This window comes from Xiphophorus hellerii, chromosome 16 (assembly GCF_003331165.1).
Source record: "Xiphophorus hellerii strain 12219 chromosome 16, Xiphophorus_hellerii-4.1, whole genome shotgun sequence".
In the NCBI taxonomy this organism is placed as follows: domain Eukaryota; kingdom Metazoa; phylum Chordata; class Actinopteri; order Cyprinodontiformes; family Poeciliidae; genus Xiphophorus; species Xiphophorus hellerii.
In genome coordinates, this window is record NC_045687.1 from 20,866,809 (window position 1) to 21,112,690 (window position 245,882).

General features: G+C 41.3%; 13 protein-coding genes and 2 long non-coding RNA genes across 27 annotated transcripts; 10 read left to right on the forward strand and 5 right to left on the reverse strand.

The window, feature by feature from the left end:
* Positions 1 to 842: 842 nt before the first annotated feature.
* On the reverse strand, positions 843 to 63,201 carry ntn1b (netrin 1b). 2 transcript variants are annotated; one of them, XM_032588020.1, is made up of 7 exons: positions 62,765 to 63,201; positions 61,586 to 62,639; positions 29,703 to 29,891; positions 20,172 to 20,321; positions 14,410 to 14,463; positions 8,823 to 8,897; positions 843 to 1,592 (listed from the first exon to the last, which is right to left on the reverse strand). In XM_032588020.1, the coding sequence occupies exons 2-7, from the start codon at positions 62,598 to 62,600 to the stop codon at positions 1,273 to 1,275; spliced, it is 1,803 nt and encodes a 600-aa protein (XP_032443911.1). In that variant the 5' UTR covers positions 62,601 to 62,639; positions 62,765 to 63,201; the 3' UTR covers positions 843 to 1,272. The 2 variants fall into 2 exon arrangements, with proteins under 2 accessions (XP_032443911.1, XP_032443910.1); XM_032588019.1 differs by having other exon boundaries at positions 61,586 to 62,694.
* Positions 63,202 to 68,633: 5,432 nt separating this feature from the next.
* LOC116735130 (phosphoinositide 3-kinase regulatory subunit 5-like) lies at positions 68,634 to 79,745 on the forward strand. 3 transcript variants are annotated; one of them, XM_032586761.1, is made up of 18 exons: positions 68,634 to 68,798; positions 71,669 to 71,856; positions 72,283 to 72,383; positions 72,483 to 72,551; positions 72,667 to 72,805; positions 73,833 to 73,902; positions 73,987 to 74,164; positions 74,257 to 74,419; positions 75,685 to 75,753; positions 75,840 to 76,654; positions 76,743 to 76,868; positions 77,315 to 77,449; positions 77,538 to 77,631; positions 77,738 to 77,814; positions 77,907 to 78,000; positions 78,222 to 78,301; positions 79,205 to 79,320; positions 79,446 to 79,745. In XM_032586761.1, the coding sequence occupies exons 2-18, from the start codon at positions 71,742 to 71,744 to the stop codon at positions 79,591 to 79,593; spliced, it is 2,589 nt and encodes an 862-aa protein (XP_032442652.1). In that variant the 5' UTR covers positions 68,634 to 68,798; positions 71,669 to 71,741; the 3' UTR covers positions 79,594 to 79,745. The 3 variants fall into 3 exon arrangements, with proteins under 3 accessions (XP_032442652.1, XP_032442653.1, XP_032442651.1); XM_032586762.1 differs by having other exon boundaries at positions 71,754 to 71,856; XM_032586760.1 differs by lacking the exon at positions 68,634 to 68,798 and having other exon boundaries at positions 70,122 to 71,856.
* On the reverse strand, positions 69,844 to 73,197 carry LOC116735143 (uncharacterized). Its single transcript, XR_004342337.1, has 2 exons — positions 73,160 to 73,197; positions 69,844 to 70,124 (listed from the first exon to the last, which is right to left on the reverse strand). It is a non-coding gene; the product is annotated as an uncharacterized LOC116735143 (long non-coding RNA).
* A 1,733-nt stretch (positions 79,746 to 81,478) lies between the features above and the next one.
* On the forward strand, positions 81,479 to 86,772 carry mfsd6l (major facilitator superfamily domain containing 6-like). The gene is made up of 2 exons (XM_032586771.1): positions 81,479 to 81,624; positions 83,320 to 86,772. The coding sequence occupies exon 2, from the start codon at positions 83,370 to 83,372 to the stop codon at positions 85,137 to 85,139; it is 1,770 nt and encodes a 589-aa protein (XP_032442662.1). The 5' UTR covers positions 81,479 to 81,624; positions 83,320 to 83,369; the 3' UTR covers positions 85,140 to 86,772.
* Positions 86,773 to 87,371: 599 nt separating this feature from the next.
* Positions 87,372 to 98,662, forward strand: LOC116735141 (bMERB domain-containing protein 1). 2 transcript variants are annotated; one of them, XM_032586783.1, is made up of 6 exons: positions 87,372 to 87,968; positions 89,942 to 90,059; positions 94,880 to 94,953; positions 95,589 to 95,703; positions 97,093 to 97,163; positions 97,422 to 98,662. In XM_032586783.1, the coding sequence occupies exons 1-6, from the start codon at positions 87,917 to 87,919 to the stop codon at positions 97,538 to 97,540; spliced, it is 549 nt and encodes a 182-aa protein (XP_032442674.1). In that variant the 5' UTR covers positions 87,372 to 87,916; the 3' UTR covers positions 97,541 to 98,662. The 2 variants fall into 2 exon arrangements, with proteins under 2 accessions (XP_032442674.1, XP_032442673.1); XM_032586782.1 differs by having other exon boundaries at positions 87,377 to 87,968; positions 89,939 to 90,059.
* A 3,727-nt stretch (positions 98,663 to 102,389) lies between these two features.
* Positions 102,390 to 114,796, forward strand: tom1 (target of myb1 membrane trafficking protein). 5 transcript variants are annotated; one of them, XM_032586773.1, is made up of 16 exons: positions 102,390 to 102,576; positions 105,115 to 105,199; positions 105,300 to 105,378; positions 105,485 to 105,634; positions 107,247 to 107,381; positions 107,474 to 107,608; positions 109,102 to 109,218; positions 109,413 to 109,543; positions 109,631 to 109,673; positions 109,749 to 109,878; positions 110,447 to 110,510; positions 111,847 to 111,916; positions 112,303 to 112,368; positions 112,746 to 112,808; positions 113,321 to 113,360; positions 114,138 to 114,796. In XM_032586773.1, exons 1-16 carry the CDS (start codon positions 102,414 to 102,416, stop codon positions 114,230 to 114,232), a joined length of 1,566 nt encoding a protein of 521 aa, XP_032442664.1. In that variant the 5' UTR covers positions 102,390 to 102,413; the 3' UTR covers positions 114,233 to 114,796. The 5 variants fall into 5 exon arrangements, with proteins under 5 accessions (XP_032442664.1, XP_032442663.1, XP_032442665.1 ...); XM_032586772.1 differs by having other exon boundaries at positions 102,392 to 102,576; positions 109,410 to 109,543; XM_032586774.1 differs by lacking the exon at positions 112,303 to 112,368 and having other exon boundaries at positions 102,395 to 102,576; positions 109,410 to 109,543.
* An 829-nt stretch (positions 114,797 to 115,625) lies between these two features.
* Positions 115,626 to 122,460, forward strand: gcat (glycine C-acetyltransferase). Its single transcript, XM_032586778.1, has 9 exons — positions 115,626 to 115,910; positions 117,482 to 117,612; positions 118,405 to 118,506; positions 118,614 to 118,760; positions 119,743 to 119,897; positions 120,082 to 120,164; positions 120,489 to 120,660; positions 121,412 to 121,533; positions 121,617 to 122,460. Exons 1-9 carry the CDS (start codon positions 115,691 to 115,693, stop codon positions 121,766 to 121,768), a joined length of 1,284 nt encoding a protein of 427 aa, XP_032442669.1. The 5' UTR covers positions 115,626 to 115,690; the 3' UTR covers positions 121,769 to 122,460.
* An 843-nt stretch (positions 122,461 to 123,303) lies between these two features.
* On the forward strand, positions 123,304 to 131,261 carry mcm5 (minichromosome maintenance complex component 5). The gene is made up of 16 exons (XM_032586764.1): positions 123,304 to 123,633; positions 124,670 to 124,796; positions 124,905 to 125,033; positions 125,804 to 125,976; positions 126,076 to 126,231; positions 126,339 to 126,508; positions 127,370 to 127,541; positions 127,628 to 127,739; positions 127,827 to 127,970; positions 128,708 to 128,773; positions 128,866 to 129,042; positions 129,905 to 130,017; positions 130,109 to 130,237; positions 130,327 to 130,469; positions 130,561 to 130,688; positions 130,982 to 131,261. The coding sequence occupies exons 1-16, from the start codon at positions 123,458 to 123,460 to the stop codon at positions 131,081 to 131,083; spliced, it is 2,217 nt and encodes a 738-aa protein (XP_032442655.1). The 5' UTR covers positions 123,304 to 123,457; the 3' UTR covers positions 131,084 to 131,261.
* A 399-nt stretch (positions 131,262 to 131,660) lies between these two features.
* Positions 131,661 to 134,444, reverse strand: hmox1a (heme oxygenase 1a). The gene is made up of 6 exons (XM_032586781.1): positions 134,205 to 134,444; positions 134,070 to 134,119; positions 133,858 to 133,969; positions 133,547 to 133,762; positions 132,593 to 132,865; positions 131,661 to 132,414 (listed from the first exon to the last, which is right to left on the reverse strand). Exons 2-6 carry the CDS (start codon positions 134,117 to 134,119, stop codon positions 132,253 to 132,255), a joined length of 813 nt encoding a protein of 270 aa, XP_032442672.1. The 5' UTR covers positions 134,205 to 134,444; the 3' UTR covers positions 131,661 to 132,252.
* A 1,057-nt stretch (positions 134,445 to 135,501) lies between these two features.
* Positions 135,502 to 143,444, forward strand: foxred2 (FAD-dependent oxidoreductase domain containing 2). 2 transcript variants are annotated; one of them, XM_032586765.1, is made up of 10 exons: positions 135,502 to 135,641; positions 137,348 to 137,565; positions 137,674 to 137,979; positions 138,130 to 138,381; positions 138,560 to 138,874; positions 138,974 to 139,140; positions 139,431 to 139,596; positions 140,365 to 140,591; positions 140,673 to 140,843; positions 142,116 to 143,444. In XM_032586765.1, the coding sequence occupies exons 2-10, from the start codon at positions 137,351 to 137,353 to the stop codon at positions 142,190 to 142,192; spliced, it is 1,896 nt and encodes a 631-aa protein (XP_032442656.1). In that variant the 5' UTR covers positions 135,502 to 135,641; positions 137,348 to 137,350; the 3' UTR covers positions 142,193 to 143,444. The 2 variants fall into 2 exon arrangements, with proteins under 2 accessions (XP_032442656.1, XP_032442657.1); XM_032586766.1 differs by having other exon boundaries at positions 135,503 to 135,641; positions 142,309 to 143,444.
* An 846-nt stretch (positions 143,445 to 144,290) lies between these two features.
* On the forward strand, positions 144,291 to 149,674 carry ankrd54 (ankyrin repeat domain 54). Its single transcript, XM_032586780.1, has 8 exons — positions 144,291 to 144,891; positions 145,819 to 145,866; positions 145,959 to 146,057; positions 146,682 to 146,753; positions 146,962 to 147,009; positions 148,202 to 148,326; positions 148,425 to 148,532; positions 148,622 to 149,674. The coding sequence occupies exons 1-8, from the start codon at positions 144,495 to 144,497 to the stop codon at positions 148,694 to 148,696; spliced, it is 972 nt and encodes a 323-aa protein (XP_032442671.1). The 5' UTR covers positions 144,291 to 144,494; the 3' UTR covers positions 148,697 to 149,674.
* Positions 149,675 to 150,328: 654 nt separating this feature from the next.
* On the forward strand, positions 150,329 to 158,912 carry hmgxb4a (HMG box domain containing 4a). Of its 4 annotated transcripts, none has more exons than XM_032586768.1 (13): positions 150,329 to 150,832; positions 150,928 to 151,016; positions 151,160 to 151,290; positions 151,377 to 151,452; positions 152,686 to 153,258; positions 154,129 to 154,332; positions 154,783 to 154,958; positions 155,037 to 155,118; positions 155,191 to 155,255; positions 155,478 to 155,574; positions 156,761 to 156,924; positions 157,023 to 157,145; positions 158,291 to 158,912. In XM_032586768.1, exons 2-13 carry the CDS (start codon positions 150,995 to 150,997, stop codon positions 158,333 to 158,335), a joined length of 1,758 nt encoding a protein of 585 aa, XP_032442659.1. In that variant the 5' UTR covers positions 150,329 to 150,832; positions 150,928 to 150,994; the 3' UTR covers positions 158,336 to 158,912. The 4 variants fall into 4 exon arrangements, with proteins under 4 accessions (XP_032442659.1, XP_032442660.1, XP_032442661.1 ...); XM_032586769.1 differs by having other exon boundaries at positions 150,947 to 151,016; XM_032586770.1 differs by having other exon boundaries at positions 150,341 to 150,399.
* A 1,804-nt stretch (positions 158,913 to 160,716) lies between these two features.
* Positions 160,717 to 163,124, forward strand: LOC116735138 (GTPase IMAP family member 7). The gene is made up of 3 exons (XM_032586779.1): positions 160,717 to 160,840; positions 161,302 to 161,441; positions 162,152 to 163,124. Exons 1-3 carry the CDS (start codon positions 160,816 to 160,818, stop codon positions 163,004 to 163,006), a joined length of 1,020 nt encoding a protein of 339 aa, XP_032442670.1. The 5' UTR covers positions 160,717 to 160,815; the 3' UTR covers positions 163,007 to 163,124.
* Positions 162,845 to 180,621, reverse strand: LOC116735142 (uncharacterized). Its single transcript, XR_004342336.1, has 3 exons — positions 180,196 to 180,621; positions 178,003 to 178,138; positions 162,845 to 162,965 (listed from the first exon to the last, which is right to left on the reverse strand). It is a non-coding gene; the product is annotated as an uncharacterized LOC116735142 (long non-coding RNA).
* Positions 180,622 to 195,966: 15,345 nt separating this feature from the next.
* On the reverse strand, positions 195,967 to 197,676 carry foxd7 (forkhead box D7). Its single transcript, XM_032586410.1, has one exon. It carries the CDS (start codon positions 197,197 to 197,199, stop codon positions 196,237 to 196,239), a length of 963 nt encoding a protein of 320 aa, XP_032442301.1. The 5' UTR covers positions 197,200 to 197,676; the 3' UTR covers positions 195,967 to 196,236.
* Between the last annotated feature and the right edge of the window lie 48,206 nt (positions 197,677 to 245,882).

Genomic DNA, 245,882 nt, shown 5'->3' on the forward strand with positions numbered 1-245,882 from the left:
CCATCAGGTGTTTGCTAATTGCTGCCGACTAGTCTGAAGGAGCTGAGTGAGGGGCGTCTTGAGGGAGGCCTGCTGTGAGAGGCGGAAGCTTGGAAACAACATGTCTGAGGAGGAGCTTCGTCTCGAAGGCGGGGCTAGGTCCATCCAGGCTATTTCGACAGCTGAATGGTTGCCATGGGAGAGTAAAGGATTTCTCAAACATGCATGAAAAAAAAATTGGGTGTGAGGGAGCAACATTTTAACATGATGTTAAAATAAAAATAAAAAGTTTATTTTGCACAATAGTACTCCTTAAACACCTTAGCATAGCCGTAAAATCATTATAGCTCAAGTACTGAGTGAATGTATCTCACATTCCATGGACATAACTTTCAGTAGGTCAACATTTATGTATTAAAAACCTAGTTTTATTACTCTTATGTGATATTAACATTTTTCTGAAGCACTTAAGCTTAGCTTTTGATTAGCTGTAATTTATGATAATCAAAATGAACACTTGACATATTAGCCATTAAACTTAGTTAACAAGGGTTCCACTTTGGAACCGACGACCAAAACAATTTCACTTTCCAACGATGCTTTAATATATTCAGATGCACCTGAGCTGCAGGTAAGAGCTGAGCAGAGAGTTACACTGGAAGAAGAAAGTATCTCTTAGTTCCCAGAGCCCAGTGAGGTAACGCGCCTACGTGGTCAGGAAGCTCCCGGGAAACATGGCACTCAGAGACTGGCAGCTTAGAACGGGTTTAAACGTTTCGCAAAAGTAGACGACAGTTTGGCAGATGTGCAGGAACGACCTTTCATACGTGGGCGTGCATGCGGTCCGTGATGCTCCGGAGCAGTCCCCCCCAGCCCCCCAAGGAGCTTTGCAGCTTGGCGAGGAAGTGCGTTGTTGTGCAGCGACATCATGGCCTAAGAAAGGGGTTTTGTATGAGTCGTGTCTGTGGAATTAGGTGCAAACTCTGCAATTACACGATATAACACACCTCAAAGACGAAGAAACGGAACAACCGTAGAGCGAGCTCCTTCACACACACACACACACACACACAAAAAGTTCCTAAAAACATTTTTCTCTTTTCCTCCAGCTCAGAGCAGCAGCACTCAGTCTCCACCAATTCTCCTACTCTTCACCTCTTTTTTTTGTCCCTTTTATTTATGACTATTTCAGTTAATCCATCATCCATCTCTTCTCCTTTTGATCCCGGCGGGAGGCGTCACACCGATCTCTCTCCTCCTCTCTCACCCACGAGCCGTTTTCTTATTTTGATTTTAGCACTTCCCCCGCTTGCCGCGCTGTTGGAACTTCCTCAGCCGACGGCCCCACAGGTCCTTCCACGGGATGAGCAGGCTGCCTTTGTCGGCGACCACGCCGCTCTGTCCGGGGGCGTCGTCGTCCGAGCCCAGGAGCAGGTACTTCCTCCCGGGCTTGATCTTGGGACACTTGCAGGCCACGTCCTTGGCGCGCACCCACAGCAGCTGGTCCCCGCGGCGGATGCGGTGGCCGCCTTGCTTGTAGACGGAAATGATGTTGACGGTGAACTTCCACCACTCGCCTGCCTTGTCACCCTTGAGGACGTGAACCTGGACGGCTGGGGGGAAGAGAAGAAGAAGAAGAAGAAGAAAAGAGGAGGGTCAGCTACCTTTGTGAACGATCAGTTAATGCTAGCAAGAAGGAGACATTTTTTACTACACTGTGAAAACACAAAATCGTTCCAAGTATTCTTGGTCTAATTTAGAATGAATTTTTCAGCAAGATGTAGGCTAACCTTGAAATCTGATTGGTCACCCTGCCTGGCCACGCCCACCAGATATGTCAGTTTGTTCATATACCTTATTTGGTTCGGTTCAAAAAAAAATTTCGGACGTAAACAATAACACTGCAGAGTCAGAACAGAAATGTTACTTGTGTTTTACAAACTGCCAATATTTTGTTTTTGTTGATTGTTTCAAGTTTATTTGTTTTTATTTTCAAAGTAGGACATTCCACATTTAGTAACATTTACATGAGATTGTAGCCCAGTAGTGATTTCCATCCCTAGTCCCACTGGCAGTTTCACGAATATGATGTTTAATAAAAAATAAGAAAAAATAGCCTCAGACTACAGCACACAAAAGAAATCAAAAGGAGAAAAAGAGGCTACTGAACAGTTATTTGCAATTTGTAATCTCTAACGGTTCAATAATTTTCACTTTGATTACATGAATAGAATATACATAACTGCACTTAAAATAGAGTTAAGCTATGCTAAGCTAAACAGGCCAATTATGTGACATCTGCACAGGTTTTATATGCTGAACTATCTCTCTCTGTGTGTTGTGTTTGATTAAATAAATCAAACGTTTTGTTCATTGTATTCTGAAACTGCAGTGCATTTATTGAATTGCAATTTTAGTGTCACTTCTAGTTTGTGCCCCTGATTGGCCCCGCCAAGAAAAAAAAAAGTCCAGTCGATAATCCCTTGATATTGACAAAAAAGTATTGGTTCCAAAGGCAGACTACTTCATTTATTGTAAAAGTGTCTGGTTATAAGCAAAATACACATTTTGAGTTATAGATTTACAACAAGCTTCTATATTTTGCTGAAAAGTTCTTTTGTAAGCTGGCTAAGACATTTGCGATATGGAGCACATGAAAAATACTTGGTAAGATTTTGTGTTTTTGCAGTGTAGATTAGAGACACGTCTCGCTGGAACAATGAAAACATAAGCGAGTTAGGACTTGCAGCTTTCTGCGCAACTTAAATCAATTCCCTGATTTATCTTCCCACTTAGGAATCTTTGAATCAATCTTAAATACGTCAGACACGTTTGGCACCCCGATTTGAGAATGAATAAAAAGCCTTATGAAAAGAGTCACATTTTATTGCAGAACAAAAAAATCTGGCACTGAATATTTTAGAAAACTCCAAGCTTTTATTAGAGTATGCTTACTGAGATTGACGAAACGGCAGAGCAACCGTAAGTTGCTCTCTTATGCGTCAGCTGGTTGTTTTGGAGTGATGGCAGAAAAAGACTTTTCTGTCCTACTGTCACACACGCAGACATTCAGAGTTTGCTAAGAATTGTTTTAGCTTCCGATTAATCAGTCACTGACGATTAATTGATAAAGATATTGGTACGTCGTGCAGATTATTCATTTAGGCGTTTATTATACAATATTTGAAATACATTAAAAAGATGCAAAAAAAAAAAGCCCAACCAAACCCTCTAAACAATTAGAGTCCTTTATTAAACAAGAAAAATAAGCATTCGTTGGCTATCTAATTTGGTAATTATTATTTTTTATTTGTTTTTTTAACAGAACTTGGACCAGGCGAAGCTAAAACTACACCCCTTGAGTTAACGTATTTACAGACAAAGAAGGTTTTTTTATCTTAAATGCAAAATTTATGTATTTTTTGTACATATTTGGCTTAACTACTCCTCTGAGAATGTTGTTCTTCCAGCAAATGGCTTTTTTCGAGTCTACAGAAGGCCAGTTAACTATTAATCGATTGCTAAATTAGTTGACGATTACTTCAGTAATCAATTCCTCGCGATTAATTCAATTAATCGTTTCAGCCCTACGAAACAGGTACACCAATACTGTCCGACTGATTAAATATGAACCTTTGTAGCAATGGGGTTCGTTTCCACACCAAATAAATGTATTAAATGTGAATTAAAAATAATTTTTCAAAGGTTTGATTTTTCAAACATATTCAGGGTGAAAATATGCAGGTGCAAAAAAAAAAAAAAAACCATTATAAAAGCTTTTTTTTCAAGTTGCCACTCCACCTTTTTGTCCACAAGCATTTAGAGAACATTGTGTAAAAATGACTCGGAGACACGCAGCGTGTCACCGGCTCCTCCCTTGAACTCTGACCTTCCCCACAATGCGAACACACTCGCCAATACGCACCAGTTTCCACAGGAAACCCCAACAACAACTTTCCAACGAAGAGAATCGGGTCAATGGTGGAGGAGCTGGATTTTAAAGTTCTTTTGAACGCATTTGATGCGTACAACTCCACATCTGCAAGTAATGGAACTTCTGAGTCAATTTATTTCCCCCATTTGATCCGTCAGGTGTGAAGTTGGACAAAATTCCAGACCGCCCCCCACCCCAAACCCTGGTGCCTATCTGGGACTCTGCTTGTGGTAGATATTTTCATACCAGGGAAAGAGTCGAGCCCAAAGCAGAGTTAGCGATTACCATGTCACAGTGAATGCAACAAGGGGGATAAACAGCTCAGCAGCGTTGCAGCTAATGTGTGCTTGAAGTGAAGGGCTTTGTTCTAAGAGTTTAGCCAGGAATGTCCAATTATGCCGTGAGTGGATGGTGGGTTTTTTTTGTTTGTTTTTTTTTTTTACCTAAAACTGTGGGAATGATTTCATCTGAGCCAAATTGAACAGAGCTCACGAAGCAGCAAACTGATTTTATTCAACACCAAATGATCAAATGAGTCCAGGGTATTTCTGATTTTGTTTTTTTTGTTGTTTTTTTACAGTACACTTCAATGCATTTTGGCATGTTAACACCCTAAGAGACCGTCACAAACCACCCCAAAACAAATTCATCGGGTTTGCGACTGTAATGTAACCAAATAGGAAAAAAAGGTTCAAGGGTGACGAAGGCAATGCAAAACTAAAGTTACACTTTTTTTTTCAAAAGAAAGTTTTCCTTTTCATTGTCAGTCTTCATCAGTCAACCCCTGTCAATACCAGAAAATGAATTGAGGTGTTCAAGTGTGCGTTCCTCAATGCGCGGTGGGAGCAAATTGCACACAAATTCAGGAGAAAGAAGGCCTGTTGGGCCGAGGAGAGCGAACTCTCACAGCCCTGCCATTCACTGCAGCCCTCTCCTTCATCCTGACACATAAAGGGTGTGAGTGAGGGTGCAGGGTGGAGGGGGTGGTTGATGGGGTAGCAGCCTGGGGGCCACTATTTGTCTTCGCAGCCTCAGGGGGAAAAAAAAGGTCCGGGGGAGAATCGGGATGTGTTTCCGACCTCATGAGCTGTCCGGGGTTTTGCTCCCAGAACTCCATCCAACTCCGCAGCGTGAGAATCCGGCGGGGGGACGGGGATCGCCGATGGACTCGGTTGGAGGAGACCCGGCTGCGGCGCAGGGGGCCCAGGCTCCCTGTCAGTGTCTTGCCTCTCTGGCTTTCACTCTCAAGTGTGTTTTCAGACCTCAGGTTTTATTGAAGCGCACACAAACCCCCCTCCTCAAGCACACGCACGCACGCACACACACCTTGTGCCACTTGGTTTAACTTAAATAGACACCAGTTAGAAAATGGAAGTGGCGTTGTCGAGGAGAGGAAGTGCGGGATGATCTCGAGTTCCAACAATGGCCGCTGACCGAGTCTCCCTTCCAGCCAGACTTCCCACAGAGTTGATCTTCTTTGGGTGTGCTGCTGCTGCTGTTGCTGCTTTTGACATGGGTGGTGAGGAGGAGAGGCTAATGAAATTAGAGCTCGCCTAATTAGCGCGCAGAAGCCCTTGTCCCCTGCTGGTTATCAGCTGAGTGAATGATCAGGGACCCTCCACCCTTGGGTGACTGCGGAGAGATGGCCGGGTGGATCTTTTGATTTATTGTCCTCCATCCGGCAGTAGGGAGATAAAGGGAAGGGTATACGTATGTGTGTGTAGAGGAAGGGTCGTCGGGCAAGAATATAATCCCTTTGTGTCTGCCGTCTCCGTAGCTACGGCTCTGATGAAAAACAAAAATTAAACAAACAAAACATATTTCTCTTTCTCCAAGGGTGGCAATCCGTCACCATCTGCTTAATTTACCACCTGTTTGCGCCCCGAGGAATGCTCTGCGCCGGCAAAGCGCACAACTGTGTTTAAACAGAGGGCCCCTTCCCGTGACCCCTGGGGGGCCTGCATCAGCACTCACACGCGGGGGGTTGCACCCCCCTTACTTCTCTCCCCGAGCAAGAATAGAGAGGAGACTCTGAAGCCCCTCAAAAGCGAGGCGACAAGCCTGAGAAATGAATTAGACCGTGGCAAAGGGAACGCACGCTGAGCCCCGACGTCGGCCTCGCCGCCTCGACCCGACTCGGGATAGAATCATCTGCTTCCAGAACCTTGAGAGGAGTCCAAAGGCAACACACACGCCTTGCTTGAAACGGGCCTGACTGATTTATAGGCGCGCCTCTGCTCCCAGCGCTGACGACTGAGATTCAAGTCGATGGAAATATGAAGAATGACTGCATATGGCTTCGTCTCCAAACGCTGCAAATGGACTGAATTAGCGCGGACTCAGCTGCGAGGGGGGGACTGAAATACATTTGGCCGGCATTCATCTGGATGATATAAAAAGAAACCAAATCTGCCTCCCTGCTGAACCGACGCAGTTTTGCTGATGATTTCGATGTTCAGAAAGATCTACACAAGCGGGAATTGGGCAATTACTAAACTGTACGTTTTCCCCTAACGCTGCTGCTGAACAATGCAACTGACAGACATCAGTTTAAAATTCTCTCACTTCAATTTGGACTTGGATTGGGCCATTCTTACAAAGCTATTTTGATCTAGAGGGGTGGCCAGCTCCTGCAGATGGGCACCAGTAACCTGCACGTTTTAGATTTTCTCTGGACTCAACACACCCGAATCACACGAATGGCTCGTTATGACGCGTCTGTACAACCAGATGACTTAATGAGGCGGCAATTCAGCAATTAGCTCAGCAATGTGGGAGCAGAAAAACATCAAAAGCATGCAGGACGTGACCTGTTGAGGATTAGACTTTACCAACCCTGATTGGTCTGCCTGTTTAGCGATAGCCATCAACGCTATTTGAGGGATTTCAGTTTACTCTTATGTTGCCTTCATTCACAGACAGCGTTACGTCACCTCTGTGTTCCGCTGTGTTCTCTGTGAACCACAAATCTGGAACTGAATCAGAAAACTGCAAAGCAGCTGAAACACCGAGTTCCTTTGAACCACGACTAAAACACCACCAGTTTACAGTTGCTTTCGACCTATGATCACCGGAACATCAACCAACATATTTGATGTGCCTTGATGGTTTTGATGACGGCACTCGACAAAATGTAATGTTTGTTACTGGTGACTGTATGATGCTTCAGTTACGTTATACTGTACATACATGCTGAAATCTGCTACATAAATAAATTTGATTGACTGAGATTTGATGTATTGTAAAACTCCTGAAAGTTTTCCCGAATTGCCCAAGCAGACTAAGTTCTCTAACGCATCCTGGCAAACGTATCACTTGTTTCTTCAGTCTTTTGGAGGATCTGCCACAAGATTAACCCAATTTAAACATTGGCTCTCTGCAGTCATAAGAAGCAATAAATTATAATCTCTTTGCAGGACTAGAATGCAAATTCAGTCACTATCGACCAAGAAATCATTGGGCATGAGCATTAAACTGCCATTTTATTTGCACATAAGCGTTAGTTGATAAGCATTAAAGCTAACTTGACTAATATTAACTGGCTTGTATAAAGTTAAGGGGGAACCAACCTTATAAATTTTTTTTTTTTCCTTTCTCCTTTTGCTTTTGGTGATGTCAGATGTATTGAAAAAATGTTAAAGGCCACAAAAAAAAGAAAAGATCGCAGAGAAAAAAAAGTTTGAAACAAGCCAGTGAGCCTGAGAAGTTTCACTTAAAGTACGGAAACAGAAATTTTTGTGTTTTATTTTAAAATAAGTTTGTTATGATGTATGGACCAGTAGGACCAAAATGCAGATGGATGACAGGTCGCTTTGACAAAAACTTTACAGCAAACACAGGAGAACAAAAGGTGAGCAATGGTGAAATCCAGCAGTGACTGACTGGCAGCTGAGGACTTAAATACTGGTGAGTTTGATTAGTGGATGGAGAACTGGTGGCTGATTAGTCCTGTTGTTGATCATGTGAGTTGTGTGATGCGTAAAAAGTGTTTCTGTTGCAGTTTTGCAAAAATAAACCAATTTTGATACAACCAAAAAACACAATCCTGTTGCCAAAACATTTATCTAAAAAGGAGTTTATTTTTCATATTGATGTGTTTCCATTCAGTGAATTAACTTTTGAAATGGATCAATTTTAACTTAGATACTGATAACTAAACTGATTGGAATTGCACATTTAGAGTTGTTCAAATAAATGTCGACATTAAAAGGGTTCCCTGTGGAAACCATGAAGTATTTTTGTTCTTTCTTCGTCCTGCAAGATAGAAAAAACTATTTTTGTTGAAAACCACATTAATTAGAAACAGTGCGAGACATCACTGATGTTTAAAATTCTGGAAGTGCATTGCTGAATGCACTAAATGTTTTTATATTGATTGGACACAACTGGACAGACTTCAGTGTGCTGTGGGTCTTTCAAGAAATTCAAGTCAGTCCTTGAATATTTCCATTCAAACCTTCCCAGATGCCCCCAGAGTATTATCGCAAGAGATAAGGCCTGGAAATACGTCAAGGAAAACATCTCTGAGATGCAATCAGATTGAGCGAATCGGCACAGAAAAATGAGCAATTACCAGTGTCGGAGCCTTGGCTAGCGTTTGTGTATCTTGAAAAGCTCGGTTTTCGCTGTCCATGTCTTCCACTTAAGATAGGATTTCTGAAAACACAACCATGCTCAAGGGCAGACCTCTCAACAGCCCACATCAGAGACTTCAAAAATATGTCGGACTAATCAGCAAAAGCCGACATGGCCCAGTTATGTCTTCAGTAAATCATCAATGGAGACACGAAGACGAAGGTTCGGGGCGCGGATTGAACGTTGTTTTGGTGGGAATAATTGAGGCGTTCGACCTCATGAGTGCGGCCTTTCGTATGCGAAGCCCGCATTCCTGTCTGCGGGACTCACTCACCAAAGTCTTTCTTGCAGTACTTCTTCATAGTGATCTTCATTTTTCCCTTGGAGGCTTTACAGTAGGACTCGCAATCTGCCAATTAGAAAAAGAGAAAAAAAGAGGAGGTACATGTTAGCGATGTTTATCCAGCTGTTTATTAAATGCTTTGGATGATATTTAAAACCTTGTCCCAATGAAATCCATCCAGACGCAATACTGGGTTAGCAAGAATAAGAAAAGATTTAAGCAATATCTTTGTAAAATAAACCAGTCACGCTATTGCATGATTCCAATTGGCTGATCATTATCTGGCCACGTGGCGACACCAACGGAGTGGCGGCATTTCACTCCCAGATGCTAATTTTGTCCTTCAATTTGAAAGTAAAATATAAACTAAAATGACATGACCTAATGGAAAAGTAAAGTGTCCGGCTGTGTTGCGGTGGAACACTGTGAATTCCACCCTATTAATCCCAGCATGCACAAACTATTCGGAATGGGAACGGAACAGAAAAACAGCATGGATACTTAAATGGTGTGGCGGGACGTGAAGTTCCAGAAAATAATTATTTCCTAACATTTAATCCTTCCAGTTTTCAATTATTCTTAAAACTGAAACTATGTTTTGCAAAATCTATGCTCAGTGTCGAGCAACAGCGGATCAATAGGAACCTTTGGTTTAGCAACAGTGACAATGGATGCAAAAATCATTTGCATCCATTGTCTTTGTAATTGTCTCTTTTCTTCTGCTGCACACTCAAATTACTGCCTATATATATATATATATATATATATTTCTAAGGGGCTGAGGCTTCTATGGTTCTTTAGTAAAGGAACATTGTTGGCAAGCCAGACGAAAAGTTATAATTGGACAAATGTTCTGGTCAGAAGTTATTTTTCGGAGCTTGTCAATGAGGTAAGATGTGGCTTGTCTTAAGTGAAATATTTAAAAAAAAGCAGTTTGCTTTTCTTCAAGGGTCTGCAACCAGTAGCTCTGATTTAAATTTTAAAATTAATGGACAAAACATTGAGCAGATTTCAGGTGTTGTTCTGGATTCTCACCTATAATTTGACAAACATGTAAAAAAAAAGGGGGAAAAAAAACATTCTCCAAAAACTGAATACAATGAACTTTGAGAACTTTGTTCAATATTGCAACGTATCATAAATTTTTAACCCTCGCGTGCGCCGAATGTTCAGGGTCTTGAGGTGCTTAGTGACCTTGTGGTTCCTCTTCGATCCAGAGGGTGTGTCCAGCAATAACTGCAAGGAACCTTTTCACAAAACCTCTTCAGGTAAACAGGATTTTTCCTCTGAGAGCCGATAAGATGTGGAAATCCCTCCCTAGAGTCTTGATACCGATTCCAGAGCTGGAAGATTTTTAGACTGAAGACTGGACTTAAGGAAGACCAGGTTGTAGTCGTGGTCAACAGCCCATCCCATCACGGCACCAGATGGTTTCATTACGGTCTGCATTAAGTTAATTTTAGGATTTATGTTATGTACAGCATTTGTCCCGCTGTGTTGTTTTATTGTCTTTTAAACTGTTTTATGTTGTTAAAGGGCCATCTGGGGATGTTCATTGCAAATTAGCCAGGGCTATAAATGTTAAAGCGTTCTGTTTTGTTTGTACCTAATACTTGTCCCTATAAAATTAAACACTAATGCTTCAAGATACTTTTACTGGGGAAAAAAATGAATAGGGTTTTGGACAATTTCATCTTCAGTCTTCTACCACCATATATGGTGGAAACATATAAGATCAGTTCATTATAGTAGTGAGACGATGCTTGGCATTCCTGCCAAAAAGAAAAAAAACAGAAATCACAACAGTGTATTTCCGTTTATCCACCGCCCCTGAACGCAGCATGGGCAGCATGTCGCCAGGACGTTACGCTTGCTCTCCGTCTAGCGGATGTAGTTGTCAGTTGGGGGAACAAGCTCTTCTGATTGATTTGATTGGCCGGATTATCAGATGAAATCCGGAGACAGCCAGCACGGGACTTGGCCCAAAACGAGAAGAACATGATGTGGGTTCAGAGCACAGAAGAAGAGGAGGAGGCGGTGGAGGAGGACGAAGAAGAATAAGACGGTAAGGTAAGGAAAAGGAACATCTATTTTGTTGTTTTTAGTGCGTTTATAATTATTTTTTCTTTCCTTTTCCTTACCTTCCTCTTATGTAATTGTGTCTTTTATTTCTGGTAACATGGTAAGCAGAATGTTTTAATGTTCACCATGCTGCATTCATGAGCCTGGGAATAAATGGAACGGGGCAGAGCTATGCGCTTCCTTGTTTAATGTAGCCAGTGGGATTGCTTAATATTTTCCCAAGGTTTTAGGCAGGAATGTGACGCCACTCAGCGCCATACGTGTTTCACAAATCACAAAATGTGTTTTAAAAATGTGTTATAGGTGTGATTTGACTTATTCCTAAATTATGTTTTGATTAATGTAAAGGTACTTCTAAAACTGTTGAAATAAAAACATTTTTTACATGCTAATGTCAATTTTTGGGGTGATTTTCAGATGCTAATTCAGCATTGTTAGCTGCTAACAACAGTCAGCCAGTTGTGGTACGCTCAAAATGCTTACAGGTCATTCCCATCTCTGTTAAAAGTTTCTATTTTTGACCAAGTAAATAAAATGCTGGCAGATAAATGCTTTTAAAACAATAGAGGCTTCTTTAACGTTTTCTTTAAAGTCTTTGCTAGCTGACTTGTTAGCACAAAAGCTCAACTCAAAAACTACTTCTTCTTTTACCTCAAAATAAGAGTTGCACGTGACGCAGCATGGCAGCACTGCAGAGGAGCTTCACTCACTCGCCACTGAAAGTTTATCTGGTATCTAAACCGTGTTGAAGTTGAACTTCATATTGTTTTGTCAACAAAACAATTGTGGGAGAAGTGTTTGTATTTTTTCTCCTTGCACAATCATGGCAACAAATATTATCAAAATATATACATGCTAATTGCATGCTCACTTAGCTAACTGCTAATACGAGAGCTGCTAATTTGAAAGTTTGTCTGATATTATTAAAAGTTTATCTGACATTAATAAACCATTTTCGATTAGGACTTTATCTTGTTTCGTCTGCACTGCAGTCGTGACTTGGGTGAAGTGTTTTTTTTTTTTTTTCCTCTTATGGCAGCAAAGTTGAAATATTTTAAAGATGCTAATTGCATGGCCACTAATAATACGCAATTGCTATTCCTAAGTCTAACAAGGAGACAAATGGTCTGAAAGGAAGATACGCTGGTTCGAGCAGGTCTTTGCGGAATTTACTAAAATGATTGGGGATTTGATGGGCGTGCCGTGGTGGCGTAGTGGTTAGCGCGACCCATATTTGGAGGCCTTGAGTCCTCGACGTGGCCGTCGCGGGTTCGACTCCCGGACCCGACGATATTTGCCGCATGTCTTCCCTCCTCTCCTTCCCTGTTTCCTGTCAGCCTACTATCATATAAGGGACACTAGAGCCCACAGATAAGGTAAAAAAAGCCCACAGGGGTAAAAAAAAAAATGAAATGATTGGGGATTTGATGGGCGTGGCAGCGGACACTGTGGCTACTAAAGAAGCTAAAAGATACAGAGATAAAAGATATGGTGAACGGGCTTCAGGGAGGACAAGCTCCACTGTGGATGGGGAAAAGTTATGGAGCCGCGTTGAAATGCTTGAAATCGACAGTCAAAGAAACAAAATAAGAGCTTCAAACGTTGGTACAACAAGGTGTCAAACTTAAAACCCATAAAGCTCAAAACATCACCTCACCCCAACTTGACTAGATGAAGTAAAGCTGACAGCAAATGCGTAGAGCTCAGCAAGGAAAACTTTTCTCAAGACAACAAATCGCAGAGTTTTTACATCATCTCGTGCAACGATCTGGTTACACCCTTAGCGCTGAGTGTCACACTACTTTTGTTCCCAGACACTCGAGGATGCCTTTGAAGAAAGAGTGTGAAACAGATTAAAGCTTACACACATCCTCCCGTGTCTGTCAGCACGCTCCTGCTCTACGCCTCCATGTTTCCCATTCCGGCCCCGCGCTCTCGTCAGTGTCCTGCTGTTTATTGTGCGGGTTACCCCAAGGTCAGCCCCTCGTAAAAGAAGGTCACTCAGGGCGGGGTGGGGCGGAGGGAAGTAGGGAGGTGGGGTGGTGGTGAACCCCGTCAGAAATTAGAACCCTTTAAAGCCAAACGCTAGAAGAGAAGTAAAGCCCAGTGATAGGGCGGGTAGCAATAAGCCTTGGGCATTTTTTGGGGGTGCGGGTGGGAAAGCTGGGCAGGGCAGTTTGAAGAGAGAAAGAAAGAGTTGGGGGGGGGGGGGGGCAGTTAACAGAGAGAGAGAGATGGGGGGGACCTTTCAGCTCGCCTGAATATGGACAAACTTCATTATTTCTTCCAGCCCTCTGTCCAGTCTTTCCCTTTCTTCCCCATTATGCTCTGTGTGAATGAGGTTGCCTAGGTAATGATAGAGCAAGAAAAAAACGCCCTCTCCTCCCTCTCACAAAAAAAAAAAACGAGGGGAGAGAAAAAAGTGGCGAGATGAGGATCGAATTCATGTATGAGGAGTGAAGTCGGAGAATGCCCGGCTCCTTTCTGGGGAGAAAATGAGAAAAGAGGAAATCCCAAAGTAAATGAAAATTGACGAGTCCATATCGAGCACGCTTGATTTCCATGCAAATGAAGCAACGAGGGCAAAAGGAGGGATGCTCTTTGTCTAAGGGGGGGGGCCTTCATCCTGCTTCCCCCTTTGATAGCTGACGCTACCCATTAGCCCCACGGCGTGCTAGCCGGCCCGTCCCATTGCGCCTGCGGCTCTCATTAAGGTCCGATCTCCCGCCGCGAGGACAAATGCCCCCTTTGTGCGCCCACGTTCATTCCAGCGGGGGTCCCCCCGGAGACCGGCGCTCCTCCTAATTTGGAGGGTGGTGTCCGTCTTTGGAGACGCCTGACAAGAAATCCAAACTCTCTCGGCGGGTCGCTAAAGCCGGGGGAAGCGAAGGATCACAACAAAGCTCGGTGAAGTCAGGAGGGTTGGGGGGGGGGGAGCTGATCGATGACCAGAGGTGACTCGGGTTGTTCAACAAAAAAAAACAGATCACGCTCTCCTGCTCTTTAAAAAAAAGGAAAGAAATAAACTTTTAAAAGGTGGAAACGAATCATATTATGCTGGCGGTCCGACACGGAGACTCTTGTTGGAGGGTGGGGGGGGGAAACATGAACAATGAGGTCCAGCAGGGCTTCTCTTCTGGCACAGCAAGCCTTGATAGAAATACAAACTGGTGCAAATGAAGCATGTAATCAGATTAGAGCTGAAGCTCTGGGGAGGCTGCTGGGCAGGCTGGGAATACAGGCGACAAGGCCGCAGGGAGAGCTGGCAAAATATCTGGAGTTTACATCAGCGGCGGTCTGATCTCACCGAGTTCGGCTCATGTCAGCGCCTGCGCTTGAAATACGCTAACGTATCATTACACGCCCCAAAGAAACGGCTCGGCTGAGTTGTTATTTCATCAAATCGCTCCCAAAGAAAGTACATTTGGTGTGGCAAGTATAAAAATGAAAGATCAGTTGGAGTGCTGCAGAAGTCAAAAATGTTCTGGTCGCTCACCTGATGGCTCCTCGTAGCTGCTGTAAGTCGATGTTGGAGATGCAACAGGGATTTCTGGAAGACAGAGATGAAAATTACACATTTTTGTAACAATAATAATAATAAAAAAAAATGATTAGGTTTTTTAAAAAGATTTTAATTTTTGAAAATTATTCTTTGCAGAATTTCACCAAAGAGCACTTAAAAAAAAGAACTTAAAGAAATTCCTTTTCAGTTTTTTTTTTTTGCAAAAGTATTCACACCCCTCAGACATTATAACACATTATCTCATAATTACTACAGATTGTAATGAATTCCTTTGGGGGTGGTAAAGCATAAAGATTCAGAAATCCAAATTGTGGTCTACGTTCCAAAAAACAAAACAAACATTCAACCTAGCATTATGCTGCCACCACCATGCTGCCCCTCAGGGATTCAGTTGAACATATCAAAATTAAATCACACACTTTTTCATTTTTAGGTGGCTTCTGAAGGCAGCATGTTCTGTCTGTTCAGTAAAAACGTAAGGAGAGTTGACCGCAAATGCACGCCACACTTTTCTGATTTTTTTTTTTTTAAAAAAAACAACTTATATAATTTTCTTAAATACGGATCGTGCCAAATGTTTCCTTACGCCGCGTGAAATTACTCGTATGACTTTGCGCGCTGTCTGAGATGAAATCTGACGAAACGTTTTCTGCTAAAGAACAGTCGGTATTATTTGAATCAGCTGTGCAAATTTTTCTGCATAATTTCATTTTATTTCCTTTAAATCAAACTCAGAAATACACACATGTTAAAATCACTATATCTATAAATAAGCTGGGGAAGCTCTGAGCTTTTTAAGCGTCTGCTGCAATGTTAGATATTTGAATAAGTGCATGTACACTCAACTATGTGTTGCTCTGTCAAACAAAATTCCGATAAAATATGTCTTAAAGGTTTATGGTTATAAGATAAAATGTTAAAAAGTGAAGAAAAGAAGCATGAACCCATTTGAGAGATTCTCTCTCTCTCTCTCTCTTTTTTTTTTTTTTATTGCATCTCTGCTGTAGGGTTTTCCATAAATGTTCCCCTCTCTCTGCACTGATTGTGCTGGTCTTGTTAAATTCGTAGCTGGCAGAAAGTTTGATATCGCTAAAAACTTTTACAACATACCATTAAAAAGGAAAAGACATTATCTGTAAAAGAAAAATACATATACACGAGAAACCAAATACATTCACAGTCTTTGGGAACCCTTTGACCCCCCTCTGGTTTTCTACCTTGTTAGAACCTTGGTTACCACACTACGTCCAGTCATGTTCGCCTCGGCGACACGGGGGGACAATAGCCGGCGCGTCCTCCTTGACATCCCTGTTATCTTATCCGTTGGTGGCAGCCGGCTACAGCAGGTACTAGCGGCCTATCTCTGCTCTGCATGGCGTTTATTGCAGAAGGTCTGGAATCTGCAGGCTGCAGATACGGCCAAAAGAACACATGGGCCGCCGCTCCTTCCCTCGGAGCGGCTGAGGAGATTTATTGCGAGGGGGGACCGTTAGCGGGCGCTGAAGACAAACACGGCCGCGTCGCTCGAGCCCTAACGATCTGTTTGTCCAGGCTGGTGGTTTAAAAGGCTGAATATCTCTTGGGAAGAAAAGGATAATAATAATAATAATAATAATAATAATGGCGCTGGGATACGACAACAATGCGTAGTCGTGGTTTGGTAGACGATAAGCGGGTGAGAATTTCCTAATCTTTAGGCTTTGGCTTCAGAATTTATAGCTTTTATACACATGGACCGTTTTTTTCCCCCTCCATTTTGCCACGGTGGGTTTTATTGGGATTTCATGTGACAGAGCAACACAAAACAATGCAGAAATGTGAAGCGGAAGGAAAAGGAAGCAATAAATAAATAAAAAATCTAATTTCTTTGTATTTTTGCATTAGAAATCACAGCTCACTAACTTCCCCTTAAATGGAACACTTTGTAGTATCATCTTTAACTGTCAGGATCTGTGTTTTCTGTGTTCATTTAGAGTTTTTTGTGTCCTTAAGTCTCTTCGTTGTCCTGTCCTCCCCTTGATTGTTCCCAGGTGTGTCTCGTCTCTGTGATTACCCTCCTGTGTATTTAACTCCACCTGTGTTCCTTGTTCCTCGTCGGGTCCTCGTCAATGTTTCGTCAATGTTTAGTCTTATTCATCGTCAGTGTGTCCATGTTCCTGCCGCTCGTTGTTTGGACTGTGATTTTCTTAATTAAATCATCATTATTCATCTTACCTGGGTCCGCTGCATCTGCCTCACCAACCCTCACCACACCTCATGACAGAAGGACCCGACCAGACCGATGGTGAGACAGCAGCTCATGGCCCAGCACGACCCGGAGGTATGGTTCCAGCAGCAGTTGGAGTTGGCTCAGCGGGATCTCTACAGGGACGTTGAGATCCTGCCATCTCCGCTGCTGCTGGAAGAGATGGGACTGGTGTCGGACTACACCCTGGCGATTAGCCAACGCCAGATCCTACCAGTCCCCACCCCAAAGCCCTCCGGATTCGGCCCCCGCCGTTACTCACGCCGGGGGAGACAGCGACGTGAGCCGCCGGTGAACCCGGCCCCTCGTCGCCTTCCGGATCCGTCACCTCCGCTGTCAGCCCGGAGACGGCGACGTGAGCCGCCGGCAGACCCGGCCCCTCGTCGCTTTCCGGAGCCGCTACCTCCGCTGCCAGCTCGGAGACAGCGACGTGAGCCGCCGGCAGACCCGGCCCCTCGTCGCTTTCCGGAGCCGCCACCTCCACGGTCAGCCCGGAGACAGCGACGTGAGCCGCCGGTGGACCCGGCCCCTCATCGCCTTCCGGAGCTGTCACCTCCGCGGCCGGTTCCAAGGCTTCGCTGCGGCTCGCCCCCGCGGCCGGTTCCAAGGCTTCGCTGCGGCTCGCCCCCGCGGCCGGTTCCCAGGCTTCGCTGCGGCTCGCCCCCGCGGCCGGTTCCAAGGCTTCGCTGCGGCTCGCCCCCGCGGCCGGTTCCCAGGCTTCGCTGCGGCTCGCCCCCGCGGCCGGTTCCAAGGTTTCGCTGCGGCTCGCCCCCGCGGCCGGTTCCCAGGCTTCGCTGCGGCTCGCCCCCGCGGCCGGTTCCCAGGCTCCGCTCCGGCTCGCCCCCGCAGCCGGCCCCGAGGCTCCGCTCCGGCTCACCTCCAGCCGGCGCACCCGAGGCCGAATCAGCCGGCGTTCCAGCCGGCGCACCCGAGGCCGAATCAGCCGGCGTTCCAGCCGGCGCACCCGAGGCCGAATCAGCCGGCGTTCCAGCCGGCGCACCCGAGGCCGAATCAGCCGGCGTTCCAGCCGGCGCACCCGAGGCCGAATCAGCCGGCGTTCCAGCCGGCGCACCCGAGGCCGAATCAGCCGGCGTTCCAGCCAGCGCACCTTCCGAGACTCCCAGTGTTCCTTCCGAGACTCCCAGTGTTCCTTCCGAGACTCCCAGCGTTCCTTCCGAGACCCAGACTCCCAGCGTTCCTTCCGAGACGACTCAGACTCCCAGCGTTCCTTCCGAGATGACTGAGACTCCCTGTGTTCCTTCCGAGACCCCCTGCGTTCCTCCTGAGACCCTGACTTTCTGCGTTCCTCCTGAGACCCTGACCTCCTGCGTTCCTCCTGAGACCGAGACTCCCTGCGTTCCACCCGAGACCGAGACTCCCTGCGTTCCACCCGAGACCGAGACTCCCTGCGTTCCACCCGAGACCGAGACTCCCTGCGTTCCACCCGAGACCGAGACCCCCAGCATTCCGACCGAGACCCCCTGTGCTCCACCAGAGACCCTGCCTCGGGGGGCTCGTCGTCGCCGTCTGTGGGCGGCCCCCGGGACTCATCGCCACCTCCAGCGCCGCGGACGGCCGCCGGACCGCCTCCGTGGTTCCCGCCGCCGCGGACGACCGCCGGACCACCTCCGTGGTTCCTGCCTCCTTTGCCTCCGCCCACCCTGTGGGTAGTTTTTTGTTTGTTTTTGGACTCTTGGCCCCTCTTGTGTTTCCGCCCACGATGGTGGGTAGTTTTTTGTTTTTCTGGACTCTGGCCCCCCGTCCAGCGCCCCTCCGCCCACCCTTGTTGTGTTTTTGTTTTTTCTGGACTCTGGCCCCCCATCCGGCGCCCCTCCGCCCACCCTTGTTGTGGTTTTTTTTTTTGGGCGTCTGGTAGCCGCCCTTGAGTGGGGGGTACTGTCAGGATCTGTGTTTTCTGTGTTCATTTAGAGTTTTTTGTGTCCTTAAGTCTCTTCGTTGTCCTGTCCTCCCCTTGATTGTTCCCAGGTGTGTCTCGTCTCTGTGATTACCCTCCTGTGTATTTAACTCCACCTGTGTTCCTTGTTCCTCGTCGGGTCCTCGTCAATGTTTCGTCAATGTTTAGTCTTATTCATCGTCAGTGTGTCCATGTTCCTGCCGCTCGTTGTTTGGACTGTGATTTTCTTAATTAAATCATCATTATTCATCTTACCTGGGTCCGCTGCATCTGCCTCACCAACCCTCACCACACCTCATGACATTAACAAATTTTAAATTGTCTCTACATTAAAAAACTGGAAACTTTGTCCATTCTTCTTTGCAAGATAACTCAACCATGACCAGACCGGATGGGGAGAAGCTGTGAAAACCAATTTTCTTTTCCATTTTTTCCATTTTATTTCTTCTTATTTATTTATTTATTTTGAAAGTGTCTTCTCTGGCTGCACAGCAATCAGAAGCCAAACAGATTTACTTTCACAAGCGGAGTGTTACAGCGTAGTTTTTTTTTTTCTTCTAAGAAAAAGAAAAAAAGCAAGGAAAGCCATTTTCACATTTCACAGATTCTCAATTGCAACCTAGGCCTGGACTTTGATTAGGCCATTCTGACGAATGAATGTGTTTCAATGTAAACAATTTCATGTCAACTCTGAAGGTGGACAAAGACCAGCATTATGCTGCCACCACCATGTTTATCATCCTCTTTTCCACTTTTAGACGTTTGAGGAAGATGCTCAAAACTTGAGATGTTTCCTCAAAGTGGTTTAAGTTTCTCCATGAACTCTCCTCTGTGTCTCGATGTCCAGGACGCTGTTGGTTCGCTAATATTTTTGAAAAAAAAATCTCAGAGGCCTTTGTAGGATTTATACCGAGATTAAATTACAATTTTACGCCATTACTCTATTTGAAAATTTCGGGATTTCTGAAGTCATTTGATTCCACAGCAAGTAAATGAGGCACAATACAAATGTGTGCCTTGTTTGGGACTATTTTATTCTTATTTATCTTTCATATTTCACAGTTATGCTGCGTTTTGTTGGCCTGTTATATAAATTTTTGAAAAACACATTAAAGTTTGTGATTTAGATTAGTGTTAAGATGATTTAAGTGGGATCAAAGTTTAGGATGTCGATGTTGAAAGCAATTATGTATTTTTTTTTTTCCTGTGTAAAAAATTAGGGCTGCATCGACTGGAGTTTTCTGACTGCTCAATGATCTTTAAGAAGCCTGGCCTGCAGACTAACATTTTTTTTTTCCTGAAATGTTGCTACATATAGCAAGAAAGTTGCTGAGTTGGCAACAGTTTGGTGACTATTTTGAACTGCAAACATGCAGACATGACCTGGTTGGCCGGTCTGTCAGTCGAATCTCTGTCATGGCAGAGCAAGAGAGGACAGCGGCTGATTTTTAGGTCGATGAGATTGGTGGATAAGATCGGATTCGCATGCAAGCATCGATCGATCACAGATTCCCCGGAAATGAAGAGAATCTGCCGATTTATTGGCACATTCCTGGTCAACATGTGACTGCTTACTTATGCACGGTGCGATGGGGGAGCGGCTCTGCTGGTAACCCTTGGCGCAGCGGTTGCAGGTGATCCCCGTCACGCCGTCCTTGCAGGGACACTGGCCTGTTGTCTGGTTGCACGTTTTCCCCGCCGCTCCGACCGGATGACAGTCGCACGCTGCGGTGGAGAGGAGAAAACAAGAACAGAAATACAAACATTGATCTGTGAATAAACAGAAACAATCAGAGCAATTAATGGTTTGTAAGAAATCGTTGACTCTAGCCGGGCTTTCCTTTCAGACATTCCCAGATGTGGAAATGGGCCTTCCACCAGCGTAGAACCTCAGTCCAATTAGCCCGCTCTCCTCCACCCGTCACGACCGTAGGATTCTTCATTAGCCCCGCCTCCTGAAGCCGCGCAGAGGAGTAAATGACTCGATAAATTATAGGGCTTCCTCTTTCACCGCTAACTGCGTCTGGGTGCGTGTCCGATCGCCAGCGTGTGAGCAGTCCGCCGTGATCAGACAGGCTGTCTGCCTTCTCGGATTGACTTTCCGATGTGAAGCGTTGTGTTTTTTTTTGTTTTTGTTGGCGGCAAACACGCCGGCTGAATAATGTTTCCCATTAATAGACAAGTGAAATGTACTTCAAAGTCTGTTTGGGCTGCACATTAAATGTGAGAAATTTGTTGTCGGGTTTGTGTGTGTGTGCGTGTGTGTGCAGGATTGCATGCCAAAGTTTTACCATAAAGCCCGTGTTTGAAGTCAAAGCCCAGCCTCGCTATTAGTCCCGCGTGTATTATAAGTACCAGCCGAGTCATCCTGAAGAACGGGCCTTGAAGTGGTCCGGCTGATGCCGGAGGTGCTTGGAGCTGGAACGTCTCCATCAGCGTCGTAAGGTTCTGTTGAAATCTGTCTGTGGGAACGTCACACCGCTCGGCTGCTCTGTCGGGACTTGAATTCTAGGAGTTTCTGGCAAAATACGTCTGACAGAATCCGGCCCAGAGGTTGACGTGTTTTAGATGCCGGGTTTAGTTTTGTTTCATAGGAGGGTGGAAAAAAGTTATTTATTGGGGACGAAGACATTTCTTTTTCATTTATGAGAATAAATTCACAATATTCATCCATCCATCCATCCATCCATCCATCCATCCATTCTTTTCTAACACCCTTGTCCCTAGTGGGGTCAGGAGGTGCTGGTGCCTATCTCCAGCTAACGTTCCGGGCGAGAGGCGGGGTCACCCTGGACAGGTCGCCAGTCTGTCGCAGTTCACAATATTATGAGAATAAATTCATAAGATTATGAGACTAAAATGATAATATTGTGAGAATAAAGTCACTATATTGCCAAAAAAAAGTTGTACAATTACATGTAAAAGTAAGGGGTTTCCGTTTTTTTTTTTTTTTAAATCAGTCATTTTTTTTATTTGTTGCTTAGGAGTTATCATAAAATTGCGTCTGCAGTCTACTAATATTACAATATTTATTCAGATAGTATTATGACTTTGTCCTTTTGTCATTACAAGTCACATAATGTTATGACTTCTCGTACGACTTTCCTTCTCGTAATATTATGACTTTAATCTTTGTAACTTCATTTTTTCCCTTGGCCTTGCCCTAATACTTCGTCATGTTTGTTGACTTATGAGGAAAAATTCATAAGTGGCCTTGGCATTTGTATTGAACACTAATGGCAATACAAAGTAAGAAAAAAAAAGAAAAAAGTATCGACTTAATTATAAAACTAATCAATTAAAATGGATAAAATGATGCAACAGATTAAACTGTTGCATCTTTTGAATCTTTAAATCAAATCTTTGAATGTTTCATTCAAAGATTTGAATGAAAAGATGCTATTCTGATCTTTTTTTTAACTAGTACATGTGCAAAACTCTTATTTTAATATTATATTGCCATTTCTAAAGTTGTCACTCACCTCTGCTTTTTAAAAAAAAATTTTTTTATGTTTTTCTACTGATTTTAAGGTCAGCCATTTTCAGTCGTTGTACGTTCACGTTCTAAAGGCGACTCTTAGAGAGATGTTAGCAGTAGTTGATGCGTCTCTGTCCCGTGTTTACTGGGCTTTTGTTCTAATCCTTACACACACACCACCATTACATGCTGTGTGTTTCCCACCCTGCGTGTCCCGTTTGCAGCAGTTCGGCAGCAAGCGAGTGAAAAAGGCGCCAACGTCAACACGGAGATTCAGAAACAGCCTCGCGGGACTATAGATGAGAATCGTTTTTAGCAGAATGCAAGAGTTTCTGGCTGCTTGGAAGTAAAATATAAAGCAATTAGGTGTGGCTTAGGCTTTTACAAGCAGGCAATCATTTTAATGATCTGTTTTTACTGAAAGTCTCGCCTTTCTTTCTTTTTTTTTTTACGATGGACTAAATACAAACTGAGTATGATTTTCCTTTTTGAAGAGCTAAATTATATGTATATATACACATGTATATATAAACGCTATGAAGTGAAAACAAAAAAATGTTGATTTTCACATTTCCTCCCGCTTTTCTGTTTGCTAAACACTGAACATTTACGCGATTGGACGGAGAGCATCGATGAAAATTGGTTTCAAGTCTTGCCACAGACACTCAAGTGGATTTGATCCTGGACTTTGACTGGACCATTATAACGTACGAACATTTTGAATGCGCTCCACCTCAGTCTCACTCTCAAGTCTTCTGCTGTTTATTCGTCTTCCCGTCAACCCCGACCAGCATTCCTGTCTCTGCCGAAGCATGATGCTGTCATCGCCACGTTTCATTTCATACTTCGTTTCAACTTAGCATCCAGCCCAAAAAGTTCAATTATGGACCTATTTGACTATTTACACTGACATCAACCTGCATACTGGGATTTGTTCAAATTAAAATTCAAAAATAACTTACTGATCCCAAAGGAAAATTACATAAACTGTTCAGGGGTAACAGAGTAAAGGGGGCCGGACACAAATGGACGCCGTACTTTTCAGATTTTCCTTTGAAAAAAACGATAACCATTCATCATTTTCTTTCATAATCATCAACTATGTTTTGTATAGTTTATTATTTTAAAAAATCTAAAAAAACAAAATGCATTAAATGGGTGTGAAAAGTTTATGTTTATTAAATGTTGGAGTTTCTCCATTGTTGGCGTTTTTAAACATTTTCTTGCTTATTTCACCTCAAACTTATTTCTTCTTTGTTTTCTGTGTCTGTCACTGGTGTTTATATTTAGATCAGTCTAAACTCAGCTGCTTATTTACTTGTGTTTAGATTTTACTGTGTTAGCTTATTCTCTGTATCCAGATTTATGTTCCCCAGTGTGTTTACTCCTCCCTTGCTCTTCTCGTGCCATATCTCTCCCTCTTTCTCTCTCTCCTTCTCCCTCAGCCCGCCTGCCTGGTCTCCCCTTCAGCTGCGCCCTGTTTCCAAACAGTCACTTGTCTTTTTATCTACTAATCAAGACGCCTGGTACATAAGATCCTCATTCTCCATTATTCACAGCTTCTAATTAAATACTCATATAATAACAATAATTCATATATATAGCCTGAATTATGACAGGATATATGCATAATGGACATTTTTAGAGTGCAGCCATCTTTTACCATACTATACCAAATGTATTTAAGAAGCACTTTAAACACCCACATGACCAAATTGCTATAATTTTTTTAGCACGTTTTTGCCAAATGTTTTTTTTTTCCCCTTTTTGCCTAAAACATCTTTTGGAAAAGAAAAGTTTGTGATTTTTTTTCCCCCCCCAAAATTACTTTTGGCATTATTTTAGGAAGATGACGATATAAAATAGTAAAAATAATAAAATATTTCCCTTCAAACAAAACGCTTTCAAATGATAGTAGCAGCAATGGTGATCTGTTGTCTGGAAGAAAAAGAAGGATAAATTGTTGGATGAATTAGTACAATTAGTGCCCAGAAACAAAGAGTGCTAAAACTTCAGCAACATTTGGACCCCACTTGGAAGCAGCTGCTTAGTTTAGTTTTGTTAGACTCCCTTACTGTATCATGACATGTAAAAGTACACCAGGAAAAATCACAACACTAACAAAGCTTATATATGTCAAAAAACATTGGTTTTTTTAAGTGTTGACCCCTTTTCCAAACACTTTTTACTAGACGTCGCCCAGGTATTTCAAAAATTCTTGATGCAAAACAATTTCTTTTAAATATTTTGAGCAATTCTTTCCTTTTTTTGGTTATTAAAAACCTTTAAAAAAAAAAAAGTCAAACGTCTTGATTTTGAAGCTCCGGCGGACGGCTTGGAGAACCGAATGGTTGCCGAGGGCTTTGGGGACTGCAGTGCAATGAACCGTGCACCACCCTCGTCTCTGTGGACTCACTCGAGGCTTAACTGCCAAATTTATGGACGGAAAACGTTGGAGAAAAAAAAAAAGGGAGGAACTAAAGTGGTGGGAGGTAAGAAATGTGATTCTCCAAGAGCCATGTTTACACTGCTCTTGATGAGGAGCGAAGCTGTTAATCTGCATGGAGCCGTTCAACGCTATCCACTTTTCTTTTTTGACTCAAAGGTTAAGACTGCTGAGATGTGAGGTGTTGAGTGGGGAAGTAGGTAGTTGGGCGAGGAAGGAAAGCAGGTTTCCTCCTGGCTTCGTTGGCACCGCGCTCTATCTCCTGTCCAACAACAGCAGAGCGAGACGGGCAGCTGATTTGAACAATAAATATGGCGGTTTTTAAACTGATGTCGCGACGGCTCGTTTTTGTCACCTGAGAAGAAAGGCAGCAATCAGACTGTTTGGATTTGATCCCAGAGCAATGAGTCCGGGCGGGCGGGCGGGAGGGGGCAAGACGTGTTCAGGTTACTGTTTGGGAAAAGGTTTCGCAGAGATGTATGGGTATCGCTGTATCATCAAGCAAAAGGGGGAACCTTGTGTTAAGCTAACCTGCTTTTAGCTCCAACCCCTCCAAATGGAACCACTCCCAAGGATAACTTAGGGAAATGTTTAGGCTGGAAGTCAGGCTGTCATGTGTTACGCTAAGTGCAGACTATCTGTCAGGCTTGTGTTCACTATAACTGCACCTCAACTGAAGACCAAGTTCTTCTATGAACTCTTAAGTGACATAAACAAGATATGGACACTGCTTAGTGGGCCGAAAAAAAGGCCAACTGTTGTGGCGTGCAGCTGGAAATCAATGCTGCTGTTCCACCCAACAGAAGATAGGGGCGCCAGAGAACAGACATCAACAGTCTAATTTAGCTTGACAGCTCAGTTAGACGGTTAGCACAGTTTAACAGTTAGCGCAGCACAGCTTGACAGCACAACTTAATGTGGCAAACATGGATGTGAATAAAGCAGCTATTGCACACTCCGACTATTCATGGTTCAATGTTCGCAAATTTTTCTGTGATTTCTGTAATTCAAAACGTGTACTGAATTATTTTGTGGAAAATCCGGCAAGTTGCACATTTTTTCGTCGCGCATATCTAAAATATTTGAAAGAAAATGCAAAATGGGAAGCTAACATAGCTATAGCATGCCAATTAGCATTGCCGTTTGCAAAACGTCCAATCAAGAAGTTCCATTTATTTTCCTTGATGCTGATTGGCTGTACTCCCAAGTGCGATAATAATAAAGAGTGTAGCTATTAGCTTATGTGGTAGGGCCAAGATGGCTTCCACTGTGCATCATACTGCATATTAAGGTATATTTTTTGTTTGAGATAAACTATAAGTGTTTTTAGAAGGTGTCTGAAGCATTAGCAGATTTTAGCTATGGTCGCTAATCCATGACAAAACTGTATTTTATCTTTGTTTTCAGCTATACAGACACATGCACAAGCAGTTAGCGCACTGCTAAGATATTTTACCGGTAAGATTCCAGCCAGAGTGGCAGCAGTGTGTTTGCACGGGGTCCGTCTTTACTCCCAGAGGTCCTTCCACACAGAAGGAGCTCAGCTTTTGTCTCCCCCATTTTAATTCCTGCCAGCCTGGCCTCAAACCGAGCGAGTGCGCTCACATCTGTGCGTCTGCGTGTTGGTGTGTGTGTGTGTGTGTGTCTTTTTTCTTTTTTTTCCCTGTACACGCGTATGTGTACTTGCCGAGTGAACAGAGGAGAATGCCGATTACCTGTTTGCTATGCTTGTCTTGTGAGGCGTTCATGGAGAACCTCAAGCAGTAAATTTTGGAATTGCCCGGGTCAGTTCGCTGTAGATCGCCTTAGTCCGCTTTTTCCAAAGGAATTTGATTATTACCTGAACCATGTCAGCAGTTTCTTCTTCTCTCTCTTTTTCTCATTTTTTTTATAAAGTATTAGCTTGCCTGTCAAACTTAATATTTTCCACAAATATACACTGCTCAAAAAAATAAAGGGAACACTTAAACAACACAATATAACTCCAAGTAAATCAAACGTCTGTGAAATCAAACTGTCCACTTAGGAAGCAACACTGATTGACAATCAATTTCACCTGCTGTTGTGCAAATGGAATAGACAACAGGTGGAAATTATTGGCAATTAGCAAGACACACTCAATAAAGGAGTGGTTCTGCAGTTGGGACCACAGACCACTTCTCAGTACCTATGCTGTCTGGCTGATGTTTTGGTCAGTTTTGAATGTTGGTGGTGCTTTCACACTCGTGGTAGCATGAGATGGACTCCACAACCTACACAAGTGGCTCAGGTAGTGCAGCTCATCCAGGATGGCACATCAATGCGAGCTGTGGCAAGAAGGTTTGCTGTGTCTGTCAGCGTAGTGTCCAGAGGCTGGAGGCGCTACCAGGAGCCAGGCCAGTACACCAAGAGACGTGGAGGAGGCCGTAGGAGGGCAACAACCCAGCAGCAGGACCGCTACCTCCGCCTTTGTGCAAGAAGGAACAGGAGGAGCACTGCCAGAGCCCTGCAAAATGACCTCCAGCAGGCCACAAATGTGCATGTGTCTGCACAAACGGTTAGAAACCGACTCCATGAGGATGGTATGAGGGCCCGACGTCCACAGATGGGGGTTGTGCTCACAGCCCAACACAGTGCAGGACGCTTGGCATTTGCCAGAGAACACCAGGATTGGCAAATTCGCCACTGGCGCCTTGTGCTCTTCACAGATGAAAGCAGGTTCACACTGAGCACATGTGACAGACGTGACAGAGTCTGGAGACGCCGTGGAGAGCGGTCTGCTGCCTGCAACATCCTTCAGCATGACCGATTTGGCAGTGGGTCAGTAGTGGTGTGGGGTGGCATTTCTTTGGAGGGCCGCACAGCCCTCCATGTGCTCGCCAGAGGTAGCCTGACTGCCATTAGGTACCGAGATGAGATCCTCAGACCCCTTGTGAGACCATATGCTGGTGCGGTTGGCCCTGGGTTCCTCCTAATGCAGGACAATGCTAGACCTCATGTGGCTGGAGTGTGTCAGCAGTTCCTGCAAGATGAAGGCATTGAAGCTATGGACTGGCCAGCCCGTTCCCCAGACCTGAATCCGATTGAGCACATCTGGGACATCATGTCTCGCTCCATCCACCAACGTCACGTTGCACCACAGACTGTCCAGGAGTTGGCGGATGCTTTAGTCCAGGTCTGGGAGGAGATCCCTCAGGAGACCATCCGCCACCTCATCAGGAGCATGCCCAGGCGTTGTAGGGAGGTCATACAGGCACGTGGAGGCCACACACAATACTGAGCCTCATTTTGACTTGTTTTAAGGACATTACATTAAAGTTGGATCAGCGTGTAGTGTTATTTCACTTTAATTTTGTGTGTGGCTCCAAATCCAGGCCTCCATTGGTTAATAAATTTGATTTCCATTGATGATTTTGTTGTCAGCACATTCAACTTTGTACAGAACAAAGTATTCAATGAGAATATTTCTTTCATTCAGATCTAAGATGTGTTTTTTGAGTGTTCCCTTTATTTTTTTGAGCAGTGTATATTAGCCCATATAAAAAGTATTCACTAATTTGGATATTTTACCCTTTCACTGCTTTTACAAATCAATCATGATCAACATAATTTGACAAAAAAAGGAAAAGATTAAAGAAGTCATGTAATGTCAATGTGAAATCTGAATTAAACAAAATAATGAAAAATTAAAAAAAAAAATTAACACAGATGATTGCATAAATATTCAGCAGTTGTGGTCCCATATCTAGATGCCAGAAATTTCCGCTAAATTTAGCGATGATGTGAACAGCTCTTTCCAAGTCTTGCCACAAACTCTCTGTTGGGTTGAAGTCTGTGCTGCTACTGGTCCACCCCAGAACATCCACCTTGTCCACTTCCAACTGGTACAACTCAGGGTTTTTCTTTTCCCTTGCAGGGCATCTAAAACGCTGGCCTGCGTGTTTCAGATGCGTTTTGGTTGCATGCAGCTGATTCAAATAGCTGTATGACCTCTTCTGCATGCCATCAAGTGCTGCAGAAGCCTGTTAATCATCCACTTATTCAAGTCAGGTGTGTGGACGAAGGGGAAACACCTAAAACATGCAGGGCAGTGGTCCCTGAGGACCCTGAGGAATTGAGAACCAGCTGTGGCTGGATGTCTGGCTGTCTCTTCAGCGTAGTCGTGGCAACCTGGTGACCTCTCCATCTTGTACACTCTCTCGGGTTGTGAGGACGGCCTGATCCAGGTAGATTTAAACACAAGGCCATATTCCTTCTATTTCTTGATGACGGATTGAACTGAACTGCATGGGATGTTCAGTACCTTAGAGATCGTTTTGTATCCATTTGATGAATTAGGTTTGTTACTTTGAATGAGCAGCATTATGTGTTTTCCAGTCACAGAGTGTCATTTTATAGCACAATCAAATTACTATGATACCTTCAGTTGTTATAAAAATGCTGCATATATCAAATATGGCTTAAAAGAAACTTTTACTTTATAACTTGCGCCTTGAAATATGGACTTTATCTTTTTAAGAAACTCCTGCTCTTTCTGAATCTCCACCTTCAGGACGTCATCACAACATGGCTCCTCTATTTACCTATAGTGAGGAGTTCCATGGGGTGCTTGCTAATTGGTGCTAGCTAGTCTGAAGGAGCAGAGTGGAGAAGACGTGGCGTTCTCTGTGGAAACTCACTCCAGCTCAGAGGAGGAGCATTTTTCACAGCTGAATGGTTGCCATGGAAATTAAATGATTTCTCAAACATTCATGAAAGAATCAAGGCAACACTCCAGGTATGTTTTTGCTGAGGGAATAACATTATAACATGATGTGGAGCTCAAAAAAGTCCACTTTACATAACACTTGCCCTTTAAAGGTGGTGAATATTTATGCAATTCCTTATTTTATTTGACATATTTTAATCTAATTGTCATTATTTTGTAGAAATTGGTTTTCATTTTAACATCAAAGGGTTTTTTTAAGCTTTTTGTGTCAAATTTTGTTGATCATAAATGATTTGTGAAAAAAATAACAAGGGTAAAACATCATCTTACACTCAGCCTCAACATGCATCTTTTCTGGGTCGTATGGTCTGGAAACAGGCTTCCACTGCTGCGCTGACGACCGTCTGTTTTACTATTTGTGTCCGCATCTTTTTCTGATCCTATCATTCAACTCCGTGTCTTCCTTTCAGCAGTGTCATGCAAAGCATCTGTTACCTTTGCAGGCTCTGCGGTGAGAGATGGACTTGGTCATGTCCCTGTAGTAGCCCTCCTTGCAGTAGTGACAGTGGCGCCCCGCTGTGTTGTGACGACAGTTGAGGCAGACGCCACCGCTCCTGCGGCCGGACAGCTTGTACAGCTCCATGTTGAAGCGGCAGCGGCGGGCGTGCAGGTTGCAGTGGCACGCTGGGCAAAAACAAAGGAGATGGCAAAAAAACTCAAATCCCTGGCATTTGTGGAACAAAGACTCTCCATCCTCTGCCATGAGCACAAAAAAAAAAAAACATGACATCCCTCTGACACAATGTGATGTAAAAACTGTTGATTTTTCAAAGTGTCTATGACCTACAGATGACATATTCTAGATGAATGTTTTATTTTGAGCTTTGAAACTCAAAATAAAAGTTTTCACAGCTGTATGGTTGCCATGGGAATTTAATGATCTCTCAAACATTCATGAAAGAATTAAGGCAACACTCCAGGTATGTTTTGATGAGGGAATAACATTATAACATGATGTGAAGCTCAAAAAAGTCAATTTTGCATAACACTAGTGGGATGCAAAAAATACTTTTTTCGCCTCCCACTAGTCACTGTCAGCAGTGACTTCACCACCCAAGTTAAAACCTACCAAAACCATTGAAAATTCAAATTTAATCCTTAAATTCCCAAAAATATTCTCACATCACCATGTCTGTATGTGGAATAACACAATTGCTTCATGAAATCTCTACACTCAATTGATTTTGTACAAAAAAAAATTGCCTTCATGGTAGCAATATTACTGATACTGACAAATTTGTTAAAAATTCCTAATGCGTCCACAAAAAAATCTCAGAATATTCACCTGACTGGTTTTTTTGGTACAAAAACTATCAAAATTTCTCAATCCACCTTAATCTAAAATTTTTTCAAAGTACAATTCAAAACTAGCCAAATAGCAAATGTTAGCAGAACAGACCCAGGTATCAATGTTAGCCATATTGCTCTTTATAAACTCTGTGATGCTGTGAGAGTTCAGGTGAAACCAGCTGCACACTGTTCTAAAAAACAAAACAAAACAAAACATCATCCTCCTTCTGTCGTGTTCTTTGTAGTTTCCGCCAGTAGTAACATCCGCCTGTTGATCATGTGACTCATGTGAAGCAGAAAAAAGTTGTATTTTTGTGAAATGCATCTATTTCGATGCACCACGTCATCCTAGCGCCTAAAACTCTTAATCGGAAAGCGAGTTTTCTTCAAAATAGATGTGTTCTAATTAAGCAAATTTAGTTTTTGAATTTCAATTCGTTTTGGGAAACGTGGGTATTGTTGTGCTCACCTTCGCATTAGACTTTTGCTATACTTGATGCCATCACACTGTGTCGATTTACAAAGTAAAGAAGAGCTGCATTTTGATGTTTTCAAGCTACATCCTCTTCTGAAATCCTTATACGTCTCGGTTTAGTTTTACGTGTAAGTTGACCATTTTTTTCATTTGACTTCATCACAAAAACATTCTTAAGAGAAGCCCTCCTCCCTCCCTCATAATACCTCACATTTTGGTAATCTCTCCATCGGTGCGTCGGCCTTACTGGCATTACAAAGAGATGCAGGCGATAGGGACGTCACATATGCTGCGGATTTATCAGCGCTCTGAATCACGTAAAAATGGGCTAACATCTGCCATTGGAGACCAGGGCTGGCAGGTGGTTGGGATTCAGAAACCCTTTCTCTACATTGGGGGCCCGGACACACACACACACACACACACACACGTGAACACCCACACCGTCCACAGAGGTGTTTGGCAGCTGCCATGGGCTTATCTCTCTCACTTCCCTCCCCAAAGCTGATCCAACATGCTCTTTACCAGCTTTGAAGAGCTCCCCCCTGCCCCCTCTCAGAGTTTTGCTGGCTTCTTATCCCAGATGTTATCTCCACTTAAGGGAAGTGTGAGGAAAAACGCAACAGGGATCTTTTAGTGCTTTGTGTGAGTGGAATGCTGAATGAATCCACGGCAGGGACGTCTCAACAAAGAGATATCTACTGGAACAATGCTTCAAAATTCAGAGGAGTAATTTGCCTGCAGCTGATGCCAGTATCTCTTAGCACTGATAATGGATGTGGATTTTTGAACAAGCAGAAAAACTTAAGAGATTAACCTTGTGTTTCAAATCTGCACTTTCTCACCACCTACTAAGTAATCAAAAGTAGCATACTTCGCAATTTTAAAATACTTTATTTGCATCCTACTAGTCACACGATTAAGGATGTTACTACTGGTGGAAACGACAAAGAAGACAACAGGAAGTGGAAGGAGGATCCTGGCGCGACAACAAACTTATTCACAGATGATTTTAATTGTGTTTCTTATTTAATGGGAACACCATAATTGCAAAACTGCGGGGCGGTTTTCAACATTAGCGGAATACCGACAAAGTTTTGCGCATATTTTTTAATGGAAATGCAGCTACTGTTGATCATTTTGTCTCAATTTAATCCCTGGTTGAGGTCGACTCTCGTTGCTAATGAGATGCTTTTTCTGAAGCCAGTTGGTTACACTGGATTTTACTAAGGAGTTTATGAGTAAAAGGAGCCCAATATACGTCCATGCAACACTTTTCAGATTTTTATTTGTAAAGGATTTGGAAAATTGTGTACGATTTGCCATCTGCTCTACGTTGTAGTGGCTTGTGACAAAAAATTACAATAAACTGTTTGAGTACAATGGTATCACGGAGCATACACTTCATTTGGATGATGATATATGATATTAGGTTTCGTTGAGTTTTTTGAGCCTGTAGTGAAATGTTGCCGTGGAACAGCTGTGTGCTGGGATTGGACATCCACACACACAACGTGCCTTTTCTGGATGTGAGTCTATTTGCTTTCGAGAGCCTACTTAGAGCTACGCCGCTCCAATCTATTTATGTTCAAGTGCCATTTTATCAGGCATCGTACGGGGAGACACAGTCACCCCACCGCCTGCTGGATTCGAGTGTTCACTGGGTCTGTACGAGAGAACGCGGTTTGGGAATGTTTGGAGATGATAAACTCTGATGAAGATTGTATTTTTTGGGCGCCTTCGAAGGAGACTTGAATTAGTAGTGATCTGGAAGGAAAACAACACTTCTTCCAGGGAATGAGAAAGACTCAATAGCAGCCTGGTTGGTTTTTATCCATTTACTCCCTAACAGCATCTGATCGCATTCAGTCACTCATATCGGGATCAAATGACGTTTGCCAAATCAAACAGGGTTCGTGTCTCGTCTCGGTGAGATAGGAGTGACATATTTTAGTTGGTTTTAGTGATCAGGACAAACAGAGGAACACATGCAGAAACTGCATTCACTGGGAGAGCGCTCTGAACAAACTATAACACTGTTAAAGTGCTTGCATAACACTGTATGTGGGTGTTACTGTGTTATGAGAGTTGATCAAAAACCATTAAGTGCCTTTTGCACTTGCTATTCAGAGGTTTCTTTAGCACCTTGTTGAAGCACAAATTTTGTATATATTGCAATGATTTTACAGCTTATACAAGGTTCAAATATATTCACAGCATTTGAGTCACAACTAATAACTGTTATTTTTTTCATTATAACTTTATTGAGATAAACGAACGTAGCTGTTGCTGTCGAACGCAATTCCGCTCAATTCTCATCTCCCTTCAGTGTGCAGTCTGGGATTCCTTCCATTGACTTGGATTCTCTCCCACAAAGTTTCAACCGGGCCAATCAGCGAAGAGAAGGAGAAGTTGTGAACGATGATGTGGATTTTCTGCACTTTTGGAAGTATAGTTCTTCTTCTGTAGTTTTAGCGATGACAGCGGAGGGAGTAAAGGAAGCCATTCAGTCCGTGTTGACCACGCCTCCAAATATTGAGTTAATGCTAACAGCCGCGTCGTTGTATTTGGCGCTTCTCTCTTTGCAGTAGAGGATGGTTGTTTACACCGTAGTCAACTTCCGGTAAGCTAATTACGCATGTCATGGGTAAACGTTAGCAACTGGGTAAAATGTAAAACTTCAACAGAGTCCACGCCTCCAGGAAATAATTGTTTATCAATAGCAGAGAGTCCAGAACCTCTGTACGAAGTGAAGTGTAGAACAAGGGACGGCTTTCATGATGCCAGGTCAGAGTTAAAGTGATGATGGATGGAGATAAAAACAGCGAGGAATAAAACCATCTGAAGGCAGTAAAAGACTTCAGACTGTCTCTGGCTCTGGCTGACACAGGTTAGATAAAATATTCATGTTATGTGACCCAGACAAAGTCAAAATGTACATCTAATTGCAAGTTATTTGCAAGAATTAGCAAGGTTCTTCATCCATCTTGAACAAGTTTGAACTAATTTTAAAAGAATTGGCAAAAGCTTCAGTCTCTAGATGTTCAAAGCAAAGACTCCCTCCGTAGGTGCAGTTACAGCTGCAAAAACGAATGCATACATAAAATACATTTTGTTTGTGTTTGTAGCTTAAAATGTCTCAGAGGAATAAAGACTTTTGCGAGGTTCAACAACCCAGACTTCCACGATAGGGTAACTTTTCCCTCGATCTGTCGTTCAACAGCCGGCCACTTCACTGCATAACTATAAATTCTGTTGTCAAATGTAAAATCTACCGAAAGTCGGTGATCTAAAATCACTTTCCATAATCAGACATATCCCAGGATTCCCAAAATGCTCTAACGTCCAAGAATTTATCATGAAAACATAAGCTTAGCTTGTGTAGCTATAAAGTTACACCCTTCTTTACAAGCTTGGCTTAACATTTTGTTCTTGAACAACCATAAAAATCTAAAAGAAAATATAAAACTGTATTCCTCATTAAAAAAATATATTAATTTTGAGAACTTACGGTTTCTGTACGAATTTTATATCAGTGGCTCTTAACCTTTTTCCTGAACGGCCTTCTCTTCCACCCCCCGAGCTGTCTGCAAGGCCACGGCTCACACACTTATGAACAAAGGTTAGGACAATAACCCTCTAATTGATTTTTTTTATTTTAGTCGTACCAAAACATTTCTCTTTGCTTTGGCAATATTTAGTCGCTATGATTCAGCTTCAAACAAGGTGAGTTTGTAAGTGGGGATTTTCTTCGGCGCCTGTGATGGAAAATACAAAAACTGAGTTAAAGACTTGTCATTTCACAAACATGCTTGATGCAGTTCTGTGTGTAACAGCAGCAAGTAGTGCAATTAAATCCAACACCTTGAGAAAAATATGAAGAAGTTCTTATTTTATCGCATTTTTCACAAACTCCAGTTTAGGAGTTTTGCTTTTGTACAGGGAGATCAAAATAAAAGCTGTATAAATAAAAGAGTACATCCTCCGCTGCCATTGCTAAAAGTACATTATTGTGTTGCAATGTCCTATTCAAAGTCCAGATTTAAATCCAGCCGCACTTTTGTCAAAATCCATCTCTGTCCAATCTGACTGAGATTGTGCTACTTTAGAAAAGGATTGGGTAACAATTTCAGTCGCTACGGAAACCTGTCACAGTTAAACTCCAAAAGACTTACAGCACCTCTAATGTTATCTTTTTATTTTGTAGTAGGAAAAAAAAAAAAGCCTTTTCTCCAATTATTCCCTGCTATGTTTTTCGGTAACCGGCCAAAATGTGAAAAAGTTCAAAGGGTGTGAATATTTTTGCACATATGCTAACCAGACTCTTTGCCATAACGGCCCACCCAGGAGATTGCTGTTTGGCGCAGAAACCCCCTGCTTGGGAATCAAAGCTGGATGTAATAATCATCAGCTGATAAACTCGCAGCATTATTAACAGTTGTCTTCATTTTCCCTGCTGTATTTCACTATAAACCCGTATCTTAAACTCTGCATGCAAATTACGTAAGAATGCTAAATTACTCTAAATGTACTTTCTTGTTTTGTCGTGTCTCTCAAATTAGAGTCACTAATTGTTATGGCTTTCACAAAAACAGGCGGTACTGTCGCAAAGCAGTGCGTTTCTTTTATTTTTTATCATTTTATGGCTTAACGTTAAGAACAAGTTCTCTGATTCTTCGGCCAGAGGATCGGCTGCCGCCTGACGCGCGAATCCCCCCACAGTAAACATTTCAATCGTACAGCACTGCGGCAGCTGTGATTTTCATGAGGACAAAGGCAACGAAAGGGATCCGGGTAACAAGTGCTCCAGATGATGATGACTCACTTTACAGGTTTGCGGACTGCTTTTGATGATTCCAGAAGAAAATGTAAACAGTGAAGGGAAAGCAACTGTAGCTGAACAGAGAGATTTCTATCTCTCACATAACTGATAGCGTTTGTGCGAGGGCCTCCTGCCCTCCAACTGCGGCGTCACATAAATATGTAAACTATGAAAACATCGAGCCAATGCACGCTCCGTGTTTCTCTTTAGTCTGGCCATAAAATGTGGTGGCAACAATAACTGTGCTGGAGATTTTCGTAAGCTGGAATCCCTGGCGACGTCAATGAAGGAATTTCGTAAAGAGGAAGTCAGTGAGATGTTGCTGAACATAAAGTTCTCTCCTGTCTTTAAACTGCGGCACTAATGAGCCGATCTCACTATCAAAAGCTAATTTATTTTGCGATCAATAGGACGGAGTTTATAGTATCCTGCTGCGTCGTGAGAGGGTATGTCACTTTCTCGTCCTGTTTCATATTAGTCTTCGTATTAGCCGTAGTGGACAGCTATTCAAAAGGCAGTTTGTTCTAAATATCTGGTCATTGTAACCTCAGGTACATTTCCTCTGAATCCAAAATAGCTGACAAACAGCCACACTTGTTGAACACTCGAGGAAGATCCTGTCAGTCCTTCTATTTTTCAAGAACCCTAGAGCTAAGTATGATGGCATGCGCCAACTTGTAATTAATACTTTCATTTGTCTAGTTTCAAACAAAGTCTATTGTGAATAAGTAGTCATTTTACGATGGATAAAGTGGACGTCTTTCATCGTCAAGTATATTTATGACTTCGATCATAGAATTGGTTAATCTTTTCTTGGGACTGTTTTTGGTAGTAGAGCCAGTGCATGTTTGCTATATTATATATGAAAATTATTTACAAACAGTATTGTGTAGTATGACTGTATTTAACGTGATAAATTTCTTATCATGATAAAGAATTTTGATTTATTGCTGTCACAATACATTCCAATTAACGATGTTTACAACTCCCTGAAACTGTTTGCATTGTCAGGATTGATAGTCTTATTATTTTCTCCACTGTTTGTTCAACAAAAGCACCAGTGAATATGAATAAATGTGAAAACACAGTTACCGTGGAAAGTTTAGCTTTAGCAAATCAAGCTTCTTCTGTTTTGATGTTTTATTTTCTGTTTTATTTACTTCTTTTCATTATTATTACCATAATATATTTTTTTTTTTTCTCTTTGCATCAATTTATTCTATTGTGTTATCGTGTTGTACAGCAGTTTGGTGCAGTCTTAGCCTGTTTTTGAAAGTGCTTTATAAATAAATTTGACATTGACATTGAGACATTGGTGTCGTAAAGAAGCCGATTACAAATGAGAATGTTTTTCCAAAGCACTGTTTGTGTTTGTGGGGCTATGACTGCTTTGACCCACAGTCGCCGTCATGCAGTGACCTAAAAAAAGATGTAATAAATAGAACTTTTCCTCATTTTTAATCATTATCTCAACAGTAGATAAAACTTTAAGTCTATATGACCCACCCCTTCCTACATGTGGAGCAGCTTGTCAACACAACACCTCAGCCTCATGCAAACTCAAACCACACATATACTGAAGGCCTTCTAAAGTCTGACTAACAGGTTTACATGGTGACTTCAGTGTTTGAGGACTCTTTCTCATTGTTTTGTCTGATTGCAGGACGCTTGGGCAATAGCCTACAACAATTTTTGTGACACCACCATTTCTGCCCTGCGGTGACTCTCTACATGCTTATAATGGCTGTGCATGTGTTCCAAATTATGTCCACTCCAACCATTTCTTCTGGGTTTTTTTAGTGTACAGTGCACGGCAATCTACATTTACACACACTTTCTGGGAGACCTCTGAATTAAGAACCTGGCGTAATTGAAAATATGTCAAACAAAATCATTTCTAAAGGTTAAAATCAATAACCCTGTAGTTCAAAGTGCTGCTGTTGTCACCAAAGTTGTACGATAAGATTCTCTTAGCTGGAAATTGCAGCGTTCTGCTGTACACTATTTTGAGAGAGGATATGCTTTCCTCCTGTGATGTGGTATTATGAGGAAGTACCTCCTTAATATTTCTGCAGGAGCCTAAGGCAACATCAATAATCACAGTAATCTGCAGCTTCAGTCTGTGTGGGCCTTGGGATTAAAGGAGCATTCTTAATAATTTAGTGTTCTGTTGTAAATGCATGTCAGGAGAACAAATTTATAGCAAAACTAGAAGCAGGAATGTCTATTTTAATTCCCCCAGGAAGCGTGTTTGACTGGCTGTTCTCTTAAGTTATCACGTACATTTTTCCACATGTTTGGTGTCAGAGAGATTGTTTTCATATTGGCTAATCAAGTGTCAGCAACGTGTTTAAGAAGTCAGTGGTTTAAGAAGCTATTTAATAGGACTATTGAGATATGTCAGTGTTTCATTCAGATTGAGATATAGGGTGCTGTTTGAAAAGTTAGAGAAGCGTTGAAATAAGAGAAAATAATGAGGATTTATTTTTCAAAGTAAAAATTTCATCAGGTTATTCATTTATAAATTACACAGTTTCAAAGTATATATTTAGTTAACTAGCTAACTAGCTAAATATTTGAATAACACTGAAATTATGACTTTGAAAAATGAAACCCCCATTTTTTCCTCTTACGACAGGCTAAGTGACACCAAAAAAATTACAGCTAATTTTGGACTGTGTAACTTTGCAAATCGCACTACCAAAGTAAGAGGGAGCAGGACTTTTAGTAGATACCAGAAAGGTTAAATGGAGCACAGCGAAATTGCTGTTTTAATGGTTTGACCTCTCTACTAGAACATACTGGAATTAGAAATGTTGACAACTTTTTGGGAAGCTCTAATTTAAAGCAGGTATCTACATTTTCATAGGGGACATTGTTAAAATATTGTCTTATTGTAGTTCTTAAAGAGACATCTCAAATTTATTTGTTTATTTGTTACCATCCTTGTTTTCTCTGGATGCAAAACACACCAATTCAAATCCGAGCATTAACGCTACTTACTAATTACGTGTTTCTGTTACCGCTGTCACATATTGCCTCCCCCTTTCACACGCGCTCCAAGACATGCGCAGTGGTTTCCTCTAGGCGGCAGAAGATGTCTGTCTAATCGTCACGTCAGTAATAGAAATCCGCTACATAAATCATGGGATATGGCGACATGAAAATTCAGCAGCGCTTCGCTTTCACAGACGTTAGGGACTACGTCCAACTTTTATCGTCACTTAGAAAAGAAGCTCAAAGAAAGGTAAGCTCTGTGGACGCCATGTTAGCAAAGCTAGCTGTACAGAGGACAATTGTGTTTAATATGAAAAGAAGTTGACACTTACTGCGTTGAATTATTGTGCAGAGGTGTTGACTGACGTGTTGCACATATAGACCAAGCTGTGACCAAAAGTCTCCTATATGGTGATGAGGCATTCACAAATGATCCGATTCTTCTTAACGGCTCTTTACTAAGAACGATAGGAGTGGAGCCTCACTGAGAGCCGTTCTTTGTTTATCTGATGCTCTGCGTACACTGTAGTAGCTATTATTATTTTATTTAATTAAAATACATATATATATATAGCTGATATATAATTGAAAATATTACTAAAATTATATGAGTGCGATATATTGCCACTTTTTATGAGCTGGATGCATTATTATACCTCTGGTATAAACTGATCCAGTAAGATTTAGCCATTTGTCGTGCTAAAAGCCAGAAGGTAACCCTGAACCTGGTTTGTATCATGCTGAACATTTGGATTATCAGCAGCTTACCTAAAAGAAAAGGCTTTTGTTTGTTTTTTTTTACCCTTAGATCCATTAAGAAGAGACATTTCACAGGTAAACAATCCGGGTGTAAAGTGTCATGGTGATGTCATCACTATTTCCTGTTGACAAAGGCTCCAAAAACAACCTCTGACTTCAGACTTTCCAGGACCTTCTTGTGGTGGAATAGTCAAACCTTTGCTACAATTGCCATTTACGAGTTGATGTTAGTACAATTGTCCTGCTGTGAGGTCTAATAAAGACGTCTGCAAGCCGGCAACCCTCCTAGTCTATTTGCACGCTGCTCACATGTTGATTATTAGATATAAAATGTGTGCCATGCCTCTCAGTCATGACAGTTTGCCTTTGGTCTGTCTGCAAACAGCCTCCCCACTGTGTGCGAATTAGTCTCGTCACAGACTTGCAGGCTGAGTCCCGCCGTGCAGAGGGGGCTAATGTCATGGTGGTGGTGGTGGAGGGGGTTGGGGGGGGTTGGAGTTCCCTTTCTTTACTAGCACTGCTCTGTGATCTCTGATGGGGATCAATTAGTTGAGCAATCAGCCCGCCCTGAGCTTTTGTGTGAGCAACTGCTTGTAAACAGTTTGGTTGCCTGGAGAACAGGGAATGCACTGGCTGAACATAAACAGCCACCCAAGTCAGGATTGGCTGAGGTAGCTCTCTGGGCTCCTTCTCAGCCCCATGGATGTCATTAGGTAATGTGAAGTGACATCAGCCCATGCGCGGGGCAATTAGCAAAAGATTAGCTTTGCAATCATCGGTGTGGGTTAAGTTGTTAGAGGGATTTCTGACAGGAACAGGAGTTTTCATTACCAGGCTTTAAAGTAGATCTCCGATCACTCCACCAGTTAACCAGGCTAATAAATCTTGTTGGCTCTGATGATTATACTTTATACGTGATAGGTTCCGTCAAAAGAAATAAATAAATATCTCATTATCTACACTGTCTGTGACTCCAATCTGCTCTGAATTATGACTTGTTCTACTTGCAGAAACGAAAGGCCTGACAATTTCTAGGGGCTAGAGCTTGTAATTGTGCAATCTGTAATGGCTGGAGTTATTCACTTTCCTCTCTAAGCAGCCACTGATAGACGCTGCCAAAGATAACACGCCTTCTTTTATGAATAATAATGCATAGTGGCCAGCATATCAGCCCATTTATCCTCTTGTTTAAGGGCTGGGAGACGTCCAGGGGAGTGGGCGTATACTTCTCGTCCAGTTTGCTGGAAAGGACGCAACAAGCTCCCCTGAGATCTTTGCTGCATGTCAGCCCTGTTCTACCACACTTTGGTCTTATTTTGATACAGTACAGTAATTCATTAAAGCTGCAGTGCTATAGCAGAAAGAGACTCAAAGTTCAGGATTTACAGTATCTTGAAGAAGTGTACACAATCCTCGAAATGTTACTTTTTTTAAGTCAAACTACAAACTTGGATGTATTTGTATTGTGATTTTAATGTATGTGCAAAAACACTGTCTCTACCAGCTCTACATATCTAGAAATTGAAACCTAAAACAACCCAACAGAATAACTGAAGAGCATCTTATTCAAATTCTGACAAACATTCTCAGATGGATTAAGGTCTTAATTCTGACTGGGCCATTCTCTGACACCACTAAATAAAGTCCAAGCAACTGGAATCTGTAAGAAATGACCTGATTCACAAACAGAGTGAGTATGAGAGTATGTTTAACTTAGTCGTGTTTTTAATAAAGCTGCTCTGTTTGTCAAAGAACGTTAGTAAGCTGTCTGGGAAAGCAGACTATTAATCAGAGCAGCAGCCAAGAGGCCAATGGTCACTCTAGAAGTCAAGCTTGATAAGTTAGAAACAAAGCACTCCGAGGACTTTTTAAGAGTCTGTAAAACACATAACACTCAGTAGGGATCATCTCCGGCATGACATGAAAACTGGGTTTATCAAACGCTCACTGTCCAATCTTGATGATTGAAAGAAGAAGGATGAAAAGGTTGCTCTCTGGGTGAAAATGTTAGAGACATACCCCCAAAAAACTTCTAGCTGCAACTCCCGCGAGACATCATCTCTATAAAGTGTTGACTCAGGAGGCTGAAAACCAATCATGAACTCCCATCACAGACCATCAACTGTGACATCTCTCTGCTAACTTCTTCTTTCTTGCCATCTTTCCCAGATGACGAGGTTTTGTCCCTGTCTCCAGCTAGCTTTTCGAAAGTCTATCCCTCACAAGACTGCAGGACCTGGCAACATCACTGATTGTGTGCCTAAGGACTGTGCAGAAGATCTCAGGGATGTCCTCACAGATGTCTTTAACATCTCTCTTAGTCAGGCTTTCGTGCCCAACTGCTTCAAGAGTACCAATAAAGAAGGCCTCTCCATCTTGCTTTGATGACTACCACCTTGTGGCATTGATCCCCATTATCATGAAGTGCTTTGTACGGTCGTCCAGTACATCAAATCTGCCCTTCCTTGTTCGACAGACCCATACGAGTTTGCATACCAGGCAAATAGGTCTAGTCAAGATGGGATTCCCACTGGCCTCCATTCAGCCCTCACTCACCTCGACTCTAAACACTCCTATTTGAAGATGTATTTCTTGGACTTTAGTTCAACTTTTAATACTAAACTGAACAGTTGAGGAATGAAAACTTCTCTGTGCAACTTGCTGCTCGACTTCTTGGCCAGGAGACCACGGTCAAGAAGTCCGAGGCATTCTGAACACAGAGGTACCTCAAAGATGCCTACTGAGCCCCCTACTTTTACTTGCACACCAACATACAACAGCAACCTCTGACATCAGATGCAATAACGAGTCAAACTACAGGTTTGTGGTGACTCAACTGGCCATGCGGTGCAGAGACCACAATCACTCTCTCAATGTGACGAAGACGAAAAAGATTGTTGTTGACTTATGGAGAAATGCCACCCAGCATTTCCTGGCCAGAAAAGCTCATCAATACCACTCAGAGCTCAGAGCACCAGTTCTTATCGTGACCCAAAATCCTGATTAAAATACATAGAAGATCCTTCTTCTAAAAGTCTAAAAAGTGCCCAAAAAGTTCAAGGTGCACAAAAAGGCTGTTGATACTATTTTAGTAGTAAAAACTAGTACTTTTTTCTATGTTTCCACTTTTTGTTTGATGACTTGTGCGTTTTCTCTTGACTTCTCGCATTTAGAACGGAAATGCTTAAGGTGAAGAAATATTAAGAAATATTAAAGGTGTGGAACCAGGTTTCTTTCCTCCCCTAAAGTTTAATCAAGTGTGTAAGCGAGAGTCTATGAAAAGGGATTGTTAGCAGGCACATTCTGGTGTTCCCTAAGTGTGCTGAAAGGAAGCTTTTTCCCAATACAAGCAATTTGTCCAAACTTTGTGTGTGTCCACATCATTTACCCATTCATTGATAAAACGGTAATTGCCCAGTGTTTCTTCTAAAACTGATCAGAAAAGGGTATTTCTATCTTCTCTTTGTTTAATAAATGAGAGTAGGAATACGTTAGTGATTTAATCATCAATATCTTCAAAATAAAAAGCTTACATTCATTTCCTCTGTAGATTGTACAATTGCCTTTGGTCTTTATGACTAGGGTCAATCATTTTTGGGTTTCCTTTAATAAGTTTCCCTCCATAGTTTGCTGGAGTTCCGGTACATCCCTCGTGACTGAACCAGTGGAACTGTGTCGGGTTTGTACGTCGCCTCACTTGTACATATCTTTTCAGAGCTGCCCACAAATTCTCTATAGGACTGAGATCAGGACATTGTGATGGTGACGCCAAAATATTAACTTGGTTGACCTTAAGTCACTCACTGTCCATTTGGAAGAGCCATTCTTGTTGGGTCTCTTTTTTGGAAGACTCAATAAGAAAAAGCCAAGAATTTTAAACATGTCCAAAAATGGCCAAACATTCCAGGGATATGAATCTTAACACAGTTGCTATATTTTTGCTAACTTTTTAGGTCTGAAAAAACAGCGGTTTTTACTTATTCACGAGCTGTATCTTCTTGGTTGACTTCTTTAGATGTTACTTCAGTATTTCCACATGACGCTCTTTCCTCGCAGTATGAAGTGTACCAGTCCCTCCTGCAGCAAAACAGCCCCACAACCTGATGCTACTAAACCCATAGTTCACAGATGGAATGGTGTTCCCAGGCTTACAAGTGTCCCTCTTTCTCCTTCAAACGTAACTTGCCCAAACATTTCCACCTTAGTTTCATCAGACCACAGAACATGTATCCAAAATGAAGGTCTTTGTCCCTGTCATGTCATTGTTTGTACTTTTACTTTTTGGAGTAATAAATTCCTCTTCCCTGAGTGGCCTTTCAGCCCATGTTGAGAGGCATTGTGGATAATGACACTGTTTTACTTCCTTCAGCTAGCATCAAGGTATTTTAGCTTTTATTCTGGGATTGAAACCTGTCTCAAAACTTCCAAACACATCCAGGTCGAGGCAGCGGGTAGAAGTCCAAATCCCCCTCCAGCAGAAAGAAGGTTGTTTTAACACTTTGGCACGCGGCAGCTCCCCGGTGTTCTCCCCAGCAAAGGGAGTAAGGGAGGGTGAGGCAGGAAGCCACCAGGCTGTAAATCCCGAAGCAAAGGTGACGCTCCGTCTTAGCTACGGCATGTTTATTGTGGTTTTCTCCCTTTTTCTCCAAAGGCCTATTTGGAACTGTCCACATTCCCAGCTCAAAAATCATCTCTCCCCTGTGCTTTGAACTGCAACAACACTTTTAACCTTTTACCCCAGGTCTTCACAGAAGGCATTGGAGTTGCGCCGTTTTTGATTTAATAACTGGTGTTTTCATCAGGTCAGATCGTCATATGAAGGAAGTCTGTGCAGGGCCTCACTTCAGCACTTGTAATCGCAGCATTTTTTGCAGAAAGGCAGCACAGGTGGATGATTTTTGCTTTCTTTAAGCAAAGGAAACTACTTTTTACAGCTTATTACTAAAGCAATCATCATGTCCTCCACACCAAGCTTCCTCTGGTTGCTAGATGGCTTCCAGGACGCAGCGCTGAGTTGAAGAGGAAAAGGCTGGGTTCTTCCTGGAGCACTCAGAGTTGCAGACAGGAACTATAAGAATGTTAAGGCCAAGTACTTATGAGTGAAATAAATAATGCAAAGAGCCAAAGATTAACTAATCTTATAGCAGCCTCTATAAGAGCTCTCAACTTGCTTAAGTATTAAAATCTGTCAAAAAAGAAAAGTCTAAGAGTTTTTCACCCTTCATAAAGATACTAAAAGTGAAAGAGAGACTTTATTGGATGCTGCAGCAAACAATCTGTCGTGTAACTTGCACAACCCTAGGATATCTTCAAACAGCTTTCGGCTTAGGGGTGAACTGTGTAGAGAGCAGCTGAAACGCTCGTCATTAATTTTGTTTTAAAAATGGAGCTTGAATTTTCATTCCTTATTTATCCGTTTTAAATGCAATATGAAAATAATTAACACTTTAATAGCTAAATGTGTCATTTTTGATACAATTGTTTCTCTAACAAAGTACTTTCCTTAAAAAAAATCTGCTGCATCCAGTAAAAAATGTTGCATAAATATGTAATACACTTCTTAAATTAGTAAAAGCAGCGAATGCTTTTTGAATGTCATAAAAAGTTATTTTTATAGTGCTTAAAAAATATGTTTTTAGTTATAACTGTTAAGTGAAAGCAAAAGCCTGATGTATTAATTATGCTAAAAACAAATGTAGAAAACAAGTCAATGAGTCAAAATTGGTTTCTTTTGAATGAAACAAATCCAGTACTTCATTTTTTAAAAATATTGGAATTTTCCGCTGTTTATATTATCATGCTTTAAAGGGCTAAAAACCTTTTTTTTTCCTCAATAAAAATGACATAAAACATGTCTATGCTAATGCTAATCCTAACAGCCTAACCAAAAAAATAAATAAAAACTTTTCACTTTTGTGCCACACAGATTTGAATATCCTTTCATGCTTCATTCACCGTTGATACAAGAACAAAGACTTCCTATTCGTCCCGCAATGAATCTTGGGATACGGTGGGCTGCGGAAGAAACAGCAGACAAATCCTTCAAGACTGGAAAAAGGAGGAAATATTTGTGGGTCGTATTTTTAGGAGCCTTCGAAATTGGACAGCCTTCGCCACTTCGCATGCGGCCTTCGAAGAATGCAACCCCTGAATTTGGACACGCCCCCAAATTTAACCTCTAACTTTGGAGAAAAATCTGACAAAACGTTAACGTTTAGGTTATATCACCATGGTTTTAATCGGTATTCACACACTTAGACAACACTGCGCTGCATGTTGGAGGTGTTTCCCTTCTGCCACACACCTGACTTGAATAAGTGAGGGATTCAGTGGCTTGTGCAGCACTTAATGACTTGCAGCGGAGATCATGCAGTCATTTGAAATTCGATGTTCTGGAACAGAAAAACGACTAAAATGTGTAAGGCAGTGTGAAACACAGGTTTTAGATTAGGCAATAAGCAATAAATCAGTTAAGTCATGTTTCTGTCTCTTTCAACCAAAAACTGGATGACAAACGTCTTCAGTCTGATGCTTTGGTCTCAGCTAGCCGTTTTTTGAAAGACAGTTTCGCTTGATTCAGAATTCGTTTTATTATTTTATTCTGTTGTTTTGTTTATTTATTTTGGACATTTAAAATGTCTTCCAGTTCCAGTGTTAAATGTTCATTCGTATCTCACAATGTGTTCTTGCATCATTATGGCATTACCATTATATTACTTGAAAATGGTCTCAAAACAACAATATTATAGTTTGTCGCAATAACTTCAGGGGCAAATGATCATCCAGAAAAATCTGTTATGGTGATAGACCTAGCTTAGATGCATTATTTTAATGGAAAAACTAAAATTGTTTAAAGACATTTCCCCGAGTAGTGTCACGGAGGCCTGATCTGTGCACCAGTGCTAACAGATTGGAGAAGAGCCAGAAGGGTTTGAGATACTGACTTTAGATTTGTTCTATCATCAAATTTCACAGATTCTAATTTATTTGCGTGGATTCACGAAAGCCTACGTACGCTAATGTGCCTCCTGCGTTTTCATTATGCTGCCTGTAGAGGCCTGCAGTTCAGGGGTTGCTGCTCTCAGGGTAAGCTAACATGGTCTCGGTGCTGAAAGGTCATTCATTTCCCTGGCTGGCAGCCTAAACGGGAAGCAGATACTACATGTTATCACAGGCTCATTTTCCGGTGAAATTGACCTTCCCTCTCTGTGTAAACACACTCCACAAAACACCCCCACACGCGCGTGCAGATGCCTGGATGCCGAGGACAGCTTGACGTTGCCCGACTTTTACGACACATTTATGCGTCGCCCTGGACTTTTTCCTGGGAGGAAGCCGTCTCAAACCTGTCCCGATCAGCAAGAGGAAGAAGGAAACTGCGTCCCGCTGATTCGGAAAGGGTTCGCGTGAAGGAACCGCGAGCCGTCCACCCCACCGTAGCCGCGGCGACCCGGGCAAGCGACGAGAGGAGGATGGAAACTGTCTACGCGGAGAGCAGGAATGAGAAGAGTTACAGCAGACCGGATGACGTCTCAAAACCTCGTCTGAGGATGAGTCTGTCCTCCCGGTCAGACGTAGACGTCCACACACACACACACACACAGAGAGAGAGAGAGAGTCAGGAAGGTGATGAATTCCCAACTCGTCCCGATTTTGAGCAGATGTGGAACCCCTAGGATATTTATTGTCGGTTTGGGAGCAATATGTGGTAGCCGGTGAGTTTTCCCCACTGCTGTATCTATCCTGCTGGATATCCCCTCAAATCCAATAAGTGGTTTGTTGCTCGCTCGCTCTCTCTCCGAGAAAAATTGCACACTGGGGTGTGTGAGCGATGGAGACAGAGAACAGGAGGATGTAGAAAACCATTACGGGGAAACAGATCCACTTGGAGACACCCACGCAGACGTTATGTGGAGAAATAAATATGAAACTGGATCCAACAACTCCATTTCCTACTTAAGACTGTTGTCTTTGGTTTAAGTAAAAGTGCTGTGGAAAAGTTGCTTCTAATAAAAGGGCAAAGTTTGGCAACTGGACTTTGACAATATTGATATTTGCTGGAAAGTGAAGCGGCAGTCACATTTAATTAACATATGTGTTTTGGGGTTTTTTGTGAGATAATGTTGGAATGCTTCTGGAAAAGAAAAGTAAATCTCCCTGCAAACTTATTAAGTTATTTGCAATAATACTCATAACCAGTGAGATTTTTTACGTTTTGTTACTTTGCAAGCACCATATTTCATGGGCTTGAGTGGGATGTTATGTGCTGTGAAGAAAAAGGAAAAGCATTGATAAAAAAAAAAAATAAAATGATTTTTAACATTTTCACAAGACAAAATTTAAGGGTGCGGTCACAAAAGCCGTGATTAGTCCACTTTAATCAAACTCTGGTCCGCCTAAAAGCCAAGGTCTCTGTTCGGTTGAGCTGAACTCTGGCACGATTCGAATTCATATGTGAACGGGAAGCAAAGAGGAGATCGGAGATAGGAAGCGGCTGATGGCACAAGGCATTCTGCGTAAATACAACTGAAACAAACACAAGAATCTGGCGCTGGCAGGAAAAATAGATTGCTTTTTCTGTTTTAACCAAAATAATTCTACAACCGCTAAAAGCTGACGGCACTCCATTTTTGTCTAAATTTCCGTGAAGAAGGAAGTTGCACTCACGTCTTCTTTATGTGTTGTTTCCTTCAGTGTTTCTTGGTATGGCGCCACCACAGGCGAGGAGTGGAACAGGAGGGGGTGGGGGGCCAATTTTTTTGTGTGAAAATGTAACAAATGTTGCAATTTTGGTCCCCAATTAAACCTAGCCTACCAGACCATCAGGTGTGAAAACACCCTAAAAGTGTGAAGTCTTGCCAGTGATACTCGATTGAATTTCTGGACTTTCACCTGTAGTTAAGCTACTTGAGGAGAAATTAACTCCTTCTAGTCTCTCGACTAATTTTTTCTTCTACTACTTTCCAATTATTTGCTGTTCTTTCAACTGTCAACTTGATGTTTCCTCTTCATATTTTTTCTCTCCATTGAAGCTGATCTGCCGTTCTGTTGGACAAAACAGACAATCCTGCCAACAACTAAACAATATCCCTCTTATGAACTTTTTATTTTTACCTACATCAGCAGGACCACCATGCATCTCCTCTGTCTTCTCAAACACCCAATAGGTTTTGGTTCTGCTGGAGGTTTCTTCCTGTTGAAAGGGAGTTTTTCCTCTCCACTGTCGCTACATGCATGCTCCGAATGAGGGATTGCTGTAAAGTCAACAATTTTCTCCTATCGCCACATGCTTGTTCAGGAGGAGTGTATCTGCAAGTCAAAGCCTCAATACAATCTGCTGGGTTTCTTTAAAGCTTTTTAAGCTAATTTAAATAATAAACTGAACTCAATGCACAGTTTAGAAACTAGGATATAATAGAATGTATGTGCGATTGAATTTAAGTTACTTTTTTATCAAAGTGTTAGAAAAAAAAAAGTTTTTGACCTTCATATGTCTGATGCCTGTCAGTTTAAGCAGTTGGCTAGTTTATATATATATATATATATAGTAGGTGACGTGAAAAAGCGGTTTATTAAAAGTTTTCAGAGTAAGCAGGGTCGAACACTACTGCATGCCACAATTTTCTGAATGTATTCATCTGAACTTCTGAAAACACCAGACAATTTGTCTCCCAGTTATGTGACGGTTTGTGTTGTTCCATAGATTTCCAACCAAAACACATCACAGTTTCTGTTTGTAATGCGAGATAGTGCGAAATAACGGAAAGGGATGTGAATAGCTTTGCGAGTCACTGTAATTGAATTGATTTCAGCACCTTTCAAAGCAGTTGGTGCCTTTGTTTTCTTGATAAAAATAACAAAACAAAACAAAAAACAAGGTGATTGTGTCCACAACTCAGCAGGAAAATATGGCCCCTGCCAAAAGCAGCTTAGCTTTGCTTCCACTGAAACACTTTTTACGGAGGGCTGCGGAGGGGAAGGGGGACGTGGCGCTGCGCTGCGGGTGAGTCGGGTAAGTGACACTGATGAAGCGTGTTGTGTGTGTGGGCGTGAAAGCGGTGTTGTCACTGAGCCGGCTGTGTCGGGTGGCAGCGCAGCAGGGGAGCTAGCCGGGGGTCTGAAGCTGAGCTGCGGAGCGTGTCACTCCCCTGATCCATTAATCATTCCCAGCCTGCCCTGCCTCAGTGGCTCAAAGAGGCCCCGAAAAGTGCACGCACTAGGTGGTCCCCGTGCCACCCCTCGAGGCCCCAGTCGAGTCAGTCCCATGTAGACAGACGGTGGACACAAAGAGTCGAACACTCACCCGTTCACGCCAACATGCATTTGTTACAAGAGTGAGCAATTCTTCCCATTAGTGGAGCAGATAATTGAATTTTTTCTGGAAAATCTTTCGCATGCGGACACAAGATCCTAACTGGGCACAGATGTTCCTTGGAGCTTGGGGAAAAAAAAGGTAGCCACTGAAAAATTCTGAATTGCCACCATGGTCATCAAGGAATATTTATTTTTGCACTGAAAGTGTCGATATTTATCACAGGTGAATACCGAGCTAACGCTAAACCGCTAAACACATAAAACAAAACTGTGGAAGTACGCTAAAACGGCTAAAGACGTTTTAAAAATTTGGCGTAACTGAACGCAAAACCATCAAACATAAAAAATATTTTAAAATTGTGAAAACTAATGCTAAATCTCTAAACAGAAAAAATATGTGCAGGAGCTAACGCTACACCACTAAACATATAAAAAATAATCCAGACGCTAACATTATACCACGTTTAAAAAAAAATGCAGAAGCTAATGCTAAGCCGAGAAACACATTTAAAAAAGTAGTTGAAGCTAAAGCTAAACTGCTAAACACATAATTAACGGAAGATAATGCTCACCATTAAGACAACTGAGTCTCAGTCTGTCTGGTTTGAGACTCACAAACTACAAAGTATGTAGCGCCTGACTTTGTTACATATCATTACAGTTGTATGAATAGAATAACCAAAGTCAAAAACATACAATGTGACATTCAAGCCATAGAAATGGGTATCATATTATGGCAATAATTGGTTTAAAGGGGGAGGGGTGCTATGTGGCGCAGGGGTTAAGCACAACCCACATAAGGTCCTCGTCGCGGCTGTCGCAGGTTCGATTCCTGGCCTGGCGACCTTTGCCGCACGTCTTCTCCCTTCTCTCATTACCTACCTTCCTGTCAATTCACTGTAAAATAAAGGCCACTAGAGCCAATAAAATCTTTAAAAACTAATAATTGGTTTAAAAGGCTTGCAGATGGCAGCCATCTTGAAAAAAGGCCGTCATCCTACAAGTGCATACTTTATGCAGGCATAAATAACAAAATAATCAATGAAATAGTTGCAAAAAGGATCTTCTCATAACACTCCAACAGCCCTCAAAATTGCCATTCTCCACTCAGTTGAACAAAAATGTTCAGTTTGCTCCATAAAGCCTGAACAAAACCTTCTTTTTTTCTTTTTTTTTTTGGCTCCAAACATCACGTCTGTCTTGAATTATGAGCTCAAGAAAACAAAATCCTCCAAACATGCAGCGTTTACCCAGAGGACACTGAACTATAGCAGAACATGGACTCCCCCCCCCCCACCCCCCACCCCTGCTTTCTTTCTCCTCACTTTTAGATGCCCCAAATGCATTTCTTTGTTTTATGGTCTGGGCCGTACACAGGAAAACCTCTTACCAAAGTCACCCGGCCTTATGTTGCAAGAAGCGTTGGAAGGGAACGCACTGAGAGCCAGATTCGGGAGCATTGTTCTCTGCTTGTAGTCACGGGGGAGAACGTCGGTATCAAAAGTGCAACAGGTCCTGGTTTCACATGCGAACGGCATGCGTCACTGACATGCTATCAAAATTATGGAGGCTTTGTTGCTTGAACTGATAACACAAGAGACGGAATGCGGAGAGAGACGAGCTGAAATGTAAGGCGGTGAAACTAACGTCTGCTTTGCGCTGCGTTTCGACTGCAAAAGCCCATCGTAGAACCAAAAAAACAACTCCCGAAAACTTTTACTTTCCACGTTGGTATTCGGCGCCTTGCGGAGTCATTTGTAACCTTTGAACCTGTCCCGCGTTCTGTCTCACCGCGCTCCTAAACTTCAGTGGTTTCGTTGGGATTTAGTTGCACTAAAGTGTCAAGTGGAAGGAGAAGTAATCCAGGATTTTTGGAGGGGTTTTTTTGTTGTTGTTTTTTTTTTGCCGCAATAAAAATCTAGAAAGTGTGGTGCATTTTTATTCAGCGTGGTATCCTCAATAAAATTTAGTACAGCTAAGTCTGTTGCAATAAGCGATAAGTCAGTTAATCACATGATAAATTAAAATAAGCTCCATAATTTCCGTTTGTACGCCTGTTTGTCTTTCTTGTGTCTCTCTCGTTTTCTACGAAAGGTAAGACAAAAGTCTTGAGTCCGATGCTTTGGTCTAAAATAGACAAATTTTTTGAAGGGTAATTTTGTTTAGAGAGACTAGAATTGTGTTTGTCACATAAAAATCTAATAAAAGATGTTTAGTTTGTGACAGTGAGGTGGTAAAATGTGAAAATGTTCATGCAAACCTTTTATTGACAAGTTTTGTTTGTTTGTTTTTTTTAAATTGGTGCATATCTATTAAGCAAATTTATTTTCAAAATGTCAAATTGCGCAATTCTTCAGTCAATGGAAACATTGGTGACTGATTTACTGCGCAGATCACTGTAAGTCAGACAAATCGCTTGCAATTCTATTTCCATTTCATAAATATTTTTTAATAAATTAACAACATTAAAAAAATCAAAACCTACCTGGAAAAAGCTAGATTCTGACTACCCTTACCCAAAATCCACAACCATTTGCTGTTTGCTAAACTGAGCTACAGCAAAGTATGGCTCTGACGGCAAAGAAGAAGACACAAGAAGAGGAACCGAACCGAAACACAGCTTCTATTTCACGAACATCCATGTAATGACACTATACAACGATCCCTCTCTTCCATCACACGGGCCGGTTCCGCTGAACCCTGAAACGAAACCCAGATGTGGAGTGGGTCTCGCACGGCCCAACGTGGCGGGACGAAAATGGCTGACGTGTGGTAGCGTTGTCGCATGGCTGTCAGAGGCAAGAACAAGTTCGTAAACTACCGTGGCTTCCTCCTGCCCAACGTAATCAAGCTTTGACTGTATATGTGGACGCACTATTGTGAATCAAATGAAAGCTGAGTTTATGTAGTAACAGGATTTACGGATATGACATTGTTTTTAAAATACTTTCATAACAGAGTTTTGCGTTCCTGGTGCTGTCGGCAGTGGCGGTTCTTCTACACCCTACAGTACACACTACACCAAACACGCCCCAAAAAAAACTAAACAAAAGAAAACTGTACATCTGTGTTATATAACATATCGGAAACATTAAATGGGTACTATTATGCGTCTTCCAGGCATATAATGCCCTTTTATAACACCAGTATGTCACTATGTTAACTTAGTTTGTTATAGAAATGCTATCTAGATAAAATAGGGCTTTAAAGAAATTTAACTTTGTAATTTTACGCCTTGAAATTGGGCTTCTGTCTCTTTAAGAAACTCCTGCTCTTTCTGAAACGCCACCTTCAGGAAGTCATCACAACATGGCTCCTCTATTAACCCTTTAGCAAATGTTTTTACCAGCGTTTCACTGAGAAGTAGCTCCTATAACAAGCTGAGTAGGTGTGCTGTTCCACAAGGTGTTTGCTAATTGCCAATGGCTAGTCTGAAGGAGCTGAGTGAGGGAGTCGCGGAGGAGAGGTCGGAAGCTTGGAAAATGCAGTTCTGAGGAGAAGCTGCATCTCGAAGACGATGCTGTTCAGCGTTTTGCGCATCTGAACGGCTGCTTATGCTACCTGACCTTTTGAGAAAACACACCTTAAGATTTTATCAGCAATATCTCCTGCAGGAAATGTGTTCGTATTGTTAAAGAATCAGCATTTTATGTCTATTTTTAGGTTTTAAACTAAGAATAAAATGTTTTCTGCTTCTGTTAGGATTATGATAATTGTGGGAAATTATGTATTTTATTTTTTAAAAGCACAGTTTCCAACCTAATGACAAGAGAAATAGACTTAAAGAAATACTACTGGTACATTTGATGTCATTTTGCTGTGTAAATTCAAATCAATACAGCAGGAAAAACCACCTCATCACAGCCCAACAACTTTTAATGGAAAAACATGTTTTCTTTTCTAAACCGCCATGCTTCCCTTAAGCAAATTTATTTTCTTAACTTCAATTGCACAATTCTACAGTTAATGGAAACACAGCAGACCTGCATTTCCTCCAACATTTGACAGTCGGAAAAGTCGGTAACGACTGGTTTAGAATTAAGTTAATGTCAAAGTCTTTTGTTTTGAAAAAGCATTCCAGATCATTTACTATTTAAATTTCATGGTCTGTATTTATATTATGCAAGCAACAGTATTATAACAAGAACCCAGACCTGTAGCCGAGCCCCAAACTGCATCTGATTCAATCTCATCCCACTGCAGCGGCCTCGCAGGCGGGATGGAAACGGAGATATCTTAATAGATGCCAAAACATTTCTGTGCGTTTTTTGCCCGAGCAACAGATCTTTATGCTTCATCTGCCAACGTCTTAATGAAACTACAGGACTCCAAAGAATCAAAACTCACCTAATGCCGCACCCAACAGCAAAGAGGAGACACTTGTCAAGGTGGAAGGAAAGCGTCCTCGGAAACCAAACCAGCTGGAAACCGAACAAGTGCAAAATTACACGTGTGAGTGACTGAGACGACCATTTTCATCTCGACTCAAAACCCACTTGGCAGAAAAAGGTTTCCCACAGTTTGCCTCACAGCCCATCAGCAGTCATGCAGGGTGTGTGCGTGGGTGTGGGCGTGTGTGCGTGTGTGTGAAGGCGTGTGTGGGCGTGTGCGTGTGTGTGTTGGGGGTTTACTCTCAGGGGTCAGCGCTACACCAAGCATGAAGAGAATATGAAGCAGCTGCCAGGGACACCAGGGCCTGGTCTGTCACCATGTGGATGTTCTAACCGGGCTCATGACTACAAATTATTATGAATCTCTGGCTGGATTTGATATGAGCTCATTCATTTACATATGTGCAGATATGAACTTGTTAATTTGTTGGCAAAGTGCAATGGGGCGCGCGAGTTTGCAAAACGCATACAGTTTTGAAAAGGGAGAACCTTAAAATTCTCCCTTTGGAAGATTTTATGTCAAGATCTACGGAGGGCCAGACGTGCCCAAATAGATAAATATTCGTATATGTTTTAATTTGAATTAAAATTGGAAATAGATGTAATAAATCAATAAATGAGCAAATTAAATATATTTTTATATAATTGATGTAAAATGCTCAAATTAAAACTTTCTGTATTATTTACTTCATTGTTACTTAATTTCAGTGACGTCTTTCAATGAAATATTTTATTTACTCTTTGTGCCACCAAACATGAATCTTATTGATTATACTCCACCAATCACTTCTAACAGTAAGGTTAGCCACACCTGCTAACTTTGGCTCACAGACACTGCAGAACTGAACTACTAAGAAATAGTACAATTTTAATTATATGGGTTTTTTTTGTCATATAAAGAAATAAATATGTATTAGATAGATGTTAATGTACATTGTTAGAGATTTATTTATTTATCTATTGAAATATAGCACTTTAGGGCATAAAGATACAGAGCGTCAGGGAGTGGGTGGGACTAACTCTGTTATAGAGGTTCTCTTGAGTTGCTGCTTGAAGCAGCCAATTAGACCTCAGGATCTCTATAGAAGCAGTTCTAGTCCCGCCCACTCACTGGATGAAGGTGACATTTTGAATTGATTCATCACATGCTTCAGTACAGGAACATAAATTAATTTATTAAATCATGAAATAAATATGTCTAATTTTTTAATTGAAATCAAGACATTTAGTTTCGGAACGAATAATTAAATCTATATTTAGCTAATTATTTCTATATTTATTTCTAGTTTTGATCAATTACACTTACATAATTATTTCAAAAGTTATTTATTGTAAATTGGCACTAGTCACTCTCCATACATATGTGTGTTTAATTCGGCACTCTTCACGCTCCATAATTTTTTGTTTTACCGACCTATTTATTGGATTGTGACACAGAATCGTGGCCGTGTTGGTGTTTTATGTCTCTTTTTGTCTCCCTTTCCTGTCTCTCTACACTTCTTTATAGATGTCATAACTCTCTCCAGATGCTTTGCAGCCTGCTGCCCCTTCAGGCACTTCAAAAATCTGTCCAAAACCAAATAGTTTCCCCATTTTACTTTCTGATTATAGCAATGTTATTCAGACACATCGGCGGTGGGGAGTCCTGTGCTGCCATTTGTCTTTATAGTCATGTGCCTCCACCTGATAGGAATTCAAATATTCCTGCTGCCAACATAAATTTCTTTCTTTCTTTCTTTTTTTTTTTTTTTTTTTTTGGACGAAATAATGCCAGCCATGCACAGAGTCATGGGAACCTGACTTTGACTAACTTCCTTGATGCCTGCCACCAAGAAGTGAAACCAACTCTCCCATAACCAAAGTCTTTTTCTTTCTCTTGTTCCAATATGACAACGGTCCAAAGCAAAAGGAGACCAATTATTACTGCTGAGGAAGTCTGTAGAAACGGCCCAAGGCATAAGTAAGCTAAGCTAGCAGGGGGAACCAAAGGATTCTGTATTTGTTACACAGAAAATTGACCTAGATGTTGCATTTGTACTTAACCAAGAATGAGCCTACTTTTACATTTGTTCAATAGTTTCTACATACTGATTTTACTTTGTGAAACTATTTAAGATTTTAAATAATTAATAAAAGTACAAACTACATAGCTCAAAATCCTTCGATTTTCCAAGAACAGTCATAAGTTATACAGCTACATTATGTAACTTCTATTTTAGAAAAAGAAACGTTTTTTACATATTTGTTAAACTATCACCATGTCTTGACAGTATGAGACAGATAATCTGCGAACCAAACGGATCCCCTCTACTTCCTTCCTGTGCTGGTATTACCTGACCAAAAACAACCAATCAGACGCAAGAGGAGGGTCTTGGCGCAGTCAATCAGTCTCCTGTACTTGCTGCTAAATGTGCTAATGGAGGAGAAACAACGTTACAGGACTACGGTTTATCCGCCTTCATGGGTGCTATGTTAACTAGCGTTAGCATTTGCAGCAGGCTATGCAAAAAGGAGAGGAGGAGTAGGCGGGGAGCGGTGCGCACATGGGCATGATTGACAGCGCTAAGACCCGCCTCCTGACTCTGACTGGTTGTTTCCAGTTAGCATTGGGAGAAAAGCTGGATTTTTTTTCACAAATTATTTGTCTCATACCATACTGTCAAAACATACTGACAGTTTGAACAAAAAGTAAATAAAAAAATTATTTAAAAAAGCTACGTACTACAGCTTTAATGATATTCATTAAAGCTGGTTTTTGCTGTTTGTGTCTAATGTAGGCCCGCATTTCATGCACAATGTAACTGTTTGCAAATAAATCTACACTATAAAATTTTAGTTTTGGACGGTGTTAAGTATTGGTCATTAAAATTGTTTGGCATTAGTAGGCATAATGTTCAGTGATGGTTGCATTCCAGCAGAATTAGCTACATTACTCTGGGAGAAAATCCAAGCTAAACAATTTGATTAGATGTTGGTTCATTTAAGAGTTGCTCTCATTGGTTGTGTGCAGCTGATATGTTTATGTGCGACGTATTATGAATGAACCTATCATCTCAATAAAAGGTTAGGACTGTTGTGAGACTTGCGGTGGAGAAAGTTTATGCTTTTGGGCAAAAATTTACGTTTTTATAGCTGTAACTTGCTTAGCTGTTAATGCTAAGGTTAAACTTGCTAGCTTCGTTGGCAATGTAGCTGTGGCTGCCAGAAAAAAAAAAAAAAGCTTACTAATGTTTCATGCTTTCATGAGGTAAAATATCTGGGTAATTAGTTTGAATTGATTTAATTTTCCTCAGAAAGTAGCCTGCAGACAAAATGTAATAAAACTCAAATGTTTATGTAGAAACACTGATTGAAATTTATTCAGATGAAATGCTTACAAGTGTTAGTTTCTAACAGTTTGTTTTAAACTATATACAATTAACTGACAACCAAATAAAGTTTGACTCTTCTTCTCAAATCTGTAAGGTTTTATTGAAGTGATGCACGTATCCAAAATGAATGACCAATCAAAATATGAACCTATTTGTCCTTTATTTTATTAATAATGTGAAGTGACTGATCACATCCTGTCAAAACAGTTAATTTAGTAGTTGATGGCTCAGTTGTTACGTATTGTACGGAGCCACCAGAGGGACAAAAAAAATGTGCACCTGATAGCAACTCATGTACATATAATGTGAAATTAGACCAGGGGTATAATCTATCCAGTATTTCTTGAGTTTTGGATGACATTATCAGATATGTTCTGTATTTTCAGGAAGTTGGCTGTATTTCTTCAGCAGCCATTTTCTATCATAGTCAGTCTATGGACATTGCCAAGCTGGCTTCTAAGCGTATGACTTGCACAAAACTCACATTTTTCTATAAAAGGTTTTTGCGCTAGGATGACGGGGTTCTTTTTTGTTTTTTTTTCCGAAATAGATGTATTTTGCAAAACTGCAATGGAAGCACTTGCTCACAACTAGTCATGTGATCAACAGCCGGATGTTACTACTGGAGGAAACCACAAAGAAGTCAACAGGAAGTAGTAGGAAGATTATGGTTTTTTTGTTTGGTTTCTTCAGACAATGTGCAGCTGGCTCCACCACAGCTCTCACAGCATCGCACAGCTCATAAAAAGTTCTGTTTGTTATTCAAACGTGTTGAATTCACAGCTCTTCTGTAAAATGGCCAACTACAATTTCCCCAAAACGCCACATATGTCGCCCCTCCAATGGATATAATCTCATGTAACTGTTTACTTACATCGCTGCCATGATTTTTAATGACTTATCATGTGAAGAAACCCATTCTCATGTAATTTTGATTTCATTTCCTCTTTAATGGAAACACCACAAATGCAAAACTGCGTTTTTTTCTACATTATCAGAATATAGACAAAGATTTGTGCACATTTGTCATGGAAGCGCAGTTTCTGCGAGTATAAGCAGGTATAAACGACGTATGGATGGATGGAAGATATACGGAAAAAGTTGGTGAATTTCATTGTCGGCTTTAAATGTTCGTTACATTTTTTTTTGCTCAGGGCCCCATACAACCTTGCACCGCCTCTAGTATCGGAACACCCTTCCTATTATTTTTCCCTGTCTGCCTCCTTTGCAGTTTTTATCTGATGACACCACTTGCACACACAGCGAGACGGCGAAGGGGAGGGGACGCGGACGCCTCCCGCCGACAGTGAGATGGATGCCGCAAGTGACAAGCTTTTGTTTTCCTGAAATACGCTCGCATGCGGGCGAAAGTCGGAGGCCAAAAAGGGAACAAGTTGTTCACTTGTTCCGTTTGGTTGAGCAAACCATGGCAGTGGCAGGGGCTGGTTGCTTCTCCCCCGGTTCGCCCAACAGTGGCTCACAGAGGCCCGGGCTGCCGATGTAAGCCCCTGCTGCTTTGCTGGAAACGGGCATCACAGCAAAATAACACTCGGATTCAGATTACCTCACGCTTTGTTTCCCCTCTGTGAATAGTTTGCCGCCTCTAAAGTGGCAGTTTGTGCTCTACGTGCCAGAAATGTCAATAAAACCGCCCTAATCGGCCCTGCGATCTATAACAGCACCTGCTTATGGAAACACATCCCGCCCCAGCAGTTCATTTCTGCAGCTGTGACGTTTCCTTCCCATTAAAGTAGGAAATGTCGGCTGGTGCGCGTTTGGACAAGCCCGCTTAGCTGAAAAGGCTTCCAGGCCTTTCTTCCGGTTGAATCGTTCAGCTCGATTGTTGGCGATTGGGTTTTCACTGATGGAAATATGCACTCTTTAAGGAGGAAGTGGCTTTACACAGCTCTTTTCAACAAGCGGGAGTTTATCTTTAAAACATTGATTCACTGGATATAAGGTTCTTTAGCTTTTGATGAACGGAACTCGCCTATTTTCATTGCTTGTCTCAGTAAAGAGGATTTTATTTTTTTATTTGTATCACTACCACTGAAAGACCACAGCAAATTAACATAATGGCAACACTTAAATATTCCAGTGTACACAATGAAAACTGGCTTTTAGTGGGGAAATGTTTGCCTTTAAGCTAACCGATAACATTAGCATTAGTGCTAAAGTTAAACTTGCTAGCAAGCAAAGCTTCCAAACACTGGAGCCGTCTTCGCCGATAGCGTCTGATCTTAATATTTTGTTGAAATTTAATTGATATCTACGCCTGTCACAATAGGTAATAAATCAATTTACTGCATGATAAATTAAAACGAGCTAAATAATTTCCATTTGTACAATTTATCTTTTTACATCCGGTTTTTTTATCACCAAAAACCGGATGATAAAATTCTTTGGTCTCAACTAGTCCCTTTTTCTGAAAAGCAATTTTGATTTCTGGACACTTCATAATTTATTTTGTTTCTTGTTTCTGTTGTTTAGTTTATTTATTTTTGATATTTAAAATGTCTTCCAGTTTCAGGGTCAGATGTTCATTAGAACTTAAAGCTTACTGGTGGTTGACAATGTGTCCTGGCACTATTGCACTATTATGCCATTAAACTTATATTACTTGAAAATGGTCTCAAAAACAACAATATTATCATTTATTGAAATAACATGTGGGACGTTTTCTCTGGAAACTCCTCCACTTTTCCTGTCTTAAATGTTTGGAATTATTCAGCATGAATAAATATTAGTTGGTGCTATTTTAAAGTTGCGTTTGTGCTAATGAAAAAAGGTTTCAAACAATCACAGTCATGGTAAAAAAAAAAAAGAAGAAGAAGCGTACACCATATTTTAAGTGCAGGGTGTTAGATTTGGATGACCCCTACGGAAATTTGTTTCCATGCACAGCCTTTCCTGTTTTATGCACTGTGCTGGAAATAAAGCGCCATTAAAAGGTACAATAAAACTTCAGATAATTTGAGAAATGCTGAATAAACACTTTCAAGTTAAGAAGATATAGGTTAGCAACACATTCCTTTTTTATATATATATAAAAAATAACATATATGTGACTGGAAAAGAATTGAAGTCACTAATTCAGCAGGAAAGCAGGTTTTTTGCTCGCTTTTGTTCATCTTAGCTCAGGTAAGATGGCGAAAAACATGCACATATAAATACTGGAAAAAAAATAAAAGAAAACTTGGCCTTTCAATTTCATTGGTATTCAGATTTTCTGCCCCTGAATGGCTTCAGGTCTAGCAGCACACCTGGCTCAGACATCGCTCAGATTTACCAGCAAGAAAGTATCAATAACAATTAAAAAAAGCTTTTCTTTTTTTTAACAATGGTCGCCGAAACCAGATGACTTAATGAAAGGAACAGTAAAGATGGTTAATCGTGATTTTCCAGCAGAGATTTTATGTCGTTGACAGAGGGGATTCTCTGCATCCATTAAACTTGTGCGTAACCATGACAGCAGCAGTGGAAAAATATACATATAAACTGATATCAGCATGTAATAGATTATCTAAGGTGGTCTTAAATTCGGAGATTTCCCGTTAAATACTCTCATACGAGGGTAAATGAACTGTTTGTTGTACTTAAATTAAATATAAGTCCGCATATATTCCCCAACATTTGCGTCCATATATAGTCAGAATTGAATTATTTAATTTGAGGAAAACTGTCGTAAAAAACAAACAAACAAAAAACTCGAATTTAAACACATTTGTTCACGGAAACGATTTTTAAAGAAACCTTTTCTCTACTCAGAAACAGTGATTCTTATCAACCAAATTTATTTGTGTCCAATTGTTTAATTGCTTAAATTCAAATAGTTTTTTTTTGTTTTTTATCGGTGTAAATTCCAGTCAGAATTAAGAAAAAGAGAGGCTTTGACTTACCGACGCACTCGTTGGCCTCCCGGGCCGTGGCGCGCTGCCACGGTCGGTCGTAGTGGAACGGCTTGCACCTGTCGCACTCCGGCCCCGCCGTGTTGTGCTTGCACTCGCACACCAGGTTCCCCTCGCGGTCTTTGACGCACTTCGACGCGTGCCCGTTGCACTTGCACCGTCCGCCGACCTGCAGGTCCGACACGGCGTAGAAGTAGGAGTCGCGCGCCAGCTCCGAGTCGTCCTCGTTCTCGTCGCCGAACGTGTGCAGCCGGCTGAAGATCACCTTGATGTCGGTGGCCGTCACCCAGTCCTGCAGCACCGGCGAGTTGTCGAAGTCGTGCGCCGACGGCCGGCCGTCCAGGGTGCTGAAGGCGATCAGGCCGCCGGTCAGCGGGTGCATGTCGGTGTGGGAGTCCGTGCAGATCGCCTCTTGCTCGTTCTGCTTGGTGATCGTCGCCTTGTTCTGCCGGTTGTACATCTTCTTGCACTGCGTGGAGTAGTACTGGAACGGAACCCACGACTTGCCGTAGTCCATTGACTTGTAGATCGCCATGGACTCGGGTCTGGGCGAGCAGAACTGCAGGCTCACGTAGGTGACCTCGAACTTCTTCCCAAGCGACAGCGTGAGGGTGACGTTTTGCGGGTACTGCGCGTAGTTCTCCGACTGCCAGCAGGTCAGGTTGTGCGGGTTGTTGAGGTCCGTCAGGTAGGCTGGCGGGTGGGACTTCTTGGGGTCCGCGGCGTCGCACGTGTGGCAGTCCCGCGTGCGCTCCTCGCCCTTCTCGGCCACCACGCAGTAGCGGGCCGCTGGCGCGCCGCAGGTGCTGGACACGCGCACGTCCTTCCCGAAAGCGGAGTTGACGAAGTCGGGGATGCACCTCCGCGGGTTCCCGTTCTCGTCGTAGCACGGGTCCGGCGGGGAGGACTGCGCGGCGAACATGCTCAGCCCGTATCCCGCGGAGGCGCGTCCGGCCAGCGCGCAAGCTGTCAGCACGGCGACCCACGTCTCCAAAAGCCGTCTCATGGTAGGACTTAATCCGAGCGCCGCGGGGTGGCCGATGCGCTGAAAACACACGGGAAGGCACGGTTATCACCCCAACAGCACCTGCGGCAAAACACTGAGAGAAAATGAATCAGGACGATTGGATGGAGTGGTTACTGAATGTTTTTTTTGAGAAATAACCTTACAAGAGGAAAGGAAAAACTCCACCCAGATCACCACCTCTCACATGGACAGCTCAGGCTGAAAGAGTTTGAGGTGCCCCGCAGAATTTGGAGGGGGGAGATTAAAAAAAAAAACACCCTTTATCCAGTTTACGCACGAAACAAGAAGGTGCAGTAGACTCTCCCTCCTTTCTGGAAATAAGAGAGAGAAAAAATAGAAGAAGAGAGAAAATAAATGGCAAATGCCCAACTGGCTGTCTGCCTCTGCCTCAGTCGGTCCCCTCTGTCACACCTCTGCCCACCTCTACCACTGTCTGTCCCATTCCCTCTCTATTCTAATGGGAGGGGGAGAAAAGAGGAGTCCACCAGGGTCTGAACGCTGGAAACGGATTTCTCCGTGTAAAAGGAAATGGCGACATCTTCTGGTTAAATATCGGAACTACCTGGATATTATGTCTTTCATATATCATCACTTCCTAAAATAATGGCTTAAGTCTTTTTTTTTTCCCAGAATGTTTTTTTTTGTGCAAAAAATAAAAAAGAGATTTATGTCATTATTTTTAGGACAGTGACAGTATTCACAACAATATTATATATATATATATATATATAATAGTAATTTTATAGAGCTTTGTGACATGTGGAATAAAATATTTCAAACTTTTATTTTGTTCAAATTTAATTTTCATGGCGTGTGCGTGAAGAAACCCCAAAATTCAACGTCTCAGAAAATTAGAATATCACATCAGACCAAATTAAAAATAATGTCTTAAGCAAAAATGTCAGGATTGTGAAAAGTACATGCATTTCTATGCACTCAGTGCTTGGTTGGGGCTCCTTTTGCATGAATTTTGCTGTGGCCTTGAGGCGATCAACCTGTGGCATTGTGTAGGTGCAATGGAAGACCAAGTTGCTTTAACAGCTGCCTGCAGGTCATCTGCCTTGTTGGGTCTGGTGTCTTTCATCGTTCATAGTTACGTCTTGACGATACTCCATAGATTCTCTATGGGGTTAAAGGTCAGGGGAGCTTTCTGGCCAATCTAGAGCAGGAACACTATGGTCATTGAAGCATTGAAGACGATTTAAAGCTCAAAAAAGACAATTTCACATAATAAAATTGTCTCTTTAATGTGCTCGGATACAAAACTCTGTGTATCCAAGCTTCTCTAGCAATGATCTTTTTGTGTCTTACTGTTCTGGTTGTGTAGTCGACTGACCCAGAGTGAGAGGTAGGTAGCTTAAAGGCTCAGAAAACCTTAGCAGGTGTTTTGAGTTAATCAGCTGATTAGGTTGAGACATTATGCGTTTATATTCATGACCTTTTGAACAACAGTCTAATTCGCTGAGACACTGAAATTTTTGCTTTTCACTATCTGTAAGCCATAACCATCAAAATCACAAGAAACAAAGGCTCAAAATATGTGTGATGAGTTTTACTTAATAAGATGACTGGTAAGAAATATTGCCCTTTCACTCAATTTTCTAATTTTTATTTATTTATTTATTTTTTTAGATGTACGAGTAGAATAGAAAGCGAACGCTTAAAATATTGTGTCAGGTAGTTTCCATGCTTGCGTAAAATGTTTAAATGTAACGCTTCTTTGGCCACACTGATGTTAGATGAATTTCCTGCTCGTCCGTAATCTATACACGTCTTCTGTTTTCTCAATTCTGTGTGGTTAAGTCTAACTTACTTTCGTTGCACTGCTGCTAACACAAACTGCTAGATCTCAATCAGCACAATGGCTGTGACACATTTTATTCAAGTCGATTTTAATCAATGTTTCTGTGCTGAATTTATGTTGTCCGCTTACTTGGTTGAATTCTTACTAATCGTGAAGATAACTTTGCTCATCGGTTCATCAGAAAACATTAATGAAATAATAAACTATATGTCATATATATAACGAAGTGGCATGCAACGCTGTACTCTGAAACCACAGCTAAAAAAAAAAAGAAAAAAAAAAAGACAACCACCTGTGAGGACTTTTCCAACCACAGCCTCATCATCAACATGCCCAGTTTTTCTAGCAGAGGGTGTTAGCATTAACATTGTTTTAAGCTAGCTCAAGCTGTTAAACTGCTAAAAAAAAAATTATATTTGTCCAATGTAAAAAGTTTCATAACTGGAAGTCTTATGATATGACCTTGTGCAGTTAATACAAGCTTTTGCCTTTAAAATGGCAATATATGACTTTTATGGAGAAAAAATGATGAGACGGTTAGTCTGCGAAAGTATCGATCTCCTCCAAAAAATAACTCACTCCGGACCAAAGTCAACCAATCAGAGCCAGGAGGAGGAGGGACTTACATCCGTCAACCAATCTCCTGTACTTCCAGCTAAATGTACTAATAGTGGAGAAACAACTTGCCGTTACAGAAAACCGTTTATCCGCCGCCGTCGGATAAACGGCGTTTAGCTAAAGCTAGTTAGCTTTAGCTAAGCTAGTTAGCTAAAGCTAACTAGACGAGACGAAGGAATTTGATTTTTTTTTTTCCACAGATCATTTGTCTCATAACATACTAACATACAATTGGAATCTATGTAAGTAACTTTCAGTATGTCTCTATTATTATTGAATTAAATGGGAAAAAAAATCTCATTTGTTTTTGTAAACAAAGGATAAGACTATATTTGTTCTTAGTTGGTGCTATAGATGTACTGAATTTAACCAAAGCTTATTATTCTCACTGAAACTCGTTGTTTTTGTGGCAAGATTTAGAAGACGAACGCGTTGAACGTTACTTAAACACTTCAAAATGTAACAAATCAAATTTTTATAAGGCTCTAAAAACATTTTAGCTCTCACAGTACTTTAGCAACATGTGAGAATTTTTTGTAAATAATCAAAAAGCCTGGAGCAATTTTTAGCATGTTGCAGTTGTCATAGCAGGAGAAAAATAGCAACTGACAGCAGCTAAGATAAAAATAAACGTACTGCTCATTTTAGATGCGCTCAACTACATCACTATTTCATCTAAAAACCAACCCAACAACATATTCAGTAAAAAAAAAAAAAAAAAAAAAGCTGTAATTGACTTAATTATTTTTTGTATTGATCCAGCGCTCACACATATAATCAGGAACTTGTGTTTCCCTTTTTATGTCCTCCAGAATGGTAGTTAACAATATTATTATAAAATATATTTAACTTTAATTGTATGCTTCTGGGACGACATTATTTTCAAATCAAATTTTGGGTTGATGGTGACTTCAGGGGTGTCAAACTCCAGTCCTCGAGGGCCGCTGTCCTGCAGTTTTTAGATGTGCCACAGGTACAAACCACTGGAATGAAATGGCTTAATTACCTCCTCCTTGTGTAGATCAGTTCTCCAGAGCCTTGATGACCTAATTATTCTATTCAGGTGTGGCGCAGCAGAGGCACATCTAAAAGTTGCAGGACTGCGGCCCTCGAGGACTGGAGTTTGAGACCCCTGGATATTTAAGAAACTAGTCCTTTAGGACACCAATTATAGATCACAGGTAGGTGGCGTCCTTGCGACTATCTCCCTATAGTCTAAGTATGAAATCTAGTTTTTATGTTGGTACAAAAAGCACTTCAAGACGTTAACCGGGGCCCAGTCACAAGGACTCATTGAGCTGAAACTACTCGTGAGAAGGATATTAATATTTTGTCATCATAAAACAACAACCAGCAGCATAATGCTTTCTTGAAATAATGATGACATTTCTAAGCTTCTTTTAATTCAAACATGATATTTAAGCAAGCAGGGAAACAAAGCAGGAGTGCATAAATGAGCACTGAAAAAAATAAAATAAATAAATAAAAACTATACCTGAAGTTTCACTGAAAACCTTAAAAACTGAAATATGTCATTTAAAAAAACAAAAGGAACTGAGTGATGGTGAAAGTACTTTCAGCTCAAGGCTCTTTTTAACAAAATGATTTGGTATTTCCCGGTTGCTGTGTGTGGAAACCAAAGCGCAGCCAGTGGAACAACCTTCATCAGCAATAATTATAGCAGGCATGGTCAGTTGATAAAAGGTGCTCTGACTGATATCCTGTTTTTGTTCCCGTTTTCTGGTTCACTCAGTCGCAACTTCTGCAAACGTAAGTCCTGATCTCACTAAAGGGAATAGTTCTTCCTTCTTGATTACACAGTCTTTTTCTAATTTTGATGTCATGAACTTAAACAAGACCTCTTAGCAATTCACCGTCTTTCCTGTTACGGCCACTCCGGGGAAGATGGGTAACTTCCACTTATGCACAATTATTTCCTGTTGTAGAATGATTGAATTCAAGATTTTAAAAATGTGTTATAACCAGGGGGCCGTATAGGGAGAAAACGTTATGACAATTTCAAGGGCCCTTGAAATTGTCATAACGTGACCCTTGACCCTTGAAATTGGGGCAATTTAATTTTTTGTCATGGGGCCCAAGATTCCTGGCGGCGCCCCTGATTATAACTACTTATTCTAGAAAACAAAAAGGAACTATTGTTTCAAAGGTTATTTGTAATGTATTTCCATAGAAAGTGCTCTATAATGGTCTAGATGAGAAAAAAATAATAGGTTCCTGTTTTGATCAAATGTATTTTTAGCTTGGAAAACTGCTGAGGGCGTCTTCCTATAGGACACTGGTTATTCAAAAATAAAATCTAAATTTCAGGTGTTTGGCTGAACGCTCAAGTTCAAATGTCCAGTCTGTTGCCTGTCCTTATCTCAATCTTCTCAAAGGTCAGTTGGAAGAACAATTGTTAACCAGTTTGTAGCATTGGTAACACTTTATTTGAAGGGGAGACTGACATGACATAAGACCTGACATGAACATGAAGGAGACTTTATGAGTGTTTATGACTGTTGTCATGAAGTGTCATTCGGTAAATAATGACACTCTTAACACAAAGTTGACACTTTTGATTGACTTTTAATGGAACTTTGCATTAAAAGTTTCATTATTGACTGAATAATGCAAAGTTGGCACTTTTAAGGAGCTTTTAAGGCAACTTTCAGTGCACCTCTGCGTTAAAAGCGTCATTATTTACCGAATGACACTTCATGGCAACAGCCGTAAACATTTCTGAAGAGTCATTCAGACGGTAGCAGTTTTGTTGTTGTTGCTTAAGCAATTCAGATATTTTGAAGAGGTCCCAATTATAGAAGGATTTAAAAAAAGCTGAGTGTCATCTGCATAGAAGTGATGACATTTTGAAATCTATTAAAAATCTGTCCGGGGCGTGCCACGGTGGCGTAGGGGTTAGCGCGACCCATATTTGGAGGCCTTCAGTCCTTGACGCGGCCGTCGCGGGTTCGACTCCCGGACCCGACGACATTTGCCGCATGTCTTCCCCCCTCTCCTTCCCCGTTTCCTATCAGTCTACTGTCATATAAGGGACACTAGAGCCCACAAAAGACCCCCTGGAGGGGTAAAAAAATTAAAAAAATAAATCTGTCCGTGAGGCTACAAAGGTGGGCCCAAAACAGAGCCTTATGGTGCCAAGACAATGATGGCACCACATTGTCTCGGTTCCAACAAGACAATGTTGGCACCGTCTTGTTGCCTTGATGACAACAAGACAACAGTGTCTTGTTGTCAGTAGAAATCTACAGGATTCTTCTGAAATCCAGTCGAACCGGCAAAGGTTGGCTCATTTGGCCACACGCCACTTTTCCATTGTCATCTGATTTTTCTGTTGATGAACCTCGACGCTGTGCAATTTGTTGTGTGGGTCTGTTGTGAGGTCTACGCTAAAACCTTAGACCAGAAATGAGGTGAACCTTCTTTCCCCTTTGTCTGAACATGAGCAGGAGCCAGCAGGGGGCCAGGGCCACACCTGATCCCGATTGGCTTAGATGACCGCTGTCAGACAGAAGGCCCCGCCTCCAGCAGCAGCTGTGCATAATATAAAACCACTTCAGCAAAAAGACTCAGACAGTTCCTGTTTTGCTGCACTTGCCATCTTGAGTGTGCAGTTAAAGGGTCCGTTTAAAAAAAAAGAAAAAGCACAACAGGAGGATGTGGCGCTGGTATTTCCCTCTACCGGCGCCTCTCAACTGTAGTTGATAAAGGATGATCCAGGACGGCCAGAGTTAGTGGTAAGAGTTTTGTTTTTCTCAAATAATTTAATTTCCTCTGGGGGTAGGGGAGAAAGTGATGTTATTTATGTTATACTCTGTCTGATTTAGGTGTTTTAAGTTATATTTCTGATATATATATATATATATATATTTTAGTTTTATTACACAGCCTCTCTACAGGAGAAGCGAATCTCTTTCATAAAGCTCTCACAACAACTGCATACTGTTTTTTCAAGCTCTACATGTTTCCTGTTCCCCTTCCTATTAAAGTATGTGTCAGTTTGATCACATTTGTGCTCGCATGAATTTTGATCTTTTTAGGCTCAATTAAGCAGACCTAAAGATTTAGTGAGTCTTCAAACCGGACGATGTGAGGCCTCGGTCGGCATTTTCGCTTCGTGACAGGTCAGGTTCTACACAGTAGTGCCGGACAATGCTCCCTGACTTACTTACAAACAGATCACCACCTGCTTCTTCCATGGACAATTCACCGTCTGGCTTTTGTCGAAGTGGGACACTTCAGGCACTTTTGAGGAAGGAGAAGTTGAGAGTGGAAAATATATTTAAAAGTCACTCTTAACCTTGATGTCAAACTGCTGAAGGCTTGTGGCCATCTGCCACAACTAACTGGTGGTTTGAGAAGACAGAGGAGAGAGGCACAAGAAACTGATGTAAGAGTACTTTATTGTAGAGAAGTAAAAAGTTTAAAACAATGGAAGGACAACGCTTAGTGGCTGGCAGCATAATGTCAGCCCTCTTCCAGGAAGGCAGAACCGTCAAACAGATCGCCAGGCCAGATGCAGCTTCTGTGGAGAGAAAACGCACGAGAGACGACATTAAGTCGACTGTTGAAACGGGAGCGAGTAATGCAAAATTGGAGAGTAGTAGGAGAAGAAAGCAGGTGAGTGAGAAGGGTAAAATAGAATAGGAAAACCCTTCATCGTCCCCTGGTGGGGAAATTCAGGTGTGAAAGTAACAACAAGCAAGTCGGAGGATGTAGATTCACACGAGGTAAAAATATGACAACAGAAAATAAGCACGGCGAAATAAATAGCCTAAGGAAAAAAATACAAACTTTTATTCAAGAAATGACTGAGTAGGATAATTTGCGGTCCAGGGGAAGGTAAAGTGTACCCCAAGGTACAAAAAAGATTTTATTAGAGCTACAGAATGCAGCTTTTACAAAAAAATATATCTTATTTGTGAAGACTGTCTTTGTTGAGACAGATAATCTGTGAAAAGATCAATCTCCACCTTCTCCCTGATCCACTATTGCCTTCTGAAGAAATGCACCAAAAACAACCAGTCAGCGCCTGGGATAGTGTCTCAGCGCTGTCAATCAATCTTGTGAATGTGCTGCTAAATGTGCTAATGGCGGAGAAACGACTTACAGTTCCAGGACAACTGTCTATCCACCGTTATCGGTGGCTATGCTAACTAGCCTTAGCGTGGTTGACAGCGCTAAGACCCTCCTCCTGACTCTGATCGGTTGTTTCTGGTTAGTACTGGAAGCACTAGTAAAAAGAAGAGGAACTAGATTTTTTTTTCACATATTATCTCATACCATCACAACATTGTCACTGTTTTAACAAATATGCAAAAAAACATATTTTTTCAAATAAAAGGCTTTAAGACAGCACTCTTTAAAACTATACTCAGTAAGCTGGTTTTTTTTGTTTGTTTGTTCATTACAACTGGATCATATTTTATTTAGATCGTTGTGTAAATTCCCTTCCAGTTCCAGTCATAAAGCACTTTAAGCTCAATGACAAGGCTGATTAAAGTCCTGCAGAAGAACACTCACTGTAACGTACAAACAGGTCAGGGAGTGAACGATAAAAATTAAGAAAAAAAGTCTATAAATAGGAATAAATCATTAGCATAAGACAAGTCCATCCATAGTGAAGGGGAAGCAACAATAAAAACTCCATCATGTTCCAAATTTGTCAGTAGAACCATTGAAAGCGTCTGGTCTGACGATCCGAGGGAAGAAATTGGACTGGAATCATTTTACACTGAATTCATAGACACAACCTGAAATGTTGGAGACATGTTTATCTTTTTTAACTGGACCAGTCATAAAAATCAAGTGGTGGCACCAGTAGAGTTAGGGAAGCTAATCCCTAAAAGCAGAACGTCATAGTTATCTTTTAGACAGAAAAGGTTTAAGTTTTAAGAAACGCCATAACCAGAAAAGGCTGGATTTCACCCCAAACTCTACTTGACTATGCATTTTTATCCCCAATCATGTAAAATTTCTTCTCTAAGTCATCCACAGAGTTATAGTCCTGCAGGCCGAATATTCTTTCTTGTTGACATCTGGTCAGCTCTTGTTGAGTACAGTGGGCCCAGCCCTGGCTATTTAAAGCAGTCATAACTTTGTCAGTGCCGAACTGGTACACATGAACCACAACCTTCGAGTCTCTGAGTCCAACATGTCCCTGAAGATTTACAGCATGGTTACTTCTTTTTTTGTTGATTTTTGAGCTTTTAAGTGTAGCTCGACGGAAAACTTTTCGAGGAGGATCTGATAGGAAGTAGACCTGCAACATTTCCATCCCAGGCCTGAGTCATTTAAAAAAAAAAAAAAAAAAAAAATCAGATGTGGACGACTAATTTGAAGCCGAAAAAGTAGAAGCTGTGGCATCTGTTTTCCACCAGCTCATCTCCGGTCCACTCCGATGGCTTGTGACTCACTAGTGGGAAGTGTCGGGCTGGTTTCAGTGCTGACATCTGCGTCCGAGCACTTGCTTTCTGCGCGAGCGAGCCTTTCATGTCGAGCTCGGTCCGTTTGTGTCGCTGGGACAGAGCAAACAATGATCATTATTTACTGACGGCGTCGGCAGCAGGAAGTTGGGTCGACTGACGGGACCTTTTCGGTTCACCAGGAACAGAGGCAAACGGAAAGGACTTCCTCTTTGTTTGTCTTTTTTTTTTCTTTTTACATCTGTGGATGTTGGGATGGTCTTGCAGACGATGGAGCAGAGCTCGTGCACGGAGGATCGCATCCAGCACAGTCTCGAGCGCTGCCTCTGCCACCTGGGAGTTGACTCTCCCGACAAGAAGCTCTGGAATGGTAAGACAGGAACATGTCTGCTTTCAGTGTTACTGACGTCTGTAGGATGAAAAATATACACATGTAAATTATGAGACAACTAGCTAGACAAAAGCTAACTGCATGACAACTTTTCTAGCTCGGTTAGAGAAAGTGGGAAATGAAAGTGGTGACTCGCGCGCGCGCGCGCGTCGTCATCCCACACCGGTTTTGAAATATCTAGTTTCATTCATAAAGTCATAGAGAAGAGAAACTGGAGTGTGGATAATATGGGGGGGCATTCGCCACTTCTTTGTGGGTATGAATCGTCGGAACAACCCGTTAGCGGATTTACATCAGAATGAACCCCCACGAACAAAAAAAATAATTTTTTTTTAAAGAGACGGATAGAGAGAGAGAACCGCGCCTCGGCTCACAGGTTGTGTCTGTTTTCGTCTTTCGAATAAGCTGGACTGTGCATAAGCCGCTGGTGTTTGGAGGAACTTGTGAAGCGGCATCCCCACAACTTCCTCATCCTTCTGCAGAAAATACTGCAAAAAACAAAGGAGGTGAGTTTGAAAAAAAAAAAAAAAAAAAAAAACCACACGCACGCAACCCGCATCCACGTCTGAAATCTGTTTCAGTTCAGATTTTGAATTGTTCCGCAGGTTCTGGAGGAGTGCCAGTATGAACTGGTGGTTCCCCTGACTCTCCTGTTCTCTGCTGCTCTTCTCAAAGTGAGTTTTGATTGTTTGCTTTGAGGAAAAGGAACAAGTGCGCACTGTTCCCTTTTTTCAATTTTGGTTATGCATTCAGTCAACTTTTTTTTTTTTCTCCATTTCTCTTTTATAGAGCCCACATTTAGGCGCAGGATGCTGTGTTCTCCAGGAGGCCTACCTGTTGTTCCACCAGTTCCTGGCCTGGCCCGAGCCTTGCAGCTCCGCCAGCAGACGTTTACTCGTGGTCATCGAGCAGGAGATTCGAGCGCCAGGTGGAACAAACGTTTTCATAAAAATGCTTAGAAAACGTATTTGAACATTCAAAAAATGTAGTTTAGTTTTACGTTTTCGCATTTTTTTTTATTTGCAAAGGCCAGGACAGTTCATATTAAAACTGCAGAATGTAACTTTTACAAGAATATACCTATATGTTTTTTTTTTTTTTACATAATTGTTAAAACTATCACCATGTCATGACAGTATAACGTGAGACAGAAAATCTGTGAAAAGATCGATTTACTCCACCTTCTCCCTGACCTACTTTTGCCTTCTGAAGAAATATACAGCTTCTGCATAAAAACAACCAATCAGAGCCAGGAGGAGGGTCTTGGTGCTGTCAAATACACTTGTGAACACGCTGCTAAATGTACTAGTGGCGGGGAAACAGCTCATCATTACAGGAAAACTGTTTATCCACCGTCATCATTGGCTACACCAACTAGCAATAGCATTCACGATGCGCTTTGTTGCCTGAGAGAAGCTGTATAGTAGCAGAGAGTCTTTACTTTAGTCTTGACAATGCCGAGAGCCTCTGGGCTCTGATTGGTTGCTTCCAGTTAGCACTCGGAGAATACAGAGGAGCTTGACGTTTTCACGGATTGTCTCTCTCATACTGTACTGTCACGGCATACTGCCAGTTTCAACTCATATGTACAAACATATATTTTGTAAAAGTTACATACTGCAGCTTTTAATCAACATTAATGTAAGTGTGTCCCAGGTAGCCAAAACATGTTAAAGTACAGTTGATCCCCCGTCTATATGCAAATGTTTATATATTTTTTTCGGTGGCATTTAACTCCAAATAATTTGTGGAAATTTTGACAAAAACAACCAAAATATTTGTGTGAAATATTGCTTGCACCATGAAAAAAAGAGAATCATTGATGAACCCCACTTCTGTCTTGTGTATGTTTCCATCAATTTGCTTTGAGAAGTTTTTAGTTGTGGAGTCTGAACTATTAAAACATTTACAGAGCTATTGGATCCTGTTCACACATTATTGCCTTTTTATTGCAGGTATTTCATTTCAGCGACTGGTAAGGACAGAGCAGGCTATTTCCCCTGACCTTAACTGCTCTAAAACCTTGTAAGTACACGGTTCAGCTTCACAGTAACAAAAACGAAATTACAGATCGGATACATCTTAAATATCTGTAAATGTCTGTATCAGAGTGGTCCTGTTGGTGAGTCCAGATGCTGACGCCCCCCAGGAGGTCCAGCTGACCTCTGAGCAGCTCAGTACCATGCATTACTCCAGCAGGAACATCATAACAACTCTTATCCTGCACAGCTTTCAGGCTGCTTTCGGTACCAAACTGGACCTGCGGGTTCTCCACGCAGCCCTGCAGGTAAACACCCGAAAACACGGATGACATTTTGGTTGTCGTGCCACTTTGTTCTTGTCTTTTGTCAAAGAACGTCCTTGTTGATTTAACCTCAGGAGAAAGAGCTGTATGAGCTGGAGCAGCTTTATGAGACGATAACTGGCAGCATGGAGACGGCAACCTCTGGGGCGGATCACACAGCTGCCAGGGAGGGACTACTCCGCAGCTTGGAGAAGCTCAGAGAAAGTCTCTCTGTCCCTTCTGGTTGCTCAGAGACCGGTGAGGCACAAAGACAAGCCCCGTATACAGTGCCTTCCAAAACTATTCTCCTTTTCCAGATTTAGTTGTGATGCATCCTCAAGTTTCAAAGTATTTTATTGGGGTTGTGTATAGTGGCCCAACACAAAGTAGTGCATAGGTTTGTGAAATGTTTTCTCCATATGTATATGCATTCAAGCTCCTTGAGACAGGACAAGTAAGTCTTCTGTGGTTTGTCTGTACCACCTTTACACATTTAGAGACTAATACTTCTGGGATTTCAATTGTTTGTTGAGAAATAGCTCAAACTCCAGATTGCTTGGAAAGTACCTGTGGTTGTGATGTCTTGCCACAGTTGCTCAATAGGACTGACTGGGTTTTTCTAAACATGACCAAGTTTTGGATCTAAAGCATTCCATCATTTCTCTGGCTGTAAGTTTAGAGTTGTCATCCAACTGGAAGATGAACCTCCAACCCCTCTCAGGTCTTCTGTAGTCTGTTGAAAGTTGTTTTCCTGTATTGCCTTGAATTTAGCTCTTTCCATTTCCCCATCAACTCTGACCAGCTTTCCTGCTCTTGCTGAAGAAAATGGTGTCTATGGAACAATGTGCATTAGCAGCTTTCTGCCACATGTAGTGTTTTGTATTGATCCCAAAAAAGTTAAATTTATGACACATTTGACCAGAGCACCTTCTTCTACACGATTGGCTGCTTTGAATCCAAAGCCACCTAAACGGTGGATGGCCGCGTTATAGTAAACTTGCAGTTGAACCATTCATCAAAGCTCAGGATATTGTTTTATAACCTAACCCTGCTTTAGACTTCTCCACCTTTCTGATGTGTTCCTTGGTCTTCATGGTGTTCTTTGTTATCTAATGTTCTCAAATAAAACCTCTGAGACCTTCACAGAACAGTTTGATTTATACCAAGGTTAAATTATTTACTAATTATGTGACTTTGTAGGCACGTGAGTTTATTTAGGGGTATCAGAGTAAAGGGGGAAAATTCCCATGTGCAAATTGAATTTCAAATTTTTACAAATTATTTTCTAGATTCTTCTAGAAAGTTATGTTTTACCCTTCATTGGTAGGGGGGTAGATAAAAAATCCCTGCCACAAACCTGAAATACATTCAGACAAACCTGAATGTATTTCAGGTTTGTGGTGCTTTAAGAGAGTATGAATACCTTTGCAAGGCCTGTGAATTATACACAGTTCTCTGAAACTAAGTTGTGACGTATATATTCTCACTTTTTGTTTGAGCCAAGGATCTCTTTCTCATTTTAGGGTCTTTAGAGAGCCTAACGCTGCCCTACCCCAAATGCCACACATGCTTATGGGATGAGGACAACTTCGGTAATTCAACATATTCCATCTTCCCTTAGCTTCTGTGCATCAGTATTGTTTCCCCAACTCTCGTTCCTGTCTTCTCGTTCATCCAGATGTTCTAAAAGACCTGCTTTTAGTCGATTCTGACCTGGACTCCCCTCCAGAATGTTTCCCCAAAATCGACGAGGATGACACTTTTGACACTAGTATCGACGAGGAAGACGAGCAGGACTCCTCGAGCAAACGGGACGATCCGTTTCAAAGCCATCGGATCTCCACCGCCTCGTCTTCCTCGAGGGACTCTACCTTCTCGGGATACTCTCTCTCCTCCAGCTGGTCCGTGCCATCTGCTTCATCAGGAGTGGAAAGCGACTTCAGCGAGGACACAGCGCACGAGGACACCGAGGAAGGGCAAGGCAGCCAACTGAAAGTCAGAAAGAAACCCAAGAAAAAGTCCAAATCCCTCTTGGGATTGGAGCGATTCTCCTTGCTCTTCAAGACTCCGCACAGTCCGAGCACATCTCGCCGCGTCCGGAGCATGGGCTACAACGGAGACATCACCAAAGACTACCTGATGACGGGGGCACAGCTCAAACACTCCGGGACCCCCATGAGACATATTCGTCATCTCAATGTGTCCACGGCCCCCGTAGATCCTTCCGCTCCCCAGAGGCACATCTGCGTCCGCAGGAGGCCGATTCTGAGCTGCAGCGAGGCGAATGAGGCGGAAGTGCTGACCGTTGTCAAGGTGGTCGCGTTCGGGGGTGACAGAGAGGCTGGGAGGCTCGCTCGGGCGTACAGCGACCTGCAGCAGAAAGAGAGAAAGTGTCCCCAGCTCACAAGGACGTGCAAACTGCAGTTTTACTTTGTTCCCACCAAGAGGAAAAGTGTAAGCCCAGGAGCAGGACACATGCCTGCAGAAGGGCAGGTACTGCGTACTCTCCGCAAGAAATTTGATGCTTTTTCTTCAGAGAAATCTTTAAGGTGTCTAGCTTAATTTTTCTTTATTGTGACAGGAGTCAAATTGCCAAGAAGTGGAGGACAGTACAACAGATATAGCCCAGATGTTGGGTATGATGGACCCCTGGTATGAGCGCAATGTCTTCAGTCTGCTGAGCTTGTCCTCCGAAGTTCTCTGTGAGGTAAATAACTCCAGAATTATCATTCTTTTGCAGAAGGCAATATAGGCTAGGAGTTTTTTACTTGGAATAAATAACATTTATTTTTGTAGAACCACCAGAAGCAAATCGTGGTACTTTTTTTTTTTAGTTTGAACGCAGACTGAAGATGTAAGCTTGAAGTTTAGTGTGAAGAGCTAATTGGGGTGCCTCATTTATCTCACCAGTGAGGACGATGGTGAAGGATGTAAGGATGTAAACTGTCCACTGTTGGGGAACTGTCTTTATTGGACGCAATATTTGGCACATTAATTACTTTATCAAGTCATCTATTTATTTCAATATTTATTGCCAATTCTGGTAGGAGCAGTCCAAAACTGGTGCTCCGTAGTTATGATATTTGTTTTAAAAAGCAAACCTTAGATAACCCCTGCTGTTGTTTCTTTTTCCCCTAATTTCCCACGACTCAGGGAGCTCCCAAGGAGGACGACGTCTCCGGCGGCACCGGCGCCACGGAGCACCGCCTCCCCCTGCTGGCCGACTTGGTGCTCTATTACTGCAGACACGCCGATCAACCCGTTCTGGTGCAGCTCTACCAGGCTGAGGTCAGACGTCAACCTCACGCAGCAGCACATATCGAACACATCGGCCTCGCTCCCTGTCTTAAATGTTCTGGGTCCTTCCTTTGCACAGCTGACCCTGGAAGGGGGAGAGAAGAGAAAGGAAGTGTTCATTCATTCCTTGGAGCTCGGACACACAGCTGGAGCAAGAGCTGTTAAAGCCATGGGTTGGTCACACTCTGCGACACACACACACACACACACACACATAAATAAAAGCAGCGAAAACACACGTGTTTGTGTTGATTCATATGTGCTGCATTGTTTATGAAGGCGCTGTGAGCAAAAGGTTGGGAATAGATGAAGAGCGGGAGGCTGTTCCTCTCACCCTCAATGTGGCCTACAACAAGGTATTGTTCCTTTACGCACCCTTCCTGCTTTGCAAACAAAAGTTTCTATTTCCGCCGGCCCCAAACTAATCCCAACTGCATCCTGTTTACAGGTGGCCGTCAGCGGGAGGAGCCACTGGATGCACAAAGAGGCGGTCTGCACCTCCATCAACCTTCAGAAGACATGCAGAGAGTCCAAACAGCTGGGTCAGTCTACACACCTACGGAGCTAAATTGGGGCCATAAAAGAAAAATAATTTAAAATTGGGGGGGAAAAAAGCTTTCCTATAAACAACCTTTATGGCCCCATTTTAGCTCCAGCCACACCCCAACTCTGCTGCTTCACCTTCTACATGAAGTGCTTTAAGTTCATTTTCCAATTTTTCTTTCTTTGTTTGTTTGTGTTTTTTTTTTTCTCCTGTATCCAGATTCTAAAGAGGGCCTGCAGCTGACAATGACAGAGGTTGTGAAGAAGCAGAGCTCCAAATCTAAAAAGGGTTACAACCAGGTGAAGGGTGGCTTTATAGTTACAAAGTCTACTTTGCAATCCCGTTTTAAAGCCACAACCCAGTAAAACCAATCAATCTCACATCAGCAACAGTGAACCACCTCCACAACATCGTGTCATGGTCAGCTTTTCTCTATTTTAGTGTAGATCATTATTTAATCAGGGTAAAATCCACCCTCCTGAAAACAAACCTGCATGCACACTTTCCTCTGGTGACGTCACAGAAGGCAAAAGGCAACAAGTCAGTTGGTTTGAGTAATTTCATGTGCATATTTTTTGCTTTTTCCTCCGCATTTGTATGTTTTTAAACCAATTCCGCATTCAAAAGCGTTTACTTGCGGTCTGTGCAGCTGCAGCAGAACCATAACTCAAGTGACGGTGACCGAGAGGCGCAAACAGCGTAACGGGCTGCCAACTCCAAAACAGGCAAATACAAAAAGCAAAATGCAACAGAAAAATGTTGCAAATAATTTTTAAAAAGTGCTGCATTCTCAGAAAATAGAAGCAAAAATGCATTCCTTCAACAAAACGAAAAATGCTGGAACTACAGGCAAAAATAGAAGCAAAAGGGGAAATGCAGCAAAACAGAAGCTGCAAAGGCCACAAATTAGTAAGAACAGCAGCGAGTACGAAAGTCACTACTCTGCCAAAAAAAACTGGTTTCAGCTGTGCAGTTCAATTCTTGTACCTCTTGTGATGTCATCAACAAAAATACAAACAACTGAGTTTTCCGTGGGTTTTCTTATTTGCTTCTGTTTAATATCCCTTTATTTTGTTTAATCCTGTGGAGAAAATCCATACTTCTTTACCCAGCTCCATTTTTATTCTCGTTCATTCATCAGTAAAACTTGTGGATAGTTTCTTTAAAAAATAAAAATGGACTGACTCTTGTGTTCGGGGCAGATCTTGCTATCAGAAGTGAAGGTGGACAAGATGCAAGTGACTGCCCAAGGGGATGGGAGCACGTTTGCTGTTTGCCTGGATCAAGACAAAAAGACGTTCATCCAAAGTGTGAAGAGGTAACGAAGTCCACCGTTGGGTTGAGAGAAGCGGAACGTGGTTTTTTGGGGGTTTTTTTCCCCCATCCAAAGCAAACTTTCTTAAAAATAAATGCATTTTTAAAGATTGTTTGTCCGGTCTCTAGGTGCGAGGTGTCGCTGTGCAGCAAACCAGGCAGCAGTTCGGACTGGAGGTCTTACAAAACACTACCGGGCCAAATCCAGCCCCTCCACCCAACGTTCTGCTCCCTGCTCTGCCTTCCCGTCACTGCCTTCTCCGCTGCTGACCCCTGACCCCAGCTCTGTCTGACCATCCAGGACCCAAAGAACACACCGAGTGGGGAAAATCAAAGAATAGGGACAAAGAACAGGGTTTAACATTTCATTTCAGGAAGCCGATGTCTATTTATTAACAATTTAACATTAAAAATACATTTTGTGCTGTTGATATGTCCATATCGTTATTTAGAAAATACCGTTTTTTCTTAACACTTTGGTGTTAAAAGCTGTATTTTTCACTGTCTTACATCAGCAGTTTTTAAAAAAAAAAAATTTGGTGCTCTAATGGCGTCTTGGTTGATACCAAAAACTGGTAAAGGTACACGTTGTAATATTTCCAAAGTTTTTTTTATGTGTGGTAGCTTTAGTCTACTCAACAAGTCAGATGAAAACGTCACTAATGTTTCCTCAGTTCCAGCCAGAAGTAGACGCTCCTCATGGCTATAATCGCCCTAGTAATGTTTTGTTTTTTTCTAAAATGACAACGTACGTCTTTAATTACGTTTAATAACACGAATCGGGTTACACAAGTTTATATTTATAGTGATTTTTGTGGTAGTTTTGGTCAAGTTGAAGAGTTTAGAAGTAGTTCTTCTTTATTTATCAATCTATCCACTTTGTGCAGTTCAGTTCAGTTCAAAGCTACGTTGACGGAAATGAAATGTGGTGCCACCACCATACTTGCTCGTTAACACTGTTCTCATAGGTGAGAAATTCTAATCCCGGGAGAATATATTTTCTCTTTTTGGTAAATTAAATGTCTGAGTTTAAATTCTCTCACACATTATTCTGGCATTTAGAAAATAATCATTCTGAAGTGACCTAAAACAGAAAAGTTACATTTGATTTGACGTCAGACTAATGGAAAAAAAGTAATTTGCAAGTATTTGTCCATCCGGTTCTTGCTTTTACAAATCATTGAAGCTGATTGTTATATAAGAAACGCTTCATTAAAAGCCCAGCTTTAATATAGTATTTATGCGCATAAAGAATAAATTAAAACTTGCTGCCTCTACTATGTGTCACTAATTTGCCAACATCCATAGAAAACTGACTTGGTGATATTTTTGAATTTTGTTTTAAAGTCAATAACCAATTTATGTGTATGATCATGTAAGCTATTTATTTCCATGTGGTCGTAATCATATAATTTATATTTGATTCATTCTTAATTGATTCTCAACTCAAATAAAATCATATTTTTTTCCATCGCAAAAAAAATATTTTTTTTAGCCTTATGAGGACAAAAAAAAAATAGACATTTGAATTATTTACAAATGTCTTTAAATCAACATGAATTCGGTGAAACACATGAACATAAGTCCACAGCCAGAGCTTCAACGAAATCATTTACATCAAAACAGAATTATGTGTTTGAAAAATATGTATCACTTTACCTCAACTTTACAATCTCGCACTACTTTGTTTTGATTTATCACACAAAATTCTTAAGCATTGGGAGAAAAATAACTTTTTTTTAGTAGTTTTACTCTTTATGCTGGTATTATCACATAAAGTTTATTACCCTGGCCTAATATATTTACATTACCTGATGTATATTGCTTTCATACGTTTTATGTTCAAAATGTTGATTTGGATTTAGATTTGTTTGGTAATTATGTTAAAAATGTTTATTTCAATTTGTAAAATACCTGATTTTTCACGTAACTTTATATTTAGTCCATTTGATAACATCATTTTTAAATATTGAATTTTATGTCACGATCAGTTACTAAGCCTTTCTAACCAGTGCTGTTTTTACTCTCGTATTCGTTGTGGACTTTAATCGTCACACTAAAACGTTGGCGGCTTCTCTGGCGCACTGCAGCATCCGGACCACGAGGAGGCGCTGTAGCCATGAAAATGTCTCGTCAGGCGTCTACTTGTAGTTGCAGTTACTGGCCGCATGGACCGCCCCCCCTGACTGCAGCAGGTGTGTTTTGAACTAAACACGGAGGAGAAGAAAACCCTCTGGATGTCGTGTCGGCACCAAAAGCGGGAAATGAAAAGTAAAAGAGTTTGAGGAAGGAAAAGGAAAAACACCGGGTACGGCATACATTTCTAACTTTGTGTCACTCTTTCTCTTCTTATCTTGCGGGCTTGGCGTGACGTGGACAAATGTACAGTACGTCTTGACGTCCTGCTGGGACAGGTGTATCCAGCCTGACAGGTGTTCCTCTCCGTTCTCTCCCTTGTTTCTGAACTAACATATTTGCGCTTCGAGGTGCGATGCTCATGTATCTAAATGTAAATAAAAAGTTTGGGGATGTGTTTGCTATAATGTTAAGCATGAACAGACATTTTATACGCTGCGCCTTTAAGTCGGCTTGTTCTTTTATCTATACTATGGTAAACCTGATCAACAAGATGCGTTGTTTCCTGTTACATACAAACTAACAGCAACAAATAAGACATTATAAAATCTTTTAACACTTGAATGGTCTATTTGAGGGTTTTTTATGTTTTTTTGATCGTTTATATTTCAAATAATAGATTATTACAGGTGATATTAACATTATGACATTAAACAAGTGAGTGTTTTGGACTTCCTCGTTGAATATGAGGATGGTAATGTGGTGATGAATCTACACAGGAAAACCACTGACACGTTGCCACTTCAAAAGTATACATACCCTATGAGGTTTTTCATTTCCTACAAGTTTTTCCACTTTCTTTTCACAAATTCTCACTTTTTGATTAAGGTCTTCACTTTAACTAGGCCATTCCAACATGTCAAAATGATTTGGCATTTTTACTTTCCAGTCAGCAAAAGAAAACTCAGTTAGAGCTGCAATTGCCACGACTTAAAAATAAAAACAACAAACATAGACAAAAAAAACAACAACATAATTTTGAATATCTATGATAGGAAATTTGTTGTGATTTTTTAAAGAACCACCATTTTATCTATATTTTGAGAATTTAAAACGAAGATAAAAAAGGACAGATCTTTTTTTTGATAATAGATTATTGCAGGTGAGGATTTTAATGTGCAGATTCATCTTATCTAATAATTAGATCTTATTTTAGATCTAATAAGAACATCAGCTCTAAAAGCATATTAATACTACTTTTAGTGTCATTCTTTGTGGGAATTCAGTGAAAATATTGAAGAGATAAACAAAAAAACAACCTGTGTTTGTTACTATGTCTAAATTTCAAAAACATTGTCTGGTTCTCTTCAATTTTAGCCAAAATTATTAAGAGCCATTTTGCCAACTTTGGACTACGAAGGTAACATAGTCACTTGATTGTGCTGTTAGATGGCACTGGAAAATACATAATATTGCCCAAATGCCCATTGTTATTAACGCCTTGAAATTGGGCCTCTGTCTCTTTAAAAACTCCTGATCTTTCTGAAGCTCTGCTTTGAGGAAGTCATCACATCGCTTCTTTATTAACCCTTTAACGAGGTTTTTACCAGCGTTGCACTGAGAAGCAGCTCCTATAGTGAGCTCAGCAGATGCACAGTTCTACCAGGTGTTTGCTAATTGCTGCTGGCTAGTCTGCAGGAGCTGAGTGGAGGAGTCGCGGGGAGGGCTGCTCTGCGAGGCAGAAGCTTGGAAACTGCAGCTCTGAGGAGGAGCTTTGTACTCAAAGGCGAATTTAGGTCCACCCAGGCGTTTTGCACAGCTCAATGGTTGCCACGGGAGATTAAAGGATTTCTCAAAGACTCTGTATAAAAAGAAATACCTCACTAAGTTATTTCCTGTTTGTGTCTGCTTTTCTGAACCCCACCAGTTGCTCCATGTGACATCATATAAGAGACACTGCGCTGCTGGAGGACAACCATGAGGCGGAACAGACAGATCGACGTCAAGCGCGCCCTCATTCTGACGGCCACCTTCAGGTTCCTCTGCTGCTGCTCTAAAGCCTGTCTGCTCCCCTTCCTCACCCTGTACTTCCGCCAACTGGGCCTGTCTCCATCCATGACTGGCATCGTCATGGCCACCAAGCACTCCATAACCCTGGTATGGAGTCCAGCAGCCGGACTCCTCTCCAAGCGCTACAACAAGAGACGGGTGGTGATAAATTGCTCGCTCGTGTTTTCTGCTGCGGCCGTTGTGATGCTGCTGCTTCTCCCGTCTGTAGGGACGCCTGGCGCACAGAGCAGCACCTGTAACACCTCTGACCTGAGCTCTGGTTCAGGCCAAAGTCAGTTGAATGTTACCCCTAGTACTAGGAGTCAGACTTTGTCAACACATACAAATTTAGTCATTGCGACGTCGCCTAATAGCTCTATCAGTGAGTGGAAACTTGGTCCTGTAACAACTCCGCCTAATCACAATCATACAGAACACTCTGAAGTTCCTGTTTCACAAGGAAACTCATCTGAGGTGCCAATCATCAGTCAGACGGTAGCGAGCGTTGAGCATTCCACCACCTTAGTGAATGCAGCAAGGAATAAGAGGTCTGTGATCACATCGGACCGCTTTGAGGACCAACAGAAGGGCAGTTCGGGATTTCTCGCGAGCCTTAAGGAGATGGACATTCAGAACCAGCTCTTCTACTTGACGCTCATCATCGTGTTGGTGTGGGAGTTTGCGTCGGCTCCTCTCGAGTGGACAGCCGACGACGGGCTTTACGAGTATCTGGACTACGCGGACGCCTCAGACCGCCATGGCAGCGCCGATGTATGGGGTCTGTTCGGGGCGGTATGCGGGGTTGGGGGAGCCGGGCTTGTGGTCGCCCAGCTCAGTTGTCATGTAGCAGCCACTCACGCTTCCAGAAGCGCGGTGCATTTTTATTCCTACGCGGGCCTGGCGGTTCTAGCCCTGCCCGTAGGCGTCTACCTCCCTCTGTACCTGAACAGAAAGCGAGACAGGGCCAATGGGCTCCTTAAGGGTGTGCAGCTGGTTCACGGCTCCCCCCACGCTCTACTCTGCGCCTTCACCATCGTCCTGGTCGGTGTGGTGAATTCGGCTGTGGAGAACTTCCTGCTTTGGCAGATGGAGGATCACGGGAGCACTGAGCTGCACATGGGACTATGCCTCGCTCTTTCTTTGCTCTCACAGGCAGTCTTCCCCCTCCTGGCTGGCAGAGTATCCAAACTCCTAAGCCCAGGGAGGGTTCTCATCGTTGGGGCTGCCAGTCTCGGGTTGCAGTGCTTCTACTACTCCTTCCTTTGGGGACCCTGGGCGGCCTTTCCTGCACAGGTGCTGGGTACCTTGAGCAGCGGCGGCGTCTGGTGGGCTGTGAGGATCCAATGCGAGGACATCGCAACACCAGGGGCCGAACGAAGCGTCAGGAGGGTCTACGGTTCCCTGTGTCTGCACCTTGGGAGTGGACTCGGGAGTTTTGCCAGCGGGTTTGTGGCGCAGAGACTTGGGGTGACATGGTTGTTCAGAGGGGTTTCCATAGGAATTATGGCGTGGTGTGTGTGTCTTCCTCTTCTGCAGTGGAAAGCCCCACGCCAGCGCAGGATTAACTACTCGCGCCTTTTGGCAGCCGACGCAAGCGAGGCCAGTGACTCCGAATCTGAGCCAGAGAGAGACTGGCTGGATAAGGCTATGGAGGACGACCGAGGCAATAACAACTACGAAAGGCGAATCGGACACTAAAACTGACAGAGGTCCGGTGGTAAGAGATCAGAATTGGCTCTGATCAGTAATGAGCTGGTTAAACACACCTCAGCTAAAATTGTCCATCATTTTCAGTGTTGCACCAACAACAGCACTTCCCTTAATTGCCTTTTTGAGTTTCTTCAAGTCTTTCGGGATATGCCTGTACCATCTTTCTACATCTGCAGACTGAGACTTTTGCTCATTCTTCTTTGAATAAAGCCTCAGTCAGTCAGATTGGAAGGTGAGCATCTGTGACAATCATATTTTAAGTTGAATTCACAGATTCTCAATTGGATTAAGGTTTTCACATTGACTGGGTCAATCCGACACATGAACATGCATTAGTTGTAGGGTTGTTACTGCTAAAAGTTGAGGGTCTTTTGCAAAAAAAAAAATTTCTTGGTACTGCTCCATCCCTGCGGTAGAAAATCATCCCCATACGCGGCTAACACCACGTTTTGTGGTGGTAATGATGTGTTCAGGTTCATTGTGTCCAGTAAGGCATATTTTGACTTTAATAATTAGGGGCATGTGCTTTTGAGGCGGCAACTACTTCCTTTTTGAAATATGTGCGACACATATTTTCTTGACTGTTTTTATTATCGTTACAAAAAATAAAATGGTTCAAATTTAGAATCAGAGATCAAATGTTAGTGAGCAACAGCCTAGAAAAGCCCAGTTGGTGCGTCTATAATCAAACTTGTCCAAAATATATTATTAGAAGACAGTTTACGTCGGCAATGGAATTGATATATTTCCCCATCAGATTTGCAACATTGCCTGACTTGTCAGCCCTTATTACCACACGCCAGGTGACGATACTTGATTTTCTCCCCTGACAGGTTCCATCACCATCCAGAATTGCATTGCAGTTTAATTTTAGCAAAACATTCCAGCATCCTGCAGCACTTCAAGCTCTACCGAACGATTCTGCTATTCATCTCTGAGCCTCGTAAGAGTTTACATGTACATATTTGCAACGGTAAGGGTTGCGTAGGCTTAGTTGTGTTTTGAAAACAAAGCAGCAGGATTACACGGACCAAAAGTCCAACCTCAGTATGCAAGCTCAACAGCTTAGACCTCATGAGAGCAGAAACACGGCAGCCTCCTAGTGCAGAGTAAACTCAAAGCGTGTGCAGAGGGCCAGGCCAAACTGGACTGGCATCCTGTTACAACCCCACCCTGAGCTCTTCATCCTCCTCCACCTCTGACTGCTGCAGCCATCTTTTCTGTCCCTCACACTTGACACTAAACTGAAAATGTAGGATTAAACGGACGGAGATGGGCTCGTTCTTTGACTGTATGTATTTAACTTTAACTTAAGCACTATTTGAATGATTGCTTCTGGGTCTCTGTGGAGGACAATGCTGTCAAAGCTGTTTTTCAACATGAGTTTGTGCGAGAGATGGAGGCTTTATTTTGATCTGTTAATGTTAACAGGCGCGAACTTGAAGCTTGTCAGCAAGTGTTGGGATCTCTGTGAAGTCTAACGTTCCACCTCTTTCAATGCTGATCAATGTGCAAAGGCAGCTGTTGCGCAGTGGAAATGGACAGTTCTGTTTATTCATTGATGTCAAATGAATATGTCTTATACTGTATTTACAGTCTAATAAATATATTTGAACATAAACGCATTGTGACGAGAGATTCTTGAGGCCAAAAGCCCTTAAAATTCTTCATAGACCTTAAATGTTTTCGCATCGTGTTCATTTCAATAACAGGCTCCATAGAGATTAAGATTGTGATGTATTTTTAATTGAGTCAATACAACATAGTGCAAATTATTAAGAGAAAGGAAAGTAATCCATGATGCTAATTCATCAAAAACGTACCAGGAGTGTTGCTTTGATTCTTTAATCCATGTTTGAGAAATCCTTGAATCTCCCATGGCAACCATTCAGCTGTGCAAGACGTCTGGTTGGACCTAGCTCCGCCTCCTTGGAGCTGCAGTTTCCACCTTTTGGAAACCTCTGCCTCACAGAGCACCCCTGACCCGTGACTCCCCCACGCAGCTCCTTAAGACTAGCCAGCAGCAATTAGCAACCACCTGGTGGTCCGCTTAGCTCATTATGGAAGCTGCTTCTCAGAGCAACGCTGGTAAAATCATTAAAGGGTTAACAGAGGAGCCATGTTATAACTTCCTGAAGGTGGAATTTCAGAAAGAGCAAGAGTTTCTTAAAGCGACATACGCCTGATTTTGAGGCATTAAATTACTAAGTCATATTTGATATATACACCATTTTTATAACAACTGAAGTCAACATACTTACTTAATTATGCAATAAAATGGCACTATGTAGCTGGAAAAGTCCTGATAAGCAGTTGGGCCACTGCCTGTACAGTGTATATAACCTGTTGGTTCCACTGCATGCAGATTAATTTTTTGCTTTGCTCCCCCTGGAGGACAGGTGCTGCCATTTCCAGCATGCTGTTGAAAGCTATATTCAGTCAGGTGATAATGTAAAACACAGAGTGGTACAAGAAGCAGATGGCTGGTGGTTTATAGTCCCTGGAAAGCCTGTAAAGGTGAGTTGTGAAGCATTTTGGATTGTGGGAAAGCTTCCGACATTGTACCAGTAGGTGGCGCCTCTGAGAACAGATAATTACCCCGAGAGGCTGAGCGCTGACTGGATTCATCATCTGCTGTCCGCTCCGCTCTCATTTTCCTCCAACACTGCATGGAGTCTGTTGATTTGTATTTTATAAGACTACACAGGCTTGACGTCTGAATCTGCCCTGCAGCCTCAGGAAAAGACGCCATTTATTTTACAAACATGGAAAAAGAAAGAAGATCCTCTCAACAGTTCGGAGCGACGGAGAAACCAAGTGAGTTTATCTGACTGGAATTTTTATTTTTATTTATATGTACTTTAATTTGTTTATTATTTACATACTTAAATTAAGAGACCAATATTTTTGAGTCACTTAATGTACTACAATGTCTGAAAAACTTTATTGGCTTATTGATTATTATTATTATTAATAATAAAGTAAATACTAGAAAATAATTTGACCCTTATTGCAGAGAAAATCTAAGGGCCGGTTTTTATTATTTTTGAAAATTGCAAAAAATTTACCGTGACCAATATTATCCATCATATAATAATTATATTTAACTGGCAGCTTGAATTCTAAACATATTTGAGGTTTTTTTGTTTGTTTTTTGTTTTTTTTCTCCAATTCAGTTCTGTGCTGATTACAGGATTGGATCAATGGTACTTTACTCTTTTACGGCTTAGAATAATTGCTTCTTTTAACCTGCAGTACATCATATACAAACATGTTTGGTGGTTTTATATCATTTGAATTTCTTGAAGAAAAGGGGGGCAGTGGGAGAAAAGAAACAAATGGGGAGACTTGAGATGTTTTGGCTCTGAAGTGTTGTCTTTACTTTCTATGAATACTAACTAAAATGTTTAGGTAAGTCTTTCTTACCAAAATGAAGTAGCAAATATGAGAAATTAACTATTATATTACACATTACATGTGCCACTAATATCTTTTGCTTGGTTGTTTGTTTCTGTTTTGTTTTGTCATGCCAAAAATGAGGATTTCTAAAGAAAATATAAAGAAGTTCCCCATTGTAAAATGAACATTGGTGACAATGTTGAAGGTAAAGCTTTTGAGTAAAAGGAGGGAAAGCACGCAAGTTAAATTAAGCAATATGGTATCTGATGATTTGCTCGGCGTGTGCGTGTTATTCACAGCTTGTCAGTGTAATGGTTATGCCTTTTCACACAAGGTCATGTAATTAGAGGCCAATCGGAGCGCTGAAAGATGGATGACTCATCGCTGCCGGTGAGGAGTAGGAGGCTGCAGGAAGGGGCGGCGCTGTTCTTCAGTGATATTTTGAAAAATGATGGAGGAAAATTTACTTTTTTGGGTTGTTGTTTTTTTACTGAAAGATACTATTTTTTTTTATACAAGAGAAGTACACAAAAACAAAAGCCCACCCAAAAAAGTTGAGAGAAACGGATTAGAGCGCAGGGCATTCTGGGTAAAAATTCTGGGTGGTGTTTTTGCCAAAAACAAACATTTTAATCTTGCAGCCACTAAAATTTGACGCCACTCCGTCATTGTTTAGATCTTTTGAAGGAGGACGTTGCGCTCACCGTCTTCTTCTTCGGAGGTTTTTGTGTCGTTTCCTTCAGTGGTTCTTGGTGCAGCGCCCCCCACAGGCGAGGAGGTGAACAGGTTTCTCGAAGGTTTGACAGTGCGAAAGTGAAACGCACCAGCTGAAAATGTAACATTTTCCGATTTTGAACCAGTGAACGTACCCTTAAAATCAATAGACTTTTGGACTCAGCACAGCATCAATAATAGGAACCGTTCAGTACTTGTGAGAAATATTTCCTGAACATTTATACTCATTAGTGGAACAAGATGACATTTAGAGATTGTTTTTCAACCTTCAAAAGTTGGTTTAAAGTTTTTCTCTTTTTTTTTTGTAAGCCACACCCACTTATGCTAATTCTTACACTACTAATGAGATCATATCCAGGCACTGTCATGGTTATATTTATAGTTTTGTATCTAAAAAGGCATGTTTTTTTAATGGAAAAAGAAACTGTACGTTTTATTCATTCTCTTGTTCCAGTTGAGGGGTTTGAGCAACCAGCACGCAGAACAGCACTAGCATAAAATGATGTAATCCGAGAGAAATGCAGTCCGACCCGATTATTTCTTGCCCTCGAGACACTAACACATTTCTCACAGTTTAAAACTCCTCACTTTTTGATTTTCCTTCTTGTCGATTCATTATTTCGTGTTGTGTTTTTTCCCCCCCTGCCTTTCAGCAGAAAATGTCATCTCGATGGCCGACTCCACGGCCACGGTGGAGGACATCGAGGGGGAGTTGTTCAAGATTGAGCGGATACGCGAGATCCTCGTACGAAGAGAATCGGAGCTAAGATACATGTAAAATGTTTTTGTTTATGCTAAGTAGATTAGCAAACATATTTGCAATTGTTTTACTTTTCCTCCGAGATTGCATTTTGAATCTTTATTGGTGTTATCTTTGGATCAGCAGTCATAAATGACTAAACAGTTTAATATGTTTTACACACTTTACTTCCACCTGTAAATCCCCTCCCCAAAAAAGCAGTGAAATTTGTTCCAACATGACAAAATATGAAAATGTTTTTGCATTCATGTCCCTCATCAATAAACACAAAATGACTTTATTTTTCATTCAGATTGAACAAACGTATTTACATGTGACTAAGTTTGTTCACAATTGGCCCCTTATTGTGAAATTGAGTTTTTTCAACATTAACAAAATATCGACAAAGTTTTGTGCACATTCGTAGTGGAAACTCGGCTACAGACAAATAATTTAAGTAAAAATCGTCCTTGCTCTCAATATTAATCTGAAACGATACACTGAGCTGTGGAAAATGGAGCCAAAATCTGCCTTAACTTGACCCCTGTTAAAGTTATCGGCTTGACGGACAAAATATGTCTTTGGTATCATTTCATCATCTACTTATTATTCCTTTGCTGCCTCAAGCACAGCAAAACATTGTGTTAAAATCCTCTAATTACCCCAAGACGGTCTTCGCTGTCCTTTGGGAAGAAGTCGTGAAGCGCCACAAGCAGCCATGTGCACGACAGCGAAATAGACTGTCGGCATTATTAAAACTGTAGCAAGCTGCCAGAACCCTCTCGTTGTTTTTAATTATTTTTTGCTCGTTTTCTGCAGAGATCTCATTATTTTTGACACTTTGCAACAGGGAGAGGGGGTTGGAGGCGGTTAGTGATTAGGAAGCATGTTGGAGTCGGTGTAATGGAGACACAACGTGATTGAGACAGTCTGACAATGCACCGCTTTTTTCTTTCTTTTTTTTTTTTTTTTTTGCTTTCTCTATGATTTTGGTTTTTGCAGGAACATTTCTGTGCCATGTAACTCACGTGGTGACACGTGTTTGTGTAAAACAGTCGGCTGTCAGACAAAAATCTTTTTACTCCGCTTGCCGATGTCAAGTAGCTGTCTCAAAATTTGTTAAAAACTTCCTTCATTTTGTTTCCTACAATTGATACCGATGTTGATAGGAGGGTTACTACAGTTTATTCCTGCTTAAAAATCTTACCACAATATTTAGTTGTATTTGTTGCAACTAGGGGCGGGTATTTATTGCATTGTTTATCGTCAAAAATTTCTTGTCACAATAAGAATTTTGATTTATCATTGTCACAATAAATTTCAGCTAATGTTAAAAAAAATTACTAAAATTTTATTTTTACTATGTTCTCCTCTGTATTCCACAAGCGCTTCCATAAATATCAGTAAATTTGAAAATATGATTAAATTTGTATGTGTAGCTTGGGGATATAAATCACACTTCTTTAAGTATGTGACGTCCTGAAGGAGCTTATATCAACATGCCGGTGTTTTTCAAGAGCAGAATTTATGTTTGAATGCGGTGCCATGCATTCACATAAAAAAAAAGTAATACAAGTTTTTTGTCATTATTTTTATTGTTATCTCAATTGCACTACAAAATATTATGATAAAAGTCCATATCGTCCACTCCAAACCGCAACGCTGCTAGCTTGACAAAAGTGAGCAAAAAGTATTTAAAAATTACGGAAGTTGTTTTGACACTAAAACAATCTCGGAATAAAGTCAGACGTGGCGTTATTTCATGTAAACACCATTAATCAAACTCAGCTCATGTGTCTTGAAGCAGAGGTTAGCCTGTGATGTCTTCTGAGCTGTTAGCAATCTTGCTTTGACGCTACGTAACGTTTAGCTTTACGTAGACGATGTTCGGCCAGGGCAGCATTCATTTTCATTTTAACTAAGTCAGTGTCTTACAAAAACAAAATGCGGTCTAAAAATAAAAGGGACAGATTAATAAAAGAAGCACTTCACTACAGCAGTTAGCGTCTGTAGCTTAGCTGTAATGCTAAGCTATGTGGGTGATTCTCTGAATTCGGTGCATTTTGGGGTCCCAGGTTACTAAAACATATACCACAAGAAATTTTGGTTTTGAACACTGCATCTATTGAAGGACTCTTTGAACCTCCAAGAAAATATGTCTCCCCACCTTATGCATGAAATCCCAAACATTAATATGATTTTTTTTGTTACTTAGGTTGCTTTAAATTCAACCTCATAATAGGACAATTTCATTCCTCTATCAGCAGCAGCGCCGTAAAGGGGGGGAAAGTTAGGACAATTCCAAGGACCCTTGACCAACAGGGGGCCCTCCACGTAATAGTTTTGTTTTTGTTTTTTTCTTCATGAAAATAGAAAAACAATTGGGGCCTTGTCAATTTTTATCAGTAAAAAATAATTGTTACCACTCCCAGACCAAAAGGCACACATTCAAATTTACACTGAGCCTCACCCAACCTTTAATCTGCATGAAACGGCTCCTTCCTGCTTAGCGGTAACGGTGTTCAGCAGCAGTCAGTAGAAGACAAGAAGGACTGCAGCGGTTACTATGCCGCCAAGAAAAATAATAAAGTCAGGTTTTCAAAAGGAGGGAGAGAGGAAAAAAGACAAGAGTGTCAATTTGTAGCCCAGATTTTCTCAAAGAGAGCGGGGTTGACTGTGTGAGATTATCAACCATTTAGCATAGTTAGCTTAGCTACAGAGCGTTTGCCTCCATTTCATTAGCATTTAAAGAATGAAGGAAAAAAAATCTACCAACATATTCATATATTTAAGTTGCCCCTGTACCTTTTACCACGCTTATTAGATGATTCAGTCAGCAGCAGCTCTAACCCTGATCCCAGAATTTAAATAATCCCTCCTCCCTGTCCCAGTGAAAACGGTGAGCAACACTGTGTTCAGAGACAAGCTAGTTAGCATCATTCCAGGGAGTCTATGTAGATTTTTCCTGTCTCACTGCTCTTTTTACAATTACACAACAAAACAATATATTTATTAGTGACAGCAATTTAAACAATATTTATAAAATTATAATAAAAACAGCCTCTTGTCAGTCCAGATAGTCCTGCCTTAGCTTGCATTTACATTACAGATATCTGTTGCCACGTCCCTCCTGACCCGTCCCCTCCTCAGAGAAATTAAAGCTGCAGTATGTAACCTTTATTAACAAAAAGTACATATTTGTTTAAGACTGTCAATATGTTGAGATTATATGATAATAATTTAATTCCTCTGCCTTCTCCAAGTGCTCTCTAGAAACAACCAGTCAGAGGCATGAGGTGGGGTTTAGCGCAGTCAATCACAATCTTTAGCCGTCAGTTGAAGGTCAGGGAGGAGCTGGAGGAGATTCAGCTTTTCGCAGATTACCTGTCTCGTAACAAACTGTCATGACAAGAAAGCTAGGCTGTTGCATGCCTTTAAAATTGTTTTTTGCTTTTTATGGGTCAAATAGACTCAAGAAATTGTAACAGCAGGGGGGCCCAATTTAATTTTTTGTCATGGGGCCCAAGTTTCCTGGCGGCGCCCCTGTCTATCAGTATAGCTCAATAACATAATTAAACTAATTCTTCCAGTTCCTTTGAGATCACCTTGATTAAAAAGACTTGTAAGTATATTTTTATTTGATTGTGAATCATAATAATTAAACTGAGAGGTGGAATATGGCAACATGATGTAAAAGTGCTTTTCAATAAATCATGAAAATACACTTTAATATAAATATAAAATCAGGCTTCTTCACATTTTTTGTCTCATTCTTTAAACTTTGCATACAGTCCAACAAAGATTAGTTTAATATTTGCTGTTATTATATTAAAAAAAATCATAACAATGTATCACCTAACGGGGTTTGAACCCAGTGTAAACCTTGACCAGACTGTAACGCGGTTGAGCACTCTGGCTGGCTTAACAACAGTCCAACCTTTAACCCCGTAACAAAACCTGTTTTTGTAACGGGGTTGAAGATTTTCACTAAAAGTTGCCATAAGTTCACATCAGCCAGAGTGTGGAGCAACATATGATGATGAAGACAAGAAATTAGAATATTTTTCAAAGACAATTCTTTAGTTTTTCCCCAAACAACAATAAATATCATTTACTTGCGTTACAGTGTTGAAAGGTTGAGCTTGACGACGACGATTTATGGATAAAAATAATCAAATATAGGCAAGAAACTTTCCTAACTCTTAAATCTTTTTGCAGTGTGAGGGAGAAAAGACTTAAGTGATGTCACTTCCAGGTTGCTGAGGAAATTGGACTGAACCATTATTTATAAAAAGGAGGGATTGGTATGTTATTAAGGGGTTGAACAAAACTGGAGGGACATGATTAGAAAGTGTTATTTTATAAATAATCCATGCATTTTTCTCATATTTCTTTTATTTAGGTTAAAGTATACCTATAAAAATGTTTATATCAGGGGGAATAACTTGCAGTTACTGGCTATTTTTATTGGTCTTATATTCAGTGAAAACTTAACATTGGTCAGCGGGGACATGCTCATTTGGCTGACCTCTACGCTTCAACAGCCCATAAAATTATTCAAAACATAATTTTTAAAATATATTTGCATGTTACATTACCAAGACACATGGATATTTCCATTTCTTGATTTTTCTCAAACAATGTTGTTTGCATTAGATGCAAATCTTTGAGATAAACCTGTGAGACACAAAACGCACCGAATTCAGAGAACGACCCATGTATGATTCCAAATCACATGCTGAAAACAGAATTCAACCAACTGCAGAAAAATAATAGCAAGTAATATAATGGTCGTAAACATTTTTCTGCTCATGTCTAACATGGTTATCTTTTAATTTTTTTGTTTTTGGCTCAGGATGGACGACATTCAGCTCTGTAAAGAAATCACAAGGCTGAGACAGGAGCTGCAGAAACTTGTCACAACTCCAGGTAAATTGAAAAAGATGTTGTCCTTTTTTAAATCTCTTTCTTTGTGCAGTAATTTCACACATTCTTGCCGACCCACTCGCGTCTTTTTCACGAAAGGCTTCCAGCTAATAGAGTTTTTGACTTTCTAATCTCTTACGAATTTCTGTGTCGCTGTAAGCAGAGATTACATTTGGAAAGTGTGTGAGTCCTTAAGCGCGTTCCACAGACGTGATTGTTTTTGAATTCGAGCCAGATTTCTGTTTTTTTTTTTCATTTCACTTGATTTCTGATTTTCTTACGTTTTGTGCCTCAAACGTTTCAGACCAGTAAAGAAATTCCTTAAGTTTTGAGTTATGCCTTTTGATAGCTCAGTAAAAGTGTTTGTTTTTTTTATATGAAGAAATCTCTGCTATTTCAACATTTCAGATCTATATCACTAATCAGTGGAGCCTTTTGTGATCCGTTTTCAGTCTAACCAAATGATATTAGTTAGATTTTGAAACGGGAACAATAAACTATTTCAAACGGTAGTGGAAAATATGTAAATAAAAAAAACCTCTTTTTATTTACAAGCTAATCCCAAATCATCTGTAGTTTTCGTTTGAATGCCTGGAGCTGTTTGGGACGATGAAGTCCGGCTTGTGACTGTTAAACAGACAATGACAAGTCCACAGAAGACGGAGGGAAGGAAGAGGAACTGCTGAAGCGGATAAACAAGCTGGTGGAGACCAGAGACTTCCTGGTGGACGATGTGGAGTTTGAACGGCTCAGGTGAGGCTCACGAACCAACAGCACTTTGAGTTTGCAGACAGGAAAAGCTTCATTATGAAAGCAGAAGATCACAGTTGACAGAGGAAGATGTTTAGTTTAGACAGGCGATTTCACTAATTTCAAGTTTTTAGTATCTTGGCTCATTTTGGATCACTCTCGTGGTGACAGAATCTATCAGAAAATGCAGTGAAATGTTTGATATAAATGACTTTTTCCCTGTGTAAAATACCTATTTACTTGGACTCTTTTTTTTTGTCCCCTCTCTTCAAAGCTATTCTTTGTATTATGTTCATGCACTTCATTCCTCATTAGTCGGATCCTCTAACTGCTCTTGCTAAAGTATTTTATGACCTACATCATAAAAAATGATGGGTCGAAATCTTCAATTTTGCAAAAGAACGTGAGATTTATTACTATTGCTATTGTTACTTGGTGCTGTGATAAATTGATATTTTGCAGAATTGATCTATTTTGTAGCACGTTGCATTAAATAAACGTGGTATCTGAGCAAACAAAATTCAACAAACAAAACGGCTCAAAGAGAAGACTAATCTGAGCTGGGGAAAACATGTTGACGTCAAATAAAAGTGGCCCGAGAGTGAGACCTTGAGGAACTCCACATGTGAGATTCAAATTCAAATATACTTGAAAACAAACAAACAAACAAAAGTATATCTGAAAATGACTTTGAATTTGAATTTGAAATTCACATGTGGGGTTCCTCAGGGTTTCATTCTCGTCCCTTTTTTATTTAAAGTCAACATGTTTTCCCCAGCTCAAATTTCTTGTACTATGGTGATGACACACAATCTTATATGTCTAACAAGACAATAATGGTGGGACTTAAGGGTCTTTGACGGGGAAGAGCTGTTCAAATGATCCATTTTTTTAAGAAAGGGCCATTTTATCTCTAACTTAGTTTTATATTAATTGTTCTTGAGGGCGATTTTCACGCAAAAAGGCTAAATCGTCTGTATAAAGTAGAATACTGCAAAATGTTCCTGCAGAAAAAGTAGAAATTTTTTGATAAAATCTAACATTTCAAAATATAAATGTCAAAAATTTTGTGTTGTGTAAGTTTTGATCTTTTGTTTGACATTTGTTTATTTTGTGGGGTTAAATCAGCCGTCAGCCCCGAGAAGACGGCACTTGGTGTAAATAAATGACTTTGAGTGACATTTAAATGTTCGCTGGGACGCTTCATAGGCTGCGTGTGGTGAGTATTTACAGCAGAAATAAAAATGCAAAATGAGAACAGAGCTTGTCCTGATTCAGCATTCACAGGATTGATTTGCCGGTCCGGTCTGCGGTAGTTTACCGGTGCATGAAATGAAGCATTAAAACCGTGTCGTAGAAGAAGTGAGGTCCAGAAAATATTGTCTTCTTCAGGGAAAGAGAGGAAGACAAGGAGATGGCAGCTTTTCTGGAGTCCAAATTTCCCAGTTCTTTGGCCAACAAAGGTGAGTTAAACAAGTCACTGAATAAAACTGCTATGTGAATTTTACAAAGTGACTTAACGGGGATTCTGTCAATACACTGAAGAAGTTGCATTTGATCACAAGAAAATAAACATGACATAAAAACTTTTAATACATTGTTTTCCCACTCATTGCGTCTTTCTCTGATATCACGCAGCTCTACGGGAAGTTACATTCTACAAATATAGATATTCAGATCTCGTGGGTAATAACTATTTCCCGTTCTTTCGCCTCGTTCAGGTGCTCTGCGAGATCGAAGGGTTGCGTCACAATCCCAGCAGACACCCAGTCCGTTTCTCACTAAAGCCGGACTGACGCTGCTGAAAGACTGCTGCGGCTTCACCTGCTCCGTCATGTGAAGCAGTAAAACACTGCATGGGTGTGTGTGTGGAAACACAAACGGGACTCCTCAGTGTTTTTACGTATCCGTTCTGTGGGTTTCCTTTAATGACAAATGATTCTGTAAGTGTTCAATCCTCTTGAGCGTTTCCCGCACCACTGCTACACTGGAGTTTCATGGACAGAAAAACAAAACGTCAAGCATGGTTGCGACATGTTTGAATGTTTGTACACATAAAACGTGAAGAGTGTGGTGTGCGTTTGTTTTCAGCAACTTTTTCCTGCAATTGGAGTTGACCAACTAACACAAGTTCAGTCAAATTGGATGGAAATTGGACCAGATTTCAGAAAGTGCTCACAGGGGGCAGTAGCCCGGGGCGCCATTTTTGTGGGTAATTCAGGAGCGTCAAAAACTTTTTCTTTTTTTTTTTTTATCAATGTGTATTTTGCAAACGTTTTACTTTATATAAAACTCTTAGACCCACATCAGGTGAGTTGTATTAATATTTTGGGGATTTTTAGGAAAATAAACAATTTTATGTTTATTGAAAGTCAAGTTTAATTGTGTGGCACATTTCAGCAACCAGTTGTGAAACACGCAATACGTAGACAAAATGTAGCAATCAATGTTACATTTTGTCAAATGCCATCATCAAAATCAACAAGTAAATACACACAAAATGTGTTGTTATGAATCTAAGGCAACTGTAGGTGCACTTGCCAATCTACATGTTGCTCACGTCTGACCAGAGCGTTGGCTTCTAATCACCTAAATAACTCAGAACAACTTGTCCACAGCATGAAATTCAATAAATTCAGTGCTTGTAACCTCACACAATGTGAAAAAGTTAAAGGGTTTGTTTTTTAATACCTTTGAAAATTACTGTATATTTGGTCTGCAGTTGGTTTCTATAAATTGCTTCCTTCACACAATCTCTTTTAGCATAAGTGATGCTAGCTGGCTTCATTACTAATCATCTCTCTTTCCAGTTAAAGTGACTGGATTTGATTATGGCTGCTCTGGTGGTTTAATTAGCCCATCTGTAATGTATCGGACGGAGTAAGTGTAGATCCCTTGAGGGAGGAAAATACTCTTGCCAATCTTAATTTCTGTTGAGTGACTATTAAATTATAAGAACCAATTCTGTAACTGGTTATAATTTCATTTATTTGTGTATATGCACCCTAGTCTTTGTTTTTACAAAGATCAAGTGATGGTTTAAATGAAATTCAAGCGCGGTGATGAACCCAAAATTAACATCTGTGCATCGTTTTTACAACACAGGGGGGTTTCCAGATTGCGGCGCAGAGCCCATTTGTTGCCCTACGATTGATTTAGTGTGGACCCGGATCCTGTTCTTGTTGCCATTAACACAAACAACAAAAATGCCTGGATGGAAAAATTGGAATCACAAAATGTCTACTCTATTAACCTTTTAACAATGGTTTTACCAGCATTGCATTGAGAAGTACTGTAGCTCCTATAATAAGCTGAGTTCCACCAGGTGTTTGCTAATTGCTGCTGGCTAGTCTGAAGGAGCTGAGTGGGTTGCCATGGAGATTCCAGGATTTCTCAAACATGCACGAAAGAATCAAAGCAACACTCCAGGTATGTTTCTGATGAGGGATTAACATTATTACAACATGATGTGAAGCTCAAAAGTTGATTTTATGTAACACTGTGCCTTTAAAGGAGATTAAATAACACTAGGACTAAAACCTTTGAGATTTTTATCTTTAAAAATTTTAAATTATCCCTCCTGACTATTTGACAAATGTGCCACAGCTGGTGGTGTATCGCCAAAAATCCAATTAAAATATATCGAATGTGTTTGTAGAAAGATAAAAAGAAACAAGTAAAAACGTCCTCTGTGGTCCTACATCTTCGCTACCATGACGACAGGATCGGGAGGTGTTAGCTGCTCTCTGTACTGAGGATGAAAGCAGATGGTTTCAGCTCCGACTCTGGCTCTCTCGCCCCTCCGACCTACTGGTGACTCACGCTGACAAGTAACGGCTTAATTGCGCCACGAGCCGGGATGCCATCGAGAAAATTCTTTCTAAAAGACTCTCCTTCTTTCGGCCTCTAAAGTTCCTCCTTTCTTTCCCCTCCCCCCTCCACAGTGTGTTTTGTTGTTCTTTCATCGTGACAGGTGCTACACAGACAGTTATACGGTCAGACCATGCTAATTGGAAGCGAGTAAGGACACGGTTTGTTCCTGAACACAGCCCTGGCTTGACAGTTCCAACTTTGCAATTTCTTCTTTTGTTGCTGTTCAATAGGATTTAGTATCAAAGTTCTGCTGCAACCTAAGAATAATTTCCAGTTCTGGGCGATATATTACCCTATATGCTGTATATATTAGAATAGAATAGTCTAATATACTCTATCTATTCCCTGAGCTACTATGTCTCTCCGAATGATTAGCATAGCTACTGATTCAACCTGACCAAAAACAACCAATCCGAACCAGGAGGAGTGTCTTAGCTCTGTAAATCAACCTCATGTACTCACTGCTAAAAGTGCTAATGGCGGAGAAACAACTTACCATTACAGGAAAACCGTTCATCCACCATCAGTGGTGGACATGCTAACTAGCTTTAGCATTCACAACTGCTATGAGGAAGAAGTTGCAGCATAGCAGAGAGCAAGGGGGAAGCTGTACATAAGCATGACTGACAGCACTAAGACCCACCTTCTGACCCTGATTGGTTATTTCTAGTTAGCACTGGGAGAAGGCAAAGGAGCTCGATTTTTTTCGGAGATTTTCTGTCTCATGCCATACTGTCACGACCTTTTCAATAAATCTGTAAAAAAAAAAAAAAAAATGTTTTGTTACATACAGCATCTTCAATAAAGGCCAGTGCGCCCCTAGTCCGCCACACAGAAATTTTTATCTGTCATTTTTCCACAATAATCGAACTAAAGATCCCAGAGTATTCTTTTTGTCACACTAAAATGGCAATAATTAGTAAGAAATTATGCATGTGCCATAAATGATCATTTGAAGATATACAGTAGAAAGCGGAAGCAGCTGAACAGGTCTTCTAAACGTGGACAACTGCGTCACCTGCTGGTGATGGCAGTGAAGTGTATCGGCAGTAAGAGTGAACCACCGTTTCTGAGTCATTATGATGAAACACAACAAACCCACCAGTTCTTCTCTGACACCAACGCCGTCCATGTTTGGGTTTTACAGACTGAACTGATTTGTGGCGTTAACCTTCAAAAGCATTTCAATCTGGAATATTCTGCTCACTCATTTCTTGTTTGTTCCCCCCCACTGATTTGAGTGAGCGATAGTGGAAAAATTTGCCTCAGGTAAGTTTTCACTTTTTCATTTGGAACGTTCTTTATTTGGGGCATATTTTAGCAAACACGCCCCACAAAGTGAAACAATCCCCAATGTGAAACATTCCAGAAAATCACAACTTTTGTGATTAAAAAATCAATTCTGTCCGATCGGATGACTCAAAGTAGAACAGCTTTTTCAGCAACTCCCTCCATGGGCGTACACTTACCGTGATTAAATCACGATTAAGTCAAAGTTGTCTAAGACACGTGACAAGATCAGAGAGTCACACTATGTGGCAACTTATTTTGCACAGAGTCCTACATACAACAATGAAGAAGTATTACGAGAGAAAAGTAATAATATTACAACTTTATTTTCATATTATGACTTTGTACTCGAAATATGACTTTATTCTCGAAATGTGATTGTTTTTGTTTTCTTGTATTATTTCGATTTTATTGTCGTAATTTTATTAATTTAATCTCGTAATTGTATTTGTTTTTTTAATTGTTTCGCGTGGCCCTAAAACTCCGTCGCGTGATTGTAAAATGGGAGGCAGTTTTCAGAAAGTATGGACTGCATTTTTAACAAAACCTTTCCTAGTATGGTCCAATACTCCGTCGTTCGGTTATGCATTACAAAATTACATTTTTTAATAAATAGTTTCTTTTCTATTTTTTTCTTTATTTCGGTGGTGAGGATCTGAAAATGATCCTGAGATTTTTTTAGCATACAGCATACTGTATGCTAACAGCATACTGTATGCTAACAGTATACATAACTGCATACTGTTAGCATACTATGTATACTGTTAGCATACAGTATACATATATAACTGTATGCTGTATACAGTTATGTACGTATACTGTATGCTAGTATACTGTTAGCATACAGTATACATATACTGCATAGTATATGTATACTGTATGTATACAGTATACATACAGTATATGTATACTGTATGCATACAGTATACATACTGTATGCTAACAGTATGTATACTGTATGCTAGCATACTGTTAGCATACAGTATACATACATAACTGTATACAGCATACAGTTATGTATACTGTTAGCATACAGTACACTGTGTGCTAACAGTATACATAACTGCATACTGTTAGCATACTATGTATACTGTTAGCATACAGTATACATACTGTTAGCATACAGTATACATACTGTATGCTAGCATACTGTTAGCATACAGTATACATACTGTTAGCATACAGTATACATACTGTATGCTAGCATACTGTTAGCATACAGTATACATACTGTTAGCTAGCATACTGTTAGCATACAGTATACATACTGTTAGCATACAGTATACATACTGTATGCTAGCATACTGTTAGCATACAGTATACATACATAACTGTATACAGCATACAGTTATGTAACTGCATACTGTTAGCATACAGTGATTGCAAGCTCGTACAGTTATTGCATGCAAATATTTTCTTCTGTTATTTAATGATTTATTAGTTTAATGGAGCAGACATCCAAGCAGCCACCGCGGGGCGCAGTTACAGCGTACTGACCTTGTAACAGTGAGCATCTGATAAGTAGCAGACTGCTTTCCCTTTAAAGCCTGATGCACTCGGTGCTCCACTTTGGAGAAAGCAGCAGCAGCAGCAGCGGCAGCAGCAGCAGCGAGGGCCCGGAGACGTCGGGGCTTCGCTGGACCGTCTCACCGTCCACCGTCATGGAGTTTTTGCTGGGGAATCCGTTCAGCTCGCCGGTGGGCCAGTTAATCGGTGAGCTCTCAACGCAAAAGAAAAAAAAAAGAGAGAGAGAAAATTAAAAAAAAGAAAGCGCCTTAACGCGATCACTGGCTTTGCTCGAGCGATCCGCCCAGGCTCCACCGAGCTGCCGTTTACTCCGTTCTGTTTTCTATTTATTTATTTGTTTATTTTATTTTATTTTATTTTATTCCGGGACATGGCGCGTTTCTCCATGGAGGGGGGAAACAACAACTTAGACGCGTGAAAACAGATGGAGGCGCAGCGGCTTACGGCGTGATTGACGCCCTGAGAAGACAATGATTAGGCGGGGGAGGTGTTGGGAGACCGATCGGTCCCCGTTGGCTCCGTTTTTAACCTGCACCGAGCTGAGCCGGACATCCCACCCCCACCCACCACCACCCCATCTGACCCAAATGAGAGCAGCCTGCAGCACATTTACATCACACTGGCTTTTCTGTGCCACTCACTGACTAGTATACGCAAACTGACGGCTTCAAACATCACTACTATTATTATTATTATTGCTCTAATATCAACGGTTAAGGAGCTCGTTTTCAGTTATTAAAGAGACAGTGGTAACCTTGGGAACCAGGAAGCGCGTACACCTATATTGACATTTTCTAATGTAACGCCTGTAAACAATGCTAAGGGCAAACAGTTGGGTTCTTCCGTCTAAACAACACGCTAAAGCATCATTCGTGGGTCTGTTTTCATCTTTCTGTGAAACGTGCCAACTTGGGGGTTTGAAGTTTCTTATACATCGTGGATTTCTTTCAACTGTTTATGAAAATGTTATTATTGTTGTTGTTCTTAACGGGTGTACCAGTGTGCTTCTGTTTGCGTCACTGATTGCTGCTTTTGACCAATTTCAACTGTTACCCTTGCAGCTATTTTTTAACATTAAATAAAATTTAAAAAAATCACTTTTACCTTCAGCTGCATTGGGATTAGCGATGCACCGATCCACTTTTTGCACTTCCGATACCAGTACCGATATTTGTGGTTTAGATACCGACCCATCTGCTGAATTCACGTAAAACTTTTCTTTTTTTCAAACACAGACATACTGTAAATGTGCTGAATGACACATTTATTTGATAACTCTGCGCCAGCACAGCAAACTTAAATACACCAGTAACTTCACAAGCTCGGTCAAACATGTAAAAACAACGCAAGTTTAATTTGTTCAGTCAGTTCAATCAGGAGTATAATAGCCAATGTAAGATAAATAGCAAAGAAACTGAAACTGATACAAAAAAAGCATTAGGTTGTCTATCTTGGTGAAGCATATAAAAATAAACTGCAACAAATCTTTCAATTGGATCAGAAAGCAAAATTAGTCATTCTAAATATAATGTAAAATAAACAACAAACAATGACGTTGCTCAGAGCAGGAGGCGTAGAATTAGACGTTATAGATCTGCCCTCATGGATCTGGCACATCGTCACCAATACCCAATGTAGAATTTTTTTTTTCAATATCGGCCGATACAGATATTAATATCGGATCGTTGCATCTATAATTGAGATAGGATCACAGTTGTCATCTGCTATATCAGGTGTCTGCAGCCTGCGAAATGTGACGGATTTAAAATATTAAACAATGAAATACTGACCTTTTTTTAATTTATGTGTTTTTCATTCTTTTGTTCTGTGTCCCAGTGGAGAAACACTGGCCACCCGCCCTGAAGCCCCCTCCTGGCAAAACTGGTCTAGAAACCCCCCACTCTCAATTTATCTATCAATCAAGCTACTATACTGGGAATTTCCCATCTTAGTGATAAACAAAGGACTGTTCTATTCTATTGTCACTCCAAAAAAAAGGATATTGACACACTCATTTTTCCACATTATTTGTGGTAGTTTTTACTGTTTTTTTTGTTGTTTGTTTTTTTTTTTTTGTTAGGTATCTAGGAGTGTGCTGCTCTTAAAGTACCAATGTGGAAAGTATGCGTTCACATAGCTGCGCCCATTTAGGTTTCCTGTGGTCATCACTGATTAGTGTTGATGAGACTTATCTGATCCAGGCCGTCTCTTCGGAGCTGTAGATGATTCTTCCAGGTTTTTTTTGGGTCAAACAGGAAATCGTTTGTCCTTCATCCAGGCAGCCAGGAGCTAAAAATATCCCCACATAATGAAGATGTGCGTCTCCACAATGGCGCTCGCCTCCTGAAGTAAACCACGCCCAATATGCAGCTTATACACAAAGTACTACTGAATAAAATGTAGTAGCTAGCTTTATGCTACGTTGCTGTTTCTTTTCATTTCAGTAGGTTTGAGTGCATTCCCTTTGAAGAGAATACATTTTATGATAGAATTATAAAATTAAAGTAATTTTTCCTGTCGGTGCATTGCTAATGTATAGTTTCTAATTTCAAAATGTACAGAACTGTAGTTAAATGTTTAAGCTAAAGAATAAAAAGATTTACCAGCTGCTAATGGTACAATAAAAAATGTGATGCATAAATATGGATAGATGTCATATTTTTTTGTTATTAGCATTAGCGCGCTGTTTTGCGTTTCTTGACTTTTTGGGGGGGTTTCTTACAGAGCGTGCCACTAACTCCAGTTTACCATCTGAAGACTGGGAACTCAACATGGAAATCTGTGACATAATCAACAGCTCAGAGGAAGGGTGTGTATCCGCGTGTGCGTGTTATCTGTCTTCATCAGAAACATGCCCTTCCCTCGAGCCTCCACGCGTCGTAACTGTTGTCACCTCTCTTGACTTCCAGGCCCAGAGACGCAGTCAGAGCCATAAAGAAACGGATTGTGGCCAACAAGAACTTCAAGGAGATCATGTTGGCTCTTACCGTGAGCGCCGGTTCCGCTTTTTGTCGTCGTGTGAAATCTTGGAATTGGAGCAGCTTGGTTTCTTCTGGCTTGTTGGATTCCCACCTCATCCTCTTTCCCAGCGCAGGTCCTCGAGACGTGTGTGAAGAACTGCGGCTACAGGTTTCACACCTCGGTGACGACGCGCGACTTCATCGAGGGCGTTCTGGTGCGCTCCATCATCCCCAGGAACAACCCGCCGCAGGTCGTACACGACCGAGTCCTCGGCATCATACAGGTGGGCCGAGTTCGGTGGTAACTGGTTACATTTGCTTGGGTAACTTTTTGGGAAATAGGTTCTCCATCCATCCATCCATTTTCTGTTCACCCTTTGTCCCTAATGGGGTCGGGAGGGTTGCTGGTGTCTATCTCCAGCTACGTTCCGGGCGAGAGGCGGGGTACACCCTGGACAGGTCGCCAGTCTGTCTCAGGGCAAAACAAAGACATACAGGACAAACAACCATTCACACACACACTCACACCTAGGGAGAATTTAGAGAGACCAATTAACCTGACAGTCATGTTTTTGGACTGTGGGAGGAAGCCGGAGTACCCGGAGAGAACCCACGCATGCACAGGGAGAACATGCAAACTCCATGCAGAAAGACCCCGGCTGGGAATCGAACCCAGGACCTTCTTGCTGCAAGGTGTTACCAACTGCGCCACTGTGCAGCCGCCGGAAATAGGTTCTTTAAGGGAGAATTTTTACTACACTTTTTTACTTGAGGGACTTTATTGTGAAGTGTTGCTAACTTCTAGAAGTTTTATTAGGGTTTCTTTTGCCTGAATTTGTTTTCTTGTGTAATCATGTTGTTTAGATGAATTATTGTCATACCCTTAAAATACCTAAATTTCCACGTGACTTTATGTTTTGGTGTGTGACGTCATTTGGTTTGTCAAAATGTAAAGTTATGTGTAACTGTTAGTGTTTTAAGGAATCAAAAAGAAAACATTTCATCTTAATAAGAGAATTGCAAAAAAGCAAATATCAGGGGGAAAAAATTCCAAGTCAGTTTCTTTCAATATAAAACATTGATTAAAAACTTTTAGGTGGGTATCTTTGTTTGGTGAATTTGTGGTAAAACAAAAAAAAAGGGAGATGATTTTGTTGTAATCATGTTATTTAGATTAAATTATTTTAATTTCAGTCCTTAAAATACCAACTTTTCCGCAAAACTTTATGTTTTGATGGCTGACGTCATTCAGTTTGTCAGAATATGAAGATATGAGCAAATTTTGGTATTTAAGGAATAAAAAAAGAAAGTAATTTATCTAAATAAGAGAATTACAAAATAATAAATATAAACTTAGAGCATGTGGAAATTGTGTTTGTTTTAATGACTAATATGAAAATCATTACAAAATAACAAAATCATAATATATATATATTTTTTTTTTACCAAAAATTCACCAGACACAGATACACACCTTAAAGTTTTATGTTGATAGAAACTGATTTGGATTCTTTTTTTTTTTTTTTTTTCGCCTGATTTTGCTATTTTGTAAATACTGTATGTTATTTAGGACATTTAGGTCCTTAAAATATGAAAATTTCCACATAGCTTCAGTTTGATGATGTCATTTTTAAACATTAAATGATTGATTATTTTTTTGATCAGTTACTACTCGAGACGCCTTATTAACAAATAATTTTTCACTCTCACTTGAGTAATTTCTTGGACAACTACTTGTTACTTTTCACTTAAGTAAAATATGTTGAGCTAGTGCCACTGTTAGTGGAGCACCAGGCTCTGCAGGTGGAGCCGAGGTGGAACAAAGAGCCCGGGCTGGACCCGGTCTCATTCGCGTCATTGCCTGTGAGTAACTTGCGGTCTCTTCCCTCAACAAAGGCGTGGGCCGACGCATTCCGCAGCTCGCCCGACCTGACGGGCGTGGTGTCGGTGTACGAAGACCTGCGGCGGAAGGGACTGGAGTTCCCGGCGGCTCAGCTCGACGGCTACCCGTCGGCTCAGGCTCCGAAGAAGGTGCAGGCGCCGTTGCTGTGCTTCCGATCTGCCTCCTCTTGTCTGTTGCTCATTCCTTTTCTCTTGTCTTCTCGCTGCCTCTGCGCATGCAGACTTTACCTGCGAACGGGCCCGCTGTCACTGCTCTATCTGCTGTGCGCCTGTCCTCTAAACCTCCTCTCATCCCCGCTCACACTTCTGAGCTCAGACTGGCCCTGGAGGGAGCCGGCGCCTTCACTCCCAGCCAGGTGATGCAGCCGGAAGACAACAGCTGACTGTCACCGCGCTGTGACAATTTCAGTTTCTCTATCGTCACCTTCCTAAAATAGTAGCCCAAGTCATTTTTTTTCTAAAATTTGACAGAAAAAGTTTGCCAATTTTTTTTTTTGTGCAAAAATTTGGGGGGGGCATTATTTCAGGAAAGTGATGCAATGGTGGTTTAACAATTGCTTATTATTTCTATTTCTTACTTTGGCCTTTAACCTTCATCCTTCCTTTCACTAAGAATTGAGTCACTCAACCAGCAGGAGTGTTTGTGGCTGATATCGGATCACTAGTTTTGTGAAGCTCTGACCTTCCAACAAGTTTTAGCTAATTAGCTAATTTCTATTTAGGGGTTTTAAACAAAACCATAGAAAATGTATCTTTCTAAAGGGACAGTATTTTTCTGCCATCTTCTAGCGTAACAAAGTAGCTATGTTAACTTCAGTTGTTATTAAAATGCTATATGTGTTAAATATGACTTAAAAGTCATTTGCCTTCCTAATTTAACGCCTTGAAATTGGGCTTCTGTCGCTTTAAAAACTCCTGCTCCTTCTGAAACTCTGCACTGACAGATGATTGTTGAATTACACTAGGAGAAGAGGCGACGTCACACTGTGCGTGTGAGTGAGCAGTCTGTGTTACACAGCTCTGCAGATAAGCACCATTCCACTGCTATTTCAAAACAAAGACAACTGATCACAGATGTGAAATTTTAATCTGCTCTATATTAGCAAATTAGCATGATTAGCACAATTAGCACTAATATCTGTGGATTTACTTTACTTTCATATTAAGATCAGAGATTTCCGAAACTTCCAAGACTTCCTAATCCAGCGTAATCTGGATAAAGTTGTTGAAGAGGAAAACTTTAAAACGTTCAGCTTCCTGTTCACTCCTGAAATCTCACCCCGAGTTAAAAGCAGCAGCCTCACTTCCTGTTTAGGCACCTCACTAACACTGCTAGCAAAACGACTAACTTTGAGTCTTCTTCCTTCAGTTCCTACTTTCACACTGAAAAGTGTGGCTGCAAAGTAATGTAGTGCTTAGCTACGGTAGAGTCACTGCTTGGAAAAGAAATTAGTTGTTTTCAACCTTTTAGTCCAGAGATGCACCGATCTGATAGTAATATCTGTATCGTCCTGTTATCAAAACAAAAATTTCTAGATTAGGGATTGTGGCAAAGTGCCCGATCAGTTCAGTCTAACTCTATATGTTTATATGTTTGACCATGCTTGTGAAGCTACTGTGGTATTCAGCACATTTATGTCTGCGTTTCAAAAAATAGAAATATTGTAAGTCAACACGGCATTGTTCTCCTGCATCGGATCGGAATCGGCCGATCTCAAACCTCAGATATCGTTATCGGAAGTGAAAAAAAGTGGATCGGTGCTTCCCTAGTTTGGCCGTCGCCGACCGATTTCTCAGCGCACCTCGGATTGTCGCTGCGCCCTTCGACTCACTCGCCGTGTCGCTGCAGGTGAAGATGCTGAAGACGGAGCTGGGCGTGGTGCGCAGCAACTTGTCCACCATGTCGGACATGATGAGCCAGCTGGACCCGGTCACGGCGAAGCAGGCAGACATGGAGCTGCTGGAGGTAAAAATGGATCCGTCTCGGAGCTGAATGCGCTCCCAGCCGCGTCACTGTGGATTTCCTTCCTCTCCTGTGGCTTGATGACGCTGCGGTACCCTTAACTGATCTAGTGCTTCATGCGCTCCGTGCTACATCTGGCCCTTCAATCCCCCCCCCCACCCACCCACACATGCTTTGTCTGGTTGTGTCATTAGCAGTTGTACACTGTATGTAAGGAAATGCAAGACAGGATTGTGAAGATCATCCCCAGACTCAGCGAGGAGAAGCTGATCGAGGAATTACTGGCCACCAACGATGAAATGAACACTGCCTTCACTCGTTACCACAGGTGACTGCATTATTATTATTATTATTATTATTATTAAACTCTTCATTAAGGCTTTTTAATCCCCATTGGTTGTTTTGCTGTTTACAGGTTTGAAAGAAGATTAACGATCGGTCAAAGCACAGAGCAGAAGGTAAAGAACAGCAATACCCTCTTATTAGTGTCGTGCATCAGTTGGATTTTACACTTTTCTTTTGATTTCTTGCAGAGCGACAACTATATGAACCTGTCGGACCTTTATTCACCCGTCAGCCAATCAGGGATCGCCTCAGTTAAAAGCGACAGCTCCCTCAGTCTGTCCAAGCCAGACAGTTTGTACAGTCTGATGGCCAAGCTGAGTAAGTGCCGCATTTCTCACCGTGTCCGAAACGCAGCTCGCTTTCTGTAGCTCGCTCATAGCTATAAATGGTACCAAGATGAGTCATAAAGTGATGAAACTGAAATATTGTGGGGTTTTTTACACATATATTATGGAGTGACATTTATATTTTGCCTGTAGTGCCTGCTAGAAATGTTGCCTGGTGTTTGATGTAGAGAATCATCTGGTTGTTTAAGTTTGTGTTTGGTTTTTTTTAATTACACAAATCAATTAAGTCAAGTCAGTACAATTATTTCTTAATTTGGAAATATTGTTTCTCATTGAATTCATGTACCTGTTGAAGTGTAATATGTTGCTTTAATAAAAACATAGATTTATTAGTTTTTCTGTTTACATAGATAATAAATGTGGAGAGCGATGTATTTGTTTTTACATTTTTAATGTGGCGTTTTTCTGTATAAATATGAAGCATGTTGTTTTTGTACCATTTTCAATTGAATATCTTATTCAAAGATTTTGCCATGAATTCTTTTTACGTTGTTGTTCTATCCTTTTTACAACGCTTCCTGTTCTTTTTTCATATTCAGGTACAAGCGAATCAGACGACATGTTGTCGCAGAAAATAAACATCTCAAGTCAGCAACTAACAAGGTAAACAAAAGAAATTACAAATCAATTCTAAAAGGCTAAAACCAGCAATGCGCTGAACAGTTTTTTGTTTCCAATTCCTCGCTATTTTTTATCTGCTTGTTACTGATCTTAGCCGATTTGAATTTCTCTTATTTATATTTTATAAGAAGTGACATCGTTTTAAAACAAAGGCAAAATGACCTTAGAATTGACAAGTTTTTATTGTGTTTAGCATTTTATATTAGCAAAATGGGTAATGTTAGCACGGCTAGCAGCACCAAAACAGCAGAGTTTGTGAGCATAAAGCAGTCGTTCATCTTCACTCTAGGATTTTCAAGACATTCCCAAATCCAGCAGTGAAAATGCCAACTGCTTTGCTGCGCATCTTAACAAGAGTGAAGATATAGTTGACAAGTTGCAATGCCAAGCAACAGCAGTGGGCTAACGGTGGGGGGAAATAAAATTCCTTAACGCTTTAGCACTTTTGCTAGCTTTGAACCCTAAATTATTTTTTCCAGACCATGCTGGTTGTAGCGTTTTTGTGTCAGCAGAAGCAGAACTAATTTATTATTAGTGCTATAAGATTAGGACAAGTAACTTTCTTCTTAGCATGCCAACGGTGGTGGGCACATGTGAGTTTATCCATTAAAAGCAGAGCAATTTTTTTAAGGTTTGTGCTTTAATATTTTTGCTAACTTTGAAAATGTTTAATTAGCCCACTGCTTTAGTTATCAGCACCCCCCACTGCATAGAAATAAATCCAAATGTTAAAACTAGGGATACTCGATATATCTGCATCAAACATCTGTATTTGCCAATGGTGTTCATTTTTTAGCATATCAGGTAAATAAAACTGGGTCCATATTCATAAACAATATTAATTTCCATCTTGTTGCTGCTTTTGTATGTGTTTCTGGAGGGATGGGGTTAGCTGAAGCAGAGAGGCTTCTGCAAAACACTGGAAGTGTAGGGAAATGTATATGACACATGTAGATACCAGTTAGAGGAGCAATATTAATATCAAATATCAGATATCGATCATGTAAGTTATCTTGTCATCCTGCGGCAGCTGAGAGATGGAAAGTTTCTCGATTTGTTCGGCCAGAAGAATCCAAAGGATCCAAACTTGTCTTAATGCACATCCGGCATAACCATATCACTCCAACCATGTGAGAAAAATATTGTAAGCACACGATGCAAGACCCTTTAGTTGCAGACAAAAGCGACGCAAATTCTGTAATTCTGCATGTTTGTGGCAAGTTGCGTTTTCTGCTGAAATCGTTTCACCCGGTTTGCCTTGTTCTTATGTAAATGACTCTAACTGCAGTTAATTAATGTACAAAACTTTTGTTTTCAGTGATACGAATGAAGTGACAGCGGACGATCTGGCTCGAGCTCAGGGCAGCAGTTTACAAAACTCCAGATTGGTAAGAAGAAAAAAACAAAAAAAAACACAGTGGCATTTGGGATTCCTACAGATTTGAGAGTCACAAGACTGAACTTGTTGTCTGTCATGGGACATTTGAGCACACGTGAACATTAAGGTGAAAGCAGCTTAAAATGGTTAAAAAAAAAAGTCAAGTTGGGCTTAAAGTTAGGTTTTAAACAGGGTGTTTATAGCGTCTGTGCTATGAACACAGTGGTGAGTTTTGGGGGAATAGTTATGTCTCTCTAAGTGTTTCCTTTTCAATGAACTCTGTGTGTGTGTGTGTGTGTGTGTGTGTGTGTGTGTGTGTGTGTGTGTGTGTGTGTGTGTGTGTGTGTGCGTGTGTGTGTGTGTGTGCGGGGTGTGCGTGTGTGTGTGTGCACGAAGGATGAGAGTCCAGCCTCGACCCACAGCTCTTCACCAAAGTTAGAATGGATGATTAAAAGGGGAATGGTGGGTCTGAGTTCTCAGCTAGCGTGCCAACGCTTGCTTTTTGTGCCTGTATTGCCATTCGCACGTGTTGTGGGTGACTTTTATTTCTGTTTATGACGATTATTTTACTTATTAAAATTTTTATTTATATTTTTTGAGGCCAGTTCCAATGGTCTGCATGTTGGTGTTTGATTCCGAGAGCACCACCTCATTGTTTGGGACGTGTCGACATTTTTCCTCACTTCTTGAGTTTTCTCCGTTCCTCGTTTTGGTTGGCGATGCAGTTTGAGTCTTCTGTCCTTTTCGCTTTCGATTTGTGTTCGGTGGTTTGGTGGCATGACGATTCCGCTGTTTCACTTCCGGCTCCGCTGACCCTTTGCTCTACCCTTCCTCCTCAGATTCCCATCAACCAGTCCAATGTCATGGACGATGTCGAGAAATGGCTAGAGCTGGAAGACGAGGTCAGCGACCAGATCTTATGAAGCTGATTTGTTTATGTTCCAACTGACGTGTTACACCTATTTTACTGTAGTTTAAATATTAAAGGCACACAGTCTTCTCTAAAAATTCTACATTTATAAAACTTCTAAAAATTATAAACCGTTGAAACAAGCAAACTTTTGGAGAAACTTTTATTTGGTTTTTCTGAGAAGGATTTTTCGACTATGTTGGAAATCTATTTCGTTTCGCTCAGTTCTGTACAATAACATGTGCAATTAGAAAACAGCAGGATATTGTATTTGCTGGTCTTTATTGGTTTTAGTTTGAGCACATTTCTTCAGGGTGAAGGAAAAACAAACAAAACAAAGGTTGGAATTTTCTGTCACTTTCACTGTATAGTATTGATGCTGAAATTTAAAAAAAAAGGACTTATTTGAAATCATTTTGCCAGCACTTTGACAAAACACTACAACAAGGGAGGTGAATGAAAATGTTTTCTTTGTGTGTGTGTGTGTTTTTTTCTGCAATGCAGTACGACGACTATGAAGACTCAGAGGGTGTGACCAGTGAAGGTGAGGATTAAAACATTAAGTCCTGCTGAATGACTCACTGATTCTAGCTAGCGTTTTATTCGGCTGCCATGGTTACCAGTGGATCCATTAGATAGAAACCGTTCTCTGAAACTAATGTATGAAACTGTTATTTTTTAAAGCAGTGGGCGCAGTCTGGTTTGTTTTCTGTTTTATAGAAATATTGAATGTGCCTGGTCACGATAACAGACGTTGCTGGACGATAAACTCTCCCAGAAGTTATCGCGATAAACAATAATATTGTTGTTTTGGACCATTTTCCAGTAATGTAATGGTAATGGCTTAGCACATTCTCAAAGATCGATACATTTTAAACTCTACTGAACATTTAACACAGGAACTGGAAAATAAATAAACAAAACAACAGAAACAACTAATAAAATAAATTATGACGTTTCTGTAAGCAAAATTGTCTTTCAGAAAAAAGTCTAGTTGAGACCAAAGCACCAGACTAAAGACCTTTGTCATTCAGGTTTTGGTAGAAAGAGAGAGAGAAAAGAGAAAACAAAAAAAATCATGCAAGTGGTAATTATTAACATTGTTTTAATTCATCATACTATTAATTTCTTTCGACAGGCCTGGCTCATGCATTTCACCAGCAGATGGCGCTTTCCAGCAGGATTTAGATTTATTAATAACTAATCAGGACCTACCTTCTCTACATTCTATGTGTTCTTTTTTTTATGTTCCTCTCCAGTTAACCTGGAGCTGTCAGCCACGACTCAAACTCTGAATCATGTTGTTTTTGGCTCTCGGCAGAGTTCGACAGGTTTCTGGCAGAAAGAGCAAAAGCGGCGGAGCGCCTGCCGTCCCTGCGAGGCTCCTCACAGGACGCCAGCTACTCAGAGTCCTAAAGCCATTCGGTGGGCCACCTCCAACCCCCCCGGCGCCACTGGCCGGCGCGTCCCGACTTGTGATTGAGTGGAGGGTCGTTACGTGGAAGTGACACTCGAGGAACAACGCTGGACGAGAAAATGAGCTGGGAACTGGATGAAAACCCTGCTGGTGAAGGAATGTTTTTGCTGGAGGGTTTGTATGCGAGCAAACTTTTGCACATTTTCTATATAGTTACATTCCTGGCATTCAGAGGGGAATAAAAGATAATGTTACAAAGAAACACTTTGCAGGATATATTATGTATTATACTGCTGTGAAATGTATATATAAATATATATATATAAGCATATATATATATATTGGTAACATGAAAGGTAAAAATACACTTTAAAAAATAATTAAAATAAAACACCGTAAACTTGTAAGTGAAGCTCTGATGTAACATACTGTTACTGTTTAATGCTTCACTTTTTTTGTTGGATGTGGAAAAATTCCAGGTTTTGTACTTCCAGCTTTTCCGCAAAATGACGGAAATTCATGACAAATTGCTGCCAGATATTAAACTAAAGCTATTAACTGGACGTCAGAGCTGTCTTGTCTTCTTTCTTTTTCTCCAAATCCAAACTGTCACTGTTATTTTTTTCATCTTGCGATTTATTATTCTGCGGTTCACGTTGTTTACTATGAAACAGTGGCTGTGAAATCTTGCACTCTGAGCACACTTCAAAAAGGTAGAGGTTGGGTCAAGAAAGAAAGAAGAGAAGAAATTCAGTCCAATTCAATTTTCCCAAAGAAAAAACTGAGCGTCATCATGCTGCCGACATAAGTAGCTTAATTCAAGAATGCAGAGGTTCCTTTTATTTATTTCGCTCTGTGTTTTTTCCCCTAAAAATATGAATCGGATTTGTGTTATTTTGCCATTGGATAGCATTCCTCCCCCCCCCAAAAAATGAACAAGTAATTAGAAACTGCCATTTTCTGATACAATAAAAACTAATTTTACCTTCCATCGGCCTTTTAAAAATAAAAGCATTACACAATGTGTTATATTTTAGGAACCATAAATGTGACGTGGGAAAGCAAATGCTATAAGCCTAATATTTTCACTCTTAAGGGTCACCGTGAGGTCATGTTTATGTTTGCGTGTTAGGCTAATAAGGAAGGTGTACCGAGCATTGTTATTACCTACACCTCGCGCTAAAAGTTATTACTGTTAATGCGGTTTTATAGTAAAAAAAAACAAAAAAAAAACTCCGAATTATTTTCTTGATAACAAATGAATTATTACTGCTGTAGTTTATCTCACAAACGGCCAGCTACCGTAGCATAACTTAGTCAAAAAGCTCTGAATCTGATTGGACGAAAATCTGCGACATGTGATTGGTCCAGAGCAGATACACCCATCAGCATTAGGTGACGCAATCGCGCAGGCCTAGAATCTCAACTGTAGTGCAGCGTGACATCAAAGAAGCGACATGTCTCTCGGCAAAGCTGTTCGGCGTTTGGTTAAACCGGCCCGGGGGCTCCTGGCGTCCTCGGAACCGGCTCTGACACGGAGCTACGCGGCTGTCGCGGAGGCCAAAGCGGTGCTGGAGCACGAGCTGGACTCCATCCGAGCCGCAGGCACGTGGAAAGCGGAGAGGATCATTACCTCCAAGCAGGGTCCACAAATCAGCGTGGAAGGCAGCCGTGGCAGTGAGTGCTTTCTGGTTACTGTGTCCACAAGTTATATAAAGTAGTAACCTGAAAAGCCCGGCCCAAAGGAAGGGGGCTGTGCTCGGCTTTAGTAAGTTCACAAGTCAAATTCAACCCAGTTCTACACAGCAGCCATTTAAAAGTCCTGCTTCCGTCATATGAGCCTTCAGGAAAAGTAGATTTACTTGAGCAAAGCATTCAGGATTGCACAGCAACACCAGCACTGCTTCTGTTTTAGTAGAGTTTATGTTTATAGCACCTTATAGAATTATAATTTAGCCAAACATGACAAAGAGCTAATAAAAAGATATGTAAAGTATCTTAAAAAAAGATCCTATTAGTTTTAATTTAACGTTTTGTATTTCCATATGCAAGAAGCTTCTAAAATCTGCAACCGACTGCATTGAAAGCAGTGCACACATTTTTAAAATAGTTTTGTTGTTACGTTTTTTGTGTAAACTCCACCGATTTATTTATTTATTATTGGGGGAGAATTAAGCTTTTTTTTGTAATGGTGTGTTTTCTTTACAATAACAGGTATACAAATCTAATAAAACAATTAGATTATGAAATACTGTATATATTAACAAAAAATAAATGTCTTTTTAAGAAGGAACACTGCAGGAAAAAAAATGCTGAGGGCTTTGTTTGTATTATGAGTTGATGACATCACAAGAGGCACTACAATTCATGGGGTGGCCATTTTACCGTTTTGCACCTTTTGATCTCTGTACCCGAGTTTTCCTGGTTTAAAGTAATTTTTGTATATTTGATGTTTTATAATATGGATATATGTTGCTAATGACTAGTCTACCAGTAGGAGTTATTTTATTTTTGATAAGAGGTTATTTTACGCCATGTTTTCTAGGAGTAGACCAGAAGATGATCAGAACCAGAATACGTTTCCACTAGATAAAAACTGTGCAACTACGGAATGAAATTGCACGTCGGGTTTTAACATTTTTATGACAATTTATGTCCATAAAAAAAAAAAAAACTGATCAGTTGCCTTCTGTGATGTCATCAGCGGCATGTGTGTGAAAACGCTTTTTTAAGACGATATAATTTGATTTTGGAGAAACATTTTGAAACAAAGCAAAATGAATAGGAAAAACTGACAGCTATGATGTTCTACCGATGAGTTTAATGGATTTTTATGAAAATGTCTAGAGTGTAGCTTTAAATAATACAATTTCCTTGACTTATTAATTGACACCACTCTCGCAGATTTTTCCTTTTTGTTTTGTTTGACGCGGAACCGTTTATAAAATGCTCAGTTTCCATGGCAGCAGCTCTAATTCCTGCCTTGTTGCCGTCCTGCTAGCGAAGCAGACCCTCTGTGGCGCTGCTAACGTTTCTGCGTTGACCCCCTTCCCAGACACTGACCCCGCTTGTTTCAGGTCGTGACCCGACATGCGCGAAACTGTCACGCGTGAGGAACGTCCAGAGTCTTTTACGCCCCTCACTCCGCTCTGTGTCAATCTGAGGACCTCTTGTGATGTCACGTCCTTTATTGTGAAATTATTTATTCCTCTTTTTCATTTTTTACTTTGAAAAACGTCGTGCTGTAGGCATGTTGAACTTCTGCGCCAACAACTACCTGGGCCTGTCCAGTCACCCGGAAGTGGTGCAGGCGGGAATAGACGCGCTGAAGACGCACGGCGCAGGACTGAGCTCTGTGAGGTTCATCTGTGGGACACAGGTAAGACGGTGCTTAATGCGTTCAGAGCCAGAAAAGAGATAAATTCTTAGATGGTTTCTGGGATTTATAGAGCAACATCAAAACATGCATGATTGTGAAGTGGGAGGGTATTGATGCATCATTTTGAGTGATGTGAAAAGTGCACTTTGCTCCATTTATCTTGGTATCCAGCTGAAAACGAAATTCAGTATGGAGGACTAATCCTGCCAAGACGCAAATGAGGGGAAAAAAATAAATAAATAAAGTAATAAAACAAGATTGGAAATAAAATGGAAACTTATGTTTATTTCTACTGTTGAAAAAAAAATATATAAATATTGATTCATGTTGCGCTGTATAATCAAAGTTTTTAGTTTTTGGATTCAAATGATAAAATATGTTATAGATTTGACATAGAAATTACATTTTGTAGCTAATTTTAATTCCAGATTCTTAGCAGATTCTTGCAGATGGTGATGCAATAATCTTTGGAAAGGAATATCCTGTAGCAGTCTGTATTACAACGAATCTGAAGAAGCCTCTGACTGAACACACTCTGTTTTTTTCTATAAAAGCCTCATTAAGCTGTCCATAATTTTCTTGATTTTATGTAAAATCTTTCTTTACACAATCAATATTTGGCACATTCATTACGTCATCAAGCAAAAAAATTATTATTTGTTGATTTATATTTTTACAGTAAACTTGGCAAATCCCTATGATGTGTTTAAGTTTGTGGTTAATATTTTTGCCAGGTCGCCGTTTGGTTTCATAAATGTAAAACAGCTTTTTTTTGGTCTCCCTGTTTTAAAGAATCTGCATAAGATTCTGGAGCAGAAGCTGGCCGAGTTTCATGAGCGGGAGGACTGCATCCTGTACGCCAGCTGTTTCGACGCCAACGCCGGGCTGTTTGAAGTACGTCTAGCAATACTCGGCGCCGCCAGAGGCCGGGGTGGGGGGGAGGACAACAAAAAGAAGCATCGCCCGCTGTGGTCAGTAAAGCGTGAACTAACCTCTCGCAGGTCCTGCTGGGCCCGGACGACGCCGTGCTGTCGGATGAGCTCAACCACGCCTCCATCATCGACGGGATCCGCCTGTGCCGGGCCAAGAGGCTGCGCTACAAACACATGGACCTCAGTGACCTGGAGGTCAAGCTCAAAGAGGCCCAGGTGTGTGTGTGTGTGTGTTTTTTTGTGTGTACTTGCCCTTTAAATATGCTCTTAAGGTGCCCAAATATATTGATAAAACCCTTTAACGAACAGTTCAAATATGAATAAATGGCTGTACTTCTTAAAATGATATTGAACATCTTTCACACTGATCAGTCCTTCCAGGATTTCACAATTGTTTGTTTTTTTTCAATCAAAAATCACAAATTTTATGCTAATTTAGAAATATTCGCGAGGAATTTTGAGATATTTGCACTTATTTTATGGCATTAGATGTGACTTTTTGTCAAACACCATGACTATAACTTGACACCAAGTGAGGTGGAGGCAGCAGTTTTGTAAAAGAAACACTGCCAGCTGCAGGCGGGAGTTGGAATTACTTAAGCCCAGTGTTTTTACCATTTTTGCAACAAACAAAAGTGCAACAAACTTAGTTATGTTACCTTGGTAACTTTGATAAACTTGATCTTGAAACAAAAAGATAAATATCTACTTAGTGTAGAATTGATGGTGGCAAAAAAAAGGCCATAACTCAAAAACGGTTCAAGATTGATTGGATATATTTTCATAAAGGAATGAATAACCTTAAGACTGAAGTCACAAGTGGTAGTTTTTGAAAACTATTGATCAAAATGGTTGAATTATATCAGACCTGATCGTGTGTAATTATCTAATTTCACTTTTTTTGTGTGTGTTTTTTTCCCACTGATATTGCAGCTTCTTAACTGAAGTGTGCTGGAGATGCATAAAAACTAAAAAAACATTGAAACAAAACAAAACAAAAAGTCAGTTATGCATTAACGTGAAATAATGTGGAGATTTTGCGTGAATTTCCACGGTCGCAGAATCGTGAAAAACCAAAGCGACCGATGTCCTCTGGAGTCCGGAGGGCCACGTAAACAGCTGCGGCAGGCCGTTTCTGGCCCTCCAGCCTCGACTTTGACACGTGATCCGGTGGCCCTCGTGTGTTTTCCCTCCTCAGTCTTCTCGGATGCGCCTGGTGGTGACAGACGGCGTCTTCTCCATGGACGGAGACGTGGCTCCGCTGCGAGGAATCTGCGACCTCGCCGAGCGGTACGGGGCCATGGTGTTCATAGACGAATGTCACGCCACCGGCTTCCTGGGGCCTCAGGGCAGGTGAGGCACAAATACAGGCAAATAACAACTGAGATGTGCAGCTGCTGAAGATTTGGACACCTGGAATCATGCTTTGCTCTGTTTGGAAGCAAAAAAAAAGGAGGAAATATTGAGAATTTGAGTCATTTTTTGGGGGGGTTGTTGTCGCTGAAAGGCGACTAAACGTCCATGTTTTGGTGTGCAGAGGGACAGACGAGCTCCTGGGAGTGACGGACAGAGTTCAGATTGTGAACTCCACTCTGGGGAAAGCTTTGGGCGGAGCAGCAGGTACGTCTGCTTCCACACGAGAACCGGCGACTCTGCACGTTTAAACGACTCAATTGCATGAAAATTCTAACGGATTTTGTTTAGATATGTTGAAAAATGGGAACCCTGGAGGCTGGGACCACAATTAAATCTAAGCTCAAACATCAAGTGAGGCTGCCTCGGCGGTGTTGTCAAAATAAGAACCGCTGCCTCCTGCTGGTGGGAGTTGGCATCACTTGAACCCATTAGCTTAAATAACACGTGGACCGGTTGCTTTTTTTTTTGCGTGAATTTTCGTGAATAGAAATTCTAAATAAAACTCTTTTGCCATGTCTTCTCCCTCAGGTGGCTACACAGTTGGCCCCAAGCCCCTCATTGACCTGCTCCGGCAGCGGTCCCGGCCCTACCTGTTCTCCAACGCCCTCCCGCCTCCCGTGGTGGGCTGCGCCACCCGCGCCGTGGAGCTGCTGCTCGCCTCCAACGAGATCGCGCAGAGCATGACGGCCAAAACCATGAGGTGCGTTTTGCCCTGCAGACGTTAAGCCAACTCTTCCTCCATTTTTAGCTGCGTTTCCATCTTTTCCGGAGCAAAACTTTGTCAAAATTCCGCTAATGTCGAAAAATCTTTGATGATTCCATTCAAAAAGAAAATCTTTTTCTTGTTTGAGTTCTCCATTAATATTATCGTGACTTCATTCTTGTTTTATTTCGACTTTATTGTGATGTTAAATGTTCAGAATAATTTCAAGTTTATTGATCTTTGAGAATGTGTTTTTGCATTATGACACTAGCATAATAATACTTGTAAATTGTCTCAAAACAACAATGTTATCGTTTATCGCAGTAACGTCTGGGACAATTTGTTGTCCAAAAACTTTATTGTGACAGGCCTACTGACATCACTCTGAACTATGGAAACACAAGGAGAGCAGTAATGGAAAAAAATATATATATAAATTTTCCCCCCAAAAAATGTAAAAAGATTGAAACCCAAAAATTCGATTAATCGCTAAAATCGATTTATCGCCCAGCCCTACCCTGATGATTCCAATTTTGGCATTACCAATTTTTTACTATTTTTTTGGCTGAAAAGTTGCTCGATGGCAACGTTGGGGTGAGTATTGTCAACAAAAACGGGACATTGGCTGATTTTCATGTCTGAAGGTAGACATGTTAGTGTCAGCCCAATTAAGAAAATCGATCGATTTACCCAACACATTTATCTGTGTTTTTTTTGTTTTTTTTTATCTCCTCTGAACATCGTCCAGGTTCCGGAACAAGATGACGCAGGCGGGCTTCACCATCGCAGGCTCCTCCCACCCCATCTGCCCCGTGATGCTGGGCGACGCCCGCCTGGCCTCTCTGATGGCCGACGACATGCTGAAGCACGGTGAGCGGAATCGCCCGAGGCGAAACCCACGACTGACACAGAACCTCGGCTGACGACCCGTCTTCCTCCTCCTCCTCCCACAGGGATCTATGTGATCGGCTTCTCCTACCCGGTGGTGCCGAAGGGCAAAGCCAGAATCCGGGTTCAGATTTCGGCGGCCCACACAGACGACGACATCGACCACTGCGTGGACGCTTTCATCCAGACGGGAAGGAAACACGGCGTCGTCTCCTGAAGGAGGAAGAGGAGCTAACCGCTCACGCTGCCTTTTACTGATGAAGAGCAGAGACGGAAACATTAGCTACGCCTGTAGGTCGATGAGAACGAATGTTGACCTTTTTGTGTTTCTGCCGGAGCGTAGGTGTTTATATTTGTAACGGTAAGGGCTGAAAATCCAACTTCTGCTGCATTATGTCTTATAAGAGAGAGGATGTTTCTCTGGGATCCATGAATGTGATTTTTGAGCGATCGTTAGTGATGTTTGACAACTAATATAATAATGACTTAATAGGTTGGTTTATGCCAAAACAATAAACTTGTCTTTTGAATTTTAAAAATGTTTTTTTGTTAGCTGCTTCTGCTTAAGTAGGGGAAAACGTATCACTGAATTATCAAGCAGAGGTTTGTGATTCTGCCCACTTTTGTATTTGTCTGATATCAAGTACCAAATACTTTATATCAGTATCATCACTGATATGTCAAATATCAGTGACATGAACAAACTTTTTATTACGTGCGTTTATGTCACAAACTTCTGGACTTTTAGGTGTTTCTTTGTTTTCAAACGTTCTGCACAGCTTGTAAAATTCTGCGAAATGACCCTTTAGCAGCAGGTGGAAGCTACAAATCAGACTGAAAAAATGTGGCAGAACGGCTAACTGAGTACTAGCTGATCAGAACATCTGATTTAATTTGTAAAAAAAAAAACATGTATTAAGTCAGGAAAACGTATAAAATTTTGTGCAAAGTCAGTTTTTTAAATACAAAAATAAAGAACAAATAACATAATTGAATAACCAGGCTCGCTGTAACATAAACTATAGATCTGGATTTGCTTAATTTTTGGTTAAAACGTCTGTTTTTCATTTAGTGAAGAAACAGAGTATCCAGAAGCATTACTCAAGAGCAGCAGTAATATCACTCAAATGTAAAAAGTATGACCTAAATCAGCTGAAATAAAATTAACCTTAAAGAAGATTGAGGAAAAAGTGCAGAACAGTACAACGAAATGCGGTGTAACGGGATCCACCAGGGGGTTACAATACTTAATGGCTTAAGTATTTGGTGGAATATCTAATAGTTGTGATATATTTTTTGACCTCATTTAAAAAAAATGGAAACAAGTGATCTTTGATTAGTGGAACGGGTATTTGTGATTCTTTAATTTGGCTAAGTTTAAATCATTGAAATGAGTTTTTCTGTTGTCAGTGAAACCAAATAATCTGGAGAGATGTGGTTCAATACAAGTAGAAGTCAAAAAGCAAAAAAAAAAAAAAAACATTTCCAAAATTATGAGGAGAAGGGGCGAGACCGGAAATAAATGCATGAACTAAAAGTTAACTGTTCTTTTTTTCCACGTTCATCTCCTTGAGCACGTGCTGGTCTGTAGCTCCGCCCCTTTTCGTTGTCTATTTCGCGCCATCCTTGTTAAACCCCTCCTCCCGTCTCATGACGCGCCTTCCTTTACGCCTTTCCTTTAACCAATAGAAAAAGGCGCCGTTCGTTTCCACCAATCAGCGGGCAGCGGAGGCGCGTTGGTGGAAAGCAGTTCGCGGGAAAGTAGGACAGGAAGTCACTCATTTGTTTCCCGCGAAACTCCCAGATCTGTCCAGCTTTGGTCGCCGGCTTCGGTTCCTTCTCTTCGGATTATTTCTTCTTAGCTCTGTTTTACTGTCGCCGCAGCGCCCACCGAGCTCACCGCAGGATGTCCGGCTTCGACGACCCCGGGGTTTACTACAGCGACAACTTCGGAGGAGGAGGAGAGGCTCCCGGCGGGGACGAAGGCGGACAGAAGCGCGTCCAGATCAAGAAGAGGTTCCGCGAGTTCCTGCGCCAGTTCCGAGTGGGAACCGACCGGACCGGCTTTACGTACAAATACAGGTGAATAACGGAATTTAGCCAAGCAAAGCAGAAGAAAAAGATGGCGGCAATCCAATCGCGAGCTCTTATTAAATTCTGAGAATATTCATTGTAAACTTACAAAGTTAGGCATTGTTGGATGTTTAGGTGAAGAAATATGATTTAAGGAGGTATTAGGAGGCGTTCTTTGTTTCACATCTGTTCTGGATCAGGACAAAAGGAAGAAAAGAAATAAATCTGTTTTTGATCCACTTCAGCAGACGAAGCCGAAGTTGGCTTCCGATTGCAACTAAATAGCTATTTTTTTTAATGTCTTTAATCTGTTCTAGTTTAACAGCTGAAATACTTAGACACTTCAAACCTGGTCTGGGTTATTCTACAATCACAGGGGAATGCGTAAAACAAAGTTTGTGACTTGTAAAACCTCAACAAGAGGGCAATTTCAGCACTTTTTATGCATCCGGCCCACAAAACTACAACACCTAGATACTACAAACCTGGACTCAATTGTTATGTAATAATAGTTGAGTGTCTAATACGTGGTGTGCGATTTGTGAAACCTTTGTAATCTGATTTCAAGATGTTGCAGTTTTGGAGTTGGAGCAATTGTAAAGTGGTCCAGATGCATAAAAATAGCTGAAATCGCCCTTTATTGACGTTTCACAAATCAAACAAAGGTGTCAAAAATCACAAACTATGTTTTAAATATTCCTCTATCAGTTTAGAATTAATTTAGTCTAGGATTGTTGTGTCTGATCTTTCAGTTTTTCAACTAGAACACATTGAATACGCTCGAGGTGTTGGAAAAACTAGGTGGAATGGCCCTTTAGTTGCAATCAGAAGCCAACTTCAGCTTTATTTTTAGCAGGGAGTCGTTTTTCCAAATACCTAAAGCCACTTTCAGAATCGCTATTGATTGTGAAGTCATTAAATCTGGACTTCTTTAAAGGCAGAAAGCATTTGTGGAAACGTGGTAGTGTCGGTCAGTGGTTGCTATAGAAACACTGCTTCACAACAGAAATAATCCTGAGTGTTTTTAATGGACTTCATAAACCAGGGATGAGCTGAAGCGGCACTACACCCTGGGGGAGTTCTGGGTGGAGGTGGAGATGGAGGACCTCGCCAGCTTCGACGAAGATTTGTCCGACTGCCTCTACAAGCTGCCCACTGAGAACCTGCCCCTGGTCACTTCACCTTTCTCTTTTCTATTTCTTTTTTTTTTTTTTTTACATCACAGTGATTTCGTTTTCCTCACATTGATACATTTTTTTTTTTTTTTTTTTAAATTGCAGCTGGAGGAAGCTGCCAAAGAGGTAGCGGACGAGGTGACCCGTCCCCGGCCCGTTGGCGAGGACACGGTGCAGGACATCCAGGTCATGCTGAAGAGCGACGCCCATCACGCTTCCATTCGCAGCCTGAAGGTTTTTATCAACGATTATTTAGCTTGATATTTAAAAAAAAATCTTAAAGGTGACTTTAAAGTGTCAGTGTTATGTAAAATCTACTTTTTTGAGCTTTACGTCATGTTAAAATGTTTTTCCCTCACTAAAAACATACCTGGAGTGTTGCCTTGATTCTTTCATGTGTTTCTGAGAAATTCTTTAATCTCGGTGGCAACCATTCAGCTGTGCAAAACGCCTGCAAGGACTTAGCCCCGCCCTCGAGTCAAAGCTCCTCCTCAGAGTTGCAGTTTCCAAGCTTCTGTGTCTCAGAGCAGCCGTCCGCTGCAACGACTCCAACCTGCTCCTTCAGACTAGCCAGTAGCAATTAGCCAATACGTCTGCCGAGCTAATTATACGAGTTACTTCTCAGTGAAACATTGTTACAGGGTTAACAGAGGAGCCATGTTGCGATGACTTCCTGAAGGCGGAGTTTCAGAAAGAGTAGGAGTTCTTAAAGAGACAGAGGCCCAGTTTCAAGGTGTTAAATTACAAGTTCAAATTTCTTTTAAGTCATGTTTGACATACACAGCATTTTTATAACTGCTGAATGTAACATAGTTACTGGATTGTGCTGTAAACTAATACGATGGAAAACACAACATGCTGTCCCCTTAAGACTTCATAGAGACACCGTTTATTGAAACTAACATTCTTCTTAGCACAATCGCATCAGCTCAGTAAGATCGTACAATAAATGGCTGGAAAACGCAAAGTGCCGCCCCTTTAATTATGAAATCCTCCCGTGTCAGTCGGAGCAGGTGTCCCGCCTGGTGAAGGTGCACGGCATCGTCATCTCGGCCACGGCAGTCAAGGCGAAGGCCACCAAGGTGTGCCTGCAGTGCCGCGGTTGCCGCGGCGTCCTGCCCAACATCCCGCTGCCGCCGGGCCTGCAGGGCTACGCTCTGCCGCGCAAGTGCAACAGGTGAGTTCAGGGTTGGGGGCGAGAGAGAGACGCCTTCCAGCTGCGCCTCGCACCAAACATCGCTAAGCGCTCTCTCTCTCTGTCTCTGTCTCTGCTCAGCGAGAACGTCGGCAGGGTGAACTGCCCCGTGGACCCGTACTTCATCATCCCGGACCGCTGCGTCTGCGTAGACTTCCAGACGCTGCGCCTGCAGGAGTCGCCGGACGCCGTGCCGCACGGGGAGATGCCCCGTCACATGCAGCTGTACTGCGACCGGTAGGGGGCGCCGGCGGCTTTCCGCTGCGGTTACATCCGAGGCGACGTGTTCTGCAGACGGCGATTGAGTGTTTTTTGTCCTTTTTTCCTTCCTCGTTTCCTCCCAGGTATCTGTGTGACCGCGTGGTGCCCGGCAACCGGGTGACCATCATGGGGATCTACTCCATCAAAAAGGTGGCCGCTGCCAAGAAGGCAGGCAGAGAGAAGGGCGTCGGCGTGGGGATTCGCTCGTCCTACCTGCGAGTGGTCGGCATTCAGATGGACACGGAGGGAGCAGGCGAGTACATCGCCATGCCAACCACCAGCTACACGCGTTTTATTCCCAAAACGCAGCTAGCAAACTCCCGAATCAACAGGCGACCCCCCAAAGATACATATTCTCTCTCTATTTAAAATTGCATGTATTTTTAAATGAATTTATCTTGTTAAAATGATTAGAGGGTATATTACTATAGTTTATTTAATGAGAAATTCAATGGTTTATTTGTTCATTTTGGGATATTTGTTTTTTAAAATGATTTTGTCCCTTTCAGGCCTACCTACAGGGTTCCCATTGGTGCTTGATATCCTCAGAAATGCTCAAGTTTCAATTTAGTGTTTGTCAGAGTTTGGATTTCTTTATAAAGTCCTCGAAAGTGCTTGAAAATTCAAACTGCACAGTTTTGTGATAAAGTGTTTGGTTAATTTAGGAAAGAGTAATTACACCTAATAACATAAGTTTTGAAAAAGTGAAAGTTGGAGGATTTTCAATAGGAGCGCACCAATTAAATCGGCCCAGATTTCCTTAATTTTTGGGAGATTGGCGATCGGCCGACACTTTGGCGATAAACCGATTTTATCGACCGCTACAAAGGTCTGGAAATCAGCCACTGTTACGTTTGGATCCCAGAGACGGCGCTCTCCCCGGTCAAACCCAATCACTCCAACTATTGCCAACTTGGCAACGTTGGACAAAAAAAAAAAAATCAGCATTGACCACAATCAGAATCAGTGCACCCTCTAATTTACAGAGTTTGGATCGCAGGGGCGGTTGAAATGCTTTGGATGAATTTCTGCATACACGTCATCTTTTTTTTGTTTTGGTTCCCTCTGTAATCGGGTCTTATTTTATTTTTGTCCCCCTCTCTGCCCGCTCCAGGCCGTGGCGCCACCGGCTCGGTGTCTCCACAGGAGGAGGAGCAGCTCCGGTCGCTCGCCGCCTCTCCCGGCATCTACGGCTCCCTAGCGAGCTCCATGGCTCCGTCCATCTACGGCAGCGACGACCTGAAGAAGGCCATCACCTGCCTGCTGTTCGGCGGCTCCAGGAAGAGGTGGGAAGCCCGACCCCGTCCTCCCCGCTTTGCCTCGGGGTCCGGCTTCTCTCCTCGTTTGACCGTCTCGGTGTCGTCTCCTCCAGGCTGCCCGACGGCCTGACTCGCAGGGGCGACATCAACCTGCTGATGCTGGGAGACCCCGGCACGGCCAAGTCACAGCTGCTGAAGTTCGTGGAGAGATGCGCGCCGATCGGGGTAGCCGTCGTCTCCGCGGCGCCGCGACAGCACCGGGAAGGCGGAGCGATGCGAGACTGAGCCTCTGCATCTTTGTGGCCCCCGCAGGTTTACACGTCCGGGAAAGGCAGCAGCGCCGCCGGGCTGACGGCCTCCGTGCTGAGGGACCCCGCCACCCGAGGATTCATCATGGAGGGCGGCGCCATGGTGCTGGCCGACGGAGGAGTCGTCTGCATCGACGAGTTCGACAAGGTAAGGCGGGAACCGAGTTCTGGTGCGGTTCTTACGTTTGAGCCAGAATGGGGCAAAACGGGGAAACTTACTTTCATCACTTTTCTCAAACTTTTTTCTTTTAATTGAGACAGGTGGTTGACGATGAGCTGACTTGGTGAAGGTTTCGCTAGCGCTCAATAAAATTAAGTCTAGTGGACGTTTGAGTGTAGCGCAGCAATTTTAAGTTTAATAGAATAAAGTAAGTGGACTCATACAGAAGAAGATTAGAGCCACTGAGAGAAAATGACTTTGATCTCAGATTCTGACGTTTTTTTACTTCGATTGTCAAAATTCTGACGGATCTTGAAATTCTGACCTCTTTATTTTTGACTCAGAGTTCTGACTTGATCTCAGATCAAAGTCAGAACTGACTTGATCTCAGATCAAAGTCAGAACTCTTTTTTTCCTTCTTCTAGTGGCCCTAATCCTCCTCCTTACATTTAGAATGTTTTTTTGATAAGTAAATATTATTGGTGCTTCATTTAAATAAGCTGTGGGTTTTTCTTTTTGTATGTTTTACTTTTTTATCTATACCCGTTTTATTTTGAGCTCAAATGTTTGTGAAAAAGTCTCATGTCACGTTGAGGATCAGCCAGCAAATCATCCCCCACGCCACATCATACGCTGCCTTATTCCACGACAGCAACCGTTAAATATTTCCATGAAGTCGTTTTATGACGTCCAGGAAAAGTGAAAGTTGTGTTTTTGTCTCCCAGATGAGAGAAGACGACCGAGTGGCGATCCACGAGGCCATGGAGCAGCAGACCATCTCCATCGCTAAGGTGTTTATCGGAGACCACGGGTTAAAATGCAGAACCACCGTTGAGAGGAGGGAGGGTTGCCGTGGTAACCCTAACATCTGTGCTCCTCCCAGGCCGGCATCACCACCACCCTGAACTCGCGCTGCTCGGTGCTCGCCGCCGCCAACTCCGTGTTCGGTCGCTGGGACGACACGAAGGGCGAGGACAACATCGACTTCATGCCCACCATCCTGTCCCGCTTCGACATGATCTTCATCATCAAGGACCAGCACGACCAGCAGAGGGACATGGTGAGCGCCGTCAGCACCGTGTCGTTTTAGGTTTTTATTCAGCATTTTTTTTCTTTCTTGTTTTTTTTAATGCGGGGTTTGATGTTGATGATTCAACAAGTTTGGTGAAAATTCAAGACTTTGGTTCAGTTCTCTGTTGGGGCACAACGATTGTTTTCTAGATCTTTTTTAAAGATCATAGATCCAATGCTTCGATTCCAATTTTTGAAAATTCTTTGTTTCCATTAAGCAAATTTATTTTCAGATTTCGCATTCGCAGAGTCCTACGGTAAATGGAAAGGCAGCAGTTTTGTGCTGCAAGTCAAAGAAAAGAGAGCAGCTTGACCCATAAATGATTGTCAGGAGCTGCGTTTCCGTTACAAATGTCCAATATCCCGCTAATGTGGAAAAAACCCCACAATTTTGCAATTGTGTTGTTTCCGTTAAATAAGAAACGCAATTAAAAACAAACAAACTATGTTTGTTCACGCAATAAGTCATTAAAAATCCACCATCTTCCTGTTGTCTTCTTCGTCATTTCCTCCAGCAGTAACATCCAGTTCCAGACTTAAGTGACGTGAAAAAAGATTTGCGAAGTTAATATATTTTGATATGGCCAAAAAAAACAAACACCTTGTCATAGTCCAAAAACGAAATTGGCGTGATTCTGTTAAGCAAATTCATTTTTGTAATTTCAATTTATTCAATTCTACGGTCAACGGAGATGCAGCCATATTTGCTAACAGTTGAGGTATTAGACCCTGAAAAGAGACCCGTTTCATCGCCTCATCGTAGACACTTGGATGATTCTCATTCATGCTAAAGTGAATGTGAACCTCTGACCAGGCCATCACCATCAGTCTCGCTCTGCCTTTGACTGCAGACTCTGGCTCGCCACGTCATGAACGTCCACCTGAGCGCCCAGACGCAGACGGAGGGCGTGGAGGGCGAGATCCCTCTGGCCACGTTCAAGAAGTACATCGCCTACGCCAGAACGTGAGCGCTCCCTGCAACCCGGCTGTCTGAGTGAGTTACGCCTCCCCCTCCCGGCCACAGTAAAGAGTTGGTGTCTGCGTGTGTTTGGCAGTAAATGCGGCCCTCGGCTGTCGGCGGCGGCTGCTGAGAAGCTGAAAAACCGGTACGTGGTGATGAGGAGCGGCGCGAGGGACCACGAGAGGGAGTCCAACAAGCGGCCCTCCATCCCCATCACCGTCAGGTGCGTGACCTTTATAGTGTTGCGCATTCTGTTTTTAGTTTTTTTAAAATATCTTTTGGTAACATTCTCCCGATTGTTTTACCCAACAGGCAGCTGGAGGCCATCGTCCGCATCGCCGAGTCTCTGGCTAAGATGAAGCTGCAGGCCGTGGCAGGAGAGGAAGAAGTGGACGAGGCCCTGCGGCTCTTCCAGGTGTCCACGCTGGACGCGGCGCTGTCTGGCAGCCTCTCCGGTGAGGCCTACGGAGCCGGACGTTCACGGCGTTCGGCCGTTGTTCTTCACCAAGATCGATTGTTTGAAACGTTTTCTCGCTGTTGAACCAGGAGTGGAGGGATTCACCTCGCAGGAAGACCAGGAAATGCTGTCCCGCGTCGAGAAGCAGCTCAAGAGACGCTTCGCCATCGGCTCCCAGGTGTCCGAGCACAGCATCGTCCAGGACTTCACCAAGCAGGTCAGCCGGAGTCCAAAGCGCACACATTAACGAGATTTCCGACTCGCCACCAGCAAAGTTATGGAAAAGTTGAGATGCACGATCGGTCGGCTCTTGCATCGTCATCGACTGACAGTCATTTTTGTACAACAAAGCTGTTAAATGCATTTGAATATTGCTGTTTTGTGTATATTTTTGTTTCATTTTATTTTTATCCATTTTAGTTTATAGTTAAAGTTAAATACAGATTACCGATGCGCGATATATCTGCTCCAACACCATTAGCCGCTCATTCTTTTCTCCCGCTTTTGCAGAAGTATCCGGAGCACGCCATCTACAAGGTCCTCCACCTGATGCTGAGGAGGGGCGAGCTGCAGCACCGCATGCAGAGGAAGGTCCTCTACCGGGTCAAGTAGAGGAGCCTCTGCTCTGTTCGTTTTTGTAAATAGTTTCTGGTCTGCGTTGTTTTGGGGTAACTGAGGATGGATTCTGACAATAACATTTCTCACAATTTAGAGCCGAGATAATGGATTAAAGGTGTCCCTGTTGAGATGAAGATTCTGTTTAAATAAATAAAAAGTCGTAAGCACACGATCCAACAGCACGATTTGTTGTTTTTTCAGGAAATTATCAAATTGGAGTCTACATGGATTTCCATAGAAACATCTTTCATTGAGAATTTCACATTGAACCAGAAACGTCACTGAATTTAATTGGACTTTAATGTCTTTCAATAGCATTTAACCCATTGGGTTTTTTTATTGCTTTTACAAAACAAACAACATTTTTGACAAAATGTTGTGTTTTTTTTTTTTTTACAGATTTGTGCAATATAATGATGAATAAAAAATACATAGTGTAAAATAAGTGCAAAAATATTCATTTCTAATAAAACTGAGTTAATTCAATAGAGGTCCAGCCAATTAGTGCTGTTAGTCTCGGTCAATGAATGCAGTAAAAAATGTGGTCGAAGCACCATTTTTATTTTTTTAAAAAGATTTTTATTTTAAACTAATTTCAAAGCCATAAATCATTATTACATTTCACAATTATACACTACTTTGTTGATCAACTACATTAAATCCCCCTAAAAAAACATTAAAGTTTGTTTACAAAAGACAAATTTAAAGTTTGAAAGACAACCAGAACCTTTGTAAAGTATATTGTACATGGAAAGAAGTTTCTGTTGAAGTAAAGACTTCCATCTTAATTAATTATTTAGTGCAGTTGTCTCCAAACTTTTTGCCAAGAGGCAAAAAAATGGCTAAACTATCAGAGGGTCAACAAAATACATTAAATTAAAACTGGAAAAAATGTTCTTGTATTTTTTATTTTTAATATTTTTTACCTGCTTAACAATAAACAAAATTTGTATGAAATCAGTATATCTTTATAGATCCAAAACATAAAAAAGGCCTTAATAAAAGAGAAAAAAAAATGTGTGGGGGTCAAATCTTCTGACTTGGGGTCAGGGCCCAAACAAAATCATTTAAGGGCTAAAAGTGGCCCCCGAGCCACACTTTGGACACCCTTGATTTAGTGTGTAAAGTGCTCTACGTGCATACTGACTATAAAATCCACATTTCTACATCCCATACATTGCAGCCCCAACTGTTGCCAGGGCAACACACAGTCCCACCGCGAGCTGCAGGACGGGAGACGCCGTGAACCTGGCAGCTCCCACGTCGCTTCTTGATTGGTCCGTTTCTGTGGCGATGCTCAGCATTTTCTGCAAGTCATCAAAAACCTGATAGGGAGAAGAAGAAGAAGACAGAAAAAAACATGTTTTGGTCAAATCGCCAAGTTTCAACATGCTTGCTCTGTGAACCTACAGTTTCAGTTCCTGTTTCGGCTGACACGGAGGGGGTTTAATGCGCTCTCACCGGGCGGTCACTGACCTCTAACCCGGAATCTTGTTCCCTCACCTGGATGTTCAGCTCGAAAGCTTCCACCGCCTCCTCCAGCACGGCCTCCTTCTCCTCCTCGGTCAGCTCCACGCTGTTCATGCGGCTCCTGTACAGCTGCTTGAAGCGGTTGGGGCTGCTCACGCCGGGGAAGGAGAAGAACGACAGTCCCTCTTTGCTGCTCAGCCCCAGAGATTTCTGGGTGATTTTCCCCAACACCTGACCCCCCGACAGGTCGCCGAGGTAGCGGGTGTAGGCGTGGGCGACGAGCAGCTCAGGGTTCTCCTGGCCGATCTGAAAGATGACCCAGGGAAGTTCTAAAGTCAGTTTGGTGAGAATGCAGATAATAGTGTGGGTTTTTTTTCTTAATATTGGTTGATGTGGTTCTCTGCAAGGGGCGGCACAGATTAGGGGGCGTCACATTGTAACATCAAAAAATAAAAGATTTCTTAAACTTTTTTTGTTGTCTATTTGTAAAGTAGACAACAAAGCACCATGACTCAGCCTTGATGGATGAGACATGGCGCTTAAGTTTGTTGTTTTAGTTAGCTTAGTAGCACGTTTTGATTTTGGAAAACCAGTTTGTTGACTTGGCGACCAGTCAAAAAGAAGAAAAAAGTTTCATCATTCTCTCCGTGAATACGCAAGGTTGTGGACTGTAGCTGCCTTTCCATTACAAATGTATCCAAAACCTTTTTTGATATTTTGTTAATAATGCTAATGATGCTAATTTTTAAGTTTTATGAGCTTTAACATTTACAAAACATTCATGGTATTAGTGAAACTCTGGAGCCTCCTAAACATTATTTAAACATGAAAGCAACAATTTATAGACTGCTCACCTCAGCACTACCATACTCAGATTACAAAACAAACACCTTTATCGTGTTTGTCAAAATAAATACGGACAGGGGGGCTGAAGGGAGGCACCGATCAAACTCGAACCGCCACTGACCAGAGAACATTTTCACCCACCTTTCTCAGTCTCTGTTTGTATCTTTGCGTGGCTGCGGGGACAATCACTCTCTTCTCCCAGTCCTGGCCAAAAAAATACTCCAGATCGCTTTCCAGCGATTCCAAGCGAGCCAGCTCCTGAGGGAAGTAAATGGGAGCCACGGCGGGATGGGAGGAATTCCTGTCCAGCTCTTCTTCTAGGGCTTTGTAGATCTCGTAGAGGGAAAACAACAGGACCTAGCGTGGTACATTAGAGGGATACGCACTGTTTAAAGATGATGTGGGGGGACAAAAATGAATAAAAGAAGGTCCGGTGAGTATAATCACCGTACCTTGTATTGTTGCAGGGTAATCTGTCCCTTCTGGTAGCTGAGCATCAGCTGTGTGTTTTCAGCTCTGAAGTGGTTTTCCTTAGTGGCGGCTTTGATTTGGTCGGATAAGTCGCTGAAGAAAGCCGGCAAACAAAATGTAATTAAAAAAAAAATCTTTTTCACTACACGCTGGAAAAAAATGACATTTTTTAAAATCTCGTCAAGCAATCAACCTGCTGGCTTCACCCGAGTCGCCTTTCCTTGCGCTCTTCAGCGTCTCCATCTACGCAGATGACATTAAACTCTTTATGGTGCTTGTTCAAAGCCCCATTAAAGCAACAGCAATCAGTTGACCAGATTGTACTTACGTTTGGTAATCCGTAGTCCTGCCTGTATAAGCAGAAGTTGTCTCTTCTTTGCGAAGGCTCCAGTCTGGCCTCTCGGTTCCCTGCCGCCTCTTTTATACCATCCTGCTGTCGTAGCTGCTGAGTCAAATGGGAAGTGTGAGCGCTGTGTCATGTTTCTGAACCAGCAGCAGCTTAACGTGACAAGGCAGACTTAAATACAAGCCGGCAAAAATTGTGAAACATGATGAGGCAAAACTCAAAGGAGGGATGTTTGGAGTCACTCGTTTTTTGGGGAGATTTCATGAGACAGAGTAACACGGAGCACAGTTAGGAAGTCAGAGTATACTTTGTTTTAAACATTTTTCACAAGCAAGAATTGTAAAAAGGTATGACTTGCGTTTGTACTCAATCTTTTTACTCTGATGCATCAAAAAAAAAAAAAAAAAAGTCTGAGGAAGAAATACATTGCTGAAAGACAGCCAAAAGTATTCGGGGTTCCATATTTTTAGCACAAATGGAACCCCATACAAAGGCAGCTTCCATTACAAAAGCACACGAATATACTTTTGACACATATGGAACCCCATAAAAGACGTCCTATTTAAAGACGTCCTATTATATATATATATATATATATATATATATATATATATATATAACATATACTGAACATGTCCAATGAATTAACATATGTATGTAAGTTTGTGATAAAACTACATTTTCTATGTAAGTTCCTAACCACACATAAGATGTAACATTATTTCAGTTTTAGTCTGCCGTAGTTCTCCAATGTTGTCCTGATGACCACATACTCTGACTTAGCCGTCATGGGAATTTTGAAAAGTATGGTGTTGTTATTGCTTACAGAAACTTCATGGCTAAACTTTTAACAAAACTCTTTTACTTTATTGCTGCTCAGCACAAATATCCACAATGGGGGAACAATGCTTCTCACTCTTCTTCTCTCTGTTAGTCACTAATCACAGTTTAACTATCGTTACTGCTCTCTAGCGGCGGTTTTATTACCTTCACTTATCACAACAATTAACTTCACAATACGTGGCCTAACAGCCTCCATCAAAATGTAAAAGATTCATACAGCGTATCTGGAGTGTTGATGGAATAAAATCCGGATCGACAGTATTTTTTTAGATAACTCCAACTTGCTTGTTACATGTCAGATATTTTGTATTTTGTATAAAATGTCTCTTTAAGCGAATTTGAAACATGACTCGCGCTCCACTGTTTTCTACGTCATTCCTCTGACTCCGCCCCCTTTCAGCAAGCGGCTCTCATTGGCTTTCCCCGGTTTTCATGGCCCGGGGTGGAAGACGGCTGCTGGTGGAAATTTACCGAGGACTGCACTCTCAGCGCGCCTGTCAAGGCCTTATGGTTGCAAACATGCTGCAGTTTCAACATATCTGATGTAGCAGGAGAGGCCGCCAGCTCATGTAGCAGGTGACGCTCTTTTCGTTAATCCTCCATCTTTGATTGCTATGTGGCGCTAAACAGCGGCGTCGCATCTGGCTGCCGCGACGGCAGCAGCCTCCGCATCCCCGGCAGGGAGACATGGCATCGGCTACGGCAGTGTTTCCCCAACCCTGGTCTTCGAGGCTTGTTTTTAGGCTTCCCCTTGCTTCAGCACACATTAATTAAGTTGTTGGATGATGAACGGGGTTTTGTTGAATTGCAAACATCTGAATGGGGCGTGATGAAAGCAGGGAAACATCTAAAAGGGGCAGGGCAGTGTGCCTTGAGGACCAGGGTTGGGGGAACAAGGCTAAGGAGTTCATGGAGAGCTGGGGGTGGGGGGATACCTGTCCACAGAAAGCTGCCGGTTATTGAGCGCTAAAAATATCACACAAAACAAAACCAACCCCACCTGTATGAAAGGGGCTTTCTATTGTCTGGCTGTTCAGCCAGTTTCTAAAGAAAAAAAAAATATGTCAACATTTTAAAAGATGTTAAGTATCAGCATATACAGTTATATAGAGAAACTCATCCATGCGTTCATCTTCAGTCGTATTGATTATTGCAACAGCGTCTTCACAGGTCTGTCCAACAAATCAATCCTCCAGCTGCAGCTGATCCAGAATGCTGCTGCTGTTGTTCTCACTAAAACCAGGAAGATGGAGCACATAACACCAGTTTTAAAGTCCCTCCACTGGCTCCCTGTAGCTCAAAGAATAGACTCTAAAATGCTGTTGTTAGTTTATAAATCACTGAACGGCTTAGCACCACAATACATTAAAGATCTGCTGTTGTTGTATCAACCTTCCAGACCTCTCAGGTCTTCCGGTTCTGGTTCTGCTCTGCATCCCCAGAACCAGAACCAAACGAGGAGAAGCAGCTTTCAGCATCTATGCACCACAAATTTGGACCAAACTTCCAGAAAACTGTAAAACAGCTGAAACACTGACTTCTTTTAGATCTAGACTAAAAACCCACCTGTTTAGAATTGTATTTGAAACGTAATCAATTACAAATTCAATGATGGCACTCAACTTAATGTCATATTTTGATTGTTGATTCTATGTTGCTTTGTGTTTCTGTGTTTGTAATGATGTAAAGCACTTTGAAATGCCTTGCTGCTGAAATGTGCTATACAAATAAAATTTGATTGATTGATATTGAATTTGAATATTATTGAAAGGTTACATTTAGTTTAGTAACTTAGTTCCCCATAAGTGCATACTTTATAGATTAATTGTCCACATCACTCAAGTTTTAAAGTTTCATAATTTTGCGCATACAGCTAATAAAGATGATAAAATCTTTATTTCAAACATGTAAACATCAAATGTCAAATGTTGAAGTTAGCGCCTTAGCATTAGCTCCCGCTTAATACCGTGTTGGTGTATCACTTTGGTGCTAGCAGAACTAATGTTGATGATTATTGCTTTAAGATTAGCAGCACAGCTAACTCTTTAGTTAGCGGAGCCCAGCTCAAAGCAGCATTATCAGAACAGGATATTCTAATTTATTGAATATGACTGTATGTCTAGTGAATTCTATTAACACTGTTAATATTGCATTAGTACACAAATTAGTTTTTTGTATTTCCTGCAGTTAAATTGAAATTTTGCATTCAAGCCTTATCCTTTATCACACCCCACCCCGCATCACACATTTTCTCATTGCCACTTTTCTTCCTATCCCGTCAGGTTATGGAGGCAAACCTTCTGTGTTTCATCCTTTTCACCCTGGTTGGCCTTGTCCTAACCTCCTTCAACGATTATCCCCACAATGGCACCAGCCACTACCACTACTGTGTGCTCGGAGCCGGACCTGCTGGCCTGCAGATGGGGTTCTTCCTCTCCAAGGCAAAACGGGACTACGTCATCCTGGAGAGGAACTCCGGTCCGGGCAGCTTCTTCAACAAGTGGGAAACCTTACGAGAACCCTTAATCCATGAGAACGCGTCATATTCTAAAGCGAGTCATTGTTTTTTTTTTTTTCTCTTTCTCTCTCTTGTTTTCTGTGTTTAAAGATATCCCAGGCACAGGAAGCTGATTAGCATTAACAAAATCCACACAGGGAGACACAACGCAGAGTTCAACCTGCGGCACGACTGGAACTCTCTGCTGAGCGATAAGCCGGACCTGCTGTTCAAAAGGGCGAGCGGGGAGTTCTACCCGCCGGCCGACGCCTTCCCTCTCTACCTGTCGGCGTTTGAGAGGGAGTTGGGGTTGAAGGTGAAATACGGCGTGGACGTCGGACGGATCAGGTCGGTGCGGTCAGCCACAGGAAGGAGCTACGTCCTCACCGATCAACACGCAGCAGATTACTCATGCAGGTAGCTTATAAGAAAAAGAGAAATTGAACTTTCTCACGTGTTGTCGCGCTAAAGCCAACATGTAGGAAGTGTGTTTTCTAAAAAATAGTGATGCTGGAACTCAATTCTCTTTTCAAATGCAAATCTTAAAGCTGTTCATTTCTGCTCCAGCATCCTCCTGGTCGCCACGGGCCTGTGGGTTCCTCAGGAGGTAGAGTTTGCCGGGTCGCACCTGGCCGAGGGCTACGAGTCCATCTCCACCAACCCTGACGACTACAAGGACCAGGCCGTGCTGATCCTGGGGAAAGGAAACTCCGCCTTCGAAACCGCCCAGAGCATCTTAGGGAGAGCGAGCCGGGTGCACATGCTCAGCTCCAGCACCGTCCGGCTGGCCTGGCAGACGCATTACGTTGGAGATCTCAGGTAAAGAAAGGCGTAAACACAGGAAAGCAGGGCTGCACCGATAAATCGGCTCAGAGTTAAGGCTGGGGCGATGTGGTACTGTGGTGACAACGATAAACGTGACAATAAGGACTATTTACTATTGTGTTTTTTACATGACTGGGAAAAAACATACTTTTGCTATGTTTATTCTTTCCAGGGCTGTTAATAACGAGGTATTAGACACATACCAGCTGAAATCTCTTGACGGTCTGGCAGAGGCTCGCTTGGAGGACGTAGTCATCACCAAACAGGAGGAAAGGGGCAGGAAGAGGTCAGGAGTAAAGAATCCAGAGACGAGGGACAAGCTCTTTCTAAACTTAAGGCAGTTCAAGCAGAACGGTGACGAGGGGAAAGGATCAGATGATCCCCGGGACGAGCTTCCGGACCACATCGACAACTTCTCCCTGCGCAAACCCTACGACCGGGTGATCCGCTGCCTTGGCTTCAGGTTCAACTTCAGCATTTTCGACAGGTACGGATTGGGAGAACCGGGCTTCCTGGAGTACCTGTCAATTTATTCCTAAAGAACGTCTTTTCTTCTTCTTCTGCTTCTTCACGTCAATCTCCTCAGCTCTGCACGGCCGCCGCCCAGTGAAAACGCGAAAGGGAGACTGCCGGGCGTGACGGCGTGGTACGAGGGGAAGAACACGCCCGGTTTGTTCCTGTTGGGGACCGCCTCTCACTCCAGAGACTACCGATCCTCCGCTGGGGGCTTCGTCCACGGATTCCGTTACACAGGTCAGAAAAAGGTTCAGAAACATTTTATCACAACAATCTGTGGTACTATTGTGATAATGACAAAAATCATTAATTGATTGGAGTTTATTGTGACAGCAATTAATCAAAACCTTATCAGGATGAGAAATTTTTTGGAATAAATGATAAACGATGCGATAAAAGCCCAGTTCGGAACGTTGATTCCAGTTTGTAGAAGCGAGCAACGGTAGTTGGTAGCGCCAAGCTGCCACAGTTCTGTCCCTTCACGTCATTTAAATGTTCAAATATGCCGCTCGACCTCTCTGCCTCAGCCCGAGCCGTTCACCATGTGCTGGAATACCGTCACCATGGCAACACGTGGCCATCGACCAGACTTATGACAACGCAGCTGATGTCCTGGATCCTGAAGCGGGTCGGGGAGGCCTCCGGACCGTACCAGATGTTTGAGACGCTTGGGGATGTTATTCTTCTCCGAGGGTGAGGAGACGATTCTCTGATATCTTGAGCTTCGGAATCGTTGTTTACTCGGCGGCCATTTTGCAGGTCAGCCATGGAGCAGACACGACAAACAGGGAAGAAGAGGTCAGAATTGGTCAGAATAGACCAATGACTTGAAAACAGTTCACGAGTCTATGGAAACTTCTACTTGTATTTTGCTATTCGTGCAACTGGGGTTGAAACGATTAATCTGATTAGTCAATTGCTGAAATAATTGCCAACTAATTTAATAACCGATCTATCGCTAACTGGAGTATAAAGACTCTAAAAAAGGCCATTTTCTGAAAGAAGAACCATACTCAGGAAAGTAATTATGTTTATTTGTTTATTTAAAAAAAACAAAATTAGTTATTTGTTTCCATATTTTAATGTATTTCTCACATTAAAAAAGGTTCAATGAAAAATCTGCCAAATGTGACAATTTTTTTATCCGACTAATCGATTAATCTTCAGAAAAATCGTCAGAATAAGGTCACCTTCCTAACATAATAGCCCAAGTGTTATTTTTGTTCTTTTGCCTAAATAATCTTTTGGTAAAAAAACACAACCAATGCCTTAGGCCATTGTTTTATTAAGGTGACGATAAGCAATAACTAAAATAATTATTAGTTACAGCACTGCTTCCTACAAATGTTCCTGTTTCAAATGTTCATCTCTTTATTTTTCAGACTAAAACGTATTGCATGTATTTAACGTGACTCCTTCCTGCACTGTTTGCATGTGTTGCCTGGTTTCCTCGCCTTCTAGCTCCCACTGTGAGTACGTGGAAGAGTTTCTGCTCCAGGCCTTGCCCCGGTTCTCCTCTCTCTCTGGCCATGACGTGTCCAGTCAGGGACTGATAGTTCTGGTCATGCAGTACGGGAAGAGGAAGATAGACTACCTGGGGCTCGGCAGGTCACAAACCGACTGGACCAAGGCTTGGAAATCCAACTTCCTCCACCCTGTTTTATACTACTACGACTCGCTCCCGACGGGTATGGATGCTGCCGTCGTGATAAGGCATCGTGGCTCAGGAATTTGGGTTTATTTGTATTTATTTTTTGTCTCTACTACAGAGCAGGACATGAAGACGCGTCCCCACGGCTGGCCTTTGCCGAGGCCGAAGGCGATTCATCACATGGTTGAGGACTTCCTCACAGAGTGGGACACTCCGCTGTCTCACATCCAGCCTCTGCGGCGCTTCCTGGAGCACTGTGTCCACTCTGACCTGAGGGCCTTCAGCACAGGTAGATCTGTTCTTTAAACAGAGTGTATGATTTACCCCGAACTTTTCCTGGTGTGATCAAAATCACCATTCCCACTATTTTAGTTGAATGAAAATATTAGGGGCACACCGATTGTAGTATTCTGGCCGATCTTGAAAAAGCCGATAGAGATTTTTTTGGTGTAAAAAGTCTCTGAATGTAGCGACAAAGTTGCTAAGTTAGCAACCGGGGGGTGACTATTCTTTATCGCAGATGTGCAGACATACCAGTAGACAATATCGCTACATGAGATAGGTTCCACGTCTAAGCACTGGCTGATCACCAAGCACCAAAAATTAAGGGAATCTTTTACAAACGGCTGATATTTAAGCTATTTTGGTTTTTGTCCTCCTCGGGCTGAAACGATTAATCGAATTAATGGTGATTAATCAATTTTTGAATTAATCGTCAACTAATTTAATAACCGATTAATCGTTAAGTGGACTCAAAAAAAAGGCCATTTACTGAAAGAACAAGACACTCAGAAGTAATTAAGCCAAATATTTGTAAAAAAAAATTTATACAAATTTTACATTTAAGATGGAAAAAAAACTTGTCTGTAAAAATGTTCTACCCAGAACTCCTCTCCCGTAGAAAGTAGTAAAATCTTGTGGCAGAATCACTGGAGTGGAAACCAAGATCTTTTTTTTTAACTTAGAACAGAAATGTCCTTAATATGCCGAGTTATTAAAAATTTCTAAGTGTGAATCTGGAAGACAAGAAAAGCGGTAACAATAAAAAAAAAAGCACATATTTCAAGGCTCAAATGATAAAAAGGCAGAGCAGGTATTGTTTCTTTATGTGCTTGTGTGCATTCAGCTTAATACAGTTTCATGTAAGAGTGGATTAACAAAAAAATAGTGAACTTAAGAAGATGGCTACAACGGCGTAGCAGGGCTGATGGAGTAAATTTCTACCAAAAAACTCAGAAAATTGGAGATTAATTTCAGAACTTTTCTAGAGAACACCGAAATGTTCTACAAAAACACAAGGAAATTTCTGAGTTTCAAAAGTAAAAAAAATTCCACTTTTTTTTTTTTTCTAAAACATTCCTGAGATATTTTTTTTGGCAGATATTTAGTCCTTTTTTTCCTATTTCCACTGGCCATCGTACGGATCCAGTTTAGATACAGACGCTTTATTCTGTCACTCAAATCGCAAACAAACATTCAAATTCCAGTTTTGCAGTAGTTGTAACAGAACAACATAGTTACAGTTTTGGATGTCAACCAGTAAAGACTTTTTCCCTCTAAGGAAGCTCAGCTGATCGCATGGATTCGTTGACGCTGTCGCCACAGCGGCTCAAAGCACATCTTCCTGGTCTTGTGTAAACATTCAGTTCAGATTTCTGAACCACACCTTCCAAAGGCAAATTCCTCAGCTCAGTTTCTCTTTAATCCTCTTCATAAGTTCCTCACCGTTGTTTGTGTCTCTTCCTGCGTTCCAGAAAACTGTTTCCGCTCAGCTCTCACGCACCGTAAGCCGCCGCTGTTTTGTCAGCAGGGATATTTGACTCGGTAGGGCGTCACGCAGCGCAGCGTCCGCCAGGTGCCAGCCGGGCAAGTCACCGCCGGAACGGGAGCAAACCCCCGCTTTTCCAAGCCACCCGGGATCAGCTGGAGCGTCCGTGTCCTCTGGACGCTTGACCTCTGATTGTATTAGCCACAAAATAATGTTTTGTACGACGGCGTGTTATAGCCGTTGTAGATGGAACATAAAAAATAAAGCAAAGGGTACATTTCCGCCCAAAAAAGCTCTGAAATATTGTGAGTAATCGCAGAAATTTTCTAGAAAAAAAACATTTGGAAATTGATGTGTTTGAAAAGTTAAAAACTTGCGAGAAAAAATTCTGAAATTTACAATTTTCTTAATCTCAAAATTTCTGAGTGTCTTGGAGGAAATTTGCTCTTCCCTTTTCTCCCCCTGTCTACAACGACCGGAAAATGCCACTCTTGTCATTTTCTCAGGAAGATCGAATATTTTATCCTTATACTAGAGAAATTTATCTTTACTGCCATCATGGGCAACTTGTTTCAACTCAAAACTTTCTTTTTTTTCCCCTTCATTTTTAGGCAATGTTAGACTAAAACAAAAGTGGTTTTCCATTGAATCCTTGCTTTTGCAAGTTTTTTTAAAATTTCTGTCATAACCTGCTGGTTGCAAAGTTATTGCTGGTCACTGGAAGATGTTACTTGTTACTTGAAAGATCAGTTATTATGTTAAAATATTTCTTTTATATAATTGAGTTTCACAAGTGTTGTTTTATTCATATTTTACCTGGATTTAACATACATAATACGGTATATAATGCTTTTTCAGTATTGACAACCAGTCAGTGAGCGGCAGAATCACCTTTACAAAAACCAGTTACAATGTTTTTTTGTTTGTTTTATAATATTAAGGGCTGTACATACACAGGTACATGCGTGTTTTTCTTCTTTTCTTTTATTGCGGTTCACAAGCAACTTTCAGGTGCATACCGCCACCTACTGTACATGAATGTGTAGCAACACAACTAAATTCTATATTTTCATTAAATTCTATTTTTTAAATAAATAATGCTTTGCTTAATCTCTAAATATTCACCATGTTTCCTTCAGTTCCCAACATTCATTTAAGACTCAATTCCTGTCCTTCTTACTGTTTTTCTCTATCTCTTCCTTTCAGGTTCACATGTTTTACAATTCATCATGTTCATCATTTTCTTTCTCCTCACATCCTTCACATTAATCATGAGTTTTTCTCCCAATTAGACATAAAATGTCATTTAAAAAGATATGACCTACTCTTAAGCTCATCATTATTTCTTTCCTTCTACTTTTGACTAACATTGAGTTTTGTATTTTATATAAACTCCTTTCTTTCTTATCTTCAATTCAACTTGTTGTTGCCATATTTGTGTCTTTACTCTTAACTTTCCTTCCCCTTTCCCAAAAGGAATTGTAGCTGTTATTGCCCCCTCTAAAACCTTTTTAACTAAATTTGTCTGTGTTTTTATTGTCTTTTTCACCTTCACCTGACGGTACCCTACTGAACCAAATATCAGTGCCACCCTGGTGTAACCTAAATAAACTGTGTTGAATTTCTAACACAAAATCTTTCCTATTATTTCCTTTTCCCTGAATAGTAAGAATTTTTTTGTTTGTTTTTTTTGCACGTTTCAACTAAAACATCACCCACAATATGGCGGAGACGTTGACGTACAGATTTTTATCTCGCTATCGTATTTTCAGCGGCTGTTGGACGCTGATTGGTCCCCCACTGGTACCTTTTGATTGGCTGCTTTGTTGGGTTGACGCTAGTGGAGAGTAACGTATAAATATTATGAACTCTGATTGGTTGTTAGTTCTTTGAAGATAATCACTGTCCAATAGCTGTCTCTGTAACTACTTTGACGCAACGACATGTAAATTGTAAAATAGCTGACATTTTGGTGGAAGGTTTTGTTTTAATAGTTGAACTTAAGATATGACGGGACTGCGTTTGTAAGAGAGTTCATGACTATTCGTGCAATGTCTCCCGGACGTATTAGTGACGGTACGTTAATGGCTGCCTCCATGGCTGGCTGGTAGAACTTGTAAGGATACACTATTATAAACTGAGCTTCCTATGTAACAGTCAAAAAAACGAAACATGGACGGATGGAGCTCTGTCGTTGTTTCGGAAAATGACCGAGCCATCTCCGACGGGGAATGCATGCTAGGATACGTAGCCGGAGGTGAGACCCGGGAAGCGGCGGGCGCGGAGCCGCGGAGCTCCGCAGAAAGGATGGAGGACGTGGGCGCAGAAGCGGCAGCAGCATCGGTGGGGTTCGGGATCAGTGGGATAGGGGAAGGCAAAATGGTGTTAGGTCGAGTCGGATCGAGAGACGACAAAGAGCTCAGGTACCTGCACCTTTTGTGGGAGCCGGGGCGAGGTGAGTTCGACCCGGTCGCCGAATCGAGCAGGCTGGGGAAGATAGCGGGGATCAGGGCCAGGAGACACCAGCGAGCCGTGCGGAACCTTGGCCCCCTTGGGAAAGACATTTACGGTAAGAGGGACCGTCTAGTCCGAAACGGACCGTCGTGTTAAAAACTTATATTCGAAATTCTTAGGATCCACATAACAAAAATCTATAAATCATGCAATAAATGCCAGACGACACATTCAGACTGAACAAATCCAATCATTTCCTCAGCTGTCACTTTGTAATATTAGTATACAGAGTCAAGAAATAATTATCTTTGTTCATCTGAGAGCTAAAAAAAAAAATCAGAAAATAATCATCTTATATAATCCAAAAGAAGGAAGTAACAGAATAATAGATAATACTGGGATTAAGAAGGTACAATATATAATTTAAGTACCAAAGTCGGTACTTAAAGGTTTAAGAACCAATGTTTTGTGTTGCTCCATTAAGAATAAAAGTTTCCTTAAGCTTAAATTGTCTGGGTTTAGTGTTGAGCTACTTAGTTTAAGTTTAACCAGCGAATATATGTAAGGTTTATGTTTAAATACATTCAAAAACATTAAAATAGCCCTTTAATGGTGTGAATCAGACACTAACTTCAGCCACACATGGTTTGCAGTAGAAATAGTGGCTGAGTGTGAAAGTCAGTAACAGAAACCTTTGTCACGGTGTAAAGTGACAGAAAACATCTTATTAATTTTTTATAATTGACCCCTCATATGTTGCCACCCGGGGGCAGAGAGCCATATTACCCATGCCAAACATTTACACTACATATTAGTATTAAAGCTGAAAAATATGACATTGGAGATAAAAGTAATTAGCACCGTATCTATACCGAATACATTTTTAAAAAGTAAAAATGTTGCTTGGAAATAATAATAATAAAAAAAACATTTAAATGTGTTTATTATAGCATTAATTTACATTTATATCTACCTAAATAACACTATGTATTGTAACATAGGCTGTTGGTGAAATCATAATTCTGTCCATCTTTTTCCACAGCTGCTAAAAGACTGAGGGAAGCTGCCAACAGCAACGACATAGACACAGGTACGAGTGAGTAGGTGACACAGTTCAAAGGTTTGGAATTAAAAGAAATAATTGCGTTTTTTTCCCCTGTGTATTTAAAAAAAAATTTAAAGTGCGAAAGCTCCTGCAGGATGACATCGACCCGTGTGCTGCAGACGACAAGGGCCGAACGGCTCTTCACTTCTCATCCTGCAATGGCAACGACAGCATCGGTATGTCACTGGCATCTGGTAACAATGACGACATGTTAGGGCTATTGTAGATAGAAAAAAAAAAGTCAAAAATTTACTGGGAAGAAAAAAACATAAAGTTTTGATATTAATCACAGGAATTTACAAAAAAAATCAATTGGACATTTTTTAGTTTGACAAGTCAAAGATTTGCTAGAAAAATCTTAAAAATTTTGAGATTAATCTCAAGAATTTTCTTGGGAAAAAAAAAAGTGGAGATACATGATTTTGAAAAGTCAAAAACTTGCTAAAAAAAACAAGCTATTTTTTTTTTTTTGGATTAATCTTAGAAATTTTCTAGAAAAAAACCTGGAAATTTCTGAGTTTGCAAAATCAAAAACTTGCTATAAGAATGAAAAAAAAGTTGAAATTAATCTTAGAAATTAACAAAAAAAGAAGTGTAAAATACTGAGTTTGAAAAGTAAAATAAAATTCTGACTTTTCAAGCTCAGACATTTCCTTTTTTTCTCTCTCAAATTCCTGAGATTAATCTCAAGTTTTTTGGTGGAAATGTTCTCTCCTTTTTTTCGGATCTACATCAATCCTTATATGCCGTCCTCGTTGTGAACATGACGTTTTATGTCAGATATTCTTGTCTTGCTTTAGTGCAGCTGTTGTTGAGTTATGGTGCCGACCCCAACCAGAGAGACAGCCTGGGAAATACCCCTCTGCACCTGGGTAAGACCTGCACCGCCCTCCTGACCTGTGAAAACTGGAGCTGCTGAAAATGCCTGACTCTGGTTTTTACTGAGCTGCTTTTCTTAAAGGTCATCCTGCACAGAAAAGCCCAAAGCAAAACTTCAGTTAGATTCTTGTAAACTTTACGTATTTCGTAGCATGTTCTGAAATTTGCAACTTCTGCTCATTTTGTCATGTGTCCCTGCAGCGGCCTGCACCAACCACGTGCCTGTAATCACCACCCTGCTGAGATCAGGTGAGACCTTCTGTAGAAAACTTGCATGCTTGAGTTTTGACTCTATTATTTTCACTGCTCACTGTTGTGCAACAACACGTTTGGTTATCAATAACTATTTATAGGCAATTATTAACAAAGTTAGTAACTTGGATGAGTATTACTAAAGAATGAATACCTGCCTGATGAGGCTTAGATATTAAATACAATAGATGAAGGATTCAAGTTCAGCACCGATGATTTTTTGAACAGCGAGTTGTACATGAGAACTTATTTTCAAAAATGTTTTAACCTTCCAGTTAAAGTAGATTAATAAATAAACTCACTAGACTAGTAGCATTCAACTGAACTACTAGCTAAAATGAAAACTAATAAACTGCCAAACACTAAAACAGCAAAAACGAACAAACAAGAGTAAGCAATAATCAATAATCATTTTCACAAACCTGGAAAACACTATTTAAAGGGCCAGTGTTATGTAAAATCAACTCTTTTTTTTAGCTTTACATCATGTTATTCCCTCATCAAAACTATTCCTGGAATGTTGCCGTGTTTTTAAAAAAATTTTTCCATGTCTGCTTGAGAAAAACTTTTAACGCCTTGATGGATTTAGCCCCGCCTTCCCGGACAAAGCTCCTCCTCCAGTTTCCAAGCTTCTGCCTCACAGAGCAGCCCTCCTCTGCTCCGCTCCTTCAGACTAGTCCGCAGGAATTAGCAAACACCTGGTGGAACTGCGCATCTGTTGAGCTCATTATACGAGCTAGTTAAACATTGTTAGAGGGTTAATAGAGGAGCCATGTTGTGATGACTTCCTGAAGGCGGAGTTTCAGAAAGAGCAGGAACTTCTTAAAGAGACAGAGGCCCAATTTCAAGATGTTAAGTTATGAAGTCAAATTTCTTTTACTTTACTTTATTTCATAATATATAGCATTTTTATAACAACTGAGGTTACCACAGTTGGTTGATTGTGCTATAAAATAACACTATATGCCTGGAAAACACATAATACTGTTAAGTTTTGCTAAAGCTTGTTCTAAACTTTTTAAGTGTTTTTCTTCAAACATGTAAACTCATCCAGCTAAAATAACATTTTAGATAATATAAAGACTGTAACATGTTTGTCAGAATCTAGGTGGATTTTCAAAGTAAGTTGATCCAATTCTTTTTATGCCTGACATTAGAGGGGCTTTCTTTCTTTGTCGTTTCTCTTCAGGAGCTCGCGTGGACGCCCTCGACCGCGCAGGCCGGACCCCGCTGCACCTGGCGCGCTCCAAGCTCAACATTTTGCAGGAAGGAGAATCGCGCAGCTTGGAGACCCTCCGAGGGGAAGTCACCCAGGTACAAAATCAGTTCGGGGCCTCGGCTCGCTCGCGTCGCTCCCAACGCGTCGCCGATAGCGACGGATGCGGTTTCACCTGCCGTTTTCCCCCCTGCAGATTATCCAGATGCTGAGAGAGTACCTGAACCTAATGGGCCAAAGTGAGGCGAAAGAAAGACTGGAGCACATTTCAACGCAGCTGCAGCACACACGCACCAGAGAGCAGGTGAGCTAGACAGTATCCAGGTGTTTTTCATTTAACCCTGTTCAAAATGAAACTTTTAAAAAGGTTTACTTTTCTGTTTTCTCTCTCAGGTGGACGAAGTGACTGATTTACTGGCCGGTTTTACATCGCTTAGTCTACAGAAGCAGAACCTGGATGCTAGGTAGAAGATTGACTGCACACAGAGCCGCCATGCAGCTCCTTTTTACATAGGCAGAACCTCAAATTGTCTGTATTAGGCCACGAGGCCACAGGTCCAAACGCCGCACTGGGATTGGCTGTCAGTATTTCTTGAAGGGACTGCTGCGGACATCAGCTTTTTATTTTCCCCAAGACAAAAAAAAAAGCTTTAACAACAATGTATCTTATGATGTTTTCTAAATGGGTTTTGTTAAGTTGCTCACTTGATACAAAACCACTGATATTATGGGTAAAATACTCTGACCTTTAAATTCTAGAAAAAAAGTATTGATAAGTATCAGAGATACACACGTCAGATTTCTTTCAAAGCTCTGGCCTACCATTACAATATGTATTACTGTCTAGTACTATATTTATTACAAGGTTTGAATAAATTAAAACTATATCTGTCCGCATAAAATGTTTATTGTAAAGTAAAGAAACACTCTGAATACAGCCAAATTCTTCTGCCATATGTCACTTATCACTTATTTTTAAGCACACTTCAAAATGTATGTCGGAGTTTGCCATGAAAGATAGGATTTTTCCCCGCAAGGAATCTGCATTCGGTATAAATAGCAACTGTTTCCAACGTAGTGTTTGAATGAGGAAAAAAATCTTTCATTGAATGCCAGATATGTCAAATTATTAAATTATTCATACATTTACTGTAACTATGTACAGGACTCTCAAGAAGTCAATCATTACGCAGTTCTGTTGGAACCAGACCAACATCTGTGTGTGAGAGAGACGGAGAGAGCAGTGGTGTCACTCAGCTCTGCAGTAAAACAGGAAGCCATTATTGTTTAAAAAAAGACGACGTTTTCACATCCTACGCTAGTAGTTAGTGCGGGTAGCATTTCTAACATGATCAATCTCTGTATGTATTTATTGGATGATGCTCTTAAGTCAGATTTTCTGAAGACAACTAACATTTCTAAATTTCAGCGCTAGACAATTCAAAAGAGCAACTCTGAATCTTCTCTCAATAACGGCTACTACACCGAAGAGGGTCGATAGCATGACCTGTTGTCATGGTCGGCTAATTGATCGGAAAAAAGGTTAGATTTTAAGTTTGGTCGTAATGCTTGGCTGGACACGTCTTGTCAGTTCTGGTCACCAGTTTTTGGTGCATCTTTGAGAAAATGTCGTTCATCTTTTAAACAACGGGCAAAAAAACTCTAAAGTCTGGAGGAACTATGACTTTACTGTGTGGACTGATTTACATGTTCTCTTTTTGCCTAACTCATTAATAATTACAGTACACAGTGGTTTGACAGTTCAACTGGTGTAACTTTTATTTTCTTGTCAAAGTGTCTCTGTTTTATTGCCTTATTTCTTTTTTTTAACTCTACATAATGACTCTGTGAAACGTGTTGTAAAGAATATTTGAAATTCAGTATGAACCAATAAATCTGTACGTTGGCTATGATTGTTTGTTTCTATTTTTGACAGCTTTATTCAAGCTGATATTCATCTGAGAATCTTTTGTTACCGGGGTAATAAACGAAAACACCACGGTGTCATTCACTACTGTCAAAAAAAGTAGCGACGGAACATTAGCGGAAGTTTCACTTTTCTCCCACGCTTATTGGCTGCGTCAGCAAAAGCCACGCCTCTTTCAGACGAATTGTTTTGCCAACAATAAAGATGGCGAATGGACCCGCGTAAATTGGAGGTCTCCGTTGAGGTAGTAAAATTGAACAAACGCGGGTTTTTTCACGTTTCAGTGCTTGTAATGTACACATGTTACCGGGCAATAGATTATAAAAGCATAAAAGGGGTTTTGTAGTCCACTTTCCAGCGGGTACGGCCTAGCTTTCAGGCAAAGCCTCAGTGTTTCCTGAGTCGCCTTTACCGGTCAGTTGGCTGCAAACTGGCGTAGAGAGACGCAAGACTGGAATGTGCTGGCTGTGGAGAGACTAAGTGAAAAGGAAGGGGGTGTGTTTGTGTATCTTAACGAAAGGAGGCGGGAATTAGTTTAGCTCACTGTTCGTTACCGGCTTAATGAATGACGGACGTTTCATTTACAATCCCAATGCTAATATTTTTCCTGAGTTAGTCGCACTTTGAGTCTGTTTCCTTGATCTTCCTGGTTGGAGTCTGTCTAGAATTCACGCAAGGTAATGACGGAACCTTTTCCACTCTGAACTGGTCTCACTGGTTCTTTAAGTTGACTGTAGGCTCCATCTTTTTTGTTTGTTTGTTTGTTTGACAGGACCTTATGCTAATTTCAGGGCTGCCTACATCCCAAAACAAGAAAAAAAGCTGACCAAGAGGAAGCCATGGCTTATGAGGAGTTAAAGGGTAAAGAAATTACTGGTTATGTCACTCCCCATTGTGTTTCTGATGTAATGGCAGCAGCAGCATCATGCTGCAGGAGAATGTCTTGAGCAATGATGGGAATTCTGCCTTTTCTAAAGCATTTTTGGACAAATGTCATATTTTAGAGATGGGGGCAGACGGGGGCCTCGTTGCTGGGCGTAGTCAGAGGGAGAAGAGGAGATCCTACAAGGATCTGTTACGAGAGGAAGAAGAGATCGCTGCAGAAGTACGAAAGTCCTCCAAGAAACGCCCAAAAGTATGGGATTTGTCTTCACACACTGTAAGTTGATGCTAATGCTGATTTTACAGTGGTGTAAAATGTGTTGCATTTGTTCAAATTAGGATTCAGAGCTTTTCATGCTGGGAGGAGACCTGCACAAGAAGAAGAAGAAGCACAGTGACGACCACCATTACCGAGGTGAGAGGTTAAAACTTTGATGAATAAGAATTTTATTTATTTTTTTTGCATTCTGGTTTGCAAAATGATACAAGCTCATGCAAAATGAATTGAAGGCTTCTTTGAACCTCAGTTTTTATGTCTTACTGTAGATTTTAATTGGATTTAGGGATTTAGGACTTTGACTGGGCCATTCCAACACATGTTCATTACCATCTAAATCCTCTGATTGCAGCTTTGGCTGTGTGTTTAGGGTGGTTGAGAATTTCTGCTATGTTATCTTAATTCTAATTGAAATCACAGTATTTTCCAGACTATAAGTCACATCAGTCAAAAAAAGTCTCATGAAGAGAAAAATAAAATCAAATAAGTCACAAGATCAGCCAAACTGTGAAAACAAACTGTGACTTATAGCCTGGAAAATACAGTTTGTTTAGTTTTTCTTCTGTCAGCGTCCAAAGGCGTCCCCACAGCATGCTACTGCCATCACCGTAGTAACTTCTGAAGGGTGCAGCACTTTTTAGATTTTTATTGGTTAGAAAAAGAAAGAAAGCTGTGTATGATTTTCATCAATCCCCACAATTATGCACTATTTTGTTTTAATATATCTATATATAAATTTCTCTCCAAAGCAACATTAAACTTTGATTTTGTAAGGAAACAAACTGGAATAAATTCATCGGTGTGAATACTTCTGCAGTGTATAGTGCGATAATGTGCCTTAAAGGGGCAGTTTTGTGTAAAACCAACTTTTTTGAGCTTTATGTTATGTTATGATGTTATTCCCTCACAAAAACACGCAAAATGGGGGCTGCCTTGATTGAGAAATCCTTTAATTTGCCATGGCAACCATTCAGCTGTGCAAAACACCTGGGTGGTTCTAGCTCCGCCTTCCAGGACGAAGTTCCTCCTGCCGTTTCCGACCTTCTTATAATGGCTACTTCTTGGTGCAGCGCTGGTTAAAACTTTAACGGGTTAAAAGAAGAGCCATGTTGTGACGACTTCCTGAAAGCGGAGTTTCAGAAAGAGCAGGAGCTTCTTAAAGAGACAGAGGCCCAATTTCAAGGCGTTTAAATTACAATGTCAAATTTCCTTTAGGTCATATTTGATAAGAAATAGCATTTTTTTTAACAACTAAAGTTACCATAGTTACTTGATTGTGCAGGGAAATGACATTATGTGGCAGGAAAACACATAATCATGTTTTACTTTTGCAACTAGCTTGAATAACTGTCATTTCATCGTCTCCGTCAGATCATGACGGCTTAGGCCCGCCACCTCATAAGAAGAAGCACAAGTCAGCAGAGCGCTCTCCGCCTCTTTCCTCCCCATCCCCGGCAGACACGGCGATGGGTCTCCTGCAGGCCATCACCTCCCCCTTGGCGACGGGCTCCGACCCCAGCCCTCACCTGCACAAGAAGCCCTCCTACCCGACGTTCTCCTCGCATTCCTCCAAGGACCGCAAACGCGAGGGCAGCGGCGGTGGAAGCAAAGGGAGCCACTCTTCATCGCACTCCCGCCCCATGTCTCTGTCGTCGTCGTTCAAGAAGCACTCCTCTTCCTCCTCCAAGTCGTCCCTGTTCCACGGCGGCGCTTCCAAAGAGGAGCCGCTGACGCTGCGCGAGGCCGACGGGCTGAAGATGAAGCTCATCATGTCGCCGGAGAAGGAGGAGCCCGAGAGCTTCCCGGTGACGCCGCACCCGTCCAAGGTCAGCGTGAAGAAGGAGAAGGACAGGGACAGGATGCAGCCGTCCAAGTCGCCCAAGAAGAAGGCGGCGCAGAGCAGAGAGCCGCTGCCCGTGGTGGGGAAGGAGGTGGAGGTGGAAGGTAAAAAACCCCCCAAAAAACCAAACGTAAATGTTTCCAGATTCGAGACGCACCGATCTCAGAGTAATACCTGCATCGGTCTACATGTTGGGAACAAATTCCACAGCAATGAGCCTGATCCATGGGTAGCTCCATGGAGTCCAGGTGCAAAAAATTAATTCTATAAAGAATCGTAATTCCTAATCTTGGAAATTCTTATTTGATTCAAAATCCTCCAGAATCAATTTTAAAATACGTTTCAGTTGAACGTATTTGCTGCTTGTATCACAGTACAGAACTTTATAGAATTGGTTTAAATGTTTTGTTTACACTGTAGTTTTCTCCTTTCAGGCAAAACCGTTTCTATAGAAAAATTGTTTCACTATGAAATCATGACCCTAAAAATCAGAATTGAATCTCTAGACACTGAAAGATTTGCATCTTTGCTATTCAGGCTAATTCTATGCTTTATTATTTATTTTACATCATATTTAGAATTCCTAATCATACTTTCTGCACAATTTGCAGAAGGTTTGTGGTAGTTTTATTTTTGATGTTTCACCAGAATAGTCAACATTGTTTTCATCAGTTTCCTTATTTTATTTTATTTTTTTACATTAGCTATTATACTCCTAACTGTACTGGTGCAGAGTCATCAAATAAATGTGTAATTCAGCGCATTTATGTCAGTGTTTATAAAAAGAAACGTTTTAAGTCAATTCAGCACCGACTTCTGTATTGTATCGGAATTGGCTGATACCAAACCTCAGATATCAAGTATCGGAAATGAAAAAAGCAGATCGGCGCGTCCCAGATATGATATTAAATCTGCGGTACGCAGTCATTGCCATATTTAGTTTTCTTCTAAATGCTGATTCCTCTCCTCACCAGGTCATTACGGAGGAGGCGTGGGAGACGACAGCTCTTCATCTGGTGGAGAACTGGAGGCTGGGGAACTGATCATAGACGACTCATATACGCACATGTCCAAAAAGAAGAAGAAGAGCAAGAAAAGCAAGAAGAAGAAAGACAAGGAGAAGGACAGAGACAAGGACAAAAGTGGAAAGGACAAGAAGCACAGCAAAAGTTTTGGAGGTGAGTTCTCTGTTCACTCTCTCTGTTTCTGATTTTGTGATTGTGTCTCACTTTTCTCATGCTGGAATGCCTCCATTCCACCAATAAAAACAGCCATAAATGACGTCATGTACAGCATTCCTGTGTTAAACATTAACCCGCTATGCTATGATAAGGAATGACGGCTACAAGGAAAGACATTGACAGGTGAGCAAACGCTCAAAAACACTCAATACTGTGACGGCACTTCCTGTCCTGGAATATCTTCTCAGTTCTGATGTAAATGAATGCAGCAGAGCAGCAAACCGCAACACTTTCCTATCTGATTGCAGCTGCCCTGGTTACCGTTTGCTATGGAAACGCTTGATAACCATTCATACTTCATGGCTGACCAAAAGCAAACAAAAAAAGTGTGAGATGTGGTCCGTCTAAAACTCTGCAATGTCTTCCTCTTGGTGCCATTTTCCCCAGAATCGTCAAGAAGCCACAGTCACTCCCATCCCACTGTCAGCCATAGTGCGGTCGGGCCGATGTACGCCATGAGCAAACCCATCACTCCCCACCACCAAGGCCATGACGGAACCACGGAAAAGAAGAAGAAGAAAGAGGATAAAGACAAAGACAAACACGAGAAGGAGAAAGAAAAGGTTTCATTTCAGGTTTTATTTCTTAGGTCTTTTTCAACTTCCTGTCCTCTTATTGGGCCCTTTTTTTTTTTCTTGTAGACCAAGAAGAAGACAACAACAGCGTATCAGGTGTTTTGTAAAGAGTACAGGGTGAACATAAATGCAGAGCATCCAGGTTTAGGTGGGTAAACGGACATTATTCCCTCATGTTGACCTAAAGCTCTCGTAGCAACGCTGTGTGTGTAATCTGCAGATTTTGGAGAACTAAGCAAGAAGCTGGCAGAGGTGTGGAAGTCAATGCCTGAGAAAGACAAACTGGTGAGTTTTTGAACGTATTATGAGGTAAACCGAAGTATTTTTCAGGTCTGGATCAGTATTAATTAACTATTCGGTTTAAATATTTAGTTTCAAAGTTTCATTTAGATGCCATAGATGAATGATGTCTGTTTTTTAAAAATGGGCTAGGGAGGAGTGAAATCTCTGACTGTGGGAAGGTTCTGAATTCTGACGGACTGTTTACCGGTTCTGCTTTAATCTCAGGTGTGGAGGCAGAAGGCCCAGTATCTGCAACACAAACAGAACAAAGCCGAGGCCACCACTGTGAAGCAGAAGTCCTCCAGCGACGGCAAAACCAAAGGTACCTGGGAGCTTTGCCTCGTAGCTAACAGGGGGATGCTACTAAATATTCTGTAGCTTCTGCCATTTTTGGGGCTGTTTTAACTATTCAAATAGTGAAACAAAGTGTCAGCGCATCCTTAAAAACACTTAAATTCACCCATCTAAAGTTAAGGCCTTAAAATGTCTTAAATTTGTGCAAGTTGGCCTTAAGTACGTAATTACAGGTCTTAAATTTAGTCGTAGTTGAACTATTTAATCTCATTTTATTTTTTTCTCATGGGACTTTTCTGTCTGTAATGATCTGGCGTAAAGATGATCATTCCTTTCTGTGACTCGAGGTAGCTGTGGCTACCGCTAACTAGCTGCTAATATACCCTTACTAGCTAGCTAGCTTTAGTGCGTCTATCATGGGTAAAGTGTAAATTTATCACCGGCTGGCTGGACAGCGTTCGTCTTCGCTGTTGACTGCTATATAAAATACGCAATTATCATTTATACATTTCTGGCTTAAATTTCATTCTTAATGGTCTTAAAAAGTCCATAAAAAGTCTTAAAAAGTCTTAACTTGTGTTGGTGAAACCTGCAGAAATCCCGTAAAAGACTCCGCTCTTTCTTCCAGCTTTCATTTCTGCTATTTACAGCTTTCCTAATTTTGGAATATTTATCCATTTGTTCTTTTTACGTTTATTATTTTTTTTCCTGTTTTTGTTTCAGTTGGAATCGCCATTCAGAGTGTTTCCAACATAAGACGCCTGGCTGTAAGACATTACATTAGTTTTGTCAATGAAACAATAAGGAGAAATTTGTAATTTTGGCTTTAAAGTCTAAATGAAACGGGTCCAAAGACCTAGAACAATCATTCTTGGTGCTTTAGAACAAGAATGATGAAAACAAGAGGTTTCCTCTTTGAGCGTACAAACATCTTGTGGACACGCTTCTTAGTCAGTTTGATTAAAAGGTTTGCGGTACTTTGTTGACATTTAAACCTGCGAAACCAATCTCCTCATGCTGTTTCTCAAGCAGATGTTTGCTTTTCTAGTATTTCTTCTTATTTTCACTCATCAGCTCTTTAGCATTTTCAGCAGAGACATCCAGCCTGTAGCATTCCCGCTACATTTATGCAGGAAATGCATTTCTTTCTTTTTTTTCTTCCTCGCTGTGTGATCTAGTTGCTTTTGTGTCTAAGTTGCGGTTTTCGCCATCAGTCGTAGGAACGGCGGCGGGGCTGGTGTCGCCGACCAGAACACCCGGCACCGTGTCGCTGTCCCCGGCCCGGGTGCCGGACGTCGACCCCATCGACGCGGCGGCTCACCTGCAGCTGCTGGGGGAGTCCCTGTCGCTCATCGGCCATCGGCTGCAAGAAACGGAGGCGAGCTTCCGGGTCGCAAATGATTAAACATGGAAGAAAAAGCTAAACGCACAATTGGAAACCAATAGAGCCTGTGAGTGACGGTGTGTTGTTTTTAGGGGATGGTGGCAGTGTCTGGGAGTTTGTCCGTTCTGCTGGACTCCATCTTGTGTGCGCTCGGCCCGTTGACGTGCCTCACAGCGCAGATACCGCAGCTAAACGGATGCCCTCGAAACGTCCTGGTAAGGATTTTTTTTAGATAGATATAGATATATATCCATATCTATATATATTTAATCGTCAAATAAACCTCTGGTTGAAGACTAGTGGTGTTGCGGTGTGTGTTATGAACCTTTAAAAAAATAAAACTGGATGCTCTCAGACAGAGAAAGCCTCTGAGCTTCACGGAGCGTCACCAGCATTTTGAATCGGACATGCAGAGACGTTGTTTGGTGTCTTTTATTGTGCAACACAAAACAACCCAACTAGAAGCATCGCTGCACAGCGGTTACAAACATCCGTCTTAGCAACGGTCATCTTTATCATTGGTGGAGCAATACTGCCCCCTATTGGCAATGGCAACTATGTCAAACTGTGACTGGTGATGAATGATTTACTCTCTATTTTTATAACCAAAGTGATCAAATCTTTGTGATTTAACCCCAAGAACCGAACACAGAAAACAATATTAATTTACATAAACTATGTGCCACACCTGTCTGTTCTAAACTTTTGTAAAAGCAAACGTCTACATACATGTACCATCTTGTGTTTGCATTACTTTAATGTGCTTTTGTTTATGTATCGACATTATCATCATATGATTCCTCAGTCAATATATTGACATTTTTCAATTCATACCTGCCATTTTTGTCATTTACGTTTCCTCAATATCTGCCAGCTCTACACTGTTACATGTTTACTGTAGTCCAACTTGGTGGGGTTAGTTTGTCAGTCGTACACTTTTCTTTCTCAACCTGTCGTACATGGGTCATGGAAAATTATATCGGAGGTCATGGAGAGTCATGGAATTTATTTTTTTTCTGAATCCCAGTGGGAACCCTGAGCCATTATATCATTATGTTTGTTGAAAATGGGTCTCAAATCGACAACATTATCATTTATCACAATCATTTCAAAATTAGATATTGTGACAGACCTGCGTGTCTGGAGTTGAACCTGGACTCTGTTATTAAGTTCACATACTGAGATCACACACCGCAGTTTTTCCGTTAAATAATTAGATGATTCCTTAAGGCACTTTGGTAGGACTAGACTTTATTTAGGGTTGTCAGATTTAAGATTGATAAATATAAATGCACATGTTTCCTTTTTTTTAAAATAAATGTTCTGCTTCCTGAAATCTTTTCTCCTCCTCCCCCGTCAGTCAAACACCTTGGACAACATCGCCTACATCATGCCCGGACTGTGAGGATCCAGAACCGGAGCGACCAACCGGACTCCGATCCTTTAGAAACCCTCAAAGTTTAACTTAAGCCACCGCTTGGCATCGGGAAATCTAGATATTTCTGGTTTCGACGTGTTTTTAAAAGAGTATTTTTTTAGACGATGTCTCCTAATTTTGTAAATGCTGTTTTTTAAACGAGACCATTTTATTGTACATGTTTTGCCGTCTGTTTTACGAGAGCTTGAACGAAACGTGCTGTGTCGAATGAAAGGGAGCATTTTCTCACCATAATAGGATTCCAATTGTATGATTGTGGTTTTTTTTTCTTTCTTATTCATGTAAAAATGTGATGTGTGCTGTCCGCTCATCGCTAGGAAATATTTCCCACGTGTGAATAGTGACTGTGTTTAAAGTACTTGTTTTTATACTGACGTCATTTTAAAAGTGTGCAGCTTTTAGGTTTCCACTGTGTTTTGAGGAAATGTTGGACAAAAAAAAACGCAACTCTTGGTGCAACTTCATCCAACTGAAGAGCTCTTCCAGTGTTTTCAGTTTACAACTGAGCAACAAGGCAACATTAAACTGTTTCAGTGACATGGGAGTGTGTTTGAGTCGCCTACTTTTGAAATACTTTCCAGAGATCAAAATACGCAAAACATATATATAAAAAAATTTTTTTTTTTCCAGGATATTCATATTTATTGTGCAGAGCAATGCGTATTGTTTATTGCTGTTCATTTTTGATGATTATGGCCTAAAGCTGATATAAACCCAAACTTTGATTTCTTCGAAAATTATTGATATTAAATAAGACTAATGACAACTTTAGCTTTTAATACAGATTTGTCTATTTTAAAAATATGTCCATATACCATACAGTCATTCGTTTAGACGATACGATGTTTCTCAAAATCACAAGTCTGTCATGATACGATTTCGATTTCATATCGCAATTCTGCGACTGATATCCAATATATTCTCATCTAACAGCCATTTAAATATATAACTTACTCAAACATATGATTTGACTAAATTATTACAAGCATTTAAATAAAAAGAAACTTTTATTCATGAAAAATATGTATGGTCTCACATTTCTATGACGACATATTAGGGTCATTGTCGATAGAGGGGGAAAAAAAACCTCAAGACTAATCCCAGAAATGTTCTGTAAAAAGCCAAGGATATTTCGGAGTTAAAAAGTCCAAAATTTGTGAGAAGAAAACTAAGATTTTGAGATTAATCTGAGATCTCTTAGTAAGAGCTTGGAAACTCCTGAGTTTCAAAAGGGCAAAAATGTTGGACTTTCGAAACTCTAAAGTTTCTAAAAGTTGCAAATCCTGGCGTTTTGAATCTCACCAATTTCCAAGTACTTTCTAGAAATTTTCTGAAATTAATCTCAAAATTGTATTTTTTATTGTTTTTACTTTTCTAACTCAGAAATGTCAAAAAAAAAAAAAAAAAGTCTTGAACATTCCTGAAAGTAATTTCAAAATTTTATTTTATTTTTTGCAGAATTTACATTTTCCCCTGATGTTTTATGGCCCTAATAGGCCGTCATACATTTCTTATGTTTAAGTGATGTTTTTCCCCAATCTACCACAGATAATTAATCGCCAATTAAATCTTGAGTAAATATTAGATAAAACCCTGTCAGTGGTGTTGCAGGGAAAAGAAGGAGGACCCACCCAGATCAAATTCTGCTCAAGGCCCCATGCTAGCTTTTTCTATGCCTGTGTAACCGGATCCCTTCTGCGTTGTGCTGGTTATTGGATGTTAGTCAGGCCGTGACTCTGTTTGGCTTTCAAAGATTTATTCTGACGAAAATATCCAACAGAAAAACAATAGTTACAAGCTGCCCGCTCCAAGTCCTCTCCCGCAGGACAACATGACAAAAGGGCGGGATCATGTCTCACATTAAATAAAATAAACCTTTTTTATACAACATACCTGACGAAAATATCCAACAGAAAAACAATAGTTACAAGCTGCCCGCTCCAAGTCCTACACAAACAAAAATACATAACAGAAATCAACTTAATAAATCTACAAATAAACTGGAAGTATTTAGATAGAAAGTAAATAGGACACACCTCTCCCGCAGGACAACATGACAAAAGGGGAGGGCCTAAGGGACGCAAACATTTTAAAGACAAAACCATAGAAGAAGAAATAAAAAGGAGGGGCTACTGTTCTTAAAGTAACACATTCAAAACAATGACAGCTTTTCGGTCAGGTAGAGAGCAATACAAACAACAACAAAAAAAGACATTTTGTGTAATTATAACAACCAGGTTACACCTGGATACAATACAAATATACGTACAGTTTCACATTTTGAACCGAATCACTAAAACAACCGAACTTTGCAGTCGCATTCAGGTTTATTTTGAGCAGAGCTCTGGCGTCTCCTCTGGATGGAGCTGCTGCTCATCTCTGGAGTCCAGCCTGAGTCAGCAGGCAGGAATCAGGAAGTGTGATCTAACGCTGGCACAGGAGCAGAGATGGCAGCATCCGGAACACGGTCCGGTAAGGCAGAGCGCCCTGCTGTTTCAGACGGTGCTGCGGCAGCGAGATTTAGGAATAATAATAACAGCGGAAGAGTGGGGGGGGGGGGGGGGGGGGGAGTGGGCGCTGTTTGCTGCAGCTCCGCTGCGTGTTTTCGGTATTTTTGCGATACTTGACGAGGCAAGACGGCAGCTTGCAAAGGGCGCTGCCACTTCTTGGAAAATTCAGCGTGATTCTGAACAGACGAGTTGTTGACACGCAAACACTCACACACACACAGACACACACACACACACACACACACACACTCTATAGAAACACACCGAGCGCAAAGATAAACAACAGATTGTCTTGTGTTATTGTCTGCCTGCATGTGGGAATTGGGTTAAAGTGAGTCCAGAGGAACTTGATAAGAGCTCACGGTCAGTTGGAGACATAAACAGCGGTATATTAAAACGTGGGTGTCGGCCATTTCTTTGCAGAGCTGAGGCTGGTGGTTCTGGGCCCGATCAAGCCGGGCAACAGAACCGCAGTCTGCTCCATCCTGGGCGTGGAAGAGAGCCGGCGGGACGCCGAGGCTCAGGAATGTACCAAACACAGAGGAGAAGCTGCTGGCAGGCAGGTAGGACAGAATCTAGACAGATCTGATCATATCACTGAAAGCAAAAGTGCATTTCATATTTTAAAGACTAATATGTAGATATTTTTAGTGGAGGTGGGCAATACTGCAATATTGCACAAATCAATCCGGCAGCGAGTGGGGCCAGTATCGCGCATACCGATACCAATAAGGCCGTTTTCGCCAATATCAATACTAATTATTTATTATATATTGTCAAACGTTTGACCTCGTTTTTGTTGTTTTTTTTACTTGAATAGTTTTGCTTAAACCTAGAACAGAATTTAGATGAAGCTGATGGATGTCTACAAAATACTTTAATAACATATTTGCATTATAAACAGAAACGATGGAGAAAGAAGAAGCACATTTGTGTGCACTGTTTTCTAAATAAAGTGCAAAAATACATTTTGAGGCCAAATCAAAGCAAATGTTTATTTATAGGAGAGTCGAGAAACTCTTACAGAAATAACATTAAATTTCATGAGAGAATCTGAAGCTAAAGTATTGATCCAATACTGATACAGACTTGGTATCGATTTTTGGCAATTTAGTGCAATATAGTCTCCTTTTTGTAGATTTCTGTACTGTAACTTTTTTATCTATATTCAAGAACTATTGACTTAAAACGAGCTCCTGTGTCTTCATATAACTGCCTGGTGTTGAGCTCCAGAACCACCGTGCCGCCACTCTCTCTCTCTGCCTCCCTGTAGGTCGTCGTGGTCTCCAGTCCAGCCTGGTACGACTCCGCCTGCAGCCCAGACGAGCGCAGGACCCACATTTCCTCCCTCGTTGCCTCATCCAGCCCCGGGCCCCACGCCTTCCTGCTCTGCGTCCCGGTGAACGAGCCCGCTCGCGATGAGTCGATGGCGCTGGACGCCCTGGCGAAGCTGTTCGGCCCCGCCGCCGTCAGCGGACGCACCGTCGTCCTCTTCACGCACACGGAGGAGCTGGGAGAGGACGAGACCCTGGAGCAGTACGTCGTCACGTGGCGCAAAGACCTCCGGCAGCTGGTGGAGAGGTGCGGCGACCGCTACCACACGCTGGAGAGCGGCGGCGGAGCGGCGGAGGAGGGCCGGGCCGTGGAGGAGCTGCTGGAGAAGGTGGAGGAGGCGGTGAAGGAGAGCGGAGGCAAACACCTGAGCTGCCCTCTGTACCGGGAGGCCGAGGAGCGGGTGAGGCAGCGGCAGACGGAGATCGTCCGGCAGCGGAGCGCCAACTCTTCGGCTTCAAACTTGCAGCAGGAAGTGATGGAGGAAGAAATGGAAGCGGTCAGAGACGAGGCGGAGAGGAGCACCGGCGACTTCGATTTGAATCTGGAGGATATTTTCCCCTCTGATGATAAGAGCGTCTCGCCCTCCTCCTCTGCCCCTCCGTTGCTTCTGCGGGGCCTATGGGAGCAGCTGGTGGACTGGGTCAGGTGGCTGTCCAGTCTGGTGAGGGTGGAGGCTCTGTTCGGATCCCTGGTGGGCCTGTTCGTTGGGGGGGCCATGGGCGGCACGGTGGGGGCCACTGTGGGGTCTGTGGCTACCGAAGTGAGCAGAAGGAAAACGGAAAAAACTAAATGAGGGGCCAATATTAAAACAAATATGCAAATTCACTGCTAACAGAGCTACAAATAGCTGAACTGCAAAAACACAAAATCTGACTTGAAATAAAACAAAACTAACTTACAAGTAACTTTGTGTCAAGATATAAAAGTTTGTTTTAAGTCAATAATTTCTTAAAGGTGATGAACAGTTCTAGTTCCACTCACACATTATGTCACTTATAACATGAGAAAATTGTCTCATTAGTGAAATAATCTGCCAGTGGAGCTAGTCCTTTTCAACAATATTTAAGAAACTATTGGCTTAAAACAAACCGCATCTTGCCAAAAATGTAATTTAGTCTTGTCTTATTTCAAGCGTATTAAGATATTTGGACTAGAAACTAAACCAGAAATACTTGGTTAGATTGAGTGTTTTTGCTGTTCAGTTATTTGCAGCTCTGTGTGGCTCAACTATGCGCTTACTGGGCAACACGTGTTAAAAGACTCAGCTTCACAGGGACGCTCGAAAAGGGGTTTCTGCATAAATAGGATCTAAAATCTAGTTTCTCATCAGATTATGGTTGGAGGTGTCATGGTTTGGGTTTGGTGGCCTTTATTAATTGGTACCTGGACAAACGAGTAGCTTGGGACTGGGAATCCTTAACACAACTGTGTTAAGGATTGTAGCTGCAAATCATAAAAAGTCTCTAAATCTGGAGACTCGACTCACTAGAACAGCCAATTTTCCATCTTGATGACAGATCAGTAGGAAGTGGGGAGCATCGACCAGCCAGAATGTCCTTAATTGTGGGTGATCGGTAGCGGTGCACTGATCGCAGTTTTCTGACTTATCACCGACCTTTATCGCAACGTGACGATGTGGAAAAGTTCTGGAGGCCTGAATACTTTCTATGAGGCGCCATGTGCATCAATATCTTCAGAAAATAAGTGAACCAAGTATCATCACTCTGGGTTATTTATAACTCGGCTACTTTTGTGGAGATGTGATAAGATATTAGTTCATATTTAAGAAATATTTTAGCATGTTTTAACCCCGATCACTGTTAACCTACCGAACAATTTAGCTTTAAACAAATCCTACTGCAGTTTATTGTTTAAAATAACGTCTTTGTTTCGATTGTTTGATTAACTTACTCCGTATTAAACCTGGAAAAATCCTCATTTCCATCTGTAGAGCTACGTTTCTCTTAGGGGTTTTGTCACTATGACCCAAACCCCTCCGAAACACGCATCCTAACTTTATTTCTGTAAATACTGACGATCATAAATCAAATTTAAACAGAAGATATCTAGAAAGAGAACGTCTTCTCCTGGTACATTCCCAGCTACTGAAACGTGTTTTGGAAGCATCCAGCAGTTCGTTTCTGCTCAGGATGTTGAGCATTTATTAAAGATGTCATTTCATCTTTGCAGCTAAGCGCAGACGGGGAATAATATTTGCTGCTTTGCCGTTAATTTAGGAATAATAAATACATACAGTAAAACTTTGCTGGACAAAAAGATCACATACTTGAAGTTATTTTTGGCTATAATTTTCCTCAACTGCTGTGCCTTAAACTGCTTTGTTTACTTGAGAAAAGTATTCACGCCCCTGTGTTATTATTCTGCCATTCCTGCCTCAACTTTGAGTAGGTTTCAATATTCCTTTAACTTATTCAAAGTGGAAAGAGTATAGAAAATGTTTTACATGCTTTTGTGTTAAGCTCCCCTAGGTTGCTCCCTAGTTGAACTTTAACTAGACCGGTCTAACACAAGAAAACCATTCCACTCTAGCTCTGGCAGATACCATCATTTTTCCTCTTTATAAAAAGTCACTAATTATAGCGAGAAAGTGGCAATGGTGCATCACTCTGCAATGGTTACAGTGGTTGAAGCATGAAAAAAGTTCAAAGTAAATGAATGCTACGTAATATGACGGCACATTGGCGCTATGCTAGAAAGAGGGGCAAAGTAGTAAATCTTCGGCAAAAATTTTTAAAAATTGGCCTCAGAAATTTTCTAGAAAAATTGACACAGCTGAGCTCCAAAAGTCGACATGTTGAAAATGTTTGACGTTTGGAGCTCAGAAAAGTCCACGTTTTATTTATTTTTCAAGAAAGTTCTCAGATTATTCTCCAAATTTCTGAATTTTCTGGCGGAAATTGACTCCATTCTTGTATCTACAGTGGATCCAACACGCCGTCGTGCTGATAGAAACTGACGCCTTCATTAGGTGATGCCAAGAATTACCCACAAGATGGCGGCGTTGATCTTTACGCGCGAGTTCATTGTGATCGTTTACAACTTACCTAGCAAATAAAAAGACTCTAAATAAACAACTCTTGACTATGACTCTGTGGTTACCTTTGATATCTTTTTATTTTTTTTTTATCAGGTTGTACTTTTTAAGAAAAACCCATCATATATGAACAGACGCAGCTAACTGAAAGTCTCCCTGCTGCCTCCCAGACTCTCTCCCTCTTCCACCGCGATGACTTACAGCCTTGACACTGACGTAATTGATACTCTGCTAAAAACCCTCCGTCACAAGCCGTCCTTTACATCTCTCTCGTTCGCTCGGGGCCTCTGCGAGCTGCCGGGCGGCCTCCGCCTCAAGTACAGCTAGGCGTTTCCGAATGTGGGTGGTCCGGTCCGGTCCGGGCGGGAGGGAGGGAGAGAATTAGCTCAGCTCTCATGTTCCCCCCCCCCCCCCCCCAGAAAAGAGAGTGGAGGCAGAGGGAGGGGAGAAAGAGAGAGAGAGTGAGTGAATGGGAATACATCTGTCTTCCAGATGTGGCCTCCTCTTGTCTGCAGCGGGGCTGGGAGGCGGGAGGGAGAAGAGAGAATGTCTTAAAAGTAAAGGAAAATTGGTGCTAAACAGTTTTTTATTGTCGGGGATTACACGTGCAGCAGAGTCCAGACCCGTCAGGATCCACTGCGTTGTTTTCCCTTCGCAAGCGAACCAAACCAGAACCTCTTGAAGTTGAACGTGTATGAGAGAACACCTGTCCAAATATTATTCAGTCTTAGCAGATGCACATCAGGAAGAAGATGGAGAGAAAGAGAGAGAGAGACGCAGTCGGGATCATTGGAGGTTTTTGTTTTTAAAGGGGAAAGTAGCAGAAATGAAGCTGCCGGCTGCCGGTGGCACCGCTGGGACACAGGAACCCACCAGGGATGAGGGCTGAGACTTAATTTGTGTTTGTGTACATAATCGGAGCCGAAATCTGCACAAACACTCGAGGGAGCGAAGCATTAACTCACACATACAACTTCCTCCTCCTCCTCCTCCTCTTCCTCTCACGGCTCCCCGCTTTTTGCTCGGTGTTTTTGGGCTCATCCGGCGGTATTTATTATTTTTTATTTAATTCTATTACTGCGCAGACAGCAGAGCGTAGGAAACACAAACAGGATGACGCACGTTTTCCTGAGGCGCGCCAGGGTTTCCACAGAAATGTTACTGCATCACTGCGACGGGGACGAGGGCGGCTGGAGCATTTTCTGATGCTTCTCCTTGTATTTGACTGAAAGGTTGAGTTTGGATAGAGAAGCAACTAAAAACTAAATAAGAGATTTTTTTTTTTTTTTTTTAAAATAGAGCCACAAAAAAAAAATGCGTTGAAAATATGAGCAGCTGTAGAGAAATTTAAAGGGAACAGAAAGTAGTGCCTTTAAATTCAGTGAGCATGTATCTGGGCTCGGCCCTCTTTACTTTGATGCCCCAAGATAAAAAATCCAGCACACACTTACACTCTGAAATCATCTATTTAATAACATTTCATTATTGTTAAAGAAGCAACATTTGTAGCTAAGATTTGGTTTTAGGGCAAAAAAAAAAAAAAACACTTTTACAAAGAGAGATGTGGATTTTCTTGCACGGAACATTAAATTAATGCAATATTATTATGGAAAAAAAAGCATATAGTTTGTGACTGAACGACAAGAAAAAAAGAACTGAACAACAGAAAAGCTGCTGAAATGTGCCTATTTAATAACTTAAATCAAAAAGCAACAGTTCTATAACAGTTTGGGCCTAAATTATTAAGTGCTATTTTGGAGGATTGAATTAAAAAATGTTTTTAAAATGTCGGCCAAAGAATGATGTTAATGCTGATATATCGCACATTTAAACTTTAGACAAAATCAAAATCAAGACCTAAATGCAACTAAGAATTTGTGGTAAGACTTAAAAATGGATATTAATAGACACAAACCTGAATGAGCAAAAATATATTATTAGGGTGATAATGGGTACAAAATGTACTGATGGACATGCAGGTTGAACTACTTTTAAATAGCACATTAGAATATAAAGTTAATACAACACAAGACAACCATTTTGATTGAGAATCAAAGCAAGTATGTGGATAGATAGTTGCATGTTTTTGTCGCAGATTGTAATGCCAGGGCTCATAAATCTCAATTTTCCCATCTACACATGCAAACACTCACACAGAGTTTTCTCAAGCCTCCACTTTGGGTGGAATCGTTTTTAGCGATAATAAAGTTTTTGTGTTTTCCCAGATATCTGGCCACATGCCCGTGCCTCCATTTCTGTATGGACGTTGCTAATAACGAGAACAATTTGCTGCAGATAAAAAAAAAACAACTATAGTCTCCAAGTGGCTGAACACAAATACAAGTCACATTTCAGATGATCTGTAAGCCATTTATAAAACCATGTGTCCTTTTCTCCTCCACTTAAACATTCTGAACTGCATTTATTGCACCAAACTCCATTAAAACAACTGTTTCAAAAGAACTGTAAGGAGTGATCACGTCTGCAAGGGTAAATTTAGTCAGAGCGTTTTAAAAATCACACACGTGAACGAGGACAAAAGTGAAACCCAGCATTGATAACAGCTTTTGGGAAATTGTTTATCTGATCCCGGAGCTGTTGGTGTGAGCCGACTTCGCTCTCCTCCTCCTCCTCTTCCTCCTCTCCTGGAGCGCTCGCTGCAATCCCTCTCATCTTTTTCCTATTAGTGCTGTTTTTAAGCGCCCTCCCAGTGTGAGCGGCGGTGTGTGTGTGTGTGTGTGTCTGAACACAGTTGTTTAAGCTTATTCCCCCATCCTGTGTATCCAGCGCATACTTTGCAACAGATTCACACAGGATGTGACATAAGATAAAAGTCCGACATCTGAGAGTTTCCTTTAATTCTGCGTCCATGTGAACATTTCTAGCACGAAAAGGAGTGCAACGTGTGTGCGAAAGGATCTAAATATTATGTTCAGAAACTGGGTCCAGCTGCAAACCGTATTTATCTCGCATGGTGATGCTGATGGCTTCATAAATGCGGCATGTGCCCGACGTCTACAGATGAATAATGTCACTCATTTATGCTTGTTTCCATACTTTTTAAATGGAGTAACCTTATCTGGACAGAAACTGTTCACTGCGCATGTGTACAGTAAGTTTTATCTGAAGAAAAACAAGCCGCAAAAAAAATTTAAAAAATAGCTCCACAAAACTAAGATGGCTAATAAAATGCAAAGGAGAAGGAGTGGGTGTCATGATAAGATCTGAAGTATTGGATTGAGATCTACATCTTAGTGTTTTTAAATAATCAGTATCAAGAGTCAAAGAATAAAATACCAACCTCTGGTTTTTCTGAGCTGCTTCACTTGCAAAATATGCAATTTGTGACTCCAATTATTTTCCAAAACGCACCTTTTTTTCATCTTGCATATAATCAAGTCATTGATGTTATCTTTTAAAAAAAAATCAAATTCCTGTCTGTCTCTTCATGTGACCTGCCCACAGAGAGCAGCTGAAACACTGCTCATCATATTTTACAACGTTCAAAGCTGTTTCTTTGTTTATAAAGCGAGAGAGCAGCTTTGTGAGTTTTATTGGCCGACCATGACCGTTTGCATTGATTTCTGCCGTCTGCTGAATTATCAGCAGATCGTATCAAAACAGAATGAACATCTTACGTTAGCTTAGCACCTCAGCTAACAGTGCTGTTGAACATGAAGAATTTCTTGAAGACCGACACTAGTTCTCAATTAAGCTTTTTGTGTTTTAGACTAGACAGGATTTCCTAAATTGTTCCTACGTGTGAGAATATCGAGAGAAATTTTCTTTTTTCCTAAAATACATTTTGGTAGCATTGCTTTTAAATGATCCGACTTTGGTCAAATGTTTTGTGCCTCATTTCACTAGTTTGTCCCAGAACTTTATGCCCAACATCATGTCTTAAAATGTAGCTTTAATATTTCAATGTTATGTTTGATTCCTCTTAATGACACCTGTTTTGTGAAGTGCACCAGTCCCTCCTCCAGTAACACTCCCACAGGATGATGTTCCCACCCCTGTACTTCTCAGTCAGGATGGTGTCGCGCAGCTAAGTTTACGCTTTCAAATATAACGACAATCATTTTGAATACTTTAGTTTTAGTTTCATCTGACTCCAGGACATATATCCATCTTTGTACGTCATTTCAATTCAATCCCATTTCCAGGAAATGCACTGCAACAGTACATTAAGCTCAATTTATAATTCAAATTAGTTTGAATCGTTTTCTAACATCTACAGATTGCAATCTTTTGTCTTTTGAGTAATGGCTTCGTAAAATTGACAAGTTAAGGTTGAACACAATGAGCTTTTTAGTAAAGACTGTTATCTGTTATTTTACTGGACTTCAAAGCTACTGACTTTTCAAACTCCTTCCATACGTAAATAGATATTAATGAAGTTTCAGGCTGGGACTTGGTATTGGCAGGATTAGAGTCTTATATCCACTGACAAGGTGTAAGCATAAACAGGAAAGAGTTGAAAATCCCTCCAGACAATATGGATGTGAAATCCCACAGAGCTGCTGAGGTTGTTGCTGCCTCGGACACACTCGTCATAAACACAGCGTCTTCTGTAACTGCAGCTGAGGAGCCTTAAGAAATGGGAGAGGCTCGACTCGAGCGCTGACCACAAACCTCCGTGACTTGTGCCTGAGGCAGATCCAGATGTTAGTGAGCACATCTTCTGAACAGAGAGAATAGACTTGGACAATGTCGAGTAGTCTGGTTGTTGATGTTTGTACTCGCCGCCATCATATGTTTGTCTCAAAAGAAAGGATGGCCGCCACATCTTTGTCATTAATCTTCCCTTGAACGAACGTCCTGTCACTTGGATAATTGGGCTCCAATAATACACACATCATAGCAACAAGCATGAATTGGATGACAGCAAATAAATTCCAACTCTGATAAACAAGGAGGACGAGGATTAGGTCACTAAATTATATGATGCCGTGAAAAAGTACTTGCCCACGTTCTAGATTTCGTCTACTTTTTCGTTTTTGTCACATCTAAATGTTTCAAACACATTTTAATATTAACCGGACTAGATATAAAGAGAGATTCAAATGGTATTTTTATTACAGCGTCTTAATCTGATTTTTCTATAGGCCGCTTGTAACACCTTATTTTTTTTACATTGAGCTACAGTACCAGAATCACTTCATTGCCATTAACACCAAATGCACTGCCGTCAGCTGCCACCGAAGCCATGGCGGCCACTGGAAACGTCCACTTTCCATCAAGTAAATGCAGTCAAAATGTCACAGGTCTCAAATGGATTTAATAATCAATATCATAATTTCAAAAATAATTATTTACTAACAGGTAATATCACTGACGTGTTTAACCAGCATTGGCATTCCCCAAACAGCAGCAGCTGCCAATGGAAGTCCATTACTAGCTGCCACGAATTGAGCTTGTCGTCTCTCCGGTTCTCTGTGGCCTTTTTAGCAATGGCAGCGGAGGACGTTAACAAAATCATTCTGACCTTGATGGCCACGCTTCCAAATATTGAATTAACATTAGCAGTCTCCTGGTTCAGCTCAACTCTTCACAGTGCAGGCAATTTCTGGTGAGCTACATAGCATCGAATCGGTGCATTACGTATGTTGCACAGTAAATAATGGAACAGTGTCAATTTGCGGGTTTCTTTATTGAAGACAACTGTCTGCAGACAGTTATGAGAGCAACAATGAGCATCTCCATTAATCAACAACCATTGGCTTGCTGAGTCGGGACTACTCACTTTGTTTGATATGCCCTCCGGAGGCAATCTGCTGCAACTACATGCTTACTGCCACCCTCGGTCTCAATAGGAGAAATGCAGCTTGAGGAATAATTTTCATATAACACAGGACAGTCTTCAAATGAAATTAAATAAATTAAGAGAGGGAGTTGTAATTATGTCTAATGTGTATTCTGTCACACATATGTCATGGCCAAACGTTAGCGACTTGGTAAAATTTAAAACTTCAGCAGACTGCACGCCTTCAGGAAGCAATCATTTCTTAATAGTCAAGAGTCCAGACACTCTGGAAGATGCAAATAGCGTAGATCAAGAAGTTGCTTTTTACCAGGCTACTTCAAAGCAGTGGCATGAAAACATAGAGGGATGTGCATGATGCGCATAAGGGATGACAATCACATTAAGAGGGGATAAAGTGCACTATCATGCTGCTCTCTGCAGGAGGCTATATTTAAAAAGAGGCCCAATGAGTTGCGGTGCGATAACGCAGCATGAAAGAAGCAGGGAAAGCTGGAGCTCTATTACTGTGTCAGCTCAGAGGAGTTAGCTGCCTCATGGTGCACCTCCTGCGACAGATGGGCTTTGAGGTCTCCAGGAGAGGGGATGGAGGGGGGGGCTTCAGTCAGAGCAGGAGACAACTCTCTCCTTGTGGAGCTGCGGTGCGGGCGCTGGACGGCCCCCTGAGCTCACCATAATTGATGAATAGCGTGGTCCACATTAAGTGACATGCGCCGTTGGCTGTAAGTGGGTGCGATGATTGGGGGCGCCTTTTGAAGCTGGGGGCCCTGAGCTGTGTTTGAACCATCAACAGAGACCTCTGCATCTCTGTAAAGGACACCAGACTGGCGGTTTGGTTTCACAAACAAACACACACATGCAGACACACTGCCCTCGGTAGTTTTATAGGGGTTTTTTTGGGGAGGGGGAGGTGGCCGTATTATTCCTGCTGCAACACGGGGCTTAACTCAAGACAGACCTGACCCGGGTCCTGCTCCTCAGCTGGATCAAGTCTTAATCCCGCCCTCGCCACATGAATGAGAGACGCAAAGAGGAGTTCCACATACATCAGACGTCACTCAGGTCCATACGCCGTCACGCAGCTTCTGATGCGGATCGGCGTGCTTCTAATAGAGGCCCGTACCAGACCAGAGGCGGAGACAGACACGCGGGAAGATTAGAGAAACATCTTGCACAAGAATACAGCAAACTTGCGCGCATGCAGTCAACCTGGAACTGATCTTCTACTACGCTCGCTTGTTTTCGCGGATCCACAGTGCCGACACATCGTCTGCCAGGAGAGCTGGCGGAGCTGACCCGTGACACCACTTCTAAGAGTGACGCCGCACAAAAGCAGTTTCTAAATAGGAGCTAGACTTAGGGAACCCTTTACGGTAAGCGGTGACTAACAAGCCCCAAACAATGCTGGGAAGCAGCCAAAACTCCATCCCTGCAACACGAGCTCCCACTCTCACCCAAGCACATAATAACTCCTGCTCAAGAGCCTGTTATTGTAGTATCTTTTTTAAGCGGTGCCAAACCCAAAACACTCTCCACTCGCACAAAACCTTGAGCAAACAGGGGGTGCGGGCGATTCTTTCCAAAGACTGCGCCCACCATGCAGGCGAGAGGAACTCTCACTGGGTTCGCCTCAAGGTCCAGCTCCCACTGTAAGAATTCTGGGGTGCCTACCAGGCCTGTTGATCCTTCTCTGGCGCCCCCCTCGAGTGGACACCCAGCTCAGTCTCCAACTAAAACCGGAATAAAGGCCTTCACTGAGCAGGGATGGGCCTCTGGTTTCTTTGAAAACATGCATCTTGCAGAAAGGCGGAGAAAAACATGCACTAACCATGACTTGCAGGATGAAGGCAAAAAAACAATTTAGGCCTAAGATGTGCAGCGGTGATGTGGCTTAAATTCTTTCCAGAGATGGCAGTGGCCTCAGTTTGCAGATCATAAGATGGTGTGGTAAAGAAAACAACACTTTACATGTGGCTAGTTTGGGTGCTAGCTCTCTTTGCCACAGAAGACCTGCTGCAATTTTTTACAGTGCCATGCAAAACTGTTGATATCTCTTGAGCTTAGCCAAGTTGTGTCACTTTACAACTAGAGGTTGGGATTTTACGTGACAAGTGCATGATTGTGAAATGGAGGGAAAACACTGTACCTTTTATAAATCTGTTCACCAAATATGAAAAGTGTGTCATGTGTCTTCTTAACTACCTTTCACTGTAATTACAGCTGCAGGTTCACCTTTCAATACTTGTGGTTATGTGTTACTGAACTCTGCAGTTACTGACCTATAGCAAACAGCTGTTTGGGGAGTACTTCTACTTACACATGACCCGAGAATATATACATGTGAATATGTGTAACATGTGTCCACTAGCGAGGCATGACGTGTCATGTTGTTAGCAGAATCTGTTGGATCAGAACTGAGAGGGCTTGCTAGCATGGTGGTATGGATTATGCTTCAGGAAATTATCTGTAAGCCTGGTGTTGGAAGGACGGGCGGGTGGACGGATGGATGGATGAGAGCCCGTCCAATCATCCATGAATGGATGGCTGAATTTCAACGTTTGAAATTTATGCATTCTTTTCCTTCCTCTTGGTGTTGGGCTATCTCATAACGTACAAATGAAATGCATTGAAGTCTGTGGCTGTACCTTGACAAAATGTTAAAACCTTCAAGAGGTACGAATACTTTAACAAGACACAGTATGTAAGGGCATCTATGTCAAAAAATGAATCTGTTGTCCTCTCTTGAGAGGGATTTGTTTTCCCTGATCAAAGAATGTGCTGAAGGCTTTTCCACAGCACACTTTCACATTATTGTGCTTCAGTTTGTGTTCAGGCATGGGCCAAAGCAAGGGGAGTGTGTGAGAGACAAATTCTGAGAGAAACAGACAGATTGCGGTGGCTTTGATGTGCACTCACAGCTCCATCCTCAGAAAAGACACAAGGAAGAGGGGAAAGCTGAATCCCGGCACAAACCACTACAGTGAAAGAGTGTGTGGGAATGTGTCGGAGCGTGCCATCGCAGGAACGAGGCTCAGATACATCCATGCCTGTGTGCGGACTATCAGGATGTCAATCAAGAGGAGTGATGAAGCAGAAAGAATTTTTTTTCACCCCCCCTACTCTCTTTCAAATAATCCTGGAGTGAAGGAGACAACTGAAACGCCTTTAAAAGGAGACAAACCAGCTCACACCACATCTGAACTTTGCTGTGTTCTCCCGTTCTCCAACACCAATGTGCTCCCCACATGTCTGACTTCCTGCTTACGGTTGTTGGGGGAGTTTGGCTGTGTGCATGTCCTGGATATTAGGAGAGGGCTGTCTCCGGGTGAGTGCTGACAGCCCGTCACTTAGCGCTGTAATGATGACTCGCTCCATCAAAAGCTTGCACAGCTGCGTTAGGAAAATAGGCATAAATCAGTAATTCGCAACCCGTGTTCCCTGATTCACCCTCACACCCTGCCGCATCACCACCTGTCATGTTAGAAACGTCTTTATTTAGGTAGACGTCATTATTCAGTGATTACTCAGTCTGTTGGTGTTTGACACCCAATTCATGACCTTTGTTGCATTTCTAAGTTCAATGTCTGCAACATTAATTCAATGTTGCAGACATTGAACTGATTGAGCAACATTGAGCTAATGTTGCTCAATGTTGATCTGTCTGTCAGTCCATCCGTTTGTCCTGTCATTTATCCATCGGTCCATCTGTCTGTCTGTCCGTCCATCCATCCTCCATTTATCCATCCATCTATCTGTCCATCCGTTTGTCCTGCCATTTATCCAATCTGTACCAATCTGTTTGTCCATCCATCCTCCATTCATCCATCCGTCCATCCATTCACCATCCATCTGTCCATCCATGCTTTTGTCCTGTTATCATCCTTCTATCCATGCACCAATCTGTTCATCCATCCATTTGTCCACCCATCATCTCTCTGTCCATCCCGTTTGTCCTGTAATTCATCTGTCTGTCTATCTGATCATCCACTAAACCATCCAGACATCCATCCACTAATAATTTCATTCATGCATTAATATGTTCGTCCGTCCATCTGTCCATCAAGCCACGGATGGACGGTCCAGCCATTCATCCATTAATATGAATTGCGTCACCTCTGGCTTGAATGGGTGCAAAAACTCACAGCTCTCTTAGTGCAAACAGATCATGCAGATATGGAGCAACATCAATGTTTTTCCAATCTAAATTCCAAGATTACTTCATGTTTCAGCACAACGCCAGACCCCAGTCACAGCCAACATCTGAATACACCATCACTCACTGCAGCGCGGCCGACCGACGGCACGCACCCAGCAGCCGGGGCCCTCAAATGAAAAACTATAGCCTGCATCGTTCACGTGGCCCACCTAATAATTAACGGATGCCGTGACTCAACTCGGTCACGGCGCTGTAATTATCCAAGGAGGTTGTCATATTTATTTAACCAGGAAGCTAAGACGGCTGAAGTCCAGCCAGGTCGTGTGTTAGACGGTGTCGGATTAAAGCCACGACACAGTGAGCCAATTCTCCTCCCGCATCAGGAGCAGGGTGGTCTTGGCGCCGCCTGTGCAAAATGTGTGTTTGGCTTGTTTGTGAGGGTGTCACAACAGCATGACCTGGGGAAAATTTCTTAACATCCACACTAATTCTGCTGAGACGTCCTGCGGGTCCAACATAAGTGGGAACAGAGCCAACAAGGCCGCCATTGACGCCGACCCCTACCTCCGTCGCGTCTCTTCACCCTCCCACGTCGCTACGTCCCGGCAGTGGTGCTTCAGGTGCAGGGACTCTGCTGTTTCCAATTAGCCGGGTATAAATTAGCATCGCTCTGCCTTGTCCTCTATCCAAACATTGCCGTCTCTTCATCCCTGTCGACCCCCGCACACTTCGCTCTGCCTCTGACCTCCCGCTTGTTTTCGCTCGTGACATAAATTTCCTCCTCCTTTATGGCTCTTGTCTTCAACCTCTTGCACCCCACTAACTCACGCTGTGTCGCCGTTGATGTGCAGTGCGTTTGGTGTAAAGAGCCTCCATTTTCCAATCAATGAGAGCATAAATCCTGCTTCATATATCAAAACGTGAAGGGAAAATAACTTCTGGTTTTTACAGTACGGTCTGGTTAGCCGTGATATTTCATAGCAGACAAGGACACAACCCGGAACGTGCGCTCTGATAAGGTCACACGGAGTTTCAATTACACCAGAGGTGAGAAGACACGGCCGTATTCCTCGACTTACGGCCCATTTTTTGCGAGCCTTCTTCTCCTCCACAGGTCAGTCTGTTAAAGCCGGTGTTGTTTTTTCCAGGGCGGAGAGATCAGCTGCGAGCAGGACCTGAGGTCAACGTGGCACAGAGGGTTCACATCTGTTCAAATAAATTCTCCGCTGTGCCATCAGCAGTAAAAACACACACACGTACTGTTCACAAGGAATCCACGCGCTGATGGAATGTAAGGCGGTGTGTTTACTTTGACTTTGTATATCCAGGGGAAATATCCCAAATGTTTCCTAAAATTCCTTCACAAGGGACATTTAGAAAATTAAAAATAAGGCTTTAGAGCAACTTTGCATAAACAGAAGACGTAAACAGATTTTGTGATGTAAATTATTCTCTGCCACATATTTTATGGCATTTAACCCGTACAACAGAACACAAACAAATTTGTTAGAAGGAAAACACTAAAAATGAAAAAAAGTGAAACAATGCAGTTGTTCAAAATGTTTGACCAAAGTCATATAGCTTAAAAACAATTATCCCTTATTACTAAGTTTTCTGTCTTTTAACAAATAAAAATAATTTTAATAATTCTTGCTGATCTAAAATGAGAATTTTTTTTAATTTATTTTACCCCTCCAGGGGGTCTTTTGTGGGCTCTAGTGTCCCTTATATGACAGTAGGCTGACAGGAAACGGGGAAGTAGAGGGGGGAAGACATGCGGCAAATATCGTTGGGTCCGGGAGTCGAACCTGCGAAGGCCGCGTCGAGGACTCAAGGCCTCCAAATATGAGTCGCGCTAACCGCTACGCCACCACGGCACCTAAAACGAGAATTTTGGTGTGACTTAACTTCAGACAGTGAGAAAAAAATGTGCAGGCCTCTTTTTATTCAGAGTATCTGGATTCACTGTATGTCACAGGTTACGTCAAATAATTGATGGCAATTATTTTCACCAACCAGCTATTAGACATAGAGGACTTTTCACATCGTGTACACTTACGACTTACTAACTTACAAGTAACTTTTCATCAAGATATGGGAGTTTGTTTTAAGTCAACAATTCCTTAAGATTGGTGAAAAACTACTAAATCCACTGGCAGATTATTTAACTTTTGAAACGGGAACAATGTTTTGCCATAAGTGAAGTAATCTGTGGATCTAGTACTTTTCACCAGAAGCTACACCAAAATTACTTAGTAAGATTTTTGTGTTTTTGCAGTGCAGTCCTGCTCCAGGATTAAACCAGACAAGATGAAACGACTCCAGTTTCTTTTTTAATTGATAGATCAAAAGTTTTAGAGTTAACATAATTTGCGCTATAATGTGTAAAACGGTTTAATACGCCACATCAATGTGGGGGTTTTTTGTGACACCGCGACGTGATAAAATGTGGTGTTCTTCATCTGCAATTGTGCTTTCAGACTTAAACACAGACGCTTTCGCAGGAAGGGTTACAACACCAAGCAGAAAAAAATAAAATAAAATAAAATAAAATAAAAGCGAGCAGCATAAAAATATCACATCATTAACTTTTCTCTGATTTTGGGCACCTGTCATGTGTGGGTTTTATTCTCCTCTCTCTTTTTTTTTTTTTTACAAGCTCACACTCCCGTCACAGAAAACACTGGAGGGAGGGAAACACACTGAGTGTGTTCTCTACGGGATGCGCAGCGTTCACAGGGATCAAATGCTTCTAAGGTGTAGGACGTATACGTGTGTGTGTGTGTGTGTGTGTGTGTGTGGGTGTACTCCAACCTCTCTGCCGCTACCAAGTCTTTTTTACAGAGCGCAGGACCTCCGTGTGCCCTCTGAGCTTTTTTTTTTTTATGAGCTCCAGCTTATCCCATGAATTGCAGAGCAAACAGGAGTTGGCCCGGTTTTTACGGGACTCCTGGGGGAAACAACAAGAGTGAGGAAAACAAGAGAGCAAAAATAAATCGTAGCTGTCAGCTGGCGGTGGGAGGGGGGCTCTGGTCTCTAGTGGAGGTGGGTGGGGGGCTATGGTCTCTGGTGGAGGTGGGTGGGGGTTGGGAGGTTTAACACTAGAATAGCTCAAGTTAGTCCACTTTGACGTATACCTATTTCGGCTTGGATAGTCCAACTGGCCTGAAGGATTTTATCTAGCAGGTGCTTTTGTTCAGTAAATAGGGCCATTACCTTATCAGTACCCTGGTAATGGCCTCAACGCATCTCACAGTTGCACAATAGACTTAGACTTCGACTTCGACTTAGACTGACTTTGTTGTCATTTTCAATGCACAGGGTGTATAAAGAACGAAATTTCGTTGCATACGGCTCAGGACAATGTTTGAGGAGAAAAATGTTCGCTGGTTGACCTGACACTTCGCCCTTTTGCCTGGGCTGGGTGTGGAAGGTTGTTCCCGAAGCAGTTTCTCCTTGTGTGCCTTCTTCTCATTCACATGAGAGTTACCGAACTCTTTAGCAAGTTCAACAAGGAAGTCTACCCGTCTCTCCTTCACCCCAGTGCATGCCTGATAAAGCACATGTGCATTCAGTGCTGCCATGTCAATCAGGTTGTAGAACACCGCAACTGGCCATCTCCGTGTTCCTGCACGCACGCTGTACTCCCGCACCATTTGGTCCATCACATCCACACCACACTTTGTTTTGTTGTAATCTGTGACCGTGTTTGGCTTCCTTTTGGTGGTATCCTCAGTCTCAACCACGCTGTGCATGCTGCTCTTTCTAAACTGTCATTTTATATCCTCTTAGCTTTATTTCAAAGAGAAACATTACTAATTTCTTTTAGAAAAACCTTTGCACATTTCTTGAAACAGATTGTATGTTTTGCAAACTCTATGTACATTTGGCAAAATGACCTGGATAATGCAGCACAACATCATGGATCAGCTGCAAAAGGTCACATCTCTCCAAAAACACTTCATGTATGCTTCAAAACTAAACTGAAGAGCACTACCTACAGGAGAGTCTACTGTAGAGCTGCCTCCATCATAGATTGCACCCACCCCCAACATGGACTATTCACATTCCTACCTTCTGGCCTGACGGTCAACGACCACATTTACAATTGAAGAAGGGATGCTAATTTGAGCCATCAGAGTCGTCAGGGTGGACTCCGGCCTTTTGGCCCTGGTGAGCCGATATGGGAAGGACTCGAAAACTGAGCTATTTTAATTGTTATCTGACGGATTAGGAAGAAAAAATAACATATTGGAACGAGGTGACGACTGCGAGTTGAGTAGTAACTAATTATAGTTACTTGAGTAACGATTTGAAAAAAAAAAAAGCACTTTTAGGAGAATCTTTAACTTTTACATGAGTAATATGATTTATTATGAAGCATCGCTCCTCTTAAACAAGTAAAGTTTCTGGATGGATATCGTGAGTAACTTCACCAAAGGAAGAACAACGTCGCCTTCCTAAAATAATGGCCTAAATTTTTACCAAAACATTTAGGCAAAAAAAAAAAAAAAAAAAAAGGCACCACCTTTTTCTTTTCAAAAGAAAGATTTATAATAAAAAAAAGCAAAAGAAATCACATTTAGCAAAAAAATAACCCCCAAAAAACCAGTTTATTATTTTAGAAAGGACAGCAAGTTCACAACACAACCCACATATACCTGGAGTTTTTGTCACAGTTTCATGTTTTATATTGAAAGTAATTGATCTGTAAAAAAAAATGGCCTGATTTAGCTAATTTACAATTGTTAATAATTTTCCTTTTGGTCTTTAAGATACCAAATTTTCCACATAACTATATTTTGGTCCGTCTGATGATGTAGTTTTTAAACTATCAAATGATTGATGCTTTGATCAGTTACTCAGTACTTTTTTTTTTTTTTTTACCAAATACTTTTTTTAGTCCAATTAATTTCTTTGACGGCTACTTTTTACTTTTACTCGAGTAAAAATACGTCGTGGTAGAGCTACTCTTACTTGAGTATGATGTTTGGCTGCTCCACCCACCTCTAATGAAGACAAAGCGCTGAGCGTGAACCTTCGTCCAGCGATACCGGCTCCCTCCTCCACGAGAGTCTCCAAGATAAACATGGCTGCTTTCTTCCTCCTGACCTCACCTCATCCCTCCTTTTTTTCACCCACTCTCGTCTTCTCTGCTCCTCTTTGTTACTTCCTTTCCTTCTCGCCGTCCAGATGTTTGGCCCCGCAGCAGCAGCAGCAGCAGCAGCAGCAAGGCGCTCTGCTCCTGAGAACGAGGAGAACCACAAAGCTGAACGATGGGAATCTCCAGCCTGGATCGGAATGCTTCTCTTCCCCCCCTCCCGACCATCCATCTCCATCAGGGGATACGCATTTGTTTGACTTGAGATGTGATTATGTTTTCCCTTCCTCACACCTGCAGCTTCCTCTGACCCATGTTCTCCCGCCCACCCACTCCTTCGGACTCTCTCTGATCAATCGCTTTCACTTGGAAAAACAGTCGTCCAGCAGCTACTCCGTCCTTTTGTCCGATATATTTCTCCCTCCCACCAGATGCTGGTTCTCAAACTATTTTAATCCTGAGCAGTCGTACAATGATTAAGGAAGTGTAAAAAGTCAACCAGCAAAATGTTAGATCCTTTAATCAGTGTTTCTACACTGAAAAACGATGACAAACAGGTGATCCAACCGTTTTTAAAAATTCAGTTGTTACAAGTAATCAAATTAGGTTTGTCCAAGTAAATATTTAATATATTATGAAGTTGTCATGTTAAGCAAGCATAAATAAATTAAATTTGACAAACTTAATTTAATTACAATTTTTTAAGTTGGATCACCATTTTTTTCCAGTGTAATCAGAAACCATTTTTAAAATGTAGTTACCCAACTCAACTGTTATTATTATTCATTTAATATGATACATTAGTCAAGTTCTAATTGTTGTGCTTCATAACGGTTAAAGTGCAAACAGTACAGTACAGACCAAAAGTTTGGACACAACTGTGTGTCCAAACTTTTGGTCTGTACTGTACATAATCTCCAGCTTATAAACTGGATTTTGCATTGATGCTTACATTTTCAGACAACAATCATAAGCTTCACTTAGCACTAGCGCTGTCACTAAGCTTGCTCAAGGTGGATACCAACTTATATTGTCGCTCAAACAAAGAAATGTTCCCATCAATTAATCTTATGCTATTTCATAATTTTCACTGAGTTGACAGATTCCCATAAACATGTCCGCCTCCGTTTCCCTGCTCCACGCTACACAGGATGAATGAGTCAACGGCTAACTGAACCAACATTTCAGTTTCATTCCAGCCCAAAATGTGTATTTGTTGGCATAACACGGCTGCGCATGTGGTTAGGATTTAACGTCTATGTTGAATTATTTAATTCGTTATAAACTTTTTAAACTCTATGAACAGTGGAATGTAAACGCATTAATGTTAACGTCAAAGTAGCTAACAAGGGGAACCTTGTTAGCTACTTTGACGCTAACATTGTGTGATGACAGTTTTTCTGAACCCATATAAACTTATTAGCCTTGCTGCTCTCTGTAAGCTAATTGCTAACTAAGCTGGCCATCTTTTGTGTTCAGAATAAAGTGGCTAAATCTAAAGTGTAGCCATTGTTGAACATTAGATTTACAAAACTGCAATGCTCTTATTTAAACGTGGGTAATTTTAATAGCCCATAATTAATACCCTCTGACATTCCTTTGCACAGTTTGTTGTCAGTCTGACGGACTGCTGTAAAAGGAGACCCATGCAGGGAGTAGCATCTTTGTCAGACATAGCTCATGTGGGATCAGCGTAAAAATAATAAACTTAATCTGTAGTGAGGGGAGCCAAGCGAGCGTTGTGACTTTCAACAAACTGCGCAGACCAAACATTCCTCTTGTTTTTGAATTTATCACGGTGCAAACCCACCCTCATTAGTCAAAGCCTTCTCGGCGAGTTGTAGCTGCTAATTCTTCCAGGCCCTCCCGCCGCTCCTTCTCGCCTCAACGCTACGGCTGCCCTCGTCGCTGAAACCCTCTCAAGCTGCTCCAGACGTCTGACAAGCAGCCACATTTATTTATTGACTTCATTTCACTCTCAGGGCAGCTTTTTTACTGCTCCCCCGAGTGATGCACAGTTAATGTGGGGCTGTTCATTGCTCGTGAGTGTTTTTTCGCTCCTCCTTTTTAAACTGTTCCTAAGTGTTTAAACACTCGGGTAATGACGCGCTGTTGTGGAAATGAAAGAGCGTGTGGGATAAGAAGAAAAAAAAAAAAGAAAAAATGGGGGGAAACATCCATGTGGGTTTCCACCACCAAGGAGAGCGAGGGCCACCAAGGAGGGACGGGAGCGAAGACGGACCTGTTTGTCGAAATAACGGAGTGTGGTGTTCCAGACAAAGAAATAATGGAACCTCCAGGATTAAGATTGTTAGATACTTTTGGTCTGATTATGCTCCAATGGTTGGAGGCTGTTTGGTTGTATAATCTGAAGGTAAACGAAATATAACAATTCGCCGTTGGTGGCGCTCTTGCTGTGCACAAGAGAGGTGAGTGGAACCTGTGCAGAAGAAGAGATGTTCCCGGCTCGTAAATAAACGTTGCCATGTGCTACTTCCAGTTATCTGCTTGAACAGTATTTTATTTGACCGAGTGTATCATACACAACACGGAGCACGCTTGGTCTGAGTAAAGAGTAGAAGAAGAAAAACTCACCTCCTCTTTGTTCTTCTTTATGTGACTAACAAGAGGTCAGAAAGTGAAGTTCTTTTTTTTTCTCAGTAGAAAATTGTTGTTTCAGTACTTATTAAAGTGACAGGTTGATTTCATACTTCCGTTACATAAGAAACAATTAATATCGTACCTGAATGAAGTTTCTTCACTGAAAGAGTGATTAAAAAACATGCTGCGCCATTACCGTCCTACCACTTCCTGTCACCTTCATGGTTTGCGCCAGCGGCAACATCCGGTTGTCGATCACGTGACTCGTGAGATGTGGGAATAAAAAGTGTTTTTATTGCAGTTTGGCGAAATAAAGCGATTTTTATTTGGCGCTAACATCCTATAGCGCCAAAAGATATTCTATAATTTTCTCTTTTCTTTTTTCAAAATTGGTGCATTTCCAATAAACAAATTTATTTTCAAAATGTCAAATTGAGCAATTCTACGGTCAATGGAAACGCAGATAATGTGTTTGTGAAATCAAAACTTTTCCCAAAACACCTAGGACCAATCCGGGGCACTGCTGCTACATCTACTACGGCTACTACAGATATTAATAATAATAATAATAATAATAATAATAATAGTTAAAGATTTTGGAACTCTTTACGATTGTAACCAAAGGAGGTGATCCTAACTCACCAGTTGGCTTTTTAACTTCCGCAGCAGAGCCAAGACCGTTTCCACTGTGTGTATTAATATTTATTAAAGTGTTTCTGGCGTTTGAATTATTAAAATATGAAGTTATCAATGTTCTCACAGGAATCCACTGTAATATTTCCATACCAACTCACTCTCTTTTGCTGTCCAATTACCTTTAGGAGTTGTTTCATCTTTAAAATATGACAACATTTGAAATATGAGACTCTGGTGGAAATGTTCTCTAAGCAAGTTATACATAAATATAAGGATTAAAGAGCGCCACTTGTAAATTAAACCATCATTAATGGTTGCTTTGATTTATGGTGGCGGCCGCATCATGATATGGGGAATTGCTTCCTCCACCCATCAAGATGAGGAACGCCTGTCAGAGTTGACGGGAAGATGGATGGACATCAATCCAACTGTGGCAAAACTTGAAAGCTTGAAGAAAAATTTTTACTTTAAAAAGTCTGTATGTGCAAAGCTGATGTCATAGTTTTCCTTCCATTTTACAATTATGCACAACTTTTCATGAGTCCGACACAACACCTAACCTGAATGCACCATGTACAGTGTGACACAAAGTGGTGGCAGTACCATGGCGTGAGGATATTTTTATCTTGAACACATAATTGCAGCAAAAGATGGTTCCACAAAGAATTAACTTAGTGGCAAATTCATCTGTTCTGGCTTTGATATTTGTCCAGCAGTGAATCCAGTTGCGTTTTTCTCTAGGGATGCACCGATCCACTTTCTTCACCTCCAGGACCGATATCTGATGTTTAGCATCAGACCAATATTTTCACCGTCTGGGTCAAATATATAAAAACAACACCACTTTCATTTGTTCTGTCAGTGGAATTAGCTGCACGGCAGCCAATATAAAATTAATAATAAAGAAACAAACTGACAAAAACAATAGGTTGACTACTTTGGTCAAAAGTGTAAAAATAAACTGCAACAAACTTTCTCTCAAATGGTTCACAAAGTTCAAGTAGGAATTATAAATATAATGTAAAATAATAATAATAATAAACTCATGAAACTGCTCTTACGGACTGGGAAAAGTGTCACTGAAACCGGATCCAGATTTTTATTTATTTATTTTGAAGTATCGGGACGTACAGATGTCATCGGATCGGTGCATCGCTGCTTTTCCTCCAAGCAAATTCCCAGACCGACTCAGAAACATGAGTAAAAACGAACTCATTTGATCCGACATGTAGTCGGATCCAAACGCGGCGTCTTTATAGGCTAAACTGGGATCGAACTGACTTCAAGAGAGCGGCGCATTATCTCCATCATTTCATTAAAAGAGCCATAATTATTGGTGGCTTTGGCTCAGCCTGCCCACCACCGGTTATTATTGCATCGCAGTCCTCAGCCTCTAGAGGCTTATCATGTTTTTGTGTTTTTTCCTCCGCAGTCAGATGAATGAATTCAGGCCCCTCTCCCTGCATGCATGCATGCTGCTCCTACTGCGCCTCACAGAGCGCCTTCAAGCTCGGCAGCTTTTTCAAATTTGGGGCTTGCAACACTCAGCCAAAAGCCGCAAATTACCCCCCTCTAGCAGCAGCGAATTAGGAACAATTTTGTGTTAGCTCTATAAAAAAAAAAGAAGAAGAAAAAAAAAGCAAGGGAGAGAAGCAAAAAGAAAAAGGAGAGAGGGAGGAGGGGGGGGAAATATAGCTTACAACACCAGGGACCACCAACAGAGGCGGCATGGGATGATGAGCGGGGCTCGACGGTCGACGGTTTGGGTGGCAGGGCGGTGCTAAAAAGTCAAAAAAGGAAAAAAAAACTTCTTCGGAGCAATCAATCCTATCATATCACATCTACATGAAGCGGCATAACATCCATTAGCAGACACAAAAGCCTGAATTAGCGGATTTGTGTTGCTGTCGCAGGATGTTGAGCGAACGCAGGACCTGCAGCCAGGATGCTGACAGATCTCCAGCACCTTGCGCCATTAAGTCACTCTAAACTTGGAAGATGAGGTGACAATCCTGGAATTTTCATACTTTCTTTTCTTTTTTTACATCCCTTTCACGATGCGGTTGGTCTTTAACTCAGAGCATTAGTATAATAATAAAAATTTTGAAGAAGAAAAAGAAAGGAGAGAGAGAGAGAGAAGGGGTCATTTTCTAGTTTCTTGCAAAGCGTGAGGTTTGGCACGCACGCTTAATCTGCTTCCCTTGAGCCAATCCATGTTTTTCCCATTCTGGCACCCCTCGTCTCTACTCCCTTTTAAAATCCGTTTCCAAGTAGTAATATGCCACTGCAGACGTTGCTGTGGTGGTGGTGGTGGTGGAAGGAGCGAGGGAGGGAAGAAGAAGAAGAAGAAGTAAGGGGAGAAAGTGCAGACAGAGGCGGGAGAGGTGCAGGGAAAGGCAGACCACTTTGTCTTCCTCGGAGATCAGACGAGGCGTCCGGGCCAGAGCCGGGTTGAGGTTACCGACTCTCATCAGGCTCCTGTGCCAATCGCCAAGGCCTTTGGGTTTGTGCAACTGTAACCAGAGCCCGCTCTCAACTGAAGTCTGCCGACTTCTGACACAGTTTGGCCCAGGAGTTAATTGTGTTTCCTGCTCGAGCTTTTTTCATTAAGCACCATCGAATTTGAAGCCTTTGTTTGTGCGGCTAATGGCTCTCATTTAGAGCAATAAGCGGTTCGGGGGCTGCTCCGGGTGATGTCACACACTTGCTGTGTTTGATCTAGTTTTTTTTGTGTTTTTTTTCGTATCCTGGTGGTTGGAGAACTTCTACCTGCAGTGCATACCGCACACTGACATTTATGCAAGTCTGCGCTTCCACTCAAAAACTCATTGAGGAGGGATGTTTGGAGGAGAGCCATCCTTCAAATACACAGCTGGCAAGTTGGAAAGCTGAAAAACTGATAAATTGTTTTTTGAGAGAGAGTTTAACAATTTTTCGTTGTATTTGGTGCTAATTTGGCTGTAGAACTCAGCAACCAGTGTCTCTACTATAGACACGTAATCCTGCAGCTGCCATATTCCAGACGCACCCGTGTTTTTCTCATTCATTTTCATTGGCTTTATTCATTTTCTATGAATAAAACCACCATGCTCACCGTTTTGGCCCTGCACTATCAACATTTTTAGTGATTTCAACATTGCTTTGGGCTTATAAAAGTAAAGAAACATACAGTTCCCTCGTCAAAACAGACTTTTAAACCTGCTATGAGGGATCAGGCTGCTTCACTTCTGGGCAAAATCCACTGCATTTTAAATATCTCACTTCTTAAAGGGAAACAGCCCAATTTTCAAATCAGAAGTTTCCATTTTCCTAGAGTTAAATGGTGATGCAGAAACATTTCCTCAATGCTGTTTAAAAAACAAGAATTAGGTGCCCAGGTTTGAAATTATGGCGGATTTGCTCTAATCCACAGAGGGTCCAAATTATACATACAAACTGGAATATACACACACGCCCCCACTAATATTTGGCTTAATGTCTCGTAGCAGGTGGCAGCTGCTTAGCCATCAACATAAGTCTGGCGTAACTATGGACGGATATTTAGCAGCTCTTCATGGGAGAATTGAATCGACTTTGATTTAAACTTTATTTTAAATGCAGCTTTGATGTGAATTAAAGTTTTAGCCACTTAGCTAGTAGACCACCATTTTGGAGAGGGTTGTCCTTCTTCCTTGAGTCTTCCACTCTGCGTTGTACCAATGCCACCATCAGAAAACCTGCCTCCATTGTATCAATCAATCAATCAATCAAATTTTATTTGTATAGCACATTTCAGCAGCAAGGCATTTCAAAGTGCTTTACATCATATCAAACACAGAAACACAAGGCAACATAGAATCAACAATCAAAACACGACATTAATTCAGGTTCCATCAATAAATTTGTAATTGATTACGTTTCAAATACAATCCTAAACAGGTGGGTTTTTAGTGGAGTTTGCATCCATAGAAGGTTTACCTGTTACACTCCTACTGTGTTATATGGAACAAAATACCTGTTGCTATTTTTATTCCCACTCACGCTCACAATCACAGTTTAAAACGATGTAGATGCATTTTAATGGGCTTCCAGCACGGGGCTCCGATCATCTCTTTCACTGAATTTTGAGCAGGGACTCCGTCATCCCTCACGGATTTTTGTGCAATTCTATGGAACCTGTTAATGTCTAGAATTTACAGGGTTTCCGTTACACGCAATGACCCTCAGTCACTCGCCGTTTTTCTTTCTGCACGGGGCTCCGTACACAATGGCGTACTGGTACTTATGGCGTTCCAGAAAACAATGAAAATATTGGTTTCTGCATTGTTTTGAGTCAGTCGCTGGTGATGTATAACTGTGGACAGAGACTCTGGAGCTCCAGCATCTGAAGGGAACAGTTTAGTTCAGAAAGATTCAACTTGGACACAGAGGGGTGTTTTAACAAGACCAGAGTCCCAAACACACTCAAAAGGTGTTTTCTGGATGGACTAACTGTGTTTTCACACCTGATAGTCTGGTAGAATCGGTTTAATTGGGGTACAAAATTATAATATTTGTTATATTTTCAACTGGTGCAGTTTGCTTTCAAACCAAACAAAGCCTTTGAAAAACCAGTTCACCTCCTCACCTGTGGTGGCGCTGCACCAAGAACCACCGAAGGAAGCAACACAAAAACTTCTGTAAAAGACACAAGTTCAACTTCCATCTTCAAAAAAAAATTTTAAAACAAAAATGGAGTACGATTAGATTTCAGTGGTTGTAGGATTTCCCTTTTGTTGTTGGGAAAAGATCTCAATTTCTCGAGCTAATGCTACACTCTCACGTTTGTTTTGGTTGTATTTACCCAGAGTGCCCTGCACTACAGTTCATGCTTCGTGCTTTTGGAGCAGTCTCTGGTAAACATTTGCATTCGAACAGCACCAGAGTTCAATTCAACCAAACCAAGATCTAGGTTTTTAAGAGAACCAGAGTTTGCTTACACATTTATTTCTCAAAAGAACCAATCTTTCTAGGGAGACAAACTGTTTGATTAAAACGGACTAAACAGGGCTGCTGTGAACGCACCCTAAAGCGGGAAGCAATCAAATTTAGAAACCACTGCTCTACTGAAAAGCTGATTTCTAGCCCAAAAAAGTATCAATGACGTACAGATCGGATGAATACGACCTGGCTGTACGGACTCAGGTCACATTTGAAAAGGTCAGATACGTATCAGATTTAGGACGATATGTCCAAGTGGTCTGGGTTGCATTTGTAAACATTCGATCTGTGATGTTCGGATTGTCATGAATAGATCTGACACAGAAAAAAAAAAAAAAAACGCAAAAATTCAGGCTGCAGTGTCTGAACGTATCCTTAGATGGCAGCAAAACTGTATAGTTAAGGTGCAACTCAGTAAAGGACAATAAACAATTTTAATGCAAGTAAATGTATAAATGGTAATACAATGTGTCACCTCTATGAGGAGCTATAATCTGCTTTATGAGTGTATATGTATGTATTTGAGCCTGAACTTGGCCCTTGTGAGAACATGTGCATGTCATTCCACCCTGGAAAAGGATTGTTTCATATGCATCCATAAAAACCCTTTCTGCTCATGATGGGTGTTCATAAACGTCAGACAGGCGATAGGTGGGCCTCATGTCACAGCAGCATGCCAACACTCCAATGTTTTTAGCCAGCTGTATGTTAGTTTTTACAATTTCACTATAATTATGTTGATAAACTCATTAGTTCACTAAAATGAGCGCAACGGCAGTTTTAATCTGGCTTTCTCACAGTTAGTCACGCCTCAGCGGTATTCTGATTTCAATGTTTCTTTGATTTATTCAACTACTCCACAACAAGACACACCAAAGAAGTCCCACAGTGTGATACCTCCAACATGTTTTATTTTACTCCAGATGTGTAAGTAATTTTTAAAAAACTGATAATTTGATAGAAGTTTTCATGCTGTTTGCTATAAAGTAGTTTTAAAGGGAGTAGAATTTTGTTGTTGTTGTTGTTTTACATCATGTTTTAATGTTATTCCCTCATCAAAAACATACATGGAGTGTTGCTTTGATTCTGTCATGCATCTTTGGGGAATCCTTTAGTCTCCATTGCAACCATTCAGCTGTGCAAAACACGTGGGTGGACCTAGCTCCGCCTTCAAAGACAAAGCTCCGCCTCAGAGTCTCCTTCAGACTAGCCAGCATTAACCAGGAAACACCTGGTGGAACTGTGTGTCTGCTGAGCTCATTATAGGAGCTATTTCTCAGAGCAACGCTGGTAAAAATATTGTTAAAGGGTTAATAGAGGAGCCATGTTGTCATGACTTCCTGAAGGCGGAGTTTCAGAAAGAGCTGGAGCTTTTTAAAGAGACACAGGCCCAATTTCAAGTCGCTAAATTACAAAGTCAAATTTCTTTTAATGAAATCCTATTTTATTGCTTCAAAAGGCTTCAGGAGTAATTTAAAATTGATCAGATAGTGCCAGTAGTTGCAATATGAAAGCCTGTGTGTTGTTTTTAAGATGACTGTACAAATCACTGAATATTTTAAAGTTGTTCAAAATCTTTTAGCTCATTTCAGAAACTGTTTAGTATATTCAGAAATAATAAAGAGAAACAATCAAGTCTGAAGATTTGGTTTTGTACTTTTGAGGCTTTTTAAAAATAATAATAATTTACTCCAGTAATGATTACTTCTCCTAATCTGTTTTATTGTTCCCTCTACCCCCAGCTGTACTCCCGTCCCCACAGCCCCCTACCCTTCTACTTTCTCCCACTCCCAGCCAGCGCGTGGCTGAGGTGTGAGATCATTCTCCTTCTGGGTGGCTTTCCTGCTATATGTCACTGTCATCTGTTGGCATAGAGTCTCGAGAGGGGGTCCCTTTTCCAAAAAAACACGCCGCGCTGTGCCTCGCCACCCTGAGCATAATAAAACGCTGGGCACGAGACCGAAGAGAGGCGTACCAGCGGAGCAGCGGGTTTTACTGGGTTTGGCAGGGGAACGCGTAGACCTGCGAGAAGAAAGAAGGAAGGAGGAGTGGGGCGGGGAGGCTGCAAGAGGAGGGTGGAAGATTTATAATTGAATAACTCCCCAAAGCAGGGCAGCGTGGACCTGGTTCTGCCAGGAAAAGCAAACGCCAACAAGCAAGTGGGGCCCGTGGAAGTCAGCCATTAAAGTGAGAGGGGAGAAAACGTCAGCTTTGATACGTTTGCGGAGGAAGGTGTGAGGTTTGCTAACGGGAGCTGAACAACAACATCGAGATCAACGGAAGCCAGAGTATTGTTATCGTTAGCACGGTGTATGGTTTTCTACCACCTTCGAGTGGCCAACCATTTTTAGTGACGATGTGGAGACTAATGGAGCAGCTGACGTTCATTAATAATGTCCTTAAATGTAGTTCTGCACAGTGGGGCAGTTGGTAGCAGGTTAACTGTTCAACAAGAAGAACGTCCTGGGATCGAATCCCTGTCTGGGGCTTTTACTCCACCTTCCTCCCACAGTCCTAAAGCATGACCGTTAGTTCAATTGGTCTCAGAGATAGGCACCACACACACACACACACACACCCACACACACACACACACTGAACCCTGTGAGGATGACTGGGTATAAACAATGGATGGATGAATGCTCTGGTTCTGCTCTGCATCCCCACAACCAGAACCAAACATGGAGAAGCAGCATTCTATGCACCACAAATCTGGAACAAACTTCCAGAAAACTGCAAAGCTGCCGAAGCACTGAGTTCTTTTAAATCAAGGCTACAACCCACCTGTTTAGAGCTGCCTTTGATTAGTAATTGGAACAATGATCACTATATTTTATGTGAATTGATGATTTAGATGACGGCACTTGACACAATGTAAGACTTTTAATTGTTTCACATTTGGTGACTGCACGATGTTTATATGGTGTAAAGTACTTTGAACTGCCTTGTTGCTGAATTGTGCAAAACAAATAAACTTAACTCGACTTCGCAGTGTCTTTGGCTGGTTACCGGTATCATGGTAGTCCAAATATTAAAAGAGGTAACGTTTTCAAAAAGCATCAGAATTTTCTGTTCTTTTGTACGAAATCACGGAAGAGATAAATAAGCCCTCCCACCTACTCCAATAGTTCAAATCAGTTTAACTCAGTTCAGTTCAAGAGTTCAGTAATTCTGGTCACTAAAGGTGTGCACAATCCTAGTGTAGGAACACCAACATCACTGTTTTAAAACTACAGTTGGTGAGCTACAAGCATCGGACAACAGGCTAGTTACAGCAGATAGCCTAACCAGCTAATATTAGCTTGACATTTTATTCTGTTTATCCCCCCCCTGTCCCCTCCCAATTAAAAAAAACATAAATACAGTGAAACCAATGTTACTTTTACTCAAGGTCATCATCATGCCATCAACATCTCATTATTTAGTTTGAACTAAATAATATTAAGATGATTTCCAATGTCAAAGTAAACCAAGGTATCCCGCACCTGTTGCTACACACAGCCAGACAGCTAGCGGAAGGAAAACTACGAGAAATGCTTATAAGTTTAATTTATAAATATTTTCATTTTAGTTAAAGTAAAGCTGTTTTAAAGCTACATGATATTTGCTGAGCAGCCGGCTGCAGGGTCCACCGTAGCTATTAGTCAAACTTATAGCAAGTCAGTATTAGCTTGTTATGCGAATGTTACTCTATAAAGAGCAGGGCTGCAAAAATGATAAATAGGCTATAACTCACATAGTGAGTTTCTTATATTTTTTTTATTAAGTCTGTGCTTTAAAATTATGTTGAACAAATTCCATATTTTCCATTTTTAAAGGAAAACTTTTTTGTTAATACAGTAAAATTTTACTGTAAGACGATTACATATATTTTTTAACCAAATTCTTCTCAGGACGTTTTGAACAGTGTGCTATGCATAGACGGACCCACACAGTGTCTATTCTGGAGTATTACATTAATGAAAAGGCGTCGACAGCCACAAGTTACAAACCCCACGAGACAAGGTGTCCTTTTGGTCCAGAAGCTCAACTAGGCTACGCGGAAAGAAAAAAAACAACCTCTCAACACACTGAACCTCTTATGAAAAAAAAAAGAAAAAGAAAAAATCACACCAAATTATTACATTAGACGAATTAACTTCAGAAGCGTTTCCAGCAACACGTGCTCTGAACTCTCAGTGTTCGTCCCAGAATGGACCTTTCTTTCCCGGGCTCGCGCCTTGGTGGAGGCAGAAGGACTGAAGGCAAGCGAGGCGGGGAGCTCCACCAAAACGTTTATCTTGCCTGTTTGGCTTGGCCGCGGTTCTCAGCACTGGTACAGCCTTGCTGTCAGGCATGAATGGACTTCTGACTGAATCCACTCGCTTTCCTGCCAGCGCGCGCCGACCTCCACAGGCAAGAACCCGCTAGCTGAAAACGCTGCGTGGGGATCGGGGGGGCGGAGGGGGGGGGTTGCGAACACGACTGGAGACGCCGTCACACCGTATGCGTTCGTTCCCATGAATCATCTCTCGCGCCTACGTGACCGAGATCCGGGAATATTGAGTGCGAAACTTCAGCGCTTTGTTGCCAATCTGAGCGGTTTTGCAGACAGCGTTAAATTTGACTCTTGAGGGCAAAGACCTCACAGGAGACCAAAGAGGGGGGAAAAAAAATATGTCGCTGATTATTAAAACGGAGATTTCATTTGACTTCTACTAGAGGAAAAGACTCAATAAAGCCTTTAAACACTTAATGATGTACAGAAGGAAAAGAGAGAGGGGTCGGGGGGGGGGGGGGGGGGGGAGTGAAAAGAGCAGGGATGGAAAACTGATGTGCGGTCATAGCTACACACCTCCCCCCCCACCACACACACACACACACAAGCCTAAAGAATTGCTTATTTTATCAGGTGCACCGACTAACCCCTCCCCGCCCCTCCAGTAAAAAATGACCCCATCTCCCGTTCTGGGCTGCCAATCAGCTGCTCTACACAAAATGTATCTTTTGTTTTCTTTTTCCTCTACAGCAGAAAAGCCTCATAATCACAAGCTGGTGCAAAAATTCTCCCTTAACACTTTAATTTACTGGCACAATTTACACAACAATTAAAAGCTAATTATAAAGGTTTCCCCCCCTTTTTGCCTGATGTAAGCTAGCTAATTAAGCTAACAGGTCAGCTGGTGTAGGCATTGCTGCACACTGCCGGTCAGGAGTGCAAAGCAACACGTGGGGGAGGGTGGGGATGCCACTGTATGTTCCATATAGAGTTATCACAAATTGCTGCTAAAACATAATTAATTAATGATCGTAGCTGTTTTCTATGGTCATTATTTTTTGCTATTTTGATTTTGAGATATAGACTTAAGCACCTGCTGAATTTAGTAGTTTATAATTGTTATAGTGCAGAGTACTATGACTTTTCTTTACTTTTACCATTCTGCTTTTGTTTTTTGTTTTTGTTTTAATAAAAATGTTAGCTTAATAAGAGCGACTCCTTTAGTTTCCACACCACGAGTGTCTCTGGAAATATTTCCACACAAATGAGTTTTGTCTTTCTTTCAAGCAGCGGAAAAGTCCAACAACAGCCAGCAGGATGATAGTGCACGGCAACTAGTGGGAGCCGGGGGGACAATACCACTGTATTGGATAAAACTCAGGTCAGCCAGCCATCTTTCTCTGACCTCTTCTCAAAAGAGCTCTAAAGTGGGTGATAGGAGGGGAAACTTCGACGGGTTCTGAAACCGTAGCTGTTTTAAAAAGTCAGTAAAGCATCGTGCCAGTTCGTTAGAACGGATTGATTTTTTTTTTCTTCTATGATTTATTTATTTTTTCTGCTCTTGGCAGACTGCTCCCTCATCTGTGCCCTGATGTTCACGTCGATGCACTTCAAACATCCTGACGTTTGGGAGTCAAACTGACTTAATGTCGTTTCCGCCCTGCATGAATCCCACATTGCAGAGTGGAGAGGAAAGGTAAAATCCGAAAGGTGAATCTGCTGGTAAAACGCGGGCCGCTTACGACGACGAACATAAATATCACAAAATCACTTGCAGGAACAATGCAAAAAAAAAAAAAAAATGTGCAAAGACTCAATTGAGATCCATCCTGAAGATTCAACAGGCTGATGAAACAGGTCATTTCATCTCACGGATGAAATGACAGCAAATACAGCTCTGCTCTAAATCATGTCTCTGCTTTCCGCCTCACTGTGAGCCGTGGAATTAAGTGAAACTGAAAAGAATAATAAATCAATCAGACGCCCGAAACGAGCCAGGTGGAGAAATGAACGGAAGACTGAGTCGTGATTTAACTCAGTCTGAAAACTCAGGAGGTTTAACGGGTCGGGATGTGAGTTTTCTATTCATCCTCTTTGGATTGTTTCACAAATTAAAGAAAAACAAGAAGCTTGTAACAGGACGTATAATGATAATTCTAACAACTAATATAATAATAATAATAATAATAATGAAAGTTTTCCAATACAACCAAACCCAATATATAAACAATCTAAATTTATTGTTTATATATTTAGAATTTATTCTTGCTTCAAAACAAAAACTAATCTTTCCACAACATGTCTAACATTATTGTCATTCACATTTATAGGCATTTGTGAAATATTCCTTTAAAAATGACCCTTTTTAATTAGAATTTTGGCAAGAAAGGAGCAAAAAGCAGAGATTTTCCAGCACGACTATATATGTGTGTGTAGGTGTGTGTGTGTGTGTGTGTGTCCATAACATGAGACACAACAATTTGCAGGTGTCTTTGTCCACGGCGGTGGAAAATAAATCACGTTGAACACAAAAAGAAAATTTCGCATCGTTGTTTTGTAAGCATTTTGTTTGTATTTTACTGTCTCTGTTATCAGTGTTGTATATGAAGACAGTTTTGGACAAACTTAATTTTTCGAACTGAAAATTTTGAAGAACTGACCTAGCTACAAATTTTCAGAGACTTTTCTACATTGAATTAATAAAAGTTATCTTGTCTTTTATTCAGAGCCTGATTGAGCTCATGGCCTGAATCGGCTACAGGCAGGAGCGACGGGTCTTCCTGCAAAAATTGCTAACATATTATTTCATCTGTATATTTTTAAATTGTTTACTGTCATGTTATGAACACCTGACTAAACATATTTCTGATTCTAATGCTTTGACAGCATTTCTTTACCTTTTTTTTAAAAAACATTTCTTTAAAACACTTTTAAGGCCTGTCATGACCAGTCCTATTATTATATTTTTCTTCTATTATTATTTTTATTTTATTTGTACAGTTTCAAAACCTCTTCAGCACCTCACCAAAGTGTTTGACTATTATTTTCATTATCATCATCATTTTTATTATTATTAGATTACTTTGATTTTATAAAAAAAAAAAACAATTACAAAAGATGTTACTACAATTAAAAAATGGTAGAAGGAAATATTTTGTTTCAAAAAGAACCTCAGATTAAAATATATATATAAATATATATATGAACATAAATACGAGTTAAGTCGAGGTTTAAATCTCCAGCTTTTATTTTTCCAGAGAAAAAAGTTGAGGAAATTTACCATTTAAATATTAAAACAAACGATGATAAGTCATGATCAAAAATACAAAAAGAGAGCGCCTGCTGACAGATTTGCCGTAAAGCAGGAGGAGTTTCATCCATTTCGCGCGGCAACAATTGTGATATTGATTTTTGTTGTTGTTGTTGTTTTGTTTTGTTTTTTAAGTCTCTGTTACCTGAGAAAACACATGGTCAAAGTCTGGTTTTGGTGCGGTTATTCGTTATTAGCGTTGATGTGTTTGGCTAGATCTGCGCCGCTCCGCTGAGTCTGTAGTTTCTGGTACTCCTGGTGCAAACCGAGGAGCTGCGGGGAGGCTGCCGGGCGGAAGAGGCCGGGGGCCGCGTAGTGAGCGCCGGAGGTCAGAGGAGGGGAATACGCGGCGCACTGCGCCGGGGAGAAGGCGTCCAGTCCCGGCTGCGACTGCAGGAAGGCCTTGGCCGTGAGGGCGCTGCGAGAGAAGAAGGTGGACAGAGCCGGCAGGATGCTGCTGACAGGTGGGATGGCGGCGGGGCCGCACGGAGACGGAGTGTGATGGTGGTGCAGGAAGGGGTAGATCTCCAGACCGGGCAGCTGCAGCGCCGCCGCGCCGAGGCCGTACGCGCCGTGCGTAAAGCAGTGCAGCCCGCTCGGCTCCAGGTGCTGCTCCTTCAGCGGGTCGAAGCGAAAATGCTGCCGCTTGAAGCGCTTCCTCCGCCGCAGGAAGCTCCCGTTCTCAAACATGTCGGAGGAGTTGGGGTCCAGCGTCCAGTAGTTCCCTTTGCCCGGGTTCCCGGGCTCTCTGGGCATCTTGACGAAGCAATCGTTCAGCGACAGGTTGTGTCGGATAGAGTTCTGCCAGGCCGGGAATTTCTCCCGGTAGTAGACGAAGCGGTGGCTGATGAAGTCGCATATCTCGCTGAGCGTGAGGCGTTTCTTCGGGCTCTGCAGTATGGCCATGGTTATCAGCGCGATGTACGAGTATGGAGGCTTGACGGACGCGGGGGACTTGGTTTTAGCAGGAGGAGGACACGCCGGGTCTTCCGTCTGGCTGCTGGAAGTCTCCGCGCTGCGCTCCGGCTCGCTCCGAGACTCCTCTGAAAGCGAGAGCTGCTCCTCTCCGCCGTCCTTCAGTCCTTCCCCCACCACGTCGATAACGATATCCTCCATATCCACAAGACCTTCCAGACCTAATGTCATAGTAGATGTTCAGTAGTGAAAAAAGGCCAGGACCCACCTGGCAACAGGTGGTGGTGGTGGGGGGGTTGAGTGACAGCTCCGCTCCTGAAACGCACGCAGCCTTACGCACGGTCCATTTCCAGTCCCAGTGTCGAACAAATCCGAGCTCGGCCGCAGTGCCGCTTCTCAACACGCACACTCTGCCGACCCCGAGGCATCGGGATCCAAGTCTGATTTATTTTATTTTATTTATTTTTTTACCTTTACGTGCGGGGAGGCTCTCCGCGAGCGGTCGTGCGTAAAGCGCAAAACGCCTGTGCGTCCTTGGAGGTGTCCAGCATCATCTGCTCGCTTTGCAGCGGGTCGGCTGGATGTGATGTCACGAGCGAGAGGATTCTGACCAATGAAAAGAAGCGCAGAAGGAGACGGGTCTGTACCAGCCGTGCGCTCTCACCCGTCTCATCACCAGCGCGTCGGTGCCAAACGGACTCGGAAAGGAGAGACGCGTGGAAATTAGGAAACTCTACACTCATAAAACCCTCCGACTGAATTGAAGCAATTAAATCCGTGCAAGAATTTCCATGCTTTCATTTTTGTAAAGTTTAATTGAGAATTTTTCCTGGAAATGATCTACATTCAGTAGCTCGAAGATAGGCGAATCAGGTTTCAAATTTTTAATATTTATTGACAATTAGTTAATTCTGACAAATTATTTTTGTCCATTCGAACTGTTATGTAATATTCCAGCTCCATTTATGTTAACTAACTGATCATATTTAAGTTAAAGCTTCAGATCTTGAATTCAAAGGTTAGTTTGTGAAAGATAAAGTGAGCTGTGTTAGTTAATTTCTTTCATTTCTGAGTTTAAGCAGAGACAATGTTCCTCCTTCACTTGCATTTTCAAGGCAGCAGGTGAATTTCAAGTTAAACCACCAGTCATTTTAATGACTATACAGTGTCATTGAAATGGTAACATTAAAATAATCTATTCCAACAAAGGGGCTGTCAGCATTTTTCCTTGACAACCACGAGTAAGAGTGTGTCTAATGACGGAATTAAATGATAACAAGCTAAATTTCTGCTTAAACATAGACAATATCTCAAATATAGATTTAATTATTACATATCTAAGCGTTTACAGGGAATGTACAGTACAGACCAAAGGTTTGGACACACTTTTCTAATTCAATGGGTTTTCTTTATTTTCATGACTATTTATAAGGCAAGAAATCCCACTTATTAACCTGACAGGGCACACCTATGAAGTGAAAACCATTTCAGGTGACTACCTCTTGAAGCTCATCAAGAAAATGCAGAGTGTGTGCAAAGCAGTAATCACAGCAAAAGGTTGCTACTTTGAAGAAGCTAGAATATAAGGGCTATTTTCAGTTGTTTTACACTTTTTTGTTTAGTGCATATTTCCACATGTGTTATTCATAGTTTTGATGCCTTCAGTGTGAATCTACAATGTCAATAGTCATGAAAATAAAGGAAACTCATTGTGTCCAAACTTTTGGTCTGTACTGTATATTCATTCATTATATGACCCATATAAACATATTAGCTTTACTGCTCTCTGCTGGACAAAACATACAATGAATGTGAGTAGCTAACGGCTAACCAAATATATAAATTGAACAATTGATAAAAACTATAGGTTCACAAAAGACAATGCTTCATGTAAAATTTAATTACTTATGACTTTTTTTTTTGTTGCTAAATTCCTTTTTATAGTGAAGCAAGTTCACTTCAGTGTTAGCGCTTCAGTGTTAGCGCTTTTTGCTAAAGCTAGAAACAAACTTCAACCCTTGCTTCAAGCGCAGGGCCTTTATCAACCAAAAGTCTTATAAAAGTTCCAAAACTTTTACTGGGTTGATAAAATTATCCTTAATTCAACCCATGTAAACATACAGGGCTTGTGGTTCGCCGCTGGACGCCACACTTGATAAACGACAATAGCTAACGGCTAGCTAAACCAACATCTTCAGCTAAATTCTAATCAAAAGTATATTTGCTGCAAAAAGCAGTTGATATCGTTAAAATGTAACAATTATTGGCAACTCGGTTTACAAATGACTACACTGGAATAAAATTTGAGTTGCTTACTTTTAATATCTTACAAAATTTGTTTCAATAGTGTAGCAAGTTTCACTTCAGCAAGACACATTAGCGCTTTTTGCTAAAGCTAGAAACAAACTTAAATTCTCGCTTCAGCACACACTAGAATAGGATAGAATAGAATTCAACTTTATTGTCATTGCACTGTCACAAGTACAAGCAACGAGATGTAGTTTGCATCTATCCAGAAGTGCTCTACGAGATATAAATATTTATTTACAGATGTACAAGACTATGTATGTATGGACTATAAGGGGTTATAGCAAAGAGATATAGTAGATATTGTGTAAAAATATAAATATAAATATAAAAATATAAATATGGGAGCTGTATGCACAGATTATACTCTCAACCACAAGTTTGAGAGAGAGTGAAGGACCTACAGTATATGAGGTCCTTAACTTTTACTGAGTTGATAAAATTATTCTTGGTTCCACCTATAAAAACATCAGCCATCTGGATCTTTGCTGGACACAATAAATGAGAATAGCTAACGGCTAACTAAAACCCACTTCTTTAGCCACATTTTTAACTAAAATGTTTATTTCATTAACAAAAAGAAGTAATTATTAAACATAGCATTTAGATTTTAACATGCTTGGTAAATGTGCAATTTTTTTAAATTTTTTTTTAGAAATTAGGGTGCAGTCAGGTAATAAAGAGAGCATAATATAATTTCTTTTTCTCCCTTTCATATGTGAGGATGTGTCTTGTGTAAATCTAGTGAAAGGTGTTTTTATCCTGCGACTCCAGCCTGCAGGGTAACCAATTGTTGTTTTCACACAGCAGCACAAAATCACTCCTTCCACTCCTATCCGCTGTTGAGCATCTGAAAACATGTAATTGTGAGTGAAGTGTGTGAGTGAAGTGCGGCTGCATGCAGGAGCCCTGCTCGTCCGAGGAGGGATTAGGAGTTAAGACCCAGCCTCACGTTGGCGAGGTGTTTGGGGATTTCTCCTCAAAACCTCTCATTTCGCAACGGCGCTCAAAAGTAAGCGAGGTAACCTTTAAAAAGCCTGTATATATATTTTCTGTAATTGCGAGTTTCCAGCAGGGCGGAGCGTTTCGTTTACTATTGTGGTTTTGTCTTAAACAAAGACTTCCCTCATGTGTCATTCAAACAGCAGATAAACCTGCTGGGATTCCTCAAACTTCCCTTATGTCGTGTAAGGTTAACAAAATAATAATAATAATAAAAATACATTAAAAAAAACATCAGTTGAAGCTGATATGTTTATACGGCTCGTATTATGAATAAATGCGTCGTCTCAGTAAAAGTTCAAATGCAGGTTGAGAAGGTTGCTGTGGCGTTTCTTAACTCTGAGCCACTTGAGGCCAACGAATGATGGTTGCCGTGGAGATTTGAGAGTTTTATGTCTATTTCATTCGTATTACATCAGTTAATACCAACCCAATTCTGGTAGCAATTTCTAATGCAGCTCAGTAGTAAGATTTCAATTAAAATGTTATATTTTCTATCCCGTAGTTGCCAAGATTATTGCCATTTAGTACGGAGATGTAAAATATAAGAGGGATACTGTATTTTTATTTTTTTATTTTTGATAATTGATTGTGATAATATCATCTAATTACCTGTAATTAGCTAATAGTTATTTTCCTGTAGGAAAATTCCCCAGTGTACAAAATTTTGTAGTTTAATATACAAAATATAACCAGTTGTTAAACTATTACTGCCATGCTCACCTGCCAGTTACCTGGTAACAACATGACATTTAAGATTTTTATTTCTAAAATAGTACATCAGTGTGTTGCCATTTCATTACTAAACTGTGATGCACTTGATTAATGCTTGTTTGTTGTTTGCTTTTAAAAGCTGATCAGTAAAATGATCTTGTCCATCTACTTTAGTTGAATAAATTCATTTAAAAATCTGTTGAAATGTAGCCCATTTGTTAGCTTTTAAACTTTCCTAATATCTAGTAAATCACAATACAATGCACTAAAAAAAAAAAAAAAAAGCTACAATAACTTTTTAGGATTATGTTCTCAGTGCAGATCAAAACGGGGATCTTAATTAGATCGATTGGGTGTGCACATTGTTCAAGCTGGTTGAAATTTAATTTAAGTTTTTATTTAGCTGTTAAACTAAAAGTTCCGCAAATAATCAAAATGTATCCCAATAAAACAAAGTGCTTTAAATTACAACAGTTTGTTTTATGAGTGTATGAAAAGAGGAACAGATCATATTTGATCTTTTCTCTTTATTTTGCGGCAGAATCAGCCTTTGTTCTCAATTTTAGCGCAAACCCCGACAGATTACTTCTATAAATAAGCGGCTGATTGAAAACCGGATCGTGATATTAGGATAAATAACATTTATTTTTTTTCCTTTTTTGGAGGCCCTCTTTATGTTTGTGTTTCGTGACGGAGCTGATTTTGTTGGGGATCCCCACATTTCTTGCCTCTATAATCGTATTGATACGCCGGAGGAGGGGCGGGGAGCTCCGGAGGGTTCTTGGGTCCGGACTGGGTGGGCTGTGCGGTACCGGCAGAGCTGCAGATGATTTCCCAAATTCATCACGCATGTCCTGAGATTGGAAACAGGCCCGCGTGCGCTGGATGGATTCAATAAGGAGCGTCAAGTACCCACACTTAAAAAAAAAAAAAAAAAAAAAGGTATGATGATCCCGAGGTTCTGGGGACAAGACGTTCCCTCCCAGACGAACCGACCCGTCTTGCGCATCCAAGCTGGTTGCTGAGTGTTTCCCGATGTGACACACTGAAGAAAAACGGCCTCCAGTTTTTTTTTTTTTTTTTCCTTTTCTTCTTTTTTCTTAAATTAAGTTATTCCTGTAAGCCATAAAAGGTACGCAACATTACAGTTTGGAACGAGGTCTATAGTTCTTTTCTTCTCTTTTTATGAATCGGCCAAAATATGGAAACGCTCAAACCAACCAACGCGGGGCCGCACACACACACAGCCACCCACACACACACACACACACACACGCACAAACACACACCCAAACAAGCTCGCGCGCATGGTTTTGTACTAAAACAAATGACCTAAATTACAAAAGCGAGTATTATTAGAGATTATTGCTCTGAGTCGTATGGAGAGTCATCAGTCACAGGAGGGTTTTTCTTGTTTGTTTTGTTTTCTGTGGTAATAAAAAAAATATATAATATCGTTTGGCCGGAATGGATCCGGCCTCGGGGATCTCAGATCACTCCGGATTGAGCTTTTGCGTGCTACTCCAGTGAAATGTTTTCCTGTCAATGAAAACCTGAAGCCACATGACACCAATTGAAAGATAGAACCAAAAATATAGAGAGATATAATATGATTATTATCATCCATTATCAGATGGATGAAGATGCCCGCTCCGTCAACATCGGTGTTCTATTGAAAATTTCAAGTTGAAACATTGGCAGAATTTAGAAAAAAAAAATTAAAAATTAAACCCAATTTATGGCGCCGTGAATCACAGCTGCACGGAACGGAGCTGAGCCAAACCCACGTCTGCAACAAACACGGAGTTTGGAGGGGAAGGACACGTGTGAATTTCACGAGCCGAGGGTTCTTGTTAACACGGCGTCTTTATAGGCTGACAAACAAAGCGATGCTGCGCGTCTCCTCTACATCTCGACGCCGCCGTAAAAGCCCAGAAACAACGGGGTTTCTTCGCTCGTCTTGTTGTTGTGTGGGTCAGTTAAAAAAAAAAACAACACACACACACACACACAAAAAAAAACAACAACACACAAACCAAAAAGGGAGGAGGAAAAACTGACGCGTAATCAATCATAGGCCAGTGGCGGTTTTATTTACTTATATGTGGCGCCATCTGGTGGCGTAAATGTGCGTCTACAGTCCGAATAGAAGTTCTTTTTTTAGGCATTTCAGTCCAAAAAAAAAAAGAGAAGCTGGTCAGTAATTGTGAGATTCTTTTGATAGCTACAGCTAGCCACGGCTGCACAGTTGTAGCATTGTTGCCTTGCAGCAAGAAGGTCCGGGGTTTGATTTTCCCTGTGCATGAGTAGGTTCTCTCCAGGTACTCTGGCTTCCTCCCACAGTCCAAAAACATGCCTGTCGGGTTGATTTATCTCTGAATTCTTCTTAAGTGTGAGTGTGTGCCTGTTTGTCTGGGCGTATGATGGATTTTAACAGATGTAAAACGATTATTAGCAAAGATTTAAAGTTCAAAGAGGCACAGATAAGTTTCTTTTTTTAGACCACGTTATGTTTTGTTTACTTTTTTCTTTCTACCTTGTAGAAAAAAAGGTAGAAACAGTTGTTGAGAAACACTGGTCTGATTTCCTAAAAATGAATCAATGAACATCTTCTCGTTGTACAGCAGAGGGCAGTATTGAACCCCTTTTGACTTTTCCATGCACTTCCAAACGCTCTGCAACAGTTTCACACAGACTCCAGATCAACTATTATACAAATTAATCATTTACACACCTCTTTCCATTCAATCACAGTGCTTTTTAACTAAAACACAAAAACACATTATTAAATTACGCTCATAGCTCCAGACTTCACCAGCCGCATTCTGACCTCAGTTAACATTTTTATGCATTGACTCCGAAAGTCCCCACTTGGAGCCAAATGCCTGTGGAGCAACAGCACCAATATTTCCAATTTTTTTATTTTATTTTTTCTGATTGGCCCTGACAGCAGCGGTTAGTTCCTGCAGTGTTGTGATAGACGACCTGAGGATGGAGGTAACGCAGAACAGAATCTCACAGGGGTAAGTTTGCGTGTTTGCCCCCCCCGCTGCATGCGAGCACGGCTGCACGACCCCTTTAGGAAGATGGAAAAACAATAAACGCGCACAACGACACATAAAAGCTGCAGTCAAACGTTTTTCACTTCCTGTTTTCTCTCCCCCCCCCCCCCACCGTCTTGGTAATCTATACCGTTATCGTTGCGACTGAGATTGCTTTGATGGCAGGTTGCAGCTTGTGTCAGAAAGCATGTCACAGAAAAATCTCAAAGGCTTTACCTGCAGAAGAGTGTGTTGACATGTTACACTCCTGGTTATATTTTTGCAAGGCCTTCCAAAGTCTAGAAGTGAGAGGTCTTAGAGGTCACCGGAGTCGGGTCGTGCAGGTTTGGTAACTCCAGAAACCGCATCATGATTTACGTAGATAATAATAAATTGGAGAGGTTGAGCTTGTGCAGTTCGCCAATGTGGGCGATTTTCTAAAAGGCTCAAACTAAGAGAAGAAAAGTAGATTTTTCCTGAATGTTGTCATCTCTCTAAGCGCTCACACAAGTAAAAAAAACCCTAAAATCACACATTAAGGAGATAGTTCAAGATTTTTTTTTAAGGTTCAGCGCGCTTAAAATTTTATAAACTGTCAGACAGCTCTCGACTTCTCCCATCTTTCAATGACTCCAGTCTCAAAAACCTCTGACTGATTTGTGGGAATGCCGTTTTACTCTCTCCTGTAAACCAATTATCAATATTTGCATTGGATGGTTATTTACTTACACAGGTGATGGAGGTATGAGGAGGAGACAGTCACTAGAAATTCCTAAGTCATGTCATCACCCAAAGTGCCTTGAGATAACATTCACTCACACTGAATGGTGTATATATTCCAGTTTGACCCGAGCTACTGAACAATTCAACCAAGTTTGGTTTGTTGTACAAATTGTTAAAAAAGTTTTATGTAAAAGGAAACCCATCAGATTTCATTTATTAACTTTGCAGCAATTCCTCGTACTGAGAAAATGTGGAGAAAATGTTGGAAAAAGGTTCAGCAGCTATTAAAGACAGCAGTAGCTCCCTTAGTGGTTTCATCTAGAAGAGAAACACAACTAAACAAATAAGATTTGAGTTAGTTTCAAAATCAAAAATTTTCTAAATTCATTAGGGGTTGTTTTGTTTAGGAGAGAGACTAAATGAAACACAGCAATCAAGAGGTAAAACTGCGACATGTGGGGCATGCCGTGGTGGCGTAGCGGTTAGCGCGACCCGTATTTGGAGGTCTTGAGTCCTCGACGTGGCCGTCGCGGGTTCGACTCCCGGACCCGACAACATTTGCCGCATGTCTTCCTTCCCCGTTTCCTGTCAGCCCACTATCATATAAGGGACACTAGAGCCCACAAAAATACCCCCTGGAGGGGTAAAAAAAAACTGCGATATGGAATTTTTCTTAAAAAGAAGAAAATAACACTTTTTCTTACATATTTGTAAAAACTATAACCATGTCGTGACGGTATGTTATGAGATAGATAATCTGTGAAAAATGTAACCCCCTTTACCTCCTCTCAGTGATGCTATTGCCATCTGAAGAAACAACCAAAATCGACCAATCAGAGCCTGGAGGAGGGTCTTAGCGCTGTTAATCAACCTCATTAACGCACTGCTAAACATGTTACTGATGGAGAAACAACTGACCGTTACAGAAAAGTTATTCATCTGCACCATCGGTGGTCAAGCTAACTAGCCTTAGCATTCCCGACACGCTCTAGTATGAGCGCCATGCAAATGGGCATGATTGACAGAGGTAAGCTCCGCCTCCTGGCTCTGATTGGTTGTTTCTAAATAGCATGGAAGGAGTCAAATGACCTCATTCTTTTCCCAGATTATCTGTCTAATTCCTTACTGTCACAACATGACAGTTTCAACAGATATGTAAAATATATATTTTTTGATAAAAGTTACATACTGCGTCTTTAAGTGTTAATCTACAGAAGGCAGCTGATGTTCAGTGGAAGAAAACACGGGCTCAGATCTAACATCTATGAAGACAAAAAAAGAGGAACAGAGCAGAAGAGTAAATTGTACAAATGGATAATGGAGAGTAGTAGGAGAAAGTAGCTGATTCCAGCAGTCCAAGCCTAAAAACAGGATTACTACAGAGATAATCTACTATAAGCTTGATCAAACAAGAACGTTCTAAGCCCAGACTTAAAAGTAGACGGGGTGTCTGGCTTCAGACTAAAACTGGGAGCTTAAAGTAAATCTAGGAACCAGCAGTAAACCTGCAGTCTGAGAGCAAAGCAACATATGGACCAATCAGATCTCTGACGCATGATGGAGCCTGATTATTAAGGCCTTAATATGTGAGATTTAACAGGGAGGCAATGAAGGGAACCTGAAATAGGATAGATATATATTTTTTTTAATGAGTAGGACATTTGGTGCAGCACTTTGGATCAGTTGAAAGGGAATATAATTGTATCGAGAGGATGTCACGGGAGAGTCAAAAACTATGAAAAAAAAATCTTAAAATGTTTGGAACTACAAATTAAGTTTTCTTTGTCCGTTTTTTTTTTACAGATATAAAAATCTATCATATCCTTACTACAGTGACCCCCCAAAAGACTCCGGTGGCTACTTTTTTGTTTTATTTATTTATTTTTGAATAATTTGTTTTATTTTTTTATTTTTTTTATGTCATTTTTGTAAGTCTTGAGTTTTAGCTTTTTGAAAATCACGGTCCACTTTCGAGTCAACAAAAAGTCGCAGAAAAACACGAGTCTGTGATTTTACCATCAGTCATAACATTCTAAGTGAAATGTTATGAAGAGAAAACTATCAGTGTAAAAATCTATAAAATATTCATTTGCGCTGTAGTTTTCTATGAATTTCTCTAGCTGGAAATGCTTCCCTTTTTTTTTAGCTCTCAGCACATGTTTGGCACAGGAAGATCACTGGTGGTGCACAACCTCCAACCTCCGTTTCCTGCGTAAATAATCACCGGCTCCTGTGTAAGTAACCTTCAAATGCAAACATGATGAAGGTTCAAGGGTTCAACAGCGGAGCATAGACTTTTGTATTACTGGGTTTTTAATTGGAATCGGTGAAGATGGACATTTTTTGTTTCTTCTAATCAAAAATAGAGGGGAAAAAAAACCATCTTAAAATTGTCCAGCACAGTGCCTAAATAGAGACACCAACAGAGCTCCATATTAACTGCTTTTAACCTTTCAAAGGAGCCTCATTTCATACATCTGGAGCCGCCCCTTTAAGCGAGGAATGTATGTGTGTTCCCCCTTTAAATAGAGAAGTTTAACATTTGTCAGAGCTGCTGGTGTGGCATTAAAGGACCGCAGTAAATTACTCCCCGACATCTGAAGCAAGTGGTTGGATCAGAAGCACTTATCCTGCTGGTCTTTAGAAGAAGAGGGGCCCTACAAAGCAACTGGTCCTCAAACGCCCCGGGGTCAGGCCCCCTGGGGGGGCTGAGGTGTGCATTTAGTGGTTAGAGTGCTACATTTAATGACCCGGTGTGCTTCAGGACCGGGGCCACGATCCCTCCAACAAAGAGACACGGGCTGTGTACACTTGTACATGAATTTAATTTAATTTAATTTAATTTAATTTTATTCAATTTTATTTAATTTAATAGAAATGATTAGTTTTCATAGTTTACGCTCTCAACAAATCTCAGAGAAAAATTTTGTCATCACCTGATTTAATCATGTATATAATTAATGTGAAATATTTTATTTGGGACAGAAAATAATAGTGTTCTGGCTTTTAATTTCCTTTCAAAACACTGCGCTATCGTTTAAATGAACCAGAATTTCTTCCCGTCATTCCAAAAACAAATGACACAGTTTCTAACTGACTGAATTTCCTTCTTGTTTGTTTGGACGCTGACAAGCTTTTAGTTGTAATAATAACTAAAAAAAAAAAAACATCAACCAAAAACAAACTTGAGCTAATCAGCTATAGTTGTAAAGCCGGGACATTCCAGGACCGATTCCCACCCGGCAGGTTCGGCGCTGACGCTTGCATTCCTTTACTGCAAACCCACCTGCTGTTCCTTTTTTTTTTTTTTTTTTAGCCTTCACATGTTTTCTACGCCTGTGACCTTTCTGACATCCCTGGACAGCAGGAGCACAGGTGTGGATGGGTTGGAATGAGACATGTAATAGTTTGGACTTCTCTTGTGTGGGTTTTCTTTTTTTTTTCTCTGCCAGCGTCCCAAACACACACGATTCTGGTAGAGTCAGTGGAAACACAGAAGGTAAAATAACAACAGATTGTCATTGGTTGATGTGTTTCATGCATCTCCATGGCGGGTTTGAATAATTTCCTAAAGTTACGCACACCAACGAAGTGTCTTTCGTGGAAGAATCTTCACCACGTGGTCAAGCTCGCTAAAGTTGAAAGAAATCACTACATGTAGATCAGTTTATTCAATGCCTGTAAATATGCACCGCCACGACAGATTCTGCTGATTCAGTGGGAGAGTGTGATCGCCTGTAAAATGTGAACTTACACCTCAGCCCTCCCTGGCGGTTTCCGCTAATAAATCACTTGAAGTGTGTGTGCGTGTTTTTTGTTTTGTATGTTACAGCAGATCATCAGTCGAGGACACGTACAGTACGTTGACAGCTGCTTCCTTGCCATGACCGACCGCTGACAGAAAGACCAGGTCAACATTTTTTTTCACCTTTTGACACTTTGCAAACACAAACTAGATTTTTTATCTTTTTTTTTTTTTTTTTTTTTTTTTTTTTTTACGCTGGGATTTCATGTGAGGAACCAACACAAAGTAGCGCATAATTGGAAAAGAACATTTTACAAATTCTTCTTTGGACGTTGTGTGTGTTTGGAAGCTAACAGCTGCCTGAACGAACCAATTCAATTTGGTTTATTTATATTGACTCGTTGCATGTGGCATCATGCGATTCAGAAAGAGGTCCACTCCGCCATGACGGATGTCGTAAAACTCAGTTGGTCGCCTAATATCGCTTTTATTTAGTTCATTTCACTATGAAAACAGTCATAAGGTGCTGCACAAGCAGACAGGAACGTACAACAAGGATCAAGTGAAAAATTTCATTTCCTTTCCACTTGTCTATTACGTGAAATTTGGTCTGAATACATTGAACTTTGTGGACGTAACGTAGCAAAATCCAAAAAAGTTTAAAGGGATGCAAATGAATTTGCAAGCCTGTAAGCATTAACGCAAAGCGCAATCACAACCTGACTGGCAGTGAACTGCATGTATGAAGAGCTTTTTCAATCAAACTGATCCGTCCAAGTACTTTAACTCTAGATCCATGTTCACCACCTCCACGGGCGCAAGCCCTTACATACTGCGTTCTAACCCCTGCCATAAGATGAGGACTCTTCCCACTGAGCCACAGTCACACCTATAAAACAAAAGAACAAACAAAAAAAACAATATGCACTTAGTATTTCAGGTGGTTGGGGCTCAACATCATCATAGCTCACAGCGACCACAAAAAGACAATTCAGACAAAAACCGAACAGGCCCAGGCAAGTGGACACGTTGACTCAGTCATGTTTACAACAGTAAATAATTTATGACTATGCGGCTGGATGTGTCACAAATGGAATGCGTTTCGTTTTCTGTGTGTATGTGTGTGTGGGGGTGGGTGTGTGTGTGTGTGTGGGAAAATGGTGAACAGGGCTCTCATAAGGCTCAAAGATATGCCAGTTATGGAGAGGGGATCACTGAGCATCTTCGGTTTCCAAGCTTCTCCAGCGAGCTGAGGGCCAAGAAAAACAGGACTGGAAGGGGAAAACGTTTGTCCCTTGAGTTTTTTTTTTACACTTTTGTTTTTTAAGTTGTGATGAAGTGAAAGGAATTTGTTGCTTTAGCGATAAGGTCGTTGCTGGGATTGGCTTGACTTTTTGGCTGAAGTAAAGATGTTGTATACTTGTGACTTTTATTTTGTTGGCTTTGAACAGTCTCGGAAATCTTTGGGTGTTTTTTTTTCCCCCACAGCGATTGCATGTCATGTTTTAAGACCTTTTGTGAACTTTAGCTACACCTACACCTTTCTTTCAACAACTGTTTGCTCTTTGCCATTTGCCCAATAGAGTCGTGCCATGTTCATTGTGAAACACTTGCAGCACAGGCTGACAGAAATTCAGAACCACATCAACTGAAAATTAGAGGTGGACATTTTACCTCCATAGTTTCTCTGATTTCCTGTCCAGTTGCTCAATTTGATTAGTTAGCCCAAGTAAACTCTTCAGCAAAAATATGTCTCAAACTATAACACTAATCTCTAAAAAGCGATATACACCTCGCATTCCAAACTATTCTCTCTTGGTATGTTTATATAAAGCATCCTGGAATGATTTAACTTTCTTGTTGGACAAAAGCAACTTCTATATGTCGCAGACATCACAGACGGAGAACTTTCTCTGTCTCTCTTGGATTCTAGTTTCTTCAACCACAACATATGGTAAGGATTTTACTCTGCATGATGATGATTCTTTGGGACACTCTAGAGCTGATCAAGAGCCTCCAGACTTTGATTGAGCAGCTTATTCAAGCCACATTTCAAATGCATCACATACGTTTTGTCCTGCAGCAGGCAAAGTAGTCAAATGGCTTTAGGGGCCGATATAAACTGGGTCACAGTAATCCTTTTTCATTTTGGGTGCATGTTCAACACACACCTGTGGAGCCATCAAAGTCGACCCCTACTACAGGAATGTATATATAAAAAAAATCAAGTAATGCTTGTTGGTCTGAATACAACACATGGATGGATAGATACATAGAAATAAGTTTAGGTATGATGCAAATTTGTGACTTTAGGCACAAATTTGCCTAAAGTCACAAATTTGTCACATAACTGCCTAAATTGGATACATTTAGGCAAAACTGCCTAAACTAGATATATTCTTCAATGTCAGATGTGTAGAATGTGTCATGCTCAGCAAGACGTTGATATTGATTTACAACATTACCTTCTGTGCAAGCCATTCAGGCCGATCATTACAGTATCTAACTGTGAGAGTCACAACCGCAATCTCATTAACACCGTCACCTCAAGAAAGCAGCAAAGTGCTTACATTGATATTCCTGGTATGTATCAAATATGCATCGACAGGCATCTTGGCTATTTAAAGACCAAATGCAGTGATGGTGTATGAAATTACGGAAAAAGATTTTCAAAAAGAAAGGAATTTAGTTAAACTGCTAACCACTTGGTTGTAAAGTACAGCTTAGCTGAGCTCAGCTACACGCAGTTACTCGTCAAAATAAACCACTTCACTGAAGCTTCTGCTATCCTACCAGAAGCTGCAGTCCTGCAGCGGCACCAGCAGGAATTACGTGGATTCAAACAACAAATTAATGCTCCAATAAGAAGCTTTTATAAGTAGGAGTGTACTTTAGCATGACCAGCAGTTTTATGTGACGTTTTTGCTCCTTGGTTGACCCTTCATCCGCTTTAAAAAGAGGACTGGGTACTGCCTCGCATACTTCTGGACAATGAAGACATTAAGTGGACAGATCTGGATCCCTGTCACCCATAAATATTTCCTTTGATTTATTGGAGAATTCATGCTGCCAGTCTGGGGCCTCGCTCTGCTCTGCTCTGATCATATCAGGCTTAAAAGCTGTCATCATCCTAATGTGGCTGTGTTTTTATTGCCGACATCGGACCAAATGGTGACCATAAAGTTGCCAGACAGAACCTGAGCTGCTGTAACTCTGCATGTAAGAGAATGGTGATGTTTTTTTGTTTTATTTTAAGCCACGCAGCTCTAAGCCGGGCCATGTGGAAACCAGGTTTACGCCGCCGCGGCTCAAACAAAGCTAACTTGACAGCGCTAAGACTTTCTTTTTTTAAAACGTGCGCACCGCAGCAGCACTCACACAAAGGGTCGACACAATGTGAGCGTTCAGCCTCCTGCCCTTTTTCTGCGCTTGGCAGCAAAGCCTCAATCACACGACGCCAAAATCCCTCACATGTTGCACCAGCTTTGTGAGATCGACATCCTTTCAACTGAATTCTTTCTTTTGTGTTTTTTTTGTCTTTACCCTCCATCTTTCTCACTGCGTGACTTGATGAAAGGAGTCACATGTATCGGACGTAAAACAGACTCTAAGTTCAAATAAAACAAATGTACTTGATGTCTGAGTGGCCATAAATCACACTTGTCGTCAGTGAAACAGTAAAACATTTTCTCTGAGCAAGGTGAAATAATCCAGATTTAGTTCAGGAGGTTTCCAACATCGTGTGTTTACATTCGTGGTAAGCATCAAGCCATGCTAAAGCACAGAAAAAAAAAGAAAAAAAAACTAAATTCAGGAAATACTTTCTTGTTAACGTTGCTAAATTATTTACGATTATTTCAGTTGATCAAATCCACTTTGCATCGGTCACAGGGATTTTCTATGCTACGTTTTCTTACTCAATTTGTTTCCTTTGATGAACAACTTCTTATATTCTGTCCTCTGAAACTTTGCATGGTTTTCTATAACCTAAGGTGTAGATGAACATGCAGTATTTTAACATTATCCTGTGTCTGCATTTGTGTACACACCCTTGCAAAGAAAATACTCACATCCCTTGAACATTTTCACATTTTCTCAAGTTCCAGCCACAAACCTTACTACATTTAATTGTGACATTAGGTGACAGACCACCAGAGAGTAGCCCAGAAATGTCAAGTGGAAGGAAACCTTTGTGGTATTTCAAAGAAGAAAAAAAAAGTGACATTTTTAGATCCACCTCCTAAAGTCGATGCATTGTCAAACGCTGCTGACAATTGTAATTGTCCGCAATTACAATTGAAGGTATTTCAGACTATGTTGCTATTAATTTTGTCATGACAACATAGCTTAAGCTCAATAAAACAGTAAAAAATATCAGTGAACAGAAATTGTTTTCGTCAAGAAATTCCATGAAGGCAAGATCTCAGGCGAATACGGCTAATTGTTGCCACGTCTGGGCAGCTTGGCAGTCGTGTCAAACTCTCTTCATTTTGAAAAGATCTACGTGCGACATTCAAAGCTTGTGTTATTACTTTAACCTAACTCTGGTTTAAACATTTCGTGAACTTTCTCCATGACCCGTCTGATGTGCTCCTTAAGCTGAGGCGCAGTCACATGGTTGAAAACCGTTCGTATTCGCACACACCTGTCACACAGCGGCACAGACCATCTGTGGACCTGTGGGACGCCGCTTCTGCTTCAGTGTACGTCACGCCACTACCTACGTGAGGTCGCTCTCCCTCCCTGCGTCCTCCATTTTGTTTTTAGGAAACGGTCACGGAGCTACGCCACACTTCTCCATGAACGACGATGCTACAATTTCCATCCGGGAGCTCTTAACCCTTTTCCAGTCTTATGATTGTAGTAGTTATTTAGTAAAGAACCGTACAAATGCACATAATTTCTTACCGCGTCACATAAACACTCCTCAAAAGTAGGGGTGCACTGATTGCAGTTTTCTGCCAATCTGGCAATTACCGATCTTTAAAAAAAACCAACCTGTCAATTCAGATTTTGGCCGAACACAATTATTTTGACTGAAATGTTGCTAAACCTAGAAAGAAAGTTGCTGAGATGGTAACAGTGAGGTGAATATTGTTAACTGCAAACATCCAGACATGACCTGGTGGGCCGGTCTGTCAGTCAAACCTCTCTCATGGCACAGCAAAAGAGGACAGAGGCTGATTTTTAGACCTTTATCGACAAGGTCGGCTTCACATGTAATAATCGGGCGTTCGCCGATAATCTCCCAAAATAACAAAAGTATCCATGTCTTCTGCAGATACAAAACCTGATAGTTAAAGAGAAATACCAACACTGATGTTTGAGCAGATTTCCGCATAAAACACAGCCACAAACTTCTGACCAATCACACAACACTTCACAGAAAGCTCAACCCGAGTCTGGAATCGAGTTCGACAGGCAGAATCACGCTGTGGACAAAACGATGCAATTTTTACCACACGTCTACGGCAATGAGAAGCGATTTTGATACTTTGGATGAACTATGTGGGGGCCTTTAGTCTCCATGATGCTGTTTGTTCTCTAATGTCCTCTGAGGCACTTCACAGATCGCCTGGACAGTTTACTGCTTTCGGGGCATCAAAGTATAAAATCCCAGTGAAATACATTGAAATTTGTGATTGTAGACAAAGTATGGATACATGGGGGTTAAAATGTCACAGAAAAACTGGCTTTGAAGGTTTGAAGACGCACCACGTCTTCATTGTATGAATCCTTTACAGTACCCTCCTATTTTGCCCATATGTGAGTGAGGTAACTTTGATTAGAGGCTGGCTGTATAGGACTCCCTCAGACTGGCTCACCCTGTTATTTCCCCCTCGTCCGTGTCAGGCTGGGCTCCCCACAGGGTGGGTGGGTCTGTGACCTCCTTCCCAAGCGCAACCACGAGTGAAGGAGGTTACTCACAACCCACTCACCCACCCAGCTGCCTTTAGGTCCAGTTAGAGATGTTCTCGAGAGCACGGCGCTGGAGTCTCTGCAACCCCCGACAGAAGGCCTGCATTTCTCCTGAAGTAGAGACGACAGAGCTGACGGGAGCGCCTGCGCTGGCTCTCCTCACAGTGACAGAACACACTGATCTTGTCACTGTTTTCCATCTGGAATCACGTGAGGCATCGTAAGCGATAAGCCGGGCAGAGAAGGTTTCGACGTAAGCTTTCCGAGGATGAAAGCGTAGCTCGTTGTAACTTTCTGAGCTGACAGCCCAAAAAACAAACTGAGCACAACTGGTGATACGAACAACATGTCGTACAAACTTTCTTTGGAATTTATGTTTTCCTACTCCCACTTTTTCAAAACTTTCCCCCCCATTTCCTCTGACTCTTATCCTCCTAAAACTCCCCCTGCTTGTTTCCCACCCGTCTGTATTCAGTGGGCTTGAAAACAGACTGATTGTGGCCTCTGGGTCGGGACGCCCTGTGAAGGCAGACAATTCTTTACAGGAGTGAATAGAGAAACAACTTTAAAAGCACCTATGAAGTGGCACATAAATAATTCTGTCAGGTTGAAATTTGGAGAATAAACCAAACTTGATCCGTGCCAGAGCTTGGTCCACATTGCCAGCGGTAAGCCAGACCCATTTCTGGTGAGAGTTGGACTCCGCCATGGTTGCCCTTTGACATCGATTTTGTTCCGAATCTTTAAGGACAGAATTTATCAGAGCAGCCAAAGTGTTGAGACTCCAGTTTGGTTCCCTTGGGATATGTTCTCTGGTTTTGTTTTTTTTTTGTAGATGCTGTGGTTCTGTGGACCCTGATCTCCTGCTTGCACTGGAACAGTTTGCAGCCAAGTGTGAAGCAGCCAGGCCGTCCAAATCCGACACCATGGCCTTGAGCTGAAAAGGGTAGAGTACCTTCTCTGGGTCGGGAATGAGGTCCTGGAGTATCTCAGGTTATTGTTCATGAATGAGGCAAAAAAAAAAAGGGGGCAGGAAATCAATAGACGGACAGACAATAAATACTAGACAGTCCTGGAAGAAAACTGAAGTAATTAACTTGGGCCTAAAGTTGTACAATTTAGAGTCAACACACAGCTTGAGTTACTACAGATCCAGTCTTTCACCCTCGCATTAAATTACAAACTCAAATCAAAAAAATCACTGAACTGCTTAGCAGCAAAGTACATTAAAGATCTGCTGTCAACCTTCCAGGCCTCTCAGGTCTCCTGGTTCTGGCCTGCTCTGCATCGCCAGTCAGAACCAAACATGGAGAAGCAGCTTGTAGTTGCTCTAAGCTCCACTAAAATGCTGAAACACCGAGTTGGCGAATAACAACTGGAACATCTTTCACTTTGCCATTGCAATGTAGTTTGTTTTTGTTGTTTTTGCTTGTTTGTTGTCTTATTTATCTTTCTTCTTATTATACAGAGCATGTTGAATTGCCTTGTTGCTGAAAACGTGCTATGAATATATTGCTGCTCTGCCTTACGTTATTAGCAGGACATAAGGACCACAACCTTAAATATAAAGCAATGCGTTAGGATGATCTAGACCTAAATCCAGTCGAGAATTTGTATCAAGACTCTTGCTTGTTTGTATTCCAAATCCCGGTCTAATAAGTTAGCGCTGTCCTAATAACCTGACAAACATGAAAAGGTTCAACAGGGATGAATACTTTCAAAGGCAGTTTCTCTAAATGACTCCAGGAGGATCAAAGTAATACCTGAGACACGTCAAGACTAGCTGGCCAATTACAGGTAAATTAAAGAGACTTTATTGCTGTTTTAAAGACAGTTTAACAAAAGCCAGGGGCTGATGCATGTCCTTATCAGTGACTAGATTAAATGCTCACTTTAAAGGACATATGGTGCTTCATGTGAAGCACCGTTTCCAACCGTGAGAACCAGCCTACACATCAAATGTGCACCAGGGTCGGTGGGTTTCTGTTTAGCTCAGAGCTAGTGATTCAGCCCCTGCAGCCAGATTACATTACCATCAAAAATACAAGGGTTTTCACCTTCAGGCCGGTTGGCATCACCACAAGCCTACATGTCTAAACTCTTAACGGAGACCATCTGGATATGCGTATCAAGTTTTTCTTTAAAAAGCAGCGTTCTGTTGTTGTGCAAAACACATAATTACTGACTGTGTTCAGCTGCAGAAAATGACTAATTACCAAATTGGAGCCACACTCAGGCCTCTACAGGGTCTGTTTTTCATTTCGCAGGACACGACAGTTTTAACCCAGCTCGTCGACTCTGTGCCAGCCAGAAGAAAAAAAAAAACAAAAAAAAGACCACTGCGAACTCAGCTGTTGATTTACCAGCTTTAAAGCCCTAACCGCGGCAGTAGGTGAAAAAGCACAAACTGTTGAGCGTGAATGTATGGTTTGCATCAGAAACATTGCTGAGAATTAAAGTCACACCAGCGAGCCACCAAACAAACTGAAGAAGAAGAAAGAAATGATCCCGAATATAATCACACTTGGGTCTTAAAGACCTTCCGGCCTGTGTTGAAATCTATTCTATGCCATTTAGAATATGAAATTTTTTGGAGGTGACAGTGTTATCTGTTATTTCCTGTAGTGTGCATCACCCATCCATAAGCGGAACGGAACTTCATTTCCCCCCTCGTCTCGCATTTCACGCTCAGTCATTGCAAAGTGTGCATTTGCAAGGCCACTGAAAGTTGTGTGAAAACAGATAACAGACAGACAGAAGACAACATGTCATTTTTCAGTGCTGTCGTGTGAGATTTTACATCAAACACAGCAAAAAAAGAACATATTGAATATTTGAAAGTTTTTTCCCCTGATATAATTAACTTGGTTCAGCCTGTTTTTACTTCTTGGAAAGCTCAACCAAAGCCAGGTAGATTTACATATACACTGTAAAAACCTGCTTTTACTAATGGATGGTTTCATGTTCGGTACTGTAGGTGTAAGTTCATAAACTCACTGAAGAGGAGGGGTGTGCTCTCCTCGCTAGTAATATACTACACAATGCATGGGCTGATGTGCTACTTTCATTGTAAAACTTTCACTGTGAACTATTTTCAGTTTATTATAAGGTGAATCAAAAACCTAATCAAATTGCTTTTATTTGAAATGTTTAAGTAACTGTTCCTACCTCTGTTAAGAAAAGTGCATAATTTTATCCAGTTAATTTTTTATTGCTATTTTGATTTTAATTCAACAAGCAAATAACAAATAATGTCTAAATTTAGTGCTAGTTTTCAAGAGCTTGTTGTCCAATTTAGTTTTTTAAACACTAGGCTAATACCTGAAATCTTAAAAAAGCTGATAGTTGATAATTAGTCAGGACATCTGAACTTCCTGCTTAACAGATCAGCTCAGTCATCAGTCATATAATATTCTGCTGGACACCAAATGGTAACAGCTAACTATGTCCAGCACATAGTTAGCTCCTAGCATAAAGTTAGAAGCTAACTATGTGCTCCTAGTTAATGGAGTTAACGCCTAGCTAATTCCATAGCTATCTATGGAGTTAGCTTCTAGCTATGTGCAAGGAGCTAACTATGTGCTGGTCATAATTAGCTTTTACAGTTTGGTGTCCAGCAGAATATTATATGACTGATATGTTTATGAGGCTTCTTATAGGTTTTTAAAATATGCCATTTACTTAAAGGTACAGAATGCTATAAAACTTGTGTTTTTGAAAATTTCTGTTTTGGAGCAGAATTTAAATTTGTTTCCAGCTTAAATTAGCCAATGCTAACCTCAAATGTGCTAGTAAGCGTAGCTTCTTAGCACTGAGGCAGCAGTAGATGTCAAGGAAAAGGTTTAGCTGCATGCTATTTTGTCAGAATAGTTAAAAAGTTTATTATTTTATGTCTTAAGCATAGAACAACTTTTTAACTACTTAAAAATGTCAATAATTAAGTCGCCTAAGTACTTTAAAAAAAATTATGTATTCCAATATCTTTTTCTGTTTACAGATTTTTTACTGAGAAGCCTTATCTATTAAAATAAATTGCTTGGAAATTGTTTAAACAAATTAATTTTGACAATTGTTTTTGAAACAGCCTCAATTCTGGTATTGCATAGAAACGTGTGGGGGAGGGACAGCTGAAGGAATCACCCAACACTCTTAAACTTTCCTTCGTTCTGGGATCAGAAGTTGGAAAAATTTGCCAAAAAAAAAGATGACATGCTGGGCAAAACACGTAAAGCACAACCAGAATTAAGAAAAAACCCAATTCTTAATAGATTTTGAATAGAAAAGGTTGGACATGGTAATAAATCAGATAGCTTTGTAGCTAACCAGCTAAAATAAAAAAAATAAAAGCAATTAAATTTGCTGTTAAAGACTTACTAAGAACACAGTCTATGATCCTGAAATAGCGAAGATATTCAACATATCTTCCTGAATATTCAGGATATTCAGGATATGGATGCAATGGCCATCTTTGGTCACTATGGCACGTTGGCACACACAAGCGTGCTCACACACATTCACAGGTTTAAGATTCAGATGTTTTGCAGATAATGTTGCCACTACATACATCTTGTCTTTACTTGTACCATGTACTTTTGAGCGATGTTATAATAACGATTATTGTTATTATTCCATGCGTCCTACCAGAGGACATACAGAGCACAACCTTATTAGTGGAAGGGAAAATACAAATCACAAATGCAAATTAGGGCACAACCAAAACACCAGTAGAAATTCTCACTATGACCCAAAATGAAACAACTGTACAAGCCTTCAAAAATGTTTAGAAATGTCTTCACTTCTTCTGATGCTAAACCCTCCCCTCCAAAAAAACAGTGCTAATAGTTCTGAAAAACAATATCTTGCCAGGTAATGCTTGAAAGCATCTTCAGGCACAGAAAAACACCTCATAAATACCTTAAAACAAGGTTAAAATATTAATACTTAAGCTGAGGGAGATGAAGCCCATTGACAGCCTCTTGGTGGTAATTTTATTGTCAATTGCCTTCTTTTAGGTGCAAAAAACGTAAATACTGCCGTTACTTCAAGTCACGTGGAGTCCAGACAATCCTAGCACAGCGAAATAATAGCTGCAGAGATATAAAACAGATTAGGAAACAATAAAAACCCTCTGAGGAACACCAACAAAGTGTCTGAGAAAGCCGTTAAGCAAACACAATGACAGAGCGGGGTGAGAATGGGTCGTTCATTAAGGGATCCACACTACTTTTTCAGCAATTTAGCCTCTATGTTCATTCTTAGGCGTGTTCGTCTTGCGGGAATTCTGACCGTAAAGCCGTGCTGTTTTTAACTCTCACACGTTAACTACCAGGCAGCTCAAAGAGAGGGGAAAAAAAACAACCCGAGAAGGTTGGCACTTCAGAGACAGGGGAAAAAAAAAAACATATGAAACAACAACAAAAAAAATCATTGGGCAATATTCTTAACACCTTCAGTTGCAAACCACAGACACACAAGTGGCACGCCGTCTGTATTCTGTCAGTGAGAATTGTGGCTGAAAGTCAGTGTCTGACTGAAGCAGAAATCTGGGTCAGACCCCACAGATCTGTTCGTGCCCCCACACTTTTCTGCAAGCCGGCTCAGTTGTTTTTCCTCTCAGTTTCACCAAGCAGCCTGACATTTGAGTGGTTCTCATGAGGACACAGCACAACCGAGGCCCGGTGCGTCACCTCGCCAATGCCAGCTATTAGTAAACTCTGGGTTTCTAATGGTATTACACTTACACTGCCAGCTTTCCCATAGTCGGCTGCAATAACATAAGAAAGAAAGAAAAAAAAAGAAGAAGTTGTTTATGAGAAAACGTGTGTGGAGTGTGATGGCAGGAATCCAATCAGGGTTCGGGGTGGCGTTATACAATATTTTTTCTGTATTCGACGTTGCGGCCTGCTTCTTCTCTTCCTGCTGATGTCTGTTTTCCCACTGGACGGAGAAATGAATAGTCTCCTCAGATTTGACAGAGAATTAATCAAGGGCAGCTTCCTTAACAGTGTAGTCACACTTAGCAAGCCGAGAACCCCCGTTGTGTCACACGAGCCTCGGGTGACTGTGACAGAAAACAGAAGAAGTGATAGTGGAGAGCCTTTGGCCGCGTTTGCAGAGAAACAGGACGTGTTTGCAGTCGCCCGGCTTATCTTATCAGAAATCATGAGCTCTGTGAAGAATCTGCAGGTATCTGCAGCATTAAACTTTAAAGAGGCTCAACCTCTGAAATGTGATCCCAGTGTGATAACCTGTTGCCATATTCACCACTCTAAAATAGATGTTAACATGTTGATTGTGCTGTCTTCAGTTTTGTTATTTTTATTCTTTCTTTCTGATTTCTTGCCCTACAAAAATCACTTTTTTGTCTAAAAATAAGTGTGAAAGAATTTGAAATTTTAATTTAATTGTATTTTTATTATGTTTGCCTGGCAGTTTTGATACCTCAGGACAATTCAACCCTGCATCTTTTGGTACTTAAACCAATTTTTACATTGTCATCATCAAAAGCCTTTATTTTTTTAGGGAGGATTTTTTTTTTCTCTTTTCAACAAATGTAATCAATTGAAAAGCTCTACGCACACTTGATATGAGTTATCTACATATCCTCTGTAAAAATACATAAATAATTTTTTCCCCTTGGTCTGACATTAAATCAGTCTAAGCTTTTCCTATTTAGGTCAGTTAGAATTACCAAAATTGTTCATAATCCGGAATTGGTGCAATGCTCAGGAGGACGGCAGCAGATGTCATGGTCGGTCAGACCGTCAGTTCCCAAAACCACACCAAAAAAGAAAACCAAAGCTCACAGGGGTTCAGTGTGACACCGCTGGACAGCGCACAGAGTAAAAAGCTTATGGGGTTTTAATGACCCTGTCTCTTAAGACCGTGGGAGCAGTTTGGGAAATCCCACATAATCATTTCATGATTTTGTAGATGAAAATCTAGAAAATCATGTATCAGAAACCTGTCAGGCTTCTGATAGGTTACTAGAAAACATTTTAGCTAAATGGAGTCATGTGGAAGGATTTTAATGCAACACTGCAAACAATCTGCTTCTTTATGTCAGATAATGGAGAAATTGAAGAAAATTAGCACAGGAGGTCAGGCAGATAACTAGTCAAAAATATAGTCAAATATTCACCATGGTAAAGTTCAACCTTTACATCATTCTGGAAGGGGCCAGGCAGTAGCAACCCCAGAACAAAACTGAAATATCATAGGAAGATGATGGCTGGTGATGGTTACGGAGTTTCATCCACAGTGAAAGATGTGTCAAGATAGACTCAAAGGCCCCTCAGGGACAAAGAAGTCAAACCTTAAAAAACAAATTAAAAGCCAGATTACGGTTTGCAAATACACTGAGGGACAATTGGAGGAAAATGGGAGAGGCTTGCAGGCCTCACAGTGACGCACAGCAATGGCACCATCATGTTATGGGGTTGCTTTGCTACACAATAAACTGGTGCAGTTCGCAAACTAGATGGCATCAAGAGGAAATATCTTAATGCAGAAACATTAAAGCAGCATCAAAAGACATCAAACAGGAAGTTAAAGCTAGGGCACAAATGGATCATCTAGTATATATGAAATTAGTTACAGAGTTGTTTAAAGACAACACAATTTGATGCTTTGGAAGTGCAGAAAACTTTGTGGCTAGTTGAAAAGTCTTGTGCGTGCAAGGCAGCCTACAAACCTGATTCAGTTCCTTTGTCAGGACGAGTGGGGCAAAATGTCAGCTAACTATTGTGAGGGCTTTGTGGATTATAAACGAAACATTTGACCCAAATCATACAATTTGAAGGCAGCTGTAGTAAATGTTACGGAAATGGATGTGAACTTCTGACACCGAAGAAAGTTGAAAACAAAAAATGGTGGTAATCCTAATGGTGTAATTTAGGACAGAGGACGCAAAGATTATTTGTCAACTGTATGCAATTCTCTTCTTTGAAAAACATATACTGCTCTCTGAAAATAAAAAGCGACGCATTTCATCGGAATCAAGTCTTAACACGGCACGGTGGTTGTCTATCCACAGCACACACATTTGCAAGCAGTGTCAGTCAATTCTGAGCGAGAGTCAGGTTAATGAGAAGCGCTGATGAGACTTTCATGTTTGTTTTTTCTTTTTTTGACGCGTGGCACATCTGTGACAGATATATCAGCTGTTTACACGAAATGGCTCAGTGGAGCTTTAAGCAGAAAGTGGTTCTGATGTCAGCTGCGTTGACCTCAGTAGCTTACCACAGGCCTGATCACAGTTTGCAGGGCACGGTCTGCGAGCGCATCTCTGCTCTTGTATATAGACACAGGAAGGGTAAACCACAAAACTAAGGGGTACGTGTGCGCCATGCTGGGTGAAGAATCTGGACCACCAGTGGTAGCAGTGATTACAGATGACTAAAACATGTTTTGGGGGCACTTTTAGAAGAAACAGGAGAGAAAGAAACCAAGCAACGACAACACAGAAGTTAAGTTTCTATTTTATCTTCCTGGTGCTGAAGAGGGTCTTATCAAAGTTGGGTCTGTGTCTATTCAAACACTCCCTCCCTGTCGCTGTCCCTGACCCTGTAACCCTCTCCTCTGAACTCCAAGACATCACATAAGGTCACAGCTGCAACTCAAATGTTGAGGAAAAGGGTGTTTGAGGGGAGAAACCCAACTCCCCTTTTGGGTATTCAGAAAGTCCAGTTGTTCTTGGCCAAAGCGTGACTCTTTTCGACTCGGAGAGCAGCAATGTTTGCCCCCCGTTGGCCCCGCTTTATTAGAGGAAGGAGGGGACCACGAGGGTTGCATTGAGTTTATATCTGCAGCTGGGAGGTCAGCTTTCCTTTGGGACAATGCGAGGATATGAGTGTTTGATGACAAGCAATGATAAGGGGCTGAATGTGTGTACACGACTGTGGGAAGTGAAGAGGGAACCAGTGCAAGGGCAGTCGCTCTTTTTCGTCTTCCCCCCTGTTTTTCTGGGGAGTGCAGCCACATGTCTTGTGTGAAAGTGTGAAGGATATTCCTTCCTTCTGCACATCTATCAGGTGATAGAGCGATGATACAACTGAGAGCCCTCTACCTTTTCTCTTGAGCTAGGCCTAAAGTAAAAGCACCGAAATCCTTCGCAGAAGCATTTGTACATCATGAATCTTTTCTTTTGTCACTTCAAAACCACAAATTTCCAACGCATTTTGGTGAGATTTCACCTGAAAGATGAACAGAAAGTGGTGCATAACTGTCTTACTCATGACAATACCGTCAAATTGCTACATGGTTTAGAACAAAATAGACCCCGGGCATATCTTGGTTACACAGTCAGACGTAGACGCATGGAGTCACTTGTGGTCTGCTGTAGGCCCTGTTAACTTTAACGTGTTCTAATTGTTGCGTATAATGTTTAATCTGACTTTCTGTTGAACCGGATGCCAAAACGGATCCGGTGTGTCTTGGCCTTTTGTTCTTCACGATGAGTTTGGCAGTTTAGGTGGGTTGTCATGTCAGTAGACTTGCAGTTGTACCCATACTCTTCTTTTTCATATAGGGAATTAAACAGAGCTCTGTGAAACGTTCAAAACTCAAATATTATTTTACAACCTAATTAATTTCTTTACGTTTCTCCCTGACCTGTCTGATGTGTTTAAACGAGAGACATGTTTTTAATCAGGCGGAGAAGGCAATGACTAAAATTGATTTTAAAAAATTAAAGGAGGTAAAAAAAAAAAAGCATTACAACAAAATATGCACAAAACTAAAAGTTTTTCTGCTTACTACCCTTTAAGAAACATTTGGAAGAAACATGCATTTCTTTTGAGCTCCAATCATGCAACAGCTTCACCGTTTTGCCCAGAGACATGTTCATTTGTCTTTGTGATCCTGTTTATTCACTTATGTTCTCTACCAAACCTCTGAGATCTCCACAAAACATCTGGATTTAGAGTTAGCGTTATAAAATGTACTAATTATGTGAGAAAAGGGAGATTAATCCAAATCTAGGCCTCTGATTTTTTTTTTTCCTACAAAAAAAGTACGCTTTTCCATCCACTTCATGATTATGCTCTGCTTTTTGTTCGTCTCTCACAAAAACCCCAATAACCTACACTGGAGGTCATGATGGCAACGTCACAAAAAGATGTCTGAATACTTTCCCAAAGTGTTGCTGAGTTTCGCATTGTGTTGCCTTTTCTTTCATTTTCAAATCGGTTTAAGCCTCGATAAGCTTGACGATGATCAAGCCCATCTAACGGTTTCCCTCTAAACCATTTCCAGTTGCACAGTCTAAAAACAAAGCATAACACGGTGGTTTCTCTGACCTGGATCCAAACTGTTTACGCCATGCGACTCCTTCGTGTGCGCCCAGGCCTCGTGAGACGAGGCGCTTACTGGATGTGATGAGTTTTGGACGTGTGTTACGGTATGTACCTGGCCCGGTTTCCTGCGGGGACGGGAGGAAACGTGGACTCCTCATCAGCGCTCAGAGAGTCCATGTGTTTCCTGAACCGCTTTCAATAATGAGCGAACGCACATCCTCCTGGAGGCGTTTTGTCTGCTCCCGTAGCCTGCATAAAGACCTTGGACTGTCCCCTGAACAATAGCCTGGGGAATCCTCCTCCCTCTCCTGGACAACAAATCAGCCAGTCATTTAGATAGCTGTATCTCACCGTCTAGACAAGCCAGGTACCTCCGAGGTGTCGCCTGAAACAATGCAGCGTTATTTGCTGTTGAAGTGATAAACCTTCAACTCTGGGGTGGAATTTTTACACTGTTGTAAGAGGAGTTGGCTGGATGTGTTCTGCCTGACGTCTACCTGCGGTCATCTAAGAAAAACCTTTAAACTAGAGACGCACCGATCTGATGTTGATGTCTGTGTCTGTGCTGATATTGAAAAGAATTCTAGATTGGGTATCGGCGACAAACTATATGGGCAGGTCTAGTCAGCCTAATTGTATGCTTTGTACTCTGATGGGGATCATGCTTTATTATTTATTTAACATTATATTAAGAATTCCAAGTTGCATTTTCTGAACCATTTGAAAGATTTGTTGCAGTTTATTTTTCTACATGTTTGACCAAGGTAGTCTGTTTTTGTCAGTTTCTGTTCTATTATTTCTTTTACATTGGCTATAATATTGCAGCCTTCTAAGATCCAAAACCAAAATTATTCCAATGCGGGCCGTGGGTGGCAACAGGTGGCTCGTTTCTTGAACGCACTTCCGACTTGACTGTTTGAAAAATAATATTTGTAGTTTATTGCTAGCAAAAACACAGACAGAACAATAGCTAAAGAAAAAAAATCTGTTACAACTCGGATGAAAACGAAAGTTAACTTGATCTGACCGTACAAGTTCCAAACGATTGTAGGTGGCAACAGGTGGTTTGCCTTAATTGGTATCATTTTGATTTTGGATCTTAGGAGGACGTGACATTTAAGTCTAAACATTATTAGAAAAAAACTCTGGTCATCACGCCCGACAATTCACAAACAAAAGACATCTGCATCACGCCCTCCCAGTGTGTTCTTAATCTCTTAAAATAATCAGAGGGTCTAAAAGTTACCAAAGTAATCTTAACAATTCAAAATTAAAAAATGTATTTCAGATTTTGGATCCAAACTAACTAAAGTATGTTCTAAAGGCCTAAAGAAAAAACTACATTGACTGTCATTCTGGTATCGGCCGATATCAAACCTCAGATATCGGTATCAGTATCAGAAATGAAAAAAGTGGATCAGTGCATCCTTACTTTAAACGGGAATAATCCACTAGGTGAAGGGTGAGGGGGGGTTAGTAAGAGGGGACTTTTAGGATTTAATGTATCAGCAGCAAAATCTACCAGGTCATGCGACATCCACGTCATCCCAGCCTCTTATGGGCAGCAAGAACCTAGTAAGTAACCACTTCCTGTAGAAACGCACCACAAAATGTGTCACTTCCTTCCAGTTACCCCTCCAATCTTTTATCAGGGTTTGATAAGCCCTCTGGGGATGACGTTCAAAGACCCTGAATGTGGTCTTTTGGAGACTGGCTCCAAATGGGCGGGAGCAGATCAGTGTTTTACTGTAATATTCTAGATACAGCGCGATCGCTGATGTGACCGGATCAGGTACTTAACAAACAACAGCAGCTGCAAGTGTCTGGGCTTATGTATGCAAATAATTTCACATATAAGCAAACCAAAGTAAGTTAGAGAGGTTTTTCGGTTACAAGAATAAGTGTGTGGGGGGAGGGGTGGTGGTCAAAACTATAGCAACAGACGAAACTGCACCAAACAGGCCGCATGTAGTCACACAATGTGCCTCTCTATGTTAAACATCCATTATTCTAGACGCAAACTTGCATTTGGATCAGGCAACACGTAGAGTAGGAGAATGGGTAAGATTTCCTTTTGTGATGTAACAGGTTTGAAACAGAACAATACTAAAAACAACCAGTGATGTAATGGGAAAGCGAAAAAACAAAACAAAAAAAGAATAAAGAAACACCCACTGCCGAGCCGACTCTATCGGCATCATCAGCTCTTTGGGAGGAAGGCGAGCCGAGGCAGGAAAAGCTCCCGCAGCGCCTCCACAAGTCTTCCTGTCACCGAAAAGACACTTTGGGGTTGAGAAGGCTTTCAAGGTGCAAACTGGTGTTTCACTTACATTCCAGCATTTAAAGAAAGAAGCTTACATCTGCTTATTTTCAGTTAAGCAGGAGGTCTAAGGCACACATTTTTCAGGGAACAGCTGAAAGAAAAGAAAGAAAGTATAAGCGAGGAATGTTGTGGTGGAGTTGGCCAAAGACGGCCTGGACTGTGCAACGGCTTTAAATAGTTTTGTTGTGACAGACTGACAAAAAAAAAACATAAAATCGCGTACAGTTTATTCAGACTGTCCGTGGTTTTAATAACTGAGCTGATTTGGGATTTACTCTGTCAACAATCTGTTGTTTACATTTGAACTCCCCCTCCCCCCACCAAAAAAAAACAAACAACAGAAAAACAGTTCTGTTGTTGTTTAGCTCATCATTGACCGGCAATGAGAAATCGAAAAATCCCGGGATTTGGGGGTTTTCCGTCATTGAGGTTATGGAGACTGCAGGAGTGGGAGGCTGGGGGTTTCATATGATCTGGTCCAATCAAAGTGGTGAACATGAGGCAGCATGAAGACACAATTAGAAGATAGAAGCACCTACTTTGGACTAGTTGAGCCCTCATGATCACGTGCTACTGGGTTGCTATACTTATGAGCAAGACTTTTCATGTGGAGACCAAACATGGAGAAGCAGCATTCAGCTTCTGTGCACCACAAATCGACAAAATGTAATGTTTGTTTTTTGTTTCTCAATTGGTGACAGTAAGTTGTTTTTAAGCCTTTTTTTGTGTGTGTTTTTCGGATGTAAAGCACTTTGAACTGCCTTCTTGCTGATATGTGCTACAAAAATAGACTTGACTGACTGATTGATTGATAATGAGCTATTATTATTATCAGTCAGATTCTCAACAAACTGTTTGTTCCTTAAACATATGAGGAAACTGGACAAGAAAAAAAAAAAACACAAAAAAAAAACAGAAGAAGCTTTAAGCTGAAAACAGACTATTTTAGTCTATTTTGGCCAGTCAGAATGTCTAATTTTTCTAAATATATCATGATTAACATTAATATAATAAAATAGTACATAAGAATTTGGACAACTAGAACTGGAAACTGTAACCCAGCATCACCTTGTAGAGTATTTAATAGCTTGAGGCAAAATGTTTTCACACTTTTTTTTTTTCTTTTTGCAAAGCACAAGTGAGAACATGAATCAGGCTCCAAGTGTGATGCTATATATTTTGTAAAACCAAACACCTGCTCCACCCAGAAACCCTTGGGAGGATTCTGTCAAGCTACATCACCACTGCTGAGTCGAAAAACATTACGGTTTGCAGAACCACTTCTTGATGTGTTCGATGGCTTTGACTCATCGGCCCAGAACTCGTCTGGCCTGTTGCTCAGCCCCAAGTTCTCTACCCGTTTGTCTGCTGTGTGGCTGCCGGTCCAAGCGTGTGAAAGTGAAACATTAGATTTATCTAACAGCACAACAGCTGCGACAGCTAGGTGTCCTACATCTCAAAAAGATGAGGCGATAATAGAAGGTCGGGGTACAGCAGAAGTTACATCTGTCTGGTCTTCATGTTGCAGCCGCAGCTGCTTTCAATGGAAATGTTTCACAAGAGAGTGTTTTTCTCTTTTGAACTAGAGCAGAGATTAGATTAAAGTCCTTGCCTTTGTTTTCTGTCGGTGGCCTGGTTCAGATTGCTCTCTTCATGACTAACCCGTTAACAGTGACAACGCACTCTGCCCAGTATTTATCATTTTCTTCAGCGAGGCGCAAGGAAGCTGGATACAGACCTGAATCTGGAAATGGTTTGAGACTGAGAAATTCACCGTTCAGCACAGAGCTACAATGAAAAGCCTTGGATCAAAGCAGAGACATGGGTTGGCATGGCCCAGTCAAAGTCCAGGCCTAAATAAAGTCTTGAACGTTGATATTCACACATGCACATAAGAATGGGGAAATTATCAGATGTAAAGTAAATCTAATAAAAAATGTCTGAGACAGCCAAAAGAACTTGCAGCTGCAACTGCAGTCGGTGTGGTTCTATAAAGCATTGACTTGCAAATCTATACTGACTTTTATTGGTTAAAAAGCAAGAAGAGAAGACTATGTTTCATTTTTCTCTCACTTTAAGATTCTGGATTACTTTGCGCCAGTCTGTTGCATAAAATCCAAGTAAAACAGGTCGAATTTTGTGACTATGATAAAAATGCTCAAGCTGCAATTTTTTTGAAAGCACCTTAAAGTCTAAGATGATTCACTCGATGGTTTAAAGGATGAAAAGGTGAAAAACCCCATAAAAACAAGTTCCAAAACATGTAATTCTTCTAGCTTGAAAGCCGTGTCAGAAACCTTGCAGTGAGGGATTGATTTTACTGCGTTAAATTACATTTACAGAACTACACACTCTGACAAACCACAAATAAGTGCCACTTGCCACCCCCAGATGCTCTTTGTGCCACAGTTTCCTGAGAAAATACCCTAAAAAAAAACAACCCCCCAACATGTTAGCATGTCTGGTATCATTCGGCTAATTTACTGTCTCCACGCAACATTTGGTTCTTGGCAAGAGTTTGAAAGTTGAGGAGGAGGAAGAGTGGGAGTCAGGAGAGCTGTGGGGGAGTTCTGCAGCAGAGGCAGTTATTGGAAATATGACATGATGTTGGTCTACATGGATTTTCAAAAATCCTGATGGCTCAGCAAATTAGGTTGTTTTCTGTGATGTTAGCTGGAAAATAATTTGATGCGGCTTTATTCATTTCTTGACTAAATCCTTCGGTAATAGGCTACATTGGACTTCCAGTATGCTACAAGCTAATGTTGGACGCAATTTTCCTGCATTTCCACTATGAGCAAAATTATTGATCTTTTCTGAATTTGAAGGTCGTTCATATAAACTTATAGAGAATAGAACAGGTTCTATACAAACAACTCATGAAAATGGAGGAATCTAATCAGGTTCAGCTGGTGTCAGTGACCTCTCCGTGACAATAGACAACAGGAAGTAGTCTGTCAGATTACCTAAGGAGAAACAACACAGTGGCAGTTTGATTTATGTTTTATTTTTTTCTGTTGACAACACAATATCTTCTTGGGATGACAAGTTGTTTTCTTTAGGTAAATTCAGCCAATTAGCTTCTTTTAGCTAGCTAGCTATATAGCCTAGCAATATAGCTAGTGAGCTAGCTAGCTAGCTATCAAGCCGCAATCTGCTAGCTATCTATAAATAGACTAACATTTATTTCGTGCTATTCTGATGCTTCACACATATTATTTATGCAATCCTAAGTAATTTAAAACACACTGTTTAAAAATAAAAACGGTCATGTCTGGGTTTTTTTTTGCACCATTTCTGTAAATATCTGGTTCCCACTTTGGTTTGGTAGATTAACATATAGAAAAAGAAAAAAGCAGCTGTACAGAAATAACTCCCGGATTTATGGTGTATGATCTGATTAGAGTGTGGTTGGTGCCAGTAATCTCTCTGCAACATTAGACTCCAGGAAGTAGTCAGTCTGATAACCTAAAGTGAAACCGCAACCAAAAGACTTATTCTTCTGATTTATGCTTAATTTCTTTTTTGATTTTGATTGAGGTTTCAAGGTTTTTGCAACTGGCAATTTGTGACAATTTTCTACTTTATTTCTGCTTTGTTTAAAGCATTTTTGTTTTCTGCATTTTTGTTAAGTTTAGCGTTTTTCTAACATCTACACATCCAAGTTGATTCTGCTGCCACAAATGTGTAACTGAGCAATTCATAACGCTACTAAATCAGAAGGAGCTTTAGCATTTTGTAATCAAACATTCAAAATGTCTGCGTAACCTGATGAAAAAAATATAGAATATGGAAAAGCCAACTAGAAAAAAAACACTCACGGATTTAGGATGGACATTGTGATCTGGTTTATCTGGTTTCAATATCCTCTCTGAAACTCCAGGAAGTAGTCTGTCTGATAACAACAACAACAACACTTAGTGAGTTTTTGGTCTGATTAATACCAAACGTTTAACTGCCAGAGCCAGGAAGTAATTGCGGGAGTAGCATCTCGTTAAAACAAGAAAGTTTCTCGCTTTACCACCATATGAAAATTCGTAGTTCTGACAGATTGTGACTTGTTAAAAAGACATAAAGGGGATCAGCCTGACTCTCCGTCTTCTCACTGCGTCTTCTAGACAACACTCAAACACCCAGGAAGGTGTTGCCGTTTTACTGCTATGATTAATCTCATTAAACAAGAACATATTTTTGGTTTTACTGAGACGTAAAACTTGTTTTATTTATATCTCGTTATAACAAGAAAGGTTTAACGAGATCCTTCTCCTGTGTTTATTTCCTAGCTCTGGCATCTAAACGATTCCGTAGATTTATGTCTGTTTTCTAATTGTTTGTTTTAGGTAAGCAGCATCCCGTAAGCATTTCATTACTTCTTTTAAACAGAACAGATTTTTCCATTTGTTGCCCTTCTTTTTAAGTGTTCCTAGCATTCAGAAGACAGGAAAAACTCTGGCAAAAGTCTCCCACTCCATACATGAAGCTGGGACAGAACTGGAGAGCTCATTCAGTGATAGACTGCTGCATCAGAGGTGCACAAAGAAGCATTATCGCAGATCCTTCCTTTCAGCAACTGTTAGACTTTATAACCTTCAACTGTTTCACTGTACCAGTGTTATTTGCAGTTTTCTATTCTTGTAAAAATTCTGTTTATGCACAAAAATACAGGCCCATACATTGTTTTAAATTACAATACTCAGTTGCACCTCTTTTAATCTAATTATGCTATTTACTAACTGTAATGTATAATTTTTTGCTGTATTATTCTTGTTAAGCAAGTTAGTTGTCAAGCTAGCAAGCTTAACAAGACCAAGTTAACCAAGTTAACAAGAACTAGCTTATTAACTGGGTAGTCAACAAGCTAGTTAAGCTAACTAGACTAAGAACAAATTATCTAAACTTGCCAATTAGTTGTTTAGCTAGTTGTTTAACAAGCTGTTAGCGTTAACGTCTAAGTTTAACAACAATATCTAGCTTTTCTTGCTAAGCTAGCTAGCTTGTTTTTGCTATATATGTTAAGGTAGCCTGTTTACTTCTCATGTGTTTCTGCTTTTAGCAGAATTAGGTAGTGGGTTTGAAGATGAATTATTTCTCCTTAAACCAGAAGCAAAGCAGGATGTATAGCATTACAAAAGTCTATTAACCAAAAACTATTTTAGACACATTTTTTTCTGGACAAGCCCAGGTATTATCAGCTAATATATTGAGACTGGGCTTATCCAAAAGGTCGGTGGTAAAAGAACATTAAAAATGTCCGAAGTACGGTGTCCTCTGTCTTCCTGTCACACTGATTTATGGATTAAATGACTTCTTTGGCAGACCACAGAGTGCTACATTAATTACAAAACCGCTCATTTCCTACCACACATACCAAGGATGAGCGAAGGATATAGAGTCTGTGAAGCGAGTAAAGTGAGTGGATAAAAAGTTTAATAGCTGGCCGGGGCACAAAGTGTGTGTGGGATAGAGTCCTGGGAGAATCCTGACAAATGACCTGCATATTCCGATTTCCTGTCAGGCCTCAATACAGGCCGGCTGGTTCTCTGCAGTAAAAAAAAAAAAAAAAGACATCTGCAGTCCAGACGTCGCTAATTTTTTCTCTCTCTCTCGTCCGGAGGAGGAAAAAAAATACAAACTTTCAACACACACTGACTGAGCAGCCTGGAGGCTTAAAACCGCTGATATCCAAACAGTTTCCAGTCCTTCCTGCTGCGCTCGCTCATCTCCCACTTGGTTTCTCCAGTAGGATCTTGCAAATCATCCCATATGAGAGTCATTCAGCATGGACTCAGTGAGGATCTGTTTATGGGGATCTGCCTGAAAGACATCTGTGCGTGGATGGGAACGAGAGTGAGAGGTGATCGTCCCGAATTGAGACAAAACGAAGACGCTGGAGCCGATCCCAGGGATCTGTTTCAAGCCTGCTGAATGTCAAAGGCCTAGCATGATAACTGTAACAGAAACCACATGCTCAAATAAAAACCTTCGCCAACACTGACACAGTTCTCCGTTCATGTATGACAACTCATCATAATAAAGAGCACATGGAGACTAATCAGTTCTCCACAGGATATGAAGAGAAATATGCATCACCAGATAGTTAGGGCTATGGCTCCTCAAGGACAGAAGGTTTACATGACGTAATTTTTGGATATTTTCACATCTCTGGGAAACAAAGACTACTGGAAAAATGAGCGTTCTAATCTTTAAGGGAGTTTTAGCCCCTTATAGTCCGGTAGACTTGATTCGATCGGGAATCAAAATTGCAGCATTTATTACATTTTCAGCTGCTGTGGTTCGCTTTCATACTGCACTGCGTCAAACGATCCAAACCAATTGAGAAAACTGTTCCTCTCCTCACATGTGGTGGCGCTGCACCAAGAACCACTGAAGGAAATTACATGAGAACCTCACAAGAAGACATAAGCGCAACTTTCTTCTATGCAAAATGTAAACAAAAAAGGAGTAGTGTCAGATTTTAGTTGTTATAGGATTTCTCTTTTGTTGTCGGTGAAAGACCACGAGTCGCTTCTCCCGCTAGACTTCTGTGTTAGTTTTTGGTTGCATTTACCTAAAATGCCCTGCGCTTTTGTCCACTTCCTGCTTTTTGAGGATTCGAACTGCGCTTCAGCTCAACTGAGACCTAGGGTTTTTAGGCAGACCAGATAGATTTCTTTTTTTATGTGATTGCGCATTCATACCTACCCAAATGAACCGGACTTTCTCGGCAAACGAAATAGAGTTCAATTAAAGCGGACTAAACAGGGCTGGTGTGAATGAATGAGCCCTAAGATACTTTGTAGTTTATTGCTGTATATTATAAAACATGAACAAGTTAAAGGACTGTTTGTATTTTTTTAAGTCAGTGACATTCCTTTGCCCTAAGTGTCCCACTTGAGGATCTCCTTGCGTCCTGGTCTGTAATGCAGTTCGTATCTTTCTTGTCACAATAACCTGATGGGTCATGTGGGTCTCCTGGTTGCCATGTGCCCTGTCAGCGTTACACTGCCCAGACTCACAGAGCAAACATCACCGAGAGCAACAGGATACTAACAAGTGTTTCAGTCATTGGCTTAACCCAGAGTGACAGGCCAGAAGTCTGACAAGCAGCACTGTTTGATAGGATATCTTACTTTAAGTGAAAATGGATGTGACATCTTATTCCTAGCAAAAGTCCAGGAAAGCATTTCTCCTTTATTATGTGTTCAGCTACTAACATCCATCTCCTACAGTGGAGCCACTTAAAATCACACAAAAACCACTTGTACGGTTATTTATACAGCTGCATGGCGAATCAAAGGGAAAATCTGGACGCTTAAGCCCTGCAGTGATGGAATTATGTCACTTTGTTTTTGGAGGGCATTATATGTGCATGCCCACGCTACACTGTGCACTGCTGATGAGTTTGGCTTTTGGTTCTTCAGGTTTCCTAAAGAGCTAAAATAAAGTTTCTCCCTCAGAAAGTGGGAGTTGAGTCCCACAGAGCATTTAAAATAAACATTTTTTCCAGCTAACTTGACTCAAGCCTGTGATTCATGAAAAGTACCGAAAGGATGTTTACAAGAAAATTACCTCAAAATTACATGGGTCTATTTAGTCTTTAATAAAACCCAATGGGAGTAAACAAATATTTGTATTTCTCATCATTAAGGTTATTTTTGAAGCGGTTAATAGAAATAATTGTTAAAAAAAAAAACAAGTGAAAAGATTAGTTACCATAGCTATGCAGATGATACATCGCTCTACATTAGGATATCAAGTGACTTCGAATCCATACAAGCACTGAACAAATCAGTGCGTGGAGGTGCCGAAAGATAAACAAAAGCAAAACTTAGGTTATTGTCTTTGGACCTAAAGAGGAATGAAATAGAGTCAACACACATCTTCAGTTATTACAGCTAGCAACTTGAAATCAGGCTCAAAATTTAGGTGTAGTGATGAACTCTGACCTACACCTTCAAAGCCGCATGAAGACAGTCACAAAGTCGGCCTTCTGTCACCTGAAGAACATTTCCAGGATTTGAGGACATACGTCTCAGCAAGATCTAGAGAAACTCATCCATTCATTTATCTTTAGTCACATTGATTATTGCAACAGCGTCTTCACATGTCTGCCTAAAAAAATCAGACAGCTGCAGCTGATCCAGAACGCTGCTGCTGGTGTTCTCACTAAAACCAGGAAGATAGAGAACATCGCCCAGTTCTAAAGTCCTTACACTGGCTCCCTGGGGCCTATAGGATAAACTTTAAAGTACTTCTCTTAGTTTATAAATCACTGAACAGCTTAGCACCAAAATACATTGAAAACATGTTGTATCAACCTTCCAGACCATATCCTGAACCAGAAACAAACATGGAGAAGCAGCATTCAGCTTCTATGCACCACAAATCTGGAACAAACTTCCAGAGAACCGCAAAACTGAAGATTATCATATCATGCTGATCTCACACCAGAACCCTCTAAAATGGAGAAAATACACCTCGTAGAAACTTTGATTTACGCAACAATTGTCTTTATATTTTTGCTTTGTTGGGTGTGAAAATGATGTGAATCATCTGATAAGATCTGTACGGATGCCTGACCTTAAACGACGCGAATGCAAAAAGGAGACTCTGGATTACCATGTTAGGATGGTTGAATCGCCAATAGAAGTACAGCGATGTCTAAGGACAAAACCGATACATTTCTATCGCTTTTTTACAATAAATCATCTGCACAAGCCGCGTGAACCCGTGTGCTTTTTGGCAAAGTTCAGAAGTCTTGTGTGAGAAGCCAGGTCGTCTATTTTGGAGCGCGGGGCTGAAGCTTTTTAAGACGTGTGATTTAAGTCGAAGGATTAAAGTGAAGTTGAAGTTTCTGAAATGTGAATTCTGCAAAGAAGCATTTCTGCAACTCAGCCTCTCACCCTGTGAAACGTGGGGTGTTTTGTTACGTGTGTAACCGTGTGTACACGCGCGCGCACCCCCGCGCACACACACACACGCGCACACACTGTGTGGGCGGGTGTGTGGGAGCCCGGCCGAGCTGGTTTAATAGCTTCCAGAGGTTGGGCATGTGTCAGCCAATAAAAACAAGACAGCCAGCAAAATGTTGAGCAATTCTGTTGCTGCATTAATGAGGAGGATATCAACGATCCGGATGGCGGACCTGTTAGTCTGGTTGTCTGAGTTCTCAAATTTCCTAGGAAACATAAAGAATGATTATGAATGATAATCATATTAATCAATCTTTTTTTTTTATCTCAACATCTTTTGATACATACAAACCTTAAAATTTATTCTAAATCCACTCAGAGGGCCTCCTGGTGGTTTCTTCATCTCTTTATTTAAAAAAAATTTTTTTTTTAAAGATCTTTAAAGCGAAGAGGGAATAACAATACTTTTGGTTTTTGGTTAAGTGTGGGATCACTGAAACGTCCCCGGTTTGGCCTCTGCGATGGTTCCCCCCTTACATGGGCCCCGACCGCATTCACAGAGCTCCCTCGTAATGAAGGGTTTCTGCTCGGCTTTTTTTGGAGCCGCCGTGTAGCAATTATACTTACAAAGAAAACGTGAAAGAAAAGCACGAGCAAGGGAGAAACGGACAGTTAGAGGAAGTTCAGCCTTACGGTCTGTGTGTGATTCCGATAAGTTTAGCAGGTCAAATATTAACCGTACAGCGGCGAAAATAGCTTACTGCCAGGTACCGACAACTTGACATGCTGCTCCAATACTTATATCAGTCATGCTGTAATAAAAAGGTGCTCAGTTAGCTTCCAACTCATTAGTAGCTAGCATGCTAACAGGTGTCATATAGGAGAAATACAATGCATACAAGTTCTGGAAGTTCGGATGAGTCCCAAACTGACCAGTATGCAGTTCGGAAAACATCTGAATATCATCAAAACGTTTAATAATAATAATAATAGTAATTTGATTCAATAAGTGAGTTCTCTACTTATAAAGTTTGGTATTTTAAGCGTTCATTTCTGTTCATCTTGCCCATCATGGCGTTCAGCAAAAAAAATGAAATAAAAAAATTCCGTTCTCACAAACTTCAATATTTCACAAGATTAATGATCAAAAGGGATTTTAAATCCAGACATCTTGTTGTGCTCTCAAGGCCCTGACCTACAAGATCTCATTGCTAAAAAAACAAAAAAATAAAAGCAAAAAAATAAATAAAGAAAGAAAGCTGAAAGGAAGGAAAACCTGTGATAGAAAAAGTTTGCCTGCCTCATAGCTTTATCTTTTCTTATAAGACTCCATAATGCAGTAATTTAAGCAAAAGGAGCCCAGACCAAGTACTGTACAGTGCATGGAAACACTGTTCAGTATACACACACATTTCTCAAAAAATACACTTTTTTGCATTGAACATGAGAAATATTAAAATTTTCAAGAGAGACTAAAACTAAGCTTTTCGTTCATTTCAAAGACGACAATGAACAGAGAGAAAATCCTCAACGCTTTTTAATTTGAATGACTTGACAATAAAAGTGACATGCTCCTGTATCTATGGGAACAAAGGGTTCAATTCAAACTGGTGTGTTCAAACGTGAAAATTCAGCTGTCAACATACATTCACCTTAAATTTTAAAAAAATCACATTTTTCCACGTCAGTTTTCTAAGCGTGAAAAGTTGGAGAGCCGTGAGTCAGGGAGTACAGCTGATCTGTCCTTCTCACATTATCAGGCCTATTGTTTCTTTGTTTGAGTTGTCACAGAAAATGCTTCCTCAGAGGACGTCAGAAGCTTTATTTTCACTGGAGGTGAAACACTGGGTGAACTGGAATGACTGGCAGAAGGCAACTGTAAGCTGAAAGTCAGAGGCCATTGAATACAAACAATAGATTGAAGTAAAGGAGTATTTTTAAGCACCTTTAGATCATCAGGGTGACTGTAGCATTACTGTGACTGTGAGTGAATTGGTCCTGCTGTAGTTCAGATTCTCAATTTGTACTCATGTACTACCAACCTATATATAAAGAAAGGTTCCAATCTCAAACAAGTTCATTTAAATGATACGTTTTCGGAAAGATTTGTTTTTACTGATTGTGGTTCTGATTCCTCTTTGGCCGGGTCAGCTCTTACAAACAGGCCGGTTATGATGTCTCATCAAATCGAAATAATTATGTGTGACCTGTTGTTGGCAGATATTAATAATTAGAGACCCCACAGAGTTGTGGGTCAACCAGTTAACAGAAAACCTCAAGAGGGAGGCGCTCAGGAGACATCATCAGATTCCTGAAAAAAAAACAAAACTCCAACTGAGTCCTTCAGATGCAGATGAACTCCTCCTGAATATCTGAATAACTTGAGGTGGAGCAATCCACCTCTTTCTGATTGAGACTCGTGGCATTTTAAACGTAGAGGACACAACTCTCATCTTAGCAGCCTCACCCATCAGGTGTGAAGCGCTCCAGTGCATGCCGAAGTTTAGATATGGAAGCCATCAAAAGAACCACGTCCTCTTCAACAAGCTAAGATAAGATCCTGAGGTTCGTAAGGCAGATGTCCTCTGCCCTGGTAAGTATGGTGTGGTTTCAGCTACAAAATAAAGACTATTGTGCACCCAACGGCTGCTACTTCCTCGTTGCAGGAGGCAGAAAGTGAGTGGCCGCTGCTAGCAAATGAAAAGGAGGATACTCATTTGGGTGAGATAGACTAAGGTGCGCTAGTCACCAGCCTTTCCTAAGCTTACATAGCTTAGAAACGGCTAAGATGACTCACCTTTCCTAACTGGTTTTAGTCAGTTCTGGATCAGCTGCAACTGGTTAGAATGAATAAGTAAAAGTCCAGACCTACATCCAATAAAAAATGGCTTGACTTGAAAACTTCTCCTCACTAATGCTCTCCATCATATTCATCTGAGCTTGCCTGATTATGTCCTACAGGGTGGGCTTTCATCCATAAAAGCAACCCACTGGTAACTGTAACCAATGTGTTCTGTTAGAATAAAGAGAAACTTGTTTTTGATGTTCTAATGAGCAATAACAGGGAGCAAGGAGAGCTTTCATGTGGAATCAATCTCTCCTCTCGGTCTTATATTGCTCATGAGAAAACCACGCAAACCAGACAAAGACTAAGTATAAAACCCCAAGAGGAATGTTAAAATTTCCCTCAAAATCATCGGGACATAAAACGGGCTCTTCATGACTTTGCCCGCGCCTCGCCCACTTCCACAGAACGGTATTTTCTTTTCCCAGAATCTGACCCCTGGCTGCGAGCAAAGGTCGTTTGCTGCCATGTCGGCAAATTACCAATTTTGAAACAACTAAGTTGCATGACTCACCCCTCCTCGGTCCTTTACACAGCCGGTCATAGATCCCACCCCCGCTCACTCTTTTCTGCCCTCCCCGATGTGGGAACGCTCTTTCATCCAAAGTATCCTTCAGGATGAACTCATCCCAAACCGCTGCTGTAAGAACAGAACCAGCTTTCATGAAATGGCCCCTGTCACATCATCGTGCCCCTGACTGCTAATGTGGAAAATTACACGCGTCAAAGCATGATGTCAGTTCTTCAAGAACTACTGTGAGAAAGTTACAGAATGTTAAAAAACGAGACATTTAAAGGAGAATTTTGTCAGTCTTTACAAATTAAACTTTTTGGAAATGAGGAAAAGTTTGACCTTTCTTTGATTCAAGCTTCTAACCCCAAAGGTCCAGCATTAGGAACTATTGCTGTGGCAGGAAAAAAACAGTGTTAGAAAAGAATGCTTCTTTATCAGAAGGTGACCCGGTTTGACTTTTTGGAGTTTATCTGGGAATGCAGGAATCTAAATGGGTAAAAAGGTGAGAGGTTAAATGTTAAAAGGAAGGAATGCTGAGAGAGAGAGAAAGAAAGATATGTCTTGAAAAATATGGAACACGAAGCAAAAACAAGGCTGCTTTGGTTTGTGGAAGACCAGAAACATTAAACATTTCTTCATACAGTTTTCTGCAAGAAACTCAAGTTACAGGAGTGATGCCCAAAAAAATATTCTTACTCCTTTGCCTATTTAAATTTCAATGTCACTTCATTTAATTAAATGTTTCTGTCTGACAGGAAATTAAAGCGTTCCTTAAAAAGTATCAATATGGTAAAAAGAATTTGAAATTTACCAAAAGTTATTTCGATTTGGCTGTGGGGAGGAGTTACAGGTCGTTGAGGTTGGAGGGTCTCCCTGACATCACCCTAATCTTTAGCTCCTCCCACAGATTATCTATCAGATTGTATTTCAGACTCTGGCTGAGCCACATTTAAGAACATTAAGATTACACCTGTCAGAAAGAATGTGTGTATCAATAATTCTGGCATTTAATGGCAATATGCTATAAAAACAGATGATATAGCCGTTAAGAATATTATGGCAGCACAGCATTAGCTTAGCAGGAGATATAGGATAGCTTTTCCATATCGCTATAGCATATCCATATCGCAAATGTTACAAAAATCCATAAAACGGCTCCATATTTAACCTAAGAAAAAGTTTAAAAAAAAGATTCAAGATGTGATTGTAGACATTTATGAAAAAGTAGATCGACAGACTTGCATTTGGAACTTATTCAAGCATTCGGCATACCGATGTGAGTGAATCTTTGTGAAAGTAGACAATGAATGTCACTGCTGCAACATTCATGAAACAATATGTAAAGTACATAGTAGTAGCACCTCTAACACCGAAACACTGCAGGTCTTAATGCACAATTTCTATATTTTGTGAACATCCAATAATTCTTTTTCTCTTTTTTGCATAATTTTCACTCGTGTGCCACAAAGTTTTTCAACTTTTCAAATAAATGCATAGCTTACTTAGAGATCAAATTACGTTCATACGGATGATGCTGGAATTTCAATAATCTATAATGGAGTAAAAGTACCAGCTCCAGACTGAGGACACGGTAAAGGAAATAATGATGTTTGTGTTTCCATACAGACACAACTTGCATTTAAATACGGTTCAGTTGCGTCTAATCAAAATGCTCCCCGTTGGCCGTCTCTTCCTGTGTTTATTTGTGCCGTAAATTCCCAGCTGAGCAGTCTGCAGTCATTTTGACCAACTAATCTTTCACCTCTTGACTTCTAACACAAAACATTCCCTTCTTGGGAATAAATTACTGTGCAGAAAGTCTTTTGAGTGGTGTGCTTGGCGGTAACACAAAAGAAAAACTTTTAAGAGTTCCCCACAGGAAAACATAATTAGATGGTTTGCTCTGGTGAAAGAATTTACACATTTCGCTGAACGCTCCGTATGTAAATTACTCTCTCTCTTTTTTTTTTAATTGAATGCATGTGGATTTTGCGAAGAAAATGGGGTAAATAGCCAAGATAACTGTTTTATGAGAAGTGCAAGAGTTGAAGTCTTTAGTCTCCATCTTGCTGGTGTTTAGAGCAGAATGCCAACGTGCAGACGGGGCAGATGGAGACTTCAGACTGGGAGGTATTTTGTGCATGAAACATGGAACCAGTGGAAAAACAACATGCCAACATTTCCATGTGCTTTTCCCATTTCCCCTTATTAGGAGCTCAAAGCGAGGTCGCTGCCCGGCACAGCTGCACGTTAAAACAGCGTGACAGCAACAGACGGACTTTGACAAAAGCTGGCTATTTCTAGGATTCCCATAAATCTGTTGCAGCGATATGAAAGCGGGACACTAATCCTGAACTTTTGTACTTTTTTTTTTTTGCAAATCACTGTGGATTCCCTCCCACTGATCCCACACGGTTGCAGGTCATTTCACCCGTTGCCATTTTGTTCTTTTGCTGTACCTGACTTTTTTTTTTTTTTTTTTGCAGAATGCCTGGATAGGAATGGATAAGAACTGGGTTCATTTGATTATATATTTCTGGAACTGATTTTGTTTTTCTAGTTAAGTGTTTTTAGAGGAAGTGGGTTTTGGAACTGCAGAATTTGCCCTGCAGTGACTTAAGTTTCACATTTACAAGATACCTAAGAACAAATTTTCCCATCATCGCATCTCTCAGCCACAATCGCTTCAAGAATTAATCAGCAATCATTTCGTCGTAAGTGGTGCGAATTCTCTCCACGTGGTCTAAAATACGGCTGTAAACACATCTCAGAATAGGTGTGATTTCTGCACCATGATGAGAAAGGTTTTATTGCGCGATAAATAACACCTCTACAATGTGATGCAAGGGTTATTTCTGAAGCGAAACAGAAAAGGCCACTGGGCCTCGCAAGGAAAAAGCTGTTAAGATTTATTAAGACGCAGAAGCCTCACAAGAAAAACAGGCAAAAGTCAAAACAACAGCAAATCCCAAGTCTGCTATCAAGACAAAAGCAGTGCTGACCGACTTCCTCTCTGCGAGTCCAGCTAACGTCACAGGAAGAGGGAAAAAAAAAAAATCGTCCAGCCAGAGCCCGGCACATCGGACAAAACATACTGAAAGCAGAGTGTGATGGCTGGGGGGGTCCAGACTGGTCACTCTGTTCTGAAAGTACGCAGCCTGAGAGGAGGAGGAGGGACGGAGCTGAGAGTCCTGCTGTCATGTCCTTGTGTGTTAACTAACTAGACAGGCAGCACACTGGGCCTCTGTGGGGGATTAGCTTAGCTGCCTCTTAGCAGAGAGACCCTGGGAGGAGAAAGTTGGTCCAACCTGATGATCGGATGGTTGGGCCTGGGGGAACAAGAGGTGGGGTGGGACTCCATTCTCCTCCATTCTGGAACTTTGCTACAGACTGCGTACTTTGTTTTCTGCCTAGACGTCGTGTCCCTCTTTCCATTTGCTCTTCCTTGCTTTCTTGTTTTTATTCTCCTTTGTTTATTCTTTCTGGGATGTTTCTTTCCTTCCTAGTGCAGCTCATTGTGTCCTTCACTCTTTCCTTGTGTCTCTTCTTCTTTCCTTGTATACTTCCTTGCGTCTTCCCTCCTTCATTGTATCCTTCTTTCTTTCTCTTTCTTTTTTGAATACTTACTTGTGTTTTTGAGGTGTGATAATTATACCCAAGTATCTAAATCCTTTATTGGTCCATTTGAACTTTACTTTTTCTTTTAGCTGTGTTGGGCATTCCTCTGTGCCTTTTTTTTTTATTTCTGTCATTTCTGTCCTTCTTCAATACATCCTTCCTTCACCAAAATATTGGAAGAAATTTTTGGTGTTTATTTTATTAAGGTGAATGCAAAGGAAAGTTGAGTCTGGAAAGATCTGAAATTGTTACATGACAAATATTGAGGGGCCCTCTCTAGAAATCATGTATAGAGGTAATAAAGACGGACCCTGGAAGAGCTGGAGATACAAAAATCTCCTAGAGGAATAAAAAATTTATATTCAAGAGAAAATTTTTCTTCGCAGAAATTAAAATCTGGAATGTTAACCACAAATGTGTCAACCATAAAGCCAGATAAACGTTTCATACAGTCGCTGATAAACAACAGGGTGGCGAGGTGACTAAGTTACCAAATATTCGCACTGATTGTTTATCGCGCGTCACTCTGTAGTCAGAATCCGGCTGTGCCGTGTGTGTGTGTGTCAGACCCCAACGGTGACTTCATCTGTATTTTCTGTCAAGGATATCCCTCTCCTTTCCAGGCACAATGAGCCTGCTTCCTGTTTAAATGAAAGCTCACTCCAGTCCATCACTCACCCGCTCCCGACCGCCGCAGTTTCCCCGGCACCTTGAGCTGCAGAGACACTCGGTGATCTGTGGAGAAGAAACGCTCAGTGTTTACAGAGAGAGTCTGGAAACTGTTCTACTGTGGAAAACATACTATTAAAAAAAACACATGAATAAGCACAACAGGCTTGTATCTTTACTGAATATTGTAAATGTTCCACTGAAAGTTAGTAGTGAGGGGGCGAGTGACAGAAAGTGAAGGGCTTTCACTTTCAGATGTGAGACAGAAAACTAACAATCATGCAATGTCATAAAAGTATTTGTTCTTAATCAAAAGCAATACTCTGCACTTTTTTTGTAAATGAGAATACATTTTAGTAACATACCTTCAAATAAAAATGAAGTTACTTTGAAATTTGGGTCAAATTTATGAAAATAAAAACCTGAAGGAAAACAATGAATGTGAACATAAATGTCTAAAGCTCCACTGTGTGGCCTCATAAGTTCAATTAAAATCAGAGGGAAGATGTGAATATGTTTGCAAGTATTAAGATCACTGAAAGTTTTTCACATTGTACCAACACAAAATCCTACGTATTCTAGATGTCATGATTAGGAAGTGGAAATATATTGGATTTTCAAAGTTTTTACACATAAAAATCGTAAATCATGTGTCGTAGGTTGATGTGTTTAACTTAATCTTCTGCCCTACTTCCTTTCAGACTTTCCTGTTAAGTTTCTTGGTCTTCATGATCCTGCTGAAATATTTTGGATTCTTGGTTTCATGGAAATTTATAATTTGTACATAATGTACCAAGCGCACATTCGAGCATAGAATATGCTTTGAATTATGCCTGAGGGGGGGGATCTTCAAAAACAAACCCTATAAATACTATGTTTCCCCCCAAAAAAACTAAGTTTTGATGTGTGAGCGAAGGATAATTACAGATGAAGTAAATCTGAAGAGTTATTTTTTGAAATGTGGGCTTTCTGAGCAGCTAAACAGACCCAGCTGCACCACTCTCACAAATATGTTTTTTTCCCCCCCACTGTCAAATGATCTGCAAATAAAACGAGCTGCAAGAAGTCAACCAATAAAAGTGCCACAACAATTTTCATGTTTTGGTAGATAAACAGTGTTTCTGAATACTTTCAATAATTAATACTCTGATTATTGAGATTAATTCTCTCTTTTAGTTTGTCCTCTAATGTTAAAAGGAAACAAAAACTAAAATTTCACAAAAAAGGTTCACAGGTTTTTAAATATATTTCAGCCGTTAATGTACAACGACTGTCTTCAGCCAGGTTAGCTTGTCAGGGCTAACAAGCTAACCTCGCCATACAAGCTAACCTCGGTATACAAGCTAACCTCGCTATACAAGCTAACCTCGCTATACAAGCTAACCTCGCTATACAAGCTAACCTCGCCATACAAGCTAACCTCGGTATACAAGCTAACCTCGCTATACAAGCTAACCTCGCTAGCAAATTTCACTTTAGCCTTAGACGCTAAACTGTAGTTAAAGCTGGACACAAACTGAAATTCTTGTTCGAACACAATACCGTTTTCAACCACAAATCTTATCGCAAAATCTAACATGTACGTAAATTATTACATTTCTGGTATAATTTATGTAAACAATTTCTGCTGGGCGCTAGCTACTATGTGGGATAAAAGCTAACGGCTAACTGAGGCGACATTTTAATTTAAAGATACTACGTATTGAGTTGTTAATTATTTTTAAATATACACTTACAATAACCATATATAGCCGTGTAATGATGTATGGACTTCCATTCCAGGACTTCACAATATACAAGCTTTTTATTAAGCGCACTGAGGAAAAAGAAAGCTAATGCTGCTTCTCACCTGTACGGGTTGAAAACGTGTTAAAGAGTAACAAACGGTGTGAATGCGAGTTAGTTTCAAAAACATTATGTCTGCCCTTTCCTCCTACAGTGAGACTTTTTTTGTTGTTGCAAAGTTTTCCTGTACAGCTTTCTCAGTATACAAGACTTTGCTGCAGACACACAAAACACACGTAAACGCCTTTGATGTAGTCATTTGAAAAAGACTCCAATATAATACAAATGAATGCACTCAAAATGACGTTGACATGTTGCCTTTTGCTTATTTCTGTGATGTCACCAGAGGCATACAAAGCTCCTTTTGAAAAGGTTTATAACCTTGATTACATAAAGTTGCAACAAAGTTGGGGGGAGGGGAGAAATAGAAAAACTGATTGTGTCACGTTGCTCTAAACATGGCAAAACATTTAAAGAGAGTTTTGCTGTTATTTTAATCGAA

Bases quoted from the DNA above. Each gene is read 5' to 3' on its own strand.
- LOC116735138 (XM_032586779.1), top strand. From the start codon at position 160,816: ATGGCAGCATCCGGAACACGGTCCG. The intron at 160,841-161,301 runs GTAAGGCAGAGC...ATTTCTTTGCAG, and splicing joins AGCATCCGGAACACGGTCCG to AGCTGAGGCTGGTGGTTCTG. The intron at 161,442-162,151 runs GTAGGACAGAAT...GCCTCCCTGTAG, and splicing joins GAGAAGCTGCTGGCAGGCAG to GTCGTCGTGGTCTCCAGTCC.
- hmox1a (XM_032586781.1), bottom strand. From the start codon at position 134,119: ATGGAGACGCTGAAGAGCGCAAGGAAAGGCGACTCGGGTGAAGCCAGC. The intron at 133,970-134,069 runs GTTGATTGCTTG...GGCTTTCTTCAG, and splicing joins GACTCGGGTGAAGCCAGCAG to CGACTTATCCGACCAAATCA. The intron at 132,415-132,592 runs GTGAGGGAACAA...TCTCCCTATCAG, and splicing joins CTTTCGAGCTGAACATCCAG to GTTTTTGATGACTTGCAGAA.
- tom1 (XM_032586772.1), top strand. From the start codon at position 102,414: ATGCACTCGGTGCTCCACTTTGGAGAAAGCAGCAGCAGCAGCAGCGGC. The intron at 105,200-105,299 runs GTGTGTATCCGC...CTTGACTTCCAG, and splicing joins ATCAACAGCTCAGAGGAAGG to GCCCAGAGACGCAGTCAGAG. The intron at 109,219-109,409 runs GTAAAAATGGAT...TTGTGTCATTAG, and splicing joins CAGACATGGAGCTGCTGGAG to CAGTTGTACACTGTATGTAA.
- LOC116735130 (XM_032586761.1), top strand. From the start codon at position 71,742: ATGGTCTTGCAGACGATGGAGCAGAGCTCGTGCACGGAGGATCGCATC. The intron at 72,384-72,482 runs GTGAGTTTGAAA...ATTGTTCCGCAG, and splicing joins TACTGCAAAAAACAAAGGAG to GTTCTGGAGGAGTGCCAGTA. The intron at 74,165-74,256 runs GTAAACACCCGA...ATTTAACCTCAG, and splicing joins TTCTCCACGCAGCCCTGCAG to GAGAAAGAGCTGTATGAGCT.
- mcm5 (XM_032586764.1), top strand. From the start codon at position 123,458: ATGTCCGGCTTCGACGACCCCGGGGTTTACTACAGCGACAACTTCGGA. The intron at 124,797-124,904 runs GTCACTTCACCT...TTTAAATTGCAG, and splicing joins CCACTGAGAACCTGCCCCTG to CTGGAGGAAGCTGCCAAAGA. The intron at 127,740-127,826 runs GTAGCCGTCGTC...TGGCCCCCGCAG, and splicing joins AGAGATGCGCGCCGATCGGG to GTTTACACGTCCGGGAAAGG.
- gcat (XM_032586778.1), top strand. From the start codon at position 115,691: ATGTCTCTCGGCAAAGCTGTTCGGCGTTTGGTTAAACCGGCCCGGGGG. The intron at 118,507-118,613 runs GTACGTCTAGCA...AACCTCTCGCAG, and splicing joins CCAACGCCGGGCTGTTTGAA to GTCCTGCTGGGCCCGGACGA. The intron at 121,534-121,616 runs GTGAGCGGAATC...CTCCTCCCACAG, and splicing joins CGACGACATGCTGAAGCACG to GGATCTATGTGATCGGCTTC.
- foxred2 (XM_032586765.1), top strand. From the start codon at position 137,351: ATGGAGGCAAACCTTCTGTGTTTCATCCTTTTCACCCTGGTTGGCCTT. The intron at 137,980-138,129 runs GTAGCTTATAAG...TTTCTGCTCCAG, and splicing joins GCAGCAGATTACTCATGCAG to CATCCTCCTGGTCGCCACGG. The intron at 140,844-142,115 runs GTAGATCTGTTC...TTTCCCTCTAAG, and splicing joins CCTGAGGGCCTTCAGCACAG to GAAGCTCAGCTGATCGCATG.
- foxd7 (XM_032586410.1), bottom strand. From the start codon at position 197,199: ATGACATTAGGTCTGGAAGGTCTTGTGGATATGGAGGATATCGTTATC.
- LOC116735141 (XM_032586782.1), top strand. From the start codon at position 87,917: ATGGAAAAAGAAAGAAGATCCTCTCAACAGTTCGGAGCGACGGAGAAA. The intron at 94,954-95,588 runs GTAAATTGAAAA...ACTGTTAAACAG, and splicing joins GAAACTTGTCACAACTCCAG to ACAATGACAAGTCCACAGAA. The intron at 97,164-97,421 runs GTGAGTTAAACA...CGCCTCGTTCAG, and splicing joins CAGTTCTTTGGCCAACAAAG to GTGCTCTGCGAGATCGAAGG.
- hmgxb4a (XM_032586767.1), top strand. From the start codon at position 150,367: ATGGACCCGCGTAAATTGGAGGTCTCCGTTGAG. The intron at 153,259-154,128 runs GTAAAAAACCCC...TCTCCTCACCAG, and splicing joins GAAGGAGGTGGAGGTGGAAG to GTCATTACGGAGGAGGCGTG. The intron at 155,119-155,190 runs GTGGGTAAACGG...TGTAATCTGCAG, and splicing joins TGCAGAGCATCCAGGTTTAG to ATTTTGGAGAACTAAGCAAG.
- ankrd54 (XM_032586780.1), top strand. From the start codon at position 144,495: ATGGACGGATGGAGCTCTGTCGTTGTTTCGGAAAATGACCGAGCCATC. The intron at 147,010-148,201 runs GTGAGACCTTCT...GTTTCTCTTCAG, and splicing joins CACCACCCTGCTGAGATCAG to GAGCTCGCGTGGACGCCCTC. The intron at 148,533-148,621 runs GTGAGCTAGACA...TTTCTCTCTCAG, and splicing joins ACACACGCACCAGAGAGCAG to GTGGACGAAGTGACTGATTT.
- ntn1b (XM_032588020.1), bottom strand. From the start codon at position 62,600: ATGAGACGGCTTTTGGAGACGTGGGTCGCCGTGCTGACAGCTTGCGCG. The intron at 14,464-20,171 runs GTAAGCAGTCAC...TCTGTCTTCCAG, and splicing joins CCCCATCGCACCGTGCATAA to AAATCCCTGTTGCATCTCCA. The intron at 8,898-14,409 runs GTGAGCGACCAG...TCTAATTGGCAG, and splicing joins CAGCTACGAGGAGCCATCAG to ATTGCGAGTCCTACTGTAAA.
- mfsd6l (XM_032586771.1), top strand. From the start codon at position 83,370: ATGAGGCGGAACAGACAGATCGACGTCAAGCGCGCCCTCATTCTGACG.